Below are 288,358 nucleotides of genomic sequence, written 5' to 3'. Positions count from 1 at the left end.
TCAGGTCTTGATCTCAGGGTCCTGGGATCGAGTCCCGCATCGGGCTCTCTGCTCGGCAGGGAGCCTGCTTCCCTCCCTCTCTCTCTCTCCCTCTCTCTCTGCCTGCCTCTCTGCCTACTTATAATTGCTCTCTGTCAAATAAATAAATAAAAATCTTTAAAAAAAAAAGATTAATTTAGGGTGCCTGGGTGGCTCAGTGGGTTAAGCCTCTGCCTTCAGCTCAGGTCATGATCCCAGCCAGGATCCTGGATCGAGTCCCACATCAGGCTCCTTGCTCAGCGGGGAAGCCGGCTTCTCCCTCTCCCACTCCCCCTGCTTGTGTTCCCTTTGTTGCTGTGTCTCTCTCTGTCAAATAAACAAATAAAATCTTTTTTAAAAAGATTATTTTAGGGGCGCCTGGGTGGCTCAGTGGGTTAAGCCGCTGCCTTCGGCTCAGGTCATGATCTCGGAGTCCTGGGATCGAGCCCTGCATCGGGCTCTCTGCTCAGCAGGGAGCCTGCTTCCTCCTCTCTCTCTGCCTGCCTCTCTGCCTGCTTGTGATCTCTCTCTGTCAAATAAAAGAAATAAAATCTTAAAAAAAAAAATAAAAAAATAAAAAGATTATTTTAGATATTCTAGAGCCTATGCCTATTGTTGTAAATTTTACAACTAGCTTGTCTATGTCTACCAGACAAATCCTTGCTGGCGTTTTGACAGGAATTGCCTCAAATCTCCACATCGCTCTGGCGAGCACTGACCTCTGAGTCTTGCAGTCGTGAGCACGGTGCGTCTCCCCGTTTATCTGGCTTTCACTTCTCCCATCAGCTCTGTACCCACTTTGTAAGCTTCATACTGAAGTATATTTAAGTGGTTGTTAATGCTACTGTAGTTTCCACTTGGTTTCTATTTTTTGTTCAACACCAGACATTTTTTTAAAAATATTTTATTTATTTATTTGAGAGAGAGAGAGAGAGAACGAGCGGGGGGAGGGGGGAGGGAGAAGCAGGCTCCCCGCTGACAGGGACCCCGGGATCATGACCTGAGCCAAAGGCGGATGCTTAACCACGGAGCCACCCAGGCGCCCCGAACACCAGACATTTCACATGACAGATTATTGCAGCTGTGAATTCTGCTTTTTTTCCCCCTGAAGTTTGTTGTTACTGTTTTATTTTTTAGCAAGCTGCCTAGACTCTTTGGAATCGCCTCCCCATGGCACACACTCATGTCTCCACTTGCTTTTTAATTTATATTTTCACTTTTTTGTGAAATAAAATCTGCCTAGAAATTGTCCCTGAGCCTGTCTAGTAGAGGGTCAGGTCATGACTGGTTGGAGATTCTGCTCAAACACCTGAGCCAAAGAGGCTTTCGCCCTTTACCGACGGGCCTGGGAGCAAGTGGGGGGGAAGCTGTTCAAAATGTCCATTTTCAAGTCTTTCCCAGCTTTTCCTCTCCACCGCAGAGCTTGAGGCTTCCTGGGTCTCCCCTGTGTAAACACACAAGCCCCCATTCAAGCAGGGATGCGTGGGAAGCTTGGTCGCCCTCTCTGGTTCTCGGTCTTCTGGGATTTCCCTGGTAAATTCCTACAGAGGCCACTGGTCTGCCACCTGCCCCGGGGGGTCTGCCACCTCAGGCTACCACTACTGAGCAACAAATCCTAAACCCAACCTCCCACCCACCATGTTCTCCTGCCTCCTCATGGGCTCTCTGTCCACGCCCTGGTCACTAGAGCTGGCGACCAGAGGGATGCGCACGGTCGTTTGCTCTAATAAGGTAAGTGTGTTGCAGGCTTACAGTGCTGGGGCTCAAGATCACGAAGGTGTACTCCGGAGGGTCCCCTCCAGAAACCACACCCCCCCACGCACCTGGCTTCCTCCGCTGGCTGCCAGTACGTTCAAATTCTGGGCAGACCACCTCTAAGACTGGCTTCGCTTCGCCTGCCTGGCCTAGATATTTTTTTTAATATTTTATTTATTTATTTGACAGACAGAGATCACAAGTAGGCAGAGAGGCAGGCAGAGAGAGGGAAGGAAGCAGGCTCCCCGCTGAGCAGAGAGCCCGACTTGGGGCTCGATCCCAGGACCTCAAAGTCATGACCAAAGCCCAAGGCAACTGCTTGACCAACTGAGCCACCCAGACGGCCCTATGGCACATTTCTCACACCTCAGAGCTCCGGGCTCGGTTTTCCCTCTGGGTACGGCAGAGAGGCACATACATGAGTGTGGGTTAAAACGAGTTACTCCCTTCCCTTGCTCTCCTGGCCTCCTGTGCACTGGGGGGATGTGGGTGGGGTGGGGGTGCACACGGGTGGAGGGCTGGGGACAGGAAGCGCACCACTGCTCCCCCCTCCCAATGCCCTGCCCCGTGGAATCTTGGCTTTTCGCGAGTAGCCGGACGGACATCTTCGAGGCAGGAAGCAAATCACGGGCCTGCCCTCCTGGACCAAGCTCTTCCTCCTGGAGGACTAGGGACAAGCCAGGACCTCTCTCCGGTCCACGGCAGCCTCGGAGCGTGGGCCACAGTCAGGCAAACTGGGGAGAGGCACAGGTCCCAGACTGGTGGACCTGGACCAGAGGGGCCGGGAACGACCGCGTTGCCTGGAACCAAACACCGAGGCACTGCGGAGAGTTCAGTCTGGGGCCCAGTGCACGGGCTCAGTATGCCAGGGCCCTGCTGGCAACCACAGGGGGCGCCACCGCAGGGGACCTTTTCTTTAGGGGATGTTTTGGTTATCGCGGTAACAGGGGCCTGTCCTCGGGTGTGGGGGCCAGCCACAGGACAGTGCAAAGACCTGTCTCATTCCCGAAGCATCTGATCCGTCCTTCATGTAGGGATGAGACATGCTCATAATCCTTGGAGCCTGGGACCCAACTCTATTTTGCCCAAGTACTTTTAAGACACACACTGTACTTTCTGGGAACACAACTAAACTGAGGGAAATCGAACAAAAATCCCATCTCCAGCCCCGCTGCAGGCATTGGGGTGGACCGTCCGAAATCCTCCTGTCACTCTCCTGCACAGCCATCCTCTCGCAGGCCAAGATCTAATCCCACTGTCCTCACTTCCAGGGTAGTTGTGCCCAGACCCTTACTTAAGACGCACCCAAGTTCATGATATGTTGCTTCCCTTCACTTTACTTTTATATTTTGGTAGTCTCCTAATTTTTTTTTTTTTTTTTTTACAGATTTTATTTATTTACTTGACAGAGATCACAAGTAGGCAGAGGCAGACAGAGAGAGAGAGGAGGAAGCAGGCTCCCCGCTGAGCAGAGAGCCCGATGTGGGGCTCGATCCCAGGACCCTGAGATCATGACCTGAGCTGAAGGCAGAGGCTTTAACCCACTAAGCCCCCCAGGCGCCCCGGTAGTCCTCTATTTTTAAGTTATCTGTTGGCAAATGATATGATCTCTCTTTGCGGGAGAGTAAAATTTATAAAAAGAAAAGCTTAGGACTGATCAGGTTGAGCTCAAGGTGCCAGTGAAAGCAAGGGGTCCCATCCTAGGTAGCAGCGTTCATCACGTGTGCCCACGCGGGGCCCTGTGCCAAGGTTGTGGATGACCCCGCCTGTACACGGATGCGGCTCGTGAACCAGGCACATGGTCATGGATGTGGTGGGGTGTAGACAGCTGGACTTGGCTGAAGGACAGAGACTCAGGTGTCTTTGGGAGGAAGTCTTCCAGATTCAGGAGGTGACCCAGGAGCCAGGCTGGAGATGAAGGGACAGGGAATGATGTTTGACCGAGAACCTCAGGGCACAAAATGTTTTCATTGGAAGTATCTTCTCTAGCCCCTTCTGTGTGCCTCTGTGTTTTGTTTTGTTTTTTAAGGATTTTATTTATTGGGGCACCTGGATGGCTCAGTCATTAAGCATCTGCCTTTGGCTCGGGTCATGATCCCAGGGTCCTGGGATCCAGCCCCATGTTGGGCTCCCTGCTTGGCGGGAAGCCTGCTTCTCCTTCTCCTACTGCCCCTGCTTGTGTTCCCTCTCTCACTCTGTCAAGAAAATAAACAAAATCTTAAAAAAAAAAAAAAAAGATTTCATTTATTTGCGAGAGTACAAGCAAGGGGAGAGGGCCAAGCAGGGAGCCCAACACAGGACGCGATCCCAGGACCCAGGGATCATGACCTGAGCTGCAGGCAGACGCTTAACTGACTGAGCCACCCAGGTGCCCCAGCCTTTGTATTTTTTTGGATTATCTTTTTTTTTTTTTTTAAGATTTTATTTATTTATTTGACAGAGAGAGATCACAAGTAGGCAGAGAGGCAGGCAGAGAGAGAGAGAGGAGGAAGCAGGCTCCCTGCCAAGCAGAGAGCCCGATGTGGGGCTCGATCCCAGCACCCTGGGATCATGACCCGAGCCGAAGGCAGAGGCTTTAACCCACTGAGCCACCCAGGCGCCCCGGATTATCTTTTTAGATTAATAGCTACTTCATCTTCCAAACGAAGGTGTGGTCAGTGTGATTTCGAGACGTCCGGCTCCCAAGCTCTGAGACCCGGACAGACCGCAGCTTTCTCAAAACAGCGAAACGAACCCTTGACTGCTAGACTCGTGGCGTCCAGACCCTAAAACCTGTCCGCCGTAAGGCGCTCACAAATTATCCAGATCAGTGGTTTTGAAACCGCGGGCTACCCTCCATCAGCGGCCGTGTAATCAGTTCAGTGCTCAAGCTCGGTTTTTAAATTAAATGGAAGAAACTCAACTTTAAAAATACCGCTGTGTGCCATGACGTCCGACTTCCTTTCGGGCATCGGTTCCCATCCTCGCTGAGTGAGAAGCACCGCGGCCCCGGAAGAGTCGCCTTGTGTCGTTCCTGCTCATCCACCCCCACGCGACCCGTGGGGACCCGCCGGACTCACTCCTGCACGCCGGCCCTCGGCTCTGCCTTCTAAGCAGCACGCACAGCGCGCCACACACTGCTCGAGGCACTTGGCATGGATCTGCCGCGTCCTCGCCGCACGCCATGGGTGCCGTTACCCTTACTTTCCAGGTGAGGAAGCGGGGCCGCGGAGAGGTGAGGCTGCTAGGCCCAGCCTGAGCCCCCCGCATGTGGAGGCTGGAGCCGGGGCTCATTCTGGCCACGTGGGACGTCCAGTCTGAGAACTCTCTTCCTAAACCTGACCCTGCAGGGCCTCGCTAGCAGCAGCCTGGAGGAATCCTGTCCTCAGGAGGGGACAGAAGTTCCCACAGGCTTCCCCTTCTCCACCCAGCAAGGAGCCAGGGCCCCTGGAGCACAGCCTCTGAGCTCTAGGGCCTCTTCCAAGGTGCCATCCGTGTGCGACCACCTGGGGTCTCAGGGCCATCAGCCTCGATCCCGACAAGCCTCTGCAGCCCGTCACTACCTGCCATGAGATCACAAGTACTAGTTCACGAACGTTCTCGCCAACTAGAAGGACGTGCCAAAAGGACAAGCATTTCGTCCAGGCACTACTATACCTCTCGCTCCCGGAACAGGGATGGCATTTCAGAGAAACCGCAGAAGAATGTGTTACTGAGTGAGCAAGAGTTGGGAGGGGAAAGTCTGCAGAAAACCAGAAGCAGAGCTCATCCCCTTTCCCTTCGGACAGGGCACCACACCTGCCATCTGTTCCTGCGACGGCTGACCCACTCCGGTTCACGCATCACCCACAAGTAGCCAAGGGAAGGAGTCTGGAGGCCTCAGGAGGGAAGAGGAAGGAAAGAAGGCTCTTAGAGGGGAGTTTCTGTGAGCAAGTTCACAACGAGCCCGACCAGACTCCACGCCGCCCCCAGGTCTGTGCGTTCATCCTGCGAGTTTCCGCTTTCTCCGTGCTCTGGGCTCGTCTGCGATCAGCACCTTCAGGCTCTGCGCACCCTCTGGGACATGAAGTGGTTTCAAAGCATTATCTGGGCCCTGGCGTGTCAGATTTCACACACAGCGGACAGGAGACACGAGCTCTCCTCGTCCAGGGGCTCTCGCTCGTCTGTGCTGCGTTGAACCAGCAGAGCACACGGACCACTGGGGACAAGGAGGGAGCAGAGGGCGGCAGCGCCTGACCCGGGACAGAGAAGGCTGGAGAGGGGAGGGAGGTGGAAACAAATGGGCCTGGGGAGGTGTCCTGTCCCTCGGTGTCTAGAAGCTGACCCCTACGACCCTGTACCTGCTGGGGAGGGAGGAGAGACCCCAGAGCCCCTGCCCCCTGCAGGAGGGAGGAAGTCACTTGGTGACCACGATCTCCTCCACGCATCGCTGCAGGGGACGCGGTGGCCGGTGGAGGCAGCCTGGCACACGGGGGGGCTCTGCGGCAGGAGGCAGCGCGGCCGGAAGTCTGCTTCTCCTAACTCAGGCCAAGTGCACCCGAAGGGGGTCTTCAAACGCCCACACCTGCGCAAATGCTCCCTCGCGCTCTGTTCCTTCCTTTACCTACTTCTGGGCAGGATTTGGGCCACGTCCGTGAGGACCTGTCGGTCCAGTGCATGAAAGGAGGTCCCGCACTCGGGGAGACGAGCCGGGTGCTTGCTGAGGCCAGCTTAGTGGGAACCGCAGCCACCCCACATCCCGAGGATGGGTGACCCTCGGAGGGAACAGCTTGCGAGACGGCCTCAATGACTTATCGCAGATGTTCTCGCCTTAGGAAACACCCAGCAGATGGCAGGAAACGGGAGACACGGCAAATAAATTCAGAGGTTTTATTCTGTAAAGCACATATGCACATACTCCAAACACAGAAAATTAACCTGGAGTGAACGCCGTAACAGATCAGCTACTGACCATCATGCAGAAGGTAAGCGAGATGGGTCTGTGGGCCCTCGCAGCCCCACGGTGCCTGCAGGAGGGCTGGAAACCGGGATGCGGAATCCCCACAGACCGCCAAAGAAAATGCAACCCAAATGCAGGCTCCTAGTGACGAGAAAAACTTACAAATAGAATCAAAACTGATTCAAGTCATACAGTGAAAGGACAAAAGGAGAAAGGAAAGAGATCAATATGATCTGAAACGACCACTGAGAGCTGCTGACCCTGACTGGGCCTCCGGTCCAAGACGCCTGAGAACGCCCAGGGCTCCCATGCGGGGTCACTCGCAATGGCACCTGGGCCCCGCTGGGACACTCTTCTGTTCCCGAGGTCCCCCGGGCGAGACGTGGCGGAGGACCAGGCCTCGTCTGCAAGCTCCCGGATGGGACAGGACTCCGGACGTCCCAGAGCCCACGGGAGTCTCTTCGGTGCCTAGACCTCTGCACCCAGGTCCACAGCCTCTCCGCTTGCCCACCCTCCTTCAGACCCCTGACAGACCCTGGGTTTCCGTAAGATCTTTGAGAAATTACCTGCCAGAGTGAACGCTGGATTTTAAAGTGTGTGTCCTCCCCTCGTGACAAGTCATACTGTCCAGGCATTTTTGGCACTTCCTTCCCTCATGCCTAAGAGTCCCTCCGCCCCTGGCTACAGATTCCAGCCACTCCCTGTCATTAAAACAAGGACATTCATATTAGCAACAGCTGGATTGAACACGCCAGAGAAACGGACTCTTTTCACCTTTCTCCCTTCATGGTACTCTGCCAGTTACAGACCTCTCCCTCTAACTCCACCTCACTGGGATTTCATTAATCCAGTAGCAGCTTAATCTAAAATCTGTTGGTCTTGATACTAATGTTTCTAACGGTCAAGCCAAACGGCTCTCTCTCCATCTTGTCTCGTAAAAGTCTCACAGTCTCTACAGAGAAAACTAAATACATGGGTTAGCCACGCGTCACGTAAGCAACTCAGAAAGACTGGATAGACGAGTACGATTACGGTGCTTGAGATGTACGAAAAGGAAGAAAAATGGGGGGATATTGACATATTAAGTTACTACAGTGATTACTTTAATAATCTTTGTTAAGAGCCCACAACTGCCTTCCATTGCAGAATGCCTGGGACCACATGTCTGAGGCCAATTATTTTAGGCGCAGGACTGATCTGCAACTCGGAACAGACTAGAGACTGACGCCCAGGGCCGCGGCCGAGGCTTTAATTGCCCTTCGGCTCCGCACCTCTGCTTGGGGGACACAGAGGTCAGTCACGACAATGTGTTTTTAATGCAAAGAGCTATTACAAAAAATAGTAAGAATACAAGTAACAAGAAAGGACTAGGAAAAACCACGCAATTTTTTTTTTTTTTTTACAAGATGGATTAGAAGAAAAAAGAGATAAAGGTCTAGATCATCAAAGTGCCACAGGAAAGAAAAATGCTTTTTGTTTTCCTCAGACACGGCAGATCAGAGCTGCCTTCCTTCCGGTTCCACCGGCACCACGACACGCCCCGGATCTACCAGCTGCCACTTCCTTCCGAGACATGCTCACTGCAAAGACATAGATGCGAAAAGTAGAAGGAAGAAAACCTACTCCCTCTTCAAGGAAGACAAGAAACTCCTGCACAACTATTAGGCTCATCAGCTTTCTCTTCCCAAACTGCCGTCAGCATTCCAGCAAGCAGAATAGCTAATTTCTACTCTAGAGCCATTTACTTCATTTTTAAGCTCTTTTGAGTGAGGATGCTGCTTTAACTTTTATTCGAGGAAAGGACAAGAGAGGAGAAGACAGTGGAAGATTCTGTGCCAACTCGACTCACACCAGACCAGGTTCCTCACCGTCCGTATGGAAAATGAAACTTAGATCTTTACCATGTAGGTGATTTTTCAATAGTTAACTTCTTACTCAAGATGAAAGCACAAGTCTGTCCTAACTAGAGTAGTATTAAAATGTGACTATTTTACTTTTCCTTTCAAAGAAAAAAAAAAAAACAAAACAAGAAACTAAGAAAGACAGGCATGTTTCCTTGCAAGCAAAACGGAGAAAAAGGGATTACTGTTGTCACCATGATTATTCAGCCACAGACACGTAAAATCCACAAAGCGGACTGGTGGCTTTGGAAATGCAGCATCACATCGAAGGTGCAGACAGTTTCGAACATTCTGTACACACGGGCTGAGACAAGGACCGAAGAAACCTCAACCCCGCCAGCAATGAAACGCCCGTGACCGCGGGGAAGACAGCATGGTCTGCTCTGCTGCAGCGAGCTCCCCGTCCTCCCCAGTGGCGCAGGCGCATCCCACCAAGTCCGCGGTGGGGCTGAAGGCTTTCGGCTGCACCCAGTGCGAAGCACGTGCATCATCGGACCAATTTCTGAATAGATTTTTATAAATATATACAAATCAGTTACAGGCACTTGAAATGTCTTTGGCTGGAATAACCCAACGTTGCGAGATAACATATTCACAGAGTGTCCAGGCCCAGGCTGGGTTCAGCAGGCAATGATTACGTTCTCTCAGTCTCTCTTAGAGAACGGGCAGTTGTGGGATTAGGCATCGGCCAAAGCCACCTGAAAGAGAACACGATGAGCGATCCCGCCACACAGCAGAGCCCACGTAACTCAGTCCCACCAGCGCCCTCACTGGGTCCGTCTCCAACCAAACACCGGGAGCTACATGGCAGGCATCTAGCAGGCAGAGGAATTGCTAACTCCCTAAGAAAAAAGGAGCTCACTTAGCGGGGCATGAACAGCAACCCTAAAGTCTCCGCAGCGAGCGGCCGATCCAGCGGAACCCCCTGCCGAGACAGAGGTCGTGGTTTTGAAACCGCGGTCAGGATTCTGCGAGGTGGCTCCTCAGCTGACAGAGGCAGACGGGAAGCAGCCCTGGCAGGGTCCGCTGCCCCCACCCCCACCCCGGGGCTCTGAGAACAGTTCCCAGTTCCCAGCTATGCAGTGGGTGTGTGGCTGAAAATCCACCACCACGGTCTAGGCCGAGGGCAGACCACTGCAGATACACACAGGACCTAAGCTCTCTGCAGGAGATGAGCCGCCAGCCATAGAGGGAATCAGGACCACGCGGGACTTTCAGTCTGCAGAGACCCCCAGCAACAGTGCTGGGCCACACCCGTCCACTGCTCACCTTCTCAGGACAGAAGTCGGGATTGCTCTGACGCAACTTGCTGGGTCTGCCTTTGATGACGGCGTAGCAAAACATGGTTATCACCATCACGAAGAGGAAGTAACTGGTGTGCATGAGATGCAAATTTATTAATGAACGGTCGTCCTGAATAAAGAGAACAAGCCAGAAACATCGCACTGAGTTGCTGGAAGACGTCACTGCTAGGATTCTGGAAACGGGTTCATAACCTCCAGACTCACCTCAACTTGAATTCTTAACTGGAAGGAGGGAGGGTTCTCTTCCTCTTCTAAACTATTAAAACCAGATCTAAGTAAAGACACTGTTCCTGTGGCCACCCACTTCTTCCTAAGGCAGCCCCTGCCCCAGGACCCCCCGCCCCCAGGAAGCCCCAGAGACCCAGGGGCTTTAACCCTTACCCTTCTCCTCCATCCCTTCCTCTGACAGCCCAAGCCTGTCTTCCCCAATCCTCCCTACTCTCCCGCCAAGAAGGCCTCTCCCCACGGGCAGCTTCCTTCTGTCTTGTCCTCACTTTCCAAGTCCCTGATTCACTCCTCTTTGACCTCCTGCACGTGGTCACCGTCACCAGGCCTGCCAGGTGCCGCACGCCAGCCCTGCTTCCACCCCCTTTTCCTTCACACACACGCACCCACACGCACACACCTCCAGGCCTCAAAACATCAGCCTTGGGCCCTTGGGCTCCAGCCCACAAACGATCATCGGTTGGGCAGACCCGTCTCCCTCACGCACTGCTGTGCAAGGCCCTACAGCCCAAACGCACGAAGTCCGAAAGCCTCGGTGAGGCACCGACGCGTCTTCCGGACCCTGGCCCCTGCCCAGAGCCCAGCCTGGCTCCGCTGCTCAGTCCCGCAGCCCCAGCCCACCAACTGCTACAGCTTGACAGAAGAAAGAGAAAAGAATCAGGCCAGAAGTCTGGCTACCATATACCGACAGGAAGAAAAGTGTGGACACTTAGAAAAATCCGTGCAGTCCGTTAAAAGCGGGTTCAAGGCTGGGCAGGAGGCCGAACGTGCCCCAGCAGGCGGGTTACAGCGTCTTCCTCCTTGTTAGGTAAAACCCTACCAGCCCTCAGTATCTCGCCAAAGACTCTTCTCCTCCGATTTGCTTCCACCTTCGTGAATTCCACACGATTTACCATTTGTGTTCACACCAACCCAATACTCCCGGAGTGACCGTGGGAGTGAGCAGATACGGTACGCGTGTCCCTGGAACACGACGGCCGCGTGACAAACGTAACCGCTGGTGACCAAAGCAGAAAACGAAGAACAGATGCGGAGCGTCCTTAACAGACGGGGTGGCAGCTCAGCCCGGGCCCCTGCTACCAGCCCTAGTCTCCTGGCCCAGGTGGAAATCTAGAAGGGGACGGGCTAAGTGCACCCAAGGAGGTAGAGAGGGCCTAGGTGACTGTCCCCAGATGCAGGGAGACAGACGGATACACGGACACACAACTTCTCTCACTTACATCCGGAACAATAACTGTAAGCTTGGGATTCAAAGCGTGATAGACTTTTCCAATGGCCCCCTTGTAACACCAGAAAGGGTTGTAATCCTGAGCGTATTTTGTGTTGGCGTCTCTCGCGGTCGTGAAGATCTTGTACCAGAGCGTGGCGTTGCTGTACGTGTCGGGAACACAGTGTGGTGGCTGTCTGCGGGGAAGAGAGCACAAGACAGGGCTCAGCGGCCTGACGCCCTCACCCGGGCCTCCCCCACGGCCCCGGCGCCGCACTGAGCATGGCGTCCCGTGTGGAGAAGAGAAAGAAGAGACATTTCTTTAAGATGAAGACCTTTACGCTCTTTTCAGCTCATAGGCCTTTTTTTTTTTTTTTTTTAATTTAACAAACACCTAACAGAGTAAGAAGCAGGCGTCCGACGCTTCCAAGTCTGCGTGTTAAGATTTCTGGCTTCACAAGTCAACCAAGCATGGTTCTCTTCCCTGTGATGTAGCCAAAGAGAGGCCTGGTCCTTTTAGGCCCATTTTTGTAAATTATCTAAATTCTCAGTCACAACTGAAAGTTTTATACACAAACTTCTCCAACAGCAAGTAACATTTAACTTATCTGATCTTGTCCTACAAACCTCCGAATGTCTAAAACAGATAGATCCCAGAGTAATTATTTTTTGAGAGAGAGCAAGAGAGAGAGCGCGCGTGCACGTGCACAGGGGGCAGGCAGAGGGGGAGTCTCAAGCAGACTCGATGCCCAGCGCCGAGTCCGACGTGGGGCTCCACCTCATGACCCTGACATCATGACCTGAGCCGAAATCACATCACATGTCAACTGACTGAACCACCCAGGCACCCCCCAGAGTAATTCCTCTTTAAAAAGAATTCATCTAGGGACGCCTGGGTGGCTCAGTTGGTTGGACGACTGCCTTCGGCTCAGGTCATGATCCTGGAGTCCCGGGATCGAGTCCCGCATCGGGCTCCCGGCTCCGCAGGAGTCTGCTTCTCTCTCTGAACTTCTCCTCGCTCATGCTCTCTCTCACTGTCTCTCTCTCAAATAAATAAATAAATAAAATCTTTAAAAATAAATAAATAAATAAATAAAAAGAATTCATCTACATTGCAGGTTAAAAATAATTAAATAAAAAACCAGAATTCACCTTAGAATCCTCTTAAGCAGGCTACATCTTACACATTTCACGTACTTACAGATCATCATCTCCATTATAAAGAGGCAAAAAACCCCAAACCTTAAAACGTATCCACGGTGACATGGACAGCTGCTCAAAACACGAGGCGTAAGTTTCAGCAACAGACAGTTTCATGGAAAGATTCATTTATGCTCTCGGTCGCAGTGACTAAAGCTTCATCTTTCCAGAGGCTTCCTCGTAAGCCATGCTGGTGACACATCAGCTCCTACTTACTCGGTGGGACACGCTTGCGCCGACAGGACAGGCGGCCCAGCACGGTACACAGAGCGGATGTTTTCACTCCCTGCTCAAGCACTCACTCACTCTCAGATCCTCAATGCCAAGTTCTACCTTAGGATTCCAAACTCAACTCAGATAACCCTTCAGACGGGCCCGCCGGGACAGCCGTGTCCAGTCGTTTACCACAAGCTTCCCCAAGAACCTGCCCAAGCGCCCCAGTCCCACTCCTGGTAAACGGGGCTTCCGGCGCACAGCCACCGGGTTCCGGAAAACACTTACACGGTGACGGGGAACACACCAGGGTTGGCTGTGAGGGTCATGCACGTGGTGAACACCACCTGCTCGCAGTGACTGTGAAGGGCACAGTCGTCCGAACTCCAAGCTGTTGGCAGGGTAAAGGTAATGTTGATCTCTTCATGGGCTTCCCTGCCTACGAAAGAGAAATTGTGGGGGCAGGGAGGGAGAGCGTTGGTAAATCAAGGTAGGAACTCATCTATGTATTACGCTCTGGTATTCCAAGGAATCCTGGAATCAAACTCACCCAGGAATCCCCTATCAGCGGGACATCTGCCTGTGCGGGACTTCAGGAACTAGAGCTTGGAGCCGGACTCCGAGGCCTGCTCACCAGGGGATCCAGAGTGTGGCAAACGGAAAGGAGCCACCGTTAGCCAGGGCCCGGAGATGCCAGGCAACAAGGGCCCCCAGTGCCCAAGGTGGAAATTTGGGGGCTGGCTGAGTTACTACCTCCGCTGTTTTAGCACCTGTACAGCACTCGTGCCATTTCCAAATCGCTTTTATACGTATCACTTCACATAAAACACACGCCATGCCACAAACATGACCAGAGAAGCGTTACTGTTCCCTTCCCTATGTGAGCAGACCAAGGATCGGGCGGTCTACCAGACTTCAGGAAGGTTGGGAACTGATAAGGGATAAAGAAGCTTCAACGAAAACCAAGGTCTAGGACCATAGCAGAAGGAGACGGTCCACCCGCTCCCAGAGTCACCTTCCCTCTCTCCTGTGGGAACAGCTCTCAGCCGGAAGAGCCAGCAGAGATCGGCCAGGCACTCCCAAGTTCCTCCAAGGACGGAGAGGCCCTTGGTAACAAAGAACCAAAGACTATTCTTCTAAGGTCTGGGCCTCTGTAGGAAGCCTTTCCTAGTCACTCCAGCTTCTACTACGTCCTCAACAGTCTGTCATGGTCAGAACCCCCGACTGGTCCAACAGCAGGGCTCAATGTTCTACTGATGGTTATTTTCACTATTTTTTTTTTTTTTTTTTTTAATTTACTTAAGAGAGAGGGAAAGGGCACAAGCAGAGGGAGGGGCAGAGGGAGAGAGAGAAGCAGACTCCCTGTTGAGAGGGGAGCCTGGCACTTAGTATAGCATCTCCTTTGTGCCAGGAACTATTGTTAAGTGTTTGATAAATATTAACTCATGTTATATTGTCTCTTCCGTGATCCTAAAATTCCAACAGACAAGACCAGGTCTTGGGCTTTTTCTTGTTCTTCCCAGCAGCTCGCACAGTGCTGAGCTAATGTGGGTGCGCATTCGAAAATTCGTAGACTAGTAACAATATTTGTAGTATGTACTGAAAACTCTACGATGAAAAACCTGAATAAAAATTTTGTGTTTGTAAAAATTAAAACTGGAGCTCGGCCTTAAAGTCTCCTCTCAGTCGCTGTGTTGAGAGCCTACTGTACACCAAGCACTTTAGGTGAAGACGTAGCACAAACAGCTCCTTCTTGACTTCATTTAGCTCCAAGTCAAGAAAAGAGGACACGTGTAAAAACAATAATCTGACGAGTAAAAACCACATACCACTGATACTCTGTCTTGGAAGTTGCTGCCTCAGAAAATCTGAACGGAAAAGGGTGACACTCACATACCTGAAAGTCCAATCTGATGGCCCAGAATGGTGGAGCACAGATGCGTGACATTGCGGGAGTACCCTCCGAAGGGCTTCAGCGGGTCCAAGGTCAGTGTGATGGCCACTGAGATGTTCAGTGGGCCCGCGTCCTCCAGGGCCTGTGGGGACTGGGTGGACGCTCTGGCCTGCCCGCTGGCTGCTGTGCTCTCCGGGGTTGTGGTGTCGTTTGTGAGGTGCTTCAGTGTTTCGTTCTCGGATACACACAAGTCCAGATCGTTGAACCGCAGCAGAAACGTATTCCAGTCCTGCGGTGGGAGAAAACAGAGGTGTAAGGAAAGCAAGTAAGAGCTGTCTGAAAGCGCTGCCCCTGGCACCCTACAGCCAGGACCCCTGGGTGGGGTCAACAGAGCCACAGAGCTAAGCACTGAAAATAACAATGACAATACAGCCATCAGCCTCTGGCACTGGGATAACGGTGCTGGTTTTCCAAAGCACTCTCACATTCACAATCTAAAATACGAACTCTTCACTGGCATGAGATATTAAATAAACTAGGAGATTAAACCAGCTTATTCAAGAAAATGTGTAAAAAAATAGCATATTATACTTAGAGAAAATGATCTACTTGAGAACAAAACTTGAAAAGAAAGCTTGACTGAAAGTAGTAAAACATTAAAAGCATTAATCCAAATTCACTTAGCAGATGTGGTTAGTTACTTGTTTTTTCTAAGATTTTACTTTCAAGTAATCTCTACGCCCAACGTGCAGTTCAGACTCACAGACCCGAGATCGAGTCGCCCACTCCCCTGACAGAACCAGCCCGGTGCCCCGTGATTAGTTGTTTATTTTTTTACATGAGGCTGCCTGGGGGTGCCTGGCTGGCTCAGTCAGAAAAGCATGCGTCTCCTGGTCTCCGTCAGGGTCGTGAGTTTGAGGTCCACGTTGGGTGCAAAGGTTACTTAAATAAAGAAAACTAAAAAAAAAAAAATAAATAAAGCTGCCTTAAAATAATTCCTGGAGAGGTCAGTTCACCACAGTCGATACCAACACGAGTGTGGCCCCCTTGTCATGGCCTTTGAATCATGACCACCTTAAAGCAGAACTTAAAAAAGGAGGAGAAAAGATGTTTTCTGGCGTCTCTTCACTTCTGTATTGGCGGTTTGAATACTAAGCAGTTTTAAATACATACACAGCTGCCTAGGTCATGGTTCAACCGAAACCAACAATAATAAAGTACTCACTGGGTTCTATTTTAATTTAATTTTCACAAAAAAGCAAAGATGAACTCGGGCTGGAAGGGCAGAACACACTAGCCCCAGCTGTGACGCTGACTTCCTTCAGGCAACGTTAGTGTACAAGAAGCTGTCAGATGTGAGGACTAACCCAGTTACACTTCGGTCACTCTAACACTAGCCTTGCCTGAAAGTGCTGCGCCACGTCCCTGCACGAGGAGCAGGGGAGGGGAGGGGAGGGCAGGGCAGGGCAGGGCAGGGCGCCGCCACAGCAATCCTGGAGATGCCAGCGAGTCCACCCTTAGAGAAGCCAGTCCATCAGTCTGCGGCAGCCGGTGCATCAAACTACACTCCCCCCAAACCCACGGAGTCGACCGACCACTCAAAAACATTGGGGCTGAACAGGAACATTCTAGTACATTCCTTCATATTCCAGACATGAGGGAATTGAGGCTGAGGGCAGCTTTATGGACTCTCTAATTCCATAGTGAACGGCAGAAGCAGGATTAAGTTCTTTGATTCATAGCCCCGAACTTTTCCCATATTCCTAAGATCCTCATTTGAAAATAAAATCACGGGGCATCTGGGTGGCTCAGTGGGTTAAGCCGCTGCCTTCGGCTCAGGTCATGATCTCAGGGTCCTGGGATCGAGCCCCGCATCGGGCTCTCTGCTCAGTGGGGAGCCTGCCTCCTCCTCTCTCTCTCTGCCTCTCTTCCTACTTGTGATCTCTGTCAAATAAATAAATAAAATCTTTAAAAAAAAAAAGGAAAGAAAAGAAAGGAAAGAAAATCACGAAGTCGATTACGACCAAAGTTCTGCACCAGCTTGGCACTGCCTTCCTGCAGACCTCGAGTCCATTCTGAACAGACAGCCAAAGCCAATGCCAGGCACCATTCCGGTTACTAAGGACTAATCATCCAGGCTGCCTTAACCACTTGTGCTGGCCAAGTGCTCAACGTGGCGTTGGGCTCTGAGGGAAAGCAATGCAGGATGCCGCAGATCCCCGGTTGTGACTAGAATATTCGTTTTCAGCCCTAATGTGGGCACAGGCTATCTGCACGACCTTTAAAGACTCAGGCAGAGTCAGGGCAGAGGGAGAGCTGAGCCAGCCTGTACACTTGTTGGTTAGAAACGGTTTGAAAGGGTTTCATGGCAGAAATAGCTAACACTTGTCACTTAAACTGTGTGAAAAAGTTCACTTGTGAAGGGGACCCCTCCTGCCAAGGTATTCTCGGATCTAGAGCACAGAGCAAGCCAAGCCCCCCATTACACCGAGGAAGAACCCTCCTCTCCTGCACAGGGCGCACACAGGCGGGCACAGCGCCATCCTAATCCCCACCCCTGTTCCCGCTCCCACCAAGGCACGCACCCCAGAAGAAAAAGGTTAAGAGAAGGCACCCCAGGAGTCTACTAAGGCAGGAACTCATTTGTCCTAAAAGAAACCTGCAACCACCAGTAATTTACCATACCTTTAATTCAGCATAATTCCTAACGTGTCAAATACATTTTGTAATAGGTACATTATCATGCAGCTCCATTAAATAAGAACTGTTAACTTTGTGTTGTTTTCTTTGAATATGCAAAACCACATCTTTTAAAATCCGTATTATGAGAGTTCAAACTATTACCTGCCTAGATGAAGGTTCAAAGGGCAACACCCTAATAATTTACTTAAACTGACCACAGTGTAAAATCTAGAAGGCCAGTTTGTAGAAAACGGAAGCTCTGCTTAATAAAAACAAATATATTTGGAAATAAGATCCAGCTTTCTTTTCTTCAGTGTCCCTTCTCAGGCAACGGAAAAGCACTCAGTACAGCTACTAAAACTCCGTGATGACATATGGCTTCAAAAGAACAAATGTTTACAGTTTTTTAAAATAGCAATTAGCTAATTCGAAACTTTAATAAATTTGTGATGATTTATTAAGTTAATAATAGCAAGCATGTTAGTCCTCTATGTCCTTGACACACGCTACAATATACTTCCAAAACGCACGTGTCATTGCTGAAGCAGTCTAACTGAAGCTGGTGCCATTACTTAAATCAACGGTTGTCTGACTAGACACAGTCACAGTGAGCCACAGGGAGATGGAAGACGGATGCTGGGAAAAACGCTGCTTTCTCACTGCGTTCGAAGGAAAGGTGTGTGGAGAGCCCAAGGCTGTTCCCTTACTGTGTAAGGTCTGGCCAGCCCGAGAGGAGGACTTGGAACATACGATACCTCCGCCATTTCCGGGGACTTAATCTCCTTGATTTTGAAGAAATAGCCCAAGGTCAGGAAAGCTATCGCCATGGCGCTGACACTGATCATGAAGACCACGAGGGGCGGCCGACTGCTGATGTACAGCTTCAGGTTCTCCAGGGGGTTGATGCTGAACATTATTCTCATCAGCTCCACCTGAAAGGGACGAATCATTAGACTCATGGACCGTCTCGCACAAAGAAACCCTATGATCCCCACTGTTGGTTCCGTCCCTGGTGCTGGGCGCGTGAGGAGGTCACTCACTACGGAACTTGAGAAATGTCGGATCACAAAGCTACTGCAAAGACTAGAAGGAAAAACACTAAAGTGAACTGTCACTATGTCACAGTGGTAAGATCTTAAAAGCTACGCATTTTGGGGCGCCTGGGTGGCTCAGTGGGTCAAGCCTCTGCCTTTGGCTGAGGTCATGGTCCCAGGGTCCTTGGATCGAGCCCCACATCGGGTTCTCTGCTCAGCAGGGAGCCTGCTTCCTCCTCTCTCTCTGCCTGCATCTCTGCCTGCTTGTGATCTCTGTCAAATAAATAAATAAAAAATCTTAAAAAAAAAAAAAAAGCTACGCATTTCTCTTCTTCCGTCTGAATCTTCTAATTATTCCATGATGAACACCTGCTGTTCCCATAAGGCCCACTGACAACAGCACCAGCCGTTTTTCACTTAAGGTAACGCTGAAGGAGGTCCCTAACACGACACAAACACAGGCCAACACGCACAGAAAGCAAGGGAGGATGTGCTCATTCCCTACCACTGGAAGGTTCAACATTCTGCCCTGTTCCCTGCCATCCTCACGCCCATCCCAGCAACTGGCACGGAGAGACACGTAATAAATGTTTAACTGAACCACTTCCCTGCTTAACGCCCCCCTGAGGCTTCCCACAGGGCCTGGGAGAAGATGAGGGACCCACATGGCGCACAGGTTCCATGTTCCAGAAGCCCTACCAACCTCAGTGACCGTAGGATCGGCAACTTCCGTCCTCCCTCACTGGGCTCTGGCACTGGCCTTCCGATCTCCTAGGACCAGCTTGTCACTTTGTGCAAGGAAGTCAGCAGGGACTGACCTGGGGACCACACTGGCCCTGCAGATCAGTTTGCGGATCGGCCTTCCTAACAATACTGGCTTCCAGTCCGCGAACCTTCCCACTTACTTCGGTTTTCTCTAATAAACAACTTTTGTAGCTTCCAAAGTATACCTCTATACTTCCTTTGCCAAATGTATTCCTAAGTATTTTATTCGTCTTAGAAATTCTGAATTTCCTATATGAAGCCATTTCCCCTCAAATCTCCACATGCTTACTCTTTTTTTTTTTTATTAAAGATTTTATTTATTTGACAGAGAGAGAGAGAGAGAGATCACAAGTAGGTGGAGAGGCAGGCAGAGAGAGAGAGAGAGGAGGAAGCAGGATCCCCACTGAGCAGAGAGCCCGATACGGGGCTCGATCCCAGGACCCTGGGATCACGACCTGAGCTGAAGGCAGAGGCTTTAACCCACTAAGCCACCCAGGTGCCCCTGCTTACTCTTCTTAAAGTGCAGGTTTCCACTCAGCGGTCAGCCAGCCCCTCAGAGAGGCCTTCCCTGACCACCTGAGCCCACGCCTCTTTCAGACGTTCAGTACCGGTCGAGAGGACAATTAGCTCTGTACTGGTTTGCTGTCTCTCCCTGCTGGTCTCTGAGCTCCGTGATGGCAGAAATCTTGCCAATTTATTTTTTTTAAGATCTGTATGTTTTAACAGATATTGCCATATCACTCTTTTTTTAAAGATTTTATTTATTTATTTGACAGAGAGATCACAAGCAGGCAGAGAGGCAGGCAGAGAGAGAGAGAGGAGGAAGCAGGCTCCCCGCCGAGCAGAGAGCCCGAAGTGGGGCTGATCCCAGGACCCTGAGACCATGACCTGAGCCGAAGGCAGAGGCTTAACCCACGGAGCCCCCCAGGTGCAATCTTGCCAGTCTTATTCACTGCTCTAGCCCCTGGTTCCTGGCCCCAGAACGGGAGCTAGCACACAACAAGCAATTCTATACACGAATAGACGACAACACTAAAAAAAGCAACTAAAAAAAAAAAATCTGTAACAGCTTTTAAGTTTGAGAGAAAAAGCTGCATCAACTCGCCCTGAGAAGGAACAGCGACCACATGGGTGCAGTGAGCCAGGCGGTGTCCTCCCTCATCCTCACCAAGAGTCCTTTGAGATGTAAAATAACATCCTTTGTGCTCCTCCCAGAGCCACATCCCCCCGTGTTCCGTGTACTTTTACTACACACACACACACACAATTACTGGCACTGCACATGGAAACTTGTGGAACACGATACACTGACTATATTCTGTCGCTAGACTCATTTACAAGGTTGGAGCTTTATCTCTGCGGATCGCGTCTGCCGGATGCACCGGCTACCCCGTGTGCAAGTGCGGCTGAGCCCTGGGGTCCTCCCAGTTTCCCACACCAGGCCCTGCAGCTCGCACAAGAGGGGCCCTGGGCCACAGGGCAGGCCCCTGGGCCACGGGACCGGGTCACGCCACACAGCTCTCCAAGGAGGTCCTACCGGCAAGAGAAAGGCTCAGGCTAGTCCCCGACCTTAGGAGCAAGCTTACTGACTGGGACCAATAAGGTCGCGCGAAATGCTACCTCGTTATTTTTTAATTTTTATTTTTGTGAGAGAGCACGCGCGTGAGCGTGAGCAGGAGGGGGGCAGAGGGAGAAGCAGACTCAGCTGAGCAAGGAGCCCAGGGCAGGACCCTGGGATTGTGACCCGAGCGGAAGGCAGAGGCTTCAGGACTGAGCCCCCAGGCGCCCTCCTCACTATTTAAATTGCATCTCCCCAAACCGTTTCCACTGCTTTCTCGGCCATTCAGGCTCTTCCTAGGGAAACTGCCTCAGTCTTTCGGCTACTTACCAGCCTTTCGTCCATTTCTCACTAACGCTCAGGAGTTTTTATATTCTGGAGCCTAAGCCTTTTCCAGTTTTTCACGTTACACATAACGTAATGTACACATACGTTATGTATATGTTACATATATACGTATTATACATACGTATACATTATACCTGACGACTTCTGTGGACTTTAACACCGTTTATGGTACCTTTTACCATATGAAAGGTTCTTGTAGTTTTTCTTTTTCTTTTTTTTTTTTAAAGATTTTATTTATTTATTTGACAGAGAGAAATCACAAGTAGGCAGAGAAGCAGGCAGAGAGAGAGAGGAGGAAGCAGGCTCCCTGCTGAGCAGAAAGCCCGATGTGGGGCTAGAACCCAGGAGTCAGGGATCATGACCTGAGCCGAAGGCAGCTGCTCAACCCACTGAGCCACCCAGGCGCCCTCTTGTAGTTTTTCAACAACTCTCTTGATATATAATTTACATATAATTCACCCATTTAACAGGTACAAACGAACTCACAAAACTGGGCAACCTTCACCATAATCAATTTTCAAACATGTTCATCATCTCATAAAGAACCCCCCACGCTTTGGGAGTAACCCCCATCCCCTCCGGCCCTAAGACCACCACTAACACAGCTTGTCTCTACAGATCTGCCCATTCCAAACACTGCACAGGAATGGACTTGCAGTATGTGGCCTTTGGTGACTGGCTGCCCTCCCCTATAACGGTGTTTCCGGGTTGGTCCGTGATGTCCCATGTATCAGTACTTCCTGCCTTTTGGTTGCCAAAAATATTCCACTGTATGAAATACTTTATTCATGTATTTTGCATATCTACGCGTCAGCTGACAGACACTGTTTCTACCTTTCATCCACTATAAGTCAAGTTGCTACGAACATGCATGTGTCATTTATTGTATGGACACAGGTGTCCACTTCTCCCGGCTGCTGTCTGTCCTACATACCCCAAGAGTGGCATTGCTGGGTCATGTGGTAACCACATGTGGTAACCACAGGTTACCTGCCGGGTTGTTTTCCAAAGCAACTGCCCCACTCCGCATTCTCACCGGCTGGATAGTGAGTGCTTTTCCCCACCGCATCACCCACACTTGTCATTGCCTTGTTCATTACTGTCACCTTAATGGGTGTGCAGACCACTGTGTTGTGGTCTGCATTTCCTTGATAGCTCTGAGTTCTTGATTCTAATGTATTTATCACCCTTTTCCTTTTACGATTATGTGTATGCATACATTATTTACTACTCTTTCATTATTTTCCTCTTCAAGTCTTATAGTTTGACTTTTAGTCTCTTATCGACTTGGAATTGATTTGGGATTCCAGAATCTAGTAGGCTTCTGGTTTAATCTTTTTCGATATAAGAGGCCAATTACCCAATACCATTCACTGAAGATGGTTTTATACTGAACATGGATTTCCCATGGATTTAGAAGGCTACCTCTCATACACACGAAGCTCCCAGATGAATGTGGGTTTGTCTCCAGGCTTTTCCAATGTCCCATCATGGTGTCTGCATCTCCCCACCTTGGTACTGTTTGAAATCTTGCCATCTAATACAAGAAGTCTAACATTTTACTTTTATTCAAAATCGTCCGAGCTCATCTTGGTCCTTTACTCTGCTGTATGAATTTTAGGTCCTACCTGTAAAGTTCTCAGGAAAATCTAGTTGAGTTTTAAACTGGAACTGTACCAAACAGACTACTAATTTGGGGAAGAAATGACATCTTTATAACACTGAGGTCCCCAGTCTCTGAACAGAATCTGTCTTAATTTACTTGGGTTCATTTATCTTTTTCAGTAATTTTTAAAACTTCTTATGTACCTTATTAGACAGATTTAAAAAATACTGATTCATGCAGCTATCATTGACAGCATTTCCTAAAAATAACGTTTCCTACTGTTGATGTATATAAAAGCAACAGGCTTTGGTACACTGATCTCATTCCAGACACACCGCTGAAATCTTTTAAATCCTAACTAGGTTATTTGTAGCTTCTCCTGGATTTTGTGTAGACAGTCACATTGCAAACTAGTAAGTATTTCTTCCCTTCCAGCCCCTATTTATTTTTCTTACAACTTTGACTAAAATCTTCAGTGAAATGATGAAGTGGCAACAGCCGATTCCTGCCTTTAAAAGGAATGCTTCTAAATGTTTCAGTATTAAATACCACGTATGTTAAAGGTTTCTGAAAGAAAACCCTTGCCAGGTTAAGAAAGTACTCCTCGGGGTGCCTGGGTGGCTCAGTGGGTTAAAGCCTCTGCCTTTGGCTCAGGTCATGATCCCAGGGTCCTGGGATCAAGCCCCGCATCGGGATCTCTGCTCAGTGGGGATCCTGCTTCCCCCTCTCTGCCTGCCTCTCTGCCTGCTTGTGATCTCTCTGTCAAATAAATAAATAAAATCCTTAAAAAAAAAAAGAAAGAAATACTCCTCCATGTCAACCACGCAGAGACTTTCCTTACAAATAGGAGTTACATTTTAATGATCCCTTTCTCTGCAACTTCTTATCAACTTTTTCTCTTTGATCTGTTGACATCAACTATATGCTGACATTCTCATGCTAACTCATATTTGTACTCCTTGGATAAACTTAACATGATTGTGATTTTTTAAAACTACATGACTGGTTCATGTCTGCCACATTTTATCTGGACCTTTTAATTTCTATTCGTAAGAGATAAGAAAATGATCAGCCATGATCACGCTCTCCTTGACTAGTAGGACTAAGTCATCCCAGTATCACGAAATTAACTGAATTATCTGGACATGCATTTTCTAAACTGTGTATAAGATATGAATCTGTGGGTAAGATATGTATAAAATATGAGTTTTTATTTCTTAGAATCTTAACAGAACTTGACCAAAAAAAAAAAAAAAAATCAGGATTCACCATGTTTTTCTTTGGCTGTTCGTCTGGGGGCTGTCGTAACTGCTTCACCAGGGCTTCAACTGAGTCAGTTCTGATAAGATGTGCTACTCTAGGAAATTACCCATTTGATATTGGTTTTTAGTATTTCTAAGCACAGTATCATTCTGTGATTTGTTCACTTTTTTATTTACTTGTAGCTATGTTTTTTTCACTACAAATGTTCTTGTGTGTTTGCCTTCTCCTTTTTTTTTTTTAAGATTTTATTTATTTATTTGACAGACAGATCACAAGTAGGCAGAGAGGCAGGCAGAGATAAAGGAAGGGAAGCAGGCCCCCCGCTGAGCAGAGAGCCTGATGTGGGGCTCGATCCCAGGACCCTGGGACCATGACCCGAGCTGAAGGCAGCGGCTTTAACCCACTGAGCCACCCAGGCGCCCCTGCCTCCTCCTTTTTTAACCAACCTTTCCACAGCTGTACTGCACTGGTGTTTTCTAAGAACCAGTATTTGGTTTTGTAGACTGTGTCTAAATAATTCGCTTTCTATTTCAGTCATTTCTACATGTATTTTTATTATGTTTCTCCCTCTGCTTTCTCTGGGTTTACTCACAGAAACCCTTCAATTTCTTCAACTTCTTCAGTTGGAATCTTACCTCAAAATTTTTATTCTTTTCCAATGTAATTGGAATTGCATTTCAGAAAACAAATTTCCCTCAACATACTCCTTCTTTACCTCAATTATGGTCATGGCCTCACCACGACCACCAACCGAACCCACTAGCTAATCCTGTGGCTCTTCTTTCCGAAATCTCTCAGGCTCACCCACTTCCCCCACCGTCGTGTGAAGAGGTATCAGCCCTCCACAACTCTAAGAGCTCGACATCCACGAGCCCAGCGAGCATCTTTATACTTACACATTCCACATGTCCAAAACTGAACTCATCTGCCTTCCTGCCAATATGACTCTGCTCCCTGTATTCCCCACCTCAATCTGTAACTCTGGAAAACAAGCCAGACTGCCAGCGCCTTCCCCACTATATCCAATCAACTGCTAAGTGCTAAAGATTCTATTTCTTTACCATCTCTTACTTCCTCTTCGTCTCCACACTCCTCGGCCACTGCCCTTAGTTCAGGCCCTTATCACCTTTCCCTTGTAACTATTACTAAGCGTCTCAACTGGCTCTGCCTATACCAGTCAAATCATTCATCCTCCACATGCTGCGAGAGTGACTTCTCCAAATGTCAATCTAGTTGTGTTACTGCTGAACTCTCTCAGCGCTCCCAACAGCCAAGGGACAAAGTCCAAGCTCCTTAGAATGGCAGGCCACCGTGAGCTAGGTCTCGTCGACCTCTCAATGGTCTAACTGCTTGTAATTCCTGGAACACATCAGACAATATTATAGCTAGATGGGGGGGGGGGGTGATGAAACAGGTGACGGAAATTAAGGAGTACACGTGTCGTGATAAGCAGCAGGTATTAGATAGAAGTGGTGAATCACTACACCACACACCTGAAACTAATATAACACTGGGTGCTAACTAGAATTTAAATAAAAACTTTTTTAAAATTGGGCTCATTAAAATTGAGAATTTCTGCTCTATGAAACACACTGTTGAAAGAATGAGAACACAAGCAGACGAGGAGAAAATACTGCAAAAGACGTATATGTTACCCCAAATATACAAAGAACTCTTAAAAAAAAAAACACAATTTAAAAATTAGCCCCAAATAGTTATAAGATGTAAATAAATAAAGAAATAAAAATGAGCTCTTTACAGCTCAATAAAGAAGATTTACAGGTGGCAAATAAGTACATGAAGAGATACCCCACATCGTGGGTCATCAGGATATACAAATTAAAACAACAGTGAAATACCACCACACCTGCTAGAAGTGGCCACAACCCAGAACACGGGCAACACCAAATGCTGATGAGGATGTGGAGCAACAGGAACTCTCAGTGCTGACAGGAGTACAAAGTGGCTAACAGCCACGCTGGAAGACAGTCTGGTGCTTTCTTACGAAACTAAAACATACTCTTTTCCCCCAATATATTATTTATTTGTCAGAAAGAGAGAGAGAGTGCGCACAAGCAGGGGTAGCAGCAGGCAGAGAAGCAGGCTCCCTGCTAAGCAAGGAGCACGATGCGGGACTCGATCCCAGGACCCCTGATCACGACCTGAGCTGAAGGCAGAGGCTTCACTGACTGAGCCACCCAGGCGTCCCAATTAAAACCTACTCTTACCCATAAGGCCCAGCAACTACACTGCTTGGTATTTGCCCTCAGGAGTTTAAAACTTATGTCCACATGGGGACGCTAGGGTGGCTCAGTCCATTAAGGGTCGACTCCTGATTTCAGCTCAGGCCACGATCTCCGGTCCATGAGACTGAGCCCCACGTCAGGCTCTGTGCTGGGCACACAGCCTGCTTGGGATTCTCTCTCTCCCTCTCCCACCCCTTAAAAAACAAAACAAAACAAAAACTTCTGTCCACACAAAAATCTGCACATGGATCTTTATAGGTGCATTATCCATAACAGCCACAATTTGGAAGCAACCCAGATACCTTTCAGTAGGTGAATGGATAAGCTGTGGTATATCTAGATAGTGGACTATTTTATTTGGCACTAAAAAAAAAAGACCTATTCGGCCGTGAAAGGCAAGGGGGAAACGTAAATGCGTATGAATACATGAAGGAAGCCCATCCGAAGGCCACATACAGGATGATCCCAACTATATGACCTTCTAAAAAGGCACAACAATGGAGCCAATAAGACCAGAGGCTGCGGTGGGCGGGAAGTGGAGCACGGAGGATCTGTAGGGCAGTGAAAACACCACATGACATTATCATGGTGGACACAGGTCATTATAAACTTGTCCAGGGCACCTGGGTGGCTCAGTGGGTTAAAGCCTCCGCCTTCGGCTCGGGTTATGATCCCAGGGTCCTGGGACTGAGCCCCGCATCGGGCTCTCTGCTCGGCGGGGAACCTGCTTCCTCCTCTCTCTCTGCCTACCTCTCTGCCTGCTGTAAAATAAATTAAAACAAAAACAAGAACAAAAACCCTTAAAATAAATAAATAAATAAATAGATTTGTCCAAACCCCTAGAACATACAACACCAAACACAAGCGTTAATGTAAACTGCACTCTGGATACTAGTGACACGTCCACAGAGGTTCACCAATTGTAACAAATGTGTCACTCTGTCGGGGGGCAGGGGGCGGAGGATGCTGACAATGGAGGAGGCTGTGCATGTGTGGGGATAGACTGGTCTTGTACCTTCCTCTCAGTTTTGCTGTGACCCTAAAACTACTTTTAAAAACTTGAGTATAGGGCACCTGGGTGGCTCAGTGGGTTAAAGCCTCTGCCTTCAGCTCAGGTCATGATCTCGGGGTCCTGGGATCGAGCCCCGCATCAGGCTCTCTGCTCAGCGGGGAGCCTGCTTCCTCCTCTCTCTCTGCCTGCCTCTCTGCCTACTTGTGATCTCTGTCAAATAAATAAATAAAATCTTAAAAAAAAAAAACCAAAACCTTGAGTATTTTAGGAAAAAGAAAAAAAAAACGAGTATTTTTTAAAAAATAAAAATCTAGAAATGGCATTACTTAGGTTAAGAGTCATAAGATTCAGAAACAAAAACATCAATAATAACTTAGAATTCGGTAAATTTAAAGTTGGAAGCCTCTTCTGTATGCTTATAAAGTTTATTAAGAACAAGAACAAAATCTGAATCATATACAAACTTAAACAGCTGAAACTACAATTATGAAACATCTAGAAAAATAGAAAAATCTAAAATAAGCTTTTAGAGAAAACTAAGTCATTAAAACCATGTCACACCAGAATGTAAACACTTAGATAAATATCAGCATAAATACCTAAAAATTAACAAACAACTTCCACATAGCTCATTTAATTAGAGAAAGTTCCAGAGTAGGCCAACTGTATTTACTAAAAAGTAAAAGCTTTATTATTATTTATTTATTTTCTTTTTAGAGAGCACGCGTGAGAATGAGACGGGAAAGTAGCAGAAAGGACGCGAATCCCAAGCAGGCTCTATGGCCAGCATGGAGCCCTACAATGTGGGGCTCGACCTCACAACCCTGAGATCATGGTCTGAGCTGAAATCAAGAGTCAGACACTTAAAACTGAATCACCCAGGTGCCTCAAGCTTTTAAAAAACTTTTTAATAAAACAATGAAAAGTCCAAATATTTCACAAACTTAAAATTCCTTTCCTACAAGCATTTTCAAATACAAATTTAACAAAAGCTAAACAAACTTATTTCTTTGCCAAAAAAATGACAAGAACATTTCTGTAACCTTCATCATAGTACGTGTCACTAATTAAAGAGTAAGTTAAGCTCTGTACAGGGAAACGAAAAGTAGATCAGAGGGAAGGCACACTATCCGACCCCCTCCCCTAAATCCATCCCAACTGTAATTAGACTTTCGCAAAGATAAAGAGAGAAACCGCCAGGGCTTGTGATGCTGCCTCTTGGCAAAGTTTAGGCATTTAAGGTACCAGAACACAGCCAAAAGGCAATTTCATAAGCACGTGATTCAAGTCTACTGGCAGAGCACCTAGAGCTCCAAGACAAGTCCAACACCAACACTACACATCAAGTGGCAATTTAAGTAGACAAAAGGCTAAGATTACTGCGGAGTTCCCTCAAGCAACCTACAAGTTAGGAGAAACAACAGTCACTTTAAAAGGGGAGAAAAAGGGCTGTTAATCTCACTAGAGACCAGCTTGGCCACACGCATCAACAGCATTAAAGCCTAGCACACTCCTACCTCTGCTATGTTACTTCTAAAAACTTCACCTGAGAAAATACTCCTTGCTGAAACCAAAGATTTAACTAACGCAGTTCCCTCAGGAGTGTTTAAAATGGTTAAAAAAAAAAGAAAAGAAAAGAAAAGAAAAGCCAGCTACCCAACAGCAGGACAATGGTTACAGGAGGATATACTCCCAGCAGAAACACCACGGTCATCAGACACCCAGGACCTGCGGTGACACACACAGAATGAGGCTCGGCAGGTTTAAGTACGAGAGTGTGTGTGCGCCTAAGCACCCACGGCGGGGAGAAAAGACAGCCTACCCTCAAACCGTAACCAGTGGCGGTTCGCTCTAGCTGGTGAGATTACATACATCTTCTTTTTAAAAAATTTCCAAATGAGGGGCGCCTGGGTGGCTCAGTCAGTTAAGTGACCAACACCTGGTTTCAGCTCAGGTCCAGACGTCAGGGTCGTGAAATCGAGCCCCGCACTGGGCTCCCGGCTCAGCAGGGAATCCACTGGATACTCTCTCTCCCTCTCCTTTTCCTGCTCAGGCACGACGCACTCTCACATAATAAATAAATCTTTTAAAAGATTTTCCATAATGAGTATGTATTCTCTTTGTAATAACTTCTAACAATAAAATTTATATATATAATCCCCAATAGATCCTGCTGCTCTCATGGCCAAAATAAAAACTTTATTAAATCTTAATTCTATTCACTTTCTTCATTAATAAAGGCGATGGGGTGCCTGGGTGGCGCTGTCGGTTGAGAGTCCAACTCTTTTTTTTTTTTTTTTTAAGATTTTATTTATTTATTTGACAGACACAGATCACAAGCAGGCAGAGAGAGAAGGGGAAGCAGGCTTCCTGCCTGCTGAGCAGAGAGCCTGATGCGGGGCTTGAGCCCAGGACCCTGGGATCATGACCTGAGCCGAAGGCAGAGGCTTAACCCACTGAGCCACCCAGGCGCCCTGAGAGTCAAACTCTTGGTCTCAACTCAGGTCATGATCTCAGGGTCGTGTGGGACTGAGCCCTGAGTCAGGCTCCGTGCTGGGTGCAGAGGCTGCTTGAGAGTCTCTGTCCCTGTCCCTCTGCCCCTCCAGCTCATGCTCTTTCTCTCTAAAATCAGTAATTCTTTAAAAAATGATAAAGGTGATAAAAGAATAACATACCTTTTTTATACCAAACTAGAAAAAAAATAAATAGTAAACAGGATGGTCCTCTAGTATGTCCTGGTGCTAAAGAAAGGCAAAGCTTAACTCGCAGTGATCTGTACACAGAGGGTTCTGTAAGAAACCTCTATAAGGATACTCAGGTGAGGGGCGCCTGGGTGGCTCAGTGGGTTAAAGCCTGTGCCTTTGGCTCAGGTCATGATCCCAGGGTCCTGGGATCAAGCCGCACATCAGGCTCTCTGTATAGCAGGGAGCCTGCTTCCTCCTCTCTCTCTGCCTGCCTCTCTGCCTACTTGTGATCTCTGCCTGTCAAATAAATAAATAAATAAATATTTAAAAAAAATACAACACAGAATACTTAGGTGAGGTTCCTCTAGACCACCCACTAATGTGTGCTCCTGGGGCAGGTGGTGCCTAGAGGTCCTCCCGACAAGCATGGGCTCCTCCCCAGGGCAGGGCAGCAGGTGACCGTGAGCAGAGGGGTACTCAGGCCGGTAAGGTGTCTTGCAAGGCAGGAGAGAAGAGCGTCGAGAAGGAAGTGGTACTGAGAAGTGAGTAAGTACGAGGAGTAAGAAAAGAAAGGACATGAGTCTCTCTGTGCTCGAAAACGTGCTTCGTTGAACCTGAGCTTGCGTAATCCTGCACCTGGCAAGATCACTGGTGACCTTTAAAACCACTCTGGCGGAGGGAAGTCCAACAGGAAGGAGAGAAGAACACGGATGAGGAGACAGGCAACAGGTGCGCACCAGCGCTTCAAATGAACGGATAAGCGACAGGGTCAGGAGAAGTGAAGACATGGACAGAAAGGAGCTACTCCAACAAGAGGGCGGCCCAAGGGACCAGGCAGCGGCAGCTGAAATACGCCACTGTGCATCTGGGTTTAGCATCTTATTAGAAAGAAAAGAAACTGACACTGACTGTCAGGTAGCGAGCCCTTCCAGAGGGTCTCCCTCTCTCCAAGTATACCACAGAGCTACTTGCTCAAGTTTAAAACTACAATCTAAAACCAGAACCTCGATCTGCTAAACCACTACCTGTGACCCAATCAAAAAGTTCACTTTACGTGAAAAAAACCGCTGTTCATCTTCAACCAGGTTTTCGGCCTCAAGCTAAATGGGAATTTCCTTACATGTCTCCTATAAACTCATGTCCTTTTCTACGTTTGGAAGAGACCGGGAGTTGGGGCGGGGGACGGGGCATGCCAAAGCGACAATGTGGGGGGAGGCTTGGAGGGCCTGTTCTGCGTGCCCGCCCCAGGAAACACCCTGCTCTTGTGCTAGGGGAAGAACCGGAACTCACCTGGATGAGGGAGACAGGCCCGCTTCGAAGGTAAAAACTGAAGCAGCATTTCTCAAATATCCTGAGCCTACCAAAGAGCATTCATGGATAGGACACCAGATCATGCAACACTTGGCAGAGCTGAAGACACTTGCTGGCTTCAAAGAAACCCTGGGCGACCTCGAGCACCCAGCTACCATCCTCACTCTGCTCGGAGAGCGGCTGCAGCTCAGCCTCCACCCGAAGCTCACGGCTGGGCCTCTGCGCAAGGCAGACACACTCATTCCCAGGTTCCCGTCACATTTCCGTACTGATCTCCCACCCCAGCTCTAAACAGCCACCCTCCGAAGCCCTCTACTGAGCTAACCCACGGGTACCGGGAGCCGACCGGGTCCAACCTCATCCGCTTTCGCCAAATCAGCTCCTCCTCCCAGACAGACACAGCCATCCCCCCGGTGACCACTGCCAGCCCTGCCAGCCGTTCCTGAGTCTCTCCCTCCCTCCCACAGTCACCGTCTAGCAGTTCCCACCTTGTAACCTCGCTCACGAGCAGCTGCTCCCCCTCCCCAGACACCGCCTCCTTTAGCCAAACGGAAAGCCGCAGGTACCTGCTCGTGTTGCCTCTCCTTTCCATGGTATTTGTGCCCTGCCCACCCCTGACGGGCACCGCCTGACTCAGAGCAGGTGCTTAACGTAACATCGAACACCACTGCCCACTTTTCACGTGAGTGGCACACGGTTCCAGGAGTCCTGCACATACTGTGTACGTGCCCTACAACATCTGTATTGCCCAGAAGAGGAAATTAAGGCCTAAGTCAGTCAGCTAACTTACCCAAGGTCATACAGTAGGAAATGAACCAAGACTCAAATCCAGTCCACCCCCAGAGCCAGCGCATTAACCAGTAAGCACAGTGCGGCCTCCCAGTACATGTTACGGATGTGGATAGAGTCAAGTCAACCCCCATCAAATGAGGTACAAACCGAGGGTACACATAAAACTTTGCAGTTAAGACATCAGTAGCGATACGAGCGAGAGCCCTCTCATTAAGGGGACATGAGGAAGGCAGAAACCAGACGAGCAAGGGTTAAGGAGAGAGTATCCTGTCTAACGGCGACTACCTACAGCATGCCTTGTGCCAGACACCACGCCAAGTGCTCTACTCACGTTGTACTTCTTAATCCTACAACAATGCTAGGTAGATCCTACTATCCTGATTTTACAGAAGGGGAAACTGAGTCAAAAGAGGTTAAGTAATTTGTGCAAGGTAGTAAGTGGCAGAAACACTCTGACTTAATTCATCCAAGCCCAAAAGCAGTGTCATCAATCACAATACCAGGATTGATAAGTAGGCTTCAAGTCCAATGTCAAGTTGAAAAGAAACAAAATTTTTTACAGGCCACGGATATATAAAATGTTTTTAGTCATGGAATTCAAAAAGCACAAAACCGACATTTTTGAAGTTTAAAATGGTGAACTTACTTTCTATCTCTAGAAACAAGGCAATTCATGTCTCAAAATGCTCATCCATTAGAGTACAAAGCAAAGATGAGTAGAATTTTGTCAATGGTTTGTTTCTCAAGCTAATATAATTCAGTGTAGAAAAGACTTTCACCATAACTCAAAAGCTTAAATGATCAAAAGAGAAATTACAACAGAAAGCATAAAGTTTTAGTTGCTAAATGTGCATTTTAGGCAACACCGGTACTCAAAGACAAAAAGGAAAGGAACAACACAGGCTGATGTAATTACGTTTGTAAGCAGACTTACTTTCAAAATTCAGACTCAGGCTGTACTTGTACTCACTTATAGTTAATGAACGCATGGCTCCATTTTCAAAGTCATAATGTAAAATCACTGTAACCTCCAACATGCCCCTCTCCCTTTTTTAAAAAATTAATTCACCATGTTCCAGAACAGAAAATAATTTATCTTTGTTCTTTAATATTTTTAAACTGCTGACCATCTTAAAAACTGAATTAAAAGTATCCCCACATCAAAGTTTAATAACTTGGGAGTTTAATTAACAGATATTAAAAAAATAAATCATGAGTGATGACAAGATTAAATGACCACTAAACGTTCAATGCGAAATTATATTGTAACATCCAAATTCAGTGTAACAAGTGGGAGATACCATGAAAACAGCACTTTTAACCAACGAGCATAAAAGACCAACTGGCAAATGACCGTACTTTGCAGACTGTCATCGCCAAAGGCTTCTGTAGTCCCCAGGACTACACTGAGATCTGTAATTATACACAAACTACAAACCTCTGGTCAAATTTATTCAATTTGTACCAGGGAAAGAGAATTTAAAGATTTCCGTATTTATTAAAAATGGAAAATCAATTTGCTAAAAGCTCTCTTTCCTCCATTTCCTTTTTTTTTTTATCACTATGATACTGTGCTCGGTTTATTTTTTTCAAGTTTATTTAAATTCCAGTTAGTTAACAGATAGTAATAGTGGTTTTAGGTGTACAATATAGTGATTCAACACTCACATACATCGCCCAGCGCTCATCGAAAACAGCTCCTCAATCCCTACCACCTTTTTCACCCGTGCCCTCGCTCATGTCCCCCCGGTACCCATCAGTTTGTTCCCCATAATTAAGAATCTGTCCGTTGGTTTGCCTCTTTTTTCCCCTATGATCACCTGTTTTGTTTCTTAAATTCCACATATCATTTTTTATATTAATTGTAGTGTCATAGTAAGATACTTTTTAAAAAACCCTCTTACATGGCAACAGAATTCTGCGGCATCTTACTGACAAAAAAAAAAAAAAATCACGCAGATTGTCTGTCCCTGGACTAATGTCGTGCTGTGGCCCGCTAAAACCACTCTTTCTCAGATGCTCATCCGTAACGAGGAAGCAGAGCAGTGGGTAGAAAGGGAAGAGTCGTCTAAAAGAAGCATTAAAAAGTCAAGAGAGTGCAGTCCTGAGCAACGCTCAAAGAAAGGAGAAGGCTGAAGTCAGTGGGGTCCCGAGACTGGTTGCAGCGATGCGAAGCAATTACAGGGCGTCCTCCTTGAAGGATACTGGGTCAGAGAAACCGCAGGTCTGGGAAGTGAACTGATGTCAGTGAAAAAGCTCGGGAAAAGCGCCGTCCATCACCCGGCTGTAGCCAGAGCGGCAGAGACCACACCAGAGCTGTGTTCTCACAAACTCAACACAGGCGCGGAAACATCGTGCAGACACCAAATCTAATTTCCTGATTGCTAATACCAGACAGAAATCACCATCAGCATCTTTTTCATGGTCTTTAAAATAAGTCACGCACCGCTTTGTGTCACTGGCGGCATAAAAGAACAAAAGAAACCCACCACGGGAAAACAAGTCTTTAGAACCCAGAAATCTACCAGAAGCCAGACTGCGTAGCCTCGGCTTTTTTTGTCTTAGAAAAGCATTTAACTGGCGCACCTGGGTGGCTGAGTCAGTTAAGCGTCCAACTCTTGATTTAAACTCAGGTCATGATCTCAGGGTCCTGGGATGGTGCCTAGGGTTGGGCCCCACGCTCAGCGGGGAGTCTGCATGAGGATTCTCTCCCTCTCCCCCTCCCAAATAAACAAATCCTAAAGAAGCAGAAGAGAAGAATTTAACTCTTTTTTAAAAAAAGATTTTATTATTTATTTGAGAGAGAGAGAGCAAGAGAAGAGGGAGAGTCAGAGGGAGAAGCAGACTCCCTACCAAGCAGAGAGCCCGATGCAGGACTCCATCCTGGGACTCCAGGATCATGACCTGAGCTGAACCCAGGCACCCGAGAAGCATTTAACCCTTAACGGACTTCGGAGGCCAATGACTGCAGGACCCCACTGTCCAGCTACCTAGTCTGGGTGCTGTTCTATTAACTGGCCCTTGCTTCTCCATTTCACGGGTTAATTCTGAAAGACCCAAATGCTCCAGACCCCCTGAGGTCCACCTTAAAAGCCACTTCCTTTATGACACTTAAGCATAACAAAGTCATAGGGCAACTGCAGCCGCCACTTACTGCTCTAAGCATGTTCCCTGCGGGCAGAACTATTTGCAGGTCTGGTCTCTCTTCCCTGCAGCTGCGGCAGCTGCAGCCCAAACAGAGGGTGTTCCCTCAGCATCTGGGGATCTCAGAACCCTGGCGTGGGTGGCAGCCCCCACTTCCAGTCCCCCTCAACGAGGCCACAGCCATTCTTCCCACACCTCTACTGGGAAGTCCACACAGCGCGTCCTTGTGCAAGAGAGAAAGCAGGCTTGGGGTCACGAAGTACGTCTCCGCTGCACAACAGGTCAATTCCTTTTCTTACACGGGGGAAGCGCGAAGGTGTTCAAGCAGCTGCACACAGACAGCTCGCAAGTGCTCAGACCCCGAGGGAACCGGAGAACTCTGGGGACAAACCCATTTATGAAACATTCGTCACCCAATCATCCAAGTCCGGCGCTGGGATTCCCTCCCACCTGCTCCCACCGCGGCTCACCTTCGAGGCAGGAGCACAGCAGCTCGGGAGGAGCCGCAGTCTTTCCGCTGCGGAGCGGGCTGCGAGGGAGCCCCCACGCGTCACCGAGGGCTCGGCCTGCCGCTGACAACCCCGGCGCAGGCCCCGGGCCCCGAACGGAGCCCCTCACCAGCTGTCCCCGGCTCTGCTGCTCACAGATTCGAAGCGGCCCAGCAGGCTCGGGGTTACCGCTCACGGTGCTTACCCGGAGAAACGAAACTACGCGCCTCCAGATCACCCCGCGGCCGCCCCTGAGTTCATCAAAGTGCGCGTGAGGCCGGTCACCCGCCGCCCCGGGGCAGCCACCGAGCCCTCGACGCGCAGTGCCAGCGCTCCGTTTCCGCAAACCCGCGTCCCCTCCCGTCTTCTCTCGCGGACGCTAATTCGCGGAGGGAGCGGGGACGCCGGCACGACCCCGTCAAACACGGCCACCACCAAACGCGCCCGCGCCGAGTCCAAACTGTCCAGGCCTCGGGTGCGTGCGGGGAGGTCCCGCCCTCTCGAGGGAGGCGGGCACCCCTGCTCCGGGTGCGGGTGGCCAGCCGGCGGCGGGGATCGGGCCCAGGCCGGCGGCGCAGGCCAGACCCTGCCCGGGCGGAGCGACCCCCACCGCGACCCGGGCGGCGGCTGCGGCCCCGAGAGGCTGCGGGGACACCCGGCTAGCAGGTCCGCTCCCAAGCAGCGCGGTCCCCACTCGGCCCCGCGCTCGGCCCCGGCGACCCCGACCCCGGCTCCCCAGCCCCCGCTCACCCCGCCCCGGTGGGCAGCGGCGCGCCCCGGGCCCAGCCGGGCCAGCTGGTCGGCGGACGCCCGCGGCCGCTCAGAGCTCACTCGCGGCGGCGCGCGGCGGGCCCGGGGCCGCTCGGCACCATCCTCCCCGCCGCGCCGGGGGCGGCGTCGGGCTCCGCGGGGCCCAAGCGAGGCCCAGAGGCCAGTCCGGCTCACGCCGTGGCGACACAGACTCGTCTCCGGGTCCGGCAGCCGCGGTTTCCGGGTAGGAAAAAACGCCACCGCCAACGCCGCCGTGACCTCCGACACCGGGCGTCCGACGGCGGCTCGGCCGGGACAAGACTCCTCCGTCGCGAGCGCCGGAGACCACGCCCCCGTCGGGTCACGTGGCGGGGGCTTGCGTGCGAACACGGGAGCTGCGTGCGTCCCGACGTGAGCGCGCGCCGTGCCCTTCCCGCGCGTGGGTGTGAGCGCGTGTGCCCGCGTGTGCCCTGAAGGCGCGGGGCAGCGACGGTGTCATCTCCGGGGAGCCGAGGTCGCCCGCCCGCGCTGGGAGCGAGTCGTCCGGAGCCGCGATGGAGCCGGAGGGACTGCGGAGCGGCTGCCGCGTCCCCGGAGCGCGCGGAGGACACAGGTGCCCGCGGCCAAACGGGAAACACGCTTTAGTGTGTGTTTTTAACGGTTTTATGCAATTATCTGACACGCAGGTCCCAAGCAGGCAGAGGGGCAGGCGGAGGGGGAGGGGAAGCAGGCTCGCCGCCCAGCAGGGAGCCCGACGCGGGGCTCGACCCCGGGACCCTGAGCTCATGACCCGAGCGGAAGGCAGAGGCTCAACCCACTGAGCCCCCCAGGCGCCCCTGAAGTCAATTTTAATTCATTCTTTTGTGTATTGTGGTGAAAGAGTTCTGCTTTTTTAAGGTTTTATTTTAAATGTTAGAAACGGTTCAGTCCGCCGAGTGTCTACCGTGCAGGGTCTGAAGCGCGCGTCGGGCTCAGCGCGTGAACCGCGTTTCCGTCCGTGCGCCGCGTGTTTCCTCTGCTGGCATCACGCCCGCTCGTGTGTCAGGAGAAGGTCGTGCTCGTGTCATTGGTAGATGGGTCCCAGCTGGGAAAGGAGCCGCTTGCACGGCTGGCGGGAAGGCAAGTCGGTGCAGCCGCTGCGGAGAACGGTGTGGAGATTCCTCGAGAAATGGAAACTAGAGCTGCCCAGTGACCCTGCCATCGCACTACCGGGTATTGACCCCAAAGACACAGATGGAGTGAACAGAAGGGCCGTCTGTACCCCAATATTCATAGCAGCAATGGCCACGGTCACCAAACTGTGGAAAGAACCAAGATGCCCTTCAACGGACGAATGGATAAGGACGATGTGGTCCACATACACTATGGAGTATGATGCCTCCGTCAGAAGGATGAATCCCCAACTTTTGTAGCAACATGGACGGGACTGGAGGAGATTATGCTGAGTGAAGTAAGTCAAGCAGAGTCAATTATATGGTGTCACTTACTTGTGGAGCATAAGGAATAACACGGAGGACACAGGGGGATGGAGAGGAAGGGAGTTGGGGGAGATTGGAGGGGGAGGTGAACCATGAGAGACTGTGGACTCTGAGGAACAAACCGAGGGTTTTGGAGGGGCGGGGGGCGGGAGGGTGGGGGAGCCTGGTGGTGGGTATTGCGGAGGGCACGTACCACATGGAGCACTGGGTGTGGTGCATAAACAATGAATTCTGGTACACGGAGAATACAAGATTAAAAATAAATGTGTACCAACCCCCACATGACTGCAAACCTTTGGGACCCGTGTGCACATTCATATTCTCTATAGGAACACAGTGCCTGCTCCAGAGTGCTCTGTGCACATGTGGGTGGTTTCCTGAGCCAAAAGCGGGGTAACAGGACCTTGCACTTGGATTTTCCAGATCCTGGGGGTAAAATGGCTTTTGCCTGTGATACGTTTCCTTACTTTAATGTTGCCGCTGTGCCCTTTATTCCTTGAATAAACTGTGGATTTGTAAGCTTCGCCATGCTGAGTCCTGTCATTTTGGGTCTGAGCAAGTCAAACCCACCTGAATACCACCGTTGGGGTGGTTTTGCTGCTCTAACGATCACGGCTCCTGACAGGGGTTCCTGAGACAAGGACACATCCACCACCTCTTTGGCATTCCTGCCAAAACGCTAAAACCTGAATCTAACCCTCAGGAAATGAGCAAACAAATCCAGGATGAGGGACGTTCTGCAAAATACTACTTCCCACTCTCCACATGCCTCCGTGTCATGAAAACGGGAAATCATACTTCCACAATGTGTATTGAGTCCTCGTGATGTACACTTCCAAAATCTTCCTGTTTTACTTGTCAATTATACCTTAAAAGCTGAGGGGAAAAAGAAATAAGGCTGGGCAACGGTTCTAGATCAAAGACCACGAAAGACACCTGACCACTCAAAGCACTGATTAATACCGCACAGGAACGTGGACTGGAAGATCTGGATGTGGTCCACTTCTTGCATCAGTGGTGAATTTCTGTTGTTACATGAATGACTGTCCTTATCCTTAGGAGATACATACTAATGTATTATACGTATATACAATCTATATATACATGTACTTATTTAGATCTACACTAAATAGGAATACTGAGTTATCTGCATCTGATAGAGAGGAAGCAAATGTGACAAATCGTTAAGTGGTGAATCAAGGAAAAGGGCATATAAATATTCATTATAGCATCCTTGCTATATTTCTGCAGATTTGTAGAAATCTAAAATTTGTAGAAATACATCCTTGCTGTATTTCTGTAGATTTGGCATTTCTCAAAGTAAAAATTTAGAAGAAGAAAAATAATAATCACTGTAATATATTAGGCCAGAAGTCAGCAAGCTTTTCTGCAAAAAAAATATTTTAAGCTTTACAGACCATATGGTCTCTGTTGCAGCTGCTCACCTCTGCCATGCACTGTGAACGCCACAGAATGAATGGGAGTGGCTGTATTCTAATAAAACCTTATTTGCAAAAGCAGGTGGTGGACAGATTTGGCTGCCGGCCATATTTTCTGACCCCCTGCTTTAGGCTGTGGCCAACTCAGGGCAATTCTGTTGCATCTTACGGTCCATTAGAATTTCACGGGTGCTCGGGAATTGACAAATTGTTAAAACGTGAATCAAATACTAAAGTGTTATCCTAATCTCCCAGTGACTGATGGCCGACAGCCACATCCCGCATAAAACATCCTCTCCTCTTTTTCATCTTGTCCCTAATAAAAACTCTTCAATCCCATCTTCCCAACACCCAGGGCCCAAGCCCCAGTGCCTGCCATTTTCTCCTTTCTCGGCTCTCTGAGATCTTGGGAAGAGTTAGTGTCATCAAATGGTGGTTAGAAATGGGGGGCCCTCTGGGAAGGTAGAATGGTGCAGCCACTGTGGAAAACTGTATGGCAGTTTCTCAAAATGTTGAAAATAGAACTACTGTACCATCCAGCACCTCTGGGTTTATTCCAACAGAACTTGAAGTCAGGGTCTTGAGGTATCCGCATCCCCGTGTTGTAGCACTATTCATGGTCGCGAAGACCAAGAAATAATCTAAATGACCACCAACTGACGAATGGGTAAAAGAAAACATGTGGGAGCACCTGGGAGGCACACCCGGTTAAGCATCTGACTCTTGGTTTTGGCTCAGGTCACGATCTCAGGGTCCTGAGTTCAAGCCCTGTGTCACCTCCTTGCTAGGCTTGGGGCCTGCTTGAGATTCCCTCTCCCTCCTCCTCTGCTCCTACCCTGCCCTACTCTAAATAAATAAGACCCTAAAAAAAAAAAAAAAGAAAGAAAATGTGTGCACAATACACTGGAATGAGACTTGACCTGAAAGAAAGTAAAACTACAAAATGGGACAACATGGATGGACCTTAGGACGTGAGGCATGATTCCATTTATATGAGGTATCAAAAATAGCCAAATTCATAAAATCAAAGGCTGGGATGGTGGTTACCGGGGGCTGGCGGGGGGATAGGAAGTTCGGAGTTATTAATGGTCAAAAAGGTTCAGCGAAGAAAGATGAGCAGGACCTAGACCGCGGCGTCCAGCATCTTACTTTGAGTCAACAATACGGCACGTGTCCAGGTTTGTGAAGCGGACAGATTTCATGCCAACGTTGTTACCACCAAAAGAGGTAAAGGATATGAAAAGAGCAGGGGCCCTGGAGCGCGTCCGCCCGGGTCTGAACCCCGGCTCCCCACTCCAGCTCTGTGATCCTGAGCAAGACGACGTTCCTCTTTGCGCTCAGGGTAACGGTTTTACTAACTCTGCGGGATTAAACGAGCTCTTCCCCGTGAAGCCTTGGCGCGGTGACTGGCATGTGCCGAGCACCAGCTGCTGCTGCCTTTTGGTACCGCCGCCAGACTCGACTCGTTAGACCCATCCAAGAGGTGACACCTTTTAAACGCTTGCTTAGCGCGCACGGGTCCGTCAGGGCCGAGACCACGTGAGATTTTGTCATTTTCCACGAGGCAGCTAGACAGCATGACTTCCCTGGTAGCTTCCACCCAACGAACTCCTGAGCTATTTAAGTTTTCATGTTTTTACAACCTTCCCTTTTCTCCTGGATTGTAAAAAAAAAAAAAAAAAAAAAAAAAGCTGGCGGCCAGCTCTGGGGCACACGCCTTTGTGCAGCTCTGCCACCACTTCTGTATATGTGGTCTGGGCTGGGGTACATCTGGGCCATGGACTTTTCCTTTTTTTTTTTTTTTTTAGATTTTATTTATTCATTTGACAGAGATCACAAGTAGGCAGAGAGGCAGGCAGAGAGAGAGAGGAGGAAGCAGGCTCCCCGCTGAGCAGAGAGCCCGATGCGGGGCTCGATCCAGGACCCCAAGATCATGACCTGAGCCGAAGGCAGAGGCTTTAAGCCACTGAGCCACCCAGGCACTCCTGGGGCATAGACTTATGGCAGTTTTCAAGGAAGAACTCAAGCTGACCACCTAGTTCAGCGCCGTAGTGCCTGGTTCATCTAAATGCTGAAAAGACAGAGCTTCCAGAAGGAGTTACTGTTACTTATGATCATACGAGAGAGTTTTCCCTGAGATAGCGGTCCTGTCCATCCACCCCGCTGACTTTTCAAATCAGGAGAAAATGACCAGACTCCTCCCCCTCCCTTACCCCACGCGCCCACCAGAAGTTCAGGTTAATTCTGACAGTGGACTCCGTGCTTAGGTGAGATGCCTCCCTATTTAAGAATCTCCCCACTCTTCCAGCTGCCACCCCACACCCGAGACCCGAGATTTCTTTCCGCTTCATTGACTTTACTAAGGGAGGGAGCAATTTTCTTCTGCAGCGAAGCAGTTCAGCAGGCGCGCACTACTGTAGAGGGAATTTAAACTAGACACCTACCCCTGCGCACAGCTCATTATTCTTTTAAGGAGGGCTGGGCTTCAGAACCTTCCAAGAGAGTGACTCTACCCCTTGAGGTGGCATTCTGTATTGGCAACCACAGAGGGGTTGCCTGGGAAACCTTTTTAGGGACCAGCTGTGTCCCTTGAAGAGCTAATATGCTCTATTACAATTTTGTGTTGTGTGGTGGTTTGGATACCTTTGGTTCTTACACCCTTGGAGTTATTTCCTTCAGTTTTCATAAAACAACCATGGCATTGTGTAAAGTTGAGAAAATTTAGAGGATATTAAAAAGGAGATTAAAACCATCTGTAATAACCAACCCAGTGGTAACTACTGATAAGATTTTGCTGTATTCCTCTATTTTTTTTTTTTTGCTGTGTTTTTTCCCATATTCCTCTATTCCTGTATTCCTATTTGTTTTTTCCTAGCATTGCATGGAATTGTAAAACAAATTTGGAATATGCTTAACATCGTGGTAGGATAATTTTACATAATTACTATTTAATTTAAACATCCACTCTCTACACAATTAAAACACTAAAAATTTTAACTTCTGTAGTCAATATTTTTATATAATTTTTATTGTGTTTTTCAAAAATTATTTTCTTATCATAGCCTTCCAGAAATGAGATTACTGCCAAAAAGTAAAAAGGTTTTTAAAGCTCTTGACATGTAGTGCTGATTTGTTGTCTGAAAATCTTATAATCTTCACTTCCATCAATGAGGCACATTTCTCTGTACGTTCATAGTCATAACATGCTATCATAAAATGTTGCTTTTGCCAATTTGACAAGAGAAAAATGTTGTTAAATTATTTTACATTTTTCTGATTGCTAATGAGGTTGAAATTTTTCATCTGTTGCTGTCCATTTGTAAGTGTAAATGGTCAATTGTTTGTTCATGTCCTTTGTGCATTTTTGTTTTTATATGTTTTTTGTTTGCTTGTTTGAGAGAGAGAGAGAGAGAGAGAGAGCGGGGGTGGGGAGGAGCAGAAGGGAAGGAAGAGAGAGAATCTTAGCCAGGCTCACACCCAGCGTGGAGACTGACTCAGGGCTTAACCCCATGACCCTGAGATCATGACTGGAGCCAAAATCCAGAGTCAGACTGAGCCACCCAGACACCCTACTTGTGCATTTTTTCTTTTTTGCAATCAGCTTGTAGTTGTTTTTTTTTTAATTAACATATAATGTATTATTAGCCCCAGCAGTTTGTGCATTTTTATATGGTTAAAAAGTTCTTAATTTTCTTATTTGAAGAAGTACGTAAATTTTTTTTCATATTTGTATTGGTAATTTGTCGTCTTCTTTTTTTCCCCCAACTTCATTGTGATAGAACTGACATAGAACATTGTATAAGTTTAAGGTATACAGCATGATTTAACACATACTAATGTGGTAAAATGATTATTACAAAATGGTTAGCTAACACATCCATCACCTTACACAATTACCTTTTCAATTTAATTTTTTTGGTGAGAACATTTACAGTCTAATTTCTTAGCGGTTGTCAAGTACGTAACGCAGTATTGTTAACCGTGGTGACCGTGCTGTTCTTTAGATCATCAGAACTTACTCATCTTGTAACTGGAGGTTTGTTCACTTTGACCAACATCTCCCCAGTTCCCACCCCTCATCTGTTGACAACCACAATTTTACTATTTCCATGAGTTCTTTTTATTTTTTGTTTTTTTAATGATTATTTATTTGAGAGAGTTTGAGAGAAATTTGGGGGTGCAGAGGGAAAGAATTTCAAGTCGACTCCCCACTGAGTGGGAGAGCCTGACATGGGATGGGATCTCATGACCCTGAGATCATGACCTGAGCCGAGATCAAGAGTGGGATGCTTAACCAACTGAGCCACCGAGTGCCCCAGAACTCCATTATTCATACTGATCAGGGATGAAGGCCCTGAGTGTATTTACTTAATATATGATTACCATATTCCGTGCTGAGTGATCCAGAGGAAAATGAATGATTCTCACTTCATTACATATCTTTTTTTTTTGAGATGTATTTATTTGAGAGAGAGAGAGCAAGGGGAGGAGCAGAGGGAGAGAGACAATCCCCAAGCAGACCCTCCCCTTGCTGCCCCCACCAAGTGCAGAGCCCAACTTGGGATCTATCCCAGGACTCTGAGATTATGCCCCAAGCTGAGATCAAGAGTTGGACACCCAACCAACTGAACCCCCCCAGGCAACCCAAATTCAGCCTTTTTAGATTCCACGTATGCATTCCACAAGTGAAATCATACAGTATTTGTCTTTGTTTGATTTATTTCACTTAGCATTAATGCTCTCGAGGTCCATCCACGTTGTTACAAATGGCAGGATTTCCTTCTTTTCTATGACTGAATTTTATATATTTATAAAATTTTTTATTCATTCTCTATGCATAGACACATAGGTTATTTCCAAGCTTTGGCTGTTGTGAATAACGCTGCAATGAACACGAGGTACAGATCCTCTTTGAGATACTGTGATTTCATTTCCTTCCATATCTATACACAGGAATAAGGATATCCAACATGATTAAACTTTTAATTTTGAAAGACTCATAGTTGGTAGAAGTTGGTAAAATAGTAGAGAGACCTGTACATACTTACCTCCAATGGTAATACCGTACACAACTATAATACAGTATCATACCAGAAAATCAATATTGGTAAAATTTACAAACCTTATTCCCATTTCACCATTTTTATATGCACTGATTTGTGTCTGCACACAGGTGTAGCTCTGCGCAATTTAATAGCACGTACAAATTTGTGTAAGCATCACCAACATCAAGATACAGCACGAAATCAAGAACTACCATCACAAAGCAACTCCCTCGTGCTATCTTCCGCTCCTGTCCCCAACCCCTAGCGACCACTAATCTTTGGTCCATGTCCGTAATTTTATCATTTCAGCAATGTTATGGAAATGAAACCATACGGTATGTAACTCTTCGAAGCTGGATTTTTTTTTTTCTCCGGTTGTTGTGTGCACTGAGTTCTTCCTTTTGGCTAGTGGTGTTCCATCGCAGGTCCGTTTTGTACACTTGTGCATACACGCTGTATGTACGCGACCCTTTCTCTCTTCTGATTCCATGTTTTTATTTTTTTCTTGGATTCGTTTTCCCTTTTATCAAGTGTATTTCCTTCTACTTTTTAATTTTTATTTAAAATTTTAAAAAATATAGTAAAATAGACATAACAAAATTTACCATTTCAGTTACTCTTAACCACAAAATTCAGTGGCACGAGTTGCACTCACAGTGTTAAGCATCCATCACCACATCCATTTCCTGAACTTTTCATCATCCCAAACAGAAACTCTGTGCCGTTAACCAAAATTCTGCATTCGTCCTCCTGCTCCAGACTTCGGTAACCTCTATTTTACCTGCTGTCTTCATGTATTTGCCTGTTCTACTTACCTCCTATAACTGGAATCAGCCACCATTTTACGTTTGTCTCTCATTTATTTCACTCAGCATAATGTTTTCAAAGTTCATCTATGTATCATGTATCAGAATTTCATTCCTTTTTAAGGCTGAATAATATTCTCCATGGATACAGAAATTTTTTTATTTCTTTCTTTTTTTAAAAATATTTTATTTATTTATTTGACAGGCAGAGATCACAAGTAGGCAGAGAGGCAGGCAGAGAGAGAGGGGGAAGTAGGCTCCCTGCTGAGCAGAAAGAGCCCGATGCGGGGCTCGATCCCAGGACCCTGGGATCATGACCTGAGCTGAAGGCAGAAGCTTTCACCCACTGAGCCACCCAGGCGCCCTATTTATTCATTCCTTGATGGCCTTTTGAGTTATATCAACGTCTTGGCTATTGTGAACAACGTGGCTCCTAGCATTGGTGCATAAACGTTACAAACTAAATTGTGTCCCCACAAAAATCGGTATGTTGACGTCTTAACCCTCGGTACCTCAGAATGTGACTATATTTGGAGACAGGATCTTTACAAGTGTAATTAAATCTAGATGAGGTCATTAGGGTGGACCCTAATCGAGTGTGACTGGTGTGTTTATAAAAGGACATATACAGAAGGCAAGTGATGGGAAGACACACGAAAGACGGCCGTCCACAAGCCAAGGAGAGGCCTCGGAGCCAACCCTACTGCCACCATAACCTCACATTTCTAGCCTCCAGGACTGTGAGAAAATAAATTTCTGTTGTTTAAGCTATCCAGCTTTTGGTACTTGTAACGCAAATGAGTTATTTTGTACAATACAGATTATTAATTATTATAATTAATGAATTTTATTAATTATTAATATTAATAATACAAATTAACACAGCAAGTATCTGTTTGAATCCCTATTTTTAATTCTTTTGGGTACTACAGAAGTGGGATTACTGGATCATATACTATGATAATCATATAATCATATAATAATATCATATAATAATCCTACATTTAACTCTTTGAGGAATCAAAACACATAAAATACACGAAAATGTTTTCCACAACGACGGCACCACTTTATAGGCCCAACAGCAATGCACCAGGATCCCGCCCACATCCTCATCGCGGCTTGTTTTCTGCTTTTCTGCCAATATCGGACTGGTGGGAAGCGGCACCTCACAGTGATTTTGATTTGCTTTCTTCTAATGACTGCTCGTGTCTTTTCAGGTGCTAATGGGCATTTGCGTATTTTCTTTGGAGATGGCTATTCAAGTCATTTGTCCATTTTTGAATTGGGTTACTGGGTTTTTTTTAATTGTTGTTGAGGGGCACCTGGGTGGCTCAGTGGGTTAAGCCTCTGCCTTCAGCTCAGGTCATGATCCCAGAGTCCTGGGATCGAGCCCCGCATCCGGCTCTCTGCTCGGCAGGGAGCCTGCTTCCTCCTCTCTCTCTCTCTCTCTCTCTCTCTGCCTACTTGTGATCTCTCTCTGTCAAATAAATAAATAAAATCTTAAAAAAAATTGTTGAGTAGTAGGAGTACTTTATATATTCTGGATATCTAACTCTTATCAAATATATGATTTAAAACTATATTCTTTTGTAAAACAGTGATTTCTGGGGGCTTGGGAGAAGAAGGAATGGGGAGGTGATGGCCAAAGTATACAGAATTTCAATTACACAAAGTAAGTAAGTTCTGGAGATCTGCTATACAACATAGTGCCTACAGCTAACAATACTATATTATATCTTAAAACTTCTCTGAGAGGGTAGAAACGACCCCCACATACACATACACAAATTAGCGATAATGGTAAAAAGGACAAGAGAAAATGTTGAGAAGTGATGGTTGTGATGGTTTCACAGGTGTGTAGTCACCTTCACTGAGTTGCACATTAAATATGTACGGCTTAAAAAATGTCTCCCTCCCATCCTGTGGGTTGTCTTTTCACTCTCTTGTCACCGTCCTTTGAAGCACGAAAGTCTTGCATTTTGAGGAGCCCGTTGATCCGTTGGGGGTTGTTTTCTGTGTTTTTGCTGCCACACAAGAAATCATTGCCAAACTCGATGTCATGAGGATTTCCCCCACTGTTTTCTTCTAAGTTTTATAGTTTTAGCTCTTATGTTGAAGTCTTTGATCCATTGAATTGTTTATGGTGGGGGGTAAGGTCCAATTTCATTGTTTCACATGAGGATATCTAGTTTTCCCCACAGCACTTATGGAAAAGATCGTCATTTCTCTCACCGGATGGTCTTGTGTATATCTTCTGTGGTGAAGTTTCTGTTCAAGTCTTGTCCGATGTCCAACTGAATTATTTCTTTTTTTAAGATTTTATTTATTTATTTGACAGACAGAGATCACAAGTAGGCAGAGAGGCAGGCAGAGAGAGAGGGGGAAGCAGGCTCCCCGCTGAGCAGAGAGCCCGATGTGGGGCTCGATCCCAGGACCCTGAGATCATGACCTGAGCTGAAAGGCAGAGGCTTTAACCCACTGAGCCACCCAGATGCCCCATAACTGAATTATTTAATTGTTGAGGTCAGAGCATTCTTTAGCTATCATGGATATTACTTGTTGGTTGGACATGATTTGCAAAATTTTTTGCAGTCTCTAGCTCGCATTCTGTTAATATGGCCTTTAAGAGGGCAAATGTTTAAATTTTGGCTAACTCCAGTTTATCAGCTTTTTTCTTTCTTTTATGGATTATGCTTCTGGTGTCATGTCCAAGAACTTTTGGTATAGCTCTGAGATTCCAAATATTTTCTTCTAAAAGTATTATAGAAGTTATAACTTAGAGTTAAATGAATGTTCTTCTCTTTCTCTTCCTCCTGCTTCTCCTCCTTCTTCTCCTTCTCCTTCTGTTTCTCCTTTCGCACTATGGAAGTCCAGCTGCTAGAGCGCCATTTGTTGGAAGTCTGTCTGTCCACTGAATTGCTTTTACACCTCTGTAAAAATATCAGTTGGAAAAAAAAGTAAGTTGTTCATACTTGCATGGGTCTTTTTGCGTCCTTTGTCCTGTTGATCTATGTGTCTGTCCGTCTGCTGGTACCGCGCGTTCCTGGTTTCTGCAATGACGCAGCAAATCTTAGAACTGTGGAGAGCGATAACTTTCCCTTTATTCTTTTTCTAATTTGCTTTAGCTGTTCTAACTCCTTTGCCTTTTTTTCCCTTTGCCTTTTCATTTGAATTTTAGAATAAGCATCTATATCTACAAAAAAAAACTTACTGGGATATTAATAGGAATTTCATTAAAGATGTAGAACTCAGTTTGGGGAGAACTGAAGTCTTTACTATGTTGAGTCTTCCAACACAGTATGTTTTTCGATATGTTTGGCTTTTTCTTGATTTTTTTCATCAGCATTTTGTGGTTTTCAGCATAGATGTCCAGAACATGTATTATTATATTTATACCTTAACACATTGTTTTTTGAGCATTTTTAAGTTGTATTTTATATTTTGTTTCCATCTGTTCATCGCTGGTATGTATATTACATTTTTTTTTTTGTTTCTACATCACTTTATTTAAGTGGACCAAAGCGCCTATTTCCTTTCCATTTACATTTGTATTCTTTGCTGACATATTTCTCTCTCTCTCCTTTTAAAAAAAATATTTATTCTTAATAATATTTTAACAAAATTACCAAGGGAACTTCAAGAAAACAAAAGGAAAGCTGTTAAAATTCTGTACAGGGCATCATCTTTAAAGCATATCAACTTTAGGGGATAGTGTCCTGACGCAAAGGCAGAAATCTTACAGTAAATGCCACAATGCAGCCTGGAGGGTTTGCCTGGAAAATCGTGGATGCCAGCCGTGAGCTCCACTGCTGCTGTTCTCACATTGAAATACAACTCACCGTAGTATTCATTAATATTCATTCCTTTAAAGTGGACAATTCAGTATTTTACGTACACTCAGCAAGTTGTGAAACCATTACGACTAATTTCAGAACATTGTCACCCCCAAAAGAAACCCCGTACCCTTGGCCACCTGGGTGGCTCAGCGGGTTAAGCCGCTGCCTTCGGCTCAGGTCATGATCTCGGAGCCCTGGGATCGAGTCCCGCATCGGGCTCTCTGCTCAGCAGGGAGCCTGCTTCCTCCTGTCTCTCTGCCTGCCTCTCTGCCTGCTTGTGATCTCTGTCTGTCAAATAAATAAATAAAATCTTTAAAAAAAAAAAAAGAAACCCCGTACCCATTAGCCGTCAACGCCCATTTCCCCCAACTCCTGCCCTTGGCACCCACCAAAACTTTCTCTCTGTACGGATCTGCCTGGTTTGGACATTTCATATCAATGGAATTACACAATATGTGGTATTTGTGTCTGGCTTCTTTCACTGGGCATGTTTTCAAGGTTAATCCGCGGTCTAGAACGTGTCCGAATTTCATTCCATTTTTATGGCCAAAGAGTATTCGATGGTCTGCATTTTTATCTGCTCATCACTGGATGGGCATATAGGTTGTTTCCACATGACTTCATAGATTCTAAAAATCAGACTTCTTATTTCAGGATAACTGTGAATTCATACTCAGGAGTAGGAAATCCTGGAGATCCTGTGAACTCTGCAAACTAGGTTCTCCCAAGGGTAACATCTTGCAGAACTATGGTACAGTAACACAAGCAGGAAACTGACACTGAAACGATACACTGATTTTATACAGATTTTGCCAGTTTTACATAATATTATTTGCTGTTTTGTTCTGTGTAATTTTATCACGTGTAAATTGGTGTCATCACTGCCGTAATCAAAACACAGAACAGTTTCACACCGAACGATCCATCGTGCTGCCTTCTTTAAGCAGCATCCAGCGCCCTCCCCGCCCCATCCTCAGCCCCCGTAATCCAGCAGTCTGTTCTTTAGCTCTGTACTTACCATGTTAAGAATATTATTTAATTTTGGTATAAGATATATGTTAAAAATTATAATGGAATAAAAATAAATGAAATCGTACCATATGTAATCTTCTCCAATGGATTTTTCACTCCATATATATATCCCTTGACATCTGCCCACGTAGCCTTATAAGCAGTTAATTCCTTATTGTTGAGTAGTAGTAGTCTAGTGTGTGAACGGACCAGTTTGTGTAACCATCCACCTGTTGCAGGATATTTGGTTTCCAGTTTGGGGCCATCATGAATAAAAGTGCTAGGAGCATTTGTGTACATGTTTCTGTGTGAACGTAAGTTTCCATTTCTCTGGGATAAATGCCCGACGACGCAATCGGTGAGTTGTGCGATCATGATGTGTTTAGTCTTATGAGAAGTTGCTGAAACATTTTCCAGAGCGTCTGTGCTAGATTCCCACCGGGACTGTGCAAGGGATCCACCTTCTCCACATCCTTGTCCGCTGTCCTTCTGGCCTCCATGGTTTCTGACGACAAATCCAATGTCACTTAAATAATTGCTCTGTCATAGGTAATGTATATTTGCTAACTACTTGAAAGGTTTTGTTTTAATTTTGAGAAGTTTGTAAAATGTGAATTTGCATGGGTTTCTTTGGGTTTATCCTATTTGGAGTTCACTCAGCTTTGTGAATTTATAGGTTTACTATACCTTTGGCCAAATTTGGTAAAGACACTATTTATTTTAATAATTTTTTCACCCATACCTTTTTTCTTCCCTCCTTCTAGGACTCTAATGACCAGAATGCTAGATATTTCATTATTGTCCCAGAGGTCCCTGAGGCTACATTCACTTTTTAAATTTCAGCCTATTTTCAGTCTATTATTATCAGATTGGATAATTTCTATTGATCTGTCTTCAGTGCACAGATTCATTCCTGATATTTCCATTCTAATATGAAAGCCATTAGTGATATTTTTTTCTTTTCAAAATTCAGTGATTGTAGTTTTCAGTTCTAACACTTTTTTTTTTGTTGTTCTTTCCTATTTGTTTGTTTTGCTGGGACTTTCTACTTTTTCATTTTTTTCAGGCATGTTCATCTTTGCTCATCAATGCATTCTTAGGATGGCGTCTTAAAATTTCTCATTAGATAATTCCAGCATACATGTCATCTTGCCTAGAAGTGGTGTAAGCAGCCATCCTTGTCTTGCTCCTGGTCTTAAAGGAAGAGCTTTCAGTCTTTCACCATTGAGTATAGCTTTGGGTTTTCATATAAACCTTTTATTATGCTGTGGTTCCCTTCTATTCTTAGTTTACTGTTTTTTTTCTCCAAGGGTATTAAATTTTGTTAAAGGCGTTTTCTGTTTCAGTTGAGATGACTGTATGTATCTATTGCATCGACTGGTTTTCTATGTTGAACCATTTTTGCATTCCAGGAATCAATCCTACTTGGTCATGGTGTATAATCCTTTTAATGTGTTGTTGAACTTAGTTTGCTAATACTTTGTTGAGAATTTTTGCATCTGTAGTCACCAGGGAAATTGGTCTGTAGATTTCTCATAGTGTCCTTAACTCACTTTGGTATCAAGGTAATGCTGGTCTCTTAAGAAGTATTCCCTCTTAGGGGCGTCTGGGTGGCTCAGTGGGTTAAAGCCTCTGCCTTTGGCTCAGGTCATGATCCCAGGGTCCTGGGATCGAGCCCCATGTCGGGCTCTCAGCTCAGTGGGGAGCCTGCTTCCTCCTCTCTCTTGGCCTACTTGTGATCTCTGTCAAATAAAAAAATCTTTTAAAAAAGTATTCCCTCTTTGATGTTTTAGAAGAGCTTGAACAGGAATGACTTAGTTCCTTAAATGGTAGAATCCAGCAGTGAAGCCATCTGGTCCTGGGCTAAAAGACTGAGATTTAAAATTGCATTTCCACCCCTACAGTTACTAGCTGTCATTTTACTGAGGAAGGCTTTCCCTCCATCATCTGGGTTCCAGTTACAGTTCTTCCTCCAAATGCGTTGGTATAATGGTAACCTACAGTATGTGGAGGTTTTAAAAATTTATTCGATGTTTTTCAGTTACTCTTCATAGTTTTTTATTCAAACTACCCCCAAATCGGCCAGTGAGAACCCTTCAAGCTGACTCCTATGCCCATTAGCCTTAAAGTAATTTCTCACTTTCTTGCTTTCAGACCAAAAAGATTTATTTTCCTTATTATTTTTTTTAACTCACCTGGATTCAGCCTTTTCTCCATGGAGCATGCTGGACAAACCCCAGCCCTGAACTGGCCAAGATGCAGCTCTCAGACAGCGAACCATCCGTTGCACATCATGTCCTGGTCCAACGCCCCAGGTGAGCACACCCAGCACTGACCATTCCTGAGTGCCCAGGCCGTGGCTAGAGTGGTCATACGCTAGAAGGGGTAAGACCAAGAGCTCATTCTTGGAGGGTGGTCAGAAGCGAGACTGTGAATGAGCTAAGGCTCTAAGCCTCACTGTGCATGATCCATTGTCCCATCGAACTTCACTTAAAAACACAAATTCAATGACAGGGGCGCCTGGGTGGCTCATTCGGTTAAGCGGCTGCCTTCAGCTCGGGTCATGATCCTAGGGTCCTGGGATGGAGCCCCGCATTGGGCTCCCTGCTCAGTGGAGAACCTGCTTCTCCCTCTGCTTCTGCCTGCCGCTCTGTCAAATAAATAAACTAAAAACAAAACCCCAAAACCCCCACCAAATTCAATGATAAAATTATTAAGAATTTCCAAGATGGCAGAGATAGAACATTACAGCCCAAGTGCAGAGAACTTGAGCATCGGCTCTGTGTAGGTCTATTTTTTTTCTCAATTTTATATTTTTTTCCATATAAATCTTAAAAGCTCTTGCTACTTATGTTGCCGTTGTGAGTAAAATTTTCCCATTATATTTGCTAACTGGCTAGTAACAAGACACAGAAAAGTCATTTTGTGCAGTTACTTTTGATGGCTTTTCCTAGCATTTTGTCTTACTGTTTTAGTTAAATTTAAGGTTTCAAAATCAGTTCTCTTGGGTTTTCTACACAGAAGAATCATCTATGACTTGAGCACTTAGCACTGCTAGTCACTGTTACAGGTCGTTTAATCCTCATGAGCCTTCGAAGCAGACATGACCATGATCCCAAGTCACAGACTAGAGATGTGACACATGAGAGACTTGCTCAAGGCCGGAGAGCTGAGATCTAAGTGGCGGCCAAAAGTCAAAACCAGCACCGCGCCTCCTAGCTCGAGTTCTCGTCCTCAGCCACCCACTAGGACATTTCCGTATTGATTGCATTCAGCTCCCTTTGCCTGGGGGACTCCGTGCGCCAAGTGTCTGCCTCTGGCTCAGGTCCTGACCCCGGGGTCCCGGGATTGAGCCCTGCGTGGACTCCCTGCTCAGCGGGGAGTCTGCTTTCTCCTTCTCCCTCCACTCCTCCCTCTCTCAAGCTCTCAAACAAAATCTTTTTAAAAATAAAATAAATAAATAAAAAAGATTAAGTCCCCGTTTACTTCTGTTTAAAGACTGAGTAGCTGGGGTGAAACTTCGAGAACAATGCAAATAATAGTGACAGCAAACATCCTTCTCTTGTTCTTTTTTTTTTTTTTAAAGATTTTATTTATTTATTTGACAGAGAGAGGTCACAAGTAGATGGAGAGGCAGGCAGAGAGAGAGAGAGGGAAGCAGGCTCCCCGCTGAGCAGAGAGCCCGATGCGGGACTCGATCCCAGGACCCTGAGATCATGACCTGAGCCGAAGGCAGCAGCTTAACCCACTGAGCCACCCAGGCGCCCCCTTCTCTTGTTCTTAATTTTAACACGAATGTCTGTGATGTTTCCTTTCTGGAACGGTAATGGTAATGATGGTTGTTCAACAGGAAAACTTTGTACCGTGAGAATATCAGTAATGTCATATTCCTAAGACAACTAAAAATCAATCTGTTTGGAAGAGGGATGGATCATGAAACCTTACTAATACGGACTTCTGTTCAAAGGTTTATTCCGGTTACGTTTAGTACATAAAACAGCAACACGTTCTTGTCGAGGAGACACAGACTATGGCCATGGTGTTGAAGTGGACCCAAGAGAAACAGAAGCTTCCTGAAGGCAAGAGTTCACGTCAACAGAATCCAACTGACAGGAGACGTACAAAGAAATCAACGCAACAGCTTACTTGAACAAGAGTGAGAAATCGAGAGAAGACAGCTTTTGTGGGAGGCCGACATGCACATTTCATTTAACAAACAGAGTCCCGACAACTGAAGGAACTGTGTTCCCAGGAGAGTTAAGAGTGTGTGTACCTGGATCAGCACCTAGAAGTACATAGAAAAGAACGACGGGAAAGGGCAGCGCCTTCTACAGAGGTCAGTGGGGCCCGGGTTTCTAAGTGCAGGTCCTCACTGGCCCGTCGCAGAAACCTGCCGCACTCCCCGTGAGCGCGGTGACAGGTGACTCGGGTCGCTGCTTCACGTCTTCAGTGCGTTATGACAACAGGTGTGCCAACCCGATGGACCTTACGTGTAAATTTAAGGAAAGGATAAAGTTGTATATTCACCCTAGTTTTATTCCAAAATTATTGCACTACAGATCTGTGGTACCCTACCAGGAAGATATTGAGAAAGCAAAGAAACAACTGCTTGTGATGTGACCTCGTTTCAGAATGGGGCCCTGGGCAGGACGCACAGTTTCACAGGTCCACTGGTCATCTGTAGAAATCACTGACTGCGGGGAGGACCACACATGGCATACTCAGGTGACGAAGGGTTCCGTTGGGTTAGAAAAGGTTCCACAGTGCCAGTGGCTGAAGAGCCTCCATGACTATCAGTTAACTGTTCGGTGCATTTAATGCAATATTCTTTGGTTACATTGTATTAACCACCAGCAGGAGAACTTCCTCACTTACGGAACAGATCGGTCGTTCCTAACTGGGGGTGATTCTGCCACGCCACTCAAACCTGGAAACGTTTGGCAATGTCTGGAGATAATTTTGTACAACTGTGGGGGGTGCCACTAGTGGCTAGTGTGTCAGAAGCCAGGAATACTGCTAAATACAATGCACAGGGAAGCCCCCAAAACAAAAAACCCTCCGGCCCCAAATGTCAGTAGTACTGAGGTGGAGAAGCCCTGGAAGAGGTTTACAGGACGTGTGTCCGGGTTGTGCATCAAGTCAAACGTCTGCTACTGAGGCAGAAAGGCAGCTATGCACGTCAGAGCTCGGAGTGATCCCCCATCCTCTCCCCAGTGCAGTCCTGTTCACTCCTGTCGTCTGGTCCAGACCCAGGACCAGCTCCTTCAAAAGAACTCGATAAATATTTCCTGAATGAGTGGAGGAAAAAGACGCAAGACGCACGGTTCAAACTCTTCAAATGACCCTGAACGGCAACTTCATGGGTCCTAAAAATTACTCTGAACCTCAATGGCGTCACAGTCTCTGACCGTACAGAGGCCAAGTCGGGGCTGACATACTGTTGAAGATGGAGCCGAGACTTCAAGGGAGTCAGTCTGTCTAAGCACTTCTGGACTCACTGAGGTGGGCAAGCCGAATAGAGCGGAGTTAAAGGCAAACAGTCAATATACTTCATTTTAAACTAAACAAATTAACACATGAAATGCCATGCACAGCAGACACCATTCCTTTTTTGTTTTTACATATTTACAATTTTACATATTTACTTATCAATATATCTTCTATCTTTACAATTATAAAATATTTCAAACTGCAGAACGGTGGTACCACTGAATTCCCTTCAACATACATTTTGTATCATTCATTTGTTTTATCCTTTAAAGGTAGTTATTTACCCAAATCCGAACCACAGTGAATGCCACAGAGGAAGCACTTAGGAAAATCATGGAGAAAAAAGAGATTTAGACAAAACTTTCACATAAACCTTAAATGAATCTATTTCCATAACTCAAATAAATAGTATTTTATTATTTACTAAGCTTCCCCTGCCAGGAAAAACAAAACAAAACAAACAAAACAATCCCCACAAACTGTACCTTTAAAAATGCTCTGACACGTAGAAGCGATTAAGTTACAGTCTAGATCCCAACCTCGGCTGTAGGAAGGACCCGCTACAATTTGGGCTCCAATAAATACCGTCCGTGTGCACTCCCATCATCCTGCATACACCTGAGGTTGCAGTGGCGGAGGAAGTTTATCATTTTCAACATTTTCAGAGTCAATAGCTGCTAAAGACTGATTCGGGGGCTTGATTTCAAGGGGATATTTCTCAACAATGTCTTGAACCTCTTTAGCGACCCCATCTGTCCACTCTATGAGATCTTTTTCCAGTTTCCTGGCTTCACTCATGATCCTTTCTTGCCGCTCATTCAACTGAGACAGAAGATCCAAGTTCTTGTACATCTGCTTGACCCCCAGGCAAGTGTCAGGAGACCAGTTCTCAGATTCCTGCTTCCGGGGAGAAGTCTGGCCGGACATGTATCGATCAAAATCTTCCTGACTTAAATTCAAAGACTGAGCATCTAACTTCTCGATGAAAGCCACAGCACAGCACTAGAGAAACAAACAAGCCCGAGAACATTATTTACTCCGGTCACCCAAGAAAGATTCAGATTCTCAAATACGTATTTTTAAATCCTTTCACTATGGTGCATTTAAAACAGAATCAAAAGGACACACAAGAGTCTAACGACCCCCCAGGGACTTCAGCTTCAAAAATTACAACTAAGGGGCAATCACGTTTCCTTTATAGTCCCATTTGAAATGATACATTTCCTTCTTAAAAAAAAAAGAAAAAAAAGTCAGGGTGCCTGGGTGGCTCAGCGGGTTAAAGCCTCTGCCTTCGGCTCAGGTCAGAGCCCCACATCGGGCTCTCTGCTCAGCAAGGAGCCTGCCTCCCCCTCTCTCTCTGCCTGCTGCTTTGCCTACTTGTGATCTCTGTCAAATAAATAAAATCTTAAAAAAAAAAAAGTCAAATTGCCGATTCTCACTGGGTCTGTCAGAAATTCATTCCTTTCCTTGGGTTGTTCAAAGGTCCAGGGGTCTTGTACAGCGTGAAATGCTAGAGCAGGCACCTTCAGGTGGTGCACACTGGCTACCACAGAGCTTCCGTGGACAAAACCGGAACAATTCCTCAGACCCGAGGCTCTCTGCTGCCCTGCTGTGCTGCAGGGAAGAGGAATCGTGCTGGGGCTGGGAGCTCTAGGGCCTTGTGTCCAGAGAACCTGCCCCACAAAGCCATTCCCTTCCAAGGTCGAGCCAGTCTCACAGCGTTCCCTCAGGGCACGGCAGCGGCCTGCGATCTTTGGGGACGGCTGTGGCACACAGACCTCCGGGCCTCGAAGGGCCTTTGGTCCTTTCACATCAAATGTTTAGAAGAGTAAGCTGTGAAATCAGGCAACCTGAGCTGTCCCCTCTGTCAAGTGACAGTCCAAGAGTCTGTGCACCTGCGCAAGTCTCCCACACCCTGACGTCCGTGTGTCTGTAAGATGAGGAGGCACCAGATTTCCCGTGCGCGCGCAGCACCCGCCACGAGCACACTCAGCCCACGGCTCAGCAGCAGGCAGTGAGTCCATGGGAGCAGGGACTGGCCCAGAAACCCTCGGGCGAACGCTCAGTTGAACAGACGTCTGTCAGCTAGCCTTTCCTATACTGACTCTTCTACAAGGAAAATTAATTTCATTTTCATTTGTTCATTTTTTTTTTTTTCAAGTAACCTCCATACCCAACATGGAGCTCGAACCCATAACCCCGGGATCAGGAGTCCACACTCCACTGACTGAGCCCGCCCCTCCTGTGTTCACAAGACACGGAACACAAGCAGAGGAAGACGGCGGCGCTCAGAGTTTCTTCTGAGATGCTCGTTCCCAGGATTTGGCGTCACTGCTTGTGAAGAAGGGAATCCCTTTAAGGACGGGATGTTTAGCGAATCTATTGCAACGGACGCATCTAACAAGAACGTGTCCCTCCGACACCCCCCGCCCCCCGCCAGGCTTGCCCGGTGTCTGTGGGAGTGGCCAGTCCCAGTTCCCGGGAGCGTGGAGGGAGCGAAGACGATCCCAGCACCCCCGGCATGGGTACTAGTGCCACACGCGGGAACAGCGGACGTTAGAAAAGAGAAAACCATCGGCCACTCGGGAAGCTGTGAGTCTTGGAAACTACATGTGGGGCAGGATGAGACGGCTGGAAGCGGGGTTCAGTGCGAGGGCAAAGCAGGGGCCACACGCCTGTGCGTTGTCCATGTGCAGGTGACCAGAGCTGCGCCGGCCCGGGGAGAGGAGCCACGGAGGACAGAACCCTGGGGAGTGACACCGTTCGAGAGGAAGCAGAGGACACAGACAAGGAAGGAGCAGAACCGTGAAACTCTAACGACCAGAAGCTGCAGAATGAGGAGTTCTCAAGGGCGGTAAGGGAGTAGGACGCACAACGGGAGCAGTCGTGGGTTTGACAACCTGCGGACTCTTCCCCGGAGCCGCAGGGAAGCCGGACTCTGACCCAGAGAGAGGAGGATGAGAAAGAAGGCTCCGGCCTCGGGAAGCAGCAGGAAGAGCCTCTGCTGCTGACCACAAGGGCTACACCTCCCGGTCCCACTCGTCACTTCTACCACCAGCCCTGTCTCCCTCTCCAACTTCTCTGAGATCTTCAGACTGTCTGAGGTTCCCCAGGGTAAGAACTAAATCCACAAGGCTCCTCTCCAGCAGTCAACAGCATGGGGCGCTTGCGTAAAGAAATGGGAACTCGGCCACCTAACCTTCTGGGGGGGTGTAGTTTAAACAACCACGTGTGTGGAAGAATGAAAAATACTGCAAATAACAGCTCGAGCAGCATTTTGGAAAAAAGCATTCCTGGGAAGGGCTGGATGGGAGACGGGCATTAAGGAGGGCACTTGTCATGAGCACCGGGCGCCGTCTCTAAGTGACGACTCAGTACGTTCTGCTTCTGATACCAGCACTACCCTGTATGTTAACTAACTGGAATTTAAATAAAAACCTGAAACAAGGAAAAGAGCACTCCCAAGTCTAGCAGCTGAACCCAACGGCTGAGGGTGATGAGCGACAGGGGCAGAACCAGGTTTTGAGGGATCGGGAGCTTACACGCTTTTGGGAACCCACTTTTAAGTGGGTTTTTTAGGAAAACACGACACAAAATTAGGTACAAAGGTGAGTACATATTTGGGATGTAAAAATAAATCACAACAACTTTCTGAAAGCCTTGAAGATTCATGTACCATCTTTTTAGGCAATTTACTAGAATTTACCAGAAACACTTCCTTAAGCAACCTGGCTTCCTCTCCCTATTATCCTGTACGGCTTCAAACACAGGAAGGAAAGTGTTTAAGGTGTTTTGAGGCTCAAATTCATTAGCACACCCACTCTAAAGCAAACAACAGACGAGTCCGGTGGTCAGGAGAAGTACTCTGCCTTACGACTCAGACACGCGTTCCTGAACACAGTCTTACCAAGAATCAACGAGCACTACTAACGATTCTTGAAAATCACCTCACATCCTCTAAACTGGGCTTTTTAACATCTCAGTATTCAGGGACGCCTGGGTGGCTCAGTTGGTTAAGCAGCTGCCTTCGGCTCAGGTCATGATCCCAGCGTCCTGGGATCGAGTCCCACATCGGGCTCCTTGCTCATCGGGGAGCCTGCTTCTCCCTCTGCCTCTGCCTGTCATTCTGTCTGCCTGTGCTCGCTCTCTCTCCCTCTCTCTCTGACAAATAAATAAAATCTTAAAAAAAAAAAAAAAATCTCAGGATTCAATTCTAAGGGATCACTTACGAAAATAAAGCAAAAAGTAATTCCTAAGTCTTATAAATCAAAATCCATGATCCGATTCATTCACGGTCAAACAACCCAACTGAGCGAGTGGCCCTTCTACCGGGACCGGGGCGGGACGGCCGCGCAGAGCAGACGCTGCGCCGCGTGGCCACGTGCTGGCGGCAGAGGACCGCAGTCTAGCCGAGGGCCAGCGACGCGGTGTGTGCGGGGCGCGGTCGCGTGAGCTCTGTGGCGCCACGCAAGCATCCTCAGCTCCGCTGACGCAGTGGCCCGGGGCGCCCCGTCTCATCCCTGAAGTAAGACCCTCCGTGATCTTCGCCGCAGCTCCCGGAGCGCGAGGCTTACCAGGTTGGTGAAGTAGTAGCCGTCCTCGCCGGTCATCAGCCGGCTCGGGTTGCAGAAGCGGGTGATGTACTGGATGTTGGACTGGAGGCGCGGGGGGTTGCCCTTCAAGACGATGTAGATGAGGGTGGGTAAGAAGTCGTCGGCGGAGGCCGGCTCGCTCTTGGTGATCTTGATGGCGCTGAAGATGTGCTTGCTGCAGCGGGTGATGCAGGCCAGCTTGTCCCGCGGCACCCGCCGGGAGTCCACCTCGATGATACCTGCGCAGCGGGAGACACGGCTCGGGCGAGGGCGCTCGGCCGCGGCGCAGGCGCACTTCCTCACCGGGCAGCGCGCGAGGCCTCGCTGAGCCCCTCCGCCAGGCCGGCGGCGCGTGAAAACTGGCCGCGGACCGCGAGCTCAGCTCGGCCTCAGGACGCCCCGGGCGCGACCCCTGCGCCCCAGCCCGCTGCTTCTCCGCCCTCACACGGGGCAAGGGGAAGGCCGCGGAGCTTCCGAGAAGCCTGGTGACTTGCCCAAACCATACAGGCGGCACGGGACGGAGGGATCGAAACCGAGTCTGCCGGAGCCTGAAACCCGCGCTCCTAACCACGCTGCGGAGCCGCTAGCGAGCTTCGGGATGGTTCGGAGTCTTCCTCCTGCTCCGGTTCCTCTGCCGCCCTGGGGACCGCCCTGGGGACCGCGCAAACGCCTGCTGCGCTTTACAAACGCGGGACGACACAGCATCGTCGCACCGCACGTCCGCTGCCAAGGCCCCGGACGGGTCGGTCTACAGGACGTGCCGCCCCCCGGCCAGAAACCGCCAGGGCCCCCCCACGACATTCGCAGCCCACTGGTCCGCAGGGACGAGCGAGGACACACATTTAGCCTCGCGCACGCCATTCACTTCCCTCGGAGGAAAACCGCTTCACTGTCTCTAACCCCCTAAGTGGCAGGCTCTTAGAAACTGTCCTGTGTCACTAGGACGAGGAGCCCACGGGGAACAGGAGCCAGCCCCGGGGACACGGCGCAAGGGAAGGCGGGAGGGCGCCCTCGGATGTGCCTTGCCGCCTGCTGACTGCGGCCCTGCGGAAGCAGCGGGGCAGGTTCCTCTGACAGCAGGAGCCGCCCATAGCGGGAACTGAAGTTTCCAGTTTGGGGGGGACGGTGGTGCGCATCAGGGTTCCTTCTGCTCCCGGCTCCATCCCTGCGGTCGGCTGGTGGGGGGGGGCCCTCACGGGACCACCAGCCACAGAAGGGGAGCGTGTGGCGGGCAGAGCCACCGGACCGTGCGGAGGCCACATTTTAACTTATACTGATGGGGGCACCTGGGTGGCTCAGTGGGTTAAAGCCTCTGCCTTTGGCTCGGGTCATGATCCCAGGGTGGCGGGATCGAGCCCCGCATCGGGCTCTCTGCTCCGCGGGGATCCTGCTTCCCCCTCTCTCTCTCTGCCTGCCTCGCTGCCTACCTGTGATCTCTATCTGTCAAATAAATAAATAAAATCTTAAAAAAAAAAAAAAAACAACTTACTGATGCTTTCATTCCCCGAACTCACGAGTCTACTGTGTGGTTTTCCTTATTTTATACTTTGGTTCCTTTAGTCTTTTAATTATGGACTGTAATTATTGTTAATATGTCTCACCCTGTTTTCTCTGAGTAGAACATATTACAAGAGAGACTTGGGGGAAAACCTTTTTAAACCAATTTCACTACTTTCATTTATGCTATTTAGCTTCCTACCTTTTATTGCTGGTTTTTACTCTTAGTTTAAACTTTTAGCCAATCTCTCATTAATGTTTATTCTCTAAGTATTAAAGTGAATAAAAAAAGAATCACTTTTATCTGGAAGCATCCGTAGCTGCCAATGGCAGGAGCGAGGGCCAAGAGTGTAAAACGAAGAGAAGGGAAGGAAGAAAAGAATAAAGCGGGTAGTGTGCAGATTTCTCCCACACCTGTCCTGCGGCAAAGCTTCCCCTTCCTAGCACCCTTCAAGACTGAAGGAAGATTTTTGGCAGGAATGCTGCTGAGCCCCCCACCACGTGTAGTTAGCTCCATGATCTGCACTGCCCTAAAGCCTAACTGAGGGGATCTAGGAGGAAACAACAGAACAGGAAATTCCCCATCGTGTGAACTTCTTCCACGAAATGATTTCCCACCCAGGTCTGCCTGCGGCCACTTCACAGCCCTTAGATAACAGCTGCGCATCTGCTGTCCTGGGCTTTTACGGTGGGCAGGACGCAAGCCAGGCTGCATGTAAAGTCCAGTTTTAGCTTTTGCGCGTTCTGAAAACAAAGCAGGCTAGCCCTCTAAGTCATGACTTCTCGACCTTGGCACCAACGACACTCTGGACTGGATCATCTCTTCTGTGAGCAGACTGTCCGGTCCCGAAGGATGTTTAACAGCATCCCTGGCCTCCACCTCCTGGATGACAGATGTCAAATGAAATGGAAAATGCCTCATTCAGCGTATTTATCAACCAAACTGCCAGTGCTGATCAGCAGCACATGGGATGATTCTGAGAAATTTAACTGGTGTCTCCGTTTTGAAGACCAGGGTTAGACACTGTCCTCCGTGTTTGTTCCTTTACTTGGGCTAACACCTGGAGATTAGGAAAAAGTGCTCATACAGCCTGTGGCCCTCGCAGAATGTATATGCACTCGGGCTGGCAAGATCTAGGGGCTAAGATGAGAAAAAGTAAGGAGGCTTTTAAAATTCTGTGGCCAAATTTCTACTATCAACACATCTCTTCAAACTCCAACTCAGAGGCCTCAAGATGAGTTTCACCTCAAGTTCTATTAACTGTTGAAATACTGAAGTCCTTTCAGCTCTATTTTTAAGCGAACAATGGTCTGGCTTTTGTAGTTTCTGGTTTTACAAGGTCTAACCCTATGGCACTTCAGGAAAGAGTCCCGGGCATAAATTCCTACGAAGTACTTTAAACATAAACCAGCTGGTCTTGAACTTGGCAAGAGTCTTTGGAAAAAAACACAAGTAGGAGGCCTACATCCAGGCTTCTCACCTTCAATCTCTTACGATGTTCCCTGAGCAAAAGGTGGGAGTGGGAGTGGGCCTGGACCCAAAGGAAACAATTCACGAAACCTACAACACAGCCTTGGAGAAAAGCTCTGAGTAACAGAGAGAACGGTAATTAGCTAGGCCAGTTAGACTCTGTAAGCAAGCGGAATTAAATTATTCACTCAGAAAATAATTCATTTAATAACAGGAGTTAAAAAGCAAAGCTATACAAAGAGAAGCAGAACCCGAGAGAGTGGAAGAATCATGTTTGGAGCAGATGACCCAGTCTCTAGCGGAGCTAAGTTTCTGGGAGAGCCTTGCTCCCTTTCCTACCTCAAGAGTATCTCAAGCAAATCCCCATTTCTTCCTGTAACATGAGTCTCTAGTTCCTAGAACCAAAGGAACCTACTTAATGGCTTGCCCCAAGCCACGGCTAACAGCAGCTAACTTTCTCTCCCAGCGGAGTTCCACTAACAGCTCTAAATAGGGAAGTCTTTCCAACTCTTCTTAATTAAGAAGTGTCTGGGTGTCTTCTCCATCAGGCTGAATTTGTTTTGGTTCTTTTTTTTTTTTTTTTTTTAAACTTCCACGGTATCCTTCTGCTGGGCTCTTCCTATGAGCAAGAAACAGAAACCTTACCAGGTGCCCGTACCTGTCCTGGACGGTGGTGCCGCATCAGGGCCCTTCATTTCTACACTGACAAACCAGGAAAGTCATCCAAAGCACGTCTCTGACTAACAACCAGTCAGAGAGATTTCATTTTAGTATATAACTATAGTGTGGGAATTACCTTCTCCCATCAATTTGCTTCCTCCCTCCAAAATTATTCCGAATATGTAAATGCAACGGGGTTTTCAGAAATCTTCCCTAGCTGGGGCGCCTGAGTGGTTCAGTGGGTTAAGCGTTTGACTCGACTTCGGCTCGGGTCTTGGTCTTGAGCCTGGTACTGGGCTGTGCTGGGCATGAAGCCTGCTTGAGATTCTCACCCTCTTTCTGCCCCCTTCCACCCTCCCACTGCCCCAGTCACACACGCCATCTCTCACTCTTAAAAAAAAGGAAAAAAGAAAAGAAAAAAGGCAAGAAATCTGCCGTAGCTGCATCTGACCTCAGTTTAGTTCAATGCGCACGAAATGAGAGACCTGGTCACAGAAAGCACAGAGGAAACGTTCACCTGCTAAAACGAAGGTCCAAACTCCTAAAACCAGCACACTTACAAGCTGCTTTTACCACGTTTCAGTATGTCTTTGGCAGTCTACATTTCAGAAACACTTTACTGTCTTGTATGGATTTACGTCAGCTTCAAGGGGTAAATATCCAGACGAAAAAGCTCTCCATGTCACTGACCTGTGATTGCTTTCACCACCATATCAGACACTTCTGAAATTTCTTCATTAACAGGGACACAAAGCATCTGAGGTGTGACCCAGTGCAGGGCTCTACAAAGAGGGAGAGACAATAAAAAAAAAAATTCCAAGAATGGACCACAGTCATGTGTCTTGTCATTTCCTTCAGTTAAGGGAAAGTATTGGGGCACCAGACTAATGAGGCCATCCTAGGCCCCAGCACGTTGCCCCTGAACATATCAGGAGCTCAGACGAAGTGACCAGAACCCTCAAATGAGGCTTCTCTTATCACAGGAAAAGCGGAAGTGATCTGAGACTGAAGATCTGAGAAGAACCCGCCGCTCCCTCTCTCCATGATCGATCACCGTAATGTCACTGAGGCTCTACCCTTAACTACGGAAGCAGAGCAGAACAAGTGAATAAAGGTCACCAAGCACGTGTCGCCCCAATCAGGATCCCTGAGTTTCCTGGTCTCCCTATCTTCACAGCAGGGATTCCAACTGACGAATGCTCCCATCCCACACATTAGTCCAAGGCCCACCTAGTTCCTTAGGGCTCCATATGCCACCTTCCTAATACCAACTCCTTGCTTCTGCTGTGACACATCAAGACGGTCTACCAATTAGCAGCCCCACTGTCAAGGAACCCTGTTTGGATTCCAAGACCCCCTCCTCCAGAAGCACCTTAGCACGGCCAGTCTTGGACCCATTCCCACATCTGATGGCCTATTTCCTACGGGTTTCGCTGCCACTGGTAATACAGAGCCCTGGGGCTCACTGTGCTGCCCAGGGAAGACGGAGCGCTTTGGGAAGTGTTGTCAACCCAGTGTGAGTGCAAGTTGTGATCAGAAGAACAGCTAAATAGTGAGTGACAGGGAGGAGGAACAATGACACCTGCCGCCTTCATGTGGATAATCACAGCCTCTTGCCTGACAAGACAGTATATATAATGAAATGAGAAAATAATGACATTTCCCCCCGTTCCTTGGAAATTCTGGAGATGTGAAACAATCTGAAACATCAGATCTGCTTCCTTTCTAAAGCTTCTCGGAGTCAGATGGATGAGCAAGTACGTGATTTCAGGTCTTCCCTCCTACAGTTTACCAGATGCTTTTCCTTCTGACACCCTGAAGCCGTGGAGATGCTAAGGATGGTGGGTACCTTGGCTGTTAGTTGCTGTCAAGGCCTGAAATCCAAGGGTGTTCCCCTGCGGGCAGGCAGTAAATAGAAGACAAAGAAAAACAACCGGTACCTGATCCTCTTCTGAATAGCGAGATCTTTCTTCTCGTCGTCGGTAGTCTCTGGACAGAACACGTATTTATAGAGACGAGTCATGATGTACTTTTCGATCTGATCCATTATCTTCTCAACTCTTTCGGGAGGCACTGGAATATCCAAATGGACATAAAAGCTCAAGGGAAGGGTGGACGGGTTAAAGGAAGAGATGTCTTCACAGCTTTCCCTTTCCCTATGCGGCAGAAAGCTAATTTACTAGTAATGCATTAAATATACCCAGAAACAGAAGTGTAAGATGTTACATTAAAAAATACCTTTTAAAAATCTACCTCAACTTCTGGGACTGCCCTTCACAGAGTCACCACCTCTAACCGAAAACTGTTCTGGCAGGACCAAACAGCGGTATGCCGCGCCACGTGGGAACACCTCAGCATGCGTCCCTCCGCATTGCTATGTTAGAGAAGCACTTGAAATTCCCAAGACGGAGAACGCTGGCAGCCCACGCTTCCACTTTTCTGAGGTTTACTGTACAACCCTGGAGACCTCTTAGAGATGCGCAGTGGGGCTCATTTCTCAGACAGACATACACGCCACGTATATCCTAAAACCCAACACCAATGGAAGACAAATTCAAGAAAATGCACTAAAAACCTAAGCTCTAAAATATTTACAAAAAATAAATAAATTGGGGCGCCTGGGTGGCTCAGTGGGTTAAAGCCTCTGCATTCAGCTCGGGTCATGATCCCAGGGTCCTGGGATCGAGCCCCGCATAGGGCTCTCTGTACAGCAGGGAGCCTGCTTCCCTTCCTCTCTCTCTGCCTGCCTCTCTGCCTGCTTGTGATCTCTCTGTCAAATAAATAAATAAAATCTTTAAAAAAAAATAAATAAATAAATAATAAAATAAAAATCTAAGCTCTAAGTCAGTGATTCTCACATTTTTTCCATCCCTCTAGCCATCAGAGGAATACATCATCATGAAAAATGACACACCAAAATGGTGATTCCAAGATGGGCATTTCATTTAGAAGCCTCCTACGGGGTTTTAATGGACCCTACCCCTACCCCAACAGGATAATTAAACAATGTTTAATAAACTACCCAACTGCTGTGATCACTTTGGAGTAACACACACGGTGGCATTCAAAGGCCCTCTCAGGACAAGATCAGCCACCACCATGTTGGTGGAGTTGTTTACAGGACGGAGTTGGCAAACCAGCCAGGCCATCAGAGAAAGAGAGAAAGTTCTAATAGACAGAGAAGTCAGACTCTGTTCAATTACCAGCAATCCCTTTACAGCTGGCGAACAGAGCATTACCTTTTCCACGAGTCTGCATTCTTTCAGCCACATTCTGGTAAAAATCTTGAGTACACTCTGACTGTTCCTCAATGCTTAAATCCTGAAAACAAAGGGACAAAGAGGCTGTTGGCAGCTCAAGAAAGTTCATGTGTAAAGCTCTCAATTTTACGAAGTTTCCAGAACCCACTCCTTAACTGGTGCTAGTCTTGAAAGTACCTACCAATTATACCAACTCTGCAGAGGAGAAAACCCTATTACTTACAACTCCCATGACCTCTCACTTCCGTGTGTGTGTGTGTGTGTGTGTGTGTGTACATGATATGTATTCATATATATGTATATTTTTCTTACATGGATATAATGCTCATCTTGATAATGTACACATTTATGTACATCTCTATTTATCGGACCCACTTAGGCCTTTCTGGGGGCCTTCTCACACCCCACTGTGTTAGCTGATTTACTGAACGGGTCTACCCTGTGCCTTCGGGTTCCTTCTCTTTCTCACTACCATGTACGGAAGCATAAGTAACCATGTGGACTATTTCTCTGGGGTTATTTCTTGGTGATGCATATTCAAGAGTGACACTAAGAGTTTAATAAATATGAACTTTATGGCTCTCAGTATCTGCTGCTAGATGTGATCCTCAGAAATGCCAGTGTCTGGCCATTAGCCACACGAGTGTTTATTTTTCTACAGCCTCTACGCCACCAGGCTTCATAATTTCCCTTTGGGTTTACTGGTTATATACATACAATATGTGTATTTATTCCCTATTTTCTCCTAAAGAGTACGATCTCCACAAAATGCCAACACAGTTCAGCACAATTAACTGGATGAGAACAAAACATGGCGAGACCAGAGGACGGAGCTGGGAGCAACAGAGAAGCGTCCTCGAAGGCGCAGAGGTGCAGTCAGCCCAGGCATCGGCCTCCAACAAGGTCTAGCAACCATCACTAAGACAAAACCGGTCCCGTAACTGGGGGTCCGAAATGTAAAAGTAAACTAACTCTTCAGATGAAATTCTAACACCGAACCCAGAAATTTCTCCCAAGGCTTTTCATAAAGAAGTCGCTGCAGAGAGGCACGAGTATGGCCCGGGACAAATCCCACAGGACTGAGTCTCGGTGGCCGCACGCAGAGCGGGGAAAGCGACTAGCGAGGGCTTGGGGAGAAGCTCTGGGGAGAGCGCGCAGACCCTGCCGCCCCAGCTTAAATCCCAAAGTATGGGGGCACCTGGGTGGCTCAGTGGGTTAAGCCTCTGACTTCAGCTCAGGTCATGATCTCAGGGTCCTGGGATCGAGTCCCGCATCGGGCTCTCTGCTCGGCGGGGAGCCTGCTTCCTCCTCTCTCTCTGCTGCCTCTGCCTACTTGTGATCTCTGTCAAATAAATAAAATCTTAAAAAAAAAAACAAATCCCAAAGTATGCCGTGCGGTCCAAACCATGCCCTGCTGCCTTTACAATGTCTGTCCCCCGCATCTTTGCAGTTTGGGCCCTCGTCACCCTTCATCTCGAGCGGAGCTGCTCTCCCCAACCCTGACCTCACTTTCCAATCTGTCCTACACACCAGGCCCACCGGTCACCTCGGATTCAGACCGGGGCACGACAATAGGATCACCAGCGAACACCGCACCACGGAGGGCCGAGGGCCGTCCGGGGGATGGTGCCTCAGCCCGCGCCCAGCACCACCCCTGCCCTGCTAACTCTGCGGGGCGAGCACGGGTCCCGAGGCTCTGCTTTTAGCTGCCCACGTCTTGAGCACCACAAAGTCATTCTCTTCCTGACGCACTTCTGTTGCTCTCCGGTTTCCAAGAGCTGCCCAGGGAAGGCTCCGTTCACACGTCCCTCTTCTAAGAAGGTACCCTTCATCTCCTCAGTCAGAATAACTCTGCGGGTCTCACAGGGCCTGCGGAGTTCTTGGACAACCCTGACAGCAAGTCCTGTTGCTTTTTTAAATCTTTTTTTTTTTTTAAGATTTTGTTTATTTATTTGACAGACAGAGATTACAAGTAGGCAGGCAGAGAGAGAGGAGGAAGCAGGCTCTCCAAGGAGCAGAGAGCCTGATGTGGGGCTCGAGCCCAGGACCCTGGGATCATGACCTGAGCTGAACACAGAGGCTTAACCCACTGAGCCACCCAGGTGCCCAGTCCTGTTGCTTTTTTAACTAGTTATTTATATAAGAGCGACCTGGTTGAATTAAAATCGATCCCGTGTCTAGTGAGAACTCAGTACTAAGTAAATTTTACACATTTTGAAATCTAAAGCTTTTCTTTATATTCACAATTTCCCAGTGCTACTTTCTACTTTATCTTTTACTTTTCATTACACAGCTTTTAAAAAAGTTAATGCCACTAACTAAACCTTTTAACTGGTCCTTAAGAATAATTCTTTAACAATTCAGCTGCACCTTGAAAACTGTTCTACTCTGATATGAGGAATTTGAGAGGCAGGGCAGGGGGTAGGGAGGGAAAAAATGAAACAAGATGGGATCGGGAGGGAGACAAACCATGAGAGACTCTTAATCTCACAAAACAAACGGAGGGTTATCGGGGATCAGGGGGTAGGGAGAGGATGGTGGGTTATGGACACTGGGGAGGGCATGTGCTATGGTGCGTGCTGTGAAGTGTGTAAGACTAATGATTCACAGACCTGTACCCTGGGGCAAATACATTATATGTTAATTAAAAAAAATACATTTTACCTTCTTTGGGGGAAAAAAAACTGTTCCAAATTTCTCCACAGAAATAAGTATCTACATTTGAAATAAATATCCTAATCTACTTTATTAATTTACTTCTAAGTTTTCTCATGTTTAACTATCTGGAGGAGGTGTGGGCGCACAGCACGGAACACAGGAAGTCGACATACAGACCCCCATCCTCTTCGGTGGCAGGTGGTGAAGCCACACTGCCCCTCGCTTCCCCAGCTGTCACGTAACTGGCTCCTGAGAAACCGAATTTATTTCTGGAATCCCTGGTTTATTTCACTGTCCTATATTTTAATTTTTTAATCAAAATCTCACCTACTTGTGATGTCTTTCATTTTAGGAAAGTTGGCCAGATTTAGAAATCTCTTCCAACAAATTCACGTTCCCCACCCCACCTCACAAAAAGATTATACGTTTTTTTTTTCTAGAATAAATCTAACATTGTAATTTTAAGTTTTCTTACAATCCTCAGTCTTTTAATTCTTTGAATGAACTATGAACTTTCCTTATTAGAGTGCTATTAACATTTAATGCCATTCATTGCTAATATCTTTAAAAGTAACTATTTTTTAGTGCTGTGCTTGGCTCTTTAGCTTTTATCAGTGGCATATCATATTGCAACTGAATTTTGTGAATTTATCTTGTCATGTTGCTAATTTTATACCCCTATTAGTACACCTGGATTTTCCTGATGAGATCATTTTTCCTGAATTTCATGAGAAGTGTATTTGTATCCACTCTGAAAGCATTTGCTGCATGACTGGAATTGCCAGCCACTGTACCAAACATAAAAAAATTAATAAAATGCTCCGAGAGCACTCAACTTGAATGGAAGACTGAATGCAAATAAGTAATTACAATATTGTACAAAAATTGTAAGCCAGAATGACAAAGTGCCATGGCGCATGTGGTAAATCCCAGACTTATCTCATTCCATCTACCTTCTACGATCTCTCAACAGGCATGGGCAGAGCAGTAAGTATTCGTGTCCCATACTACCACCCACTGAGCGTGGAGTGATGCTTCAAGCAATGCCCACGAGAAAATGTCCCCTTCACGCCCTGGGTGTAAACTCCCGCAGATCCACTGCCACTCGTCCCTGTGGAGGCACGATGGGACTCGAACCAACCACGCTCAGTCTGTCTGTACATGGCTTTCCTTTCTGTACCGCTACCTCCCATAAGACTTCAAGCTTGTTTCCTATCAGCCCTCACTATGAGTCAATCAATAAAATTTGTATTGTCAATTCTCTAAGCCTTAGATCACCAGACGAATATATCCATGGACCAAACAATTTTTAAGTCCACTGGGATTACTTCTTCAGAGAGCGAGTTTTACTACTACGCCTGGCCTTCCACGTGGGTAATCACCAGCAGCAGCTCCATGAAGAACATGTCCATAAGAACATGTTTATGAATTCTAAATACCATCGAATTATCCTCCTCTTCTCTGATTCTTTATTCTGTAAACCTTCTCAAAGCCCGTCAGTAAGCAGAGCGGGTTTCAGTAAACAGAAGGACTATCAATACGGAGTCTGTAAGATGAGACCTCTTCACTACTAAAACTGTAAATCTCATTTTATTCTTCAGATATGGGGGATTCCCTTAGCATTTTAACAGCAACGTTTTCCTTCACGGCGCTATGACTTTGCTATTCTTTCCATTTACAAACCTTCCGCAACACACGGTTTGCTCGCTTCCTCTACTTCGGCACCTGAGACATGGCTACATTTCCTAAGTACCGAATCTCACCACTGAGGGCAAATTACATGGACTCTTCTGGTTATTACCAGTACTCACTTCTAACTAGAAACACTGTGATGGCCTCCTTACTCGTGGCAACGAGTTACCTGTTCCTCCCCTGCTCCACGCAATCCCGGCGATTCTGTTCTATGCAGGATCTTTGTAGATCTCTCCTTCTATTGCATGACTTACAATTCATTACGGTGTTTATTTTATAATTATAAATAACTCCCCTCCCACTCTGTCCTCCTATCTTATTTTAGATTCTTTGCAGGACTTACCACTATAGCAGTATACTGAATTACAAATCTGTTATCTCTTTTCTCCACTAAAATGTGAGCTCCGCAAGGGCACTGCTGACCACCATATCCTCAGTGCCCACAACAGGGCCAGGCACAGGGCTAGTGCTCAATTAGGTGAAAGAAAGAATAAATAAATGTGACCATCCATCATCGCCCCCCCCTCTATAATACTGCAAGAACACTGGGAGACAATTCTACAAAGATCTCTTCTATTTCTACACATCTTGTGAGGCGAGCCGTGGACTGCCTTTGTTCCACACCATCTTTTCAAGGATAGCTAGCTATACAGAGCTATCCTCGGAAGACAGAGATCGTGCCTCCCTCAAGTAAAAGGACAGATTGTCTATTGTCCACTATAATAAAGATAATGTTTCCATGCGAGGTGAAGGTTCGGTGAGCTTACCGCTCATTATAAAAGATCCTCTTATCTAACGTTCCTCCCTGCATGCACAGGCCCTACTGGTCTTTGCAGGCCCGTGGGAACGGATATCAGGGAACTGCTGCGGTTGCTGATACTCTTGATACGGCTACTGCTGTGAGTCATACACTGGCCTTCTTTTCTGACCCGGGAGACTCACGTCTTCTGCCGCATCCACAAAATCGTGGCAGCCTAACTTGTAAACTCGCAAGTAGGGAAAATCTCAGATCCTTCACAGTTCTTGTCAGAGGAGCTAAGTGATGTCAGGTTTGTGCTGGTAAATTTTTAGATTCTACAGAATTCCAAAATGTTTTTTCAGTTTTCTAAGAAAAATCAATCTAGCCACGTAAATGAACCTCTTTCCTTAAGTATTTTAAGCTATTGCTGGGATCATCTTTTCTATTATGTCTGCATGTAAAGTTATCTTTTTTTTTTTTCCCTAGAAATTTTTCCTTTGTAGTTTAAAAGTCTGACAAGCAGTTGAATATCTTTGAATACTGAGAGGTATTCTGTATACTTTCTCAATTGTCTGGTTGAAATATTTTTTTCCCCAATGTGTGTTTTTTTTTTTTAAAGATTTTATTTATTTATTTGACAGACAGAGATCACAAGTAGGCAGAGAGGCAGTCATAGAGAGAGAGAGAGGGGGAAGCAGGCTCCCCGCCGAGCAGAGAGCCCAATGCAGGGCTTGATCCCAGGACCCTGAGATCATGACCTGAGCTGAAGGCAGAGGCTTTAACCCACTGAGCCACCCAGGCGCCCCACCCCCAATGTGTTTTGAACACTGACTATTCCTTGTGTTTTTTTCATTGTCCATCTGAAACTCTCATCTTTAGAATCTGGAATTCCATGATTTGTTTTCGGGGTTAAGTTTCCTTTGTACTATAGTTAACTTTTTGATTTATTTAGGTGTTAGCTTGATGTTCATATTTTTTAAATTGCTGGTTCCCGTTGCCTTCAATATATATATATATATATTTTTTTTTAGGGAAGCAAACATATTAGGCCTTTAATCCTCTCAAGTAAAAATTTAAAATTAACATCTCCAGTAGACCAAGCATGTGGTTTCATATTTTGAGATAGTTCATCTTACCGGGAATATACCCCAAGGTCATTAATAGCTAGCTGAACACAGATTTAAACATTTCTACGTTTAGAGGAACAAAACAGGGCAAAAGTAACTGATTTTTGTCAAAGTCAATTACTGGCAATATAAAGATGGTGGGAATTGTTAAGGTACATGTGTTCCTTCCACATCTCTGGGGAAAAGCCAATAGTTGATCATTTCTAGCAGCTGGTTAGTTACTCATTACAAATGAGCTCAAATATGTTCTTTACAAAGGTCATCATTAAATTTTTTTTTAGCAAGAAAAATCTTTAAATTCTTGCCTTTCATTCACTGAATGCAATGGGTATTGGGGGAAGTATTCCGGTAACTCACACGCTACAGTGAGACGCAGAACCACAGTGCAGCCAGGCAGGGCCAAGTAACCACACAAATTCTCACAGACACCATATTCGTCTAAGATACCTCGATGCCACCAGTTTGAGCAGGTACAGCTGCTCCATGACACTCCGGAGAGCGAGTAGTGTCCCACTGGCCTCTGCTCTGAGTATGTGCAACTGTGAAACATGGAATCTAAAAAAACATCAATGAACAGACTCCTGAATTAGAGTTCATCCGTGCAATTGCGTGTTTTAGCCACTCGGGTTGTCTAACAGGGTTGTCTAACGCTTCTCTCGCCACGCCCACCAGGGTTGGCCTCCGTGTGTGCCATCAGCCTGTACCTCAGCTTCTCAACGAGCACCGCCGAGCCCAGCTCCTTCCCTCCACCAAGAAGGGAGAACCACGCCTCACACCTATAGGGTCAAACGTGGACCACGACTGGCTCAGTGTGAGTCAGCTGTGCTTTCTGGCACCTTCGGAATGTGGACTTCAGGCATCACGAGGTTCTTCTGTAGGTCTTATAGGGTTATCATCTTTGGTTTTTCCTTTTGGAACACACATTGCGTTGCTTTCTCCAAAATGCCTACAACCTCTAGCAAGTCCTTGCAGAATTACAAAATACCACATAATTTTGCCTCCTTTACCAGCTTCAGCTCCTCTGCAACAAGTTCTTGTATCTGCCAAGCCTCGCTGTTACTCTTCCACAGGCTCTTTTAGTCGCTCTTCTAACGTGACCTTCTCTTCCAGGAGCATCTTCTCCATAGAGAAAGCATCTCTCTTCTGTTCCATTTCCACCCATGTTCTCCCTTCCATTCTGGCCACTGTTCCTTTGTCTCGTAGCTGAGCACAACAGGAGAGGGCCCGAGAGGCGATGCCAAAGCTGGAGCCTGTCTTGCCAGTCTCACCCACCGAGTGAGTCATCATGGTTCAACTCCACAATGTTTTCAATTTTTTCTTACGGGGGCGCCTGGGTGGCTCAGTGGGATAAGCCTCTGCCTTCAGCTCAGGTCATGATCTCAGGGTCCCAGGATCGAGTCCCGCATTGGGTTCTCTGCTCAGCAGGGAGCCTGCTCCCCCCTTCCCCTCCTGCCTCCTTCTCTGCCTACTTGTGATCTCTTTAAAAAAAAAAAAAAAAAATTTTTTTCTCTTACATGTCACTGTATTCTATGTTCTTATTTTATTCATTCACCACTTTCAACATAGTTAGCAACTCAACCTTTTATCTACTTTTAGCTCTTAAGATCTACAGACTGTACCAGCTCAGACGCTTTCCCATCGCTTGTCCCCTCACTTCTCATCCTTTGTGTTCCTAATCTTGAAATTGTGTCCTGGGTTACTCCCCCATCCCTGTTCCCCAGTTTTCTTACCACGATTAAAGCCCATTTTGTTAATTAAAGTTTCTCTGTCTCGGACACATACTTCTGCTCTCTTAGCAGTAACTATATAGCAGAGAAAACTACTCCTTGCACATACATATGGTTTAGAATAGTGAGGACATTTTGAGGCACAGAAGGACATCTATCTCTCTATTTATTCTGAGAAAGAGAACGCAAATGAAGATATAGCCACATTTTAAACCTTCTTCTCCTTTCTCAAGTTTAGAAAAACAGTTTTTCAAGAGAATTAATATGGGAGAAATTTTAAATTTATGTATATAATAGTATCAGAATTTTATAGAAAGAACGACTGGGAACAGAACAATGAAAGTAGTAAAAAGTCTTCCACCATGTCTGACTGCTTCTGTAGTAAGGGAAAAAAGCATATCTGAATGACTGCTAGTAAAGATGTCTTTTTTTAAAAAATTGCACTGAGAGGGATGCGTGGGTGGTACGGCTGGTTAAGCCTCCGACCCTGGTTCTGGTTTCAGGTCATGATCTCAGGGTTGTGAGCCCCGTGTCGGGCTCTGGACCCAGCACAAAGTGTGCTTCGGTTTCTCTTTCCCTCTTCTTCTGCCCCTTCCCTTGCTCTCTTTCCCTCTCTCTCTAAAATAAATAAATCTTTTAAAAAACTGCACTGAGAAACCCACAAAATTCACTTATTAAAGAGCTTTAATTCAATATCCAGTAAATTAAAGGGCATGTGTTTTCAGGAAGTCGAGGGTAATACAAGTTATGCTTTCAGAACAGGGGAGACTGTTTCTAAAGGCTTTATTAATAATTAACAAGGGCAGGATTTAAACAATTTGAGCAGCAAAAGTATCTTTTTTATTTAATTGTAGTCTGTTTTGTGTGTGTTTTGAAAATGTTTTCATATAAATAAACCTGTGGGGAAAAAGGTCTTCACTTTTGGCAAGGATCTCATTAAGTTAAAAAAAAAACTAGGATTTTCTAGTTATGACAGAAAAGCTTAACATCTGGTTCGGTCTTTATAATATTTTAAATTACCTTGGGCACATAAGGCTTTGTCCAAATGACAAAAGAAACCTATACACCCTTCATTTCTTTGGTGACCATATACACCCTGGAACCTGTGGCTACTCTTAGGTTTATTTAAAGCTTTGTTCTTTTTTTTTTCTAAAGATTTTATTTATTTATTTGTCAGAGAGAGAGAGGGAGAGCGAGCGAGCACAGGCAGACAGAATGGCAGGCAGAGGCAGAGGGAGAAGCAGGCTCCCTGCCGAGCAAGGAGCCCGATGTGGGACTCGATCCCAGAACGCTGGGATCATGACCTGAGCCGAAGGCAGCTGCTTAACCAACTGAGCCACCCAGGCGTCCCTAAAGCTTTGTTCTTACAGTGAGATTCTTAACTTCTAGTTGTTTTTGTAATGATAAGAAGTTTAAAAAAACTAAACCTTGCAAATTCTTCTTAGCTTCTTCTGCATATGCAACCCCCCATCAGCCATTTTCTCAGTAAAATTCAAATTCTTGCTAAGATGAGTTCTAAAAGTGTTTGATAATAACATAAATATAAATGAACTTTGTGTTAATGATGTAGCTGCCTATCCGATTTGCAATAAACACATCTCTTATTCTAAAGAACACGAAAATGAACTATAAGAAATACATATATTAATATTAAATAACTAATAAGATTAATGGAAAAGGAAAAATCGCAAAATAAACGAGCTTCAGAAGAGTCTTAGCAAACAACAGCATCTCTGGGACGGTGAGGCGTTGCGGGGCATTAGCGAGCACACTGGGCATGAATTATGCGGGATCCCAATGAGACTTCAGCCCAGAGATACCCTTTGGAATGAGGAAATTAAAAAAACAAAAAGGTCTGGCTACAGATAAGGTGTTTTATGACAAAGATAAAATGGCTGAGGGAAAAAAACCCCAATCCTTTTAATGCTATTCTGTAAATATTTGGTTTTCTAGACTTGATCCATATGTAGAAAAGGCCGCTCACCACGGGCATACACCAGGACTGGAGAAAACACGCATGTAGCAGAAAAAGATATGGGCAAGACTGGCTCACTGTTGTGGACGTCAGAAATGCTGGGAAGACTACAACTGTGGGACATAGTAGAAAGAATTACTAGTTGGGGTGCCTGGGTGGCTCACTTGGTTAAGCAGCTGATTCTTGATTTCGGCTCAAGTCATGATCTCAGGTCCTGGGACCAAGCCCTGAGTTGGGCTCGCCGCCCAGAGAGTCTGCTTCTCTCCCTCTGCCCTCCCCCTGTTTGTGCTCTCTCTGTAACTCTCTCAAATCAATAAATAAAATGTTAAAAAAAACACCTACCAGTTAATGGCAATGTCACCAGAGTGGGTTAAACATATAAGAATGAGTTTTCATATTGTGTAGGTCATTAGAGTAAGATGACTGGAAAGTCTACTTGGTGAGAATAACATTAAGTTAAGGTTTTTCGAGTCTTAAGTCTAAGCCAAAGTTAAGGTTTGGAGTTTCGGTGAACTGAGTACAGAGGGCACCTTCCACTAACACACAATTCATTACCTCACAGCAACCATCCCAAGCTGTACCCAGTCAAATTCTCTGAAGAAACTTAAATGATTAAGTGATCTGAAGCCAGTTAGTGAAGACAGGTTCATTCTGGTATAAGAATCATTTCATTTATTTGAAAAGACATGTAACCTGCAGCCAAAGGCAAAAGGGCTTTTCCAGGGACATTTCAGTTGAACAAACGCCTGTTCCTTATCAGGTGCGTGCCAGGTGTTGCGCGAGATACTGCACATGTGTGACGTAAGCCTGGGCCACTCAGTCAGCGCACACTCAGGGCTCGTGCAGACATGCAGAACAGGCTGCAAAATGGCCCTTCAGACGCAAGGAGTCTGAGGCCCAACCCAGCTCTCCCGTGTCAGTGACCCTGAAGACAGGCAAGATGGCATCTGCACCACTTAATTACCATTACACTTTCGTGTACTGATTCAGAAGTCAACTAATTATTACAGAACAAGAGCACAATATAGTCTGAGCAAAAGAATGAATAAACTGGCTCGGAAGAGCCGATGGAGCGTGCGGACCGGCCTCCGACGTCCAGCATCACCCAGCGTGCGCACCGTATGTGCTGCAGCGCAGGCCGGCAGAGCACGATGTCCCAGGAACACTGTGCGGGCGGAAGGATAAAGAACCACAAAGCCTCCGCTCTTACCTCTGGTTAAAAACTCGAAGTTGCAACCATATGAGCTCTGCTGTGTCCCTACTGAGAGAGTCTATCAGTGCTTCTAACTCAAGACATCAATGATCTGTGCTTTCTTTAAATGTTACTCTCTGCTTACAGATACTTCGAGGAAGAAACGGGGAGGGGGTCTGCTTACTTATGCTCAGTGTAACTACACATCAAAAAACAAAAAAGCTTCTTTTCTCCTTTACTAACTGAATTTGGTATTTAAAAAATATTCTGGCAGAAGATGACCGCTTATCAGCCTAGTGATTCTGGCCACGCTGGAACACAGCCAAGCCGTTTATCTCGCTGCTTTCTTTACTCTCTTTTTCTTCTCAAGACTCCCTCACTTCACAGAAGGGGCCTTTAGTGCTAATTCTGAGTTTCATGGGTGAAGAATGTTACAAACAAACTGATCATTGTTTAAAAACTGAGTCCCTTTACAAGTAGTCTTATGAATTACTGCAACTGAAATTACAGTTTAGAAACTATGGGTTAGGACACACATGTGGAAGGCACGAGTTCTAGTTCTGATACGGGCAGAATATGTAGCCGTGTAACCTTGACAAGTCACTTACCTTCTCTGGCTCTCACCTTCCCCGTCTATAATATAAAGGGATATCTGCTAAGGTCCCTTTCCACATCTAAATTCTAGTTTTCCCTTCTCTACCTGAGCAGAGAGAGTATTTTGTATCAAAATACAAAACAAACAAAACCAAAACACCCTAACACGAATGCTACTTGGTCTAACAACTGTTACTTAAGAGTTCAAGGTCTACTCAGCTCTTGGCTGTCTGTATTACTTGTAGGGTGACTGGTTAGGAAGGCTTATTACTAAAGTACACAAAGTAAGTGGCTTCAATGTCAGACTTTCTGTGCAAAGATGACCCAAACACATTGACTTGCAGTGGAAAAGTACTAGCCTGGGAGCTGGGTTTTCACTTGGCTCAGTGACACTTCTTAGGTAAGTAACTTAACATCTCTGGGTCTTGATTTTTCCAGGTATAAAGTGACAAAGTTACACTAGATTGTCTCTAAGACCTTTCCTAAAGCCAAAACTCTATGTTTCTAAGTGGTTACTCTCAACCTACCCTTTTGTAATGCATTGTTTCCAAAAACATCTTGGTCTGCTTATAGATTTCTTGGCCTGTCTTGTGGAAGGTCTTGAGAAATTCTATGAACTCTTTAGACACTCTATCCGTTTCAATGCTGGTTTGCCGGTTTATGGAAGGACTGGGAGCTTTTGCTTCCTGAATTTCTGCTGGGAAAATTAAACATAATGAGTTTCATTACATAGAAGATCCATGCATGGAATTACTTTATGTAACTTAAATTACTTAAATTATGCTTAATCAAAGTTAAACCTGAATTTAAATTACTTTATGTTTAAATATTTGGACAACTTCACTTAAAGTGAGCTAAATCTATTTTATGACCAGGATGTACAAGCAGATAAAACTATATAAAATTTCCATTCAAATAAAAGTTGTTCTACTAATATTTTCTCAGCCAAAATACATCATGCTTTGATCTACATACTTAATTGTAAATATGAAATAGCACTACTGTCTTGAACTTTCTCAAAGACTACATAAGTTTACAAAGCTAGTCAGCAAGTAACATAGCAATCAGTAGGACAAAAATGTTACATTACTTATGTTAACTCTTCCAAATCCATTCTACTTGTCAAACAGGCTAATCTGTTTACGTGGAGACTAACAATTATTTTCCCACCATTCAGTTTTCAAGTCAGACTGCTCGAAGTGAACGGATGCACCCAATGCAGCACAGTGATCACGACAGAACGTACAGCAAAGGCGGCAAGCAGAACAGACAAAACGTGTCTAATCAACTGCCACACAACTCCTTCATCTCTTCAAATTAGTACACTGAAAGGAAAATGGGACCTTTCCAGAACAAAGATAAGAGGGCTGCCATAGAGTTCAGTGCTCCCAGGCAGCGTGAACTATCCCCTGATCTCTGACCACATTCTGAGCCTCCTGACTTTGAACTGTGCTAATTCAGCTAATTCAATAGCTGTAATGAAGTAAATTCCCTCATACCCCATGAAAACAAAGTACCTTTTGAAGGTACTCAAATCAACTTATTACCTGCTTTCTCTGTGACTTTGTATAATTCCACTTTCTGAACTTTAGTACCTGGGATACATTTTAGTGACGCGGCCTCACCGAAGTTTTAAGAGAAGACTGGATTATTTAAGGGGCACGTGGGGCTCAGAGGGTGAAGCGGCTGCTTTCAGCTCAGGTCACGATCTGGGCTCCTGGGATCAAGCCCCACGTCGGGCTCCACCCTCAGCAGGGAGCCTGCTTGAGAATTCTCTCTCCCTCCTCCCTCTGCCCCTGCCCCGGCTCACATGTGCTCTCTAATAAATCAATCTTAAAAAAAAGAAAAGAGAGAAGAAATCTAACAGTTCAACAGGAAAATGGGTAGAGAATACTAACTGCACAGAAAGGAAACATAAATAGACCTTAAATGTAGGAAACAAATTAAAACTACACGAGATGCCATTTTAAAATTAAAGAGACAAAAATCTGATGCTGAGGATGGGGGAGTGCTCTCATACTGTGGAGGTGAGAATGCAAAATGATATAAGTGCAATGGAGAGCAATGTGGCAATAATCATCAAAATTAAAAATACATTTATCCTATGACCCAACAATTCCATTTCTCGGAAATTTCCTACTGATGTAACTGCACATGTACAAAATGAAATATGTACAAGGCCACTCACTTTAGCACTACTTGTAACAGCAGAAGACTAAAAATGTCACAGATATCTACCACTAAGGGACTAAATAAATTGTGGTTTAATCCATAAAATGGAACACTATGTAGTTTTAAAATAAAGTATTTTTAATATACTAAAAAAAGTTCTTATACTTAATGCTCAAATGAAAATAAAAAGGACAGTATGTGACTAAGAATACAGAGCACAGTACATGTAATAAAGATACACGTGTCTACAATGAAAACAAAAGCACATAAGGATACACAAGAAATTAATGACGAAAGTTGTCTACGAGGAGAGTGATGGCGGTAGTGGCTGGAAACTAGATGGGTAAGGGACCACACACCTTTTATTTTGTAGACATTTGAATGTACTACTTTTCTTTTTAAGCAAGTAAATAAATCGGGTACAATTTGACTTAAAACAAAAACTGGCAACATCCTTTCTGAAATATTTTTTGCCAGTATGGAAAACCGAACACCCTTGTATGATTAGAAAAAGCTCTTTAATACTTAAGAGTTTAATCCCTCACTCAAACTACTAATTCCAATCTTAGTCACGATGGAGTAACAGGGATTGGGTTTACCCTACGGCCTTAACAAATAGAACATCAGAAAAAATATATGAAATAGCGGTTTTTAGACACTGGTCAAGAGGCAGATGGGAGAGTAACTCATGAGGGAAGTCGACAGATATGTTAAGTCTTACAAGTACCCCAGCTCACTGCAGGGAGAATTTTTAGCCCATGGCACAGGGGGAGGCAAGGCAACTCAAACAGAGTCTAGCAGACCACTGAATTGGGGAAAGAGCATTTAGAGCTAAGGGAGGCCAAAGTCCCTAGAAACCGCACGGCAAAATGAGAGGATGGGGCTGCACAGAAAAAATTCCAGATAACCACACAGGGGGTTCCCTCAAGTCTACGACTGAGCACTGCGTGTGCAAATTAGAAAACTACCAATGGCTGCATACGGAAGCAAGCAGAACAATCCCCAGGGCAGACATGACTGGGAATAATTCCTGTCCCAGCAGCCAGGAACAAAGAACATCAGCAATGGCAAATATAAAAAACATTTTCTTATTTAAAAAAATTTTTTAGGGGCACCTGGGTGGCTCAGTGGGTTAAGCCTCTGCCTTTGGCTCAGGTCATGATCTCAGGGTCCTGGGATCGAGCCCCACATCGGGCTCTCTGCTCAGCGGGGAGCCTGCTCCCTCCTCTCTCTGCCTGCCTCTCTGCCTACTTGTGATCTCTGTCTGTCAAATAAATAAATCCTTAAAAAAATTTTTTTGATGACAACTGTTTAAAACTAAAGTAATAATAATAGTGGGATCTGTATCACATGTGTAAGTAAAATCTACGACAACAACAGCACAAAGGGAGGGAAGAAGAAATCCAAGAATACTATTGGTAAGGGTCTTATATGTAAACTGGGATAACACCATCTGAAGGCAGAGTAGTTAAAAGGTATTTTTTACACCTCAAAACAGCTACTTTAAAAAGAAAGGAAGAAAGAGAGAGAGAGAAAAGAAAGAGATACAGCAATAAGCCAATAGGAAAATAAAGATGTAATCATAAAAAACAATCTACAAAAACAAATAAATAAAAGGGTAGGAAAAGAGGAGATAACTAAGTCCAGATAGGACAAATAGAAGACAGAGAGCAAGATGGTAAGATTCCACACCATGTTATCAAAAATTTTACTAATGTAAGTAGCCCGAATAAGCCATGATCCCTATATAACTTGTCTATAAGAAATCCACTTAAAAAAAAAAAAAAAAAAAAAAAAGAAATCCAGTTTAAATATAAAGACATGGATATATTAAAAACTAAAGAAATAAAAAAGATGTACCATCCAAATAAACAAAAAGAGCTTAAGTGGTTTTATCAATACTGGACAAAGTAAATTTCCAAACATGGAATATTACCAAGGATAAACAGGGGTTTATCTGTAGGTCAGCCAAGGGTAGGGGAACATTAGCCATCCCCTTACTGCTTTGCTTGTGTATACTCTCCCCTCCAACAAACACTTCTCTTCAAAGACAGATAATTTTGATGTTTAGAAAGCCCTTCAAAATGTAAATGAAAATAAAATGTAAGTGAAGATGTTCTGTATGATACCATCATGGCAGATACATGTCATTATATCCATTGTCCAAACCCACAAAATACACACCACCACGAGTGAATGAACCCTAATGGAAACTACAGACTATGGATGATGGTGACGTTTCGATGCAGGCTCATGAGTTGTAGCACAAAACTTCTCATTCTAGGGCAGAATGCTGGTAACGGGAGAAGCTGTGCGTGTGTGGGGGCGAGGGATATATGGGAGATATCTGGACCCTCCTCTCAATTTTACTGTGAATCTAAAACTGCGCTTAAAAAAATTAAAATCTTAGGGGCACCTAGGTGGTCAGCTGGTTGAGCATGGGACTCCTGCTTCCGCTCAGGTCATGATCTCAGGGACCTGGGATCAAGGCCTGTGTCAGGCTCTGTGCTCAGCACAATCTGCTCGTCGCACTCCTACTTGTCCCTCTACCTCCTTTTCTGCTCCCCCCGGGCATGCACTCTCACTCTCTCAATTAAGTAGAATCTTTAAAAAAATCAAAATCTTAAAATACAAAAGAAAAAATAAATCAAGATTAATTCTGCTCACTAGTATTAATTAGTACAAATTATTAAAATTAACACTTGGTTGTTTCTCTCCGACCTTCCTAAAAACCAACTCCCCAGTAACAGAACAGAAGTTCCAAGTTTGGATTACGGAGTGGAAATGGAGAGAGCCAGAGTTCAGGCACAGAGGAAGGTGGTGAGGCCCAGTGGGTGTTCAGAAGGGAAGACAGAAAGGAATAACTTTTCCTCTATCACATTTTGGCAAGGATCCAGATGGCTTGCATTACAACTTCTAATCTTAAGATTTTATTTATTTATTTTAAAGATTTTACTTATTTGTCAGAGAGAGAGAAAGCACACAAGCAGGCAGAGCGGCAGGCAGAGGCAGAGAGGGAAGCAGGCTCCCCACTGAGCAAGGAGCCCGATGCGGGACTCGTTCCAGGACTCTGGGATCATGATCTGAGCCAAAGGCAGTGGCTTAACCAACTGAGCCACACAAGGGTCCCTAAACTTAAGGTTTTAATACAGAAAAAAAATTTTTTTAAAAAGATTTTATTTATTTATTTGTCAGAGAGAGAGAGAGCGAGCGAGCACAGGCAGACAGAGTGGCAGGCAGAGGCAGAGGGAGAAGCAGGCTCCCCACAGAACAAGGAGCCCGATGTGGGACTTGATCCCAGGACGCTGGGATCACGACCTGAGCCGAAGGCAGCTGCTTAACCAACTGAGCCACCCAGGCGTCCCCAGAAAATTTTTAATGTAGAATGTTCATTATATAATGTATGTATATATACTATATGTATATACTACATGTCACATAATATAAGTAATATTTATATTTAATATTAAGATATTAGCATATATTTAATAATATTATATATAATATTATATTCAAGCATCGCAAATATGCCATGAGTATCAAGCTTTTCATTACCCCATCCACACACTCCATTTAAAAAGTCTTCCTGGGGTGCCTGGGGGGCTCTGTCAATTGAGCGTCTGCTTAACTTAACAAGGAGCTCCACATCAGGCTCCTTGCGCAGCGAGGTGCCTGCTTCTTCCTCTGCCTGCCACTCCACCTATTTGTGCTTTCCCTCTCTATCGAATAGATAAATAAATTTTTTAAAAAGTTAAAAATAGAACTATACCCTACAATCCAGCCATCACACTACTATTTTTGGAAGATATTTTTTGGAAGTTATGAAGTTTTTGGAATTTACCCAAAGAATACAAAAATGCTAATTCAAAGGGATATGTGCACCTTGATATTTATAGCAGCATTATCTACAGCAGCTGAATTCTGGAAACAGTTGTGTCCATTGACCGACGAATGGGTAAGGAAGATGCTGCCTATATATACAATGAAATATTAGCCATAAAAAGAATGAAATCTTGACATTCGTACAACACTGAGGGATCTAGAGAGTATTACGTTAAGTAAAATAAGTCAGTCAGAGAAAGACAAATACTGTATAATTCTACTCATATGTGGAATTTAAGAAACAAAACAAATAAGCAAAGGGAGAGAAAGGAGAGAGAGAGGCAAAACAAGAGTAGACTTTAACTACAGAGAACAAACCGATGGTTAGCAGAGGGGAGGTGGAAAGGGATGGGTTCCATATGTGACGGGGATGGAGGAGTCCGTGTGTCATGATGAGTGTAGGGCATGCACGGAAGTGCTGAGTCACTCTATCTGAAATTAATATTACTACGCTGACTAACTGGAATTCAAATAAAAACTTAGGGACATCTGGGTGGCTCAGTTGGTTAAGCATCTGCCTTCGGCTCGGGTCATGATCCCAGAGTCCTGGGATTGAGCCCAACATCATGCTCCCTGCTCAGCGGGAAGCCTGCTTCTCCCTCTCCCATTCCCCCTGCTGTGTTCCCTCTCTGTCTCTCTCTCTTTCTGTAAAATAAATACACGAAATCTTTTAAATAAAAAGTAAATATTTAAAACAATAATTTCTTTATACCCCTCACTCAGATTCACAAAATTGTAACACTTTGCTCATCAGTATTATTTTTTTCTGAATTGTTTCAGGTAAATTGTATGTATCATGCTCTTTAGCCCTTAATACGCATGGTTCCTAGTAACGAGAACATGCTTTTACATCACCGTGCTATCGTTCCTGGAAAAGGTGTGTGTTTTTCTCACACAGGATTCAACTAGAGGGTCATGTCTTCACTTGGTGGTCAAGCGTACTTAGTCTCCTTTAACCTCTGAGGACTCTCAGCCTTCCCGTGTTTTCATTGTACTGACAATTCTAAAGACTATAGGCAAGTCATTTTATTGAATACCCCTCAATTTGGGTTTTTCTGCTGTTTCCTCATGACTGGATTTGGGTTATAAGTTTTTAGCTTGAATAGGTCATAATTCATGGTATGTTCTTCTCAGAGTATCATATCTAGAGGCACATAATGTCCATTTCCCACAATTACATGGTCACCATTTCTCTATGTGTAATCAATTAATTAGCTGCGGGGGTTAATTTGAGATCATGTTCACAATTTGTTCCTCAGGAAACTCTCTCCTCTCACCCCAGATTTAGCATCCACTGATGGAATCTGTCTGAGTCAATTCTTACTATGACGACTGCAAAATGCTAATTTCATACCCCCTTACTCCTTTCCTATTTATTAGTCAACATTCTATGGCAGAGGAAAAAAGCTTTCTCCGGGCTCCTGGGTGGCTCAGTCAGTTAAGTGTCCTGATTTCAGCTCAGATTATGAGCTCAGGTCATGAGATCAAGCCCTGCATCTGCATCCGGTCCATATCCACAGCTGTGCTCAGCGGGGAGTCTGCTTGTTCCCTGTCCCTTTCCCGCTGTCCCTTCCCCTTCCCCACCTGCACTCTGGGGCATGCTCTCTCAAATAAACAAACAAATCTTAAAAAAAAAAAAGCCTTCTCCTTTATTTACTCATTTATCTATTTTATTAGTTGAAAGGACTAACGCACTGTTCTACTCCATCAGTTACACTCCACTTATCGTCCTTACTCAATACTCAAATTTGGCCAGTAGAAATCCACAGAAGCTGACTTCTGGGTCTTCGACGTGTCCCCGGATTTTGGGACGTCCTTCTTTTCCTGCTCCAGCCCCTGAATCAGTCTTTTCTCCAAGGAACCCTTGAGTTCACTTTGGTGAGGACTAAGTATTTAGAATCTAAGGTCTGGGTGGAAAAATTGGTATTTTAATTCTAAAAGCAGAAAAGCTATCCCTCCCACAAGCACTGCCTTCACGTAATGCCTGCCCTGCCTTCAGATGCGCAGAAGAGTCTGCTCAGGTCGGCAACAGTCTACTTGAGCTGTAAAGGGAAAGGGCTTTCAAACTGTACGCATGAGTATTCCAACTTGGCCAACCACGACTTGCTCTGGGAGCTACACCAACTCACCCAACCTTACTTTGGAAATTTAAAAAGTGTGAGTAGACTCTCCGAGTTTACTCAGAATCAAGCTATTCCATTAACCTTCTCTGAAGGGCATCCAAGTCTTAACAAGGTATTAAATATTCTTCAAACTCCTTAGAAGGCTAAATTTATGTTCTGTTTACCACCGACCTGCCCTGGCGTAAGAGCTTTCTTTCATACCACCGACAGAAGCAAGAAAAATATCAAGAGCGAAAGCATCATGTATTAATAAAGCAGAGAATACAGAACACAAAAGGCCTATTTTAGCTGAGACTCAATAAATGAAAACCACATTGAGTATAGGCTAACTTTATCCACAGGCAAAGATCAAATAATCAGCCTGAAATGCAAAGTTCACCGGCAAAGTTGCATAAGCAGGCTACAAACATCAAATAGGGTCTTCTTGTCTAATACACACACATCAGTTTTTATCAGTACTTTGAGGTCTTTATCTTCCTATGCTTTCTGTAGAACAAAGCCAACTAAAGATTAAAAATCCCAGGTAATAATCTACCATTTGAAAAGAAAAGAAGCTAAGAAGTATACCAATACAATTTTTAAAAATAAAAACAACTTAGAACTTTTAAAGTACGGATCTTTCATAAATAATGCACATTGCACAGACACTCTTAGGACACCATTTTTTAGAAGTACCAAGGACAGTCACCGAATGTACATAACTATTATGCACTTAAGAACAGAGACCTCACCGTCTTTCCACAGATATAGACACAGATACAGTTACACACACACACACACACACACACACACACACACCCCTTACTAGAGATCAAGGGATATAGTGGAAAAAAACGGAACCAGGAGTTAGGAGACCTGAGTTCTAATACACCAACTTACTCTATGACCTTGAGTCTGTTACTTTAAAGAAGCAGAGCCACTGGTTTTTAGCTTATTTACTGTTTCATATTTCACCATATTTGACCATTTCCCTGTATATCATAATTTCATAAGGTTAGTGAGACCTTCCCAAAGCAAGACACAGAATTTAAGCTTACTAGGGAGGAGCAGCTTTAACGCCGCTGTGCTCCGTTCTAGCACAGCTTATTCTACCAGAAAAACAACCCGTATTTTTCTCCCTAACATTTACCGGAGACGTATCTGTCAGGTATTGTTGCTGAACTCTTTTAAACTGCATCGCCTCACTTGATTCTTAAGACGTACCTCCAGCGGGTATTACTATCTTCTCAGGACAGAGCTTAAAGAGATTAGCTTGCTTGGAGGTCACATCGGCTAGTAAACCACAGAACTGAGACTCAAAACAAGGGGACTCCAAAGCTTACGCACCCCCCTACCTACCTCCTAATAAATAACCATGAGCCAAATTTATCCTTAATTTAATCTCTAACAGGTACTAATTATTCCCTTTCTAATTACAGTAGAGAAAACCACCATGAATGACAGCCAACCAAGAAACAACGCCAAATTAATTATGTGAACAAAAAGATTATTCCAAGGTTTGCTTTTATTGGGACACCTGGGTGGCTCAGTCAGTTAAGTGGCTGCCTTCAGCTCAGGTCCTGATCCCAAGGCCATGGGATGGAGCCCACGGCAGGCTCCTTGCTCAGCAGGGAGCCTGCGTACTCCCTCTGCAGCTGCTCCCCCTGCTCAGACATTTGCCTCTCTCTCTGTGACAAATTAGTAAATAAAATCTTAACAACAACAACAACAAAAGGTTTGCTTTTATTAAAGAGAAGGGCTGTGTTTTGGGTAATAAGCAACCTTTCCTTCTAACAAACCAAAACAAAACACAAGCCATTAAATCTGAAAGGCCAGCAAGGATCTTAAGGTGTGATACTGTTACTCAAATACAGAAACAAAACAAAGAACCTCCTGACAAGTCCCTCAGGTGGTGGGGTTCGAGGGGGAGACCATCTCTTGCCACGGTCTCCACTACCATTTCAAATCTCCTGCCGAGCTCCGATAACCAACACTGATCACCACTAAGACTAAGCCCTCCCAACAGACTGTCCTCGCTTACAGCCAGGCCGCGTCCGATGCCCTCCAATGACCCACAGGACACATGTAACGTTACTGACAGTCCTTTCACGGGTATTGAGTATTTTAAGAAGCAGATGAAAGAGATAATGCACAGACAAATCCACATACTAGAAAATACCTACATGGCTTACTTCCACCCTCCACAAGCCCAAAGCAAGCCTCTTCCTGTGTGTTCTCTACGTAGGTCTTCATGACGCAAACTGTCCCTCAAGTGCTCAGAAAACCTCGTTTACCTACTTTAAGCCCAGAGACCGTCATTTCCGATAAGGGACGTTTAGTAAGGATTATTATACAAGGAGAATAGACCAGAATCCAAAAATTAAAGGCACAAAAAAATAAAAACATCCAAAAAGATATACATTTGGATGGTAATGTATTTTATAAACAAAATTACATTTTTGTAGTCCCATAGAGTAATAAACGAGCTTCTCCAACACACAATGTCCTCCAACTAAAGATGACTTTTGGTTTTATGTATTATCTGATCCTTAAACCCCATTTCGGTTTCAAATCTGGGTTGGTACGTCCTGGATGCTTACAGAAATTGAAAAGCAGAGCCCACATGCACTGTGGGTCTACTCTGCATCTCACTTGAGCACAGAGAACAACAAGATCAGAAAATTACCCTTTTTTGATCCAACCCTGGACGAAGCACTGAAGAATTTCTTTACTGTGGTCACTTTGCGGGTCTTCTCATTGGTTTTCTTTTCTTCAAACTTGGAAAATGTGAGGGACTGGGCCCCTTGGCTGCTCTGGCTGCTGGCAAAGGCCTCTTCCTCCTCCCGCTGAAGTCTGCAATTCAAGAGAGGATTGAGAACCAGCCAGACGGCCTCCATGTTCCTTGTATCTGAACTGCAGGAGGGTCTAGAAGTTTTAAAACTGGACGCTAAACACACCAAGCAGGTCTGAGGTGTCTGATATGAAACTGTCCCATACACGATTCAGAAGGGACCTTCTCCATGGATATTCATTTAGCAACTGTAACTAAATGTAACTAAGGTTACATAAAATAACTAAACTCTACTTTCCACTAACAATCTCAAGGCTGAAAAGGAGAGAGAGTAAGTAATTACCATATAACGTGACAGCTCCTACCGTAGAAAGGGAAACCCAACTGCTACGAGAACATAGGGAAGAACAACTTAATCTGCTAGAGAAGTCCGAGGTTTTACAATGGTGACATTTAGGTTTATCTTTTTAAAAAAATTTTATTAACATATGATCTATTATTTGCTCCAGGCGTACAGGTCTGTGAATCGTCAGGCTCACATTCACAGCACTCGCCACAGCACATACCCTCCCCTATGTCCATAGCCCCGCCACCCCATCCCTCTCACCCCCCACCTCCAGCAACCCTCAGTTTGTTTCCTGAGATCGAGTCTCTCATGGTTTCTCTCCCTCCCCGGTCCCACCTTGTTTCATTTCTTCCTTCCCTTCCCCCCGTGATGGAATATGACAGGCTGATCTGAAGAGATGAACAAGGTTCCCCTGAGTGAAAGGACATTCCAGGGAGAGGGAACGACAAATGTGAAGGCCTGTGGTTTCTTCTGCGGACTAAGTTAGTGAAGTTACTGATGGTGTGACCAGATGGTAAGAAAGCCCGAATGCCAGTCCGTTAGAACCCTACATTCACAGGGCGGTGGTGAGCCAAGAATGGCCATAAGTCCAGTAAATTACCACTAGGAGATCTGTGCTTCAGAAAAATACTGCAGGGAGCTATGTTATAACCTGAGGAGCAATAATTAATTAATTAAATCTTTATACAAAGATTTAAGTGAGAGAAAATAAAGACCAGGAAACTAAAAAAGGGTGAAATTCTAAGGACTTCTCTGAGCTGAGGAGTCCTACCTATTGCTCAGTGATAGCCAGCAGCATCACCTGGGAACTTGTTAGAAATGCAAATTCTCAGAGTTCACTCCCACCCTCCTCAAGTCAGAGACTCTGAGGAGAGGTCCAGGGATGCCTCTTTTTATAAGCTTTCCAGGTGATTCTCAAGCTTGCTCAAATCTGAGACACAGCACTGCAGGAAGTCTCAAGCAAGGTCACAGACGGAAGGAGTAAGAAACAGCAAGGAAGGGGCACCTGGGTGGCTCAGTGGGTTAAGCCGCTGCCTTCGGCTCAGGTCATGATCTCAGGTTTCCTGGGATCGAGCCCCGCATAGGGCTCTCTGCTCAGCAGGGAGCCTGCTTCCCTCTCTCTCTCTCTGCCTGCCTCTCAGCCTACTTGTGATCTCTGTCTGTCAAATAAAGAAATAAAATCTTAAAAAAAAAAAAAAAAAGAAAGAAAGCAAGGAAGTCACAGGCAGAAGTGCTGGGCTGAGCGTGGAACTGGGACACGCCCCTCTCTCAGACAAAACCGAATTAACATAAAGATAGTAGTGCATTTCGCCGTGGAGAGGGGAGAAAGCTAAGGGAATTCATGCCTACTGACCTCTACTGAAACCAGGTGAAACAGCAATGTTCTTTGTCTACATCTTTGGTCTCTGACCGCAGAGTCGCTGACAGCAGTGGGCATGCACTGTCATTCTGAGTTCACCACAAACGCTAGCGAAGTGGTCACTCAACACACACACGGCTGATTAGACACACATAAAAACTAACAAAAGTTGTCCGAGTTCAGTCTGACTTTCTTTTATGGAGAAGTTTTACTGTTTCTAGGATGTTCTGGCAAAAGATTAACATCATGCGTGGTGTTTTATCCATCCCTGTGCTCACCAGCCATTCCATCTTCTACCACAGTCCTCTGTCTGGGTAATATAAACCACTTTTCACTAACAAACCCCATTTTATTTTTTATTTTTATTTTTATTTTTTTTAAGATTTTTATTTATTTGTCAGAGAGAGAGAGAGTACACACAAGCAGGCAGAGAGGCAGCAGAGAGAGAGGAGGAAGCAGGCTCCCCGCCGAGCAAGGAGCCCGATGCGGGACTCGATCCCAGGACCCCGGGTTCATGACCTGAGCCGAAGGCAGCGGCTTAACCCACTGAGCCACCCAGGCGTCCCACAAACCCCATTTTAAAGAAAAGGTTACATTTCCAAAATGCAACGGCCATGTATACAAATCAACAAGTTTCCACCAGTGTGTTTATCACCATGTTAGATGCCACGCTATCTACATTACAAGAATGAGGAAAAGGATGTTTGGTGAGAGCCACGTGCCGAGGACTGTGCTAGGGACACCCCAGATATAGCCAGAGTTAACCTGCACTATCAAGTATGTGTTTTGCATTCCTCCAGTCCCAGAAGCCTATTATCTACATGAGAGAACTCAGACTAACGCACTCTAAACATAAGTAATTATGGGACAAAGACGAAAATAAATAAATCACTGAAAGCTATTCATTAAATACTGACTGAGAAGAAAAGGGTAAAAAAATTCGTTTCTCTTAGTATTAAGCTGACGTGCTGATAGCTCGCCAGAGGAGAGAAAAGTAGATTCTGACAGTGGCGGAACTGCACATCCAACCGTTTCCCAGTTAAACACCCCTCTGTAGTCCTTTTACCGCTCTGCCAGTTCCCAGTCCTCCTGAATCTGCTTCTGCCTTGCTTTGTGGTACTCTTCCCTCCAGCACTTGGAGCAGAAACCCTGCCAAGCAGGGTTGCCATAGTAACCACATCCTTTCTTGCACAGGAGCTCGGACTGATCGACATGAATCCCTCGGCGTTCGGACTTAAGGCTCATCTTCTTCCTGCTAATCAAATAAATAAGAAGGTGATGTTGCAAATGAAGTCACTATCATTCTTCTATCAGCACAGCAATGAACAAACATGTGTCCACAATCTTCAAGCTATGAGGGGGGCAGGCAGGCTGAGAGGGAGGGAAAAAGAGTTTAAATAGAACAAGTTCCTGGGGTACCTGGGTGGCTTGCCTGGTGAAGCATGAGATCTTGATCTCGGGGTTGTGGGTTTGAGCCCCACACTGGGTGTAGGGATTACTTAAAATCTGGAAGGAAGGAAGGGAAGAAGGGAGGAAGGCTGGTCCTGACACAGTCATACTAAAGAAAACACTTCTTATTTCCTTCTCAATGATATGAAGAACACTTTAAGAAAGGACTTATATATTGGGGTGCCTGGGTGGCTCAGTGGGTTAAAGCCTCTGCCTTCGGCTCAGGTCATGATCTCAGGGTCCTGGGGATCGAGTCCCGCATCCGGCTCTCTGCTCAGCGGGGAGCCTGCTTCTTCCTCTCTCTCTGCCTGCCTCTCTGCCTGCTTGTGATCTCTGTCTGTCAAATAAATAAATAAAATATTAAAAAAAAAAAAAAAAAGAAAGGACTTATATTAGATTAAAAACCTAAATGACACATGAACCTATAAAACTCCTAGAAGAAAACATAAGGAAAAAACTCCATGACATCAGATTTGGCAAAAATTTCTTGGATATGACACCAAAAGTAAGGTAAGCAACAAAAGGGAAAATAGGCAAATGTGACTGTATCAAATGTAAGCGCGGCAGAAGAGGTCGGGCAGAGGGAGAGGGAGAAGCAGGGAGACCAACGTGGGGCTCGATCCCAGGACCCTAACTAACATCATGACCTGAGCTGAAGGCAGACGCTTAATGGGCTGAGTCACCCAGAACCCTGGTAACAAACATTTTTAACAACATTATCCACAGTGGCCAAAAGGTGGAAATAACCCCCCAAAAAAGTCCACCAACTGACAAATGGATAAACAATTGTAGTATATCCATACAATGGATTTTATTGGTCATAAAAAGGAATTAAGTATCGGTATATGCCACAAGATCAACCTTGAAAACATTATGCTAAGTTAAAGAAGTCAATGATAAAAGAACACATCTTATATGACTCCCTTCATATGAATGTCCAGAATCTATGAAGGTAAATCTATAGACAGAAAGCAGCTGAGCAGTTGCTTGGGACTAAGGGGCGGGTGGTGGTGGTGGGGGGAGAATGGGAATAAAGGAAACAGCTAAAGAGTGTGAGGTCTTTCTTTTGAGATAATGAAGATAATGAAAGTATTTTAAAGTTGGCTGTCATGATGGTTGCCACTGAATTGTTTGACCTTTAAATAGCTGAGTTCTGTGACATGGAAATGATGTACCTAATAAAGCTGTTCTTAAAATACGGGTATAGGGGGATCTGGGTGGCTAAGATGGTTAAGCATCTGCCTTTGGCCCGGGTCATGATCTCCAGGTCCTGGAATCGAGCCCCAGGTCACGCTCCCAGCTGAATGATTCTGCTTCTCCCTCTCCCTCTGCCCCTGCTTGTGCTCCCTCTGTCTCTGTCTCTCTCAAAAACGAATAACACCTTAAAAATTAATTAATTAATTAATTACAGGCATATTTTGGAGATATTGTAGGTTGGGTCCCAGACTATAATAAAGCAAATGTCGCAATAAAGTGAGTCAAATAAATGTTTTGGTTTCCCAATGTATGTAAATGTTAGGTTTATACTATACTGTAGTCTATCAGGTGTTTAATAGTATTATGTCTAAAAAAAAAGTACATCTTCAATTAAAAATACTTTATTGCTAAAAAAAAAAAAACCTTTATCGCTAAAACCTACTAACCACCATCTGAGCTTTCAGCGAGTTCTAATCACAGACCACAGATACCGTAACAAGTAATAATGAAATCATTTGAAGTATTCAAGTATTACCAGATCTTATGACACAGAAACACAAAGTGAGCAAATGCTGTTGGAAAAATGGTGCCAACAGATTTGTTCAGTGCAGGACTGACTTACACCTTCAATTAAAAAAAAAAAATGCAGTATTTGTCAAACTCAATAAAGCAAAGTGCAAGGAAACAAGGTATACCTGTCAAAATCAGGAAGGAAGGCAGAGTGGGAAGTCAGATTCAAAGAACTATCAGCTTTGATGGTGGACAGACTATAAGCCAAGAATGTGGGTGGCTTCTGGAAGCTGTGAATAACCCCTCGCTGACAGCCAGCAAAGAAATGAAGACCTCAGTGCTATAATTGCATGGAACTCAATTCTACCAGCATGAGTGTGTCTGGAAGCAGATTTTCTCCACAGCCTCTAGGTAAGAGCCCAGGCTGGCTGACTCCTTAATTCTGACCTCTGGAGATCCTTAACAGAGTACCCAACTGGAGTGAGCCAAGAGTCCTCACTCACAGAACTTAGGGATAATAAACGGGTGTTCTTCCAGACCGCTAAATTTATGGCAGTATGTTATGGCAACGACAGAAAACTAACACAAGCCTCCTTTCCATTAGTCTTCTTGGGGGCCTTTGCTTTGTGTTCCAGTGTCTAGAATGCTGTGCGCCCTGCTGTTCGCAAGGGGAATACTTCTTCTTTTTTTTTTTTTAATAAAGATTTTATTTATTTATTTGAGGGAGAATGAGTGAGAGAGAGCATGAGAGAGGAGAAGGTCAGAGGGAGAAGCAGACTCCCCAAGGAGCTGGGAGCCCGATGCGGGACTCGATCCTGGAAGTCCGGGATCATGACCTGAGCTGAAGGCAGTTGCTCAACCAACTCAGCCACCCAGGCGCCCACACGGGGAATACTTCTAATATGAAGACCGCAGCTTCCACGTCATGCTTCCAGAAAGGCCTCCCCCGGCAACTCTATCTCAAGTAGCACCTCTCCAACCTCCCCACCCTCACCTCCACACTGGCTCAGCATTGCTTCTCTCCATCCTATACATGTCTAACAAGGGAGGGAAAGGAAAGAGTTAACCACGCAGAATAAATTGCTAAAAAACAATTATGCACATTCTCAGAAGGGCCTGCTTATTATGTGACTGGCTCTTGGTCCGCTTCTAGGGGAATGGAGGTCTTGGAAGTGTCCTTGTGTTCTGTATGCGTGGAACTTCAAGCCGCACTATTCCGACTTGTTCCGACAGCTCATGCAAACAGTGATGTACGGTGAGCACCTGCTGTCTTTCTGGGGGGTCTGGAGCTGCATTAACTGTGGTCGGTCCTGAAGGCAGCCGTGCCTGTCTGACCAACCTTCAATAAAAACCTGGAATTCAAAGCTTAAGTGAGTTTCCCCGAACAGAAAACATCTCACATATGTTGCTACAATTTGTTGCTGGGAATTAAACACACCCCGTGTAACGTCTCCGCTGGAAAATGACTTGGAAGCTCATGCCCGGTATCCTCCAAATAAATAAATTTTATCTTATTTATAAATAAATAAATGTGTCTCTGTCAAGTAAATAAATAAAATTAAAAACAAACAGTCCTGTGAGTCTTCTATCAAATTACCAAAGCTGGGGGCAGTCTTGGGGACTATTGACACAAGCTATGATCATAAAGGGGTGGCATGAGGGAGATCTTAGTGGTAACAGAATAGCTCTGTATCTTGACTATGGTGGTAGTTACAGGAATCTACATACACGATAAAAAAAAAATGCCACAGAACTGCTAAACATGCACACAGTACAGAAATCAGTTTCTCGGTTCTGATGTTGCACTATGGTTATGTAAAATGCAGCCTTTGGGACAACCTGGTAGCGTACTACAGCATCTCTCTGTATTATCTTTGCAATTTTCTGTTAATCTGTAATTTCAAGTTAGGGAGTTATTAAAAATTCCACTTATAAGTTCAAATAACACTTATGATTGAACCAATGTGTATCAGTTAAGCATATCACTCAGATTATTTCTAAATACGGAAAACAAAGAGGGCAAGTGAATCTCCAAAGTACATGCCATGATTTGAAAGGCTATCCCAGTGGTGATGATAGCTCTGTTTCAGGGGGGCAAAGCAGGTACATTCAACACACCTAGATTACATATCAGAGCTATGTAAGCAGCATATACTCTTCAGTTAGGGAAAAACACAAGGGGATCAACTGCCTGAGACTCAATTCTGTCTTTCCCACCCCAAAAGACCTATCCCTCATTAGTAAAGCCATAATCCAGAGGCAAGTTACTACAGCCAGGAGGAAGGTGAGAGGGGCACATCAGTTCAGTAAAAATACGCTTTTACTGAGCAACCTGGGCATACAGAATGCATAATTCAATTGACCCATTCACATTAGGGAAGACAGAGTAAGAATTATCTCTATTTCTGAGACAGTTGAGATTCCTGTGAATTCTGCTCCAGAACTAGGATTCAATCTGGGTTGAGGTACCCCCCAAAACAAGGGCCAGAGGAGGTATGTCCGGGTGGTTCAATCAGTTAAGTATCTGATCTTGGTTTTGGCCCAGGTCATGATTTTTTTTTTTTAAGATTTTATTTATTTTATTTGACAGACAGACCTCACAAGTAGGCAGAGAGGCAGACAGAGAGAGAGAAGGAAGCAGGCTCCCCGCTGAGCAGAGAGCCCGATGCGGGGCTCGATCCTAGGACCGTGGGATCATGACCTGAGCTGAAGGCAGAGGCTCAACCCACTGAGCCACCCAGGCACCCCTACAGGTGCTCTTTTTTATGTTATCTTTTAGTCCTTGACTTACATATTATGAAGACATTATCACCGTTTTAATCAGACAATATTTAAAATCCATATCCAAATTTCACTTTTATATTATTAACTACATTGCTTCCAAAATGAATGTAAGTACCACACTGAGGGGGCTCCTGGGTGGCTCAGGGTACAGCATCAGACTCTCACTTGGCTCAGGTCACGATCTCAGGGTCGGGAGCCAAGCCCAGCCTCAGGCTCCAGCGTCCGCCGGAGATTCCCAGTCCACCTCCCTCTGCCCCTCCCCCGCCTGGGCTCATGCTTTCTCTCTCTCACAAATGAGTAAATAAATCTTAAAAAAATATATATCACACTGAGAATCAGTGGCAGAGTTCCAACGTTAAGTTTAACAAAACAAAGTATCCAAACACTAGCCTGCCCACTTCGAAATCAACCCATGAAGATAATGCGGAGTTTCCGCTGCGGAATGAGCAGAGCCAGCAGAGCAGCATTCTTCCAGAACAATCTTCCCTTGTGCGAAGTTGAAGTCGCACCCTCTCCCATAAGTACAATTAGGACTCCAACCTGAGCTTGCTACTCCCCAGGCTAACGACACAAACTCTACTCTACTTCCTACCATGCTCCGTCCTCCCTTCACTGGAAGCAGTCAATCCTCCCACGGTCAGTTTCTTGGGAAAGTAAATGACCAGATATTCCCTCTCTTCACTCCATTTAAACGAGCAACAAACTGCAGCACATTAGGTGGCTTCAACCACGAACAGCTTCTTTCCCTCAGAGGCACGCCGTAGTTTCAGCTTCGCGGCAGCCCTGGCACCTTGGCCTCACCCAGCTGCAGCTGCACAAAATGACACACACACCCCTAGGAGACGAGAACTACAGAAAGCAACTGCCTCCATTGAAAATGTATTTATTCAGATCCGTTAGACAGCTCAATGAAGTACATTATGTTCTAAGCCACTGAGAAGTCTCTTGTGTATAATAAAAATAGAATCCCATTAAACTCCAGAAACTTTCAAAAGTTGCTAAAACCATACCCTCCTGGGATGCCTGAATGGCTCAGTTGGTTGTACATCTGCCTTAAGCTCAGGTCACGCTCCTGGGGTTCCAGGATCGAGCCCCACATTGCACTCCCTGCTCAGCGTGGAGCCTGCTTCTCCCTCTCCCTCTGCCCCTCTCCCCCACTCATGCTCTCTCTTGCTATCTCCCCCCTCGAATAAATAAAACCTTAAGACAGAATAAAATAAAAAAACATAGCATCTGTTGTGGGTTGAATTATGGCCCCCCAAAAGACAGGCTGAACTAAATACTGCGGAAGAAACCTGATTTGGAAATCAGCTCTCGGCAGATGTAATTATAGAATGAGGTCATACTCATTAGGGTGGGCCCTAAATCCAGTAACTGGTATCCTTATAAAAAGGCCCTGAGAGGCACCCAGGTATAAAGACACAGAGGCCACGTGGTCATAGAGGTGGAAATCAGAATGATGCGGCAGCAAGCCAAGGAGCTACAGGGCAGCCAGAATTCATCTTCCCTATAGCCTTTGGAGAGAACATGGGCCCTGTGGACACCTTGATTTCAGATTTCTAGCCTCTGTAACTACGAAAGAATGAATTTGTAGAGCTTTAAGTCATCCTGCGCTAGTCTGTTTGGAGCACTCCTGGGAAAGCTACAAAAATCATCCAATAAGAATTATAAACAGTAACTGTAAACAAATAGTTGAAAGCAATGAGTTTTCCACAAGGTAACACAGAACTGCGGGTTCGCAGCATCACCTGGCTCTTTATAAACTGGTTAATCACGTATCCCAGTTCATGAGAACAGTCCTGGCTTCCATCTGCTATCCTAGCAGAAAGGCACCCCTTTGGGTCCTCAAAAATGACCTGCTCTGCACAGTAACTTACACAGTCATCGTATTCATGAACAAGCCTAGAAAACCCTCCTGTTAGTCCACCTTCAAATTCCACCCCGTTCAAATAACATCTGACTCCCCTTTTCCCACTGACAGAATAATTCTTTCTGGTTCGTACAGGATTTTATAAATACAGCTATTGTAATATGTTCTATTATAAAAGCTTGCTTACATGTCCATTCCGTGTTCACAGACACACAGCACAGTGCCCAGAACAGACTGACTAATCAACACACATTTCCTAAATTTATTGAATTATTTATTCAGAAGACTAAAAAATACCTATACAGACCATTTTTCTTTCATTTTTTTCCCCATATACACTCTCCAGGGTCCAGTGAAGGTAGAAGGAGAAAAACAGCAAAACAACTATCTTACGAAGCAGTTATTCTCAAATTTTAGCATGCAATCAGTATCACATGGAGGACTTATTAAAGCATAGAGTATTGGGTCCCAACCCAGAGTTTCTGATTCAGGAGGTCAGGGGCAGGGCCTGAGAATCCACATTCTTAACAAGTTCCCAGATGATGTGGCTAAGGACTACTCTTCGAGAATTAGAATTATAAAGTAAGCACAACAATTACTAGAAGACCAATTTCTTCTCATGACTTCCTTATTGGTAGGAGACCTTCTTTTCTAAACACAATGGAGTAGTTTGTGGCGACCAACAATCCTGCTGAGAACAAGGAAAGCTAGATACATGTTTAAAATCCATTATTTAAAGGCATCAGAAAATCTAAAGGAATCTAGGTGCCTCTGGATTCTGGAAAAAGAAACTGTGGAGAAACAAAGTGACATTCTGCAGTCACTTTTGGCCCAAGTGTATCGATGATTCTGGGACAAAATGATGAGAATACAGACTTACTTTAGGCAGAAGAACTACAAGAGCTTTTGGGAAAGAAGAAAGGCAAGACTCAAGGAGCCAAAATCCTAGTAAACCAGAGACAAAGAGAGCTGGGCTTAACATAAGGCTGGTTCCCCCTTCCCCCGACCAAGGCCCAAGGACATATACCAAATTTTGCAGCTGCAAAGAGAGGGCTTCAAAACCATACGGAAAACCTCTGAAAATCTAGAGTGGAATTTACAGGGGTGCCTGGTGGGCTCAGTTGCTGGAGCATACACCTCTTGATCTTGGGGTTGTAAGTTCAACCCCCATGTTGGGTGTAGAGATAACTTAAAAATAAAATCTTTTTTGGGGGCACCTGGGTGGCTCAGTGGGTTAAGCCGCTGCCTTCGGCTCAGGTCATGATCTCAGAGTCCTGAGATCGAGTCCCGCATCGGGCTCTCTGCTCAGCAGGGAGCCTGCTTCCTCCTCTCTCTGCCTGCCTCTCTGCCTGCTTGTGATCTCTCTGTCAAATAAATAAATAAAATCTTTAAAAATAAATAAATAAAATAAAATCTTTTTTTTTTTAAAGTGGGGGGGGGGGCCTGGGTGGCTCAGTCGTTTAAGCTTCTTCTGCCTTTGGCTCAGGTCATGACCCCAGGATCCTGAGATAGAGCACCTGAGTGGGTCAGGCTCCCTGCTTAGCAGGGAGTCTGCTTCTCCCTCTCCTTCTGCCCCTCTCCCACTGCTTGTGCTCATGTGCTTGCGCCCACCCATGCTCTCTCAAATCAATAAAATCGTTATCAAAAAGTGGAATTTTCAGTAATCTCACTATTCTCAAGAAACAAAGATTACAGTATATATGCCACCAGGGGAAGAGACCCCTGTGAATTCACTACCCTACTAGTAGGAAGCCTTGGATGACTACTTGATAGTAGTAAAGGTAAACCCAGGGAAACAAAGCCTTATCAATCCAGCAACACAACTTTGACCATTAGCTCAGTCCCTAATAGGATTAGGTGATAAGCCCCTACTCAAAAGGGAGGAGAGATTTCCTCTCTGAAAAACAAAAAGAGTACCCTCTGGAGCTTCATTTTATTCACAACACCCAGCATTTACATAATTAAAAACCAAAAAGAAAAAAAAAAAGACAATAGAAAGAGATGCTCAGATGATCCAGACAATGAAGTTAACAGAAAGACTTTTAAATAGATACTTATTTAAATTCCCTATTTTTTTTTTAAAAAAAAGGTGAAAAATAGGGGCGCCTGGGTGGCTCAGTGGGTTAAAGCTGGGATCGTGATCCCGGGGGTCTCTGCTCAGCAGGGAGCCTGCTTCCCACTCTCTCTGCCTGCCTCTCTGCCTACTTGTGATCTAAATAAATAAAATCTTTTTTAAAAAATTAAAATTTAAATTAATTTAAAAGTGAAAAACAAATTAAAAATAGGTGAGAAAAAGGGGAAAGAACATATTTTAAAAATGAAGAATTTTAAATGAGAATTGTAATCCCTAAAAATCGAAATGAAATGCTAGACCCGAAAAGTATAACTAAAACTAAGAATTCAAAGGGTAGATTTAAGAGTAGACCAGACCTAACAGAAGAGAGGATTAGAACTGGAACCCAAGTCAATAAAATACACCCACACTGAAGCAGAAGGAAAAACGAATAGGAAATACAGTGGGGAGTGTAAAGAGAATCAGGGACATTGTGGAAAAGTCTATGGAGTACGTAACTGAAGTTCCTCAAAAGAAGAGGAAAGAATGAATAAGAACCAATATTAATGAAATTTTTAAAACTGATAAAAAGACAACTAACAAATCCAAGAAATTCTGTGAACCCCAAAGCAGAAAACACACACAGAGATACAGCATACTTAGCAGCTGATAATCAAAAACAAAGAGAAACTTTTGAAAGTAGCTAGAGGAAAAGAAACACATTATTTTCATAAGTGGGACAATAAAACTAAGAGCTAAATTTTCAAAAGAAATCATAAATGCCTTAAGACAACAGAATGACCTATTGAAAGTGCTGGGAAAAAAAATGCCCCCCCCCCCCTAGAATGTGGTGTTTAATAATTGTTCCCCTTAAAAATAAAGGCAGAGTTGGGGCACCTAGGTGGCTCAGTCAGTTAAGCGTCTGACTCTAGATTTCCGCTCAGGTCATGATCTCAAGGTGGTAAGATCAAGCCCTGTGTCAGGCTCCACGTTGAGCCTGTTTGGGATTCTCTCTCCCTCTGTGCCTCGCCACACTATCCCCCCTGCCAACCCACTCACCATCATTCATGCACACTCTCTCTAAAAGTAAAAAATAAAAATTATAAAGAATTCATTACGGGCCTACTAGCATTAGAAGAAATAGGAGAGAGAACTCTTCAAATGGAAAGAAAAATCTGTCTATCCCAAAGAGAAAGACAAATAAGGAAGGATCAAAAAGTAATGGAAACAGTAAACATGTAAGTAAATACACATAAATATTGATTTCAAAAAACAATCATTTCTTGTGGGTCTTAAAATAAGTAGAGGAGCGCCTGGGTGGCTCAGTGGGTTGGGCCTCTGCCTTTGGCTCAGGTCATGGTGTCAGGGTCCTGAGACTGAGCTCCACATCCGGCTCTCTGCTCAGCAGGAAGCCTGCTCCCCCCGCCCCGCCTGCCTCTCTGCCTGCTTGTGATCTCTGTCAAATAAATAAATAAAGTCTTTTAAAAAAATCTTTTAAAAAGCACTTAATTCTTCTTCTCCAAATATAGTTCAAGCTTTGACTGAAGAATGAAACTGACATCTTTGCATTACACTTACATAAATGGCAGACTCACCATCGTAACCCTTAGTGGTTGTGTTTGGGGCTGGAACTTGGCTGGGCTTAAAATCCAACCTCCTGATCAGTTTTTCTGTTAGAATCTAAGAACTTTAAACGTCAAAGAATCTTAGCTTATTTCTCAAGCACTACTTTAAACAAAATAAGAAATAAGTTGAGATTTTTATTTTCTAATTTACTTATTCAATTACTAGCCCTACGTACTAAGAAAGCAAAAGTTCTTATTTCTCCTCTTTTTTTTTTTTTTTTTTTTTTTTGATGGTCTACACAGGGATGGGAAAGTTCTTCTTGAAATAAATAGCCTATACCCTCTTGTGGGTAACAACAATGACAAAAAGTGTCTGCAATTTGTTCCCAAGTACGTCCAAGAACAAAAGCAGGCTCTTGGAAGAAACCAGTGTTTACATACAGTTGCTATTCAAAGAACTTAAATATGGAGCAGTTTTAGCATATGGGTATGAACGTACTTTGCCATCTGATTAATCTTCGTAAATGATACTTAAGATGTGTCCGCCCATGACTGTACAACATTTGAAAGCCTAGACAAAAAAACCCTACACTTACCACACTACAACTACAATTGCAGTGGCTACTTAATTTATACAAATAAAGATATAACTCAACTCGCTAAGTAGAAGCCAAGCATATTGCTTCCTGAGACACTAATTACAATGGATTTTAGACATTTTATCTCATCAGCATACAATTCTGTTTTTTGTTTTCACATTTTTTTTTTTTTAATTTGGATTCTTCTTGTAATATCCTATTCAAAACTGTGGTCACTAGCCCAAGTCATTTTTCAGGAACATGTTTAAAAAACAATGTCAAAAGCTCTATGGAAATGCAATTAAGGAACCACTAAGTTACATAACTACATTTAGGCAACAACACTTCCACCTCTTGTTTACTGACTAAAGATGAATAAGGATGTTCTTGATTCTGCAGTTTCATAAGCTAGGTCATAATTTACAATATACCAAAGGAACTGTATTAGAATACTTCAAAAAAATAATTTGGAATTACCTGAAATAGCTGCATGTGAAAATGCACAATAACTAATGGTTTACTCAGGCGCCTGGGTGGCTCAGTGGGTTAACCCTCTCCCTTCAGCTCAGGTCATGATCGCAGGGTCCTGGGATTGAGTCCCGCATCCGGCTCTCTGCTCAGCGGGGAGTCTGCTTCCAGCCGCAACCCCCCTGCCTCTCTGCCTACTTGTGATTTCTCTATATGTCAAACAAATAAATAAAATCTTTAAAAAAAATAATGGTTTACTTAACTGTACAACTTTCGTGCAATACACTTCCTAATGAAACGGAATGACAGTTAAGAACACATACACCTTGCAATGGCATTACAACAAAAGCATAACTTAAATTCATCCCATATCACAGCAGTGTTGGGGCACCTGGGTGACTCAGTCAATTACATGTCTGCCTTGGGCTCAGGTCATGATCGCAGGGTCCTGGGATTGAGCCCTGCATCAGGTTCCCTGCTCAGTGGGGAATCAGCTTCTCCCTCTCCTTTGGCTGCTTCCCCTGTGTGTGCTCTCTCTCGGTCAAATAAATAATAAAATATTAAAACACACACACACACAGAGCAGTGAAATCATCAGCTATGATGATCAAATGTGAATATTTGGCTCCTGGATGGCTCAGTGGGTTAAGCCTCTGCCTTTGGCTCAGGTCATGATCTCAGGGTCCTGGGATAAAGACTGGCATTGGGCTCTGCTCAGCAGGGAGCCTGCTTCCCCCTCTCACTCTGTCTGCCTCTCTGCCTCCTTGTGATCTTTGTCAAATAAATAAATAAAATCTTAAAAAAATAAAATATGAATATCAACCTCTTTTTCTAGAATGGTGCACTATTTTTATAAATATTATGGTGGCTTTCCTGATGTCAGGACAAATTCAGAGCCAACAGAAAGAAAAAATATATGTATTTTCGGTGCAAACACATGAAAAAATATCCCCACTTTGCCAATCCTGATGAATGCTTAGAAGACCCCCCCCCCCCCCCCCAGCTTTACAGACTATGACCAAAAGCCTTAAAAGTTGCAGCTCCCTGGGGCGCCTGGGTGGCTCAGTGGGTTAAGCCTCTGCCTTCGGCTCAGGTCGTGATCCCAGGGTCCTGGGATCGAGCCCCACATCAGGCTTCTGGTCAGCAGGGAGCCTGCTTCCCTCTCTCTCTCTGTGCCTGCCTCTCTGCCTACTTGTGATCTCTGCCTGTCAAATAAGTAAATAAAAATCTTAAAAAAAAAAAAAAAGTTGCAGCTCCCCAAACATTGTCTGGATAGAAAGATCCCAAACTGTTCAAGGCCCTTTTGTAACAGTGGGTTCCAACACTTGCCACGTGCTCACTCTATTAACTGTGTGTGTCTGCTCTCCCCTTGGGAGTTCACAGTCTGGTCCGCAGCAGGTACCACAAAGCCATGGCTAAGTGTCGGCCGCTGGCTTGGTCAGCCTGCCGGAGCTCAGGTCTCCACCACCTCTTGTACCTGAAACAAACTCCTGCGCGGAGCCTCGTTTCTCTGTGTCTTCAAGGAGGAGAAGGGAGAAGACAACACTGAGATCACACAACTGCAGGACTTCCTACTCACACAGTGCCTGGCCTGTGCTACCACGGATAAATCTGATAAATCCGAACTACTGTTACTTAAATAGGCAGTTTTTTTGGGGGCGCCTGGGTGGCTCAGTGGGTTAAAGCCTCTGCCTTAGGCTCAGGTCATGATCCCAGGGTCCTGGGATCGAGCCCCGCATCGGGCTCTCTGCTCAGCAGAGAGCCTGCTTCCTCCTCTCTCTCTGCCTGCCTCTCAGCCTTCTTGTGATCTCTGTCTGTCAAATAAATAAATAAAATCTTTAAAAAAAAAAAAAGGCAGTTTTTTAGCTCGAGCAAAATACAAATATATTAATTTTCTAGACACTCCATCTAAGATGAATGGATCTGTTCATATTAGTAAATAAATTATAGGCCTGGACTTTTCAAGCCAACGTTCTCTATGCCCCAGCTAACAGCCCGAACCTCCTTCTAGAAATGGCTGGGTATTCCCTAAGCCCATCTCTATGTGGAGGTGAGGTGACTTTCATTCAAGCATTCATCCTCGTCAGACGCTTCCACATTCATAACGCTGATGAAAATAAAGCACGCCTGCCAAAAACATGGCTCTGTGGTGAAATCATATACAAGAACAACATACAGAGGTACTCGAGGAACTTGTCGGGAAGCAAGACCCTAACCCCACTGCTCTAAGTCTGTCCCAGAAAGCGCCACTGAGAACGTGCTTATGGAAGGTGACCGGAAGAACGGACGATCCCCACTGACTTATCCAGATAGTCTAAAACAGACGCTTAAATTAAATTAGTGTAGAAACCTAAGTACTTAGATCACATTATCTCGCCAGCACCAGAACTGCTTTCGCTGAATTACATTCTGATATTCTGTCATCAACCTTCACAACGAGGCAACAAAGACTTCTAACTAAAAATAAAGCACAACACAGTCCTCTGAAATGCTGTTATGCCCTTAAAGGTGTAGCTGAGGAGTCTGTCAGTACAAGGAGTCTCAGAATCCAAAAGAGAAATTGGCCTTTTAACTTAGAGTCACTGAACTGTGCGACCGATTATGCTTCTCTCTGAACTGGCTGCTAAAAAGCAGTCAAACTTGAGGCCCTCTAACACGTACTTAACCCCGTCTAAGTGCTTTGTGTACACGTCCCCGTCCACCTTAATAGGATCTTACAGATGTGTTTGCATCTTCGTTTTTCTCCCTCGGTGCTAAGTTCATCACCCCCTTACTTCTGTATGTTCTCAGTAACAGCTGTATCTCTGTAAGCCGCTACCAATGCTTTCTGGAAGAAGACGTGACCTAAGTAGATGACACGCTCCACTTAAAAACATTGTAACAGTAAGGTATTTTCTTCTATTAATGAGCACTTTATGAGTTCAACTTGTAAACGCATGACCTTTTTTGTAGTACAAAAGAAAAAAAGAAAGTGCTTTTGCAAATATTGTGTCTAAAATTAGGAAACTCTAACAACAGGAACTACAAAAATAAAAGTTTCATTATGTATTTTTCACTCTGGAGCACCCGAAAATTACAAATATATCCCATGTAAAAATCCCCCAAAAGTCATTTTTAATTTTAAAATACAGGCCAAATCACCAGAAATGCAATTATGGTTATTTATTCTGCTTGGGAACTGAAGAGACTAGCTTCAAAACACGGTTCATGAGCTTGCTGACCATCTCCTTCTGAGCTGCCTGTGCCTGGGGTACAGGAGGCCGCCAGCCACACCTTTAGGTGAAGCAGCACAGAACTGAGAGACCCAAAGGCTCCTGCTACGCTCCTGCTTCAGGGATTCCAGCAGTCTCCCCGACGTCATCCGAGGAAAATAAAGCTTAAGAATCTCAGTGTGCACCGTCTCACCCATTCCTGAGCTCACACTCTGCGGCTAACTCGCCACCCTGAACTGCGCAGCCGTCCGAGTCACGGATGACAATGACAGCTCTTCACCCCTGGTGACCGCACACGCGCAAGCCACCAGAAACATGGACACTGCTCTACCGCACAGTAAGGATCACGGCTTCGGCCCCAAGGAGCTTCATCAGACACAGGAGCTTCACCATCTAACTCGCAAGCAGCACCGAAGTCCAGCCTTTCCCCGAGGCGTCTCAGGAGCTTCTCCCGAGTGCCAAACAACACCTAAGTTACTCATCAGGGGGTGACGGTGAGCCACCGCGTGCCTCCCGAGGGCGCGTCCACCGCCACCCAGTCCTCTGCAGGCACCGCCGACTCGTCCCGGCCCCGCGTCCCCCCACCCCCGCTCGTCTCCCCGGGACCCGGTCCTCGCGACCCACACCGCGAGCTCCCCGACGGGGCCCCCACCCTCCGGACCTGCGGTCGGCCCCGGGGCTCCGTCTCCGCTCGGTCCGGACGTGGCGCGGAAGGACCTTCACTGTCCCTGACCCGCATCCCGTTCGGAAGGCGAGTGACCCCTCCAACCCCGACCCCGTCCGGCCGTCCGCGCAGAGACCGCGACCTCTGCCAAGCTTCCGCCGCGCACCACCGCCTGGCCCGGCCCCCCGCCCCGCAGCTTCCTCGGTGCGAGTTTCCAGCTCACAGACTTTACACGCAGCCCCGGGGTCGCGGGGAACGGCCAGACGCGGTTTCCAGACCCACAGTCCCGACCCGCAAACCGGAGCACCCGAGCCACCGCCCTCCACCCCAGCGCCGTGAGGCCGCGACAGGCGCGGCGGCTTCCGCGTTCACCTCAGGGCAGGACGAACGCAGGACCCAGGCCGACGCGGCCGTCCGTGACCCTCTAAGCGCCCCCCCGCCCGCCCGAACTTCCGCGACGGCATCGCCCCGCGGTCCTCCGAGACAGCTCGCGAGCAGGGGCTTCCCCGCCCGCCCCAGGCCCCCCGCCCCCGGCCGCCGGCGAAGTCGGGACAGGAATTCGAGGCCCCGCACCGGGAAAGCCCGCACGCCCCCCCGCCCCCGGACCTCTCCGCCCCCAGCACCCACGCGGGGTCGGAAGCCCCGGCGTCCCGGCCCGGCGGGGCTGCGACCCGGTCTGCGCCGTCCACGCGGATGGGCCCCCGAGCGGCCCGGGGCCCGAGCCCGCAGGGTCCCCGCAGCCTCCGCGCTGGAGAGCGAGAACGGAGCCGTCGCGCGGGGCGGGCGCCGGGAACGGCAGGCGCGTGTACGTCGGGGCGCGGCCGGGCCCGCAGCAGGCGGCGCGAGCGCCCGGAACGCCCGGAACGCCCGGCTGGGCACCACAGGCTTGAGACGGCCGGTGAGGGCCGCGGCGCCCGGGGCTGGGCCCGACGGCGGCTGGACGCGCCGGAGCGAAACGGCCCCGGCCGGGGAGGCGGCACGGGCGGATGACCCAGCAGCCCCCGCCCGGACGGCGCCTCCGCCCCGCCGCGCCGCCCGCAGCCGACAGCCGCGCAGCCCCCGCCGGCGCCCCAGCGCCCCATACCTGCGCTGCGGCTCCACGGCGTTGGGACCGCCGCCCTCCGCGCCTCGCTCGAGGGGTCCCCGCTCCGCCAGTCCGCGACCCGCCCTCCGGCCGGCCCTCCCTCCCTCGCGCCCCGCCCCCGGCGCCGCGAGCGCCCGTCACGCACGCACGACGTCACTTCCGGTCCCGGCCTGCGGAAGGAGGAAGTCGTCGCGGCGCCGCTCTGGGCCCGCGCTGGGCGGAGCGAGGCAGAGGCGGTGCCCGCGGTGCCCTGTCGGGCGCGGGGGCGGTGTCGAGGCAGGCGGTCGGGGCTGGCTGAGGAGCGGGCGCTCCGTCCCCGTGCCCGCCTGCCGCGATGCTCGCCGGCCCTCGAGGCCGCCGCCGCGTGCTCGGGAGCCGGACGCCGCCGAGGCCGCGCACAGCCGCCGCCGCTCCAGCAGCGGTCGCCGGGTCGCCGGCGCGCGGGGAGCGAGGCCGCGTGGGAAACCGTAACCCTGACCCTCTCGGTGCCGGGACTCCTGGTTTCCGAGGTCCCGGCCCGGAGGGAGGTCGGCTGGGCCGGAGGCCGTCCTGACGGCATAGCGGCGCCGAGGCTCGCGGACCCGGTCGCTGGGAGGCCGCGCCGTCCGGGGCGTCCCGTTGCCGAGGCCCCGGGTCAGGAGCGTCGGGCCCTGCGGCCGCCTCGGTCTGCTGGACGCCGTCTGCGGGTCGCGGCCCAACGGAGGGGACGGAGCTGTGGCATCACAGACCGGCTTCGCTCCTAGCTGCCCTGGTGGCCTCGGACAGGCGCCCGGTCGTCCCCTGCGGACCCCAGGCGGCCTAGCTCCAGGTTGTCCCCGAACGCGGGCGGAGCGCGGCCCCCGTAGACGCGGGCTCGTGGTGGAAGGTGGGTGAGGGAGCGGCGCTGGGAGCGAGCCGGCGCCTTCGGAGGGGACCGGTCGGGGGGGAGGGCGTGTTCCCGGCAGAGGGGGTCTCCGGTCTGCGCCGCCGAGGACGCCCGCACCCCGCGCCCCGCTCCCGGTGGCCGCACGCCAGCTTCGCTTCGAGCGCGTTTTCTTCTCTTTCCCGGTCACGCCCCAGAAGTGGCCCCGCCGCCGCCCCGCGGCCGCGGCCCTCGCCGTCCCCTCGTCTGTCGGACGTCGGTGCTGCCCGCCGGCGCCCGGGTCTGGGTGCGCGTGAGCCGCAGGCGTCCGTGGACTCCGGTTTGTGTGTCCCTCGTTGGTCGGTTACTTCCCAGCCACGAACCCTCCCCGCGTGTCCCCTGTGCCCGGCGAGGACCCGGGGAGTGTCGGACCTTCCGCAGGGGAGGCGGGGGGCCGGCGAACGAGCTCCCGGGAGCGCAAGAGATGGAGATGACGCGGGGAGGGGAGCGTGCGGAGCGAGCGTCTGCGGCCGCGGAGGGGAGAGCCCCGGCCGGGAAAGGGATTCGAGCGAAGGGCCAGGGAGCTCGTCGCGCGGGTGCGCAAGGACCTGGGCAAGGTGCTCGGTGCGGGGACGGGTGCGGGAGCGCCCTCGACGCCTCCCCGCCGTGCAGCGCAGCGGAGTGAACTGGGGGGAGGCAGGAGAAGGGATCAAAGGTAACGGACACAGTGAGTGCGGGGACAACCCCTCGGTCAGCGTGGGAGGGAGCCAGAGAGAGGGCGCTGGTGGGTAGGACGTGAGTGGGACAAGCTACCCGGTTTGCTTCTCTCTCGGAGACGGCGGGGTGGGAGGCTACTGGAGGGGGGCCCCAAGGTTCTATTTAACTGAGGAAGCGATGTTTTAGTTCTTGAATTTAGTATGTATGATATGTATATGGATATTCACTGTATTTTTAAATTTCAATTTGTGCGACTTTTGCATGTGAATTTCTTTTGATATTTATTTATTGATTGATGGAGGGAGGGAGGGAAAATCTTAAGCCCAACTCAGGGCTTGATCTCACAAGGCTGAGATCCTGACCTGACCTGAAATCAAGAGTTAGACGCTTGACTGAGCGAGCCACCAGGTGCCCCTTTTGCATATGAATTTATAAAAATCAGTCCCATTGGAAAAAGTGAGGATAAAAAAAGGCTAAAAACTCATCTTGGAATCAAAAGATTCAAGAATCAAAGATTCATCTTGGTTCAAAAGAAAAAGAGCCAGCAAAAGGAGAGTGGGAAGAAAAAATAGAAGAGGAAGACATACAAGAGGAATAATGTGGAAGAGGAAAGACAAAGCAAAAGGATTGATGGGAAGAGTCAGATTGCATAGAAAGGTCAGATAAGATGACTCTACCCAAGAGAAATGAAAATGTATTAATAAAAGTGGAAAAAAGCAGGCATCCTTGTTCCTGATCTTGGGAAAATGTTCACTCGCCATTGAGTATGATGTTACCTCTGGGTTTTTCGTATATGGCCTTTATCATGTTGAGGACGTTCCCTGCTATTCTTAGTTTACAGGCTGTTTTTTTACTCATGAAAGGATATGATAGTTTTAAAAACTTAAATGTTTATTGAAATATAGTGACATAAAATTAACAGAAGAATGAATTTGGATCCTTACCTAACACCATATACAAAAATTAACTCAAACTGGATTAAAGACCTAAATGTAAGATATACAATTTAGAAGAAAACACAGCTGAAAAGCCTCATGACATTGTATTTGACAGTAGTATCTTATGCAACACCAAAAGCACAGGTAATAAAAGGAAAAAACAAAAATTGGACTTATCAAAATTTAAAATTTTTGTGCACTAAAGGGCAGTCAACAGAATACAAAGGTAACTCACAGAAGAAAATATTTGCAAATGACTTATCTGATAAGGGACTGTTACTCTTAAAACTCAACAACAAACAACCCAATTACATGAGATTTCTTTCCATTTCCTTGTCATCTTTGTTTTCTGCAAGGTTTTAAAGTTTTCATTGTACAAATCTTTTACCTCATTGATTAAATTAATTTCTAAGTATTTTATTCCTTTTGAGGCTATTATAAATGGAATTGTTTTCTTAATTTCTTTTAGGTTGCTCATTGTTAGTATATAGAGGGGTGACTGATTTCTGTGTGTTGATTTTGTATTACTACATTGCTCAATTTATTCTAAGTTTTTTTCTGTAGAATCTTAGGGTTTTCTACATACAAAATCACTTCTTTGAGCAGAAATTACTTTTTCCTTTCTAACCTGGATGCTTTTAACTTCTTTTTCTTGACTAGTTACTCTGGCTAGAACTTCCAACACAATGCTGAATAGAATTGGGGGGGGGGGATGAGCATCTTTGTCTTATTCTTGATCTCAGTGGCAACACTTTCTTATACCGTTGAATAGAATGTTAGCCGTGGGTTTTCATATGTGGCTTTCTTATACTGAGTCAGTTTCACTCCATTTCTAGTCTGTTGAGTGTTTTATCATGCATGTGTCACAAGATTTTTCTCTCTCAATTGAGAAGATAAGGTAATTTTTTCACCCTTAATTCTCTTTAGACCATCTTTGTATTCTAGGACTATATCCCACTTGGCCACAATATATAATCCCTTTGATATGCTGTGGAATTCAGTTTATATTTTGTTGAGAATTTTTGTATCAATATTCATAGGGGATGTTGATCTGTAGTTTTTGTTTTCATTTTTGTTTTTTCCTATAGTGTCTTTGTCTGGCTCAGTATTGGGGCAACAAATGAATTAGTGAGTTAGAAAGCATTCCCTGCACTTTCAGTTTTTTGGGAAAGTTTGAGAAGGATTGGTATTAGTTCTTTAAATGTTTTGTAGACTTCTCCAGCAAAACCATCCAGTCCAAGGCTTTTCTTCATTGGAGGGTTTTTGATTACTGATTCGACCTTGTCACTAGTTACAGATCTATCTGGATTCTCCATTTCTTGGTGATTCAGACTTGGTAGGTTTTCTCTTTCTAATAATTAGTCCATTTCCTTTGGTTAATTTGTTGGTGTATGTATGTTCATAGTATTTTCTTATCATCCTTTTTATTTATGTAAAGTTAGTAGTAATGTCCCCTCTTTAATTTCTGATTTTAGCAATTTGAGTCTTCTTTCTCTGACATTCTAGCTAAATATTTGTCAGTCTGGCTGATTGTTGTTGTTGCTGCTGTTTTTTAAGATTTTATTTGTTTATTTCAGAGAGTGAGAGAGAAAGCCCCAGCAGGAATCAGGGTCAGAGGGAGATGGAGATGCAGACTCCCTGCTGAGCAGAGCCTGAGCCAAAGCCAGATGCATAACCAACCCGAGCCATCAAGGAGCCCCAGTTTTGCTGATTTTTAAAAAAAATTTTGGTTTTGTTTTCTATATTCTCTTTTTATCCTATTATTTCACTTTTCTCCACTCTAATGTTTATTTCCTACTCTTTGCTAACTTTGGCTCAGTTTGTGCTTCTTTTTTTTTTAGTTCCTTTAAGGTGTATGGGGGCACCTGGCTGGCTCAGTAGGTGAAGCATGAGACTCTTGATCTCAGGGTCATGAGTTCTATCCCCACATTGGGTGCGGAACCTACTTAAAAAAAATTTTAAGGTGTTTAGTTAGGTTACTGATTTGAGATTTCTTAACTACAGATGTTTGCAGGTAGAAATTTCACTTAAGCACTGCTTTCAGTACATTCACTATGTTTTGTATGTTGTGCTTTTATTTTCATTTGTCTCAAAATATTTTCTAATTTCCTTTATGATTTCTTCTTTGACTTCTGGTTATTTAAGAGCATTTTAAAAAATTTTTCAATTATTTTGAGTTTTCCTTCTGTTACTGATTTCTAGTTTTGTTCCACTGTAATTAGAAAAGACATTTTTATGACTTTTCAGAATTTATTAAAATTCATTTTCTGTGGTGATTATGTGATATGATACAGGTTGGCTAACGCTACTGATGGAAACATTTGCAGTGCAGAAGCATATCAAATCAACACATTGTACACCGTAAACTTACATGATGTTATATGTCAATTATATCTCAATAAAGCTGAAAATTTTTAATTAAAAAAAAAGACTTGTTTTCTGGCCTAAAATATGTTTTACTCTGGACAGTGTTCTGTGTGCATTTGAGAAGAATGTGTGTTCCATTATTGTTAGGTGAAGAGTTCTATATGTATGTCTGCTAGGTATACTTGGATTATACCATCATTCAAGTACTCTCTTTCCTTCTTGATCTTTCCTCTGGTTGTTCTATCCATTATTAAAAGTGGGATAATGAAGTCTCCGACTATTATTGTAAAATTGTCAATTTCTCCCTCAATTTCTCCTTGTTTCATATGTACTTGGTGCTCTGATTCAGATGCATATATGCTTATAATTGTATCATCTTGTTGGATTAAACTTTTTTTCTGTATATAATGTCCTTCTTGTTTCTTATAACCCTTTTTCTAATGTAAAATTTACTCTAATAATTGCATGGAATACGTTTTTCCATCCTTTTACTTTCAACCTCTTTGTGTCTTTGAATCTAAAGTGAAACTCTTTTGGACAGCATATAGATGGAGCTTTTAAGAGAACATACTCCGCAAGTCTCTGACTTTTAATTGGAGAGTTTCATCCATTTACAGTTAAAGTAATGACTAATAAAGAATGACTTCTGCCATTTTGCTAGTTGTTCTCTATATGCTATATATTTTTTATTCCTCAATTCTTTCATTACTGCATTTTTAATATGCACTTGTTTTTCTGTAGCCTACCATTTTGATTCTCTTTTCTGTATATTTTAAAATTCATTTTCTTAGTGGTTAGCTTTGTGATTGTAATTTGCATCTTAAACTTATAACAACATAGTTTGAATACCAACTTATTTAAAATTGCTTATATTCTGTATATATACATCTCTGTCCCCTTATCTTGTTACTGTCACAGATTTCAGCTTTAAAAATTGTATGCCTGGGGACGCCTGGGTGGCTCCGTTGGTTAAGCAGCTGCCTTCGGCTCGGGTCATGATCCCAGCATCCTGGGATCGAGTCCCACATCAGGCTCCTTGCTCATCAGGGAGCCTGCTTCTGCCTCTGCCTGCCATTCTGTCTGCCTGTGCTCGCTCTCTCTCCCTCTCTCTCTCTGACAAATAAATAAATAAAAAATAAATAAATAAAATTGTATGCCTGTTAACACAGGTTTACAATTAATGACTTACGTTTGTGCCTTTTAAATCATATAGGTAAAGTCTTTTTAAAAAAAGATTTTATTTAGGCACACCCGGGTGGCTCAGCTGGTTAAGCAGCTGCCCTCAGCTCAGGTCATGATCCTAATGTCCTGGAATTGAGTCCCACATTGCTAACTTGCACAAGCAGAGGGAGCCTGCTTCTCCCTCTGCTTGTGCTCGTGCTCTCTCTTGGATTAAAAAATAAAATAAAATAAATTATTTTGTTTATTTTAAAGATTTTATTTATTCATTTGAGAGAAAGAGAGGATGAGCAGAGGAAAGGGGAGAGGGAAGGCAGACTCCCTGCTGAGCAGGGAGCCTGATGCAGAGCTGGACCCCAGGAGCTTGAGATCATGATCTGAGCTGAAGTCAGATGCTCAACCGACTGACTGAGCCACCCAAGCACCCCAACACTGGCTTTTACATTTACCTAGGTATTTACCTTTCCCAGTGTTCTTTATTTCTTCATGTAGCTTCAGTTTACTGTCTAGTGTCATTTGCTTTTCAATCTGAAGGATTCCTTTGGGCATTTCTTACAGTGCAGGTCCACCAGTAGCAAATTCCCTTAGCTTTTGTTTATCTGGGGATGTCTTAATTTCTCCTTCATTCTTGAAGAGGAGTTTTGCCAGATATAATCTTTTTTAAATTAATTAATTTATTTTTAAAAGTAATTTATTTTAGAGAGAGAAGGAGGGGGAGTGAGAGGGAGTGAGAATCTCAAGCAGGCTCCATGCTGAGGACGGAGCCCAATGAGGAGCTCAGTCTCACAATCCTGAGATCACGACCTGAGTCAAAACCAAGACCTGGATGCTTAACTGACTGTACCACCCAGGCACCCCCAGATACAGAATTCTTGGTTGACAGGTTTTTCTTTCAACTCTTCAAATATGTCAACCTACTGCCTTCTAGCCTCCACAGTTCCTGGTAAGAAACCGTTTGTATTCTTTTTGGGATCCTTTTTATGTGATGAATTTGTTCTCTCTTGCTTTCAGGATTCTTTTTTCTTTGGCTTTCTACAGTTTGATTATGTTTCTTGGTGTGGATCTCTTTGAATTTATCTCACTTGGAGTTTTTAAGCTTCTTGAATTTGTATATTTGCCCCATTTATCATTTGTTCAATCTCTCCCTACACGCACACACATACACACATACACACATAGTTTTCCTGAAGAATGCAACTAAATTGCAGAATCATGCTTCTTGACTTCTGTATATTTCAGTGTGTATTTCCTAAAAACAAAGATACCCTCTTAGATGAGATGAGATCAGGTGCATTCAGGGTGGTACAGCCATAGACGAAAGATACCCTCTTAGAAAACCAAAGCAGAATCATTTAAAAAAAGGAAATTAACATTGATAAAATCCTACTGCTTAATCTACACCCCTTACTCAGTTTTCATCAATTTTCCCAAGAATGGCCTGTATAGCTATTGCTTTCCCTGGTCCCAAATCTAACCCAGGATCATTTAATTGTCATGTCTCTTTAGTCTCCTTTAATCTGGAATAGTTCTTCCATTTTTATAAATTGTCTTTCAAGTTCTTGAAATTTTTGAAAAGTGGAAGATGGTCAATCTAAAGAATGTCCTTCAATTTGGGTTTGTCTAATGTCTTCTCATGATTAGATTCAGGTTATTCATTTTGGCAGAGAAATCATATAAATAATGTGTCTTTCTCAGGACAGGCCTTTTGGCTAATGTTGACTTTGGTTACATGACTCATGAGGAATCTTTCAGATGTCTACACTGTAAAGTTACTATTTTTACCTTTGTAATTAGTTATTTGTAGGGAACCACTTTGAGACTATATTAGGTCCTGTTTTTCTTCAGCTCATCAGTTTTAGAATCCATTGATGATTCTTGTCTAAGTCAGTTATAAATTTGACCATTGCTAAATGTAGATTTTTCCAAACCCCATCCTTTCCTTTATATTTGTTAGCTGACATTTTACTGTAATTAAGAACTTTCCAGGGCACCTTGGTAGCTCAGTCGGTTGAGCCTCCCGACTCTTGGTTTTGGCTCAGGTTGTGATCTTGGGGTCATGGGGCTGCATAGGGCTGTAAATGTCGTGCACAACAGAGGCAACATCTCTGCCTTCAGAGAGCTTATTTAAAAGGAAATACAGACATAACAAACAAGATAATTACTATTGGTAATAAATGTGATAAAGGAAATAAATCAGGTGACGTGATAGATGGTAATGAAAGTGCGCTTTAGATGGCATGATCAGAGGTTCCATTTATTCTGTGACATTTGAGCTGTTATGTGACATTTGAACATAAAATAGGAAAGTGAGCCAGCCCATGAGAAGGGTTGGGGGAAGGGCATTCCTGGGAGAGGGAATGACAATCACAAAAACCTGAGGCAGGAAGTGGAAAAAAAGGCCAGAGCAGAGATGGGAAACAAGGAGCAGGATGGTGAGAGGAGGCTGGGGTGCATAGGATCCAGATCAAACACGGTAGGACCTTACAATCCCATTGTAAAAGTGAAGGGTTTTAAGTGAGCATGCTGTAGGATCTAATCATACCCTTCAAGACTATTTTGGAGAATAGATTGGTGGGGTAATCAGGGGCTAAATTAAGCGAAGAAGCCCTTGTAGTAACACAGAGTGAGAGACAATGGTGATTCTGACAGGTGAATTTTTGATGTTTTCAAGATCCATCCTGAAGATATATCCAAGACTTGGCGATGGATTGCATTAGAAGGTGAGGTGAGGAGTGTTAAAGATGATTCTCAGGTTTTTGTTGACTGGATTAATGGTGGTGGCATTTCCCGAGATAGAAAAGATAGAATAAGGATGTTGGGGGTGGAAGAGGAAATGAAGAATTCCATTTGGATATATGAGGCTTGAGATGGCTAACCGACACTGAAGTAGCAGTATTTATCAGGTTACTGGGTATACAATTCAAGGCTGAGGAAAGAGGCCTGGGCAGGAGTATAAATTTGGGAGTCACCAGCATACAGTAATGCCAGTTATTGGGGCACCTGGGTGGCTTAGTCACTTCAGCGTCTGCCTTCAGGTAAGGTCATGGTCCCAGGGTCCTGGGATTGAGTCCCGCATCGGGCTCCCTGGTTGGTGAGAAGCCTGCTTCTCCTCTCTCTGCTCCTCCCACCGCGCGCTCTCTCACATAAATAAAATCTTTTTAAAAAAAGATATGCCAGTTATTGATTGCCTCTTAGCTCCATATTCATCCTTCATTGGCTCTGCAGAATTGGGTTGGGACCTTTGAATATTTTTTCCTTTGCCAATTAACAGGATATTAAACTTCGTTAGCAGAGGATATCGGGGACACCCTGCCAAGAGGAAAGGTACTTCCTCTTCTGGTTCTGGTGTGATTCCCCAGCACAGCTTCTCCAGCACGCAGCTCCTGCAGTGCATGTTCACCAGCAGCTTTCCCCAGCACTCACCTTGGGTAGCTTTGTAATGGAGTGCCTCTGATAAAACACCTCCCTGAAGAGATTTTCCCAGCATCCTAGAGGAAGGATTTCCAGCAAGTTCCACCAAGTATAGCACCCGATGACTTCCCTGCCATTCAGTAAACCATGGCTCTGCCCTCTCCAAAAAGGTCTGATATCAGCTCTGGGGAAGCAGCTGTTCTTCCTTGGAGCCTCTATCTCAGTCCTGGGTGGCGCTTCCTCTATGTGGTTTTCCCACATTCTCTCTAGTTATCGCTACTGTTTGTGAGCCAGTCCCTTATTATTACAATGCAACTACGATTAAGTTAACTTATATTAAAGATAGAAATTGTTCAATTACTACTTTTTTGTTTTGTCTTGACTAATACAAATGACTCAGTGCAATTCAGGAACACTCACCGAAGAAGGAAGCAGCACATACTGCTGTATCAGAAGGTCCCAAGAAGTCTGTTATTTTCCATTTTGAATGCGTGACATATAAAGGCACGTGGGATAGCTGGCCTCCTTCTCAGGCTCTTGTGCATGTTTGCAGTATCTTCTGAAGCCAAAATGTTTGAAAAACACATCCTACCTCCACTATGTGGAACAAGCTCCCAGTTTCACCTTGAGTACTCCAGGCTCCTGCAGACAGACATCCCTGAAGGGCTTCTTCAGTGCCGCCTCTAGACCTTGAATCTGTTGGTTTTATTGCAACTCACACCTACAAGGGTTGTCGGCCTGCCAATGCCAGTATCGTGGACATGCGGAAACAAGGGACAGAGGCTGCCCATGCTTGTGCCTCCTTGTGATCCCTGCCAGGGCACTGAAATGCATCTGGGTTGTGTAAGACCGTGATAGGAGAAAAGATGTACAGGGTTTTCAGCTACTGTGGAATTCTGGGCCCTTAGCAAGGGGTCAGCTCAAACCCCATCCTAAAAAGGCAGGATGGTCATGTGAGGAAGTGGAGGAGCATGACCGAATGGCTACTGCCTATAAACCCCTAAACTGTGGGGTAGTTGAGCATCCGGAGAACCTTCCACCTAAGAAACATCACTTTCTCATACATTATCATGAGGATACCTTGGTTGAACCTTCTGGAAATCCTACGTCTGGATCTCAGTCCACAATTGCAGGTTATCCCAGGGCTGCTGCTGCCGTCAAGGAGTCAGGATTGTCATCCCAGCAGAACACAGCTCTGACAGGGTTCAAAACCAGACAGTAAATCCCATGTCTGTGGAATCCTCTGGGCTAAAGGCCCAGCCAGTGTAAGTGGTGGAACATTCCGGCAGGTGACTGTAGACGGTATTCCTCAACATCCTACCTCTTTGAACCAGCGGGAATTTCCAGACAGAGCTGTATTTGGAAGTATACAATCAGGCAGTTGGGTAGAACATTTCCTGAATATGTCTGGAGGCAGATATGTGCTGCCTTGACTTTCTGGGAGTGCCAAGTGAATAAGGTCATCCTCATTTCGGCCAATAGTGATGTGGTCAGCTGGCCAGGGAAGTCCCTATTTTTGTTAGGAAGCCCTTGGTGAATGCAGTTTCTGGGAAAAGTATGTTGATTATCCCTTCCAAGGGTAGAGGAGGGTGAGGCTAACTCATCTGTTTGGTGAGGCCTTGCAAGAATCCTCTGCTGCCCCTGCGGGAGCGGTCACGGTGGACACGGAGCTTAGAGAGAAGGGCTGAAAATGCTCTTCAAATCCTAGCAGGCCAGGTGAGAAAGCTGAATCGGAAAATCTGGGACCTTGGTGCAAAGAGCACCTACCTGCCTAAGAAGCAGTGGGAGACACTGCTGGATGGAGCCTCGCCGCCAGGGCTGGCTACCAAACGCTGGATGAGGTACGGCCAGAAGTGGCAAACCAGCTTTAAAATGCCAAAGACAGGGCTGTCATGAGTGGTGGGGGTGGGGGGTGGTGATGACGCAGGGAGAGTGGGGACAGTCAGCACCCACGACAGATGGGTGCATAGACAGATGGGTCCTCAGGGCAGTGTAAGCTGAGGCAGAGCTGAAGGCAAGGATGTAATGCTGGAACTCACACTAATAAACACACTAATAACGGCACTTACAGAAGGTGCTACACGTTCTCTGGACTTAAACCTGATGATACCATCCAACCCACTTACAAACGTAATAGAGGTATAAGGATTTCAATTCCAACTCTTAACTGATTAATTTATTTTAATGGAGATCAAGCTCTAAGTTTTGTGGTGCTTTGGGTTTCTATTAATTTTTCCATCATAAAGGAGAAGTATGTATCCATCTATTCAAAAGATCTACTGGAGCTAGGCCACCTGCCACGATCACATGACACAGGAAAAAACCCAGGGTCTGTAAAACATTAGGAGAATCTTCTAAAAGTCATGGTTTGTGGAAGGGTGATTCAGGTTGCCAGTGAGATCACAGAAGGGCAGAAAAGGTACATCACAATCTGATTACGGGTCCCTTCTATGAAGTACTTCTGGATGGTTCAAGACTATTCAAAGTCTTCCCTGCAGTTGAGTGGGACTTCTTCCTGGTGCACGACAGTCCTGTTTCCACTGAGTTCCAGGTGGTTGGAGGTGGTGGAATCCCAGGATATTTAGATCATGTCACTGCTCAGGAAGAACAAGCGTGTGAAGGAGGAAGTCCTCAGCAGTCGGGACTGGGACTGCCTTGTGCCTAAGTCTGAACTTACTGTTACTGTGTGTATATGGGGGAAGGTGGCATTCTGGAGGGGGAGGGAAGAGCTCTGCCATCGGATGTAATAGATAACCCAGATCTACGGCTTTTGTAGTAACTGTCAGTTTTTCCTTGCATTTAGACTTCAGAAGAAGATATTCATCTAAGGGAAAAATGAGATACCTAATGTTCACAGCTAACAAGATCATTGTAGAAATGACTGGAGGAGGGAAAAAAAGGCATATAATTACCCTTGCTCAGAACAAGAACTATCTTCATTAGCATCCTATTCATATAGGGGCTTTATTTTAAAGTTATGTTAGATATAAAGTTTAAAATTATGTTTAAAGAAAATGGAGAACACTAAAACACATGACAGGAAAAACAAAATGGTAAGGAATCAAAAGATAGGAAGTTAAAGATAAGTAAACAAAAGTGAAAGAAACATGCTGTAAGTGAAACAGATCAAAAGGAAAAGTTAGTGAAGCTAGCCACGAGTCATCTCCAAAATGATGACAAAGGAACAAATAGGCCCAGAGCCTAAGGGCCAAAAAACCCAAGCCAGGCACACAAGACGCCCTAAGCTAAACGAAAAAGCCTTACATTCAGTTCTTCTCCTGAGGCCAGGGGCATCCTTCCCCACGTGGCCAGGCTGCACATCTGTGTGGCTAGGCCCGCAGGCTGCAGGAGTCTAACTCAGCCGTCCCAGATCATCTCACCACACCAAGGGCCAGGGGGCGACCATTACTCGCCTCCATCACTGCCCACGAGCAGGGTCCTTCTCCACCTAGTGAACATGTGTCCCTCACTCAGAAGGGTAGTACACTGGGGACCCAAGCTGGCTCCTTAATGCTCTGGGATTACTTAAAACCTACACATAAAAGAAAGTCTTTCTAATATTGCTTCTAGAGCATCTGCCTGTCAAATTTTCACAGGGTGAGCAAGGTGAAGCCCTAAGCCTGAGAGGTGGTACACTGAGCTGCCAAGAAGGGAGGGCCCCACTGAATACCTGTGAGGATTTCGGAAAAGGGCCCTCAGAATCCTGACTTCTACTTACTAGCCGCGTGCCCTTGAGGAAATTACAGCTCCGTGAGCTTCAGTTTCCCACTCGTTGAGTATTACTGGCGTATCGTTACTGTGTGATTGTGTGCACAGTAAGTAGGTCAGGGACATACTTGGCACAGGTGATGCAGTGCTTTAAAAGTCAGAATAATCGGAGATTTAAGGAAGCAGTTGGAGGGCGGCATAGCTACCCAGCACGTCAGGACTCACCTTTCTGGGTTAATCCATGTAGTGACTCCAAGGGACATCTTGATGAGGACACTCATTAGCCAGGAAGGTGTCAAACTCTGCTTCCAGAGGAAGAACAACTCAAGTCCATTTTCCTCAAGGACCGGTCTTAACCACTGAGGCCCACATAAGCTTAGAGCCATTTCTCTCTCCCTTGAAAGAAGTGGTGAATGACAGAAGGGATTCCTTTCGGAACCACCTGACGTGGTTGGGAGCTACACAGTGACTGTGCACCTGTGGTATCTTCTTCCCCTGGAGACCTCTCAACACGAGAGGGGAGAGCTCTGTGCCTAGACTGGGTGGGCACACTCCTACCTGGAACAGAGACAAGGCTAGAGTAACTGCAGAACGGCCTTCACAGGGCCCACGTCCCTTTTACTTCAAGCCAGGGCAGAAGTTCGGCTGCCGAGCTCAGGAAAAGAGCCTAGTTTATGTCGTTGAGCGTCCCAAAACACACCACATTGCAAGGAGAAATCAAGACATTGTTTGCTAGCACTGTGGGGGCAGAGCAGAGATGAGAATAAGTCCCTAAAAAAGAAAGGCACAGCACCCAGGTTCTAATTCTTCACTTTAATGCCATGTGAGGGTCCTGGGGCTCCATGCACCAAAGCGCTTACAGACAGGCAGCAAATGAACACAGGAGGTGTTATACCATGTACACAAACCCACCACCACACAGAAGGAAGACAGTGGGCCCAGGTGACCTCCCATGTTCCAGAGGCGACCGGTTCCTAGACCCAGTCTTTGTTCCCGCCTCCTCAACCCTGCCAACCCACCCGTCTCCCAGTTAACATATGTGTACATATATGTTTCTTCCAGAATTCCATAAAGTGCCTCTTTCACCCCATGTCCCCACGCTCCGGCTTCTGATGAATAAAGCCTCCCCCTTTCAAGGATCACAAGGCAGGCACTGCCTTCATGAACGAGCCCCAGTGAAAGGTACCTAAGAAAGCTTAATCACTTGGAATCAAATACGGACAGATCCTAGGTAGAGGTAAAATTCTAACTGGGATCAAAATGCTCAGTGAAGCAGTTTTGTTCCGTTGCTGCTGTCATTCTTCTTAACCTCTTCAGGATCCAGTTTGGACCAAGGTTGCACATTGAGGCTCACCCCACTTTGTGGCTTGCAAATGTCATTCTTCTAGTCCCCCAACAAGCAACCCAGAGCAGGAAAGCTGTGTCACCTGACCAGCCTGAGGCACAAGGCTCCAACAGCTCCCAGAACACCCTAAGCCCCAGGAAGAAAGAACAGAAACTTTCAGAGCACAGTTGACTCTCTGCACAGGATGGGCAATAGACAGCCTCGTGAGTTACCCCAGAGGTAGAGTAAGGATGCTGGCGATTCGTCTATCTCTTCTATTTAGAGAGTTAACCCAAAGAGCTCCTCCAATCTGGCGTGCTGTCATGCTTCACTGTGGTTTTGTTTCGATCTTATATGTTGCCATTAAGTTTTTCATTTTTGCGGAATTTTGTCATGGCTGCTATTGTACCATACAACCCTATCCCCTAAAACTTTCACCTTCCCAGCCAGCATGCACGATACCGGGGAGAAAGGCGCCCAAAGCCAAACATAACGGAAACTCCAAAGGCAGGCACTTGGTTTAACCCATCAATATTATGCACAAGAATTCTATGAAAACATACTCCCTTGGATTGGGAACAAGCATTCATCCTTCAGAGCCCTCCTTCCTAACCCAACCTTTCTTATGCTCTAGACCTGACCATTTAGACTTGAGAAGGGATCCAACTGGGAAAAGTCACTTCCTCAGATACGATCTTTATCTGGAGGCCATTATCACAAACCACCACATCCAAAAGCACTTTTCATCTTGGCCTTGGCTTCTCATCAGAGAAGGGCCAAACTGGGCCACTGAATTCTTTTACTTCATTTGAAAAGAGCTCGAAGCTGGCTGCCAGTATCCCTGCTCTGCCTGGTCTCCTGGCCCAGAGCCTTGTCTCTCCCACAATGGCACAGAGTACACCACTGTGAGGACAACACAGGGCCAGATGGTCCAAAGGAGTGTCTCTAGCAAGGGGCCTGGGGACAGTGTCCTCATCCAGCATTCCTGTAGCCCTAAGCTAGTCTTCAAGGCCTATCTTTGAGCAAACTTACATTTGAGCCTACCAGTCACTCTGTCTTCCATGTTTGGACTCTAACCAAAATACTGTGATGCCCTGTGCCAGCGGTGGGAACGAGAAGGAGCCAAGGCCAGATAACCGAAAGCACTGGGATTAATTGTCTCCTTTCTACTCACACCAGCTTTCTCCCGAAGAGCTTGCCTCAGTGTCTGTCCAAAAATGAGTTTGCATTAGGCAGTAATACCGATCGGAGCAAATTCAGTGAAGGACTTCTATTAGAACAAGACAAGAGCCATGTTGTTGGAGTAAGCTTTAAGCAGGGACATCAACTCCAGAACAGTGATGATTCATTTGTGGATGAGAACAACGGAGAGAACACATATCTCAGAACCTCAACAACTGACTTTACCTTCCTCTTAGAACACCGTGTGGACCTCTGTTCCACCACATGACATGGGAGTGCAAAACTGCGCCCCACAACCTGTTCCACAGAGGGCCAGGAGATCACTGCCCCACTGAGGGGTTCAGCGAGGTCCCAGGACTTGGCCTTCTCTTCCTCAGAAGGATGCAGACATCTTCAGCTCCCTCTCCCCCTACCTCATCAATCTGGTCTTGTAGGACTGAGACCAATGAGGCTGTCCTTACCCGTGTTTTACATATAAAAAAATCTCCCTAACAAATACCCAGGACCGTCAAGCACAAGTCATGATCACAGGGAGAAGCCCTTAATGCAGCACAGGAATGTTACGTTCCCACTGCTGGCGCCGCGCATCTCTTCTTTCAGGAGACGCGTGTCCACAGCCTGCTTAACTGCCCTGCTCTGAAGACGGAGCAAGAAGAAAATGCAGTGGGAGCAGGACCCTGTGGATCTTTTTCTCTGTCTGAGATGTGGAGAGTACAGCGTGATGGAGGTTTGCTACGACTGTCCTACAGCTCCTGGTATAGCTGTGCCTCCCACCCAAGCCTTTGTTTGCTTCCTCAGAACAGACACTTCTCCTAGGAGAACATGAGCAGGGTAAAGCAGCAGGGTTTAAAAAAGAGGGGGTTCCTATCTACAGAGGTTCACCACAAATTGGATGCTAACACATGAAATGGCAGCCAAAGAGATATTCTGAGCCTCCAGGAAGGATGTTACATCTCAAAGATAACAGAAGATCTAGGCAACCTGCCTGCTTGACTCAGGGAATCTTCGAAAGGAACCTCTGAAGTCTACATTACAGCCCTGAGAAGATAACCCTTCAAGCAAGGAAGGTTGGTGGAAGGTAGGAGAAGCTGCGGCCCTAAGGCAGGGCTGTAAACATTGTGCTCTTCTAAGGCCAACCTGGTGCACGGCTTTGGCAACTATGGTTACATCTCCAAAAGGTGGTGAAGAGTATGTTTCAGGAGGAAGAGTCTCTCCACATCCTAAAACAAAGCCTGGAACTATCCCTGGGGGAAGAGGGAGAGAAAATGCTTCTCCTTCAGTCAGGGGCTGTGGGGTAGGTCCTTGGGTAACCCCCATCGCAATCTGTGTTCATACCTGTGTGCTAGGCGCACGCAAGGGGCCCTCGAACAGGGCTGAGGAAGGGATCATGCCTGTATTAGTCTGGTAACGTGGCACTAAAAAGGGCAGAAACTCTCTTGCAAGACCAGGAGAGTGACAAAACCTCTCTGGACTTCCTAGTCCAGCCCTAGCTCACCAGACCCCATCAGCCTCAGGAAAAGACTGCCGTGCCCTGAGGAAAGGTCAGGAGAGCATGGGTGCAAGTCCCTCTGGGCCACAAGCCCTGAGCCTGACCTCAAGGTACAGCTGGGAGACTGGAGCTACCAGGAGACCTCCATCCCCTTGCAGCTGTGCCTCAGGACTTGGTCCTCACCTCAGTGGGTCTGGGGCAGTTAGTGTCCCTCTCAGGATCCTACTCCCAGAGCCACTAAAGAGAACAGACGCCCTCCCTGACAGGCCTCTGTCCCTAGCAGGGCTACTCACCACCACGTGATCTTGAACTCATAGATGGGACGCTTGCAGTAGTAGTGGTTGATGAGGTGCTTGTCACACACCCCGATGCACTGGTGGTCCACGACGAGGCCCTGGGCTGAGAGGTCCGTGACCAGGCAGTGCAGTAGGTCATAAACATCAGCCACAGCCTCCCAGGGCCCAAAAGACACATCCACCTCGCAATGGTGCTCAAAGAGCTGCCCATCGCTCTCGCTCCGCTCGAAGCGCAGGGAGTTGAGAAGCGGACACTCGTAGGGGGTGATGGGCATCTCCTCCTTGAAGACACAGACCTTGAGCTTGGCAAAGCGGGCCTTCCGCTGTACCGCACGCAGCCGGGCAATCTCCACGATCCGCTCCAAATGGTCTGTGGGGGTGAAGACGGCACCATCACTGGGACAAGGGTCAGGAGGTTGGGGCGTGGGAAAGGCAGGGTCAGGGCACACAGAGAGAGCCCCAGTGAAGGCAGGATCCAACAGGGGAGAGAGATCCTGGGGAAGGGACTCTTTGGGCTCATGAAGGATGCAGACTTAAACAGGGTTCATGGATCACCATGGCAAAAGGAAACCAAAATGATGGAATGAGGACAATCCTTTTGAAATGGGATTTGATGATGTCATAGGCAAAGTGGGTCCTATTTAACCTGAATTGTCCCAGTGTGACTGGGAGGGGAGGGCAGAAAGGGAAGCAGGAATCTCTCCAACCTTGAGCAATGCAGATGAATCTCAGACCCACTTCTTCTGGTGAAGACCTAGGCCCAGACAGATGCCTTCAACCCTCCTTTCCCACACCTTGACCACCCTGGGCAGTTGACCCCTCACCTTTGTAATAGGGCATGAGTCCCAGAAATGCCTGGCGCACTTTCTCCCCCTTCAGAGGCTGCATGTTCTCTAGCTGCTCCAGGAGGGGACCGATGGCATAGTACTGGGCCTCTTTGTACACAGCCTGTACACGCTCCCGGGGCGGCAGGTCGCCTGAGCGCAGAAAATTCAGCACATCTCTGAGCAGGAAGGAAAGAGAGGTGCTGAGAAGGAGCTAATGCACCTGGGCAGTGACACATGGTAGTTAGAGCACAGAATCTGGAACCAGACTACCAGCTGCGTAATCTTGGGTAAGTGAACCTAACCTCTCCGTGCCTTGATTTTTCATCTGTAAAATGAGGGAAAATTGTAAAAAAACAAAAAACAAAAAACAAAAAACTACCCCATAATGGGATCAAGGGATTCAGTGAGTTTATAGATAAAAAGTGCTTGGAAAATACCTGGCACTGGGTAAGCCCTCAGTATGCATTAGCAGCTCTTATTATCAGCGTCATTACTATTAAAATTACTATTAGGTATATTTTTTATTTTTATTAGGTGTTGTTATTATTGGGTATACATAGGAATAATGGAAAGATGTGATTTCTGGGCTCCTTAATCTAGATATTTAAATTGAAGCATAGTTAATATGCAATCAAGGTATACAGTTTGATTATGACCACCACCTACACCAAGATACAGAACATTTCCATCGCCTTAAAGTTTCCCTCTGCTTCTTCCCATTCAAGCCCAAAATTCTTCTATCAACAAAGACTACTTTTGCCTCATCTTGACATTCATATAAGCAGAAGCACACAGTACGTTCTCTTCTATGCTTATCTTCTCTCCTTCAACAGAATGCTTTTGAGATTCATTCCATACGTCGTGTGTGACAAATGAGGTGGCCCAGCACTGAATGGACAGCATGTCGTTTATTTACCAATTTTCTTGTTGATGGACAGTTGCGTTGTTCCCAGTTTGGGGCTCTTATGAGTAAAGCTGTTATGAACATTCCTGTATAAGACTTCCTGGGGACACACGTATCAACTTCTCCTGGGAATGTATTAGGAGTAGAACTGTTCGCTCGTAAGGTGAAGTGCATGCTTAACAAAATGGTTGTAGCGTTTTACATTTTCACCAGCAATGTACAAGGGTTCCCCATCTTCTGTACATCCTCGCCATTAGTCTTATTCTGTAGCTACAAAGACATCAAATGACTACCCCCAACACCTGAACAAACTGGTTCTTGGGTGAATAAAATCACATACTGCATTTTCTTAAAATAAAAATTCAGTTCTTTTAATTCTATCTTCAGATTCTTTAAGTGCTAAGAGTAATCAGATCCTTCACTGGTAGGTGTGGGCAAGTCTTTTCTGTAAAGATGTGTGAGTAAACCCCAAGATCAAGATGTTGCCTCAGTAGTAGTCTATGACCATGATGTAATACCAGCTAACACTAACTAAGTCCTGATCTGTGTCAGTCATTCTCCATGTGTTATCCCATTGAATCACTTCAATGACATTGTGGAGTAAGTGCCATTTTGGGTCCACTTAATAAATGAGGAAAAAGAGGGGCTCGGAGAAGTTAAAGAACACTCTTACTCAAGGAGCCACAGCTAGCAGGAGCCCAAATGCAGACCTGCTTGACTCCAAGCCCATACCCACAGTGGTCAGACTCCAGTCCCAAGTGTTTCACTCATCAAGCAGTCTTCATGGTGGGTTCTGGGAGCACAGGAACCACACCAGCAGAGAAATGTACCTGACCAAATGCCTTAAACACCTGTACTATTTTATCTGAGTCTTTAGGCAACTTCATCTGCTGATGATGAGTCAGAGGCCACGGAGTCCAGCAGCCCGAGGATGAATGCTACAATATCCTGCTTTCCGCCACACCCCTGCCTGCCTCTGACCCTCTCCAGCTAAGGCCACCTGGGCACAGGCACATCAACCTAGAGCCAAACCCTGCTCCCCCTCCCCACAACCCTTTTCCAAATTAGCGCTCTAGGACCTTAAGCAAACCTTGGTCTGCTCTGAAAAACATAACCCCGGGGCAAGGCCCAGCTAAGAGTACTGTGGGAGCTGCCAGCTGGGGCCAGCACTTTCCTCCCCCAAACAGCCTGCAAACAAAAATCTTTTTATAGCTCTGCAGAGCGATGTGACACTTTGTTTTCTCAGCATCGGAGGCAGCTGACAGCCCAATGGGGACACCCAGATAGTTCAAAGTAAATTGTTTGACCAGAGGCTCCTTTCTGAGGGTAAAAATGACCCTTCTCCCAGGGCGGGCAATCCGAATCAGAGGCCAGCACGAAGATGTAGTGGCTGGAGAGTTTCTGCCTCCCTAGTCAATCTGTTGAAGGTCAAGAACCATGTTCGTTCTCTAGTCATTCCAAAGTTGGACTGAAGGGCCAAAGAGCTTTCGCCACATGCTCTGGAGGGACCTGGCCAGAGGTCACAGATTATGTAATCGGCATGGCAGGCCTATGAGGCAGCCACAATTATTTCTCATTTCACAAATAAGGAAACTAAAACATAAAGTCTTTAAACTGTTTATGTGTGAGGTGTCAGAAGTCCTTTCTTGCGAAGGGCTATTTTCTTTTTTGAGATTGTGTCTTTCCATGTTTTAGTATTAAAATGACAGTCACGGGGCGCCTGGGTGGCTCAGCGGGTTAAGCCGCTGCCTTCGGCTCAGGTCATGATCTCAGGGTCCTGGGATCGAGCCCCGCATCGGGCTCTCTGCTCGGCAGAGAACCTGCTTCCTCCTCCCTCTCTGCCTGCTTGTGATCTCACTCTGTCAAATAAATAGGTAAAAAATCTTTAAAAAAAAAAAATTATAAAAAAAATAATAAAAAATAAATAAAATGACAGTCACAATTAAAGGTTTGTTTTTTTTTGTTTTTTTTTTTTTTTTTTTTTGTAAAGACTTTTCTTGGCAAAATTAAAGGATGGCAATCACATATTGGCCCTTCCCTCACCTTTTTTTTCATTTGTTTTAAAGTATTGAAGGAAGTCTGAAAACCATGGTCACACACCATGTCCCTCCCTAATGGCAATGTGGAGCCCCAGAATCTGAATCTGAGAATTTCCCCCGAGAAGCTGTGTTGGAACTCCCCCGCCTCCTGGTGGGATCACATCTATTCCACACAGATGACAACTTTCTGGCCTTAAATTTCACAGGACAGAAGCAGTCCCACCACATGCAGCCACTGGGTGTCACCTGGGATTTCTCTGGCTGTCCTCATCTCCTCTGGGAAAGTAACTGCCTTTTTATCTCATTCAGTAAACACATTTATTAAATTCCAGCAGCACATTTGTTATCTCCTCTTCCAGGTACTGTAGAAGACACTAACGCCCCATACTGAAGCCCAGGACACTTACTGGGACTACAAAGCTGATCACAGAGGGATAAACATACCCAAAGTGCGTGCCATCCCGGTCAATGAAGTACCGGCCCTCGGCGTCGGTGGGGATGTAATGCCGCCCGCTGAACATGGCCGCCAGCATGGTGTCCTCATAGCGCCGCAGTGTAGACAGGCGTGTGGTGAAGTGAGCCCCTCCAATGTTAAGGGGGACAACCTCAGGAAACTGGAAAGGAACCACCGGCACTTTCAGCCAGGCATTGGGGAATGAGAGCAGGGGCTGCTCTGTCTGCGTCTCCTTGGGTCTCATTAGTGCTGCACCATTCAGGTACCCAAGGCTAAAATACGGGAGTCTTTCTGGATGCTCTCCTCTGTCGCCCCCTTCCCCCACACTCCTCAGTTGCCAAGTCGACCCCACTGTTCCCCAATACCATTCAATCAGGGCTCCCCACCCCAGTTCTACTATCTCTGCTCTAGAAAGAATTTACCATTTTTATGTCCTTGCTTATGCTGTCTTCTCTGTCCGGAATGTTCTTCCCAGTCTCCCTCTGTCCATCTAGCAAATGCAATTGCCCTGAATGTGGTATGTGTTGTTCACTGCACAAGGGCATCTGTCTCCCAGTGATCTGCCAGCCCAGCTGTGTGCCCTTTGTCTAATGCACACCACGGCACCATATAAGTTAGCGGCATCTGTTCACTCTAGAAGCTTCTCTTTAAGGTTCCCGATTCTGTGAGCATTCTGCTTTGTTCCCCGCTTGCCCCCAAGACCGAGTTAATTAATGAGTCACCCTCCACTGTGCCTCCACCATGTGCCACGCTCTCCTCTCTGTAGTGCCTGGCATGCCACAGGGCAGGCTGGCAGTTATGTACTCCTGTCAGCCCTCCTTTCTAGAACCCAAGCTTCCTGAGGGCAGCATCTCATTCACTAATCACGAGGCCACCCACAGCAGGGCTCCCAGATGGCCGTGGATCATTCCAGACATCCACTCCCCATTCGCTTTACCTCACTGCTTCTCTCCTATTTAAACCAGAGAGCGAGATCAGTGCCTGGTCCAGCTCAGGTTCCGGAGGCATGGGCAGGGGGAGGAACAGGGCATGACGGTATAGAATGGCCCAGATCAGCTCTGGGTAAAATGTTCAGCACCCGTTAGGGGGAGGGGATATCTTTCACTGCTTGTTGTTTTTAAAGAAATGAAGCCAGTTCTCTCTAATTTTCCCACAAACCTCCAGCTTAACTAAAATTCTATACTAGTGCATACTTTTCAGTATTATAACATCTCTCAGCTCCCGTGTACCTTTGTCTGCAGAGTCCTTTCCCCCAGCTTTCCAGTTCCATCTTTTCCCCCACTCTTTTTTGAGGTGTAGCTCACACAAAGGTTGCGTTAGTTCTCGGGTGTACGGCGCAGTGATCTGGCAGGTCTATACCATGCGGTATGCTCACCACACGCGCAGCTACCACCTGCCACCAGATACCACTATTACAGGATCATTGACTATATCCCCTATTCTGTGCCTTTCATCCCAGTGACGTATTCATTTCGTACCTGGAAGCCAGCACCTTCCAGTCCCCTTCAGCCACTCTGCCCATCCTTCCAGCCCCGCTCCCCTCTGGTAACCACTGGTTAGTTCTCTGTGTTTATGAGTCTATTTATGCTTTGTTTGCGTGTTTGTTTTGTAGATTCCACCTATAAGTGAAATCATATGTTTTCAAATTCTTTGTGAAACACAGTAGGACCCCAACACATCCCGTCAAAGTCACCCGGGGCCCCACGCGGTGTCCGGGGCGCAGTGAGGACCCAAACACGCCCTGAATGAACGAATGATGAAGGAACAGGACGGAAAGGCGGGTGCAGCTCTTGTGTGGGTGCCCTGTCATCCTGTCACTCGGCAGCCAAAGGGCAGCAGGTGCCTTCTACGCACTGCGCAGCTCCTCCGCCGAGGACGCGAGCTGCCGCGGGACAACGAGACTCCACACTTCGGAGCTCTCGGGACCTCTTCCAAGGGCATCTCCTGCCAGTCGGGGGTTCGCTCCATAGCAGAGCTGAAGACTGGGACGCAGAGGGAAGCGGTCCAGCAGCGTGCCGGACCCCAGAGCGGGCAGCGGGCCTGGCGCGGGTCCCGCGCTCCCGCTCGCAGACCACGCCGCCTTCCCGGTGACAGTGCCCACGAGATGACCCCGCAGCGGTCCTTTCCTTTCCCAGCTGCGAAGATGCCCGCAGGGTTTGGCTCGTGGTCACAGGCGTTTCGGGATGCTGCGAGCGTAGCTTCCAGTCCCGAGGGGACCGGCCACCCCCCCGGAGCTGTCCCTCCTCCCGGGACTGCACGCGTCCCGGCCTCCCTCCCGCAGCGTCGCCGCAGCTCCTCCTAGTCTCGTCCTGCCGGGCCGGGAGGCCCCACCTTCCCCTCTTCCCCTCCGGAGGCTCCTACACGAAGCCAGGAGGAGCCCCTGGCACGGGGGCGGGGAGGAAAGCCCCGCGGCCAGCAGGTGGAGGCGGACACGCCGATCCGCGGGCTGCGTCCCTGCATGGGCCAGCGGGGCAGCAGGTCTGGGCAACCGCGAGGGCCGCCTCTTGGCTTTCCTACAAGACGCTCCCCTCTCGGGGCGCCCGGGCCCCCTCCCGCGGCCCCTCCCCTGTCCTCTAAGGACTGGCCGCGGGGTGCTGTCCGTGAATTCCGAGAGCGGGGGCTGGGCCGGGGGACACACCCCGGGTGCGTTGAAGGGGGCGGGGGGCAGGCCCAGCTCCTCGGGCGCCGCCCTCGGCCCGGCCTCTGAACCAGCCGCAGCCCTGCTCACGCCCCGCGGTCAGCTCTGCGCGGCCCCGGCTTCTCCCCTGCGCCCCTTCCCACGCTCCGTTCCCGGTACCTCCTGGGGCAGCAGGGGCAGCGCGTGCCCCGCCTGCGTGGCCGTCGGGGTGGCCGGCTCCACGAAGTCGTCCTCGGCGTCGGAGCTGGACATGGCACCGTCCGCGCGACGGCTGTCTGGCTCCCGCCCCGTGACTGCCACCATCCCTCTGGCTCTGCACAGTGGGCGCGGCTGCGGGCGGGCGGCGGCGGCCCGGGCACTAGCGCCGAGCAGCGCCGGGCATGACGCGGCGCGGCCGAGGGGCGGGCTCGGGGGGCCGAGGGCGTAGGGTGCGGGGGCCCCGGGGCGGCCACTCCCTCAGCGCCGAGCGGGTCGCCGACCACCGCGCGCGCCGCGGGGCCACCGGCCTGACCCGGCAGCCTCCTGCTATTGGCCGACGCGCCTCTTGCTCCGCCTCTGATTGGCAGGAAGCTCGTCCAGTCCGAGAACAGGCAACCCTGCTCCTGAGTGGCCACTGGGAGCCGGGCTGCGGGCCCGCCCTGCCCTGATTGGTCGTCAGGCCAGCGGACGCGCCCTCTCCACCCGCCCCTCTCGTCCGGCGCGCAGGGCGGGTGCGCGCGCGGCCGCCGCGTCTACGCGGGCTCTCCTCGTTGGCTCCGAGGGTGGTGCCCGCGTCGGGGTCGGCGCCGCCTCACTGGAGAGCAGGCAGGGCCGGCGGCCCAGTGGTTGATCTGTGGGCGGCGCCGTCGGCCCTGGGCCCCCTGAGGCGCGGAGAGCTGGGGAAGTCCGGGGCGGGGAGAGCAGGCCGCCACGGTGGAGGTGCGGGAGGAGCGCAGAGGGCGCGGAGGGTGCGGCGGCAAGGGGCGGAGGCCAAAGAGGTGTGAGGTGCGGGAGGAGGCGGAGGACGCGGAGGGTAAGGTGGGCGGGTGCGGAGGCAGCTGAGGTGCGGGGGAAGCGCGGAGGACGGGGAGGTGAGGCGGGACGGAGCGGAGGCCGCTGAGGTGTGAGGTGCGGGAGGAGGGCGGAGGTCGGGGAGGTGAGGCGGGAGGGGGCGGCGGCCGCTGAGGTGCGGGAGGAGCGCGGCTCGGGCACGCGGTCACGGGGACGAGCCTGGGCTCCCCGCACGTCCCGCGTGAGTCGGGCAGGAACCGGGGAAGAGAGAGCGCGGACGCGGAGAAACCGGGTTCCGTCCCGGGAATCCGCCCGAGAAGGCCGCGGGACCGACGGCTGGCAGGGGGGTGGCTCCGGCTCCGGAAGCAGGGCTGCGCGGAGCGGTGAGAAGGCGGCCCCGGAGACCCAGGACGCAGGGAGGCCCGCGGCCACCACCCCTGCCAGGCGCTCGCACTGTGCTGCAGCTCTCGCTCCGCCGTGCTGCGGGGCTTCCCGCGGGAACGGGGTTTCCCGGTCCTTCCCGCGTGCACGGGGGGGCTCCAGGGGCCGCGGCCCGGGGGAGGGCCTGCACAATGAGCGGGAAGGTCCGGAGCCGCCTTCCCGCACCGCTGGGCGGTTGGCGGGCAGCGGCGTCTCCACCCGACCGTGCGGCGGCTTCCAGGCCCGGTCACAGCAGCGCCGCGGGGAGAGGCTCCACGAGACGTCGGGAGGGACGGGCTGAGGAGCAGAGGCCCGTGCAGAGGCGGGGGCGCCTGCAGGACCCCCGGGGTCACTTCTCTGAGGGCAAACCAAGCAGCAAGCCCGCCTCGAGCGACCGCTGCTCTTCCCCGTGTCTCTCGGAGAGACGCGCCGAACGCGATCTCGGGGGACTGATCGCCGCGGAATCTGCGCGCCCGGTCCCGCCTCATGGAGTAAATAAAAGGAAATGAAAACAAACAGAAGCGCCCACCGTCTTCTCCGTGTTGCCGTCTGTTTTCATTTCGATTCCGCACACGCCAGCAGCCATGGACAACAGGAACGACACCTGTCCCAGCTCCCGGCTCATGGAGCACCGAGCTGCAAGCACGGTCGTGTCTGGACTCGCCCCCCGATCTCACTGCCCCTCTCCTAAATACGGTTTTACTCCATGCGGGTTTCTCTTTCTTTGGGAATCACGACACAAAAATGCAAAACCACATGTGTATAGTGTGAAGAGTGACTATAAAGCAGAAACTCAATCGAGAGCCAGAACATTGCCAGCCCCCACATGCTCCAGGGGTCCTCCCTGATGAAGATAACCTCCATTCTCCCAGAGGTCACCATGATCCTCACTTTTCTGAGAATCCTTTCCTTGTTTTCCAAGCTTAACCACTCGTCTACATCTCTAAGCAATGCAGTTTAATTTTAGCTGTTTTTAGACTTTATTTTTCTCAAGATCTATTTATTTTAGAGAGAGAGAGAACGGGGGGAGGGGCAGGGTGCAAAGGAGAGAGAATCTCAAGCAGGCTCCCTTCTGAGCTCGGAGCTGGACATTTTATCTTCTCCCCTATCCTACCCAGATCCTGTGTATCTATTTAAGCATCTCCCTGAGGAATGCCTTTGTGTGTTCCCTTTCCAGCACCTGACAAAATCCACCAGATTAACCCATCAGCCCTCCATGCTCTGCTTCTGGGTGAGTGCCATCACCATGTGAACTGGTACCACTATAAATGCATGATTAACAGTGCCACTGGGCCATCTGTCCATGGTTTCTTCTAGTCACTCTCGCTTTTTTAAAAAATTGAGATATAATTGACCTATAACATTATACTGGTTTCTGGTGTACAAACAGTGATTGAATATCTGTATGAGTTGCAAAAGGCTTACCACAATAAAACCCATCAATATCTAAGTCAGCTTCCTCTTCTATTTCCAATCTGATTATTCTTTCCAAGATCCCTCTGCACCCCAGGAAATGGCTCCTCCTTCCAGCAAATGGCAGTCTGGCTTTTACTGCATAGAGCAATGAGGCTATCAGGCCTAAAGAACTCCCTGCACTTCCTACCGTCTCCCTTGCACGTTAACCCTCTTCTCTGGGTTTGAGGCTAAGTCTCCAAAGCAGGCTCTGACTTTTCCAGGATTGCACTTGCTCCATCCAGTAGCCCTTTTCTCTCCTGAATTTTCAGTCTCTTCCTCTAGATAGTTTCTTTTGCTACAGGCTATTTTATGTGCCAGCTTCTCCCATCATAATAAATACAAATTCTTCAGTGCTGCATCCTTCTCTAGGCTGCACACCTTCTTTTTCCGTCTCTTCATAGCCAGTATCCTGACAAGAGTCCCTGCTGCTTCCTCCACTTCCTTATTCCCATCGCAAGGGAGACTTCTCACCCTCACTGAAACTGCTGTCCCCAAGATCAGAGTGGCCTCCTAATCGCCAAGCCCAACAATCTGTCCTTCTTGAACTCTCTGAAGCATGCCACTGTTGACCAGTTTCTCTCTTAAAACCCCTTCTTCCTCCTTTGAATTTCATGAGCCTCTTCCGTCTCTCCTCTCCATCTCTTTCCCATCTCCTTTGTATGGTTCATTCACCCTTCACCTCTTCAGAGCTGTTGCATCCTGGAATTAGCACTTGGCTTTCTTCTTTCCTGTTTTACATACACTCTCAAGGTGATTCTGTCCACTCCCATGGTTTCTACCACCATCTATATGTTAAAGTTCCTCAAATTTAAATTTCCAATCCAGTTGTTTCTCCTGAACTTCATACCCTTATCTTACATAAAACTGCTTCACATCTCTAACTGGATGTCCCTAAGGACAATTCAGACTGAATCTGTTCAAAACCAGACTCAGCATCTTCCCACCAAATGTTTCCATCCTCTTTTATTTCATCCAATTCTCGCTCAACTCCTTGTTTCTTATCCATTGGACACAAAGGGAGAAAGAGGACTGAGAGGACAGAGTTAGAAGGTTGGCTTTCCCTTGCTCTCCCAGCCTTGAGAAACAAGGCCAACAGCCTTGTTTGCCAACAGCTTCCCAAGGCACAAAACCTTGGCTAATGGCCCACTTGCTCTCAATCCAGCTCAGCGCTCCCCCAGCCTCTGGTGCTCCCCATTCATTACCCACCTCTATTCCTTCGCCTGGATTTCTCTTCCTAGCATCTGCTTGGAAAATGTGACCAGTGTTCACACTGGCTCTCTTACTGCTTTTCTGGTCCCTCTCAAGTGTGCCTCACTGAATGGTAGAAGCTTGAAATCTAAAAGCCACTTTTCCCAGAGTACCTTGTATCCTGGATTCCATGCATGGCCTAATTTTCACCAAGAAGATCAGTGCACTTGACATGTGGAGGGGGAAAGTGAACACTGATTCGGAGGCCATGATTCTTTCCCTTTTGGGAGGCAAGCTCAAATGTGGAAGTGTTGAAACTTTTCCTTTTTGCTGTGGCCGTAGCAGACTTCCTAGTATATATCTTCCTGGATGTCAAAAAGCAGAGTGGAGGCATCCGTTTTGTTGTCTTACTATATCTCCAAGGTCCGGTACAATGCACGGCACACAGGAACTCAATAGATGAATGCCAAAAGAAATTTATGTGGTGATGATGTTCAAATTATTACCGCCATATACTTTTTCCTCTTGTATTTTATTGGTATTATTAGTATATAGGGTTAATATTATATATTATATATATAATATTGTATATATTATATTAGTATATAGGGATTGCTGTTATTAATATCAAAGAGGTAGGGAATTCCAGAATGCCATCACTCTGGGCTGGTGGGAAGGAGCTCCCGTCAAGCTGTAAGAAGTCCTAGGAGTGAACACTAAGGGAATGCTCTTTGGTTTGGGGTTCACACCGGTGACCGTGGACATCTTCACTGTGCAAGATGACACGGGCCCTGAAAGACTCTTATCCCAAGCTCTTTACATGTAGGCTTTTGATGAATGTTGTATATATTTTCACTTACTAGTTATAATTAAAACAAAAATAACATATGCAACAAATGTAAAAATAACATCTAGAATTCCATGAAAATGGTGTTTCATGAATGTGGTTTGAAGGTCCGTCATTGTCCTACCTACTGCTGCATGTTACTTTCTCATATCTTATGTCTCTAAGTGAGGCTGGTTCCAGTCAAATCTGATGGGTGAATGTAATGGAGCCACGTCCCCAGTTCTCCCTCCCACCTCATGCCCACTTCATGTGGCATTTTCACTGGTCTATCATTTCAGGGTTAAGCACTTCCCAGCTTAAATACCTATGACCTCCATATGATTCTAGCAAGTAGAAAAAGAATTTAGGGGAAACATAACCCTGCACCTGAGAAAACACACCCTGTCTCCTGCTGTTGCCTTTTTTTGGGGGCCTCTCCTCCATTCTACATTCTTTGTCTTCCTAGGCATCCCAACCCGCTCAGAGACTTTGTTGGGTTTGGCTCTGATGCTGTCCTGACATATCTTGGAATTGCTGGCCGAGAGCTCCTTTGGTTGGCTAGAGACATTAAGGTGTAATGAAATATTTAAATATCCTGAGGCAGGATAGGATTAAAATAATCTCTAAGAGCAGGGGTTTGTGTATTTTTTCTATTAAGGGACACAGAGGAAGATTTTCATCTTGGCAGACCATATAGTTAGTCTCTGCTCAGCCTGCAGCTGTAGGGAGAAAGCAGCCACAGACAAGACAGACAGCACATGTAGCCAGACTTGCCTCACTGGCTCTAATGTTCAGCAGTCATTCCATGTTCGACCAGTAGAGAGCATTTTAGGCTTTTTCAGGTAAGGCCTTAAAGCCATTTTTCTAATACATAAGAACAAAAATAGTGGTTTTATTGTGAAAATGATTCGATTTTGGATCTTCGGTAATAATCAGCTCCAAAGGAAGAATCAAAGTCATTTATTTTTATCTGTAACAAAACTACTCTCTCTCACACACACACACAGCCCAATACTCAAATAATGAACAGCTTTGTTAGGATTTCAACACAAAATGAATAAAAATTACCTCTTTTGCCCAATTTAGAATAACTAAGAAGGGAGCGCTCTGCTTCACACAAAGACCTAGAGTCTCTGTGGAAGACGGCAGTGGGTAGTGACGAGCAGGAAAGGGAACTCAATGCTGAAAATATGGACCTCTGGAGGAGAGACCAGACAGCTCTAGGATCTATAGTTCCTCTAGAAATACAGATTTGGCGGTAACACTGAATGGAATCTTGCCTAGACCATTACCTATCACTGACTAGCTAGGTTTTGGTAGCTGATACTACATAAATTTTGTTAGAACCTGAAATAATTGTTTTATGGGCATTTTCCTTGATTTTTACCAAGACCATAAATTCCTAAAGGCAGTCCTCTGCCTGTACTTCCTGGCATACCACCCAATTATACCCAGCAAATTACTAAGTACAAGGGAGGTACTTAAACAGTTGCAACTCAATGCTAATGGCAAGCGTCTATTCTAGTATAAAGATGATTATCGAGATGCAGGGTAGTGGTTAGGGTGTTGGCTCCGCAGCCAGGCTGCCTATGTTTGAATCCTGACTGTTACTAGCTGTACTCCGTGCTTTACCCCCAAGCCAATGTTTGTAAAATGTAGGTCATCACAGTACATACTTCAGATAGTAATTATGAGAATTAAATTATTTTAAACATATAAAATGGTTAGCGCAGGGCCTGGACCATGACAAGTTCTTGATTAAATATTACTAGATGGATTACTTGATTAAGTGATTGCTGAGGGTTTTTTTCCTCTCATTTTTAAATTCGATGATTTTTATGTCTGATGCTCTCTCCAAGCTCTTCCTGTGGCCTCCAAGGACACTAGCCTCTCTCTGGCCTTATGGGTTTGCTTGCTGTGGCCAATGGCTATGCCGGCTCCAGGAAGCTCTCGGATTGTCAGAGACCATATGTCTACCTGGTCCCTTCTGGTTACCTCCTTTTAAATTTTACTCCAGCCATCTTTCAACTGGTCAACAGGAGCACCATTTGGTCTCACCAAATCACAACATCTCATAGACGGTCATCTTCATACATATGATTGAGGAGGTCAACAGGAAACAGAAACACTTTTCTTCATAGGGCATAAAGAAATGTGCTTGGGTCAGAAAGAAAGAAGCTTTGTGAAAGAAGGAATGTCAATACGGATGGAAATAGCATAGCATCTGCTTCTTCAGGCCAGTTATGCTGTAGTTTCCTTTTCCCCCCAGTCAGCCATTTTGTGCCATGGTTCTCTGCCCTTTTCCCATGCATGCCCACCGGTAACACTGGAGTCTCTAGGGTGGGCAGGTGTGGGAAATACAAATCCTGTCCCCTTTGGGGCCAGTCCTGGAGGCAGGCTGCGTTATGGTTTAAAAAAAAAACCCACTTTGGGGCTCCTGGGTGGCTCAATGGGTTAAGCCTCTGCCTTCGGCTCAGGTCATGATCTCGGGGTTCTGGGATTGAGCCCCGCGTCTTAGGGCTCTCTGCTCAGCAGGGAGCCTGCTTCTCCAACCCCTCCTCTCTGCCTACCTGTGGTCCCTGTCTGTCAAATAAAATCTTTAAAAAAAAAAAGTCCTCCTCTCCCATTCAGATAGGCTCTAGAGGAGTATGTGACCTCCTCCCTACAAAGCTAATGATGTAAGAATAACACAGGTAGTAAACAAAGCACGATTACATTAAGCTGAAGCTGACTTTGTTACTATTTGGAGGTTGCAGTAGTTGTGTAAGGAGAAATGGCACTGAACACAGCTGAGCCCTTCACGAAGCTGGGATTTCCCAGGTGGAGGGGAGTGGGTTTCTAGGCATCTGGAAGAAGCAGGGAGTGAAGGCAGGAGGCGTGCCGTACACGAGGAAGTGATGAGGTCACATTGTGGAGGCAGGATGGTTTAGTGGCAATGTGTTAGGCAGCAGAGAATCAAAGAAGGCTTTGAACAAAGGATTGATACGTCAGCAGTATTCACTTCCAACTGAAGGGGAGAGGCCTGGGGCAAGTGGACTGGAAGGAGGGATGCTGAAGTCAGGCTTGGACTAAAGTGCCGCTCACCACGATGGCACTGCCTGAGCCTTATCTAAGGGACTTGATCCGGCTGAGCCTGTTTTCTCTTCTGTAAAATGACATGCCAGAGGTTTCTGGGAGAATTGATAATTTACCAAGTATTTTCCTGGGTTCCTAGAATGTGCCAGGCACTTTGCTAGGTGTCAGAGATACAAAAAGGGACAAGAAAAGATACAGTCTCTATCTTCCGGGAACTTTCCTCTCAGTACGGGAGACTGATAATTAAAAAAAAAAAAAAAAAAGTCAACAGATTAAAAACTGCAAAGTCTGATAAGGTGATACTGTGAAAAAGAGAGGCAGGAAGGACATCTACTTTGAAGTTCAAGGGGCCAGGAAAAGTCCCTCTGAGGAAATGGACTTTATGGAGACCAGACGTGCGAAGGAGGCCTCAGGCAAAGAGCAAAGGGAAGAACATTCCAGAGAGAGGAATAATATGTGCAGAGGCAAGAAAAGTTTGGTGTGTTTCCAGGAGATGCAAAGAACCCTAGAGCACAAGGGGTGAGGTGGGGGAGGTAGAGAGAAGGGTGGTGGCTGGGTCATGGCAGGAACATGGATTCTATTCTGAGAGAGAGGGTAAGGGGGAAGGATAACTATATGCGCATTATAAAACTATTACTCTGCTGCGTGCTAAACAGAATTGGGCGGGGGGAGAGTAGGGAGGGGATATTATCCAGGAGGCTCTCTATGGCAACTGTCGGGCGACAGATGGTGCTGTCTTACGTTACAGTGGGGGCAGTGGAGCTGAAGGGAAGTAGATGGCTTCAAGAAATATATACATATACACATATATTTTTTAGATTTTATTCATTTTATTTTATTTATTATTATTATTTATTTTATTCATGTATTCGACAGACAGAGATCACAAATAGGCAGAGAGGCAGGCAGGGAGGGAGGCAGAGAGATGGGGTGGGGGTCAGGGAGCAGGCTCCTCGCTAAGCAAAGAGCCCGATGCCGGGCTCAATCCCAGGACAGCTGAGATCACGACCCAAGCCGAAGGCAGAGGCTCAACCCACTGAGCCACGCAGGTGCCCCTCAAGAAATATTTTAAAGGTAGAATCAAAGATCTTGTACATGGGGGGAAAAGGGGAAGAAAATACTCTTGGGTTTCTGGCTTGAGTGACTAGGTAGAAAATAATATTTGCTGATGGGTAAGACCAGAGGATGCAGAATTCTGAGGCCAGGCATAAGAAAACACATAAAACATCTTGTTTGGTGCCTCACACACATAAGAAGACACTCAATAAATAGAAATTACTATTATTATCTGGTCATTCTGTATTGTAGAACAATGGCTTCCAGGAAACAGCTGGGAACAGAAACTTCTCTGTCCTTAAATGTAATATGTAGGCATGAAACAGAACAAGATTTGAGACAAATGGATGGTAGCAGGTCTTTATGAAATAAATCACAGCCAAATCTTAAGATGTCAAGATGCACGTCAATGTTCAACAAGGGAGGAAAGAATTGAATCGATGGGGAAAGTCTCTTCAATAAGTGGTGTGGGAAGTTGACAGCCACATGCAAAAGAATGAAACGGAGTCACTTTCTGACACAATACACAAAAATAAACTCAAAATGCATTAAAGACCTAAATGTGAGACCCGAAACCATAAAAACCCTAGAAGAGAACACAGGCAGTAATTTCTCTGACATCAGCTATAACATTTTTCAAGATATGTCTCGTGAAGCAAGGGAAATAAAAGCAAAAATAAACTACTGGGACTTCATCAAAATAAAAAACTTCTGCACAGCAAAGAAAGCAATCAATGAATCTAAAAGGCAACCTCAGAATGGAAGCAGGTATTTGCAAATGACGTATCTGACAAAGGGTTAGTATCCAAAATATATAAAGAACTGATACAGCTCAACACCCAAAAAACAAATAATTCAATTAAAAATGGGCAGGAGACACGAACAGACATTTCTCCAAAGACATACAGATAGCAAACAGATACGTGAAAAGATGCTTAACACCACACATCATCAGGGGAATGCAAATCAAAACCACAATGAGATCTCACCTCACACCTGTCAGAATAGCTAAAATAAAAAACACAAGAAATGACAAGTGTTGGGGAGGATGTGGAGGAAAAGGAACCCTCGTATACTGTTGGTGGGAAAGCAAACTGGCCCAGCTACCGTGGGAAACAGTATGGAGGTTCCTCAAAAAAGTTAAAAGTAGTATGAGCCCAATAAAGAAGATCTCTCTCTCTCTCTCTCTCTCTCTCTCTCACACACACACACACACACACACACAGAATGGAATACTATGCAGCCATCAAAAGAAACGAAATCTTGCCATTTGCGACGACGTGGATGGAACTAGAGGGTATTATGCTGAGCGAAATAAGTCAATCAGAGAAAGACAACTATCATATGATCTCCCTGATATGAGGAATTTGAGAGGCAGGGCCGGGGGTTGTGGGGGCTAGGGAAAGGAAAAAAAAATCAAACAAGATGGGATCGGGAGGGAGACAAACCATAAGACTCTTAATCTCACAAAACAAACTAAGGGTTGCCGGAGGATGGGGAGTTACGGAGAGGGGGGTGGGTTATGGCATTGGGGAGGGTATGTGCTATGATGAGTGCTGTGGAATGTGTAAGCCCGATGATTCACAGACCTATACCCCTGGGGCAAATAATACATTAAAAGTTAATAAAAATAATTTTAAAAATAGTATGAGCCCAATAATTACACTACTGGATATTTACCCAAAGAATACAAAAACACTAATTCAAAAGGATACATGCACCCAAATGTTTACAGCAGCATTCTTTACAATAGTCAAATTATGGAAATAGTCCAAGTATCCATCAATTGATGAATGGATAAGGAAGATGTGGCACACACACTAACAATGGAATATTACTTGACTATAAAAAATGATCTCCTGCCATTTGCAACAACATGGATGGAGCTAGAGAGTATAATGCTAAGCAAAGTCAGAGAAAGACAAATACCATGTAATTCCACTCCTGTGTGGAATTTAAGAAACAAACAAATGAATGAAGATAAAAAAAGAGAGCGACAAACCAAAAAACAGACTCTTAACTCTAGAGAACAAACTGATGGTTACTGGAGGGGAGAAAGGTGGAGGTGGGGGATGGATGAACTGGGACGGAGATTAAGGAGAGCCCTTGCGATGAGCACTGGGCATTGTAGGGAAGTACCAAATCGCCATACCGTACACCTGAAACTAATATAACACTGTGTGTTAACTACACCAGGATTAAAATAAAAAACGTAATTAAAGCTATGATGCAGAGAAGGAATTATCTGCAATAGAGCCAACTGAAGAAACTCCAGTTTATCAGTCACCATCTGATAAGGTCTTACTGCTTCTCTGAAGTCACAGTAATGAAAACATGTAAACCACCAGAATGCTTCGCACATTTAAAGCTTTTATTTTGAAAAATAAAATACAAAAGTCATTAAGTTGTAAATGTATACAGTAATTCCTCAACTTCTCAAAAACAATACAATGATTTAAATAATTAAGATATTTAATATTATCCACATCAATACATTTAAACAGGAAGTGTTCTACAAAACATTAGAACATGTACAGATAACCTATTCCAAGATGAAACTGCCCAATTTTGCTTAGAGAATTCCATTTAAAACCCTCCCCTTAAAACAAAAGTTTGGAATCTGGCCAGAAAAGATGAGGACCAGAGCAGTGTTAACAGAAAGCACATGCTCCCTCTGGGCTTCCCATGCAGCGGCTGTGCACGTCATGGGGGTCAAGAGCGCTGCACCGGGAAGCAGATCACTGGGAAGGCCCAGATGTGCACAGGCAGCGCACGCGCTCAGTGGAAGGAGGCTGGCAAGTGAGCGGGAGATGCGGGCCGCGCTCTGCTCATCTCAACGGGGGACAACCAGTCCTAGAAATCTCCCTCCTGTTGAAAGGCGGAAGTCTTCCCTGGGGCAGACAAACAGAATCCGGTTACAAGTGCGGAGTCAAGCTTTGTTCTCCCCTGCACCATGCTGCCTCCTTCCCAGCTGTGGTCCCGGCATAAGCCAGGTAGACAGGGAGGGGGACAGATGGTTCCGAGAGCAGCTGCCTCTGAAGCACTATCCTCCTGGAGATGCTGTTGCCCTCCTTGCTTCTTCCGAGTCCTTCTCTCACTGCAGGTGGCCCCTACTGGCAGCAACAAGCATATGGGGGTGCAGTGATGCTGTTGAGGCAACTCAAAGGCCGAGTCCATGGACACTGTGTTCTGTCTTGTAAAGCATTCAATACGTGGGTCCCTGTGTGTGCATTTCATGGACGGAAGTGATCTATAAGAGGTGTGATGACTGCTGTTACATACGTCTGCAGAGCGTGGGTCTAGCACCTAGCATTTCCTCCTTAGCAAAAAAGTAGTCATAAATCTTGAAACCTATTCATATTATTAGCTCAAAGTCTTCCATGATTTTGACATGGCATAGCAGTGTTCATGTGCTTTTTCATTCTATTATCCATTAACCTAGCAAGTCATAAAAATCTGACTCAAATCATTCAGTCTTCATTTTCTCATCAGTACAACAGGGATAATACCACCTACTTGCCAGAGTGGTTTGAACCTTGAAAGAATTCACTCATATATGTACATATATGAATATAATATTATATATTACATAGTGTGTCATATAATACATACGTCATTTAAAAAAAAGATTTTATTTATTTATTTGACACAGAGACATAGCGAGAGAGGGAACACAAGCAGGGGGAGCAGGAGAGGGAGATGCAAACCTCCCATAGAGCAGGGAGCCCGATGTGGGGCTCAATTCCAGGACCCCGAAATTATGACCTGAGCCGAAGGCAGACACTTAACGACTGAGCCACCCAGGCACCCCTGATATATGGCATTTATATATTACATATATAAAATGCTTGATATTCTATGCATTGAATAGAGTATGCAGTCAATACATTGTTATTATATAAAATAAAATAAAACAGCAAGCAAAACTATAAGAAAAAAATCAGTTTTTTAAAAAAGTTTTTCAAGTTCCAAATGATCTAAGGCATTACCACATCATTCAGAACAAAACAGAATCTTAAGGAATTGCAGGAAAGGGGCATGAGCTCTGAGAAGCTACGTTAGGTCTGGGTTCAGAAAACAGCTTTTCCACTAATTGGCTGGTGTCCCTGGACATGTACCTGATGATACTCAGATATAAAGGGGACTGATAGGCATGGCTGGCCTAGCCCAACTGTACCCCCCACCTACAAGAGACAATGTAGGTTACCAACATAAGATCTCATCGTACATTAAAACCAGCAAGCACAGACTTGACCAATTTCCCAAAATACTTTTGTAAAAACACTTCCACATCCAGCACGCACAGAAGCAGCACAGGGGGGTAGAAGAAGCTTTCACCTTCCCGTGATGTTGCTCTGACAAATAACCTGCTCAGTTTCCTCATCTGCAAACAGGTTACTGGGATTAATGGTCTCCAGATTTCTTTCAGCTAACATATCTTAGTATCTTATACTCCTCCTCATATTAAAAATAAAAACTAACACTGTTTGAATGCTTACTAGGTGCCAAGCTTTTTGTAGACATTATTATGCTCAATTCTTACTACTACTCTCTTACTAATCTTGTCCTTGTTTTGCAGATGAGGAAGCTAAGACACAGAGAAGGCATTTGCTCAATGCCACAGAACCCAGATTCCAACTCAGGCCAAAGGACTCCAGAGCTGTGCTCTCCACTCCAGCCATACTGCCTCCGAAGAGAGCTTAAGCAGGGAAACCCAAAGACCAAAGAATGTCCCCCAACTCTCACCTCATGTATGGAAGAGGTTCCGGCTCTGCTACTCCACTTCCTCAGTCTGTCAAAGGAAGCAAAAGATATTTTAAAAGACCTTGAAGTTGGTCAGGATGAAAAGTGACTATTCCTGTGGAAATATCAGGGGTAGCTTGTCGGCTCTGATCACAGATTTTCCAATGAACTCAGTCTGCTACAACTATAGAATAAAGAACGTGACTGGCCTGTCTCTAGTTCCTGGTAGGGAGACTCTAAGTTCTTGGATTTTCCCGGGTAAAGGGAATGTCTTCATTATTCAGGAGCTGCTTGGATCATACTTGAGTTTAAGCTACGAAATGAGATAACTCAGGATGGAGGCTGGTCACACAAAGATCACGCCTGTGATTAGAGACTTGGGACTCTGAGCCAGCCCAGCCTCAGGGGAGCGGATGACCGGGATTGACTTCAACTACATGGTCAATAATTCAATCAATCACGTCTATGTAATTAGATCCCAATAAAAACTATGGATGCTGCAGTTCAGTGACTGGAGAGATGTGCTGCTGAGGGGGAGAAGTACCCCGATTTGTGGGGAATGGGCACAGCTCTGTGTCTGAGACCCTTGTAGCCCTGTCTCCTCATTTGGCTGATCCTGATTTGTGTCCTTTATAAAACTGTAAGTACAGCACTTCGCTGAGTTCTGTGAGCCACTTTAGCTATACCAAACCTGAGGGTTCTGTGAGTTTCAATTTTCTCATTTATTATAAGTTAAATAAAAGTCTTTTACAGCCTTTTTCTAAGTATTTGTGTGTGGGATGCATTAAACTAACCACAGTAAGGGGCTTAAAGTTCCTAGTAAGGCTTTTGCGCAATTTTTTTCCCGACTGATTTGTAGGAATCCTCTATAGTCTACAAATGAATCCTTTGTTTCAAATTATTTTTATCCCACTTAAGGTATACTTTTATACTCTTTATGATGCTTTCTAATAAGTAAATATTATCAATTTTAAAGGAGCCAAATTATCCATTTTAAAATTAATAATTAGTGTTTTTTATGATCTAAGAAATCCTTCCCTCTTAAGGTCACGAAGATATTCTCCTTTGTGGTCTCCTAAAAACTTTATTATTTTGCCTTTAACGTTTAGGTTTATAATTGGCCTGGATATGATTTTTGTGTATTCTGCGAAGCAGAGGTATCCCTTTAATTTTAGACTCAAATTTCCTTTCTTGATTCCTTCAAACTTATTATGCAAAACAGTCTTTGGATTTGACATTCCTTCAAGAGTTGCCTCTTGGGTTATTCTCTGGCTCCAACTGCCACACCCTACAAGTGACTGATGGCTTGTTCATGACCCCATCCAGGTTTTGGGGGCATCACGCCTAGCCCAGGCTCCAGGCCCAGGGCCCCCTTGGCTGTAAAAATTGATCAGTCTTCAAGGGAGATCAGAAGTTCCTTAAAAATACCTTTTTTCTCTCTGACTCTTGAGGACTCATTCCAACTTCTCACCCACGATAGAAATTGAGGAAACATTTGTTGAATAAATAAAATGAATGAATGGGAGGATTAAAATTAAACATATGCTAATAAGAATATGCCTTGGAAGTAGTATGAAATTCTCAAGTAATACTAATATCAACTACTAATGGCTGACTGTTATTGGACAAGGATCTGAGAAGACAGAGCCTTCAACCCTGGAATGAGATGCAGCTTCTCCTACAGGGCCCAGCCCACTCAGTCCAGGCTCGCTTCAGGCAATACGACTTCACAGAGTCTGTGAGGAGGTATGCCTCCCTCACCAATCCTTATCTGGAATGATTTTAGAAACCAAGTTCAGTGCTGAGTCTTCATTTCCTATTTACAAGCCAATTACTGATAGCAACAGCCTGGCGGCAACATGTATTATCACTAGGCTAGAAAGGGAAGTTGTCTGCTGGGCTCGAGGAGTTAATAATTTTCCCCACTACTATATGGGAATGGCCGATGATGCTCAAATGCAAGACATTCTGGGCTACTTCAGCACACAGTGTCGGCCTAACACTGCCTGTTTCTCTTCAACTCAAGAGACAATACTGAAACCAAAGTAAGTGAAGGTGCGACATTACAAGGATAACTCTAGATCTGTTTTTTTTTTTTTTAAGATTTTGTTTATTTATTTGACAGACAGAGATCACAAATAGGCAGAGAGGCAGGCAGAGAGAGAGAGAGAGAGGGAAGCAGGCTCTCTGCTGAGCAGAGAGCCCGATGCGGGGCTTGATCCCAGGACCCTGAGATCATGACCCGAGCCGAAGGCAGAGGCTTTAACCCACTGAGCCACCCAGGCGCCCCTCTAGATCTGTTTTAACTAGTCTCTTAAACAGTAAACATTACAATTTTCAAACTTTCACTGTCCTTTCCCAACTTGGGGGCTTTGCAGTGGAGGGAGAAAGGCTATGAATATAATGTATTTACAAGTCTCCTAGCCTCCCAATAAGACAAGTTAAAAGGCCATGGATGTATATATGATAAGAACAACAGATAGCTGTACAGTTTTATTTCAAGTTACATATCCGAAGGCTGGAGCAGATTCACCAAGGCAGGCTTCTGGTTCTTTTTTTCTTCTTCTCCATTTATGGTTTAATGTTTTGTATTGCTGTCTCTCTCCTTTTTTTATTTTATTTTTTTATTTTTATTTTTATTTTTTTTAAGATTTTATTTATTTATTTGACAGAGAGAGATCACAAGCAGGCAGAGAGGCAGGCAGAGAGAGAGGAGGAAGCAGGCTCCCTGCTGAGCAGAGAGCCCGATGCGGGGCTCGATCCCAGGACCCTGAGATCATGACCTGAGCCGAAGGCAGCGGCTTAACCCACTGAGCCACCCAGGCGCCCCTCTCTCCTTTTTTTATTTATTATTTATTTATTTTTTAAAGATTTTATTTATTTATTTGACAGAGAGAGATCACAAGTAGACAGAGAGGCAGGCAGAGAGAGAGAGGGAAGCAGGCCTCTTGCTGAGCAGAGAGCCCGATGCGGGACTCAATCCCAGGACCCTGAGATCATGACCTGAGCCGAAGGCAGCGGCTTAACCCACTGAGCCACCCAGGCGCCCCTCCTTTTTTTAAAAGTAAGTATTTCTTCTTTATTTTTAAAAATTAACGTATAGGGGCGCCTGGGTGGCTCAGTGGGTTAAGCCACTGCCTTCGGCTCAGGTCATGATCCCAGGTCCTGGGTTCAAGCCCCGCATCGGGCTTTCTGCTCGGCAGGGAGCCTGCTTCCTCCTCTCTCTCTGCCTGCCTCTCTGCCTACTTGTGATTTCTCTCTGTCAAATAAATAAATAAAATCTTTAAAAAAATAAATAAATAAAATAAAAATAAAAATTAAAATTAACGTATAATGTATTATTTGTTTCAGGGGTACAGGTCTGTGATTCATCAGTCTTACACAATTCACAAGGCTCACTGCAGCACATTCCCTCCCCAATGTCCATCACCCAGCCTCCCCAACCCTTCCACCCCCCTCCACTCCAGCAACCCTCAGTTTGTTTCCTGAGATTAAGAGTCTCTTATGGTTTGTCTCCTCCCTGGTTTCGTCCCATTTCATTTTTTCCTTTCTTTCCCCATGATCCTCTGCCTTGTTTCTCAAATTCCACATATCAAGCAAAATCATATGATAATTGTCTTTCTCTGATTGACTTATTTCACTTAGCATAATACCCTCTAGTTCCATCTACTTCATTGCAAAGCAAGATTTCATTTTTTGATGGCTGCATAATATCCCATTGTGTATATATTACCACATCATCTTTATCCATTCATCTGCCAATGGACATCTAGGCTCTTTCCATAGTTTGGCTATTGTGGACATTGCTGCTATAAACACTGGGGTGCATGTGCCCCTTAGGGTCACTAATTTGTATTTTTGGGGGTAAATACCCAATAGTGCAATTGCTGGGTCACAGAGTGGTTCTATTTTCAACATTTTGAGGAACCTCCCTACTGTTGTCCAGAGTGACTGCACCAGCTTGCATTCCAAACCAACAGTGTAGGCGGGTTCCCCTTTCTCCGCATCCTCGCCAACATCTGTTATTTTCTGACTTGTTAATTTCAGCCATTCTGACTGGTGTGAGGTGGTATCTCACTGAGGTTTTGATTTGTATTTCCCTGATGCCAAGTGATGTGGAGCACTTTTTCATGTGTCTGTTGGCCATTTGGATGTCTTCTTTGCAGAAATGTCTGTTAGTATCTTCTGCCCATTTCTTAGATTATTTGATTATTTGAATTTGATAAGTTCTTTATAGATTTTGCATACTAGCCCTTTATCTGATATGTCATTTGCAAATATCTTCTCCCATTCTGTTGGCTGTCTTTTGATTCAGTCAACTGATCTCTTTGCTGTGCAAAAGCTTTTTATCTTGATGAAGTACCAATATTTCATTTTCCCCTTGATTCCCTTGCCTTTGGCAATGTTTCTAGGAAGAATTTGCTGTGATAGGTTGAAGAGGTTGCTGCTTGTGTTCTCCTCAAGAATTCTGATGGATTCCGGTCTCACATTGAGGTCTTTCATCCATTTTGAGTCTATTTTTGTGTGTGGTATAAGAAATGGTCCAGTTTCAGTCTTCTGCATGTGGCTGTCCAATATTCCCAACATCATTTGGTAAAGAAACCTTTATTCCATTGAACATTCTTTCCTGCTTTGTTGAAGATTAGTTGACCACAGAGTTGAGGGTCCATTTCTGGGCTCTTTATTCTGTTCCATTGATCTATGCATCTATTTTTGTGTCTATACCATACTATCTTGATGATTACAGCTTTGTAATATAGCTTGAAGTCCGGAATTGTGATGTTGCCAGCTTTCCTTTTCTTATTCAATCTTCTTCTGGCTATTTGGGGTCTTTTCTGGTTCCATACAAATTTTAGGATTGTTACATTTATGTGAACAAATCAAAAGTATTTTGATAGGGATTGCATTAATATGTCGGTTGCTATCAGCAGTATAGACATTTTAACAATATTTGTTCTTCCAAACCATGAGCATGGAACGTTTTTCCATTTCTTTGTGCCTTCCTCAATTTCTTTCATGAGTATTCTATAGTTTTCTGAGTACAGATCCTTTGTCTCTTTTGTTAGATTTATTCTTAGGTATCTTATGGTTTTGGGTGTAACTGTAAATGGGATTGACTCCCTTAGTTTCTCTCTCTTCTGCAGCATTGTTGGTGTATAGAAATGCAACTGATTTCTGTGCATTGATTTTATATCCTGACACTTTACTGAATTCCTGTATGAGTTCTAGCAGTTTTGAGGTGGAGGTCTTTTGGGTTTTCCACTTAAAGTATCATATCATCTGCAAAGAGTGAGAGTTTGACTTCTTCTTTGCTGATTTAGAGGCCTTTAATTTCTTTTTGTTGTCTGATTGCTGAGGCTAGGTCTTCTAGCACAATATTGAATAGCAGTGGTGATAGTGGACATTCCTTTGGTCTTCCTGACCTTAGGGGAAAGCTCTCAGTTTTTTCCTACTGAGAATGATATTCGCTGTGGCTTTTTCATAGATGACTTTGATGATATTGAGGTATGTACCCTCTATCCCTACACTGTGAAGAGTTTTGATCAAGAAAGGATGGTGTACTCTGTCAAATGCTTTTTCAGCATCTATTGAGAATATCATATGGTTCTTGTTCTTTTTTTTATTAATGTAGTGTATGACACTGATTGATTTGCAGATGCTGAACCAACCTTGCAGCTCAGGAATAAATTCCACTTGGTTGTAGTGAATAATTCTATTAATGTGCTGTTGGATCCTATTAGCTAGTATTTTGGTGACAATTTTTGCATCCATGTTTATCAGGGGTATTGGTCTGTAATTCTCCTTTTTGATGGAGTCTTTGTCCGGTTTTGGGATCAAGATAATGCTGGCCTCAAAATGAGTTTGGAAGTGTTCCTTCTCAGGAATAGGTATAATTCTTCTTTAAATGTTTGGTAGAATTCCCTGGGAAGCCATCTGGCCCTGGGCTCTTGTCTCTTGGGAGATTTTTGATGACTGTTTCAGTCTCCTTTCTGGTTATGGGTCTTTTCTTCCTGGTTCAGTTTTGGTCATTTATATGTCTCTAGGAATGCATACAATTCTTCCAGATTGTCAAATTTGCTGGTGTATACTTGCTCATAATATGTTCTCATAATTGTTTGCATTTCTTGGTGTTGGTTGTGATCTCTCCTCTTTCATTCATGATTTTATCAATTTGGGTCCTTTCTCTTTTCTTTTTGATAAGTCTGGCCAGCGGTTTATCAATCTTATTAATCCTTTCAAAGAACCAGCTCCTAGTTTTGTTAATCTGTTCTACTGTTCTTTTGGTTCCTATTTCATTGATTTCTACTCTGATCTTTATTATTTCTCTTCCCCTGCTGGGTTTCGGCTTTGCTATGCTTTCTCCAGCTCCTTTAGGTGTAGGGTTAGGTTGTGTACTTGAGACCTTTCTTGTTTCTTGAGAAAGGCTTGTATTGCTATATCCTTTCCTCTCAGGACCGCCTTTGCTGCATCCCAAAGACTTTGAACAGTTGTGCTTTCCTTTTCTTTTATTTCCATGAATTTTTAAAATTCTTTAATTTCCTGGTTGAGCCATTCATTCTTTAGTAGGATGCTTTTTAACCTCCATGTATTTGAGTTCTTTCCAACTTTCCTTTTGTGATTGAATTCTAGTTTTGAAGCACTATGGTCTGAAAATATGCAGGGAATGATCCCCATTTTGTGGTACCAATTGAGAGCTGATTTGTGACCCAGGATGTGATCTATTCTGGAGAATGTTCCATGGGCACTAGAGAAGAATGTGTTTTCTGTTGCTTTGGGATGGAATATTCTGAATGTATCTGTGAGTCCATGTGGTCCAGTGTGTCATTCAAAGCCCTTATTTCCTTGTTAATCTTTTGCTTAGATGATCTGTCCATTTCAGTGAGGGGGGGTGTTAAAGTGCCTACTATTATTGTATTATTATTGATGTGTTTCTTTGTTATTAATTGGCTTATATAATTGGCTGCTCCCATGTTAGGTGCATAAATATTTACAACTGTTAGATCTTCTTGTTGGATAGAACCTTTAAGTATGATATAGTAGTGTCCTTCCTCGTCTCTTATTACAGTGTTTGGTTTAAAATCTAATTTGATTGCCACCCCAGCTTTCTTTTTATGTCCATTACTATGATAAATGGTTTTCTACCCCCTCATTTTGAATCTGGAGGTGTCTTTGGATCTAAAATGAGCCTTTTGCAGACAGTGTAATGATGGGTCTTGCTCTTTATCCAATCTGATATCCTGTGTCTTGGGGAATTTAGCCCATTTACATTCAGAGTAACTATTGAAAGATATGAATTTAGTACCCTGTATTGCCTGTAAGGTGACTGTTAAGATATACTGTCTCTGTTCCTTCCTGGTCTATGTTACTTTTGGGCTTTCTCTTTGCATAGAGGACCACTTTCAATATTTCTTGTGGGGCTGTTTTGGTGATCACAAACTCTTTTAGTTTCTGTTTGTCCTGGAAGCTTTTTCTCTCTTCTTCTATTTTCAATGACCGCCTGGCTGGATATAGTAGTTTTAGCTACATGTTCTTCTCATTTACTACCCTAAATATATCATGCCAGTCCTTTCTGGCCTGCCAGGTCTTTATGGATAGGTCTGCTGCCAATCTAATGTTTCTCCTCTTGTAGGTTTCAAACCCCTTGTCCCAAACTGCTTTCAGGATTTTCTCTGTCTCTGAGATTTGTAAGTTGCACTAATATATGTTGGGGTATTGACCTATTTTTATTCATTTTGAAGGGATTCTCTGTGCCTCTTGGATTTTGATGGCTGTTTCCTTCCCCAAATTAGGGAGGTTCTTTGCTATAATTTGCTCTAATATATCTTCTGCCCCCTCTCTTCTTCCCAATTCTAATATTGTTTCACTTTATGGTATCACTTATCTCTCTAATCTCACTTATCTCTCTATTCTCTCCTTGTGATCCAATAGTTGTTTATCTCTCTTTTTCTCAGCTTCTTTATTCTCCATCATTTGGTCTTCTAGATCACTAATTCTCTTTTCTGCCTCATTTATCCTAGCAGTTGGAGCCTCCATTTTTTATTGCACCTCATTAATAGCCTTTTTTATTTCGACTTGGTTAGTTTTATTTATCCAGGAAGGGATTCTCTAGTATCTTATATGCTTTTTTCAAGCCCAACTAGTATCTTTATAATTGTTATTCTGAACTCTAGTTCTAACATCTTATTAATGTCCATGTTGATTAGCTCCTTGGCAGTTGATACTGTTTTTTTCCCCCTGAGGTGAGTTTTTCCTTTTTGTCATTTTGTCCAGAGAATAACAGATGAACAAGAGAACAAAATGCTACAAGGGTAACAGTGACCTAGAAAAATATACACTAAGCAAATCAGAAGAGATCTGGAACCAGGGGGTTAAAAAAAAAAAAAAAGAATATGATCTGGCTGGTCAATAGGACAGAGCCACCCATTAGCTTTTGAATTATTTTGGTCTGTTAGAAGAAACTGCCTCCCAAAATTTTAAATAAAGGAAAACTTAGATATATAGAAAAATAAGGGTAAATACAATGAAGGGATGGAATAGGACTGTAAAAATGAAAATTAGAAAAGATTTTAAAAAAGGAATTGGTAAGAAGTTGATTGAAAAAAGAAAGAAGAAAGATTTAAAAAAAGGGGGAGAATATGATAAGTCAGATTAATGAACAAAGCCATACACTAGATTTAGGGTATATTTTGGTCTGTTAGAAGAATCTGCATCCTAAAATTTTAAAGAAAGAAAAACTTATATATATAATACACACACACACACAAAAGTTAAATACAATGAAGGGACAGATTATGACTTCCAGAAAGTGGTCATTTTTCTGTTCATAGAGTTGCTGCTATTCTTTTCTTAAATCTCCTGTTGAGTTCGTAGGTGTTCAGAATGGCTTGATAACTCTCTAGCTGAATTCTTGGGACCAGATGAAATTTAAGTCTCCTATTCCTCCTCCATCTTGGAGCCTGCTTACCAGGCTTCTTATATGTGGAATACTGTATGGTTTATAAGTCACCTCCAGCAATCAGATTTTAGTTATCAATAAAGTAGTTCCCTAATTCTGGAAGACACTGATACTGAGCTCTCTCAAATTAAGGCTGTGTTAAAGTACTGTTAAAACCAACAGTTACCAGAGGCCAATTTTTACCGCCAGCACAGCACTCTTTAAAAAGATCCCTCTGACACATGAGCCCATCTATCACATTAAGAACAGAGGCAGATACAGTACCTGAGGTTTTTCTTTAAGAAATTCAGGGAGCTGAAATTCTCCTTTATAGACCTGGAAAAAAAAAAAAAAAGCCAACTGTGAATTTAAGGAAACAGTGTCATCATCACTTCATGATACTTGCAATGCCTGATGGTGGATGGATTTACTGCTTCATTCTCAGTGAGTTTTAGAATGGGAGGGAAACTTGTTAGTTTAAAAACAGTTAGCATTGAAGGACTGAGTGAAATTCCCTTTCACCCTGGTCTCAACTGTTGTACATTTGCCTGTGTGCTCCTACTCCCAGAGTATCTGAAGTAGGAAAAAAGCATCCTAACATTCCAAGCCCCGATCGTTTTAACTGAGCGAGACAGCAAGCCCTGGGCCATCTCTCTCAAGCAACCAACAGAGAATTCACACAATTCAGGAACAGACTCCTCCCGATATCCTTTTGAAATCTTCACCATTACAAATCTTAGATTTATTCCAAATTTACTTTTCTTTCTGGCTTTTATCTTTCTTTCTTTCTTTTTTTTTGTTAAAGATTTTATTTATCTGAAAGACAGAGAGAGAAATAGTGATAGCGATAGCAAGAGAAAGCACGAGCAGAGAGAAGTGGGAGAAGCAGTTTCCCTGCTAAGCAGGGAGCCTGATGCAGGGCTTGATCCCAGGACCCTGGGATCATGACCTGAGCCAAAGTCTTACCTAACTCACCCACCTAGGTGCCCCCTGCCAATTTACTTTTCTTAATGTCCTCTATATTCTCATAATAATTTGAATATTAGATATGAAATGATATATAAAGTTATATACTTTTAACCTCATAAAATCTTATAATTAAAAGCTTACCCTTTAAAAAAAATTTTTTATTTATTTGAGGAGCACCTGGGTGGCTCAGTCATTAAGTGTCTGCCTTCGACTGAGGTCATGATCCCAGGGTCCTGGGATCGAGTCCCACATCGGGGGTCCCTGCTCAGAGGGAAACCTGCTTCTCCCTCTCCCACTCCCCCTGCTTCTGTTCCCTCTCTCCCTGTGTGTCTGTCAAATAAATAAATAAATAAATCTTAAAAAAAAAAAAAAGATTTTATTTATTTGAGAGAGAGAGCATGAAAGGGGAAAAGGTCAGAGGGAGAAGCAGACTCTCCATGGAGCTGGGAGCCTGATGTGGAACTTAATACAGGGACTGTGGGATCATAACCTGAGCTGAAGGCAGTTGTTTAACCAACTGAGCCACCCAGGTGCCCTACCCTTTTTAGTATATAAAATTAGGTTACTTTATTTTATTTTAAATAATTTATTTGTTTTTAACTCAGAGAGAGAGAGCGTGTGCAAAAGCCGGGGGAGTGGCAGGCAGAAGGAGAAGCAGGTTCCCTGTTGAGCAGGGAGCCAGATGTGGGACTTGGTCCCAGGACCCTAGGATCATGACCTGAGCCAAAGGCAGCCGCTTAACCTGCTGAGCCACCCAGGCATCCTTAAAATTATGTTTTAATACAAGCGATAATAAGGAAGTAACTTTAAAAAAATAACACCATTTACAACATCGAAAAACCCCCACCAGACACCTAAGAATAAATCTAACACAAGATGTATAAGATCTTTACACAGAAAACTATAAAACATTATTGAGAGAAATTAAAGACCAAATAAATAGAGAGACCACTTACAGGGGTTAAAAGATTCAATATAGTAAGGATGTTCATTCTCCTCAACAAAGGAATTCCAATCAAAATTCTAGCATACATTTTTTTAAAAGATTTTATTTACTTATTTGACAGAGATCACAAGTAGGCAGAGACGCAGGCAGAGAGAGAGGGGGAAGCAGGTTCCCTGCTGAGCAGAGAGCCCAATGCGGGGCTCGATCTCAGGATCCTGGGATCATGACCTGAGTCGAATGCAGAGGTTTTAACCCACTCAGCCACCCAGGTACCCCAATTCTAGCACACTTTTTTGGGCAGGGGGGCAGGGGTGATTTTAAGCTGATTGCAAAAGTTATACGGAAATGCACAGGGCCAAGAATAATCAAAGTAATCTTAAAAAGAACAAAGTGGGGGACTTAACTCTACTAGATATTAAGACGTATTGTTATACAGCTATAATAAGCCAATTATATATCTTCATACATATACACACATAGTTATAATTCTTATAATATATTTTAATATATATTATTACATATATAAAGATAATAATTAAGTTAGACTGAAGACAGAAAACCTTTAGTACAAGTATGGACAAACATATCAATGAAACAGAATGAAGAACCTAGAAACAGACCCTTATATACAGATACTTGGTTAATGATAAAGATGGCATTGTAAGCAATGCAATTAGAATGAATAAATAAATAAATGTGGTATATAATGATACTGAATAGCAATTAAGAAAAATGAACTACTGCTATGATAACCGCATAGATGAATCCCAACACATAATGACGAGGGGGATATAAGCCAGGCCCCTAAAAATGACATACGTGTCTCCATTTAAAATACTTCAAAGTTGGGGCACCTGGGTGGCTCAGTGGGTTAAGCCGCTGCCTTCGGCTCAGGTCATGATCTCAGGGTCCTGGGATCGAGCCCTGCATCGGGCTCTCTGCTCAGCAGGGAGCCTGCTTCCTCCTCTCTCTCTGCCTGCCTCTCTGCCTGCTTGTGATCTCTGTCTGTCAAATAAATAAATAAAATCTTTAAAAAAATAAAAATAAAAATAAAAAAAATAAAATACTTCAAAGTTTGTAAAATGGCAAAACAATTTCATGATGTTAGAAATCAGGATACTGTTTACTCTGGGGAGGAGGGAGGTGGTTGTGATTGGGAAGGAGATGAAAGAGGCTTCCAGGGTGCTGGAAATTTTCAGTCTTTATATGGGTACCAATTGTGAAGGTGTACTCATTTTTTCTTAAAAGGATTTTTATTTTTTATTTATTTGTCAGAGAGAGAGAGAGAGGGCAAGCACAAGCAGAGGGGGCAGCAGGCAGAGGGAGAAGCAGGCTCCCCGCTGAGCAAGGAGCCTGGCAAGGGATTCAATCCCAGGACACTGGGATCATGACCTGAGCTGAAGGCAGACACCGAACCAACGGAGCCACCCAGACGTCCCAGGTTGTATCATTTACAGAGCTTTGATTTGTGTAATTTTTCTGTAAGTTATACTTCAAAAACAAAACTGAACAAATTAAGCCAGTAACTTAATGCTAAAAACTTACTGCTAACACACACAAACACACACTCTTTAAATACCAGGATGTTTGTTTCAACACTGCAAAAGCAAAAAAGCTGGGAACTATTTGTGCCAATCAAAAGTAAAGAAGGTCTCCATGAGCTAAAGTTCGATAATTGCTGAACTTGAGAAAGTATGGTGAGAAACTACAGATGGTTGCTGGGAAGACAGTCACTGAGTAGTCTCTCCGAGCAAAAATAAAGCTTCTGAATGATGAAACCTAAAGCCCACAGACCTAAGGGATTCTTCCTTGGTTATAAGATGACTGATCGACTTCTAAAAGCAGCACTCCCTCTGAAACTCAAGAGAATGAATGTATTTTTGCCTGTCTCTTTCTCTGCAGTTTCTGAAATCTGCTCCATTCTTTACCGTCCCATAGACGCCTACATTAAACAGAGATGTCGGACTTTTGGATACAGGCACGTCTTCAGAGACGCATCACAGTGGAAGTTAAGGGGGTGCAGGATAACAACACCGCATCCACCAGGGCTGTTTCAAAAGCTACTAGCATCTCTTTCAGACCCTCGAATAATCCCAGGTCATGGGGGCGGCGGCGGGGGCAGCGGGGGTCTGGTCTAGTTGCTCCCTGAAGAATCTGCATGTAAGAATCCTTTCTGTTCTACCCTATCACCACAGCCCCAAAATTGTTCCAGCTTCCTGCACAGTGCTCCTCGCACCCCCAGTTTACTGAGCTATAACTGACATATAACATCGTATTACTTTCTGATTAGCTTTCTGATGTAGGAAGTATCTAAGCCCCTGGAGTTGTGTTTCATGTTAATTCTGACTTCCACTGTGCCTGTCTGCAAGCGGACACTAGAACCAGTGCAGGGGCTCAAGCCAAGTGGATGTTTTTCTTGTTCCTCTTTGTGTTTTTTTTCCCCTACCAGATTCTCAGGTGTCTCTCCTTCTCCCTCTTTCACGGGTCTCAGCCCCCACCTTCCAAGCCCCTGGGGCATACGCTACTCAGGCTTAGTTAGGGTCCTGTGTCCTGGCTGCATAACTGAACAGAACAAGGCTCGTTTGTACCTAGTCCCTCTTTCAGTTAGTGGGTTAGGTCCCCACGCAACTTTTCTTATATTCTTCATATCCTCGGACTCCAAAAACTGGCTCTCCTCTCCTTTAGCTAGGCTCTTCTACCAGAATTCAAGCAGAAGGTTTAGTGAAAGCCCAGGGGGTTACACAGCACTTCGCTGGCAGAGTGAGGCTTAGAAGCGCCCCCCCACAGCACTGTCATTAACAAATCTTACAGTTAAATCTTCCCTTTTCTCAGTTCACTAGCAAGGCACAACAGAAAAGATGAGTGGGAACATGAAATATTTAAGAGTCTTCCAGGAAGCAATAGTTCCAGAGAGATAAGGCTTATATGAAGGAGGGAACACCCCAAATTACATGTCACAAATTTCATAAAAACAAACCAAAAAGGGGTCAGGATAAGACATCAGATAAAAGGCTCAATCAAAAAATACGTGGAAAGCTGCCTCCCTTCATTATCCTTTAGGGAACAAATGCTTCAAAAGAGAGAAACTATGGCACATATAAGAACACTTTCTATTGACGAAGCAATTCCTAGTTAGCATAGGAAACCCAGCACTACGTTGCCTGTAAAAACTGCAAAGTCAGGGATGGAATTTCCTTTGGTTAAATGAACAGTAATTTTGGACATGCTATTCTCTGGTACTAATGGACTGAGGACTGTGCTTGACAGCAATGAGCCAGGCACTCAGAATCCAAACATTCCTACAGATCCCTCTCACCTCAAGCCCTAAAGGCATGATGAGGAGGAAAAAGTAGGCTCCTGACGTGGAGGGCGCACTGGGAAATAAAAGTAGTAAGAAGGCAGTTAACAGTACTGCCTCAGGTTCGGGTTAAGTGCGTGCTTCCTATGTATTATCTCACTGAATCCCACAGTCTCTGCAGGGAGGTGTTATTTGTTCTTATTTTACAAATGAAGCAACTAAGTCACAGAGAATTAAGTAGTTTGTCCACTGTAGTGAAATGGGAAGCAAATAGGTACCATGATTGAACTTGCATTCTAAAAGGATCACCCTAATTGCTCTGTTTACACTGTAGAGGGCCTAGGACAGCAGTATGGAGGTTACAGCAGTAATCCAGCCAAGAGAGAATGACAAGGAGGTGGTGAGAAGTGGTAAGTATGTCGGTCTTTATTTTTCTATATTATACAGATCTGATGTGGGGTGTGACAGAGCAGAAGTCAAGGATAATTCCATGGTTTTTGGCCTAAGCAACTACTAGTGGAAATATGGAGTTGCCATTAACTGAATTAGGAAATGTTCTGGCTCCAGCGTATTTTTCAGGGGGAAGATCAGTAGCTTAGTTTTGGGTATGTTAAGCTTGAGATGTCTACTGGACGATAAATGAAAATGTCAAGTCACCAACTGGATATACAAGCCTAGAGTTCATAGAAGCCTGGGTTGGGATATATATATTTGAAAATCATCAATTTACAGATGGTATTTAAAGCCTTGATACCTGAAAAGATAACCCAGGGGCTCAGGGTAGAGAAACAACAGCAGAGGACTTAAGACTGAGATACGGGAGCATTCTGGCATTAAGTCAGGCAGAAGTGGAAGAAACAGCAAAGACTGAAAAGAAGCTACCAGTAACACAGAAGGAAAACTTAAAAAGTGGTGTCCTTAAAACCAAGTGAAGGAAACCTATCGAGGAGGAAGTAATCAATTGTACCAAAAAGAGGCTGGGAGCTAAGACGGTAATTGACCACTTGATATAGCAACATGAAGGTCACCATCAATATGACAAGAGCAAATTAAGTAGAATGGTAGCTGTAAAATTCTGTATGGAGTGGATGTAAAATAGAAAATGGACAGGAAATGGAGACAAGGGAGTACAGAAAACGTCAGTTCTGATGTAAAAGGAAGCAAAGAAATGAACGGCAGGGGCGGGACAACTAGATCAAGAAGCACGGGGCTGTGTGTGTATGTTAAGACAGAAGACCTAAGGGTTTATCTGTTTGTTGACAGGAAAGATCCTGTTGGAGAGCAAAATCCGATGATTCAGGAGACGTGGGGAGATGGAATTGGGTACCCAAGGGAAGGAAATGCCTTCAGACAGGAGCATGGACATTGACTCCTGTTACCCACTTTCTATTATGAGAGATGAGGATATCAGGGCTGCGACACTCCCCTTCTACTACTCTCTCAAAAACTACATAATAATTTCTGGTTAAAGTCACATTCTGTAAGTTTCCACTATTATGACAATATAAATATCAACATATTTACATTTTCTTACACAACTTATTTGTTGTTATTGTAGCTAAAGTTAGTAATAACCTCATATATTTTTAAATTAGACTCGAGTTTTTAAGAGTTTTTTTTAAAGATTTTATTTATTTGACAGGATGAGAGAGATCACAAGTAGGCAGAGAGACAGGCAGAGAGGGGAAGCAGGCTCCCTGCTGAGCAGAGAGCCCGATGCAGGGCTCGGTCCCAGGACCCTGAGATCATGACCTGAGCCCAAGGCAGACGCTTACCCCCCAGGCTACCCAGGTGCCCCTAGACTCTAGCTTTTAGAGCAGTTTTAGGTTTATGGAAAAACTGAGTGGAAAGTACAATCCCCATGTGTTCTCCCTCTCCTATTAAAACCTTGAATAACTGCGGTACATTTGTTGCAATTAATGAACTGGGATTCACTGACTGTTACTAATTAAAGTCTTTAGTTTGCACTAGGGTTCACTCTTTGTGTTGTACTTTCTATGGGTTTTGATGAATGCATAATGACAGATATCCACTGTCCATTAAATGCAGACTAGTTCCGTTACCATAAAAACCCCATGCCCCACTTACTTATCCCTCCTTACCTTCCCCCAATCTTTTTACTATCTTCAATTTTGCCTTTTCACAATGTCATAGAGTTGGAATCATAAAGTATGCAGCCTTTTTTTTATAAGAGATTTTTTTTAAAAAGATTTTATTTATTTGAGAGAGAAAGAGTGCACGCACAAGCTGGGGGAGGCAGAGAGAGAGAGGGAGAAGCATACTCAATGGAGGGAGCCCAAGGCAGGGCTCGATCTCAGGATCCCACGATCATGACCTGAGCTGAGGATAGACATTTAACCCACTGAGGCACTGAGGTGGCCCTCTAGAGCGTTTCCTTCTGAGTCTGTCAGTTCCCTCTCTACGCCTACATTTCCCCGGTGTTCTTGCGTGTTAGCCATTTTCCCATCAAAGTCCTTAGCATATTCATCATAGCTATTTTAAGATTTTTTAAAAAAATTTATTTATTTGTTAGAGAGAGAGAGAAAGAGAGTGAGCACAGGCAGGCAGAGCGGCGGCAAAGGCAGAGGGAGAAGCAGGCTCCCCGCCGAGCAAGGAGCCCGATGTGGGCCTCGATCCCAGGACGCTGGGATCATGACCTGAGCCGAAGGCAGCCGCTTAACCAACTGAGCCACCCAGGCGTCCCTCATCATAGCTATTTTAAATACCCAGTCTGATAATTCCAAAATTTCTGGCATATAAGAATCCAGTTTCAATACTTTCTATTGTCTCTTCCAACTGTTCTTTTTATTTTCCTTTTAGCACATCTTGTAGGTTTGTTTGTATCACAAGTGGGCATGATATACTGAGTAAAAGGGACAGGGCAAATAAGCCTTCGGTGTGCGGTTTTACGTTTATCTGGCTAGAAACCAGCCCGTGATTACTGTTTGTTGGAGCTACATATCAGAAGCTAAAATTTTTCAAGTGTCCTTGTTTTTGTACTCCTTGTTGCTCTTCTTTTAAAAGTAGAATCTGAGCATTGTAGTTCTTTTAGTAGTAACGCACTGTTACTGCACAAGAGCCTGACTGGCGTGGTGGTAGGGCATGTGTGTTTAGGGAATGGGGGAGAAATGTTCTATAATCCCATAATCACATCTAAGTATTTTAGTGAGCCTGTGTGCCTGGGTTGTAACAACTGTAAGTGCTTCTCAGCTTCCCCTCTGACTCCTTTAGGTAAGACAGGAAAACTGGAGGAGCTAGAGTTGGGTTGTTCCCTTCCCCCAAGTTGGTTGGTTAGACTTTGGCAACAGTCTACTCCAAGGCAAGCTGTTGTAAGCGTCCCGAGCTTATTTTAAAATGGTTACTTTCCCCTTCCCTTTGTCAGAGCACTAGGGGCTTTTTCTCTGATCTTCCCTCTGAAAACCTTGTGGGGCTCCCTAAAACTGTGCCCCCGGAGTTTCTGAACTCTCAATCTTTTGAACTCTCCCCGAGCTTCTGGCGATTCATCGTTTACGTGTCTATGCACTCCCAAAAGCACTGCCTTCAGCGGGAGACTTCCGCTCTAGGCAATCTACGATTCTTGGCATTTACATTCCCTCTTCCATTTTTTCCCCCTTTCCCCAAACATCCTTCCTGAATCCCTCCGTTCACTTCCATCTGAACTGCTTGTTCTCTAGCTTTCCCGCTCTGGCGTTGTCTTGGGATTTTTCTAAGAACATCCATCTTAGGTATTCATTCTTCATACCTCTACGGTTCCGATTCCCACTTCCTTGCCCAGGTCTTCTATTTACTTGGTTAATCCTCCATCTTTGGTACATTCTTCAGTAGCTCCCAAGAAAGGGTGTAATAAGAAGCAAATCTTTGGGGTACCTGGAGGGCTCAGTCAGTTGTGTCCAACTCTTTTTTTTTTAAAGATTTTATTTATTTATTTAACAGAGAGAGAGATCAAAGCAGGTAGAGAGAGAGAGGAAGGGAAGCAGGCTCCCGCCGAGTAGAGAGCCGGATGTGGGCCTCGATCCCAGGACCTGAGATCATGACCCAAGCTGAAGGCAGAGGCTTTAACCCACTGAGCTACCCAGACGCCCCAGCTGTGTCCAACTCTTGACTTCAGATCCAGTCATAGCGTCAGGGTCATGAGATCAAGCACCAAGTCAGTCTCTGCTTGAGATTCTCTACCTCTGCTCTCTCCCACCCCCTCTCTTTAAAATAAATAAATCCTTTTTTTTTTAAAAAGGCAAATCTTTTGTGATTTTGCATGTTTGAAAATGTCTTTATTTTATTCTAATACTTGATTGAAAGTTTATCTGGTTATATAATTCTAGACAAATAATTTTCTCTCTGAAATTAGAGCATTACTCCACTCTTCTATTTTCCCATGTTTGGGTTGACAAAGCTGATATGATTCTAATTGCTGGTCCTTTCTATGTGACCTCTGTTTTCACTCTAGAAGTCTGAAAATTTTTCTTTTTATCCCTAGTGTTCTATAATTTTAAGATAATGTGTCTTTTTTTGTTTTTAAAGATTTTATTTGTTTGACAGAGAGGGAGAGGGAACACAAGCGGGGGCAGTGGGACAGGGAGAAGCAGGCTCCCCACTGAGCAGAGAGCCCAACCCAGGACTCCGGGATCATGACCTGAGCCAAAGGCAGATGCTTAATGATTGAGCCACCCAGGCATCCCACGATTATGTGTCTTGATGAGATTAGTTTTCTTCACCAACTTACTGGAGATGCATGTCCTTCTGTTTCTGGAAATGTCCTTATATTAAAACTTTGATAATTTCCTCCTTATCACTTTCTTTTTCTTCAATTAGTCAAACACTGGAATACCTAAATAAAGCTTCTAATTTTTTCCTCCCTCCGAGTCATCTGCTGGTCTTTTTGCTCTACTTTCTAGGAGATTTTCTCAACTTTACTAATTTTTTTCTTTTATTGATTTTAATTTTTATCTTATTTTACTTTATTTATTCATTTGACAGAGAGAGAGAGATCACAAATAGGCAGAGAGGCAGGCAGAGACAGAGAGGGAAGCAGGCTCCCTGCTGAGCAGAGAGCCTGATTCGGGGATCGATCCCAGGACCCTGGGATCATAACCTGAGCCGAAGGCAGAGGCTTAACCCACTGAGCCACCCAGGCACCCTCTTTTACTGATTTTAAATTTCAGCTCTCCTATTCTTAGTTTCCAAATTTTAAATTCTCTGCTTCTGTTGTTGTTTAAAACAAAACAAAAACCATCTTGGGATGCCTGGGTGGTTCAGTTGGTTTAGTGTCTACCTTCAGCCCAGGTCATGATCCTAGGGCCCTGGGATGAGAATCCCACATCTGCCTCCTTGCTCAGCGGGGAGCCTGCTTCTCCCTCTGCCTGCTCTGCCCATTCTGCCCGCAGCAATCCATGCTTCTGTTCTCTCTCACAAATAAACAAAATCTTTAAAAAAAAAACACAAACCATCTTGTTCTTATTCCTTCATCTTATTTCTACAAGAACATTAATTATAGTTCATTTACGTTTTCTTTTTCTCATTATATTGTTTTTATTTCCTCTGTGATCCCTTTTTCTCTTTCTTTTGGTCTCTCTCTTTCGTGGTAGAAAAGTTCTGCAAATCTCCTGTGCATCTTGGCTGTGAAGCACAGAAAGTTGACTGCAGTTCTGTAGATGAAGATTGAGGCTAACCATAGGTGTGCTTTCTCAGCCGGCTTTTTTTTTTTTTGGTCAGCGTTCTTCCTCCATGTACAAAGGCACACCCATACTATGTACATCCTCTGAAGTTAGGTAGATAACTTGTGTCTGGAGGCTGCAAACCACTTTTTATGGAATTGCTAAATAGAGGAACACATTCTATGTTGTACAGAGGACAAAGATTTTTTAAAAAAGGAGAGAAATGTAATTTCTCTAAATTAAGCTAAATCTTTAGCTTTACTGTTAATTTTTTTTAAGAGACTGGAGGTACAAGGAAAGACTAAGAGGTTTTAAACTGCTCCCCTCTGAGCTCTAATATCTAATACTTTGTGAGTCTGAAGGCAGTTTCTCAAAGCCTGAGTATCACAGGGTTTGCTTACTCAGTTCCACCTTTGCCCTCTCTAGTAGGCCTTCCAGGTCTGTATCTAACAAGTTTTTTTTTTTTTTTTAAAGATTTTATTTATTTATTTGACAGAGATCACAAGTAGGCAGAGAGACAGGCAGAGAGAGGCGGGGGAAGCAGGCTCCCCGCCAAGCAGAGAGCCCGATGTGGGGCTGGATCCCAGGACCCTGGGATCATGACCTGAGTCGAAGGCAGAGGCTTAACCCACTGAGCCACCCAGGTGCCCCTGTGTCTAACAAGTTATAAAGGTTACTGCACTGCTTTTGAGCCACTCATAGAGCAAAACACTTAAAGTCTAAAAGAAATGCACGTACGTATGTGAGTTCCACATATTTAAAAGCTTTACAGCTTTTACTTGTGGTACTGATAGTGTGCTTCCATTTGAGAGGCTATGACTGGCAACAGACACAAATTCCAAAGAAATCACTCAAATAAAAAAGTAAATTATAGGGATGCCTGGGTGGCTCAGTTGGTTGGACGACTGCCTTCGGCTCAGGTCACGAACCTGGAGTCCTGGGATCGAGTCCCGCATCGGGCTCCCGGCTCCGCGGGAGTCTGCTTCTCACTGTGACCTTCTCCTCGCTCATGCTCTCTCTCACTGTCTCTCTCTCAAATAAATAAATAAAATCTTTAAAAAAAAAAAAGTAAATTATATATGTTTTGGGCTTATAGCATACATGTGTCTTTAAATTTTAAAACAATGGTTTATGTAGAATAATGCTCCTATTCTTAGAAGTGTATGCTGAAGGAGCATGGTATCTGTAACTTTAAAATAATTTGGGGCACCTGGGTGGCTCAGTGGGTTGGGTCCTGGGATCAAGCCCTGCATCGGGCTCTCTGCTCAGTGGGGAGCCTGCTTCCCCCTCACCACCCCCGACCTACTTGTGATCTCTGTCAAATAAATAAATAAAATCTTTAAAAAAAAATTTAAAGTAATTCAGCAGCAGCAGCAAAAAAGCATGTATGTGTACATGCACATGTACATGGAGAGATGAACAGATGAAGCAAGTATGGCAAAATTTCAACTAATGATTTATGTTAAAAGCATAAGACATTCTTCAAAATTTTCTCTAAGTATGAAAAAGTTGGGGAAAATCAGGGGACCAAGACAGTTTTCAACATAACAAACAGATTAACTTTACAAAGCTAACTGGATTATAAGAAATATACAATCTGCATATGGGCTGAAACTGAGGATTACACTCAGATGTCGGCAACCTACTCTGTAAAAGGCCAGTGAGTAAATATTTAAAGCTTTGAGGGCCACACAGTCACTTTCTAAGCTACTCAATTCTGCAAACGTACTGCAGAAACACACATAGACAATATATAAATAAACGAACACAGTGAACTCTAATAAAACTTTATTTACAAAGGCATATCACAGGCCAGATTTGGCCTGTGGGCTGTGAAGTGCCAATCCCTGCTTTAACTCAAAACCTTCTTTCAAAATAGAGAATTTTCAACAATCTCCAGAAATAGATACCAATGACCATATTATGTGCTAAGCACTATAGACTCTAGGTGTTGCTTTTGCTTATCATTTTCTATAAAACTGTGTGTGCGTGCGCACATACAAAGGTTAAAAGATTAGTCTTACAACCTGTGGTTTTGAGTTCAAATTTCACTGTAAACTCAAATCTAATTTATTCTTCCTTCTTTCTGTAAACCCACTATAAACTCTATAATATAATCCATCTCTCCTTTTTTTCTTTTTTTCCTTTCTCCTTCCAATTCTAGACAAATGAACAAAATTGGATTAATCATAACCCTTAGTTCATGACAAACTTTCATCATTGGTCTATACTTGGTCTGCTATTTATCCTGTATTCACTGTTTTTAATAATGTAATAAGCATCCCTCTTGAGAAATTATGACGTGGTATTTTCACATTCAGAGAAAACAGAACTCCAGCCAGATATGATAATACAGGAAAGAATCTAGATTTTGAAATTTACATCCTTAATCCCACTGGGCTCTTGTGGCTCATTAGAAGCTTATTATCTCTGAAACACAAAATGAAACAGTTGGTAACAGGTATGTTTACATATTCTCATTTGTCTTAAAATATTTTAGCAGCTTTGAAAATCTCAGATTGGGTTCTTGGAGAACTCCATGGTCTTATTTGCCTAGAAGCAACTAGGCAAATGTTATTTTCTATATCAAGAAGAAAATTAAGGGGCGCCTGGGTGGCTCAGTCATTAAGCATCTGCCTTTGGCTCAGGTCCTGATTCCAGGGTCCTGGGATCGAGCCCCGTACTGGCTCCTTGTGCAGCAGGAAGTCTGCTTCTCCCTCTCCAACTCCCCCTGGTTGTGTACCCACTCTTGATGTGTCTCTCTCTGTCAAATAAATAAATAAAATCTTTAGGGGCACCTGGGTGGCTCAGTGGGTTAAGCCTCTGCCTTTGGCTTGGGTCATTGTCTCAGGATTCTGGGATTGAGCCCCGCATCGGGCTCTCTGCTCAGGGGGGAGCCTGCTTCCCCCGCCTCTGCCTGCCTCTCTGCCTACTTGTGATCTTTCTCTCTGTCAAATAAATAAATAAAATCTTAAAAAAGAATTAATTAGCTCAGAAGCATGACCGTCCACTCCAACAATGTTTTTAGGAAAACAACATGTTTCAGTGTATTTATTTATTTATTTATTTTTTAAAAAGATTTTATTTATTTATTTGACAGAGAGAGATCACAAGTAGACGGAGAGGCAGGCAGAGAGAGAGAGAGAGAGGGAAGCAGGCTTCTTGCCGAGCAGAGAGCCCGATGCGGGACTCGATCCCAGGACCCTGAGATCATGACCTGAGCCGAAGGCAGCGGTTCAACCCACTGAGCCACCCAGGCGCCCCCAGTGTATTTATTTTTAACTGAAGTTTGAAAAGATGGGTTGGAATGTGAATTGAATTAAGAAAGTGTAATAACTGAAATAGGAACTTATTTCTATTATATAGAGCAGTTAAACATAGCAAACTTAGCATTAAGACTTTGATTTCCAGGGGCGCCTGGGTGGCTCAGCTGGTTAAGCATCTGCCTTCAGCTCAGGTCATCATCTCAGGGTCCTGGGACTGAGTCCCAGGTTGGGCTCCCTGCTCAGTGGGGAGTATGCGTCTCCTTCTCACTCTCTGTATATTCTCCCTCCCTCTCTCTCTCAAATAAATTAATTAATTAAATCTTTTAAAATAAAAAGACTTTGATTTCCTGGGGAATAAGTTAAGCTTGCAGAATGATTAAGAAATCACAATATTTGACTACAGGACACTTATCAGGCAAAAATGCAAAGTCATTTCTCTTCAAAGGTTCGAAACTGAGTTTTCAGACACTGAAAGATAGTTAATACATACAAGTACCATTAATACGGTGCCCTCGTGGCATCCTAAATGACCTACTTTTATGGCAGTTATCACACTGAATTACAGCTAATTACAAATGTATCTTCACCATATTTCTTAAGGTGAGAGATAATCGATCATCCTTATATCCTGGATACAGGAACAAATGGACAGTTGGGTGAAAAAGGAATAAATAAATGAGATCCTTTCATAGTGGTCTCCATTTTTACAGAGGAAGGACTGAGAAGAGTTTCTGAGGCCAACTTACAGTACAGATTGAATGCAGAGAGGCAGAAAAAACAACTCTAATGGGATCTTCCTGATTTGAACCTGTTGAACCATCATGGCTACATATGATATTACTTTATAGAATACTGTCATTCATTCTATTCATCCTACTCTTGGAAATAAAAGAACTTAAGAATTTAAAAAAATTTTTAAAGAATTTAAAATTATTATTTGCTACAAACATTAGACAGCTTAATTAAAGAAGTATTCTCTTTAGCTTAACTACACTTTGAAATGTTCATAAAGAAATGAATTTGTGATAGGTAGCAAAGAAAAAAAATGGTAGAAAATCTAAGAAATTCTCCCTGGGGGTGCCTGGGTGGCTCGGTGGGTTAAGCCTCCTCCTTCAGCTCAGGTCATGATCTCAGGGTCCTGGAATCAAACCCCACGTTGGGCTCTCTGCTCAGCAGGGAGCCTGCTTCCCGCCCTGCCACCTGCCTGCCTCTCTGCCTCCTTGTGATCTTTCTCTGTGTCAAATAAATAAATAAAATCTAAAAAAAAAAAAAAAATTCTCCCTGGCCCCAATATTAGCAAGGCTTCAATATGAGAAAGAAAGTACATTTTCTAAGACCTCTAATCACAGTATTATTATTTCTTGTCTGGAAGACCAATCTAGAAAAATCAAATTACAGATATAAGTGCTTTGCTTCATTTTCCTTTTTAAAAATGGTAATGATGAAAAATGAAAACTAAGCTAGGACAATCATATTCCCTGTAGCGAAGAAGAAGCCCTACAAAGAATGAGGGAGATTAAGAATAAAGCAGTATGTCACACCTACACTGTTAAGAAGTTAAGCTAGATTTAAGAACTAAAATCAGTATTGAGGCAGGAGGATAATGTTCAAAGTTTCCTAAAGCTGAAAGTAAAATCTGGTTTAATTAAACAAGAGATTGATAACTGCTGAGTTCAGCAAAAGGAGACAAAACTTCGTGTGTGTGCGTGTGTGTGTGCATGGGCACATTTTCCCCCCGACACATCTCCGTTTAGTGGCATTTTATACTCTTTTTGGGTGCCCAGGATTTGAATCCCTTTCCCACATTTGGGAAATGCCTCACCTCATGGGTCTTATGGGAGATAAATCTTGTCTCTATATGAAAACTGAAACTAAAAAACACTTATCCCTGCTTCATTATATCCTTCAGTATAATTTTTTTAAAGTAGGCTCTATGCCCAACGTGGGGCTTGAACCCATGACCCGTGAGATTAAAAGTCACATGCTGCACCAAGCAAGCAAGGCGCCCCATTAAAAATAATTTTAAGGGACGCCTGGGTGGCTCAGTTGGTTAAGCAGCTGCCTTCGGCTCAGGTCATGATCCCAGCATCCTGGGATCGAGTCCCACATCGGGCTCCTTGCTTGGCGGGGAGCCTGCTTCTCCCTCTGCCTCTGCCTGCCATTCTGTCTGCCTGTGCTCGCTCGCTCTCCTCTCTCTCTGACAAATAAATAAAATCTTAAAAAAATAAATAAATAAAAAATAAAAATAAAAAAAAATAAAAAAAAATAAAAATAATTTTAAGAGGTGATTACTTCATTAATTAAAAACTTCATGGCTATATGCTGGTCAAATTTTCCTCTGGTGTGGATTCCTTTTGATTTATTACTGATTTCTGAAAGAGAGGAGTTATTCATGTGTCAAATATGTACAAGAGGTTCATATTAGGGAAGTTCGGGGGCACGTTCCAGCTTGGTGGGAATTCTCTTTGTGACGCAGGTTAATGAAAACTGGGTTTTTTACCTTCATTTCTCAAAAACTAACCACGATCCATGAGTCATTGCTGACTCTCCTTCAACCTACCTCACAACAGGCAGTGCTGTACAAAAATGGCTTATGGCCTGTGTTCAGCCTCCGCCCTCCCTGCTGCATGAGATCTCACGTCAAGTCCCACCTGAGGAGTCCTGGCGCTTGGCTGTGTTCTGTTCGTTACAGACAAGAGACGGCTGGTTTTCCCTCGGAGCGTGCCAGTTCTGTGGAAACCTGCGTTCTTGCCTGACGTGTCCATGCTGGGCGTCCCCTCACCTTTACTTGACCTTCACTGCATTTGCCGATAACCCTCAGTGGCCTCCCTCAGTGGGTCCTTCTCATTTCTGTTTGCTCTTCATTACATCTGCTGCTCTATCTCCATGGCTTCTTGTCTGGGGCTGCAGATTCCTCCAAGTGTCAAACACAGAACCTATGTCTCCATTTCTTACTATAGTCATTGTTTTTAGATGACTGCAAGATGAGGAAAAAATGGCTCTCTTTTCAGCATTTAAAAACTGAACTCCTGAGGTGTCTGGATGGCTCAGTGGGTTAAAGCCTCTGCCTTTGGCTTAGGTCACGGTCCCAGGGTGCTGGGATCGAGCCCCTCATCGGGGTCTCTCCTCGGCGGGGAGCCTGCTTCCCCACTTTCTCTCTCTGCCTACTTGTGATCGCTGTCTGTCAAATAAACAAAATCTTAAAAAACAAAAACAAAAACTGAACTCCTCACTTTGAGGAAGATGTGGCGGCAGGCAGCTACAGCAGAGCTCTGGACACCCCACTCCTGCTCCCCACTCCTCTCTGTCTGATCTCTCAGAACAAGGCTGTCAGGAAGCTGCACCACAGCCATGGCTTTTAAAGACACAGGAAGGCACCCATGGAACCAGAGGTGACAATTCACAGAATTAGAATTACTCTAACCAGTTGCAATGTAAAATCTCTGGGAGAGATATGGGCCAACTAGATCAGAAGAATCTCAAAGTGAAAGGACCAGTTCGGATGCCCACCAAGACTCCGAGAATCAGTACAAGAAAAACTCCTTGTGAGGAAGATTCTAAGATTCGGGATTATTTTTAGGTGAGAATCCACAAGTGACTTACAGATTTGCACAGCCCTTCTGGGACTATGAGGCAGATTACTTCCATCAGTATTAAGCCAGAAGTTGAGTTTGAAGTCACCATTGCACATGCTTACATCAACCTTTTTAATCAATTATCAGTTCTTTAAAAAAACCTGAAATCCAGAGATCTTCCCTCCTCCCTAATTTTAAGTAGACTTCAATTAAAATGTAACCTATTAAGGAAAATATGCAAATTATGGCTGAATAGTTTTTTTTTAAAGATTTTATTTATTATTTGACAGAGATCATAAGTAGGTTGTAAATATTTACGCACCTAACATGGGAGCAGCCAATTATATAAGCCAATTAATAACAAAGAAACACATCAATAATAATACAGTAATAGTAGGGACTTTAACACTCCCCTCACTGAAATAGACAGATCATCTAAGCAAAAGATGAACAAGGAAATAAGGGCTTTAAAAGATGCACAGGACCAAATAAATTCAGATATATTCTTAACATTCCATTCTAAAGCAGCAGAATACACATTCTTCTCTAGTGCGCATGGAACATTCTCCAGAATAGATCACATCCTGGGTCACAAATCAGATCTCAACCAGTACCAAAAGATGGGGATCATTCCCTGCATACTTTCAGACCACAGTGCTTTGAAACCAGAACTCAATCAAGAGGAAAGTTGGAAAGAACTCAAATACATGGAGGCTAAACAGTATCCTACTAAAGAATGAATGGCTTGGACGCCTGGGTGGCTCAGTTGGTTGGACGACTGCCTTCGGCTCAGGTCATGATCCTGGAGTCCCGGGATCGAGTCCCGCATCGGGCTCCCAGCTCCACGGGGAGTCTGCTTCTCTCTCTGACCTTCTCCTAGCTCATGCTCTCTCTCACTGTCTCTCTCTCAAATAAATAAATAAAATCTTTAAAAAAAAAAAAAAAAAAAAAGAATGAATGGCTCAACCAGGAAATTAAAGAATAACTTAAGAAAATTCATGGAAACAAATGAAAATGAAAACACAACTGTTCAAAATCTTTGGGATGCAGCAAAGGCAGTCCTGAGAGGAAAATATGTAGCAATACAAGTCTTTCTCAAGAAACAAGAAAGGTCTCAAGTATACGACCTAACCCTACACCTAAAGGAACTGGAGAAAGAACAGCAAATAAAGCCTGAACCCAGCAGGAGAAAATAAAGATCAGAGTAGAAATTAATGAAATAGGAACCAAAAGAAGAGGAACAGATCCATGAAATTAGGAGCTGGTTTTTTTAAGGATTAATAAGATTGATAAACCCCTGGTCAGACTGATCAAAAAGAAAAGAGAAAGGATCGCAATCAATAAAATCATAAATAAAAGAGGACAGATCACAACCAATACTGAAGAACTACAAACTATTATAAGAATACGTTGTGAGCAACTATATGCCAACAAATTAGACAATCTGGAAGAAATGGATGCTCTCCTAGGGAACACATAAACTAACCAAACTGAAACAGAAAGAAAGAGAAAAACCTGAACAGACCTATAACCAGCAAGGAAACTGAAGCATTTAGAATTCTCACCAAAATACTAGCCAACAGAATCCAACAGTAAATTAAAAGGATTATTCACCACGACGAAGTAAGATTTATTCCTGGGATGCAAGGGTGGTTCAATATCTGCAAATCAATCAATATGATATGCTACATAAATACAAGAAAGGACAAGAACCATATGATACTCTCAATAGATGTAGAAAAAGCATTTGACAAAGTACAGCTTCCTTTCTTGATTAAAACTCTTCACAGTGTAGGGATAGAGGGAACATACCTCAATATCATAAAAGCCATTTATGAAAAACCCAAAAAGCTCTTAGCTTTTCCCCTAAGGTTAGGAATAGGGCAGGGACATCCACTATCACCAGTGCTGTTTACCATAGTACTAGAAGTCCTAGCCTCAGCAATCAGACAACAAAGAGAAATAAAAGGTATCCGAATTGGCAAAGAAGAAGTCAAATTTGCACTCTGCAGATGACAAGATACTCTATGTGGAAAACCGGAAAGACTCCACTCCAAAACTGCTAAAGGTGGAAGAAAGAGATATCAAGGAATCAATCCCATTTATAATTGCACCCAAAACTGTAAGATACCTAAGAATAAATCTAACCAAAGAGGCAAAGAATCTGTACTCAGAAAACTATAGAATACTCATGAAAGAAATTGAGGAAGACACAAAAAAATGACAAAACACTCCATGCTCACAGATTGGAAGAACAAATACTGTTCTACTGCTATCTAGAGCAATCTATACATTCAATGAAATCCCTATCAAAATACCATCAATTTTTTTTTTCTTCACAGAAATGGAACAAATAATCCTAAAATTTATATGGAAGCAGAAAAGACCCCGAATAGCCAAGGGAATGTTGAAAAACAAAATCAATGCTGGTGGCATCACAAGTCCAGACTTCAAGCTATATTACAAAGCTGTCATCATCAAGACAGTATGGTACAGGCACTAAACAGACATGTAGATCAATGGAACAGAATACAGAACTCAGAAACAGACACTCAACTGTATGGTCAACTAATCTTCAACAAAGCAGGAAAGAATGTCCAATGGAAAAAGTCAGTGTCTTCAACAAATGGTGCTGGGAAAATTGGACAGCCACATGAAAAGAATGAAACCGGACCAATTCCTACACCACACACAAAAATAGACTTAAAATGGATGAAAGACCTCAATGTGAGACAGGAGTCCATCAGAATTCTAGAGTACACAGGCAGAAACCTCTTTGACCTCAGCTGCAGCAATTTCTTACTAGACACATCTCCAAAGGCAAGGGAAACAAAAGCGAAAATGAACTATTCATTCATCAAGAATTGACTTCATCAAGATAAAAAGCTTTTGCAGAGCAAAGGAAACAGTTGACAAAACCAAAAGACAACCAACTGAATGGGAGAAGATATTTGCAAATGTCTTATCAGATAAAGGGCTCATATCCGAAATCTATAAAGAACTTATCAAACTCAGGGCACCTGGGTGGCTCAGTTTTTAAGTATCTGCGTTTGGCTCAGGTCATGATCCCAGAGTCTAGGGATTGAGCTCCACATTGGACTACTTGCTCAGCAGGAATAACAAAGACAATTCGGTGCAGAATTTTGTGACATTGATAATTCTCCCGTAAAATGGAGAGCGTAGTAGGGATGCACAAACCAGCATCTCGTGACTATCATAATAAGGATGATTGTGAGCAAAAATCATCAATGGATGCTAAACCTAAAGTGTAAAGTCTAATGAAAAGCAAAATATTTGCACATTCTTTCTCTAAAAAGATTTCATTTACTGGGGTACCTGCGGTGACTCAGTCAGTTAAGCATCTGCCTTTGGTTCAGATCACAGTCCCAGGACCCCAGGAAGGAGCCCCACATTGGGCCCACTGCTCAGCAGGGAGCCTGCTCTTCCCTCTACCTCTCCCCCTGCTTGTGCTCTCTCTCTGTCTAATAAACAAATAAAATCTTTTTTTAAAAATTATTTATTTATTTATTTAGAGCTCATGCAAGTGGGTGAGGGGCAGAGGGAGAGAGAATATTAAGCAGACTCCACGCTGAGTGCAGAGCCAGATGCAGCGCTCGATCCCAGGACCCTGAGATCATGACCTGAGCGGAAATCAAGACTCAGATGCTAGCCACACAATCACCCTGATATCTACACAGCCTTAAAGTGCAAAGTTGCTTTAAATGAAAGGGAGAAAAAAAATAAATATAGAGTGGAGACACTGGAAAGACACCTTTACAAACAAAAAAATTAACATCACCAAGGAGGAATAGATGGATATCATGTCCCTCTAGATGTGATTCCTTAAGAATGAAACAATACCATATACCTAGTATCCTGCTGGGAATGCACCATCTGATTTAACCACGGGGAGACATCAAACACACACACAATGAGGAGCACTGTATAAAATAACTTGCCTGAATTCTTCAAAAATGTCAATGTCATGAAAGATAGACAACATGTGAGGAAATGTTACATATTAAAGGAAACTGGGGCACCTGGGTGGCTTAGTCGCTAAGTTCAGCTCAGGTCATGATCCTAGGGTCCTGAGATCAGCTGCACATGGGGCTCTCTGCTCATCGGGGAGTGTGCTTCTCCCCCCCTCACTCCCTCTGCTTGCGTTCCCTCTCTTGCTGTCTCTCTGTCAAATAAATAAATAAAATCTTTCAAACAATTAACATGAAACTAGATACGATACGTAATCTAAGACTGAACCTTACTGGCGGGCAGGGTGGGGAATCAAAAAAGTAGATTATCGAGTCAATTGACAACACCGAAATACACACTATGAATTAGATAAAAGCATTGTGTCAATGTGAATTTTTCTGAATTTGATAAACTATACTGACATTACAGAAGATACGAATTTCATTTTTAAGAAATATTAAAAGCAAAGGGGCATGATGTATACAACCAATTCTCAAAGTATAAATGAGTAAGTAACATAATACAACATAGTGCGTACATGTGTTAGTGTAAAATGAGAGAATGGTTAAAACAAAAGTAAACCTGGTAAATATATTTTATACACATACAGAAGAGAGCGGGAGAGAAAGGGAAAATGGGCAGGGAGAGTTGGTGAAGGACATACTTATGGCCAAAAGTTAAAGATTAGTGAATCTGAGAAAGGATACACAGGAGTCCTCTGCGTTACTCTTGCAGCTTTTCTCTAGGTTTTAAAGTATTTCAAAAGAAAAAGTGCTATGGATATTGCTCCATGATGATTCTTTGTTTCACTTGAAAATATGACCAAAGATAGAGGTTCAATTTCCAGGAAAATCAATTTGTATCAACACACGTAAGTCTGTATTATTTCAGGGAATTCAAAGACACCATTAAGCACATACTGGTTAAGAACCACTACTCCGTGCTCTGTTTTTGTCTTTTTCTTTGAACAGTATTGTAAAAGACAATTTGTAAAAGTTAATTGTAAAAGATACTGTACTGTAAAAGAGAATTGTGCCAGTATTGTAAAAGATAATTCTGCCCAGCATAATTTTCACTTTTTTGTAGGTAACCCATTGTTTCCTGTTTCGTTGTATGTAGGTCCCCCCACACCCCAGGATCTTTGAAATTTTTAAAATATCACCAAAATACAGTACAGTTTTTTTCATATGTTCTTTAGAAAATAGTAAGCCCTTTTTATTCTTCGGGTATTTTCAGCCTTAGAAACTTTCTACAATGACAAATTTGATTAATGCTTCTGTTCTATTTCTTCTGCTTTTTCCTTTAGAGATTTCTATTATTCATTGGTTAATTTCTAATTTCCTTTTTTCATATGTATACTTTCCTTTCACCTATCGTTTTCATCTCTGTCCTTTCGCTATACATTCTAGAAGGGCACTCCAAGTGTGCTCTCTGTGTCATCCAAGTGATTTTTGTAGCATCCATTCTGCCCTTTAGCACATGGTCCTTATACTCCAGCCATGTTGTGTTCCTGGAGCTGTGACTTCAGTGGATACAGAAAGACACAGTGACTACAGAAAGAGGGGAGATGATAGGGTTAGGATTTTAGCAGACTAGCTAATAACTCTAACTTCTTGATTTTGTAGTTAGGGCAGCCCTTCCGATCTGGAGTTGGAAACGGGTAGTAAAGGTGAGTCCGAGCTTTATTATGCCTTCCTTGAGGCCACTGGTAAACTTGGGAAGTTTAAGGAAGTAACATGGATGTGGTCCTCAATGTAATCAATGATTAACTTATTAGAAAATTTCTCTATTCTTCAGCATAAAGCTTTTTCATATCTTTGTTTTACAGTGATGCTTCTCTTTAATCAAGTATCTTTATGGAATTTTTTAAAAAAGATTTTATTTATTTTGAGAGAGAGAGAAAGAAAGTGTGTGTGCAAGTGTTGGGGAGGCACAGAGGGAGGCAGAGACTCTCAAGCAGATTCCACACTCAGCGCAGAGCCTGTGGCAGGGGTCAATCCCAGGACCCAGAGATCATGACTTGTATTCTGGTTTATTATATTCCCATTATAGACATGGATTTTCTAAGAGCTGAGTATTATTGTTTAGTATATCATTTCTGAATGTTTAGAAGAGGTCTTAATTGACATAAAGAGAACGGATTTCTTTCTTTAGAATTCCAAGCCAAAGTGTAAATAATTACCCAACCAAACCTCTTAACTTCAAATGTTCTCTCTTCCTCAAAAGATGGTTTCACTAATGAAAGCAGAAAGAGAAAGATGAGAGGAACTATGGAAAGAGCTTCTTTTAAGAGACTGGATTCCCCACAGGCCTTCACATAGGATCCCATCTGAAGACAACTGTTGTTAAAGAAGATAATTTAAATGTATTAAATCAGGAATGACACAAGTAAGGAATGTGTGGCTTTTACACATGACAAAGGGTCTCCGCTGACATTTGATCTAGGCCAAGTAAAAGACAAAGAAGAAGACATTCTTTACACAGCAAATACGAATGTACGAAATTCATTACCGCCAAGAGGATTTCTGGCAGAAAACACAAGTTATTGGGACACATTTGCGAATGACTGTGCCAAAATGGTGACAGAGAAGATGAAACAAAGATTTGACTTAGATTTGACTATTCCCTTGGGATAGTCTCGGGTTTTGAGAATGACCTAGTGGACAAACTCCTGAGTACTGAAAACCAGTTTTTATGCTTTTAGAACACAATGGAAAATTTTCTGTCATCTTATCATTACCTTATTATTACTTCTACCTTATTATTTCTATGTCATATCTTTTATAATTACCCACATCTTCTTCCTGTATACAAACCCAGTGTTTGCCTCTTCTGAAGCAACTAGGTATTATGACTAGGGCAATTATTTAGTAATTATCTGTTTAATAATTAAAGTCTTAAAGGGGCTCCTGGGTGGCTCAGTGGGTTGGGGCCTCTGCCTTCCGCTCAGGTCATGATCCCGGTCCTGGGATCGGCCCGCATCAGGCTCTCTGCTCAGCGGGGAGCCTGCTTCCTCCTCTCTCTCTCTGCCTGCCTCTCTGCTTACTTGTGATCTCTGTCAAATAAATTAAAAAATAAAATAAATTAATTAAAGTTTTAAAATGATACATCTAAATACAGACCAAGGTATTCTGAGAGATAGTAAAATGTACTACTCTGAACCTCCTCATATATTCTTCATAAAATGCCCAAAGGAAACAATTCTGCCCGTTTTCAAAACCAAGGCAAAATACCTGGGTGGGGGGGTGGCTGGAATAAGGAATAGAAGAATTTAATTCTACAGTTTTTTGCTTTGAAGGTCTATGAAAATTTTAAGAGAATGTGGTAAGTATTCCTTTAACTAAAACGCTAAAATTTGAGTATAAGAAATCAAGGAAATGAGGAAGAGCTGAAGATTTATCATCCTTCAAATTCACCAAGAACAGCATGAGTTGGAATATTCCTACTATGTATGGCCCAGAAGCCCAATTACAGGAAAGGAGTCCAAGGGGGGATTTTTCCCTGGATGCGAACGACGATGTTGCAAGAGCAGAGCTGAAGATGATATTCACAGACAACCAGGACTTCAAATAGATCCAGACTCTCTCTTGGACTCGCTCTGCTTGCCTCACTGGGTTGGCTTTGTTTCCTCCACACACCCAGGAATAGGACTCCACTAGCAGTTAAGATACAATTACAGAATCATTGGTTAAAAGTAGTTCAAACACGTAAGAAGTCCAGAGGTAAGGTAGATGGTCAGTCCTGGGCTAGGCTCAGTAGCTCAGCAATCAAGGGTCCCAGACTCTTTCTCTGTCCTCCTCCTGCCATCTTCAGAGTATCAGCGAGATCTTCTCTTACAATATGCAGGTAGCTACAGAAGAGCCACACGTGATTTCTTCCACAGCAATGCTCAAAAGCAGAAAGGGAAAGATAAGCTCTCTTCATACAATTCTTTATTTTCTCAGAAAGTTAAATGTCTCCCAGAAAACCCTAGCAGACATCTCCTGATGAAAACTGGTCACATGCTTACCCCACCCATAAGAAAGTCTAGAAAAATTAGTATCAGGAATTTTTAGTTTATTTTTTAAGAGAGAGTTCCCACTAACAGGAAAAGACGGAACAGGGAATCAACAATCTCTAACACTTCTAACACTAGTTCCGATGCCTTCTATCAAGCTCCTTCTTGCTTGCCACAGCTGACACCTGCTTTTCCATCTGAGTCCTCGCTCGTTATTAGCGCGGACTACTCAGCTTTTCAACTGCACTGGGCAATTCATACTTTGATCTGCTTTTCAGCTCTCTCTGCAGGCTTAGTAACCAGGTCTTTAAGCTGTTTTCTGGCTTGACTCATGTGCCCTGAGGACTCTGCTTCTCCCGTCTTCTCAGTGGCACACAGATGCTTCAAGTGTAGATGAGCTAGCCTATCCCACCCCTGCTCTGGATTCCTGCTCAGTTTAGTGAACAATACCGTCGAGCTTCTGCCTACCATGGAATAAGTCTGGAAAATAAGCTCTAAAGTGGTCACTGAGTATGAAGTCTTTGTGAGCATGTAGGTAGAGATACACAAAAGGCAGATGGAAATAAGGAACCTGGGGCTTAGGAAAAAAACCCACTGGGGGATACAGATTTACAGTCATCAGCGAATAGTCTATAATCAAAGCCACATGAGTGGACGAGCTTGATCACGGGAACTACAAAACAGAAGTCCTTAATACGAGGGGTTTTAAGGGACACCTGTGAATTCAGTGAAATTGTGGATAAAATTCTGTGCATCTCTTTGTCTCTATTTCTTTTTTTTTTTTTTTTTAAGATTTATTTATTTATTTATTTGACAGAGAGAGTTCACAAGCAGGCAGAGAGGCAGGCAGAGAGAGAGGAGGAAGCAGGCTCCCCACTGAGCAGAGAGCCCGATGCGGGGCTCGATCCCAGGACCCTGAGATCATGACCTGAGCCGAAGGCAGTGGCTTAACCCACTGAGCCACCCAGGCGCCCCATCTTTGTCTCTATTTCTAAGGTAGGAATCCATATATTTCATCAGATTCTCAATTAGGTTTGTAAATCTAAAAAGATTAAAAACTTATGGGAGAGTGGAAGTCTAAGGCTGCAACCAAGAGGCCACTATTTACTTAAACATGCCAGAATTTGGGGATTAGAGACTATGATGGGAAAGAGTATGGAATATGTTAGCATTTAATTTCCAATTTACCATCTGAGTCATAGCAACCATCAAGCACATGATTTTCTATTCAAAATTGGGCAATATGTGCCCCAAATATGTTGACTCAGATACCAATACTTCTAGACTACCCAGAATTGTATGAAAACCAGCACTTTTAGGCTTGGAGTTTCAGATTCTCCATTCCCAGTCAAAATGTGAATTTCTTCCCACTCCCATCCCATTAAAAAAAAAAAAAAAAAATCTCCCTAGCTACCTTCCTTCTTTGGAGCCATTCTCACATCACACTTGACAAAGATCACTTTTTAAGCATTACTTTATGAAACTTCATGATCTTTCGTGCTGGATATATTAGCCTCTGAGTTTTTGCAAGCAAAGAAGCTTTAGGGAAAAAAAACATAGATTTGGATTACAAGAAGGGCTATGAAATCCTGCCACACAAAACGAGAATGTCAGCTTTTATGTATTATCATGAAGTGCTTAAAGATGCAATTATAGTTCACACTTCATCTTTTTTTTTTTCCTCAAAATTATGTGATTTCAGAAATAGAAATGGGGGGGGAGGTTTTTTATTTTTTTCTTTCCCAGTGTGCATTCAGAAACCCTTTAAAAAGCCACAAGTGTGTATGAAACAAATTCTCTAGTCACATGAATTCAAACCACAGCATTCTTCCCAACCTACCACTCAAGCAGGCCAAGAATAATCTAGCCAGTCAGCTTGCATGTAGGAAAACTACTACTGCCTGGAAAACCCTAAATATCATTTGTACATGTTTCTGGTTTATAAGAAACATTTCACTATTGTACAAAAGAGAAAGCTATGAATTAACAATTACCAAGACATTATCAAAGACTATGATTATGGATGTTAGACTGATGTGTACTTCATCTTTAGAATGTAAACTTTTTTAAAACTTCAAAGATGTTTCATAAAAGAATATATGCATATAGGTAATAACTGGGAAATGTTCAATTATATTAATCAATGAAACCTACTAAAATTAGCAAAAACAGAAAATAAAATTACCTATTATACAGATAGTTCATATAGATAATATACATAGATATAGATAGATAATATACCTATTATACAGATAGATTAAAAAGAAATTATCAACATATATCGAGGAACTTAAAAAGTTTCAGATATCTGGACCTGGTTTAATTCTACTTTCATTTATCTAACCTTAAAAAAAAAATCTAAAATGTATTTTGTGCAAAGATGTTCACTGTAGCGTAATCTGTCAAACAGAAAACTGTAAGCAACAAAAGGAAAATGATAAAATGAATTACAGAACATATACTAGGGAAAAATATTTTATTTATTCATTCATTTACTGACCTACAATTGTGTTTCAGAAAGGATTTGAGGTGGTTCATATGATAATATATTATGTAACCATGAAAAGTTTTGTTTAAAAGGGAACATGCTCAGGGGCACCTGGGTGGCTCAGTCAGTTAAAGCATCTGCCTTCAGCCTGAGTCATGATCCCAGGGTCCTGGGATCAAGTCCCAGATTGGGCTCCCTGCTCAGTGGGGAGTATACTTCTCCCTCCGCCTCTGCTCTCTCACTGTCATATAAATAAAATCTTTTTTTATAAAGAAAGCAAAATGCTCATGACTATTATAAGGAAAGGGGTGGATACAAAATTGTGTTTGTGTGCATAATTAACATTATAAAACAATGCAACCTTACCTTTGTTTAACAATATGGAGAGAAGGGAAATCCACTGAAATATTAAGAATGGTATGTGTATGCAAGACATACCATAATAGACATAAGTCTATTTTCTTCTCTTATCTATTTAATTTTATGTTATATACACCAAACTTCTATTTTTATAATTTATAAAATTTATAATTTTATATTTATAAATTTTTTATAAATAAATAAAAATAAGTATTATAAAATTTATAATTTTATAATAAAATATCTGTATATATGAAATCATAAAGAGAATAATGGTTATTTTAAAAAATTTTAAAAACTAGCTATATATATGATGGTTTAAAGGAAGTTAGCTCTTCATACACATAGCCACTAGTGTGAAAAAGGAAAATTGAAGTATGTAATACCTAAGGAAAAAATCTGCATGGAATTAACCTCATGAAATGTGTGTTTGTCAATTAAAAGTATCAAAAGAAAGACAGAATCAAGAGATGATGTAAGGTTATAGGGAGAGAAGGACACTAACATAAGCAAAAGAATACCTGAGAAAAGGAAGGAATTTTAATCTTGACATCAAGGCTATCACTAAACTTATGCTAATATAGTTGTGTTGTTAAAACCGCAGTTTTAGAAAAGAATGCATGCAGAGACAGAAGGTAGAACCATGGCTGCTAGTGGCTGGAAGGAGGGGAAAAAGGTAATGAGTATGTACTTCCAGTTTAGGAAAGATGAAAAAGTTTTGGAGATGGATGGTGGTGGCAGTGCACAACAATGTGGATGTACTTAACACCACTTAAGTCTACACTTACAAATCGCCAAAATGCTAAATGTAGTGTTACGTATATTTTAAACAATAAAAAAAGAAAATTCTGACTTGATAGAAATTATATGGGAAAGGTATATATTCAGATTAGCTCTTTGAGTTTTCAGCTTTTCTGAAACAATATTTTAAAGATCTGAGCACAATTTATTTTTTAAAAAGCTGTGATTATACTTTATTATTTATTTTTAAAGATTATTTATTTGACGGAGAAAGAGACAGTGAGAGAGGGAACATATAAGTAGGGGGAGTGGGAGAGGGAGAAGCAGGCTTCCTGCTGAGCAAGGAGCCCAACTCGGGGCTCGATCCCAGGACCTGGAGATCATGACCTCAGCCGAAGGCAGATGCCCAACGACTAAGCCGCCCAGGCTCCCCTGTAATTACACTTTAATAACAACTTTCAGTCAGAAGGTAACTTATCATATCTGTTTAATAATTCTTCTGATGTAGTCAATGTTCAGTTTTCAAGTATCAAGAAATCATGCCCCATTTAAACAAAGGTTTAAAAGTAAAGTAGTTACTAAGTTCAAAGGAAAAAAAAAACCTAGAAGTTGAGATCACTAATAATTCTGGTTTTTTTCTGGCAAATTTGTGGTAATCATCTATGAGAATAAATTTTCCCAACAATAAGCACCATTTCTAGAAACTGGACAAAGGAGATTGAAGAACTGTCCCCATAATTCCTGGGAAAAGTCACAGTTACCCTTCAAATGCAGTGGAAGTGTTCTCATGATAAAGCATTCTACAAATAGAATTTTTCAAACTTAAATTTCTGATCATAAAAAATAAGAAGGAAAATAAGAAAAAACCTTTCAGGACCCAAATTCCATATCCAGTTTTCTCAATTTACTTTGACAATCTCACTTACCCTTCTAGTGTTTTCAAGGATTTTGGGATCAGGTTTTCCATAGTTAGGTGGATTGGCATATGGGTCATATCCAAGTTTGGCAAGCATGGGTGCAATCACTGCCATGTCTTGTAAAACATCTGGGGGTATCTTCCCGACCCATTTTGACAGTGCTCCCACATTGACTGGCTTGATGACTTGGTCTGTAGATCTTTCCACTCTGAAAACAATATAATATGAATAAGTATTTATTTAGAATACCAAAAAATAATAATGTTAAAAGGCCAATGGAAATTATTTTTGATAGCTCTAAAAACTGTAAGTGTCTGGGTTATAAATCTATTGAGAAAGGGGACACTAATCAGCCTTAACACGATTTACCAGACCCTTTTTTAACGTCCTAAATTTGATAGCTATTATCAGCAACTTCATTTCTAGAAACAGGAAAAATGATCAGCTGAAAATATCTGCACAAAATGGGTTAACAATTATAACATCCACACACACAAAAAAAATAATAACAAAGCTAAGACTGCTTAGAAAAACAGCTGCTCAACTTACTTGAAAGGCATCAAAATTAAACAAATAAATATATAAGATGGACTGATGAATGACTAGAGGGACAGACAGACGGAGAGATGTGTGGTAAAGCAAATACAGCAATACATTAATTAAAGCTAGTAGGTATAATTCTTTCAATTCTTTGTATGTTTGAAATTTTTACAATAAAATATTAGGGGGAAAAGAGCTAACCATAATCCACTAAGTATGCAAAACATTCATTTGTTCTCTTTTTCTGTTGACTTCCTGAAGAATCCTTTTTTCTAAAGAAAGAAAAGAAGCACTATTTATGATTTTCAATATTACAGAATAAATGTATTCTATCTCTTGATCTAGAAATTTACTTTGTACTTGTATGGTTATACTCCCTATATTTGACTAAATAACTCATAATCTTAGGATAAAATAAATAAATACAAGTGAAATAAACATGAAATGACACCTAGATTTAAAATGGATCTGAATTAGCAGATTTTGGCCAAATGACTGCAAAATAAAAGTGCTTAAGAGAGTTTTACATCATAATACATAAGAAGTCCTTCAAAATAGTGTTCTAATGAAAGGTAAGACCCCCTTTTTAAAAGTATATGAGCTCTCACTGCAGATAATCATTAGCTGACAATGAATCCCTCAAAGGGAGAGAAAATAAAATGATTATTCCTTGGGATTCTGTGAGACTACACCTTAAGGGCATGTAGGGTCTGTGTGTGGGTGTCTCAGGTGACACCCTTCCTTACAGAAGGACCCCATCAACTTTCACACACGAGAGACCTGCTGCACTTAGAGAACGGAGACCTACACGTGGAGAGCCACCCCACTTATTTCCAAATGGCGTATGACTGCTTTAGCTTTAAGTCAGCTGAATATTACAACAAAAACTGAATGGCTTGTCAAGCCAAAAATACCTGGTCCTTTACAGAAAGTTTGTTGATCTCTGTTCAAAAGGATACAGTCATTAGAGAGAAATGAGCTTTTGTTCAGAAAGCCTAATAATCTTTTCTACACAACAACTTGCAGCTGGATGGAGCTCATCAAATCCCCCTTACTCCTTCGGTCTTTCTAGAAATTAACCAATAGTTAGGCGTGAAGTGTACTAGAGTATAATTTAGTTACCATTCCAGTACCCACCAGTTTCACTGGGACCTTAAGACACAGAGCCTACCAGACTAGAATATTTCAACATCCACATCCCAGGCAGAGCACTGCGAGGCAAGACACCTGAGAATCTGCACATTCTTCCCCAGTCCTAAGTGTCCAGGCTCCCTTCTCTCTGCAGCATTCATAGTGGAAGCCATTCGTCCTCAGGGAATGGGGACAATGCCAAAATCCTAAATAACTGAGGTGTATAAAATCTTCCAAAACACTCATTATAAAAGCATGGATCTTACATGAGTCTTAGTTAAACACTACAGCCAGGCAGGCTGCCAAACCACAGGTCTGAATTACAATACACAGCAACTACTACAGGAAACCAAATTCTCTAGACTAAAGCAAGCGTCAGGGATGCAACTGACATGCAAAAAAGGAATGGGTAAGAGTATACAACCCATATGGTTTTATTCATTAGATGAAAACAAAAGACGAAATACCGTTAAAACTCTTATTTTCAGGGGCACCTGGATGGCTCAGTAGGTTAAGCATCCAACTCTTTGATTTTGGCTCAGGTTATGATCTCAAGGTAATGAGGACAAGCCTCACATTGGGCTCCACACTCAGCAGGGGAGTCTGCTTCTCTCTCTCTCTCAAACTCCCTCCTGTCCCTCCACCTGGTCGTGCACTCTCTCTCTCTAAAATAAATAAATAAATCTTTTTTAAAAAGTCATGTTTTCAAAGACTATCTCATTCTTGACAAATGCTTAGGTTATGTCTTGTGAAAGTGGATTTTTTTGCATGTGTACACAACAGAAATTCAATTTGATGTTATAGATACTTACAGAATCGTATCAAAATGCTAACAATGACAGTGATATGATTGTGAATTTTAAATTTTTATCTAACTTTTCTGTATTTTCCAATTTTTTATAATAAGCAATGTCTTTTTCAGTCCATGGAATAGTGGAATTGTAAAGATCCACATAGAAGTCTAATAACTATCTTAGCTCAACACAGTCCAAACTTATCTCCTGATCTGATCCTCAAAGTCTACTATATCCATGGCCCTCCCAATCTTAGTTGAAAACAACTCCATTCTTCTACTATGCAGAATAAAATAAAACTGGAACTGTCTTTTGACTACTCTGACTCCACATCCAATCCATCTGAAAATCTTATCAACTTATACTTCAAAATATATCCAAATATGATCACTTCTCATTAAATCCACAGCTACCACTCCCCACCCCCCAGTCCAAGCCAACATCATCTCTCACTTGGATTTCTACAACATTCTTCTAATGGTTTCCCTATATTCCTTTACATCCTTGTGGTCTATTTGCAATATGTACACCAGATAGAGTTAGATCGTGTCACTCCTCTGTTCAAAATTCTGCAGTGCCTCCCTAAGTATTCCAAGTCCTGAAAATGAGAGGGAATCTGAGAAGCCACAAGAATAGATCTTTTATTTTTTATATTTTTATTTTTTTTCAAAGATTTTATTTATTTATTTGACAGACAGAGACCATAGGTAGGCAGAGAGGCAGGCAGAGAGAGAGGAGGAAGCAGGCTCCCCACTGAGCAGAGAGCCCGATGCGGGGCTCGATCCCAGGACCCCGGGATCACGACCTGAGCCGAAGGCAGAGGCTTTAACCCACTTAGCAACCCAGGAGCCCCAAGAATAGGTCTTTTAATCTTGACAAATCATCCACGAAAACAAGAAACCAGAGAGCAAAGCCAAAAAAAACCACAAAAATTTAAAACAAAACTAGGTGAAAAGGTTGCCCTACAAACTCCAAAATACAAGTGGTTGGAAACAACCAACATAACCATAACCTGCATGAAATGAGTGAGTGGCAGGAAGGACAAGGAAGCAACAGGGCATGTGAAACACATCTATATGGCTGAACCCTGAACATACCATGTTGTTTACCACTAAATACCATGGTACTTAGGGATGCTGACACCTACCTATGCACTTGAAAATTCTTGTATAATTTTTTTTCTTTTGTTAACTAATCTCTACACACAATGTGGGGCTTGAATTCATGACCCTGAGATCAAGAGTCACATGCTCTACTGACGGAGCCAGTAGACTAGGTATCTCCCTTTCCGTTCCTTGGGTAATCTTTAATTTCTTTCATCGGTGTTCTATAGTTTTCAAAGTACGCCTTTTACCTCTTTGGTAAGTTTATTCCCAGGTTTCTTATTATTTTTGTTGCAGTTGTACATGGGACTGGTTTCTTACTTTCTCTGCTGCTTCATTATTGTTGCATAAAAATGCAACAGATTTCTGCACATTGACTATGTATCCTGTGACATTACTGAACTCATTCATTCGTTCTAGTAGTTTTTTGGTGGAGTCTTTTGGGTTTTCTACGTATTGTCTCATGTCATCTATAAATAGTGAATGTTTTACTTCTTCTTTACTCATTTGGATGAATGACATATATTTTTTTGTTATCTGACTGCTGTGGCTAGGACTTCCAGTACTATGTTGAATAAAAGTGCTAAGAGTGGACATCCTTGTCTTGTTCCTGACCTTAGGGGAAAAGATCTCAGTTTTTTCCCATTAAGGAGGACATTAGCTGAGGGTTTTTAACCGTATGGCCTTTATTATGTTGAGGTATGTTCCCTTTAAACCTGTTTTTGAGGGTTTTTACCATGAATGGATGTTGTACTTTGTCAAATGCTTTTCCCACATCTATTGAAATGATCATACGGGTCTTCTCCTTTCTTTTATATTGATTGATTTGTGAACATTGAGCCACCCTTGCAACCCAGGAACAAACCCCACTTGATCATGATGAATGACTTTTTAAATGTATTGTTTGCTAGTATTTTATTGGGAATTTCTGCACCCACGTTCAACAGGGATTTGGCCTGTAGTTATGTTCTTTTTAGTGGAGTCCTTCTCTGGTTTTGGTATCAGGGTAATGTTAGCCTCACAGAATGAATTTGGAAGTTCTCCTTTCTTTTCCTTTTTTTGTAATAGTTTAAAAAGAATAAATAGTTTAAAAAGAATTCTTCAAATATTTGGTGGAATTCACCCATGAAACCATCTGGTCCTGGACTTTTGATTACCTACTCAATTTATTTGCTGATTATCGGTCTGTTCAAGTTTTCTATTTCTTCCTGTTTCAGTTTTGGTTTATATTTTTCTAGGAATTCATCCATTTCTTCCAGGTTGTCCAATTTGTTGGTATGTAGTTTTCCATTAACTTTATCTTATGATTATTTGTATTTCTGTGGTGTTGGTTATATTTCTCCTCTCTCATTTGTGATTTTATTTGAGCTCTTTCTTTTTTTTTCTTGAGAAGTCTGGTTAGAGGGTTATCAATTTTACTGATTTTTTTTTTTTTTTTCCAAAGAACCAGCTCCTGGCTTCACTGATGTGCTCTATTGTGTTTTTAGTTTCTAGATCACTTATTACTGCTCTAATCTTTACTATTTATTTTCTTCTGATAGTTTTAGGTTTTGTTTGTTGTTCTTTTTCTAGCTCCTGTAGGTGCCAAGGTTAGGCTATTTGAAATTTTTCTTGCTTCTTAAAGTACACCTGTATTGCCATAAATTTCCCTCTTAGAACCACTTGTGCTACATCCCAGAGCTTTTGGACCACTGTGTTTTCATTTTCATTTGTTTCCATGTACTTCTTTTAAGATTTTATTTATTTATTTATTTATTTATTTATTTGAGAGAAAGAGAGAAGGCATGCACATGCACACATGCAAGCAGAAGGGAGAAGAAACGAAGAGGGACAAGCAGACTCTCCACTGGGCATGGAGCCCCACGTGGGGCTTGATCTCATGGCCCTGAGACCATGACCTGAGCCGAAACTGAGAGTTGGCCATTAACTGACTGAGCCACCCAGGTGCCCCAAGTTTCCATGTACTTCTTTATTGCTTCTTTATTTCCTAGTTGACCCATTCACTGTTTAGTAGCATGTTATTTAATCTTCATGTATCTGTGGTCTTTCCAGACTTTTTCTAGTGGTTGATTTCTAGTTTTATACTGATGTAGTCAGAAATTATGTATGGTATGATTTTGATCTTGAATTAGTTGAGGTTTGTTTCGTGCGCTACTATGTGATCCATTCTGGAGAATGTTTCACGTGCACTTGAAAAGCTGTATTCTGCTGTTTTATACATTTATATAATCTGTTAGATCCATCTGTTCCCATGGATCATTTAAAGCCACTTTTTAAAATTTTTTATTTATTTGACAGAGAAAGACAAAGCAAGAGAGGGAACACAAGCAAGGGGAGTAAGAGAGGGAGAAGCAGGCTTCCCACTGAGGAGGGAGCCCAATGCAGGGCTTGATCCCAGGACCCTGGGACCATGACCCAAGCCCAAGGCAGATGCTTAATGATTGAGCCACCCAGGTGCCCCAAAGCCATTGTTTCATTGTTGATTTTCTGTTAAGATGATATGTCATTGATGTGAGGTGTTAATGTCCCCTACTATTATAGTATTATTATCAATTAGTTCCTTTATGTTTGTTACTGTTTTGTATATTTGGGTGTTCCTATGTTAGGTGCATAAATATTTAAAATTGCTATATCATCTAATTGGATTGTCCTCTTTATTATTATTTTATTGACAGAGAGAGCACGAGAGAGCACAAGTAAGCAGAGTGGCAGGCAGAGGGAGAGGGAGAAGCAGGCTCTTCACCGAGCAGGAGCCCGATGCGGGGCTTGATCCCAGAACCCTGGGATCATGACCTGAGCCTAGGGGAGTGGCTTAACTGACTGAGCCACCCAGGCGCCCCTTTCCTCTGTTATTATACATTGTCCTTGTCTCTTCTTACAGTCTTTGCTGTAAAGTCTACTTCATCTGATGTATATATTGCTACTCTGGTTTTGGTTTTTGTTTTTTTTTTGACATCCATCTGTATGATAGATGTTTCTTCGTTCAATTTACTTTCAACCTGCAGGTGTCTGTAGTATAAAATGGGCCTCTTGTAGAGTTTATAGTGGTCTAGAGATGGGACAATTTGAACTTCAACAAAATAATAATTGCAACAGATTGAAATCATCAAATTAGTCTCTTGGAAAGATATGAAAAGAAATCAACTCATTATCTTGGAAACTACCAAATAAAGAATAACAATCAAGTATTTATCATGCTTTCTTTTCCTGTAAGGCCTATAATCCTGGGTAACCAGATAGTAGATGCAGGGATATATCTCTTTATAAAATTTTTCCAAATAATACTGAGAAACAAAATCACGATTTTGCAAGATGAAACAAACTAATGCATGTAGGCACTGAGGATCAAAGGTTGCTAAAATCACAAAAAGAAAGACAACTATATATAACAGATAGCCTTGTCAAATCAGATCTTGAGTCTGATTAAGCCTCTGGATTCAGATGCTAATTTGTATGAAATACAGAATTATGAATATGGAACAATCAGCAGTCTTATTGAAAAAATTTTGCAATTAGCAAAATTCAGATGGTAAATAATTTTCCTGGCTGAATGACATAGGCTCTTCAAAAGATAGTGTATGGTTATGACAGGAATTGAGCATTTGGAAATCTATAAATCAAGATAAACTTAAAATATGTGCTAGGTTGTTTTTAAAGGTTGAGACTATAATATAGAAGCTTGCATATTCAGATGATAAAACTGTGAAGAAACATCAGGAAGTGACTTCCAAGTGTCAGAATAGTGTATAGTCGGGGCGCCTGGGTGGCTCAGTGGGTTAAAGCCTCTGCCTTCGGCTCAGGTCATGATCCCAGGGTCCTGGGATCAAGCCCCACATCGGGCTCTCTGCTCCGTGGGGAGCCTGCTTCCTCCTCTCTCTCTCTCTCTCTCTCTCTGCCTGCCTCTCTTCCTACTTGTGATCTCTCTCTGTCAAATAAATAAATAAAATCTTAAAAAAAAAATAGTGTATAGTTTGGGGGGAAAGCATGAGATTTATTTTGAGGTCCGGATACATGGAAAGGCTTCTGGACTGATTGGCATACTTCGATTTCTTGACATGGACAGTAGCTATATAAGGGTGTTTGCCTTATTAAACTTCATTAAACTAATTTTTATTTTTTTTTAAAGATTTTTTAAGAATTTATTTATTTGACAGATATCACAAGTAGGCAGAGAGGCAGGCAGAGAGAGGGGGAAGCAGGCTCCCCGCTGAGCAGAGAGTCTTACCCCAGGACCCTGGAAATCATGACCTGAGCTGAAGGCAGAGGCTTTAACCCACTAAGACACCCAGGCGCCCCTAAACTATTTCTAATTGGTCTTTACAGTGGTCTACAAGGCCGGATAGAACCTAATCTGACTTCCACACCCTCCTACATCCACTCTGCTCCAGCTCCATTGACATTTTTGCGATTGTTTGGGTAGACCAGGTATGCTCCTCACTAGTGTCTTTACAATGCTGTTTCCTCTGCCTGGAACACTCTTTCCCAGATATCCACTTGGCTAACTCTTCACCCCCAAGATTTCCTAAGATCTCATGCTGATGAGAATACCATGATCACTCTATTTCATATTATAATCTGTCCTTCAAAATCCCCTTGGTCCATGGGACACCTGGTTGGCTCAGTCAGCAGAGCATACAACTCTTGATCTTGGGGTTGTGAGTCTGAGCCCAATGTTGGATGTAGAGATTATGTAAAAAAATTTTTAAAACTTAAAAAAGTCCTGGACGCCTGGGTGGCTCAGTTGGTTAAGCCACTGGTTTTGGCTCAGGTCAGGATTCCAGGGTCTTGGGGTCGAGTCCTGCATCAGGATCACTGCTCAGTAGAGAGCCTGCTTCTCCTTCTTTCTGCCTGCTGCTCTGCCTACTTGTGCTCTCTTTCCATCCCCTCTGTCAAATAAATAAATAAAATAAAAAAATTTTTTCAAGTCTACTCTTTCCTAGTCCCCTTTATTCTCCTGATTTTTCTTTTTTCATAGTATTTATAATGTCCTAATATGCTGTAGGTTTTTCTTATTGAATGCGGTTTTGGGGGTTTTTTGGTCTTTGCTCACTAGGTTGTGGGCTCCATAAGGCAGCAGTTTTGTATTTTTTCACTTACTCTTGCTCTCCCCTAGGTCTCTTGCAGAAGTACCGCCTTACCCACCAGGACTTCCCTACTATCCCTACACCCCAGCTCTTAATAACGTATCTTCCACTTTCTTTCTTTCTATAGGACTCATTACCATCTGATGAACCAGATATTTAACTTGCCTATTTTTTTAATGAGATAGCTCCCAAATGCTAATGTAAGTTCCATGAAGAAAGGACTTATTTTTATTTGTTTTGTATGTTTTGTTAACTGCTATAACCTCAGCCTATCGAACATAACCTGTGTTCCATGAAAACATGTTAGGTGAACAGTCTTTATCATATTTAAGCAGTTTTTTTTCCTATTCCTTCTTAAATTTTTATTATGAATCACAACTATTGTACCAAGAGCCTTTCAACATTAAATAATACGATCATTTGGTTTTAATTTATTGATGTAATGAACTGTGTCAATAGATTTGTCTGATATAAACCATTCTTTCATTTTTGAAATACATATTATTTGGTGATAAAAGCTTATCAACTTTTTAAAAAAGATTTTATTTATTTATTTGACAGAGATCACAAGTAGGCAGAGAGGCAGGCAGAGAGAGAGGGAGGAAAGCAGGCTCCCCGCTGAGCAGAGAGCCCGATATGGGGCTCGATCCCAGGGCCCTGAGATCATGACCTGAGCCGAAGGCAGAGGCTTAACCCACTGAGCCACTCAGGCACCCCAAAGCTTATCAATCTTTAATACACTACTGAATTCTGCTTACTAATATTTTACCTATGACTATATGATTTATAATTTTGGCATCAATATGGTTAAGAAAATTTTGGTTTTCTTTTCTGTAATTTCTATTGGGGTCTGATGTTAAGTCATGGTTTCATAAAATGAACAGGGAAGTTTTCCATCTTTTTTTATGACCTAAACTTGTTTAAACAGCACCGGACTCATTTGTAAAAAAATAATTCAATTTTGAATCATCTATGCCTTTTTGAATATTCTCTCTTGGTTACCTTTTCAATCTCTTTGATGTTAATCAATGTATTTAAGTTCTCCATCTATCATGAAAAATTAGGTACTATCTCTGGGCTTTCAATTTATTACAAAGATATCTTCACATAGTTTTCACATATAATTCTTTTAATTTCATTTATACCTGTATTATTTCTCCTTTTTCATCCTTTAGCTGATACACATTTGCTCTCTTATACCTTCACTGATATTGCAAAGGGTTTACCTTTCCATCGATCATCTCAAATCATCAATTTTCATTTTTATTTATCCTTTCTACCATTTTTCTCTATTTTAGTATTTTCAGGTTTATCTGCATTGACTTTAGGATCCAAGACTATCACAGTAGTTCTCTCTTATCCACCAGGGATACATTCCAAGACCCTCAGTGGATGCATGAAAGCACAGATAGTACCAAGCCATTTGTACACTATTTTTTTTAACCTATGATAAAGTTCAATTTATAAATTAGGCATTATAAGAGATTAACAATAACTAATAATAAAATAGAACAATTCTAACAATTCTATGTAACAGTTTTGTAACATGGTCTCTCTCTCTCTCAAAATACCTGATTGTACTGTATTAATGGTTTTAAGATGATAAGTTGCCCATGTGATGAGAAAGTGAGGTGAATGATATAGGCATTGTGACACAGTATCAGACCACTAATACCCTCTGATACGTCAGAATGATTACTGGCTTCCAGACTCTGGTTAACCACAGCTAACTGAAACTGTGGAAGGCAAAACTGCTGATAAGGGTTTGGGCACTACTATACTCCTTTGTTTATGGTATCATACCAATGTCCTAAATTTCCATATAATTTGGGTGTATTTCTAATTCCTTTCTTTACCACTTATCAAGACAAATCAATCAATTCATATACGAGAAGATTTTATTATTTAAGTACTAACAAGGGTCTCAGAAAGGGTAATGGGCCTAAACAGCAGCATTAAACTGGAGGTTCCAGCAGGTATGGACAGCTAAAGGTTAAACTGAGAAAAGCAGCTACCTAACAGAGACTCAATGCAACATGTACAATGTATGTATGCATTCCTACCCCATCCCCACTCTCAATATATGTTCCATAAGGGCAGGAATTTGTGTCTCTTGTTTGCTGTTCTATTTCAAGTATTTATCATGATGCCAGGAACATAACAGATATTTGTTGAATAAATGAATAAACTGGAGAAATCTGTTTCTGATTCTTCAGATGAAGTCAGCATTTCTAGGTTTAGATTAACAGTTCACACAAGGTCAAGAAAAAAATAAAAATCTCTCTACTCCCCTGGTTACTCTTCCTCTGCCTCGTGCCTGGTCATGTCCCAGTCCTTATTCTTTCTGTCCTTGAACATTCTAGGATGAAAGCAGCTCTGTTGTGGTTTTGTCTCTGGTTGTTTTATTTTCTCTATGCAGCAACATCTTGGTGTTTGGCCAAACTTGCATTCTTTGCAAAGAACAGATTTCGTTTCTTTTTTACAGCCTACAAGTAGTTGTGAAAACGCTGGCACTTTCTTTCTTTCTTTCTTTTTTTTTTTTTTTTTTTTTTAAAGATTTTATTTATTCATTTAACACAGAGGGAGAAAGAGAGAGAGAGAGACAGCGAGAGAGAACACAAGCAGGGGGAGTGGGAGAGGAAGACGCAGGCTTCCCGCTGAGCAGAGAGCCCGATGTGGGGCTTGATTCCAGGTCCCTGGGATCATGACCTGAGCTGAAGGCAATTGGTTAACGACTGAGTCACCCAGGTCCCCCGGCACTTTATTTCTTGAAAGTTCACTTACTTGCTCATTCTACTTTGGCCCCCCAGCACAAAATAATAAAAGAAGCTAGTAAAATGTTGGTAGTAATTGCCCTTAGCCCTTTCAGGACTTTAAGATTAACATATGTATGGGGCACATCGGTGGCTCAGTTGGTTAAGCATCTGCCTTTGGCGCATGATCCTGGGGTCCTATGATCAGGTAACACTGGGATCCCTGTTCAGTGGAGAACCTGGTTCTCCCTCTCCTTCGGCCTCTCCCCTGCTTGTGCTTTCTCTCTCTCAAATAAATAAATAAAATTTTTAAAAAATTAACATATGTGACCAAATAATTAAATATTACCCAAAAGTCAAATAGGGTAATCATCAGATTATTAAAACCAGGTTTATGTTTTTACGTCAAAGGTAAATTATGTTAACAAATTATATCTTAACTAAGACTTCTGGCAGTTATAAACAATGCAACTGTGGTTGAATTTCCTTCCACATGATCTAATTATATATTATTATTTACCCCAGATTTGAACAACCCTGACAGAATAAAGATATATATTTCAAGATTTTAAACTATCTTACATAATATAAAGTACAAACAGAGCTTTAAGAAAATCAACATTTTTTAGCATTTAATTCAAAATTTTATGTATATACCCATGTAACTACCCTATACCAATTTACAATCCCACCAACATTAAGAATTCCAGTTGCTTCACATCCTTGCCAACACTCTGGATTGTCCATCCATTTAATATTAACCATTCTGGTGGACATGCAGGAGTCTTTTGCTATAGTTTTAATTTGTATTTCCTGTAATAACCCCACTCTTTCATTTACTTTTTCTTTTTTTTTTTTTAAGTAGAATTAGAATGGTGAAAAGATCTCGCCTCATTAATCTATTAAAAAATTATATGCTGAATGAAGACAGCAGGACTCCGGAAAGGTGGAAAAGACTGAAGTGTGGCTTTTATCTTTTCTGTCTTGAAGCAAGCGATCTTTGGAAGACTTCCTTTTTCTATGGACCATCTTGGTCAGTGGTGAGTCAACCTATGTAGTTGACTTTATCCACGTTCTTTAATTTTTATACAGGTTCAAGTCTAGTGTTCCTTCATCTCATCCTGAAGGGATTACCTTTAGCATTTGCATAGGCAGATCTACTGCTGACAAATCCTCTCCCTAAAGATTGTCTCATTTCTTTTTTGAAATGAGACATGAAATGAAATTTGAAATTTGAAATTTGAAATGAAATTTGAAATGAAAAATTTCATTTTTGAAGGACAGTTTTGGCAGATAAACAATTCTTGAGTTCTGCCTTTCAGCACTGCGAATACACCCTCCCATGCATTCTGGAATGAATTTTTCTTTTTTAAAAGATTTTATTGGTTTATTTGGTAGAGAAAGATCACAAGCAGGCAGAGAGGCAGGCAGAAAGAGAGAGGGGGAAGCAGGCTCCCCGCAGAGCAGAGAGCCCGATGTGGGGCTGGATCCCAGGACCCTGAGACCATGACCTGACCTGAAGGCAGAGGCTTAACCCTCTGAGCCACCCAGGCACCCTGGAATGAATTTTTCTAATGAAAAAGGCAGCTGATACTCTTATTGAGGTTCCCTTGCATGGCACGAGTCCTTTTCTCCTGCTGCTTTAAAGATTTTCTTTGTCTTTTGAAGTTTGATTATGATGTGTCTAGATGTGGATCTCTTCGGTTTTATCCAACCTGGAGTTCACTGAATTTCTTGGATGTGTTAGATATATATTTTTCATTAAAATTGGGGTTTTCATTATTTCTTCGAACATTCTTTCTGCTCATTCGTATCTCTTCTCACTGGAAGATTCCTGTATATGTATATTAGGACACTTAATGGTATCCTACAGGTTCCGTATATATAGTTTTTCTATTGTTTAGATTGGATAGTAGTAATTAATTTATCTACAAGTTTGCTGGTTTCTTTCTTCTTTCAGTTCAAATCTTTAGGTCTAATGAGAGAATTTCTCATCTCACTTATTGTCAACTCCAGAACTTCTATCTGGTTTCATACAGTTTCATCTCTTTATTCTCTATTTTGTGAGACACTGTTCTCATACTTCGCTTTATTTCTATTTTTATTGTTTAAAAAACTGTATATATTTACAACATGTATAATATGATATTTAAATATGAACACTGTGAAATAATAGCTACAGTAAAAAAGAACATATAAATCACCTTTTTGTGTGTGTGGTAAATATACATAAGATCCACTCTCTTCACACTTTTTGTGAGTCCTTAAGTCTAAAGTGAGTCTTCTGTGGCCCCCAACACCAAAAAAAAAATCAGTGGATTTTTTTTTTTTTTTAAAGATTTTTATTTATTTATTTGACAGACAGAGATCACAAGTAGGCAGAGAGGCAGGCAGAGAGAGAGGAGGAAGCAGACTCCCTGCTGAGCAGAGAGCCTGATGTGGGGCTCGATCCCAGGACCCTGAGATCATGACCTGAGCTGAAGGCAGAGGCCTCAACCCACTGAGCCACCCAGGTGCCCCAGTGGATCTTATTTTCTTAATCCATTTAGCCACTAAAGCTGAATACATATTGAATAATTGGTAAATTTAAACCCTTTACATTTATTCTTTTTTTGTTTTTGTTTTAAGTAATCTCTACACCCGACATGGGCTTCAAACTCATAACCCTGAGATCAAGTCACATACTCTTCCAACTGAGCCAGCCAGATGCTCCTAAAATAATTCTTGATAAGTGAGAGTTTACTGCTATTTTTTGCTGTTTTGCTACTGTTTTGTTTCCCTCTTCATTTCTTGCTGACTTCTTTCGTTTTTTGACAGCTTTATGTAACGGTTTCCTTTGATTCTTCTTCTTTTTCTCTTCTAAGAATCTATGATGGGTTTTTTTTTCTTTGTGGATACAAGGATTCTATAAAATATCTTGTAGTTACAATCTTCTGTTTTAAGCTGACAACTTAACTTCAATCACATACAAAAATTCTACACTCCCCTTCACACATAGTTTTTTTATAGTCAGAGTTTGCATCTTTCTATAACGTGTATCAATTAACAAAATTTTGTGTTTACAATTATTCTTAATGTTTTTGTTTTTTAACTTTTACATTAGGGTTAAAAGTAATTTATATACCACCATTACACTATTACATTGATTATATATTTACCTTTACCCGTGAGACTTATGTTTTCATATGGCTGTCTAGCTTGTTTTCATTTTAAATTGAAGAACTCCCTGAAGCATCCATTTCTTGTGAGGCAGGTCTAATGGTAATGAACTCCCTCAGTTCCTGTCTGGGAAAAACTTTACCTCTCTTTCATTTTAAAAGGATAATTTTGCCTGAAATTGAGTGCCTCTTTGGCAGTTTTTTTCTTTTAGAATTTTGAATATATCATCCCACCCTTTCCTGACCAGTAAGGTTCTGCTGAGAAATCCACTGATATTCTTATGGGGCTCCCTTCTAAGTGATGAAACACTTTTCTCCTGATGCTTTCAAAGTTCTCTTTGTCCTTTACTTTTTTTTTTTCCTTTATTTTACTTTTTAATGGAGATATAATTGACATATAACTTTGTGTAAGTCTAAGATATACAATGTCCTTGACTTTTGGTAATTTGATTATAATAGGTCTCAGTGCAGTTTTCTTTGGGTTGATCCTTATATGGAAACTTCTGAGCTTTGTCAATCTGGGTATCAATTTCCCTCACATGATTTGGGAAATTTTCAGCCATTATTTCTTAAAAAAGCTTTCTATCCTTCTCTCTCCTTCCTCTCCTTCTGGGACCCACATAATGCATATATGGTTTTTTCTGATGGCAGCCCATGAATCTGATAGGTTCCTTCATTCTTTATTCTTCCTTCTCTGGGTAATTTCAAATAATATATCCTTGAGTTCTTGTCTCCTTATTGGAGTATGCTTATTTGAGTACAAGGTTAAAGCTCTCTATTGTATTCTTTAGTTCCAGAGTTTAACTTTTTTAAATGATTCCTATCTCTTTGTTGAACTCTTTGTTTTCTTCATGTATTGTTGTCATGATTTTGTTGAGTTATCTATCTATATTCTCTTGTAGCTTATGAGTTTCTTAAAAACAATTATTTTTAATTCTCTGAGAATTTATAGATCTCCATTTCTTTGGGGTCAGTTACTGAAGTTACTGTGTTCCTCTGGTTGTCTTATGTTCCCTGATTTTGTGTTCCTTTTAGCCTTGCACTGCTGTCTTTGCATCTGAAGAAGCAGTAACCCCTTCCAACCTTCCTTAGTTAGGGAACGATGTCCTCCAAGAGAAGACGTGAGGTCATCAGCTGGGTTAGATGTACAGCAGCTCCAAGTCCAAATGTGAAGGTGTGCCAGTTCTGGGGTCAGTGAGGACACTTGGTCTTCCAGCTGCATATGTGCAACCATGGCAAGCACCTGGTCCCATGTACGTACATGAGCAACTATGGTGGGCTCATAATCTCTTGGACACATGGATGGGTGTTCAGTGGTACCTGCATATGCTGGAAGCTATGCTCAGGCTTGCACATCAAGGGGGGCACGGGGGCTGGTAAGGGAGAGTGACCACTCCAACTCGTGGCGGGGGGGCAGCATTTGGCAGCTCTGGTTCCCGGGGATGCAACGTCTCTGGCATGAGAAAGCTCTAGCAGCTGGGGTCTGCATCAGCAAAGAACACAGGAGTCCTCTGCAGTGGTAACTGTGGCTGCTGATTCTCCTTCTTCCCCAATCAGGGGAATTCATGGCCAAGGGAACTCCCTGCAACACTTTGCTGGCCTGAGGGAAAGGGCAACATAGGCAGAATGCTACCTATCCCATTTATGCAGTCATCTCTAGTCTCTGCACTCCTCTGGTTCACTGTAGTCCCCTAACTGTACCCCATCATTTTCCCAGAATTTTCCTCATCTGTGATAGCTGACTTTATCATTACTTTGGGGGGAAGGGGAGGGTTGGGATCTCGTAGTCTGCCATCTTGCTTACATTACCCTCCTTCATACTTTCCCTTAGTTTTTTAGATATGGTTTGATTCCTTGAGGAACTATTTAAAATAGCTGATTTAAAGTATTTGTCTAGAAAGTGCAATATCTAGGCTTCCTCTGAACAGTTCCTATTGATATTTTCCCATTTTTATTTGCATGCCTGTAATTTTTTGTTGAACACCGGACATTTTGCATATTATACTGTGGCATTTCTGCAAATCAGATTCTCTCTCTTCCAGAGTTCCTCATGACTGCTACTTATTAGTAAGTAGTTATTTGTTTAGAGACCCTTCAAAATCAATTTTGTAAAGTCTGCATTCTTTGTTTACGTATGCATTGATCTGTGTTCTGTTAGCTTAGAGGTCAGCTAAAGATTGGACAGTTTACTTTAAATCCCTGGAACCAAAAATCTCCCAATCATTACAGAGGACTGTTGGTTCAGAGTATACTTTAAACCTTCAGCCAGGCAGTTCACAACTCTGTCTTCAGAGCCTTCACTTCCTGCTTCCACAGACCTTCAAGATGGGCCAGAGGTGAGGCCTAGGGCCCTCCTAGAAGTCTTTCCTAGGCATGCACATAGTCCTGCCCCAGTATATGGTTTTTACGTTCCCAGGAACATGCTGAGAGTTTTCCAAGCCGTATGGACATCTAATTCCAGGCCTTTGGTCTACTGCTTGACCCAACTATCTTCTATTCTGTCAGGGAGCAGTAATAAAATTACTTGCTTATAAATATTTTTGACAAATGCTGCTCTTCCTGCTCCCAGCAGGTTTAGCACTTGGCCAGTTGTGAGTCAGAAGAAATAACGACAAGGGTTTAAAGTCAATCTTCCAGGGAGCCTCCAACCCAGGCAAAACGAATAATTACAAATCTTTGAGAATTAGTCTGTTTTCTCAAATACTGAGAACACAGGCTGTTATTTTAGGCTCAGCTGATCTGGGAGATAGGAAATGGGACTAGTGTAAACTGAAATGCCATAAAGCTCACTCTTCTTACTGAAATCAGCCACTTTTCTTGAGTAAGTACTTCCCTAAGTTGTTGCAAACCTTTGGTTAATTACCAGAGTTCTGAAAAGTTGACTCTAACAGCCTTTGCCAGTTTTTCTGTTGCTTTTACTGGAAGTACTAAATTTCAGATTTCTTGACTCTGCTATTTTTGCTGACGTCATCTCAAAATAAAACTTTTAAAGCTACTTTAAAATGCATCATTCCTAGTTTCCCAATAACTCAATTTATCAAACATTTGCTGACAGTTTATATTGTTGTGTGGCTATAGGGACAACTAAGAAAACGGTTTCCACTCAAGTAACATGAATTCAATAATATAAAATTTCATGTGAAATTATTAATAATTATGACACTGGAGCAGAGTCCAGAAAGCTGTAATATTAGTAAGTGTCCCACGTAGTTCTGATACTGTAGTCTGGCTTGGAGAAAAACTGCCTTAGGTTTTCTATGGCTTCTGCATCCTAAGACAATATAGTTTTAAACATAAGCATATGAAGCATACATGTATTATAAAGACTCAGCTATAAAGCTGGGCAGTCAGGACAGGAGAGATGCTAACTGCGAGGTAGGGAGAAGAGGCCATGACGGAGCCTGCCTTTTGCATCTGTTCATAAGCAGTCTTGATGTTAGTTTTGTCAAGACTCAAACAAGTCCTGAAGGGTTCCGATCTCATTGCCTCAGAAACGTTCCTTCACCTCTATCTAAATTGGCAAACCCACCTCTATCCCAGGATATATTTTTTCTTTTTTAATTTATTTAATAAATGCAGTATTTTTAGGTATCTTCCAACCTGTGTTTCCTTGTCAGGAAGCTGGTTATATTCTCCCTGTACCAGACTTGCCATTTTGCCTTAAGAAAAGCGGCACAGGAAATAGCCTGCTCTGAGCGGGCTCCTGGGGGACTGCTGAAAGGACAAGAGAACAGTGGGAAGGAAACAGCAGTAACGCATATCTGCATATCTATACGGACCTCCTTCCTCCATAATAAAATCCTAAAAAAGAAAAGACACGCTATAGGTTGAAGAAAAAGCTAAAAAGAGAGGGACTTTAATTTATTTCCCAGTTGGGGTCTGAGAGGAGACTGCTATGGAGGATGGATGCCCCTCTTAATAAGCCAGGGAGCCTTACATGATCCGTATAAAAGATGAGGAGTAGAGTATGAATTTACATATCCAGAGTCCCCTGGCTCCCACATGGCATGAAACGCATTCAGAGTTTTCTGCATGCCCAAATGAAAAAGAGTAAGGGAGCAGAGGGTTCTTAGCAGAATTTTATTACTGCAAAATTACCATGAGAAAGGAGTTTGCCGTAGGGGTGGCAAAGAGATTCTGTAGCTGAGAGCTGTAGGTCTTACTGCCCAAGATCAGGGCTTAAATGAATATGAGAGCCAGACCTCTAAAGGTCCATATGAGCCAACAACTCAGCCACAGTGGAGAGATCATGACTTAATTTGCCACAGAATGCATCCAGGAGGCCAGGAATTGCCAATATCCTAGAACGAATAAGGACTCAGAGGAATACAAGACCACACACAATCACCTAATCTTTGTCAATACATGTAACCTAAGAAAGGTTAAGTGGTTCTCTTTGCATGTAAATGTGTAGTAATATATGGAGTACTGGTAGTGGTAAAAATAACACAAGCTGACATACTTTTATAGCCGTTATTATGTGCCAAACACTGACCTAAGATTTCTACTACATATTAATATTTCGCAATATTTTACAAGCATTTGAGGTAAGCACCAGAAGTATCACCATTTTACAGATGAAGAAACTGAGGCATAAAGAGTTCTGACTCAAGGCCCCACAGTAAGTGGTAAAGTCAGGATATGAACTCAAACTGACAACTTATGTATTAGGGGAAAGAAAGTGGATGTATCAAATGTATTTTTTTAATGTATGAAAATGATAAACACCTAATCTAGAATGAGTCTCACAGATATTTTTCTAGTTCAAAAAAGAATCCAGGTATTATATGTCTCTGGATCCAGGACAACATAAACAAGTTGAAGAAGGACATAATGGTGTGATTTTGATGTGGGGTCTAGGAGGGAATGATCAAAAAAGAATTCTTGAGATGTTTGCAGTGCAAAAGGTTTTTTGTTTTTGTTTTTTTTAAAGATTTTATTTATTATTTATTTGAGAGAGAGTTTGGGGGAATACAGAGGGAGAGGGAGAGGGCAAGCAGACAGCCCAACGCAAGGCTCTATCCCAGGACACTGAGATCATGACCTGAGCCGAAGACAGATGCTTAACCAACAGGGCCACCCAGGTGCCCCAAAAGGTAGTTTTATTAAAGCACAGGAACGGACCTGTAGACAGAAAGAGCTGCACTGCCATTGTGAGGGGCGACTTAAGTCGGGAGGGGAAGAGATAAAGAAGTTTCTAAAAGGAATTTCATGTTAGATAAGACTTACAGGATCCTGGAGGTCTGCATATTGTCAACAAAGGTTGCTTGCTGCCTTTACCAAAACATTAACATTAAGACAGTTAGCTGCTGATTATCAAACAACTGTTAAATGGAGGACAAAACTGATACACTGGGAAATTAGCACATGAATTTATAAATGTTTCATGAACTCAGAGATATAGTGGTGACCAAAGGTTTGAGTTAAAATTGAAGAGCTCTTAACTTTTAAAGGATCACACTAAAGTATATAAATAAAATGCTTCAAAATAATTCAGTGGGGCAGGGTGGGCTGGGTGGCTCAGTCAGTTAAGCATCTGCCTTCAGCTCAGGTCCTGATCCCACAGTCCTGGGACTGAGCCCCAAGTTGGGCTCCCTGCTCAGAAGGGAATCTGATTCTCCTTCCTCCCCCAACTTGTGCGCTCTCTCGTTCTCTTTCTCTCTCACTCTCAAATAAATAAATAAAATCTTAAAAAAAAAATTTCAGGGGCACCTGGGTGGCTCAGTGGGTTAAAGCCTCTGCCTTCCGCTCAGGTCATGATCTCAGCTGTCCTGGGATCAAGCCCCGAGTCAGGCTCTCTGCTCAGTGGGGAGCCTGCTTCCTCCTCTCTCTCTGCCTGCCTCTCTGCCTACTTGTGATCTCTGTCTGTTAAATAAATAAATAAAATCTTTATAAAAAAAAATTCAGTAGGAAACAATATCTGAAACAATAAAAAAAACAAATATGATATAACATGCTGGAAATGAAACACTGGAAATTAGGTATTAAAGAACAATGATGCCTGAGATGGGGAACAAATAAGGTAAGCTTTTATAATTGGCCCAGCTTACTCCCCTGAGAGGTTTATAGGCTGTGGTACAACAGGGGAACCCAGAGAGAGCTTGGTGGATTCCACAAGTTAAGGAAATGGAGCTGAAAGACAGAAAACTTGTGTGGTTAGTTTGAAGGCCAATCAGAGGAGAAGAGTGCACAGAGAACTTGGGAGATCTGCTAAGGAGAAAGAACCACCTGAAGTAATAACACGGAACTGTGTCCAGGGCTCACACAGGGCTGGGACTAGTACCTGTTACTACCACATGGAATGGAAACACCCATAATTCACCAGATATTGGTAGTATTCTTAGGAAATTCTTGACTCCATACTGGGGAATAATTAGGCCTAGATGAAGCATTTCTTCTGACTTACCTAACAAATCATAAAACTAAAACACAAATAGATCAAACTATCCAAATAATTTAATTGCACTGCAGAACAAACCTTAAGAATATTTATATAAATACAAAATACCCAGCACCCCAAAAAGGTAAATCCACATCTGGCACCCAATCAAATATTATCAGGCATGCAAAGAAGCAGAAAAATACAACAGATAACTAAGGGGGGAAAAAAAAAACAGTAAAAACTGGCAAAGATACTAGAATAATAACAAATAAATACATTAAAATAATTATTCAGTATCCTCATGGAATTGAGTTATAAAAGTATATAAGACTTGTGTGACACTGTGATTTATAATAAGAGATATACCTTTGGTCTTGACCTCCCATTTCTCCCACAGAGCTCCTAAAACCCTTGGAATTTCTTAAGAATGGAGAGGGATGACATCTGTCCTTATGTTAATAAGCCCATAGGTAAACTAAGGATGGGGTTGGTTGCCAGCGGAACCAACCGTGTGATATGAGGGTTGGAACTTTCAGTTCCACTTCTTAACCTCCTAGAAGAGGAGAAGGCTTGGAGATAGAGGTCAGTCACCAGTAGCTAATAATTTAATCAATCACACCTATGTCATGAAGCCTCCCCAAAAGCCAAAAGGAGGAGTTTAGAGAACTTCCAAGTTGGTGAAGGCACCCACATACCTGCAGGGCGGCACACCTCAAACTCCACAGGGAGAAAAAGCTCCTGTTTTCAAGACCCTTCTAAACCTCACCCTATGTATCTCTACATCTAGGTATTCATTCGTATCCTTTAATATCCTTTGTAATAAAGAATAAGTAAACTGGTATCCTGAGTTTTGTGAGTGGCTCTAGCAAATTAATGGAACCAACAAGGGAACTGCGGGAATCTCCAATTTGTAGCCAGTTGGTCAGAGGCACAGGTGACAACCTAGACTTGCGACTGGCAAGTAGAAGCAGTCCTGTGGGTCCAGAGGGACTGAGCCCTTAACCTGTGAAATATGATACTCTCCAGGTAAATAGTGTCATAATTGAGTTAAATTTGTGCCATATTTCATCAGTGTTCTTTGAGATTGGGAGAACTACTTGGAGTTGTGGAAAAAACACATATAAATAGAACACAGAAGATATAAAAGACCCAAATCAAACTGTGAATGATGAAAATTCTGAGTTGAAAAATATACAAGATATTTATGGAAGATTAGATATATTTCAAACGATAAAATCAGTGAATATAAAAGACAAAGCAATAAAATCATCTGGAACAAAACACAGAGAGGAAAAAAATTTTTCTAATAAAAAGAGGACTTTCAGTTTCTCACTGAGCATGAAAGGAGCCTGGAAGTCACCCCTCCACCCTAACAAGTAAAAAGCTGAACAAACTGAAACAACATCTTAGATCTGTCAAGTAAGTGAGGTCAGAAGGCAAACCCCCAAAGTGGGAGACAGACAGGCAGATACCAAGAAGTATGACTTACCAGAGCAGATACCTCTGGGGAAACCAGTACTGGGATGGAAAACCTGAACTACAGGGGGAGATGAACCATAAGACGCTATGGACTCCAGGAAACAAACTGAGGGATTTAGAAGGGAGCGGGGACGGGGATAGGCAAGCCTGGTGGGGGGTATTAAGGAGGGCATGGATTGCAGGGAGCACTGGGTGTTCTACGCAAACAATGAATCATGGAACGCTATATCAAAAACTCATGATGTACTGTATGGTGACTAACATAATAAAAAATATACATATGTGAATAAAAAAAAGATTCTCTCTCCCTTTCTCTCTTCCCTTCCCCTCACTCCCTCTCTAAAATAAAAATAAAAATAAAATAAAATAATAAAATTAAAAAAAAAAAAAGAAAGGAAAACCTGAACTACAGTTGACAAACTGCTGGAGGTTCAGAGTGGGCAAACCTATGAGTTAAAAATTTGAGGGGCACCCCCAGAGTTTTATCATCTGGAATACTACCAGGTCTCACTGTAAAAATCAGAGAAAAATCTCCTGCTTCTGTCAGGGATAGGAGAAAAGTAACCATTTTGAAATATGCCAGAGCCTTTGTCCTTAATAAAGCCTGCCCTCAAAAGAAACTAACTGACCAGAGGCTACCTGACCTGTGGGAAGGGAAATACTCAGTTTCAGTCCTCTCCAGTCATCCTGTCTAACCTAGGGACAGGGGCAGGGGAAGGCAAAACAAAAAGGGTACTTGTGAAGTTCATTGCTGAAGGGCACCAGCTCAAGACAAGACTGAGATCTACTCCTCAGACGACAGAATGCCTCCTTGGCCCCCAACACCATAGCACCACATCACTGAAGAACTCACCAGAGTTCCTCTCACCCAGTACACATCATGCATGGCTTTCAACGAAAAAATTATAAGGCATACTAAGAGGCAAAAATCAGTTTGAAGGACCGGAAGCATCAGAACTAGATTCAGATACAGCAGGAATGTTGGAATTACAAGACCAGGAATTCAAACAACTATGATTAATGTGTAAGGGTTCTAATGGGAAAAGTGACAACATGTAAAAACTGAAAGATACTATACAGCACAGAGATAAAAATTCTAAGAAAGAAGAAAGGCTAGGGATCAAAAGCACTGTAACAGGGGTGCCTGGGTGGCTCAGTGGGTTAAGCCTCTGCCTTCAGCTCAGGTCATGATCTCAGGTTCCTGAGATAGAGCCCCACATCAGGCTCTCTGCTCAGCAGTGTGGAGGCCGAGAAAATTAAGGCCATCCCACCTCAAGTTTAGCTGATGTGGGAAACAGAGGGAGAAGAAAATCATTAAAATTCCTCACCTATTGACAAGCCCTTGAAACAGAGTGGCTGTCCCCTGGGGACTTAACTGCCCTCACCTTGAGATTTTAATAAGGACAATCCTAGCCTGACCGCCCCCCCTACCCCGACAGGTCCGACCAGAATCCTGTAAGTCTACTCTAACAATTCCTTTAGGAAACTTTATCTCTAAACCTCCAAGATAGTGTCGAGATTCATTCCCAAGTATATGACCCACTGATATACATCTAAAGGGTCTCACAAGAAGATTTTTATTATATAGGTAATGAATAACCTTTTCCTCAGACAACAGCTAGCCCCTCAAGGTCCTGGAGACCTCACTTCCAGAATTCCTTAGAGACTTACATCATCCATAACCCCCTTTGTCCTCACCCACCGCCAAGTCCACCCCTACTCTGCCTTTAAAAACTCTGACTGTAATCTGGCTCAGGGTCCAAGTCCCTACTCCGCTGTGTTGGGTATACTTGGGCCCAAGCTTAAGCTTGTCAAATAAGCCCTCCTGTGATTGCATCGGTGCTTGGCTCCTTGGTGGTCTCTCAGACGCGAAAACTCGGGCACAACAGCAGAGAGCCTGTTTCCCCCCAACCCCACCCCTGCCTCTCTGCCTACTGTGATCTCTGTCAAATAAATAAATAAAATCTTAAAAAAAAAAAACACAATAACAGACATGAAGAAGGCCTTTGATGGGCTCTTTAGCAGAGTGAACGAACACAGCTGAGAAAAAAGTCTCTGAGCTTTGTCAATAGAGGATATGTCAATAGAAATTTCAAAACTGAAAAAAAATTTGAGAAAAAAGACGGAAAAGGGGGGCACCTGGGTGGGTTAAAGCCTCTGCCTTCAGCCCGGGTCATGATCCCAGGGTCCTGGGATCGAGCCCTGCTTCGGGCTCTCTGCTCAGGAGGGAGCCTACTTCCCCCTCTCTGTCGGCCTGCTGCTCTGCCTACTCGTGATCTCTCTCTGTCAAATAAATAAATAAAATCTTAAAAAAAAAAAAAAAAAAAAAAAAGATGACGACGACAGAGGAAAAAATCTTGCCTATACAGGAGCAAAGATAAAAATTACCTCCAGCTTCTCTTCAGAAACCATGCAAACAATCAAACTGGAGTGCAATATTTAAAGCCTTAACGGGGGGAGGTGGCACCTCACATACTTATAATTCTGTATACTGTGAAACTGTTCCTCAAAAGTGAAGGGGAAATAAAGACTTGCACAGACAGACATTAATGGAATTTGTTGCCAGTGGACCTACCTTGCAAGGTATTTAAAAGAGTTCTTTAGAACTGGGCAGAAACTTGGGATCTACATAAAGAAAGGAAAAGCATTAGAGAAGTAATAAGTGAAGGTAAATTCAAAACTTTCACTTTTCTTATTCTTAACAGATCTATTAGAGTTTGTTCAAAATAATAATAGCAATAATGTATTTTAGTACGAATACTTAAGTATAAGTGAAATGAATCAAACCAATGATACAAAGGACAGAGAATAAATAGAAATATTTTGTTATAATAAGGTATTTGCACTACCCATGAAGTGGTATAGTGTTACCTGCAAACAAAAAGGCAACCACAAAAAAAATTATTTTTTAAGTATAATTCATATGCTAAGAAAGGAGAGAAAAATGATTCATGTAAGAGGCTCAGTCAAAACTATAAATGGCAGAAAGAGTGACAAAAAAAAACAGGAACAAAGAACAAAGTGATGAATAAAAACCAGTAATAATTATAGTAGGTATTAATCCAACTATATCAAAAACACTATGAACATCAATGGTCTGAATGTACCAATTAAAGGCAAATTATTGTGAGACTGGATCAAATACAAGATCCAACTATATGTTTGCGTCAAGAAACCCATTTTAAATATAAAGACACATATAGATTAAAGGTAATCTATACATATAGATTAAACGTAATCAGATGAATAAAGATATAACATGTTAACACCAATCAAAGGTAGAGTAGCTGTATTAATGATAATGGGATCAATTATTCAAGAAGACCTAATAATCCTTAACGTGCAGGCACCTAACAACAAAGAGTCAAAAGACATCAGGCAACAAAGGTCAGAATTTCTAGGAGAAATAGATAAGTCCATTATTATAATTGAAGAATTTAACACACCTCTATCAGAAATGGGCAGATCCTACAGGCAGAAAATCAGCAAGAATATAGCTGAACTCAACAACATCATCAACCAACTGGATATAACAGACATTATTGTTTCTCTCCACAACAGCAGAATACACATACCTATCTTAGGTTCACATGGAACATACACCAAGACAGATCACATTCAGGCCATAAAAACAAATTTAAAGAACAGAGGTTATACAATGTATTCTTTTTTTTTTTAAGATTTTATTTATTTATTGGACAGAGAGAGAAAGATCACAGGTAGGCAGAGAGGCAGGCAGAGAGAGAGGAGGAAGCAGGCTCCCCACTGTGCAGAGAGCCAATGTGGGGCTTGATCCCAGGACCCTGAGATCACGACCTGAGCCCAAGGCAGAGGCTAACCCACTGAGCCACCCAGGCGCCCCTATACAATGTATTCTTGTAAACTCCAGTGGAATTAAACCAGATATCAATAACAAAAAGCTCGTAAAACTCGAAATACTTCGAGATTAAACAACACACTTCTAAACAATATGTGGATCAAAGAATAATTTTAAATATTTTAAACTAAATGAAAATGAAAACACAACTTATCAAAATATGTGCAATGCAGTGAAAATAGTGCTTAACAAGGAAGTTTATACCATTAAGTGCATATTTCAAAAAAGGAGCAAAAGAAAAAAAAAGGAGCAAAAGAAGTAACAATTAGAACAGAATTCAATGAAGCTAAAAACAAGAAATCAATAGAGAAAATAAAAACCAAAACCTGGTTCTTTGAGAAAAACCAACAGAATTGATATAATTCAGTGCTTTAAAAAAAAGGCTGTCAAGCCATGAAAAGACATGGAGGAACTTTAAATGCATATTACCAAGTGAAAGCAGCCAATCTGAAAAGGCTACATACTATATGACTTTAACTGTATGACATTCTGGAAAAGGCAAAACTATGGAGACAGTAAAAAGACCAGTTGTTGCCAGGAGTTGGGAGAAGAGAGGGACAAAAAGGTGAACCACAGAGGAATTTCAGGGCAGTGAAACTAATCTGTATATAACTGTAATGGTGGATACATGACAGTATACATTTGCCAAAACCTACAGAATGAACACCACCACCAAGAGTGAACCCTACTATAAAATACGGACTTTGCATGAAAATGATGTATCACTGTTGGTTCATTAACTATAACAAATGTACCAGTATGGTTCGGGATTTTGATAGTGGAAGAAGCTTTAAATATGTGGGGGCGAAGAATATATGGAAACTCCCTGTACTTTCTGCTCAATTTTACAGTGAACCTAAAATTGCTCTAGGGGTGTCCAGGTAGCTCAGTCAGTTAAGCATCTGACTCTTGGTTTTAACTCAGGTCATGATTTCATGGGTCATGAGATCAAGCCCCGAGTCAAGCTCACTCTACTTTCAGTGGGGAGTCTTCTTGAGGATTCTCCTCCTCTGCCCTTTCCCTATTCACTCTCTCTCAAATCAATCAATCAATCATTTTAAAAACTGCTCTAAAAAATGAAGTCTATTTCTAAATGTAAAAAGAGCATCAATGAGCTCTGAAACAATTTCAAACAGTTTCATGTATTTCTAATTGGAGTCTCCAAAAAGAGGAGAGAGAGAAGAAAAACAAAACCAGATATATTTGAAGAAGTAATGTATAAGTTCCCATATTTTATAGAAACTATAAAACCCACAAACTACACTATAGATTCCAGAGATATAAAAATATCAGTAATAGAATATTATGAGTAATTTTATGCCTACAGATTCAGCAACTTAGAAGAAATGGACAAACTCCTTGAAAGACACAAAGCTCACTCCAGAAATAATTTAGACTTTCATCTTTTTAAAGACATTGAAATTATAGTTAAAAACCGGGGTGCCGGGGCACCTGGGTGGCTCAGTGGGTTAAAGCCTCTGCCTTCAGCTCAGGTCGTGATCCCAGGGTCCTGGGATCGAGCCCCGTATCGGGCTCTCTGCTCAGTGGGGAGCCTGCTTCCTCCTCTCTCTCTCTCTCTGCCTGCCTCTCCACCTACTTGTGATCTCTCTCTCTCTCTCTGTCAAATAAATAAAAAAAATCTTAAAAAAAATAAAATAAAATAAAAATAAAAAAAATTAAAAAAAAAAAAAAAACTGGGGTGCCTGGGTGGCTCAGACATTAAGCATGTCTGCCTTTGGCTCAGGTCATGATCCCAGGGTCCCGGGATCGAGCCCCCATCGGGCTCTCTGCTCTGTGGAAGCCTGCTTCTCCCTCTCTCATTTCCCCTGTTCATGTCCCCTCTCTGGCTGTCTCTCTGTCAAATAAATAAAATCTTAAAAAAAAAAAAAAAAAAGATATTATAGTTAAAACCCTCTAATATTTCCAAAAGGAACATTTACCAAGCCAGATAAGTCAAAACAGAAATCCACACCTACTCACAAAATATAGTAGGAAAAATACAGAATACGAAAGACGAAGAGATCTTCAATCAGTCAGGAAAACGGTGCAGAACAAAAGGGCTGACAATCAGACTGACGGCAGATTTCTCAAGAGTAACAACTGCAGCTGGAAGAGGAGTAGAACAGTGTCTCCACGGCGCTAAGGAAATTACCAGCAACCAGATGAACAGAAAAACAACAAAATCTTTTTAAAAATTGGACTTTTTCAAAGGAAACTTAGAAACATTAAATCCTTAGAATAAAATTAAAATCCTTGTCCATGTTGTCTATGCACAAATGTGAGCAGCAAAAACTAAGCACAATCTCGTCTTTCAGACAAAAAGAACTGGGAAAGGGACCACTGGGATCTAAAGACTGTATGAAACACCCTCATTATTTTTCATAGTTTTCTCTCACCTCTTTGCCCCAGTGGTGGCACCAGAAGTACAGAAATGCATAGTGATGGTGCAGGTAGGTAAATCTGTGAGAGATACCCACACTTCTGCCCAGAATAACAAGAAAAGTAGCTTGTGGGATCCAGGGACTATTGGGGGAATCCAGGGAAAGGAAGAGCCAGAGAAAGTATCCCATAATTTTGCACATGAATAATTAGCACAACTTCCAGCTCACACCTCAGAGAGATCTAAGGAAGCAAAGGCTTTGAGAATTACACTGTGGAATAAAATGCCACTAAATCATAGTATGTGGATGTAGCACAGCAAAGTCTTAAAACCGAATTGATACTAGAAACACTGTTCACAGAAGGTAAGACAAACTTGTGGTTAGAACCGAACCAGCCTAATTGCCCACCAAAAATAAAAATAAAAATAAAAATAATAATTCTCCAGAGAATTCTAACAGGACTCTGCGACTCAAAACATAACTCCAAATATTCCTGAAATACAGAGAACCAAGAAAAATGATCCAATATTGAGGGAAAAGATAATCAAAAGATGCACAGAATGGGAGGAAACACTCTTCAAAGAATCTGTAAGGCTAGCGTAACTATAGAACAAAACCAGATATAGACTGCAAAAAAATTAAAATTATAGGTCACTCTTACTCATGAAATAAATATAAAAATCCTAAACCAGTAAAGTTGATAAGAATAAATCCTAAGAGTTCTCATCATAAGGAGAAAATATAATTTCTCCCTTTATTCTTTTTTTCTTTCTTTTTATTGTATCTACATGAAAAGATTGAGCTATTAGCTGAACCTATTATGGTAATCATTTCATAATATATGTAAATCAAACCATCATGCTATATATTTTAAACTTTATGTGGTGATACATGTCAATTATTTCTCAATAAAACTGAGGGAAAAATCAACATAACAGACACATGAAAACTTTTTAAAACCCTAAACCAAAAATTGGTTTATCAAATACAGCACTAATTATCAGGTGATAAATCATGACTATGTTGGAGTTTTGTTTTTGTTTTTGTTTTTTCCAGAAACTCAAGGTCAAATCAGTATTAGAAATCTATTAATGTAACACACTGTATTACTAGCTTAAAGGAAAGAAAAAATGTCATATGAGTACTTTAATTAGGTAAAATTTAACCTCTGTGGTAGGCTTCTAAAATGGTTCCCAGGGGGTACCTGGGTGGCTCAGTCAGTTAAGCGTCTGCCTTCAGCTCAGATATGATCCCAGGCCACTGGGACTGAGCCCACACCAACCCCTCTCCCCCAACCCCCGCTGCCAGCTCTGGGCTCAGTGGGGAATCTACTTCTCCCTCCTCTCTCTCTCTCTCTCTCAAATAAATAAATAAAATCTTTAAAAAAAAATAAAATAAACTGACTCCCAATAATTCAGTCACAAAAAGAGTCCTTTAAACAAATTAGGGCTATGTCTCATGGGTCCTCTCAATTAAACAATAAGGCATCTAAGAAGTATAAGCATTGTCCCTTAGCCATCTCAGCAGGAGCCCAAAGCACAGAAGTGTTTATCTCACAGGAATTTGTAGGTATAACTATCATCCAATGAAATGAACCCCAATTAGATTTACAAAAGACACAAAGTTTTTGAGGAACATTTATCAGCAGAGATACTATCAATTTGGACTAAAAGATAATAAATGGTACACATGTAAAAGCAGCACTGGATTACCGAAGTTGTTCTGGCAGGAAGTAGACTAATAAAACCACACAGCTCTAAAACGTGCTATCTTTCATGACAAAGGAAGGATCATTCAAGAGCCCAGAAGGCAGAGCAGATGGACATGGAGAATAATTTCTAGAATTATTTCTATTAGATTGAAACCTAATGAAAAAATGTCTTATATTTTTCCAGATGGATTCTGGAATTGATATGGATCAATTAAACCTTTGTGCCTCCTATTTTCCCCCATTTTAAACTGGAATGTCTATTATCCTATGCCTGCTCCACCACAGCATACTGGGGGGAGGCATAACTGTATGTTTAGTGTCACAGATTTTCAGACTGAGAGTAACTGTATTTAAGGAACTAAACCCAGGAAGCTCATATACAACTAGACCTGATTTAGATGGCAAGATGCTGGACTTTGAGCTTGTAATGGGATGAGACTTTTGGTGCCTGGGGAGCAGAAAGTGTATTCTGCATATGCAAGGGAAATAAGATATTGGCGGCTAGAAGGCAGACTGATGGGCTACTTCTGAGTAGCACCTGAGATCCCCAACTCCTGGTATTCCTTTGAGTAGTCCCCTCCCCCGGACTATGGCTGGAACTAGGGAACTGCTTCTCATAAGGCAAAAGTAACAGAATGTCACTTTCAAGATAAGTTATAAAAGATGTGATTTCCTCCTGCTGACTCTCCCTGGCTCTTCTCATTTGGTTGACCTGAAGAAACCACCTGCCATGTTGTAACCATACGGCTTCATGACAAGAAAGTGAGGTCCTCCATCCAAAACCCATGAAGACCTGAATCTTGCCATAAACAACGTAAGTTGGAAAATAGTCCCTTACCATGGAGAATAATCCCACGACTACAGCCTCCGTTGCAAGAATAATTTAAAAACCCGAACACAGAATAATTCCTTGACTGCAGCCTTATGAAAGATTCTAAACCAGAAGATTCAGCTAAGCCATGCCCATGCTCCAGACACAGAAACTCTAACAAATGTCTACTGTCTTCAGTCTACATTTTGAAAAGCCTTCAGGCTGCAGAACCCATCTACAATCTGGGAAGGTGGAGCGCCCCAGTTTCCTGCGGGCATAAATCCCTGTCCTTTCAGACCCCCGCCATCCTACATACTACTTCCTCTGATTGTTCATCTCCGTTCTTTGTAAGAGTGGCTCCAAATTTTTCTTAAATGCAACTGTTTAAATGGGAAATAAACCAAGACTGGAAGTGATGAAGTGATCTGTCTAGGTCCAAATGCTTGTTAAGTGGCAGAGCTGAGATTCAAACCCAGGACTATGTAAGAAACCAAAATCTTAATCATTTTACTCACTGAATATGTCTTCAGAGGAACTAATTACAAAGCACTTTATTACATTAGGGAAAAGAAACTTAAGGCAGATTATATTCAGAATGTATTTTTGTAAATGCTTGATTTAAAACTGTTGATAATTTTTTTAATGAGATAAATGATTTCTTTTTTTGTTTTTAAGATTTTATTTATTTATTTGACAGAGAGAGAGAGATCACAAGCAGGCAGAGAGGCAGGCAGAGAGAGAGAGGGAAGCAGGCTCCCCACCAAGCAGAGAGCCCCACTCGAGGCTTAATCCCAGGACCCTGAGATCATGACCTGAGCCAAAGGCACAGGCTCAACCCACTCAAACATCCAGGCACCCTGAGATAAATGATTTCTTTAAAAAAAAAAAAAAAAAAAAAAAAAAAGATGGAATTATACTGGGCTCCTTAGCACAGTAGGTAGTGTGTCAGTCTTACATTAAAGATGTTGTGAAATGCTAACTTGAATTTGCTTTAAAACAATTCAAAAGTTGGGGCACTTGGGTGGCTCAGTGGGTTAAGCCTCTGCCTTTGGCTCAGGTCATGATCCCAGGGTCCTGGGATCAAGCCCCGCATCGGGCTCTCTGCTCAGCAGGAAGCCTGCTTCCCTCTCTCTCTCTCTGCCTGCCTCTGCCTACTTGTGATCTCTGTCTGTCAAATAAATAAATAAAATCTTAAAAAAAAAAATTCAGAAGTAGTGGAACAAACAGTGTTGATAACTGTTGGAGCTCATAAGGAGGTTTTGTATACCATTCTATGTTTGTATTTGAAACTCTTCATAATAATAATAAAAAAATTATCTTAAGGTTTCTCAACCCTGGCACTACTGACATTTCTGAATTGATAAACTCTTTGTTATGGGGATTTCCCTGCATACTGTAGGATGTTTAGTAGCATTCCAGGCCCTAGCCATTAGATGCCAGTAGTGCCACCACTCCATTGCTGGGACAACAAAAGTATTTCCAGACATTGTCAAACATACCCCAGGGGAGTGAACTGGCCCCACTTAAGAACCACTGCTTTAGAACAGGTTGTTTATTTATTCATTTATTTTTAAAGATTTTATTTATTTGACAGAAAGAGATCAGAAACAGGCAGAGAGGCAAGCGGGGGTGGAGGGAGGGAGGAAGGTTCCCCGCTGAGCCTGATGTGGGGCTCGACCCCGGACCCTGAGATCATGACCTGAGCTGAAGGCAGAGGCTTAGCCCACTGAGCCACTCAAGCGCCCCTAGAACAGGTTGTTTATTATTATTAGAAGTCTTAACACAGGCAAACACACAAAATATTAGGGAAACTGTAGGATGTAAATAAACAAAAGTCATTTGCATTGCTATACAAGAACAAGATAAAATTTTGAGACACACATTTACATTAACAAAAAAGGCACTTAATCATAAATTAATCAAAAGAAACATAAGACTTGTATGAAGAACATTATAATATATCCTCAAAAGATGTTGAAGATCTAAATAAATGTAGAAGCATTCTGTGTTATGGATAGGAAGGCTTACTAACAAAATGATGGCTATCTATCTCAAAATTGTCTGCAGATTATATGTAAATTTAAGCAAGATTTATATGGAGGATAAAAGGTTAAAAAGCAGCCAAGATTTTCCAAGAAAACAAGAACAAAGCAGAGGGCTTGCCCTACTAATATTAAGTAAATTAATATTAATATATTATATACTATATTATATTATATTATATTATAAATTATTAATTACTGCTGAATATTAAGACATTTTTGTAAAACAATAATAACATAATAATAATAATAATAACATAATAATAACAATAATAACATAATAAACAATAATAATATAACGGAGTAGAGTTAAAGAAAAAGAGCTAACAGAATAATGCACATATGGAAACATAATTTAACCTAGCTTGGTACTATACATCATTAGGGGAGCAACCACTTTCTAGGAAACTCATCTATATGGAAATAAATAAAAAATGGATCTGTACCTCACACACACAAAATAAAACCTACATTAAATAACAAATTTCAGACTGATTAATGCGAAAGGAAAATTAGGAAAAAAATATGGCAGACAATTTCTACATCCTTAGGGTAAGGGAGGATTTTTTTTTCCCCATATTTTATTTATTTATTTGACAGACAGAGATCACAAGTAGGCAGAGAGGCAGGCAGAGAGAGAGGCGGAAGCAGGCTCCCCGCTGAGCAGAGAGCCCGATGCGGGGCTCGATCCCAGGACCCTGGGATCATGACCCGAGCCGAAGGCAGAGGCTTCAACCCACTGAGCCACTCAGGCGCCCCTTAAGGGAGGATTTTGTTACTAAATGCAAAAAAAGGGGCACCTGGGTAGCTTAGTCAGTTAAGTGTCTGCCTTCGGCTCAGGTCATGATCTCAGGGTCCTGGGGTCGAGCCCCGCATCAAGCTCCCTGCCCAGCAGGGAGTCTGCTTCTTCCTCTCCCTGTCTGCATGCTCATTCTCTCATTCTCACTCTCTCTCTCAAATAAATAAATAAAATCTTAAAAAAAGACAAGCTACTAAGAGAAGCGGTTTGCAACATACATATCAGATAAAGTCTAGCAAAAAGAAAATGACAAAACTTATGCATTGGAAAATGGGCAAAAGTCACAAACAGGCACTCCACAAGAGAACCACAAATGGCCACTGAAAATATAAGGTGCTCTTCCAGGGATGTAAGCGTGGTTCAATATCCTCAAATCAATCAATGTAACACATCACATTAACAAGAGAACAGATAAAAACCATATAATTTCAATAGATGCAGAAAAAGCATTTCACAAAGTACAACATACATAAAAACATTCAACAAATTAGGCTTAGAAGGAACAAATCTCAACATAATAAAGGCCTTATATGGGAAAAAAACAAAAACAAAAAACAAAAACACCACAGCTAACATTATACTCAATGGTGAAAAACAGAACTTTCCCCCTAAAATCAGAAATAAGACAAGGATGTCCATTCTCACCACTTTTATTCAACATAGTACTGGAAGTCCTAGCCACAGGAATCAGACAACAAAAAGAAATAAAAGACATACAAACTGGTAAGAAAGAAAGAAATAAAACTTTCACTATTTGCAGATGACATGATACTACATTCAGAAAACCCTAAAGACTCCACCAAAAAAACACTAGAACTGATTAATGAATTCAGTAAGGCTGCAGGATAAAAAAACAATTTACAGAAATCCATTGCATTTCCTAACACTAATAATGAAGTAGCAGAAAGAAAAATTAAAAAAAAAAAAATCCCATTTACAATTGCACCCAAAATAATAAAATACCTAGGAATAAACTTAACCAAGGAGGTGAAGGACCTATATTCTGAAAACTATAAAACACTAATGAAACAAATTAAAGATGACACAAAGAAATGGGAAGATATTTCATGCACATGGACTGGAAGAACAACATTGTTAAAATGGCTATATTACCCAAAGCAATCTATAGATTTAATGCAATCCCTATCAAAACACCAATAGCATTTTTCATAGAACTAGAATAAACAATCCTAAAATTTGTATGGAAATCAGAAAAGACCCTGCATAGCCAAAGCAACCTTGGAAAAGAAAAGCGAAGCTGGAGGCATCACAACTCTAGACTTTCAGATACATTACAAAGCTGTAGTAATCAAAACAGTATGGTAATAACACAGAAATAGACACATAGATCAATGGAACAGAATAGAGCCCAGAAATAAACCCACAATTCTATGGTCAGTTCATCTTCAACAAAGCAGGAAAGAATATGCAATGGAAAAAGATAATCTCTTCAACAAATGACGCTGGACAAACTGGGCTGCTACCTGCAAAAGAATAAAACTGGACCATTTTCTCATATCATACATGAAAATAAACTCAAAATGGATTAAAGGCCTAAATGTAAGACCTGAAACCACAAAAATCCTAGAAAAGAGCACATCTGACATCAGCTATAGCAATATTTTTCTAGACATGTCTCCTGAGGCAAGAAAACAAAAGCAAAAATAAACTACTGGGACTACATCAAAATGAAAAGCTCCTGCATAGCAAAAGAAATAATCAACAAACTGAAAGGCAACCTAAGGAATGGGAGAAGATATTTGCAAATGACAAATCTGGGAAAGGGTATGTATCCAAAATATGTAAAGAACGAATACAACTCAACACCAAAACCCACAAATAATCCAATCAAAAACTGGGCAAAGACATGAACAGATATTTCTCCAAAGAAGACATACAGATGGCCAACAGACAAATGAAAAAATGCTCAGCATCACTCATCATCAAGGAAATGCAAATCAAAACCACAATAAGATATCGTCTCACAGCTGCCAGAATGGCTAAAATAAAAAACACTAGAAACAACAAGTGTTGGAAAGGATGCAAAGAAAAAGGAACCCTCATGCACTATTGGTAGGACTACAAACTGCTGCAGCCACTGTGGAAAACAGTAGAGAAGTTCCTCAAAAAATTTAAAAATAGAACCACCATATGATCCAGGAGTTCCACTACTGGGTATTTACCCAAAGACTACAAAAACAGTAATCAAAAGAATATATGCACCTTTATGTTTATTGCAACATTATTTACAATAGCCAAATTATGGAGGCATCTGAACTGTCCATCGCCTGATAAATGGATAAAGATGTAGTATATACACACACAATGGAATATTATTACTGAACCATAAAAAAGAATGAGATCTTGCCATTTGCAAAACACATATAAATCCAAAGGGTATAATGCTAAATGATCTAGTCGGTCATAGAAAGACAAGTACCATATGATTTTGCTCATATGTGGAATTTAAGAGACAAATAAATGAACAAAGAGGAAAAAAGAAACAAATCAAAAAACAAACTCTTAACTGTACAGAGCAAACTGACAGTTGCCAGAGAGCAGGTGTTTGGGGGAATGAGTGCAACAGGTGAAGGGAATTAAGAGCACACTTATCACGATGAGTATCAGGTGATGTGCGGAATTACTGAATCACTACATTGTAAGCCTAACCCAATATAACACTGTATGTTAACACCACTGGAATTAAAATTAAAAAAAAAAAAAATATATATATATATATATATATATATATATATATATATGGTGCTCATTCAGAGAATTAGAAATTAAAATCACAATGAATTTACTCTTACATAATTGGAAATTTTTACTCTTTATTCTTACCATTTACTCTTACATAATTGGAAAATTTTTACTCTTTTACTCTTACATAATTGGAAAATTTTAAAAACAGGCTGTCCTATATAATAAAATGAGGTTGTAAAATGTGTTGTAGTTCTGTACACTAAATGATCCCTATTTTATTATCATATGTTTGGTGTGGATGTACATATAAGTTTAAAACTACATAACTAGGGACGCCTGGGTGACTCATTCAGTTAAGCAGCTGCCTTGGCTGGGGTCATGATCCCAGGGTCCTGGGACTGAGTCCCACATCAGGCTCCTTGCTCGGCGGGGAGCCTGCTTCTCCCTCTATCTGCAGCTCACCCTGCTTGTGCTCTCTCTCTCTCTGACAAATAAATAAAATCTTAAAAAAAAACACTACAAAAAGAACTACATATCTATATGTATATGTTTATATCTGATATAGGTATTTATAATTTATGTTTATTTTTCATAGATACAGAAAAATATATAGCTATGAAAAATAAACATAAAATATTAACTTTAAAAAAGCCAGGTTTGGGGCACCTGGGTGGCTCAGTGGGTTAAAGCCTCTGCCTTCAGCTCAGGTCATAATCCCAGGGTCCTGGGATGGAGCCCACCATCGGGCTCTCTACTCAGCAGGGAATCTGCTTCCTCCTCCCTCTCTGCCTCCTTGTGACCTCTCTCTCTGTCTCTGTCAAATAAATAAAAAATATCTTAAAAAGCCAGGTTTATGGATACGGATCCTTCGGAATTTTTACACTCTGATGGTGGCAATGTAAACCACTGCAAACTCTTTAGAAAACAATCTGGCAGGGCACCTGGGTGGCCCAGTTGTTTAACCATCTGACTTCAGATCATGTCATGATCTCAGAGTCCTGGGATTGAGCCTTGCGTCAGGCTCCCCATCCAGTGGGGAGTCAGCTTGTCCTTCTGCCCCTTGCCCTGCTAGTGCATGCACTCTCTCTCAAATAAACAAACAAAATTTTAGAAAAAAAATTTGGCATTGCCATGTGAATTGAACATGCATATTCTCTGTGATTCTAACAATTCTATTCCTAAGTGTTTATTTCAGAGAGACTCTTGAAGTAGACACCTTGAAAAATGTAGACAGCCCAAACCAAAACAACCCAAATGTTCACCAATAGTACAAATGTAGAAATAAGCTATGTCATAGAACAGTATGTGGCAATAGAAACAAACTGATGATAGCTATATATCTAAAAACTGATAAACCTCAAGATAATGTTAAGAAAAAGAGGCAGAAGGAGCAAGGGGAGGATGAGGAAAAGAAAGAAAGAAAGGAAAGAACGTGCAAGAAAGAAGAAAACAGACTATGATCCCACTTACGTAAAGTTCATAAACAAGAAAGTAAAAGAAGCAAATAAAAACAGGAAAAACATGACAAAGAAAGACTGGGAATCACCGTCAAGTAGTGCCTGTGGCTGAGTTCAGACTTGGAAGCTAGTTAGACCTGTGTTTAAAACCTTTCACTGATACTAACTGGTTTTGTAACACTGGATAAACTACTGTCCCTCTCTGTATCTCTGTTCTTTAAACTATAAAATGGAGAAAGTGGTGATGATAAAATAATGATGATCTCATCCAAAATTTACTGAATATCTGCTGCATGCCAGCTCTGTCTATGGGACAGAGGGAGGTCTCAGAGATCTCCAGGGAGGGGAATCACAATGAATGCTGCAGTACAACCCGAGTGCCTCGGATGAACAAGGAAGTGAACGGTACTACAGGCAGGAGAAGCACTATAACAAGCCGTATGGACTCCCTGTGTAGATACAATTATTTCAGTGTAGTTGGGGCCCAGAGAGGAAGGGGCCATAAAAAGTCAGAGTCTGCATGTGAAGGCAACACAAGAAGCATGATTTTGAGGCAGTGGTTCCCAAAGTGAAATCTGCAGACCAGGACATCACGATTACCTAGGAACCAGTTACAAATACAAATTCTTGGACTTGTCACAGATCTGAATCAGAAACTATGATATCTTAGGTGGCTCAGATGATTAAGCATCTGAGTCTTGATCTCAGGGTCCTGAGTTCAAGCCCTATGTTGGGCTCCATGCTGGGTGTGGAGCCTACAGAAAGAAAGAGAAAAAGAAAGAAAGAAAGACTAACTAATTAACTCTGGGTCTTTTCAAAGTCACTTGAAGTGATTCTAGTGTATGGCTGACATTTGATAAGATGATTTTGAGCGATGATGGAATGGAATGTTTTTAAAAAAAATAATGAAATCATCCTTTATAAGTCAAGTAATTCAGAAGAGGGTGAAGACCACGATGTTCTGAATTCAGAAGAGGGAAAAGACGATAATATCTGAAAAGGTACTAGGTATTACGTATGATATACTTGATTTTTCTTTGACAAAAATTAATCAATTTTATGGGTTACTCTATTTACAAATCAAATTTCCCACATGCTTCATCTTAAAAATACATTTCCAAAGAAGCTTACATTTTAAATCTTTTTTTTTAAATTTATGCCAGAGGGATCTTCCCTGTTTTATAACCTAAAAAGTTGTTAAAAAGAAAAACACCACCCCAAATGATGTTGAAGACTTAATACCCAATCTAACTGCAGTTTCAACCCACCAGATATGTAACCTTTAACTAGTCAACACAGAACTTCCTGTCACCGCTATGAATTTACTGACACTTTCCACTTCCCTTAGGAAGGTAATCTTGTCTAAACAATGCGTTCCTTTCTTCTTTTTTAAATTTCAACGGCCCTCTCTCTGCCTTTAAAAACCTTCCTCTTCTGTAGCTCAGTGGAGCTTCCCTCTACTTGTTAGATGGGATTCTGTCTGATTCATTAGTCATTTTTAAAAAGCCAGTAAGATCTTCAAATTTACTCAGCTGAATTTTGTTTTTTAACAGATTTGGTGGCAGCAGTGAGATCCAAAGCAAACTTCTGACAGCATTCAGGAACAATGAAAAAAAACACAGGCATGGCGCCCTGCAAGCCCCTTTGAGTTCACAGTCTTTCTTGCTGTTTCTGAGGGCCATCGGTAAATCCTCATGGCTTGATCCCACTCTTCTGCATTCAAGCTACCAATCTAATTGGGTTACCAGGGTTAACAGGTCAGTCTAGACTGACAAGGGGCCCTTGTTCACAGCCCAGTCCACAATTCCACCTGGAATTCCTTCCTCAAAGTTCCAGTCTGAAATCCCCATTTACTAGAGTCTGCAATTTAGTGCTGGTGGTCCACAAGACCTTCTCTTAGCCAGCCCACAGTAACAACTTATGATTACTGCTATACGTTTGTTCGACTGGTTTTGTGTTAACAGAGGCTTAGCTAATGAGGTCCTTAAATGCTGAAGAGTCAAATGTACCACCTTCTGGCGTATCTACTTATTTTATGCCTAAAAACTATGAAGGGGGCGCCTGGGTGGCTCAGTGGGTTAAAGCCTCTGCCTTCGACTCAGGTTATGATCCTGGGGTCCTGGGATCGAGCCCCGCATCGGGCTCTCTGCTCAGTGGGGAGCCTGCTTCTCCTTCTCTCTCTGCCTGCCTCTCTGCCTACATGTGATCTCTGTCTGTCAAATAAATAAATAAAATCTTTAAAAAAAAAAAACAAAACAAAACTATGAAGCTGGGGGGCACCTGGGTGTTCAGTCGTTAAGTGGCTGCCTTGGGCTCAGGTCATGATCTCAGGGTCCTGGGATCAAACCCTGCATCTCCCACTCATCCTGCTTATGTTCCCTCTCTCCCTCTCTGTATGTGTGTGTCAAATAAATAAAATCTTTTTAAAAAATTTTTTAAATAAATAATAAAATAAAAACTATAGATCTGGGTACACTGCATATATATAGAAATGGCAAAATTTTACCAAAAACAACCTAGAATGATAAGGGCCCTGATGGGGAAAGTTCCAATCAAAGAAGATCATTAAAGAAGTGCGCTTGAAAGTAAGGGTTCCCAAATTAAACAGAATGGGATACCTATTTTAATTGGCAAGCAGAAGATCCTAAAAGGTTCCACAATTCCAAAGTAGTTTCATTGAAAAATTCATTGCAAAAGCCTAAAGAAAATTAATGTGAGGGAAATAGGACTATAACTCCCACAGCTCCCTCTTTCCTCCTGAGAACTCACAGAATGAATACTAATTCTCTGCCTGAACCATTTTTCCACCCTGAGATGACTACACAACCATAAACAAGTCTTCCAAATTAATGGCCATATAGATAACCCCCTATCTACCTTCAAAGGAGGGCCCCTATATAGGCCCCTCTTAGAGCTGATGAAACTAAGGAATTTACTGGTAAACCGCTACATTATTTCTTTAAACAAACAACGGTAAATTCTGGTATATACCAGACTCCATAGAGGGGATCACAGAAAAACTGACAGAAGCCAGTGAAGACTGAAAATTCTTATCAGAATCCTTTCTTCTGCATCTGTCTGTAGAGCCTAGTTGAGAGAAGAAAATAAAATTTCAAATTATCCCTCGCCTTCCAAATTCAAACCCATTGTTTACTGATCCTTTCTCTCTCTGGGATAGCTGTTGTCTTCTTGTTTACACATCTGGACTTGGCTCTTTGCCTGCCAGGAACATACAAGCTGTTGGTTCTTTTTTTAGGCAATCTTTAGGAGTGACTGGATTTTGGGAAGTTAATATCCTTTACCCTCTTTGGGGACCTTACACCTGAGAGGGGTTATTCAATACTGCCAGAAATATTTATAATTAAAATTCTTTACCCAGAGGGAAAGAAACCAATTGAGGATAATGTAGTTGGATAAGTGGATCAATGTATGATGTCATTTAAGTTACACCCCAATTCTTTGAGGAATTGAAAGTAACTGTCCTAATCTTGCAAATTGTTTGCAAAACAAAACTCAGCTCCAGAGGCAATTCAAAATTCACCTATCTCTTCACCAATCCCCAAACTCCTTTATCTCAAACAGCTTGTAAATTATTGGCCTTAGGAAAGCAAAAGTCCATCTTGGAGAAACTTATATCCTTTCAGTCGCTTGGAGTTAGAAACACAGATCATATCACCTGACTCCAAAGGAAGAAAGAAAGGGGGAAAGGTCTTTTTAAAAGCAAACTGCTAAAAGGGCTCTAGCAGTCTCTTTATGATTAATTCCAGAGACAAAAGGCTTGCAGATTTCTTGGAATCCCATCAATACACAACCTTCCTCTGGTCCCCTGTTATCTTACGGAAGTACAAGCTACTGTAAGACTCTAAAGTCTTAAGTTCAAGTCTATCAACAGGCTGAAGAAGTCTATCCGGATCCCAATCCAAAGGTCACAGTTTAGAACTGGTGATTAGGCATGTTGGAAACAGGAGAGAAAAACAGCAAGAGCCCCACCTGGAAGGAACATTACCAACTGCTCCCAGCCACTGACACTGCTCTGCAAAATTAGAAGGTGGTAAGCCTTGAGTACGTAACACCCAGCTAAAGGCTCCACATGACACCAAGCCCTGTACAGACACTGAAGACCTTCAAATCAAATTACGAGGAAGAGCAGTATCCATCGACAAGACAGACAGACTTCCACTCAAGACCACGGATCAGGAGGGCCTACTTTAACAGAACCTGAAATCTTTCTCCTTTTCCTTTCCTTAACTCTGCCATTGGCCTGGAAAGATAACGTCTTCATCTTTCTCTCTCAGGCCACTGATAAGGGTGTCAACCTCTGGAATTTAGGACAACCTTTTATTTCAGGCTAGAAGAAAATCTAACTATGGCCCTAACTTTCTAGAAGCAAAATAAGACACCTTATTGGTCAACTCCCTTGAATGTACATCATGAGTTAAAAGGACCTACTAGGAGGTTTGCAGGATTCAGGATTCACTCCTTTTGGCAGGTCCTTACTTCCTGTTAGGGTTAGGGTAGGCCTCTGTAAAATTGACAGGGAGGGAAAACCCCATAAAGTGGTGGGCTGCAGTTGTGTGATAGCAAAGAGTCTCAGACCAAGGACTGTCCTTGAGGAATACTTTGAATGTAAGAAATAAACAAGTAAAAAACTTGATTCTTGTTCCTAAAAGATTAAAAAAAAAAAAAAAAGTCTTAATACCTCATCTAACTGCAGCTTCACACCCACTGAAATGTAACCTTTAATCACTCAACATGGGAATTTCCTGGTCAGCACTAGCAAATTTACTGTTAGACCCCAGCTATTCCCCTTAGGAGGGCAATCCTGCCTAAAACAATGGTTTCTTTCCTAATAATTTCATTTTTCCCACTGTCTCTTTATCTTTAAAATCGTTCCCATTTCTGTAAACTTTTGGGGCTCACCCACTACTTGCTAGATGGGCTACTGCCCGATTCATGAATTAATAAAGCCAATTAGTTCTTTAAAATTTACTGAGTTTATTTTTATTTAATACTATCTCTGTTCTGGATCTGATTTCTAGTTTTCTCTCTGCTTTACTTACTAGAAGTTTCAGAGTGTCAATTATTGTATTATATAGTATATTATATTGTATAGTGCCAAATATTGTACTATTTTTTTCTCTTGTACTTACCACTGCTACAATATTTTTCCTTCTAACCTATTTGTGCTTAACAGTTCTACACCTTTTCTTCTGCCTGGAGGGCAGATAACTTCTCTCTGAATTGTAGTTATGACTCTTGTACCTGCTTCTGTTTAAGGGTTATCTTTATAGTGTTTTGTTTTTCTGGCTTTGCTCTTTTCACCTAGTAAATCTGTTTACTGATCCTAGGTTACTTTTTTATTTTAGTCGACCTTAAGTATACCTTGGTGCACTTTTCTGTTATTGTTACTGATGATTTTTATTTGTTCCAGGTAATTTCATAGTATCTGAATGAGTTTAAAAGCAGGAACAATGCTGTATACACTAGTAATTTCCTGGATGTTCCCAGATGGAAATGACGGAAATTCCACAAATATTCCACAATTCATGAGACGAAGTTAATGTAAATAGCCTCAAACTTTATTTCCATTTCCTACTCCAATTATCTGAGAAGCAGACAGGCAGTAGATACCATTCTATCATTAGCAAAATCCTACTACATATTCAATCACTTGGAGAATTCTACTAGAACCCACCGAAGTGCGTAAGTTATTTTCCTTAAAATGTACTCCTCCTTACCCTTCTATATAAACATTTCTTGAAAGATAAAGGCAAAAAGACATTTAGAAATGCTTCAATTTTTTCTACTCAATTAGTCTGGAAGAAATAAAGAGATCAGTGAGCTCTGTATCATTTTTGGAGCCATAGTAATCAAGACTACAGCTCAATTTAATATAATGCTGAACAGTATGGGTAAATAATTTGTTAAAACAGAACACCGCATTCAAAGCATCAAAGGTACATCAATCACTGGAGAAACTATTCTACTACTTTGCCTTGAAATGACTGTCTAAAAACATCAAAGATTAATAGTGTACCTAAAATTCTATAGTTGTATCTTAATGCAGACCTAAACTTATTAGCCAGCTAAAGCAATCTGTTTCTATCTCTTCCCCACTCATTAAAACCTCGGCTTTTATTTTCAGTTTTTAAAAAAAAGCTTAACTTATACACAGTAGTCTCTAATGAAGATTCTCTGAACCACCCCAGAATGAAAGAATGTTTTCTTCTACCAAATTCTTTCATAGAGGAACTCTTACATACGTTAGCAAGTGATTAACTTATGCTCCTACTATAACTGGAACTGACCAGGGAGGCGAGATGTACCTCTCTGACTGAAAATAACTGGAAATTCCTAAGCAAAGCAAAAAAAGCATTGCTTTTGTAGTTAACACAACAGGGGAGGTAGAATTGTGAAAGTTTTCCTTACCACTGTCTTCAATAATTTCTGCATATGTTCCTGGGCCATCTGGTAATATCTTCAAGCCTTCAAAACTGCCTAAATATTTTTAGTATTTCAGGACTAAGTAATACCACAATAAGTATTAAAATACTTATTTTAAACAATTTTCCCAGAAAAAAAAATTTATAGGAAAGAATCCAAATGTTATTTTGTTTTGTTTTTAGGTTTAAAAAATACTTGTACCTGTCCTAAAATTAAAAGGGCTCAGAATACCAAGTATTGGCAAAGCTGCAAAGCAACTAGAACACATTCCTGTATAATATAGCCGTATGTGAATGGTACAGATCCTGTGGAAAACAAGTATCTGTTAAGGACATCTAAATATGGAGATATAGAGATATCTTATGATCCAGTGATTCCACTCACTGGCATATACCCAAGAGAAATTAATGCTCCGTTCACCGATAGTAATGGACAGGAATGATATTAGCCACTTTACCCATAATAGTCCCAAACTGGAAACATCGAATGTCCACCAATGTAAAAATGGATAAACTGTTATATTTACATACTAGAATATTACATAGTAATGAAAAAGAATCAACAGCTGCTCTTTACAAGGTTATGGGTAAATCTAAGGTTAAATGGAAGTAGCCAGGAAAAATAATGAATAGGCAAGCTTGCATTATACGAAGTTCAAAAACAAGCAAGACTATTTCTGAACTTCACACATGACATCAGAGCCCGTTGGTGACAGAGGTCGGAACAGTGGTTTCTTTTGGGTTGAGGAAGATGTTAACCAAGAAGAGGGATAAAGGAGCCTCCCGAGCACTGGTAACTTTCTATATTTTTATACGGATGGTGATTATACAGGTGTATACAGATGTAAACACATATCAAATTGTACACTGAATATCTGTGCATTTACTTATAGGTATGGCTTAATTTAAAAATAACTCATATGATACCAAGAATCTTGGAATAAGCATTGCAAGGTCTAGTCATGGCTCTGCCAGGTGTGATTCTTGACAAGGTGCAAAACCTCAGTGGGTCTCCATGCCTCAAATTAAATGTTAAGTAAGATCTCTTCCCCTTCTAAAATCCATTTATTTGTAGTTTCTATGAATTTCCTCAGTCTCCATGTTTGCCTTAAACATAGTAATTATATATGTAAAATGATCTTTTCCTTATTTCCACCAAAATCTACCTTGAGCATATCTCCTTAATCCCTACTTGGACAGACTGGGAGTGGGTGTGGGGGTGTCTATCAGGTTTATTTTAAACTACTAGAAGGAAACAGCGTAAGAATATCTGGGCCAACATACAAGCACATAAAGTGAAATGCTTACCTAGGAATACAGGTGATTAGAAATTAGTTACGGTCTATTATCTGGAAAGAACAATAAACTATGATGACAGTAGCTAGGACTATAATTTCCTTTGAATCAATAAAAATAACCCCGAGCCATTAGAGTGATAATACCTAATAATTTATAACCAATACCCCGTAAGCTAAGTGCAGAAACGCGGCTGTTCCTTTCAAATTATCTAGATCAGGAATCAATAGTAAGTGCACAAGTTCTATACACTGAAAAAAGGAATCAAGAAGACACTCCTTGGTAGGAGGAAGCAGCGTACCTAAGGGAGAAGTACACTGTTTTATCTTTTCTTTCTTTCTTTTTTTTAAATAGCATGTACCTGTTTATTACCTTTATAAATGGAAAAAAATAAAGCTTACTTCCACCCAGCTTTTCCCCATAAGGAGATGCTACCTGAATTAAGTAGTTTCATTTTATATCCTTATTCTGGGTACATAAGTCATCAAACCACAATGTCAGATCAAGTCAGAGCACCCCAGTCACCACTTCATAAGAAAGGGAAAAATGCAATGGTTTTAGAAGTATGTGACTCTAAGGAACTTCCCGTATGGATGGATTATGGATTAAGCTTCCAACCTGTGGAGTTCTCTGCCTCTACGGAAAATCAATACCCTTCAGATGGCAAAAGAATTACTACATGTCATGAAATGTCATGGAAAACAGCACCAGCCCACTGAGACCAAGGCATGGATTCTAATTCTGGTCTTTGCATCTCAATTTGAGTGAATCATTTGTACTTTCTGATTCACTTTTCCAACCTGTAAAGTGAAGGGACTGGGTAAGATCATCTTAGCCTTTATTTTTCTCTATTACTAAAAATTCCTAAATGCTTAGAATTCACCACCTGCTTACCAACATATGAGAAGCTTCTCATATTAACCTTAATCCACACAAAAAGCCAACTATCCTTATTAATAAGAGTATCTAGAAATTAGAAATCAGGAGTCACTAAAATTGAATGATGGACATTAAGGCCTAAGGTCTGTGAAAAAGACCTTTAACTGCTATAAATTAGGTTTGCTTCCATCAAAAAGATAAAAAGGACCACAATTCTAAATATACAGATGAATTAAATAAATGAAAAGGTCTATGAGCTAGCTAGAGAATTTTTTTTAAAACTCATTGATGAAGTTGTATCTATTCAAAAAGAGAGCTGGAGTTTACACATATACACACCGCTTTATTACCTGAACATAGGGTAATAAAAATAATAATGACATCTACTCACTTTGACAGAGATACTCCTCCAGCTTTCCCAATCATCTCCTCATGATGTAATACTGAGTGGTTCCATGGAATCTGAAGGAACTTTAAGAGTGTTCTCATCCACCGTTCAGGATGCAAGACAAGTTGTTCATAGTGAACTAACATGCATTTTTTATAGCCAACTTCCATACACTGGTTATACATGGTCTCTATGGCACGATTCCATTTGGTCAAACAGTCTCTGTAACTGTTCAGGTCAAACCCAGCTATGGTAACTTTCCGAGAAATCATTGAATGTACTGATGCCCGGCCATCTCGGACCATCAGGAGAAATTTGGCATTGGGGAATAACCTAGCAAGGTAAGTTAAGGATTTCAGGGCAAAGGGATCTTTATTACATAAATAAGGAGCTGGTTCTCCGTGCTTAACAATAATTTCTAGTAGGAAGGCTTGCATGGCAGAATCCAGCACTTCATCGGTGACACCAGCCTCATCCAAGCGTATTTTCTCTTTACTTGACCGCGACCACATCTGCTTCAGGGCCAGGATTCGGGGAATCACCCTGGTTTCCTCGCCACAGCGAATATCGGGGTGTGCATCTAGCATGGCCCTCATGAGTGTGGTTCCACTCCGAGGCACACCTCCAATAAATATTAAAGGCATATCCTTGTGATAGGCAAAGGTTTTATTGGCTTTGACGTCCAGGCCAGTTCGCACAGTGGTCTTTATGCTCTCCAATTTGAGGGGCTGGCTACGTTCTTCTATTCGGTGATGGCACTCCATGGCGTGTTGGCCCAAGTAAAACACAGTCACAGAACTAATCACCAGACATGCCAATAGTAAGTTCTGCTTCAGTTTTCCAACCATCTTGATGTGGTTATCTTGTTATTAAACAGAGAGTCTGCTCAAAATAATTTTCAGAAAATGTTCAGGCCATGGAGATACTATTGCAGAAAGAGGATGAACATCTAATGGGAAAAGGAAAAAGTTATTTTATCATCACATTAAGACTGTTTACCAAAAAAAAGAAATTGTTTACAACTTAGTCATCAGTGATCACCATTACATTTTAGCTAGAAAGAAGCTGAAGCAGTCTTAAATACTGTGATATTCTTGGAACATAAGTATACACAAATGCAAGCAAAAAGAAATCATTTCTAATCAGAAACAGCTTTTCTTAATGTAACAATTCTGAAGCTGGGGTGCCTGGGTGGCTCAGTGGGTTAAAGCCTCTGCCTTCAGCTCAGGTCATGATCCCAGGGTCCTGGGATCGAGCCCCACATCGGGATCTCTGCTCAGCAGGGAGCCTGCTTCCTCCTCTCTCTCTCTCTGCCTGCCTCTCTGCCTACTTGTGATCTCTGTCAAATAAATAAATAAAATCATTTAAAAAAAAACCATACAGGGGCACCTGGGTGGCTCAGTGGGTTAAGCCTCTGCCTTCGGCTCAGGTCATGATCTCAGAGTCCTGGGATCGAGCCCCGCATCAGGCTCTCCGCTCAGCGGGGAGCCTGCTTCCCCCCTCTGTCTGCCTGCCTCTCTCTGCCTACTTGTGATTTCTCTGTCAAATAGATAAATAAAAACTTCAAAACAAAACAAAACAAAACAAAAAAACCCATACAATTCTCAAGCTAGGTACCTTGAAGAGAATGGCAAAATAAAACTAGTTCTATCAGTGAATCATGCAAATATTTAATATGTCCAAATATGTCTGCACTCTAACCACTGGCATTCAGATTTGCTTCACCCCTAAGAAGTCATTATCCTCCATTCTACTCTAAAGAGAAATTACAGAAGAAATATACAACTGCCAAAACTTTAACAAAGATTCAGTTTATTTATCCCACAAGTCATTTATTTAGATACTATAGGCCAGATACTTGGGCTTGGCTGAGGATAAGCTTTGACAACAACTACAATGCAGTGACTCCTGTTCTCAGGAAACAGTCTCATGAACAGACAGATGTGCAAACGATGACAAAATGCACCCAGAGCCTTAGTAGAAACAAGCCAACAGGACAAAGAAAGTATAATGAAAAGAAGTACATAAGTCTACCAGAGGAAGCTATAAAAGCCTCAAAAGAAAGTAAGAGGAAGGGGTACTCTCAGCAGTAGGAACCTGTGTACAATTTCCTGCGCACAATGACACGACAAAACACAGCCCAAGAGGGAAGGTACTCTCAGCAGTAGGAACTTGCACAAAGACATGACTGAACACAGCATGTTTAGGAAACAAGAAGTCGTTCGGGAGAACTGGTGAACAGTGTGTGAAGACAATTAGCAGTCATGACTGGCGAGCTTTTTGCCAATGAAGAGGTGCATGGAGGCAAAGAGGAGACATGAAAGGAACGATAGGAAGGTAAGCACCAGCGCAGATGTGAAACACCCGAACTTTGAATGTGCTCCTCTACGCACATGAAGATCCACCGGCAGATGAAAGGTCACACTGTCTTAAGGCACTTGAGCCCACTCATTGTCCACTAAGCTACGCTGACAGGAAGGCAGCCCCTAGAGAGCCATGCTTAGAAATGAAAACAATGTTAAGTGTGTGGGTGTGCATTTGTGCAACTGCATCAGCATATACTTACATGAAATGTCCATACAAGGCAAATTTAAAGAGACAGAAAGCAGAGGTTGGAAGCAGGAATTTAATGACAAATAGGCATGAAGTGACTTTTTGCAGGAATGGAATGGAAATGTTCTAAAACTGGACTGCTGTGTTATTACACACCTCTAGAAAACTTACTAAAAAAATCACAGAATTGGACGCTTACAATGGTAAATCTTATTGTATATAAGTTATACCTCAACACAGCTGGTTTTCTTTTTTTTTTAAAGAATACTTTCCTAGAAAAATATTTTGAGAGTCTCAGTAGGATACACCAAGATCTGGTTTATGTTTACTCATATATCCACTCCTTTCATTGCATATCTGAACACATATTATGTGCCAGGCAGTGTACCTGTAAGGACCTATTTAGAAACTGTCCCTGCTCCCCTCCCCCAGGCGATTGACTTGGAGACAAGTCCCAGAAACCAGCTTCAGGTAACAAAGCCCAGATACAAAGGTGGGTCAGGCCAGGTGGAGACATCCGATCAGTGGGGAGATGCATAGTGTCTCCCTGGTTACCAAGGAGTATGGGCCCCGCCCTTTAGGAACCTTTTGGGCTCCAATCCCAATCAAGGTGTAATAGGCTGGTTCAAATGTCTACTAGGGTAAATTGTAACTCAGCTGGTCACCTAGCATCACTGTGGAGTTTCCTGGGTGTGTTACAATCTCATTGGCCACCTGTGCGTGGCCAGGCCCAACCGCATGGCCTTTGCCCTTAAAAGCTAGACTGTGAAACAGAGAAGGGTCGCCCTCTCTTGTAAGAGGTGCGGCCCCGAACGTTCGGTTAGATTCTTGATGCTAGGCGCGAAATAAAGCTTTGCTTGACCTTCGCTTTGTATCAGTCTCGCTCCTTTAATCACGGACCCATTATTGGGGCTAACAGTACCATACTATAAAGCTACAACATAGGAAAACAAAGTGAGAGTACATTGAGATTAAACGATCAGCTTAATAAGACAGCAAAGAAAGGGCGCCTGGGTGGCTCAGTTGTTGAGTGGCTGCCTACGGCTCAGGTCATGATCCCGGACTTCCAAGATCGAGTCCCGCATCGGGCTCCCCACTCTTTGGGGAGTCTGCCTTTCCCTCTGACCTTCTCCTCTCTCATGCTCTCTCTCATTCATTCTCTCTCAAATAAATAAATAAAATCTTAAAAAAAAAAAAAAAGACCGCAAAGAAAAAAGCACTGATTAAGAACACTGGTAGTAGGGCACCTGGGTGGCTCTGCTGATTAAGTGTCTGACTCTTTTTTTTTTTTTTAAGATTTTATTTATTTATTTGACAGAGAGAGAGATCACAAGTAGGCAGAGAGTCAGGCAGAGAGAGAGAGAGAGAGAGAGAGAGAGAGAAGCAGGCTCCCTGCTGAGCAAAGAGCCTGATGTGGGGCTTGATCCCAGGACACTGAGATCATGACCTGAGCCGAAGGCAGTGGCTTAATCCACTGAGCCACCCAGGTGCCCCAAGTGTCTGACTCTTGATTTTGGCTCAGGTAATGATCTCAGGGTCATGAAATCGAGCCCTGCATGGGCTGTGCTCTGGGTGTGCAGCCTGTTTAAGATTCTCTCCCCACCTCCATCTCCCTCTGCCCCTCCTCCCCTGACCCTTGTGCTCTCTCTAAAACATGAAAAAAAGAACACTGGTAGCAACATAGCACTGAACTATCTATACAGAAAACGGCATCCATGATATAAAAGACACACTTAAGATGTTATACTAGTATTCAGTTTAAAAGGGGGCAGATGGAAAGAAAAGAAAACAATGGAAAGAAAAGAGTAACAGATAGGTTGCAAAATTAAGATTTAACCCTAGAATAATGATATTTTGGTTGAAAATTATAAGCACAAATGAAGAAAACATTGCTGAAATGGAAAAAAAATTATCTATAGATGTGAGGACCAACATTTTAAGCAAAATAAACGACAATAAACCCAATCTGGACACATTCTGGCAGTTTCAAATAACCTTCAATTTCAAGTGTGAAGAAAATACTTCTGTGGGCTTTCAAAGAAAATAAGGACCAAAGGATCAAATAACAACCTGGCATCAGATGTACCTACCACACTAAACGCTTATCCTCTGGTTTCCTAGTAGTCACCATTCTTTATTTTTCAAACTTCCTACAGAATATTTGTTACTTCTCAGAGTGGGTAAAGAAAAACAAGTATTTTTAAAATAACAGGGACAGGGATGCCTGGGTGGCTCAGTCAGTTAAAGTTTCTGCCTTCAGCTCAAGTCATGATCCCAGGGCCCTGGGGCTGGGTCCTGAGTTGGGTTCCCTGCTCAGCAGGAAGCTTGCTTCTCCCTCTACCCTTCACCCTTCTCCCTTCTCCCGCTCATGTGTGCATGTGCTCTCTTTCTCTCTCTCTCTCTCTCTCTCTCTCTCTCGTGTGCACACGCACGCAAAAAATAAATAAAATCTTTTAAAATAATAGGGACAGACTACCTAAAAAGATTACATTTAGGTAGAGATCTGAACAGTGAACAGGATATAGGCAAATTGAAGAGAAGAACACTCTAAGCAAAAGCAAATAGATATGCAAAAGTCCTGCAATGGAAGGCCATTTCAAAGCTTTCAAGGAGCAGGGTAAAGCAAGAGAAAAAGTGGGTGAATAATGAAACCTGAAAAATGGGCAGGGGTCAGATCATAAATCCTGTGGATCAGTTTGGGAATATGACATTTTATGAAAGATGCAATCAGATGTGGCTGATTTAAAAATTTTAAGCAGGTAGTTACTTAATCCTATTTTAGGTTCATAGTCTCATTCTGGCCAAAACCATCTTAGAAAAGAACAATGCTGGAATATTCACAATTCCCAATCTCAAAACTTACTACAAAAGCTAGTGTAATGAAGACAATGTAGTACTGGATAAAAACAAGCATATGAAAGAACAGAATAGGATTATAAATCCAGAAATACACCCTTACATTTTTGGTTGAGTTTTTTTTTTTAATTTTTTATTTTAATTCCAGTATAGTTAACACACAGTATTATATTAATTTCAAGTGTACAATATAGTGATTCAACAATTTTACACATTGGTCAGTGCTCATCATGGTAAGCGCATTCTTTAATCTCCATTACTTATTTCACGAATTCCCCACCCACCTCCCCTCTGGTAACCATCAGTTTGTGCTCTGTACTAAGAGTCTGTTTCTTGGGGCACCTGGGTAGCTCAGTGGGTTAAGCCTCTGCCTTCGGCTTGGGTCATGATCTCGGAGTCCTGGGATGGAGCCCTGCATCAGGCTCTCTGCTCAACGGAGATCCTGCTTCCACCTCTCTACCTGTCTCTCTGCCTGCTTGTGATCTCCCTCTCTCTATCAAATAAATAAATAAAAATTCTCAAAAAAAAAAAAAAAAAGAAGAGTCTGTTTCTTGGTTTGTTGCTCTCTCTTTTCTCCCTTGTTCATTTGTTTTGTTTCTTAAATTACACATATGAGTGAAATCATGGTATCTGTCTTTCTCTGACTTATTTCACTTAGCGTGATACTCTCTAGCTCTATCCATGTTGCTGCAAATGGCAAGATTTCATTCTTTATGGCTGAGTCATATTTCATTGTGCATGCGTGTGCGTGTGTATGAATATATAAATATATACCACCTCTTTATCCATTCATCCACTGACGGCTACTGGCCTACCTCTGTATCTTGGCTACTGTGAACAATGCTGCTATAAACAGGGGTTCATGGGGGCGCCTGGGTGGCTCAGTGGGTTAAGCCTCTGCCTTCGGCTCAGGTCATGATTGCAGGGTCCTGGAATAGAGCCCCACATCGGGCTCTCTGCTCAGCAGGGAGCCTGCTTCCTCCTCTCTCTCTGCCTGCCTCTCTGCCTACTTGTGATCTCTGTCTGTCAAATAAATAAATAAAATATTTAAAAAAATAAATAAACAGGGGTTCATGTATACCTTTGCCCTTTTTTTTGGGGGGGGGGGGTAATTTGGGATTAAATACCCAGCAGTGCAATTACTAGGTCCTATGGTAGTTCTATTTTTAACTTTTGAGGAAACTCCATACTGTTTTCCACAGTGGCTGCACCAGGTTGCATTCCCACCATGAGTGCACAGGGTTCCTTTTCGTCCACATCCTTATCAACACTTCTTGTTTTCACGTATTTTTTTATTTTGACCATTCTGACGGTGCAATATGATATCTCGTTGTAGTTTTGATTTGCAATTCCCTGATAATGACTGATGTGGAGCATCTTTTGATGTGGTCAATCGATTCTTGAGAGGGTACGGAGACAACTGTGTGAGGAAGGAACACCCTTTTCAACAAATGGTATTAGGAAAATTGGATATCCACATGTAAAAGAAAGAAGCTGAATACCTGTTCACAAAACTTTACTCAAAAGGAACTAGAGGGGCGCTTGGGTGGCTCAGTTGGTTGGGCGACTGTCTTCAGCTTAGGTCATGATCTTGGAGTCCTAGGATCAAGTCCCACACTGGGCTTCCTGCTCAGCGGGGAATCTGCTTCTCCCTCTGAACTTCTCCCCTCTCATGCTCGCTCTCTCTCTCTCTTATTCTCTCTCTCACATAAATACATAAAATCTTTTAAAAAAATTAACTAGAGACTTAAATATCAGAGCTAAAACTATAAAACTCTGAGATTAGAGAGGTATAAATCTTTGTGGCTGCAGTTCCTTAGACATAAGACCAAAAGTACAAGAGACAAATTAAAAACAGATGAATTAGATTTCATCAAAATTAAAAACATTTGTGCTTCAAAGAACATCATCCTTCCTTGATGTGAAAGTGAAAGAAATCAAAAGATGGGAGAAACTAACTAATCATGTATCTGATAAAGGACTCATAGCCAGAATATATAAAGAAGTATTATAATTCAACAATAAACACAAATAACCCAATTAAAAAGTAGGCAAAAACCCATATAGACATTTCTCCAGAGACACAAATGGCTAACATGCACATAAGATGTTCAATATTCTTCAGGAAAATGCAAATCAAAACTACTTCACACCCACTAGATGGCTACAATCAAAAACAAAAATAAATAACAAGTGGTGATAAAGACGTGGAGAAACTGGAATATACACTGCTCATACATGCTGGTGGGTGGGATGTAAAATGCTGCAGCCAGTTTAAACAAGTTTGGCAGCTTCTCAAAAGGTTAAATGTAGAACTATGATCCAGAACCTATGATCCAGCAATTCTACACAAGAGAAATAAAAACGTGCTCACAGAAAACTTGTGCAAAGCATCACTATTTATAGCTAGAAAACAGCAACAACACAAATGTCCACCAACTGACAAATGTATAAACAAAACATAGTATATCCAAACAACAGAGCCATAAAAGGAGTGAAGTACTGATCTACAATTCAATATACACAAACTTTGAAAACATTATGCTAATTGATTAAAAGAAACTCATAAATGACCACATTACATGATTCCATTTATATGAAGTGTCCAAAACAGGCAAATCTGTAGAGACAGAAAAATTAGTAGTTGCCTGGGGCTGAAGCGAAAGGGAAGATAAGATGGAAGTTGACTACTACATAGTTTCTTTCTGGGGTGACGAAAGTGTTCTAAACCTAGATTGTAGAGAATTTTTTGGTATGTGGTTACATCTCAATAATATTGTGTTAAAACAACAACAACACGCTACACACTTCTTAGAATGGCTAAAATAAAAAACACAGACACTATCAAGTGCTAACAAGCATGAGTAACTGGACTTCTGTATTTCTGGGAATGCACAATGCTACATCTGAAGAAGTGTTCGGTAGATCCTAATAGTGTAAACATACACTTATCATACAACCCAATCACTGTACTCCTGAGCATTTATCCTAGAGAAACGAAATCTATGTTTACACAAAACCTGCACATGAATGTCTACAGCAGCTCTATTCATAATCACCAAAAACTAAAAAAACATGCAATGTGTAAATCAGATAAACCATGGTAAATCCACTGATGGAATACTCCTCAGCAATGAAAAAGAACAAACTCTTGATACACACAACAATGTGGATGAATCCCAAAGACACTACGTATAACGTATAAAAAGAAAGAAGACAGTCTCAAAACAGTTCTATTCATAAAATATTCTCAAAAGGCAGAACTACAGATCATTGGATGCCAGAAGACTGTAAATTTTTTTTTAAAGATTTTATTTATTTATTTGAGAAAGAGTGAGTGAGAGAGAGAGCATGAGCAGGGTTGGAGGAAACAAGAGGGAGACGGGAAAGCAAACTCCTCACTGACCAGGGAGCCGGATGCGGGGCCATCATGACTTCAGCCAAAAGCAGATGCTTAACTGACTGAGCCACCCAGGCTCACAAGACTGTAACTTTAAAGGTATATAACAAAATAAAGTTTTCAGGGATGATGGAACTATTTATTCTGTGTTCTGTGGTATTGTTACACAAATCAATATATGTATTAAAATTCACAGAAATATGCACCGAAATAAAAAGTCTATTTTACTGAATGATAATCTTTAAAACAAAACAAAACAAAAAAATTAACCAAGAGAAATTTGCGAGGAAATGTGGGGGACAGGGAAAAATGATTGAAGATCAAAACAGGAGAGTTCATGATTCTGAATCTTCTAATTAATGTTTCTGATCAAGTATTATTTAGTGGTGATAAATTCAGTGGTAATAGGAATACATTAAACAAAGGATGGGTTTTACTGACAAGAGCAGAGAAATGATCCTAGAAAAATTTTCTCATGTTTTCCATTTTATAAACACTGGGATGAAATAAAAACTCATTTAAGTCTGAACAAAGCAAATAAAACTTACTTAGTGAAGCAAAGAAAAGTGCTCTTAGGGAACCAAATTAACCCTAATAATGGTGGGTTTCATTTTAGATAGTTCTATAGGAATGATTCCTCTAGCACATTTCATTTGTTTGTGCTGTGGCAGATGCATACTGCATGTTGTATGAGAGAAGAGCAGTAATCACTAAGAAATCACTCGAAAATGGCAAAGCTTTTTTTTTAAATGGCAAAGCTTTTTGATAAAATTTAGTACTATATGTATTTTAAATTACATTTAACTTACCAACCTCTGACTTCAATATGTAATAAATAAATGAGTCTTTTTCAAAAATTACCTGAGCAACAATTTAAAATTCAATGTACAAAAGCAAGATACCCATAAACCAACTCTTCCCCAAGCACATATCAGATACAAAATATTCACCAACCAAAAGCTAACATGACAAAAACCACTAAGTTACTACAGTAGCAACCAACAATATCTGATAACTTTGCATTAAAATATCCCAAATTCTCAGTAAAATATATAAAAAGACAAAAACTGGAAAAATAGTAACATATTTATTTGTCCAGAAGCATACTTTGCATAATACTTTACTGAAAGGACCCATAACAAAACTGTGAGTTTGCTCCTTAGTGAGGTACAGGTAGAGACTACCCCAAAGCAGAGCTGGCAAACAAAGGAAACTACCTGCAGCAAATAAAGGGAATCATGAAGAATAACTTCCAAAGCAGTGAATCCCTGAGCAGGGGTGAGCGGGTTCCTTCTATTTAGGGTTAGGACAAATACTCAGAAAGGGAAGCTCTGTCATTATAAGGGTGGGCATAAGGTTGCACTCTCGTACTTAGAAAACAGGCCTATACGTACATCCTATGTTATGTTATTGAAGCTTGTGCTCCTTCCAGGAAGGAGACTTTAACATTACAAGGAAGCAGATATAACCATTAAAGGGGCTATATGGGCATGCTCTGAGATCTTGTATAAACTGGATGGGGTTTGGGGCTCCTTATCTCAGGAAAGGAATGCAGAGCTTTGCTTGCTTATGAAACACCATTGGAATTTTTTTACCACTGATTTATTGTCCCTGATATGGTTAGGCTATTTCCTGGCCTGGTAGACTTAGTTTTTGCATTCCTTTTATTTCCTTAAAATTATTAACTACTGGGGCGCGTGGGTGGTGCAGCTGGTTAAGTGTCAGACTCTTGGTTTTAGCTCAGGTCGTGATCTCAGGGTCGTGAGATTGAGCCCCGCCTAGGCTCCAAGCTCAGCACAAAATCAGCTTGAGTCTCTCTCCTTCTCTTGACCCTTCAACTTAATGCTTGATCTCTTTCTAAAATAAATAAATCTTAAAACAAAAAACAAAACAGAAAAAAAACCTTAAACTACTTAGGTTTTTGCATTTCTTTCTAATTCTGATCTCTAAGAAAGTTCTGCAAGAAGTGGGCTTGGGTAAGCAGGGCACAGATCATGGCGGGGGGGGCAACAGCTGGGGGGCTTAAAATGGCCTCTCAGTGGGGCACCTCGGTAACTCAGTGGGTTAAGCCTCTGCCTTCAGCTCAGGTCATGGTCTAAGGGTCCTGGGATCGAGCCCCACATCGGGCTCTCTGCTTGGCGGGGAGCCTGACTCCCCCTCTCTCTGCCTGCCTCTCTGGCTACTTGTGATCTCCCTCTCTGTCAAATAAATAAATAAATAAATAAATAATCTTTTAAAAATGGCCTCTCAGTGTCACAAAGGTCATATCTTTCTTTTTCTGGGGACACCTAACTCTTTCTGCTTACAGATCTACCAACATTTATTTGGCCAACTCTCTATTATGATTTACTTATTTTTAAACTTTCATGACTCTAACACTGTGATAAATATTCTTGTATAAACAAACATCTTTGTCCATATGATTATATTCTTTTCTTTTTTTTTTAAGATTTTATTTATTTGACAGAGATCACAAGTAGACAGAGAGGCAGGCTGAGAGAGAGAGGAGGAAGCAGGCTCCCTGCTGAGCAGAGAGCCCCATGCGGGGCACGATCCCAAAACCCTGGGATCATGACCTGAGTGGAAGGCAGAGGCTTTAACCCACTGAGCCACCCAGGCAATTATATTCTTAAACTAAAGTTTTGAAAGAGGAATTGCTAGGTCAAAGTGTGTGGAATACTGAGTGTGGGATATTCTCAATTTTAAAACATTTAATACATATTTGATTCATATCCTTCTCATATCTTACATCCAAATCTGATAAAAATTCTATTAGCTCTATCTTCAAAATATAGTCACAATCTGACCACTTCATTTGCACCACCAGCATCTCTCACCAGGATTATGGAAAGATATCCTTATTTCTACTCCTGTCCCCTATTCTCAACTCAACAGTCAGAGGGAATTTTTTTTTAAGATTTTATTTATTTATTTTTCAGAGAGAGCGAGAGAGCGAGAGAGCACAAATAGGCAGAGCAGCAGACAAAGGGTGAGGGAGAAGCAGGCTCCATGCTGAGCAAGGAGCCTGATGTAGGGCTCAATCCCAGGACCCCGGATCAGGACCTGAGCCAAAGGCAGACACTTAACCGACTGAGCCACCTGGGCACCCCCAGAGGGATCTTTTTAAAATTTAGTCAGAACACATCATTCCTCTGCTCACAGCCTAGTATTGTTTTTCAAAATAGCCTTGAAAAGACTTAAGACATCCAACATTAAATCTGTGTTAAATTTCTCTTTTTCTATTGATTTTGTCAAGAAATCTCTATAGAGATAAAAAATAACACTGATAGAGGTCAGGACAATATATCTTCTTGTTCAAATTAACTGAGAAGACACCTCTTAAATTAGAAATTTCATAAGAACTAAAATGAAGGGGTGCCTGGGTGGCTCAGTGGGTTGAGGCCTCTGCCTTCGGCTCGGGTCGTAATCTTGGGGTCCTGGGATCGAGCCCTGCATCGGGCTCTCTGCTCGAAGTGGAGCCTGCTTCCCCCTCCCTCTCTGCCTGCCTCTCTGCCTGCTTGTGATCTGTCAAATAAAGAAATAAAATCTTTAAAAAAAAAAAAGAAAAAAGAAAAAAAAGAACTAAAATGAAGGCCAACTCCTTCTTTACTAAGGATAATGTGGAAAAACAAAGCCTTACGACATACCCAAGCATACTTAATAATTGTGTCAACACAATTTGGATTTTTTTCAAATTTTCACTTTCAATGTATTTTTATATTAAATATTGTCTTCCCCAACACATTAGGGGGGAAAAAAGTATGTTCTATGTCCCCTTCAACATGTTTGAATTCAGGTAAGATGCTGGTCAAAGGCGTTGTAAGGGATATTAAAATTGGAAAAAAAGGGATTTGGGGTTTCCCAGAAACATTCTCATGTTTTTCACTAAGCTTATGAAGCCTACTTTTCCCTCTGTGCATGTTTCTTAATTTGAAGAATCACATAATCAGATAGCATCAGTGCTAAGAGGGGCCTATTTGATCCAATGCTCTCATTTTATAGCTACACAAATGGAGGACCTAATAGCACATTTTCCTCACCACTTCTCTAAATCTTACCCATTCTTTTTTTTTTTAATTTTATTTATTTTATTTTTTTACTTGGCAGAGAGAGAGACAGTAAGTGGGGGAACACAAGCAGGGAGAGTGGGAGAGGGGGAAGCAGGCTTCCCACAGAGCAGGGAGCCCAATGTAGGGCTCAATCCCAGGACCCCGGGATCATGACCTAAGCTGAAGGCAGGCGCTTAACAACTGAGCCACCCAGGCGCCCCTAAATCTTACCCATTCTTCAAAGGTTGCTTTTAATTTTATCATGTATATTTTATTTACTCAAAAAGTTTAAAAAAAAAGATTTTATTTATTTATCTCACAGACAGAGAGACAGCGAGAACAGGAACACAAGCAGGAGGAGCGGGAGAGAGAAAAGCGGGCACCCGCCAGCAGAGAGCCTGATGTGGGGCATGATCGCAGGATCCTAGGATCATGACCTCAGCCCAAGTCAGATGGTTAACGACTAAGCCACCCACACACCCTTAAATCCAAAAGATTTAAGCTCAGAAATTCAGAGTCCTTGTCTAGGTTTCATCCCCCTACCACAGCATGAGTAACAGAGCATGAGGTCACACTGTACACTGAGTCCTCAAAAAGCATTAGTAAACCAACCAAACTGGGAAGTACATTGCTCTAGACGAGAGATGCTGTGGAAATGAAGTCTCTATTCACACCTTGATATGAATTCTCCTCATTCTTTTTTTAAAAAGTAGCCCTATAATTTAAGTAGAAAGTACATCAAAAGCTGGTCTGACCATTATCCTTATATATTCAACCACTGTGCACATGCACATACACACACACAAAGACACACAAAAGCACATGTATCCACACACAGAGACCTTTGTCCATTTCACTAATTTTCAAACAAGCAGTATCAGTATTTTCCCAACTGGGACATTCACAGAGCTGAGGCTGAGCTAGAAGAGAACACAAAAAAGTTCAGTCTTGTTTTTGTCTCCAGGGGAAAGAAAAAACATTAAACACTGCAACAAACATATCTGAAAAATCACTATTAATAGGACCACTGTTTCTCAGCAAGCCAAATGCAAGACTCCCAGAAATGAAAGACTCTCTAGAGAAGAGAGTGTTGACATTATACTTCCTTACTTAAATCTTTACAAATTTTATAAAGATTTCCAATCAAAAACAGTGATCAGTAAACAGAAGTAGGGGTATAGAGGTCAGTAGTCAGAAAGACTGTACCAAACACTCAGTGCACATAGTCCCAGGCATGAGTACTCATGAGCACATACATCACACCCTGCTTTTATTTTATTTTTTTTTTAAGATTTTATTTATTTATTTGACAGACAGAGATCACAAGTAGGTAGAGAGGCAGGCAGAGAGAGAAGACGGGAAGCAGGCTCCCTGCTGAGCAGAGAGCCCGATGCGGGACTCGATCCCAGGACCCTGAGATCATGACCTGAGCCGAAGGCAGCGGCTTAACCCACTGAGCCACCCAGGCGCCCCACACACCCTGCTTTTATAATCACAAAGTGGCCATGTGCTCAATACAAAGAGATGATGAGCAAATGCCCTAGGAAAAGATAAATTAAACAAAGTAACAATCTCTAAAATGATTCTTTACAAAGTTACCCATTAGCTCCCTCTTGGGCCTATTCAAACAATAGAGCAAGTAGCAACAGCCAATGCCATTTTGCCTGCTGTCTAAACTCTGTTCCACAGTGGGTTTCTCTATTCCCTAAATTTTTTAGCAAAAGTCAACATAAGTATATCACGCCTTTAAACTTGTCAATTAATATGTTTCCAGGGGTTAATTTAAATTACAATTTTGCCATTCCACAGAAACTTCCAGTAAACAAACCACTGTCGCAAGACCAATTCTCATGTCAGCTCATAGAGCTGGGGGAACACCTTTTTCTTGCCATACATTGGGGTCTGCAACTAGAACCACTGACAACAAATGGCAAATGACAAAAAGAATATGGTATACACAGCTGATGATCTTTGGGAAGTCTACTGGAACCCATTTTCTTAAAGGAGCAGTGTTCTGGGATTTTGTTTTCAAAAAAACCCCATGGTCAAGAGGGAGAAGAGCTAGTCAAACACAAAGAACTGGACCTAAACCCTATGACATAAATAGACACAAGAGCACGTTAAACTCAAACATAACATTTTCACTGATTCCAGTGGAATAAAATGATGTCTGGGAAATGCTTCAAAAATATCTGACAGCAGCTGTATGAGTAGGGAGGGGAGTTATACATGAAATCAGATGGCTATGAGTTAATAACTACTAAAGCTGAGTGATGGGTGCCTGAGGATTCAGTATCATTTTCTCTATTTTCGGATATGACTGAAAATTTTCATAATAAATGGTTAAAGTGAAGTAAAACAAAATATAAAGTTTACGTTGCCAAATTCTAACCTTCTCGGATCTGTAAGTCAGAGTCATTGTAGGCTAACCATTCTTCCAGATTCTTCATTCATGTTTCTCATCTATGTATACTACCCTTGAGAGGGAACACACACAAAAGCAAATTTGCTCAAATTATATACTTTCATTCAATAATTCAATTATATAATGTTTCTACTAATCTCCTAACTTTTAGAATTAAAAGGAGAAAAAAAAGCAGGCACTGAATTAATGTAATAATAATACTTTAAAAAAAAAAAAGCCTTGACAGCATGGTACTGGCACAAAAACAGACACATAGATCAATGGAACAGAATAGAGAGCCCAGAAATGGACCCTCAACTCTATGGTCAACTCATCTTCGACAAAGCAGGAAAGAATGTCCAATGGAACAAAGACAGCCTCTTCAATAAATGGTGTTGGGAAAATTGGACAGCCACATGCAGAAAAATGAAATTGGATCATTTCCTTACACCACACACGAAAATAGACTCAAAATGGATGAAGGATCTCAATGTGAGAAAGGAATCCATCAAAATCCTTGAGGAGAACACAGGCAGCAACCTCTTCGACCTCAGCCGCAGCAACATCTTCCTAGGAACATCACCAAAGGCAAGGGAAGCAAGGGCAAAAATGAACTTTTGGGATTTTATCAAGATCAAAAGCTTTTGCACAGCAAAGGAAACAGTGAACAAAACCAAAAGACAACTGACAGAATGGGAGAAGATATTTGCAAATGACATATCAGATAAAGGGCTAGTGTCCAAAATCTATAAAGAACTTAGCAAACTCAACACCCAAAGAACAAATAATCCAATCAAGAAATGGGCAGAGGACATGAACAGACATTTCTGCAAAGAAGACATCCAGATGGCCAACAGACACATGAAAAAGTGCTCCATATCACTCGGCATCAGGGAAATACAAATCAAAACCACCATGAGATATCACCTCACACCAGTCAGAATGGCTAAAATTAACAAGTCAGGAAATGACAGATGCTGGCGAGGATGCGGAGAAAGGGGAACCCTCCTACACTGTTGGTGGGAATGCAAGCTGGTGCAACTCCTCTGGAAAACAGCATGGAGGTTCCTCAAAATGTTGAAAATAGAACTACCCTATGACCCTGCAATTGCACTGCTGGGTATTTACCCTAAAGATACAAACGTAGTGATCCGAAGGGGCACGTGCACCCGAATGTTTATAGCAGCAATGTCTACAATAGCCAAACTATGGAAAGAACCTAGATGTCCATCTACAGACGAATGGATAAAGAAGATGTGGTATATATACACAATGGAATACTATGCAGCCATCAAAAGAAATGAAATCTTGCCATTTGCGACGACGTGGATGGAACTAGAGGGTATCATGCTTAGCGAAATAAGTCAATCGGAGAAAGACAACTATCATATGATCTCCCTGATATGAGGGAGAGGAGATGCAACATGGGGGGTCGAGGGGGTAGGAGAAGAGTAAATGAAACAAGATGGGATTGGGAGGGAGACAAACTATAAGTGACTCTTAATCTCACAAAACAAACTGAGGGTTGATGGGGGGAGGGGGTTGGGAGAGGGGGTGGGGTTATGGATATTGGGGAGGGTATGTGCTATGGTGAGTGTTGTGAAGTGTGTAAACCTGGCGATTCGCAGACCTGTACCCCTGGGGATAAAAATATATGTTTATAAAGCTGTAAAAAAAAAAAAAAAAAAGAAAGAAAGAAAGGATGAATCCCCAAGTTTTGTAGCAACATGGACGGGACTGGAAGAGATTATGCTGAGTGAAATAAGTCAAGCAGAGAGAGTCAATTATCATATGGTTTCACTTATTTGTGGAGCATAACAAATAGCATGGAGGACAAGGGGAGATGGAGAGGAGAAGGGAGTTGAGGGAAATTGGAAGGGGAGGTGAACCATGAGAGACTATGGACTCTGAAAAACGATCTGAGAATTTTGAAGGGGTGGGGGGTGGGAGGTTGGGGGCACCAGGTGGTGGGTATTGTAGAGGGCACGGATTGCATGGAGCACTGGGTGTGGTGCAAAAATAATGAATACTGTTATGCTGAAAAAAAATAAAAAAATTAAAAAAAAAAAAAAAAGCCTTGTGTATTAGACCTGGGCTCTAATCTGACAACCATTTTTTTTAAGTTTATGAAACTAGTTAAATCATAGAGCATCAGTTTCTTCACCCATTAAATAAAGATGATAATGATAATGAACTCTTTTTTGCACTTAAAGCAGAAATTATAAAAAGAAGACTGGAGAAAAAATGCAAAAACATTAACAAATCTGCAAGTTCTCTTTTTCTTTCACAATGCTGCTAGGAGAGTCAAGTGGATAATGTGTTTTAAAGGGTTTTTAAAGAACAGGAGCCTGAAACAAGATGAAGCCAAGGTCGACACCAAGGCACACAATAATTAAAATGGCAAAAATTAAAAGATAAAGAGAGAATCTTAAAAGCAAGAAGAAAAAAGCAGTTACATACAAGGGAAACCCCATAAAGCAATCAGTTGATTTTTTAGTAGGAACTTTGCTGGCCAGAAGAGAATAGCATGATATAGTCTAAATGCTGAAAGGAAAAACCTACAACCAAGACCTAAAGACATACACAGAGTGAAAATGAAGAAATAGAGAAAGACATTCCATGCAAATGGAAATTGAAAAAAAAAATGCTGGGGTAGAAACACTTATATAAGACAAAAACTGCAGCAGGGAACAAAGAAGAGCATCACATAATGATGAAGGGATCAAAATCAATCCAACAAGAGTACACAGCAATTCTAAATATCTATGCATCCAACAATGAAGCACCTAAATAATAAAGCAAACATTAATAGATATAAAGGGAGGAACTAACAGGAATACAAGAACAGTAAGGGATTTTAACACATTTTCATCAATGGATAGGTCATACAGGCAGAAAATCAATAAGGAAACAGTGGCTTTGAATGATACATTAGACCAGAAGGTCTTAATAGAGAGATACAGAACATTCCATCCAAAGACAGCAGAATACATACATTCTTTTCAAGTGTACCTGGAACATTCTCCAGGATAGATCACATTCGGCCACAAAACAAGTCTCAATAAGTTTTAAAAGACTAAAGCAATACCAAGCATCATTTCCAACCAAATGGTATGAAACTAGAAATCCACAAGAAAAGAACTAGAAAAACACACAACCACATGGAGGTTTAACAACATGCTACTTAACAACCAATAGGTCAATGAAGAAATCAGAGGAAATAAAAAAAATACATGGAGACAAATAAAAACGGAAACACAATGGTCCAAAACTTTGGGATACAGCAAAAGCAGTTCTAAGAGGGAAATTTATAGCAATACATGCCTACCCCAAGAAACAAGAAAAATCTCAAATAAACTATCAAAACTTACACCTAAAGAATTACGGGGGAAAAAAGAATAAAGCCCAAAGTTAATATAAGGAAGGAAATAATAAACAGCAAAATTAATTAAATCAAAACAAAAAACCCACAAAAGATAAATGAAACTAAGAGGTGAATCTTTGAAAAGATAAGGAAAATTGATAAACCTTTAGCCAGACTCTTCAAATAAAAAAAGAGAAAGAACTTATATACAAAAAATGAAAAATGAAAGAGGACAAATAACAATCAACACTGCAGAAATACAAAGGATTATAAGAAATTACTATGAAGGGCACCTGGGTGGCTCAGTGGGTTAAAGCCTCTGCATTTGGCTCAGGTCATGATCCCAGGGTCCTGGAATCAAGCCCCGAATCGGGCTCTCTGCTCAGCAGGGAGCCTGCTTCCCTTCCTCTCTCTCTGCCTGTCTCTCTGCCTACTTGTGATCTCTGTCTGTCAAATAAATAAAATCTTAAAAAAAAAAAAAAAGAAATTACTATGAAAAATTATATGCCAACAAAACAACCTGGAAGAAATGGGTAAGTTCCTAGAAACAATCTTCCAAAACTGAATGATGAAGAAGTAGAAAATTTGAAAAGACCAATTATAGTAAGAAAATTGAATCAGTAATCAAAAACTCCCACCACACCAAAGTCCAAGACCAGATGATTTCACAGGTGAGATCTACCAAATGCTTAAAGAAAACTTAATACCTATTACTCTCAAACTATTCCAAAAATAGAAGAGGAAGGAAACCTCCCAAATACATTCTAAAAGGCCAACATTACCCTGACCCAAAGCCAGACAAAGACACTACAAAAAAAGAAAACTACAGACCAGTATCTCTAGTAAACATAGATACAAAATCGTTAACAATATATTGGCAAACTAAATTCAACAACACAGTAAAAAAAATAATTCACCACAATCAAATGGGATGTAACAAGATTCAATTAAAAAATGTAGAGTGCCTGGGTGGTTCGTTCAGTTAAGTGTCTGCCTTCAGCTCGGGTCATGTACCTGGGTGGTTCAGTAGGTTAAGTGTCTTCCTTCAGCTCGGGTCATGAGCCCCACATCGGGCTCCCTGCTCAGTGGAAACCCTGCTTCTCCCTATCCCTCTGCCTGCCACTACCCATCCTGTGCTCTCTGTCAAATAAATAAAATCTTAAAAAGCAAATTTAAAATGTGATACATCACATTAACAAGAGAAAGGATAAAAACCATCATATCAATAGATTCAAAAAAAGCATTTGATGAAATACAACATCCATTAATAATGAAAATGCTCAACAAAGTGGATCTAGAGGAACATACCACAACATAATAAAGACCATATGTGAAAAACCCACAGCTAACATCACACTCAATGGTGAAAAACTGGGAGTTTTCTCCTAAGATCAGAAATAAAATGAAGACTCCCACTCTCATCATTTTTATTCAACATAGTAATGGAAGTCCTAGCCATAGCAATCAGATAAGAAAAATAAAAGGAATTCAAACTGGTGAGAAAGACATAATACTGTCACCATTTGCAGACATTTCTATATATAGAAAACCCTAATAACTCCCTCAAAAAACTATGAGAACCAATAAAGGAATTCAGTAAAGTTGCAGAGTACAGATTTAATACACATAATCTGTTGCATTTCTATACACTAACAACAGTTAGTATTAAAAGAAAATAATCTCATTTACAACTGCACCAGAAAGAATAAATTACCTAGATGTAAATTTAACCAAGCAAGAGAAAGACCTATACTCTAAAACCTGTAAGACATTCATGAAAGAAACTGAAGACAACACAAACATAAAGACACAACTATCCTCATGGACTGGAAGAATTAATATTGTTAAAGTTAGAATGTCCATACCACCTAAAGCAATCTACAGATTTAATGCAATCTTTATCAATATACTAATAGTATATTTCACCGAACTAGAACAATCTCAAAATTCATATGGAACTATAAAAGACCCCAAGATAAATAAAGGAGCCTTAAGGAAGAACAGAGCTGGAGGTATCACAAATCTCAGATTTCAAGATAAACTACAAAGCTATACTAATCAAAACAGCATGGTCCTGGCACAAAAAAAGACATATGGATCTGCATATCGATCTGAATGCAACAGGATAGGGAGCCCAGAAATAAAACCGTGCTTACACAGTCAATTAACCTATGACAAAGGAAGCAAGAATATATAATGGGGGAACGACAGCGCCATCAATAAATGGTGATGGGAAAACTGGATATAGCCACCTGCGAAAGAATGAAACTCTCTTACTTTTCTCACTTTCTTACACTAGACACAAAAATAAACTCAAAATGGATTAAAGACCTAAATGTGAGACCTGAAACCATAAAGCAGCTAAAAGAAAACATAAACACCAATTTCACGGACGTTAGTCTTAGCAACATATTTATGGATATGTCTCTGCAGGCAAGAGAAACAAAAGCAAAAACAAACTATTGGGACTACACCAAAATAAAAAACTTTTTCACAGCAAAGGAAACCATCAGCAAAACAAAAAGGCAATGTACTGGATGGAGGAACATATTTGCAAATGATATATCCAATAAAGGGTTAATGTCCAAAATATAAAAAGAACTTATGCAATTCAACACCAAAAAGAACAAACAAGGGACGCCTGGGTGGCTCAGTTGGTTAAGCAGCTGCCTTCGGCTCAGGTCATGATCCCAGCGTCCTGGGATCGAGTCCCACATCGGGCTCCTTGCTTGGCAGGGAGCCTGCTTCTCCCTCTGCCTCTGCCTGCCACTCTGTCTGCCTGTGCTCACTCTCGCTTCTCTATGACAAATAAATAAATAAAATCTTAAAAAAAAAAAAAAAGAACAAACAAAAAATGGGCAGAGGATATGAAGACATTTTCCCAAAGAAGACATACAGATGGCCAACAAACACATAAAAGAAGCTCAACATCACTAATCACCATAGAAATGCAAATTAAAACCACAATGGGATATTACCTCACACCAGTAAGAATGGTTATTACCAAAAAGATAAGAAACAAGTGTTGAGTGAGGAGGTGGGGAAAAGAGAAGCTTCGTGCGCTATTACTGGGAATGTAAATAGGTACAACCAATAGGCAACCACTGTGGAACACTATGGAGGTTCCTCAAAAAAATTAAAAATAGAATATCATATAATCCAATAATTCCACTACTAGGTATTTATCCAAAGAAAATGAAATCACCCCTATGTTCATTGTAACATTATTTCTTTTTTTTTTAAGATTTTTATTTATTTATTTGACAGAGAAATCACAAGTAGGCAGAGAGGCAGACGGAGAGAGAAGGGGAAGCAGGCTCGCCGCTGAGCAGAGAGCCCGATGCGGGGCTCGATCCCAGGACCCTGGGATCATGACCCGAACCGAAGGCAGAGGCTTCAACCCACGGAACCACCCAGGCGCCTCAATTGTAACATTATTTCTAATAGACAAAATATGAAAGCAGTCTATCAACACACGAATGGAAAAGATGCAGTACATACATGTAAGTATGTATATGTATTTGTGTGTTATGTGTGTATGATGAAACAGTAGTCAGAAAAAAAGAATGAAATCTTGCCATTTGCCACATGGATGGACCTAAAGGGCATTGCTGTAATTGAAATAAATCAGACAGAAGAAGACAAATAACCATGTAATTTCACTTACACAAGGAATGTAAAAAAAAAAAAAAAACAAATGAACAAACAAAAACAGACTCATAAATACAGAGAACAAACTGGTGGTTGCCATAGTAGAGGGGGTTGGAGGGATGGGCAAAACAGGTGAAAGGAATTAAGAAGGTAGAAACTTACATTTATAAAATAAGTCACAGAGTAAAAAGTACAACATGCTGAATATAGTCAATAATATTGTAACAATGTTGCATGGTAATGGATGGTGATTACACTTATCACTGTAAGCACTGAGTAATTCATAGAACTGTCAAATCACTATGTTGTGGAAAAAAGAGAGAGAGAGAGAACAAGAAAAAGACTCTTAATTAAGGAGAACAAACTGATGGTTACCAGAGGGGAGGTTGGTGGGGAGGCTGGGTTGAATAGATGATGGGGATTAAGGGAAAGTGCGCATTGAGAACTGGGTGATGTATGGATTGGCTGAATCACTATATCATATATCTGAAACTAATATAACATTGTATGTTAACTGAAATTAAAATAAAAATTTTTAAATCACTACGTTGTACACCTGAAACTAACACAACATTATATGTCAACCATACTTCAACAATTTTAAAAAAAGACCACGGGCTGTGGCACCCTTCCCCGCACTTCTCCCAGGCAGCCTGCCCTCATTCAGGACCGCATTCAGGATGGCTCCTCCATCCACACCTCCACACTTGCACCTCCACACTTGCCCTCTAGGCATGCTGCCACCTCCGATGTCATACCCCTTTCTCTGTTTTAGACATGTCTCCTCAGTGTTCTTCTCCTATCCTCATTACCCCCAGAATCAATTGTTCCAACTTCTGTAACCTCAAGCACTTGGTAACATACACAACGGTTTGCACACTCATGCACTGTACGGTGGTTAGTTTACCCCACTAGATTATAAACTCCTTTAAAGCACAAACTAAAATACATTCATTATCATGCAGCGAATGCATGAATATCAGATAAGATACAAAGCATGGAAAATACAGATTGATAATAAACACCTAGTGAAACTTTTTCAAATCTCTGTAAAATACCTACAGTGTCATGTGGAACAAAGCAAATGTTTAACAAATGTCAAAAATGAAGCAAGGAACTACAAATAAACAAAAACAAAGTAATCTGGAGTCATAAAAATTTTTACAATTTCAATCATTATCCCAATAGGATTTTTTAAACTGAATGTACAACATTTATAGCAGGTTAAAAAAATAGTTTTTCCAAGACTTTGGGAAAAGGGCCACACAAATATTAAAGTATTAACAAAACTTTTAACTGTTATGATACTAACAGTAAAGAAAAAAATAGCCTCAACTATGTACACAAATTTAATGTTTCAAAAACATCACAAACTATGTACCCAAAAAAACAACACAACTATATACTCAAATTTAATATGTTTCAAAAACATCACAAAACAGTGACAAATGTTTAATTTATGGTATTGGGTTCCCTCATCCACATTCCTACACTCATTCTGCTTCATCTATAGCTACCTTCTACTTACATTCTGACGCCTCCCAACCGTACCTGCAACCAAGGCTTCTATCCCAAATCTCATTCAAAGGCAAAGGCACAACTCAACTCTTCTGTTTTATGTTCCACTGGCAGGTCAAATTCAAGGAAGACCAAATGGAACACATCTTCCCCAGTAAATCCCTCAACCTCAATTTCTTCTACTGGTAAGTGGGCATCCTCTCAGATGCCCACATTAAAAATCTGGGAGCCTTTTTGCAATTTCTCCCTTAACCTCTCCATGGGTAACCTGTGAAGTGCGGTCAATTCCTCTTGCTTCATGTCCTGTGAATCTATTCTCTTCCCTTTTCCTCCCCTGCTGGCATGACCTTCATCCTCACCCTCACACTTCCTCACAAGCATAACTCCACAGACTAATAACTGGTACTATCTGACCTTCAATCAGTTTATTCATTATCCTGTTTCAGAAGTGATCTTTGTAAAATGTAAATATACTTATGACACTCACCTGCTTAAAACCTTTCAAGACCTTCTACTTTCTCAAAACAATATCCTCAGCACAACATGTAAGGCCCTTCCTGATCTAGCCCTTAGCCTCATCTTTCATCACTCTTCAACACCCCCCTACACACACACACTCACCCAGTGGCCTGCACCATGTATAACTCTGACTCATTCTTCAAGATTCAGTTTCAATGAGAACTCTTCTAGGAAGTTTTCCTGACAGCTTTCTGTCTCATATGACATAGGTGTCCTTCATAGCACCCTGGTAGTTACCCATATCATCTTACTTCTTATATGGTTAATCTGCTGGTTTCTTCAGTGGATTGTGAAGTTCCTGAAAATAGGGACTTCTGATATGTCAATGTTTTTTTTTTTAATTAACATTAATATAATGTGTTATTTGCCCCAGGGGTACAGGTCTGTGAATCATCAGGCTTACACATTTCACAGCACTCACCATAGCACATACTAGCTCCAATGTCCAAAACCCAGCCACCCTATGCCTCCCCTCCCCAAATCCCCTGCAACCCTCAGTTTGTTTTGTGAGTTTAAGAGTCTCTTATGGTTTGTTTTAAGTCAATGGCTTCTTCACCACCAGTAAGTTAAAGTAACTAAATTCCGTGAGAGTTATTTAGTTGTAAGTTCCTGGAAGGTACTGACAATACCATCTTTTCAGTCTCCCCTGCAGCATATAACAAAATATTTGCATATTGAGCACTCAATAAATATGCACTGAGCGGCTCCACTAAAACTCTTTCTCACTCTTTCTCACCTCTGACACCTAACATTTTCCTATGAATAGAATACTGATCTTTCCCTTTCCAACGTTAAAATACAGTTTTTCACTATGTTCAGAAAGACTGACGTTACAAAACTCACCTCTTTTTTCCCCTCCGACCGTTGTTCTTCTAATCCATTCTGTTTGTTGATCGGTTTATTTCATCTACCTCTTATTACTTCACACTCTCATTGATGAATAAATCAAATCTTATTTCTTTTAATCCCTTAGACTCCGTGCAAAAATCAGAACGTAAAGTAGTATTTCCGCCTTAGAATCACTGAACATAAGAGGAACCTGAAGCTCAAAAAGGATAATTCGTAAAGTATCTATCAATACTTGGCAAATCATTGATCAAGTTGAAACCCAGGTCTGAATCTGAAACTGCAACAGCTATTCCAGGGTGCTACCCGTGCAACAGCTTTGTTTTCTTGGCAGGAACAAAAAGCCATGTATGCAACAAGTATGGTTCAAATTAACTGAATATCAGACTATGTAATAACGCTACAAGGTTTTCATTAGCAAGCATATGTTTTAAGAAATATACCAAGCTTCTGAATTATCCCGATTATCAACATCTCAGATCTAATGAGATGACAGAAGAAAACTCTGAATGCATGTATGCATCGTACTTCATTGCATTAATGAGCATCACATGCAGATTTACACACTTTCTGCTAATCCCTGAAGGTATCATCTAGATGGGATTAAGAATGGAGAACTGGGGCGCCTGGGTGGCTCAGTGGGTTAAGCCCCTGCCTTAGGCTCAGGTCACGATCTCAGAGTCCTGGGATCGAGCCCCGAATCGGGCTCTCTGCTCAGCAGGGAGCCTGCTTCCTCCTCTCTCTCTGCCTGCCTCTCTGCCTGCTTGTGATCTCTCTGTCAAATAAATAAATAAAATCTTTAAAAAAAAAAAAAAAAAGAAGAATGGAGAACTAGGGGGCGCCTGGGTGACTCAGTGGGTTAAGCCTCTGCCTTCGGCTCAGGTCCTGGTCTCAGGGTCCTGGGATCGAGCCCCACATCCGGCTCTCTCTGCTCAGCAGGGAGCCTGCTTCCTCCTCTCTCTCTCTGCCTGCCTCTCTGCCTACTTGTGATCTCTGTCGTTCAAATAACTAAATAAAATCTTAAAAAAAAAAAAAAAAATGAATGGAGAACTAGGGCTGGTCCTAAGAGATAAAAGATATGTATGGAGGCTAGAGATTAGCATGGCAATTAGCCCAACCTGTCCTGTGTTTTTTATCATTTAGTTTGATTTTAGTAGTCATTCTCACATGTAAGTAAGTTCCACTTCTGTCATGAGATATTATGTCTATGACACTGGGTGCTGCAGTCAGGTGTCTGCCCTTGGCTCAGATCACAATCCCAGGTTCCTGGGATGGAGCCCTGCTGCTCAGCGGGGAGCCTGCTTCTCTCTCTCCCTCTGTTTTTTTTTTTTTCCAAATATTTTATTTATTTATTTGACAGACAGAGATCACAAGTAGGCAGAGAGGCAGGCAGAGAGAGAGGAAGGGAAGCAGGCTCCCTGATGAGCAGAGAGCCCGATTCGGGGCTTGATCCCAGGACCCTGAGATCATAACCTGAGCCGAAGGCAGAGGCTTTAATCCACTGAGCCACCCAGGAGCCACAGCCACGCTTGTTTTCTCTCTCTTTCCCTCTCTCTCTGTAAAACAAATAAATAAAACCTTTAAGGACCAAAAAAAAAGGCTGGGCCTCAAACCTCTAATGAGAAACTATAACAATCTCAATTGGAAAAACTGATTTTTTTCCTTTATCATTTTGTATTCTTGTACCTCTTCAAAGACTGTATGTGTGTGTACAGCCATATATTACTTAAATTTTTAAAATTTTTCCAGAATAGATAATTTCCCTAGGTTCAATAATAAATGAATGAAGTGTGATCCAAGTAACAATACCTAAAATGCAGAACATTCTTGCTACAAAACCTCACTCCTACACTCCAATTAAACAAACATTTATTGAACATATAAGTAACTATGATTCATCGCCTGCCTTCAAAGAACTAACTTAGCAGGGGAAGAAAACAAGAAACTATATATATTACATGATATAATAATAAAAGGTCACACAAAAGGTATGAAAAAAAGACATAAAGGAATTTAAAGAAAGGATTACATACATGGGCTCACAAAAAGGTAGAGGAAAAATGACATCAAAGAATAAATCTTGGAAAATAAGCAGGACTCCCATTGTGGGAATGAGGGAAGAAAGAATATTTTGAGCAGAGAAAATAAGATAACAAGAAGCCTCAAAATGGGAGAAGACAGCGCATATTCAGAGAATATTAATCAGCTTAGCCAGAGTATAGGGGAATAATAGCAAACAAACCTAGAAAAACAGAACTGCTTAATCTCAGACTTGTCAATGACCTAAACAAATCGGCTAAAATGTAATACATAAACCCTATTACATCAATGCTAAAAAAAAAAAAAAAAAGAAAAAAGGCTGGAGAAAACACACTAGCATGGCAAAATAAGGACCTAAAATAAAAGTCTGATCCTCTATAATGGTAATGAGAACAATGGCAACAACAGTCAAAATCAACTCCTTCAAAAATCTAAAGATTTACCAAAGACTTGCAACAATCCAAGAAACATTTATTCAGGAAAAATAGCCGACTTTCAGTAAGCACAGAGAGCATTATGACATTTTAATTTGCCCTATCTCTTCAACTCTATGGAAGCCTTGGAAACCAACAACCTGAAAACATGGTAGATGTGAACAACAGCACTCTAGTAGCTGCTTAACGGGGCAGAAGAGGTTAGGAGCTCCCCCTAGAACCGCATCTCTGGATTAACTTGTCTAGCAGCTCACTGGAAAAGCTTCATACTCAGGGCTTATATTCAGAGGACATCCCCCCCCACACACAGTGGGAACCATCCTGCCCCCAGGGCTTTTGTTAAAAATAATCAGAGACAGGGCACCTGGGTGGCTCAGTGGGTTAAAGCCTCTGCCTTCGGCTGGGGTCATGATCTCAGGGTCCTGGGATCGAGCCCCACATCGGGCTCTCTGCTCAGTGGGGAGCCTGCTTCCTCCTCTCTCTCTGCCTGCCTCTCTGCCTACTTGTGATCTCTGTTAAATAAATAAAATCTTAAAAATAAATAAATAAATAAATAAAAAATAACCAGAGACTTGGGATGCCTGGATGGCTCAGTGAATTAAGCCTCTGCCTTCGGCTCAGGTCATGTTCTCAGGGTCCTGGGATCAAGCCCCGCATCAGGCTCTCTGCTCAGCGGGAGTCGGCTCCCCCCCCCCCCCCCCCGCTCTGCCTGCCTCTCTGCCTCCTTGTGATCTCTCTCTGTCAAATAAATAAACAAAATCTTAAAAAAAAAAAAAAAAACAGAGACACTTGCTTAATGTCACAGCTGTTGGCAGTGACAAACAGGTAAGGCAAACAATACATTTCATCAAAAATCTTAAAAGGAAGGGCGCCTGGGTGGCTCAGCGGGTTAAAGCCTCTGCCTTCGGCTCAGGTCATGATCCCAGTGTCCTGGGATCGAGTCCCGCATCGGGCTCTCTGCTCAGCGGGGAGCCTGCTTCCTCCTCTGTCTCTGCCTTCCTCTCTGCCTACTTGTGATCTCTGTCTGTCAAATAAATAAAATCTTTAAAAAAAAAAAAAAAGCTTTAAAAAAAAAATCTTAAAAGGAAGGGCATCTGGGTGGCTCAGTGGGTTAAAGCCTCTGCCTTTGGCTCAGGTCATGATCTCAGGGTCCTGGGATCGAGCCCCGCATCAGGCTCTCTGCTCAGCGGGGAACCTGCTTCCCCCCCTCTCTCTGCCTCTCTGCCTACTTGTGATCTGTCTGTCAAATATATTTAAAAAAAAAAAAATCTTAAAAAAAAAAAGAAAAGAAAAGAAAAGAAGAACCAAGAGGCACTTAGGTGGTATAGTCAGTTAAGCCTCTAACTCTTGGTTTTGGCTCAGTCTTGATCTCAGGGTGGTGAAATTGAGCCCAAAGTCAGGCTCCCTGCTTAAGGCTTTCTCTCCCTTGGGGGGCCTGGGTGGCTCAGTTGGTTAAGTGACTGACTCTTGATTTTGGCTCACATCACGACCGCAGGGTTGTGAGATCAAACCCTATGTAGGACTCTGCACTCAGTAAAGAGTCTGCTTCTCTCTTCTCTCCCTCTCACTCTGCCCCTCCCCCAGCTCATGCTCTCTAAAATAAATACATCTTTAAAAAAAAAAACTCTCTTTCTCGCCCTCTGCCCCTTCCTCCTATTCTTATCTCTAAAATAAATCTTTTTTTAAAAATTTAAAAAATACATAAGAACCAAACAAATCCTAGAGCTGAAAAGTATAATTGAAATGAAAAATTCACTAAAGAGGCTCAACACCAGACTTAAGATAGAAGAATCGCCAAACTTCAAGATAGATCAATTTCCCAGTCTAAAGAACAGAAACAAAAAAGAATGAAGAAAAATGAACTTGTGGAATATCATCAAGCATATCAAAATACATAAAACAGAAATTCTGGAAGGAGACAGAAGAAAAAAACAAATTTATATAAGTAAGTGGTTGAAATCTTAAATTCAATGAAAAACATTAATCTAGACTTCCAAGGACTACATAAACCTCAAGTAGGATAAGTCAAATAGATGTGCACCTAGACACAATAAAATCAAGCTCAAAAGCCAAAGACAGAGGAATGTGAAGGCAGCAGGAGAAAAAATTAATCACATAAAATCCTCAACAAGATTTAACAACTGACTTCTCATCAAAAACCACAGAAGCCAGACACAGTAGGAGACAGAGTCTACACCTAAAAGGACTGTCAATCAAGAATTCTATATCCAGCGAAATTATCCTCCAAAAATAAAGAAGAAATTAAGAAACTCCAATAAACAAAGCAGAGAATTTATCACTTGGAGAGCTATTGTAAAAGAAACATAGGAAGCACTTACTGCTAAAATGAAGGCATTAGTAAGTAAATGAAATCCACACAAAAAAATAAACAGCATCAAATAAAGATTGCTACACAACTACAAAAGACAATGTAAAAATATTTGAGGAGCCACCTGGGTGGCTTAGTGAGTGCTTCAGTCTGACCCCTGATCTCAGTGTTGTGAGTTCAAACCCCGTGCTAGACTCCACACTAGGCGTAGAGCCTACTTAAAAAGCAATGTTTGTTTAGAACACTTTTCCTACCTGAATTAAAGACACTTGCATAAAGCAATAATTATAAAACTGCAGTTGATGGGCTTTTAATGTAAAATGTGTAATCTGGATGAACTCAAAGGATAAGAAATGAAAACAATTCTATTGAAGCAAAGTTCTGCATACAATGCCTCTGAATGACAAAATATACCAGATGGACTTAACAGACATATTCAGAACATTTTATCCTAAAACAGCAGAATACACATTCCTTTTTGTATACATGGAAAATTCTCCAGAATAGATCACATAACATAGGTCACAAAACAGGCCTCAAGAAATACAAAAAGACTGAAATCATACCATGAACCTTTTCTAACCACAACGCTATGAAATTAGAAGTCAACCACAAGAAAAAGTCTGGCAAGACCACAAGTACATGCAGGATAAACAACATGCTAGTAAAACAATGAATGGGCAAACCAGGAAGAAGAAATTAAAAACAAAACAAAACAAACAAACAAACAAACAAACAAAAAACACAGAAACAAATGACAATTAAAACACAACAGTCCAAAACCTTCGGGATGCAGCAAAAGCAGTGCTAAGAGGGAAGTATACATCAATACAGGTCTACCTCAAGAAGAAAAATCTCAAATAAACAACACAACCTTACACCTAAAGGAGCTAGAAAAAGAACAAATGAAGCCTAAAACCAGCAAAAGGAATGAAATAATAAAGATTAGAGCAGAAATAAGTGATGTAGAAACTAAACTCACAATAGAACAGATTGATGAAACCAGGAGCCCGTTGTTTAAGAAAAAAATCAATAAAACTGATAAACCCTTGGCCAGACGTATCAAAAAGACAATAGAAAGGAACCAAATAAATAAAATCACTAATGAGAGATCACAACCAATATAACAGAAATCCAAACAGCTGTATGAGAATATTATAAAAATTACACACTAATGAACTGTACAACTTGGAAGAAATGGGTAAAATTCTAAAAAACATATAAGCTACCAAAACTAAAACAGGAAGAAATAGAAAACTTGAATAGACTGATAATCAACAAAGAAATTGAATCAGTACTCAAAAAACTCCCAAAAAACAAAAGCAAAAAACAAAAGTCCAGGGCCAAATGGCTTCACAGGGGAATTCTACCAAACATTTAAAGAAGAGTTCACACCTATTCTTCTCAAACTATTCTAAAAAATAGAAAAGAAAAAAACTGCCAAATTCAGTCTATGAGGCCAACATTACTCTGATACCAAAACCAGAAAAAGACTCCACTAAAGAAGATAAGTACAGGTCAAAATCCCTGATGAACACAGATGCGAAAATTCTTTTTTTTTTTTTTTAAGATATATTTATTTTAGAATGGAAGTGCACATGTGCGTGCGGGAGCAGGGGAGGGACAGAAAGAGAGGGAAAGAATCTCAAGCAGACTCCCCTCTGAACACAAAGCCCAATGTAGGGCTCAATCCCACAGTCCTGACTGAGATCATGACCTGAGCCAAAATCAAGAGACACTCAACTAACTGAGCCACCCAGGTGCCCTGATGAAAAAAAAAATTTTTTTTTTTAAGATTTTATTTATTTACTTGAGAGAGAGAGAGAGAACAAGTAGGTTTTGGGAGGGGGGGACAGAGAGAGAGCAGGGAGGCTGACACAGGGCTCGATCCCAGGGCCCCAGGACCATGACCTGAACCAAAGGCAGATGCTTAACTGACTGAGCCACCCAGGCACCCCTCGATATAAGAACTCTTTTTTTTTTTTTTAAGATTTTATTTATTTGGGAGAGAGAAAGCAAGAGAGCACAAGCAGGGGAAGCGGCAAAGGTAGAGGGAGAAGCAAGCTCCCACTGAGCAGGGAGCCTGATGTAGGACTCAATCCCAGGACCCTGGGATCATGACCTGAGCCAAATGCACACTCTTAACCAAAAGCACCCCCAGATGTAAAATTTCTTAATAAAATACTAGCAAACTGAATCTGATATAACATTAAAAAAATCATTCACCAGATCAAGTGGGATTTATTCCTGAGCTGCCAGCATAGTTCAATATTCACAAATCAATCAATGTGATACATCATATTAATTTCTTAAAAGGAGTGAAAAACCATATAAAAATTTTAATAGTTGCAGAAAAAACATCTGACACAGTACAATATCTGTTGATGATAAACACCCTCAACAAAGTAGGTTTAGATGAAACAAACCTCAACGTAATGAGGGCCATATGTGAAAAACCGTAGCTTATATAATCCTCAATGGGGATAAAACAGAGCTTTTTTCAGGAACAAGAGAGGGATGTTCCCTCTTACCATTTTTATTTAACATAGTGCTGCAAGTCCTAGCCTCAGCAATCAGACAAAAAGAAATAAAGGGCATCCAAATTGGCTAAGAAGAAGTAAAACTTCCACTATTTGCAGATGACATGATACTCTATACAGAAAACCTGAAAGACTCCACCTAAAAACCACTGAAAAATGAATTCATTAAAGTTGCAGGATATAAAAATCAATGTACAGAAATTTGTTGCATTAATATACATCAAGAAGCAGCAGAAAGAGAAATTAAGGAATCAATCCCATTTACAATTACACCAAAGACGATAAGATACCCAGGAAAAAACCTAAACAAAGAGGTGAACAACCTGTACTCTGAAAACTGTAAAACACTGATGAAAGAAATTGAAGATGACATCAATAAGTGGAAAGACAGGCGCTTGGGTGGCTCAGTGGGTTAAAGCCGCTGCCTTCGGCTCAGGTCATGATCCCAGGGTCCTGGAATAGAGCCCCACATCGGGCTCTCTGCTCAGCAGGGAGCCTGCTTCCCCTCCTCTCTCTCTGCCTGCCTCTCTGCCTACTTGTGATCTCTGTCTGTCAAATAAATAAATAAAATCTTTATAAAAAAAAAAAAAAGAAAGAAAAAGAAGTGGAAAGACATTCCATGCTCACAGATTGGAAGGACAAATACTGTTAAAATGTCTATACTACCCAAAGCAATATAAAGCTTTAAGGCAATATTACCAAAATACCACAAACATTTTTCACAGAACTAGAACAATCCTAAAATTTGCATGGAACCACAAAACCCCTGAGTAGTCAAAGCAATCATGAAAAAGAAAAGCAAACCTGAAGGTATCACAATTTCAGATTTCAGGTTATATTACAAAGCTGTAGTGATCAAAAGAGTATGGTACTGCCACAAAAACAGACACATAAATCAATGGAACAAAATAAAAAATGCAAAAACGAATCCACAACTATATGGTCAATTAATCTTAAAGCAGGAAAGAATACCCAATTAGAAAAAGACAGTCTCCTCAACAAATGGTGTTGAGAATACTGGACCGTAACATTTAAAAGACTGAAACTGGACCACTTGTCTATACCAAACACAAAAATAAATTCAAAATGGATTAAAGACCTAACTATAAGAACTGAAACCACAAAAATCCTAGAGAACACAGGCAGCAACCTTTTTGACATCAGCCATAGCAACATTTTTCTAGATATGTCTCCTGAAGCAAGGGAAATGAAAGCAAAAATAAACTACGGGGACTTCATCAAAATAAGAAGCTTTTACAAAGTGGGGCGCCTGGGTGGCTCAGTGGGTTAAGCCGCTGCCTTCGGCTCAGGTCATGATCTCAGGGTCCTGGGATCGAGTCCCACATCGGGCTCTCTGCTCAGCAAGAAGCCTGCTTCCCTCTCTCTCTCTCTCTGCCTGCCTCTCCGTCTACTTGTGATCTCTCTCTCTGTCAAATAAATAATAAATTTAAAAAAATCTTAAAAAAAAAAAAAAGAAGCTTTTACAAAGTGAAGGAAATAGTCAACAAAACTAAAAGGCAACCTACAGAATGGGAGAAGATACTTGCAAATATTGGATATTGACATATCCAATAAAGGGCTAGTATCCAAAATATACCAAGAATTTATAAAACTCAACACCCAAGAAATGAATAATCCAATTAAAAAATGGGCAGAAGACACAAATAGGCATTTTTCCAAAGGAGACATACATATGGCCAATAGACACAGAAAAAGATGCTCAACTTCACTGATCGTCAGGGAAATACAAATCAAAACTACAATGAGTTATCAACTCACACCTGTTAGAATGACTAAAATAAAAAACACAAGAAACAACAGGTGTTCGGAAGGATGTGGAAAAGAGGGAACCCTCTTGCACTATAGGCAGGAATGCAAACTAATACAGCCACTCTGGAAAACAGTATGGAATTTCCTCAAAAAAGATAAAAACAGAACTGCCCTACAATCCAGCAATCGTACTATCAAGTATTTACCCAAAGAATACAAAAATACTATTCTGAAAAGATACATGTGGGGCGCCTAGGTGGCTCAGTAGGTTAAAGCCTCTGCCTTCGGCTCAGGTCATGATCTCAGGGTCCTGGGATAGAGCCCCACATCGGGCTCTTTGCTCAGCGGGGAGCCTGTTTCCTCCTCTCTGTCTGCCTCTCTACTTGTAATCTCTATCAAGTAAATAAATAAAATCTTAAAAAAAGATTTAAAAAAAAAAAGAAAGGATACATGCACCCCAAAGTTTATAACAGCATTATCTATAAGAGCCAAATTATGGAAATAACCCAAGTGTCCACTGATGAACAGATAAGGCAGATGTGGTGTGTGTGTGTGTGTATACACACACTACATATACATACAAAATATGTATAACAGAATATTACTCAGCCATCAAAAAGAATGAAATCTTCCATTTGCAATGATGTGGATGGACCTAGAGAGTATTATGTCAAGTGAAGTATGTCAGAGAAAGACAAATACCATGATTTCATGCATATGTGGAATTTAAGAAATAAACGAGCAAAGAGAAAAAAAAGAGAGGGAGACAAACAAAGAAAAAGACTCAACTACAGAAAACAAACTGATGGTTACCAGAGAGGAGGTGGGTATGGGGATAGGTTGAATAGGTGATGGGAATATTAAGGAGTGCACTTGTTGTGATAAGCAAGTGTTGTTATGGAAGTGCTGAATCACTATATTGTACACCTGAAACTAGTATTATGCTGTATATTAACTGAAATCTGAATAAAAACTTTTTAAGAAATCACCCAAATATGTTTCTTACAAGATATACTTTAGACTCAATGACCAAATGGCCTGAAAGCAAAAGAAGGGGAAAAAGATGCACCACATACAATAACAAAGACTTTGGAGTAGCTATACTAACATCCTATACAATGCACTTTAAGATAAAAATTGTTACTAGAAACAAAGGGCACTATATAATCATAAGAACTGAAATCCATTAAGAAGATATAAAAATTATAAATACATATGCATCTAAACAAGAACTTCCGAACACAAGAGGCAAAAACTGACAGTTGATGGGGCGCCTGGGTGGCTCAGTGGGTTAAAGCCTCTGCCTTCAGCTCGGGTCATGATCCCGGGATCCTGGGACTGAGCCCCGTATCGGGCTCTCTGCTCAGCGGGGAACCTGCTTCCCCCTCTCTCTCTCTGCCTGCCTCTCTTCCTACTTGTGATCTCTGTCAAATAAATAAATAAAATCTTCAAAAAAAAATTGACAGTTGAAGACAGAAATAGGTAATTCTACAACAATATTTGGAGAATTTATTATTCTATTTTTGATATCAGATAAAACAGCCAGAGAAAAGATGATCAAGGAAAAAGACTTGAACAATATTACAAGCCAACTAGACTTAGTAAACATCTATAAAACAGTCTAGGCGTACCATCATTTTCACATGCACATAGAACATTCCCTACAATAGGCCATAAACAAATCTCAGTAAATGTGAAGGACTGAAATCATACAAAGTATATTCTCCAATCACAATAGAATAAAATTAGAAAATAGGATCAGTTAAGATATTTGAGAAATTTGCAAATATGTGAAAATCTATAGAACATTCTCCTAAATAACCAATGAGCCACAGAAGAAGCACCAAGGAAAGTTAAGAAATACTTGGAGATAAAAACACAAAACTTATATAGGATATAGCAAAAGCAGCAAGAGCTACATCATAAGGGAAATTTATAGTGTAAATACCTATAAAAAAGAAAATCTCAAATCAATCTGTTGTACACCTTAAATTTACACAATGTTGCATATAATAGGAAAACTTAAAAAATAAAATTTAAAAAGTTTAAAACTTCACAAGTTAAAAAGACCTCAAATCAACAATCTAACTGTTCACTTTAAGAAACCAGAAAAAAGGGGCACCTGGGTGGCTTAAGTGTCAGACTCTTGATTACAGCTCAGGTCATGATCTCAAGGTCATAAGATGGAGCTGCACCTCAGGCTCCAAGTTCAACAGGGAGTCTGCTTGAGATTCTCTCCCTTCCCTTCTGTCCCTCCCCCTGCTTACAAGCACGTGTTCGTAAACTCTGTCTCTAATAAATACATAAATAAACTAAAACAAAAAACAGAAAAAAAGTAAACGGGGCCCAAAGCCAGCGGACAGAAGGAATGAATTAGATTACAGTGAAATAAACACAATAGAGAGAAAAGAATAAAGAAATTCAACAAAATAAAAAGTTGGTTCTTTGAAAAGATCAATAGAATTAACAATCTTATTTGGATTTAACATGAACAAAAAAGATAAGACTCAAATTACTAAAATTAGTAATTAAGAACCTTATATAAATAAAATTTAATGAATTATAGGGAATACTATAAACAATTGTAATCAAATAAATTATATAACTGGATAAATGGACAAATTCCTGGAAGACACAAGTACTAAAATCCATTCACAAAGAAATGCCCTGAATAAAGCCATAACAAGTAAAGAAAAGTCTAAGATCAAATGGCTTCACTAGTGGATTCTACCAAACCTTAGAATGAACAACAATCCTAAACAAACTCTTCCAAAATGCAGAAGAGATGGGAACACTTTCCAATTTATTCTATGAGACCAGTTTTCCCCGACTCCAAAACCAGACAAAGACATTGCAAGAAAACTACAAACATATATTTATTTATATAAATGCAAAAATCCTGAGAAAATGCCAGCAAACCAATCCAGAAACATACATAAAGGATGACCATACATAAACCATGACCAAGGGTGCATTGTCTGAAGCATTTAAGAGTGTTTCAACATATGAAAATCAACGACTGTCATACACCATATTAATTAATGACAAAAAGCACACAATCATCTCAATAGACACTGAAAAAGCATTTGACAAAATCCAACATTCGTTCATGATAAACACAAGGAATAAGTCAGAAATAGAGAAGAACATCATCAACATGAAAAAGGACATCTAAGATAACTCACAGCTAACTTCACACTTAATGACTACCCTGTAAGATCAACAAGACTGCATGGATGTCTGCTCTCACCATTTCTATTCAATATTGTACAAGAGGTTCTAGCCAACACAATTAGGCAAGAAAAATTAAAAGGTATCCAAATTGGAAGGAAAAAGTGAGACTATCTCTCATCAGAGATGACATATCAAGTATACATAAAATCCTTAAAACGCATTAAAAAACTATCAGAACTGTTAAATGAGTTAGGGATGTTTGCAAGATATAAGACTAATAGATAGGATTCAACTGTATTTCTATATTTAACAATAACAATCCAAAAATGGAATTAAGAAAACAATTCCACTTATAATAGCATCAAAAGAATAAAAGATTAAGAAACAAGTTTTACCAAAAGTAATCCAAGTCTTATACATGGAAAACGAGAAGACATTACTGAAAGAAATTTAAGAAGATCTAAATAAAGGCGCCTGGGTGGCTGTCTTTACACGTCTGCCTTCAGCTTAGGTCATGATCCCAGGGTCCTGGGATGGAGCCCCACATCAGACTGCCTGCTCAGTGGGAAGCCTGCTTCTTCCTCTAGCACTCCCCCTGCTTCTGTTCCTGCTCTGTCTCTCTCTCTCTCTCTCTGTTAAATAAATAAATAAAATCTTTAAAAATAAATAAAAAACAAGATCTAAATAAATGGGGGCATCTGGGTGGCTCAGTCAGTCAAGCGACTGCCTTTGGCTCAGGTCATGATCTCAGGGTGCTGGGATGGAGCCCCACATGGGGCTTCTTACTCACAGGAGTCTGCTTCCTCCTCTCCCTTTGCCTCTCCCCCCACTCATGTGCTCCAACATGTGCTCGCTCGCTCTCTCAAATAAACAAAATCTTTCAAAAAAAGATCTAAACAAATGAAAAGACATTACATGTTCATGGACTGGTGTGGGAGGCCGCAATAAGGCTTGAGACGAGGACCAAACCAGGCCCTGACTTGTGCCTCCTTTAAAGTCCGAATAACCTAACAAAAGGTTTAGGACAGGAAAAGTTGAGTAGCACTGAGAAAGGGTCTGTGCTATGTGTTGTGCGCTCGCCTACGTGACTTCCCACACACTTGCTAAAGAAATGAGAACAATTCGGTTGGGGTCATAAGTTCATGGCTGGTCCTTGCTGCCCTAGTACAGCCCATAAATTACTTTCATGTTTGCTGTATCAATACAGAACAATTGTACTGGCATCAACCATTTGGCGTCACGAGGTCTGCTTATAGTCAATGGTGAAACTTATTATGGGAACTCGTGGTTGTTTAACTAGACACAGGTGTATTGCTTCTCCTATTGTAATATCACTATATATATGGCCTTAATGCTTTGAATAAACTTAGCACTGTTGGACATCCTCCTCAGTGCTCCTCCTGCCCCCATCTCTTTGCTTCTCGAGTTCTTTTCTTTTCCTTTTTTTTTTTTAAGATTTAGCTCAGGTCATGATTGTGGGGTCCTGGGACAGAACCCACATCAGGCTCCCCGCTCAGCGGGTAGCCTCCTTCTCCTTCTTCCTCTGCTGCTCCCCCGCTTGTACTCATTCTCTCTGCCCAATAAATAAATAAAATCTTTTAAAAATTTTTAAAAAAAAAAGTTTTTTCAACACATGGTGCTGAGATAATTGAATATCTAAAACAAAAGCATGAAGATAGACCACTATCTCACACTACATACAAAATTCACAAATAAGATCAAAAACCTAAATGTAAGAGCTGAAACTCTAATGCTCTTGGAAGAAAACATAAGATTAAGTCTTCATGACCCTGAATCAGGCAATGGTCTGAGGCAATAAATATGAAGCCTAAATGGTTCATAAAGGGGGTGCCTGACTGGCTCAGCTCGTGGAACATGTGACTTTTGGGGTTGTGAATTCAAGCCCCATGTCAGGCATGGAGCATACTGAAAACAACAACAACAAAAATGAAACCTAAAGCACAAGCAACAAAAGAAAAAAAATTAATAAATTGAAGTTCACAAAAATTAAAAACCTTTGTGCTTGAAAGGACACCATCAAGAAAGTGAAATGACACTCATCGAATGGGACATTTGTATTTGCAAATTATATAGCTGATTAAGTATCCAGACTATATAAAGACATCTTACAATAATAAAAAGACTACTTAATTTTAAAATTGTCCAAGGAACAGAGATTTCTCTCAATCATACACATAGCCAAAAAGCACATGAAAATATGCTCAACATTATTATCTACCAGCAAAATGCAATCAAAACCACAAAATAGGGGCGCCTGGGTGGCTCAGTGGGTTAAGCCGCTGCCTTCGGCTCAGGTCATGATCTCAGGGTCCTGGGATCGAGCCCCGCATCGGGCTCTCTGCTCAGCAGGGAGCCTGCTTCCTCCTCTCTCTCTGCCTGCCTCTCTGCCTGCTTGTGATCTCTCTCTGTCAAATAAATAAATAAAATCTTTAAAAAAAAAAAAACCCACAAAATATTACTTCATCCCATTCGGATGGCTAGAATCAAAGGGTCAGATAACAATAAGTGTTGGCGAGGATGCTAAGTAATTGCAGCCTTCATAAATTGCTGGCAGAAATATGAAATGGGGCAACCACTTTGGAAAACAATCTGGCAATTCCTCTAAATGTTAGATTTAGTGTTCTAGAATTACTATATGACCAGCAATTCATGTCCACACAAAAACTTGAACTCAAATGTTCAAAGCAGCATTATTCATAATAGCCAAAAAAGTGGAAACAATCTAAACACCCATCAACTGATTAACGGATAAGTCAAAAGCATTATGTCTGGACGCCTGGGTGGCGCAGTTGGTTCAGTGTCTGCCTTTGGCTCAGGTCATGATCCTAGGGTCTTGGTATCAAAACCTGCCCCGGGTTCCCTGTTCCTCGGGGAGCCTGCTTCTCCTTCTGCCTCTGCCTCTCTCTGTCTGACTCTCATGAATAAATAAATTTTTAAAAATCTTTTTTAAAAAGCATTATGTCTATAAAATAGTATTAAAATAACACAACAATATAAAATAATATTATTATTAAAATACCATTCAGCAATACAAAAAACCAAAATGCTGGTACATTCAACAACATGGAAGAACACTGGAAACATTATGCTAAGTGAAAAAAACCAGTAACCAGTAACATGAAATGTCTAGAACAGGCAAATCTATGGGACAGAAAACAGATCAGTAGTTGCCCAGAAATAAAATGGGACAGCTGGGAGTGACAAGGAGTGTGCAGTTTCTTTGTGGGGTAACGAAAATGTTCTAAAATTGATTGTAATGATGCATGCACAACTCTGTAAATACACTAAAAAATTTCATACCTAAAATGGACAAATGTATGGTATGTGACCTATAACTCAATAAAGATGTTATCAAAAAAAAAAAAAAAAAAGGGAGGCTGGGACCTGCACACTAAACCTCTTGGGGTGACTGCTTTCTATAACCAAAGATTTAAATAGGATCCACAGTCTCCAAACAAAATATCAAATATGTCTAGGAAAAAATCAGAAGTCAATCATCATACCAAGAATAAAAAAGATAATTAACATATACTAATACCACATATGAATCAAATGTCAGAATTACCCGACAAGGATTTTAAAGCAGCCATCATGCTTTAATGAGCAATGTTACATTACTGAAACAAACAACAAAATAAAGTTTACAAGAAATAACAGATACAGAAAAGAACCAACAAAAAGTCAATAGGTGGGCTCAATCACAGACTGAATACAAGAAAAAACAAGTGAAGTTGAAACGTAGAACAGGAATTACCCAACCTAAGTGCTGCTGAAAAATTATTCTAAAAAGAAAAAAAAAAAAAAAAGAGAGAAAATTTCTCCTTAAAATGGTTGAAACATCCAAAATGGCAAAAGACATAAACTTACAGTTCTGAAAGCTAACAAAGGGGTGCCTGGCTGGCTCACTCAGTACAGCATGGAACGAACTCTTGACCTCACAGTTGTGGGGTTCAAGTCCCACACTGGGCATGGAGCCTACTTTAAAAAAAAAAAAAAAAAAAAATTTAAAATAAAAGTTAAGAATTCCAAATAGGATATGCCCAAACAAATCCATGCCAAGACATATCATAATTAAACTTCTGAAAGCTAAAGACAAAAAGACTTCAAAGCAGCCAGGGAGAAGGATGCCTGGTGGCTCAGTCAATGTCTGCCTTTGACTCAGTTCATGAACCCAGGGTCCCCAACCAGATGAGTCCTGAGTCCCACATCCATCTCCCACATGCAACTCCAACTCCAACTCCAGCTCAGCAGGGAGCCTGCTTCTCCCTCTACCTGCCTCTCCTCCTGCTTGTGCGAGCACACACACACACACACACACACACATACACACACTCTCTCTCTCTCTCTCTCTCTGAAACAAATATTTTAAAAATAAATGAAATAAAGCAGCCAGGGAGACAGGATACATCTCATATAGGGAAACACAAATTCCACTCATAGAGGATTCCTCACCTAAAATCATGGAGGTCTGAAAAAGGCAGCACAACATTTTCAAACGTTAAAAAGTAAGGAACTGGGTGCCTGGGTGCCTCAGTTGTTTAAGCGACTGCCTTCTGCTCAGGTCATGATCCCAGGGTGCTAGGATTGAGTCCCACATCCGGCTCCCTGCTCACTGGGGAGCCTGCTTCTCCCTCTCCCTCTGCCTGCCGCTCTGCCTACCTGTGCTCTCTCTCCCCCTGTCAAATAAATAAATAAAATCTTTAAAAAATAAAAATAAAAAGTAAGGAACCATCAACCACAAATTCTATAAAGAAAAACTGACAAAAATATTAAGAAAACTAAAGAACACACAAGACAACTCTATCTTAATTTAACTTAAGATTTATATCTTAATTCTAACTTATTACAAAGTATATGGTACCATTATATGAGCAATTATAGGTTCTTCTTATAACAGTAATTAAATATTTGGGAATTACAAATTTCCCCCTCACCAACACCAATGAGATTCATGCATGTAGATGGCTTAATACATATTCCCTATTTTCTTAACTCTCTTAAAAAGAAGTAGTTCTGCCAATGTTCAAGATCTTTTATCAATCTGACAGTTTTTGTTCTACTTGAAAATTCCAAAGCTTTTAAGTCTAACTTCAGAGCTATTTGTTTTAAAAAAAAATGGAAGATACATATGTCTCAACCATCCATAAAGTCGACTTTAAATAACATCTACTGAAGACGAGGTCTGAATGAACTTCTATAATCATGCAACAGCTTAGCCATGTTAAAAGCCAAATCATAAGAGCAAATATTATTTATCTTAATCCAATCTAATTTATTATAAGTGTGTGTTTTTTTAAACAAGAATGACTATCCAAGTATGACTAGTGACCTGTTAATCAGCCAAGAAACAGATGGTCATCTTGCAAAACTGTGAATTCAAGATCTGTTCTACATTATTTACCAACTGATTCATTCAACTAATTTTTATCAAGTTTTTAAAATATGCTAAGTACTGTACAAGGCAGTGACAAAAAAATAAGGTATTATAATATTGTGATGCAAGAACTATCATAGAATAGAAACTAGGTCTTCATCCCTGGCTCCCGACCCAGAGCTCCTAAAACCCTTGGAATTTCTTGATGGGTGAGAGGATCATCTTTTGTTATTGATAATAAGCCCCTTTCAACCCTATTTTGGAGGATGGAGACTGGATGCCAGAAGAACCAATCCCTGACCTCAGGATAGAGGAAAAGGGCTGCTGATTGAGTTTATCACCATCAACCAATGATTATGCCTACACAATGAAGCCTCCATAAAAACCCTAACTGAAGAGATTCAGAGAGCTTCTGGGTTGGCGAACACATGGGGATGCCAGGAGGATGGTGCCCCCAGGGAAAGCAAGGAAGCTCAGGGAAGCTCCATGCCCCTTCCCACATACTCTGCCCTAGGCATCTCTTCCATTTGCTGTTTCAGAGTTATACCCTTTATAATAAGCAGGTAATGGTTAAGTAAAGAGCTTTCCGGAGTTCTGTGAGTCATTACAGCAAATTATTGACCTGAGGAGCGGGTTGTGGAAAGCCCCAATTTACAGCCAGTTGGTCAAAAGTACAGGTCAGAACAGGGACTTGCAACTGGCATAGCAGTGGGGTCTGGAGGAGGTGGGCGGGGCTAAGTTCTTCATCTGTGGGGTCTGCACTTACTCCAGATAGGTGGTGTCATAACTGGGTTAAACTGTAGGACACCCAATAGGTGTCTGGACAGTTGGAGAACTGTAAGGGGACAGCCCACATTTGCTGTCAGAAGGGTCGTGAGCAGTGCAGAAGAAATAGCATACGTGGTCCCAGACCTCAAGGAATTCCTAGTCGTGACAAAAATTGGCCCTTGAGAAATAATTTAAATAAAATGGTATGTACTTTAACAGGTACACGTACCAAGTACCAGGAAAGTAAGCAACTAACCATGCCAACAAGATAACATTTATCCTAATTTTTAAATGAGTTAAATACCATAATTCCTCAGGGTTCTATCAGTCCCTCCTCAAGCTCTCAGCCCTAGCTGCATTTTACCAACACATAGGGATCATGTTTTTGATTTTTTACTTTGTTTTTTAAGATTCATTTGAGAGAGAGAAGGAGAGAGAGAACGAGTGGAGGGGGAGGAGAGGAGGCGACTCCCTAGGAGCCCAACATGGGGCTCGATCCCAGGACCCCAAGATCATGACAGGAGCTGATGACAGACACTTAACTGACTGAGTCACCCAGGTGCCCAAGGAAACATTTTTTAAATGACAAGATCTGGCACCACACCAAACCAAATGAATCAGTCTGTGTGGAAGCATTCATCCCCGCATCCTTAACCTTTAAAGGCTCCCTAAGGTGGTTTTAAAGTAGTGCCTGAGTAAATGAAGGAAGGAGGGAAGGAAGGAAGGAAGGGAGGGAGGGAGGGAGGGAGGGGTGGGTGCTGGGGTTGGATATGACCATGTCTGCTCAGGAAAAACGTAACCCAGGCCTCAACCAATCTTCTGGCGGAGAAAAAGATTTCAGGTAGAAAAAATATGAGCAATGACAGACTTACTGTAAGGAGAGAAGAAGATTCTACAGTTTCTAGAGTGAAGGCCTAAAATAGGACAAGGAGTGTTTATACGTACTTGAGGGGGCTATGTGAGTAGAGGGGAGGGAAAGAAAAAGCAAACCAAGTTTGGAGTACTCAGTATCCAAGTCTGGTTGTCCAAAAGATACATGAAAATAAAGAACACTTGAAACTCAAGAAAAACGGGGACCAAATACACACTTAGAAAACCCTAAATATACAGGTACTATTTGAAGCCCTGAGAGGAAGTATAATCACACAAGGGAATTAGAGAACAGAAAAAAGAACAAAAACTCCAACTCTAAGGCAGATCCCATTAATCAGAGAAAATAAAAGAGGGAAGCATCAAGAGGTTTTTGTTTTTGTTTTGGAAGATGTAAACCTCACCATGTACACAGAATGAGAAAAAATGAGAACAGAGAGATCAAAGATGTTAGCCTCAGCGAGGACACGTCTTCTTCTGATAAAAGAAAAGGAGATGAGAAATCAGACAGGCACAGGCACACGGTAAAATGACAGACCCTTACTCGTTCAGGGCTAAAGACCACCTATTTCTTCCGTGAGTTTTCTGCTTATTGTGAAAAAAGCAATGAAGAAACATCAAGAGTAGGACAAAGAGAGGAGAGTGACAAAGTCTGTAAAAAGCCATTCAGGTTTTAGTGCCTAAGACCGTCCCAGGAGGCGAATCAAAGGGCCTCCCGGCAGTCTGAGGAAAGGCAGAATCCAGACGTGCGGACAGCACCGGCGGTGACACGACCTTCTCCAGTCTGCTCTGGAGACCCCAGGAGAAAAAGCCGCTGTTGGAGTCACGCTGGTTTGTAGACCACTAAAGCCAACGTGGCAAGCGCGGGTTCACGCCGGTAACACCGCTTTCATCACTGTGAAAAGTAAAATTTATTTCACTTAAAAAAAAAAAAATGCAGCCACTTGCTCTGCTCGCCAGAACGTGTGGGGAAAGGCGGGGGAAAGGCTCGCCCGCTCTCACAGAACTTGCTGGAACTCTCACTCCCCAGCGTTCGTGATCCCTCCAGAGCCAATTCTGAGAACTCCACACCGGTTCCCGCAGGCTCTTCAGGGAGGAAAACTCCCGGCGGGGCCGGACCCCGCGCAGAGGTGAACGAGGGAAGCGCTTCGCGCGCACAGCGTCACGGTGAGAGAACGCGGCGGGATGGGGGCGGGGGGGGGGGCCGGGGACAATCACACCGCGAAGCTCCTTAGGAATCTTCTACAAAGCCAATAAACATAAAACAATATTTGACCAAAAAAAAAAAAAAAAAAAAAAAAAAAAAGCTAAACTCAGGGTTTTCTGTGAACGAATTCACTGAGTACAAACTGGCCATTTAATCCGTCTGCCCCACTCGGGAGCGCGACAGCGTGTCCGGCCGGCTCCCTGCGCTCTCCCGACGGCGGGTCGGACCCCTCCGGGACCGGCCCTCTCGCGGCCCCAGCCCAAGCGCGGAGACCGGGGAGGAGGGGCAGGCGACCGCGCACAGGCACCCCGCGCGGCGGGCCTACTGTGTGCCAGGCCCCGCGCCGGCCGCCTCGCCGCCGGCCGCGCGCCTCCGGGAAAGACCGCAGATCGGGCCCCGGAGCGCTTCGGGGCGTCCGAAGGTCGCGCGTAAAGGGAAAGAAGCGCCTGCCGACCGCGAGCGGGGAAGAGGCGCGCTGGGTCAGGAAGGCAGCGGGGAGCGAGAGGGCAAAACCCCGGGACCTGGGCGCGGGGGCGACGAAAGCTGCGGAGGATGCGGCCCCGAGGGCAGGGATGCGGGAGATTCTGCGGAGAAGCCCAGGTGCAGCGCGGGCAGCCGTCCGGTCCGATCCCCACGGGATGGGCCGGGAGGACGGGGGTCCCGGCCCCGGAAGGCGCCCCGAAGGGCTGCAGGGGCTGGGGACCCTTGCCGGCGCCGCGGAAGGGGAGCGGACCGAGCGGGGAGCGGAAAGAGGGGAGGAGCGGGGATGAGCGGGGAGGGGGCTCGCGCCGCGGCGGCCAGGCGGAGGCCGGGAAACGCAGGCGCGCGGGAAGGGGAGCGGCCGTGGGCGCACAGCCGGCCGGGGCGAGGGGCGCCGCGCTCGGGGGCGGGGCTGCACAGCTGCCCCGGGGCGGACGAGGGGACGTGCGCGCAGGAGGGCACGCGGGCCAAGGGATGCCAGGACGGAGTCGGCCGGGCCCGGAGCCAGGTGGGCGGCGGGGCCGGGGCGGCGTTCCCAGCCGGGCCACGGCCAGCGCGGAGCCCCCTTACCTGGGACTAGTGAGGAGCCGCCGCGCCGCCTCCGCAGCATCTGCGCTCAGCCGCTGCTCCCAGTGCCCTGGGCGGGGGCCATTCCGCCCGCCCCGGGAGCCCGCCCTCACCGCCAGGCGCCAGCGGCAGCGAGCCCGGCCCGGCCCCGCGGAGCAGCGCCGACGCGACCCGCGCCCACGGCTGCCTCAGCAGCGACTCCCGCCGTCGCCGCCTCAGCGCCGGCCGCCAGCCTCGCGGGCGGGCCCGGGATCACACGGATGCAGCGATTGGTTCCTGCCCGCCCGGCCCGGCCGATGTGTCGGCTCCTCTGATTGGTGGTTCTCGCTAGCTGCCGCCCGCGGGAGACGGCATTCGGCACGGCGCCGGGTCCGGCGCGCGTTAAGGGGCGGGAGGGGTCTGACGTCGAGGCCGGAGGGCGTGCCTGCGTCCCTGCGCGTGCGCGCTCCCCGCGAGGCCCGGGAGCCGCGGCCTGCGGGCAGTGCGCGTTACCCTAGCGACGGCGCGTCTGTCCTCGCTGGCCCGGAGCGGGGTTGGGGGCGCGGTCAACGGAGCCCCATCGCGGCGCGGGCAGCGCTCATCCGGGAAAGACGGGCGCGCTCCGGAAAAAGGAGCTCCTCCAGGGAGCGTGGCTTCGAGGACCACCTCTCCGGCCGCGGCCGGCGGAACCTCGCTCTCCGGAGGGAGCTCGGAGCCCACAGCAGTCACGCAGCGCTGCGTCCCGCACGGACTGGGCGAGCGACCGTCGACCCCGCCGCAGGGCCGGGTGCCGATGCCTGAAGGAAGAAGTGACGCGGGGATGCGAGAAAAGGGGGGGGCGCTGGGAGGGACGGCAGAGAGCGCCCGTAACCGAGTCCCTCCCACCGGGTGGCCTCGGCGGGCCTGTCGCAGCGGCGGGGGCGCGGCGGCCTGTGAGGGGCTTCTGTGAGGGACGCGCTCGCGCCGTCGCTGGAGTCGCGCTGAGGCAGCAGGGCAGCGTCCGGCCCCGGGGACACCTCGGACGCGTTCGTCGGCGGAACCTTCGGCTCCTGACGGGGGCAGCGGGTTGGTTTCAGCGGCGTCTCCCGTCAACCTTCCGCGGGCGGAGACAGAGGAAGTCGGCCCCCGCGGCAAAGCAGCCACGTGTCAGCAAGTGGAAGGTGGGCAGCGGCGATCCTGAGTGTTTCTCTTGAAGATTTTACTTAGTTATCTTACAGAGAGAGACCACGAGCAGGCAGAGAGGCAGGCAGAGAGAGAGGGAAGCAGGCTCCCCGCCGAGCAGAGAGCCCGAAGATGCGGGGCTCGATCCCTGGACCCTGAGATCATGACCTGAGCCGAAGGCAGGGGCTTTAACCCGCTGAGCCACCAGGCACCCCGCCAATCCTGACTATTTTAAAGCAAACGATGTGCCCTTGTGGCTTTTGCCTTTGTAAGCCTGGGCTTCTGCGCCTTTGAAATCCAGAGCGCACTTTCCCCGTCACTGGACTCCATGTGTCCCTCCGGTAAAAGCCTCGGTTGCGTCAGCTCCTCTCCTTGGTGGACAGAGCACAGACAGCAAAAGCTCGGGCTCCGGAATCGAACCCCTGAATGTCCAGGAGGCACATTTCCTGTCAGCCACACTGGGTTGTTTCATCATCTGCAGAATGAGACCTACAGTCATCTGAGTGAGCTCCGCCCAGGAACTTGCCCCGAATGCCCACAGCAGCCTCCGTGATAACCAATGACGCGAGAATAACGTCGATGTCCATCAACGGTTTAACACAACTCGGTATATCCGTAGGATGAAATATTAGTCATCCGTGAAAAGGAATGAAGTTCTGACAATGCTACAATGTGGACTGTAATACTGAAAATACTACACTAAGTAAAAGAAAATCGTCACAAAAGACCCTATACTGTGTAAGCCCATTTATATAAAATGTTCGAAATAAGCAAATTCATAGAGACAGCAAGTAGACTAGTAGATGCCTTGGGCTGAGGGGATCGCGGAAAATGGGAAGTGACTGCTAATGAATATGGGGTTTCCTTTAGGGGTGATTGACGAAAATGTCCTAAAATTGATTGTGTGACGGTTACACAGTTTTGTGCATATATTAAAAACCATTGGATTGTGTACTTTAAATAAGGGAATTGTATGGCATATGAGTTATATCTCAATAAAGCTGTTACTGTTTTTTTAAGATTTTACTTTTAAGTAATCTGTACACCAGCGTGGGCTCGAACTCCTGACCCCAAGATCCAGAGTCACATGCTCTACCAAATGAGCCAGAGCGGTGCCCCAAAATATTTTTATCTTTTCAAAAAAAAAAAAAAGAGAGAGAGACAACAAACCTCTGAAAGCCCCTGGCTCTGGTGCCTCTCTAAGAACAAGAGATCAGTATATCTAACTTTGTTTTTTCTTTATTCAGTTAGCAAAATCTTGTAAGCAATATGATCTGAGAAGATTTAAACAAATACCCAGCATGATGAATTTCTTTGGAACATCTAAATCAAATGAAGAAGATGGTCTGATTTGTCCCAAGCTGCTTTGGGGCAGAAGAAATAGACCACTAGGATCACAAAGCTCATCAAAAGAAAATGAGCAAGATCAGCAGACCTAGAGCAAGAGAAAGAGAAGGAAGGAGATAGTTCTACAAAGTGATTATAGAAAGACCCAAGGGCTGCCCCCAAAGTCATTTAACTGGCCTTTTAATGTTGAGAGTTATGTCCCATTCCACTTCCTGCGTTCCAGACTCTTCAGGAAAAATGCTCACCGTGACCTGAAACCACTGCAAGCTCCTCTCCTCTGCAAAACAGAATTGCAACTGACATGTTCTTGCTGCCCCCCAAATACTTCATCCAACTACAAGAGCTGAAAACAACAACAACTGAGTACCCAGGTGAGGGGCTGGAGCTTGTGTCTCACCTAGTAAACCATGAGAGCAAGTCCCAGATGTGGGGATCCAGGAAGAAGAGAGGACACAAATCAATTCGGTGGAGTCTGGCAGGGAGGTGGGCCCCCTGCCTGTCATCCCCCTGGCAGGATGTCTCCCAGAGCAGGACAGCTTTAGGTGGCCCAGGGGCCACACTGTAAAAGGCAGCCAGAAGCAAGGAGCTGCTTGAAGCGAAGCAAAGCTCAGAGTCATTTGGGAAAAGTTTTTTCTGCTTTCTAAATTTACCCCCAACCCATACAGTATATGTTAAGAAAAAAGACTCCAAAATACACTCTTAAGTGAAAAGAACAAAGTTAAAAACAGTGTATATAATTTACCCATTTGCATTTTTGTGAGAACACACTCCCACCTACCCCCACACACATGCTTGTGGTTCTGAGAAAGGATCGCTAGAAGGATGCACTGTGAACTGGAGCAGTGGCTGATTCTGGATGGAAAACTGAAGAGCTTGGGGACAGGAGTAGGAAAGAGACTTATTTTTTTTTAACCATATCTGTATACTCAGGCACTTTTTGAAAGTTTGTGTCCTGTACTTGGCTTACCTGTTTAAAACAAATTCAGAATTAAAAAAACAAACCCTCTCTTCTGCAAAACTCACCATTCAAGCCTATATGAATCCCTCTACATGAGATGTTATGGGGCTCTGTGATTTAATAAGCCACCTATTCAGGACACATAGTGTGAGCGTGGGACTTTCCTCCCCAGCCTTACCTCTTCCAGGTGATCTGCTCAGGCTCCGAAAACCTCACTGAGGGCACAAACAGCTTTATCCCTGGTGCCATCAAGGGGCAATTCAAAGGACTCGGGCTTGTTTCTTCCAAACAGCCTAGGCAGCCCCCACAGGCCCAAGGAAAGAGAGGAGGGGGCAAGCGGTTGCTGACACCCCAGGGATAGCCTGGAAGCCACTGCCCCCCTAAAGCCAGCCTCGCACAGCTCCCACCTCAGGATTTGTCTCCCAGGAAGGCCTGGTCCAGGGTAAGGACCACAGTATTTCACCTCCGGGAAGGAAAGTCTGGTCAACACATCAAGGAACGTTCCAGCTTGGAGGAGAACTAAGGAGGCAGCACAGCCCTCCGCTGCTTTTACCTGGGGGATAGGTTGGCTTTGATTTGGGTTTTGGTGCAGCAAATCTCCTTTCATGGCATCGCCATTCCAGAATGTGGCGTGGACCGAGGATGGTGGCAGAGGTGAGCGGTGGAAGTGGGGAGAGGCCCTCAGATGTGGGGAAAAGAATCATGCCAGGTCCTAATTTTTAATTTTTATTCTCTGTTCCAGTCCAAGGGAGCTGGAAATGAGAGTCAGGAACAGGGGGCTTGGAAACGGAAAATGGAGAAGACGGGTTATGTTTCCAAGTGAAGGAGCAGAGATCTTTCAGAGAGCACACACACGTGGCTGCGGGAGAAGTGTGGGGAGTGGAGAAGTGGGGACAAAGGCAGGTCTCAAAGCAAAGGGAAGAAATGGTAATGACAGAAGGTGACTGTGTCTGCCCGACCCTCCGTCCTGCTCTCAGCACAGGGCCTAGTGTACATTAAGTGAATGGATGAGTGAATGAATAGAGATAGAAATGGCAAAAGCTGCAGCTGTCAAGAAAGGCAAAGCAAAGGGACATGGGGAAGAGAATTGAAAGGCACTCAGGGTCCTGCCTAGGTGGGCAGAGAGACAGGGTGAGGGCTCCAGAGGCAAAGATCCTTATTGGAAAATTGAGGGTTAAGTTAAATTTTGGCACAACCTAAAGTGACTCCCAAGTCCTGGCTGACGTAGGACAAAATGAGACACTTACCTACAAATAGCATCAAAGTCCCAGGTGACACCTCACACTGCTCTTGAAGCTTGTGGGACAGAGGGATTTGAGACAGAAAGAAAATGGTGATACAATTTAAAGAAAAGGAAAAGAAAAGAGCATGCCTCTGCACTTTCCCTAGATCCAGGAAAAGTGGCCAGGTCAGGCCCCTCGGCCACATCAGCATTTTAAAATGAAAATCCAGCCTAGCCTATGAGCAGGCATTTTCCAAATGGCTACAGAATTCCTGCACCTTCCAAAAATACCTCTTCGTGGAACTCCTGCCAGGGAGCGAGGGCCACATGCCCAGGCTGGAACCAACCAGTCGGGCTTTCTGAGCCCGGGAGCTCCCACCCACATGCTCTGCAGTCCCTAGATGCAGGAAATGCCCACTGCCCCGCGGGTAAACTCAGCCAGACAGCTCTGGGTGCTGAGCCCAAGACTGGAAGCAAGGCATCCTCTAGCTCCACTTACAACAAAAAAGATTATGTGACTTCCTAGAGTGCTTTTCAGACCTAGCTCTGCATATAAACCACCTGTACAGCTTTGTAAACTAGACCCCAAGCCTCTCGTGGGTTATATGAAGCAGAACCTCTGGAAGAAGGGTCACCCCAATCACAGGGCCAGGGGTCTGGGTGGGGGGACAGCAACTAAAGTAGTGACTGGGAGGTGGCCCAAGGGGAACTAGAGAGAGGCTAGTCCATGATATTCTGTTTCCTGACCTGGAAATTACCCAGTTTGTTCACTTCATGAAAACTCATCAAACTATGTCACATGTGCACTTTTCTGTATATTTATTACAATTCATTTTTCAAAAAGTTCCAAGCTAAATTCTGCTCTCCTACCAGGTTTGAAGACAGCCGAGCCAGAGCCCCAGGGTGAGGGTCTTAGGTTACATCAGAGAAGCCGAGTGCTTGGGGCTGTATGTTGGACTAGCTACAGGGGCTGACTCTACTCTTAGGCAAGTTTCTGACTTTCAAGGGAAAGAAGCTCTGGGGAAGGGGGTGAGGGGACAGGTGGGAGGAGCTCCAGGGAACAGCTCTCTTGTGCTCACAGATGCTCGCAACTTGTCCCACAGCCTGCCTCTTGGACAGGGCTTGCTAGGCCCTCTGTGACCCAAATCAAGGGGTCTATTTTCACCTGCGGCTTTGGTTTTCTTTCCCTTGTTAAAGAGGCTGCAGAAGCTACCAACTTCTTTATCCTCCTCCGTCCCTTTCCCAGGGCCATCAGCTTCTTAGAAGGATATGCTCCTTCCCGCAGGATCTGGGGGATTCAAGCCCATTGACTGATGTCTTCCACCAGGCATGAGGTGCTGAAGACACAGCAATGAGCAAATCGGCCCCAACAGTCCTTACTGGGTTTATATTTTAATGTAGAGCCTGGCATTTAATTATATGTGAAGGAGCTCGGGAAACACCACCCCAAAATCTATCATTGTAGCTTAAGGATTATTTTGAGTTGAAGGCAATTAAGAACAGAAAACACAGGGGGAAAAAAAGAGATGGCTGCCTGGGTGGCTCAGTGGGTTAAAGCCTCTGCCTTCGGCTCAGGTCATGATCCCAGGGTCCTCGGATCGAGCCCCACATCGGGCTCTCTGCTCAGCGGGGAGCCTGCTTCCCTTCCTCTCTCTCTCTCTGCCTGCCTCTCTGCCTACTTGTGATCTCTGTCTGTCAAATAAATAAACTAAAAATCTTTAAAAAAAAAAAAAAAAAGAGAGAGAGGGAGAAAAAGAAAACACAAGTTCTTTGTCCTCTTCCTTTCTGCAGGAAACAGGACATAAATTTCCCTTTTATAAGGGAAATTTCTATTTGTATAGATGCTCCCCCCTCTTACCAGGAAGAGAACAACTTGGAGAGAACTGATCACCTCATCGTCAGTTGGTCTGTATAACAACCCTAACTCAGTCACCCTTGTCTTCCACTAGTTTCCCATGTACACTTAACACGCTTTGCTGTCCCTAGAAACCCAAATCCTCCATCTTTCCCTGATGAAGTTAAAAATATAAGCCTTTCGGGGCGCCTGGGTGGCTCAGTCCGTTAAGCCTCTGCCTTTGGCTCAGGTCATGATCCCAGAGACCCAGGATTGGAATCATGCCCCACATGGGGCTCCCCACTCAGCAGGGAGTTTGCTTCTCTCCCTCTGCCCCTCCTCCTGCTCATGCTCGCTCTCTCTCTCTCTCTCTCTCTCTCTCTCAAATAAATATAGTCTTTTAATTTTTTTTTTAAGATTTTAAGTCTTTCAGGGGCTGCTCCCTTGCCCATCACGCATGCAATGCACATTCGTGGGGAACTTGGTGCTAAACCGTTTATTGACGACTGCTTCTGGGTCAGGGTTTCCTATGTAACAGAGCAGCTCCCTCCCTGTGATCTGCTGAAAGTCAGCCCTCATCACAAGGGCATGTAAAAAATAAAACAAACAATAGCAAAAGAAAATAAGAACCTAAGCCTTTCAGCCTATGGAATGGGAGAAGATATTTGTAGATAACATATCTGATAAAGTTAGTGTCCAAAATCTATAAAGAACTCATCAAACTCAACACCCAAAAAACAAATAATCCAGTTAAGAAATGGGCAGAAGAGGGACACCTGGGTGGCTCAGTTGGTTAAGCCTCTGCCTTCAGCTCAGGTCATGATCCCAGCGTCCTGGGATCGAGTCCCACATCGGGCTCCTTGTTCTGCTGGGAGCCTGCTTCTCCCTCTGCCTGCCACTCTGCCTGCCTGTATTCTGCCTCTCTGACAAATAAATAAAGAAAATCTTTTAAAAAAAAAAAAAAGAAGAAATGGGCAGAAGATATGAATAGACATTTTCCCAAGAAGATATCCAGATGGCCAACAGACACATGAAAAGATGTTCAGCATCACTCATCTTTGGGGAAATACAAGACAGATCATGATGAGATACCACCTCACACCTGTCAGAACGGCTAAAATTAACAACACAGGAAACAACAGGTATTGCGAGGATGTGGAGAAAGGGGAACCCTCTTGCACTGTTGGTGGGAATGCAAGTTGGTGCAGCCACTCTGGAGAACAGTATGGAAGTTCGTGCCTCAGAAAGTTAAAAATAGAACTGCCCTACAATTCAGCAGTTGCACTCCTGCAGTATTTACCCAAAGGACACAAAAATACTGATTCGAGGGGATATATGCACCCTGAGTTTATAGCAGCTTTATCAACAACATGGAAAGAGCCCAGATGTCCTTTGACAGATGAATGGATAAAGAAGATGTGGTATATATACACAATGGAATATTACTCAGCCATCAAAAACAATGATATCTTGCCATTTGCAACAATGTAGATGGTGCTGGAGTGTATTGTGCTAAGTGAAATGAGTTAGAGAAAGACAAATACCATATGATTTCACTCATATGTGGAATTTAAGAAACAAAACAGATGAATATAGGAGAAAGAAAAAAGAAAGGGAGGCATAGCATAAGGGACTCTTAGAACAGACTGAAGGTTTCTGGAGGGAAGGTGGGGATTGGTTAAATGGGGGATGGGCATTAAGGAGGGCATTTTCGTGTTGAGCACAGGGTGTTGTGGGTAAATGACGAATCACTAAATTCCACTCCTGAGACTCATAGTGCAGAAGCACTCAAGACAACAAAGACTCGCTCACCGCTCACTGTGCCCAGGTCGCCACGTCTGATCCTTCGCTCATACACATTCCTCCACCGGCCCTGACCTCAGCCCAGCTCTGCTGTGAAAATTCAGCCAACCTCCGAACACCCTGCAGATGTCAGCTCCACTGCAAGTGTCTCATCTCTGTGACTCTTCTGACTTGTGCCCCCCCCACCCCGTAGTCTTCCTGCTCCACTTTGCATTCTTGTTCTCTGGGTA

The 288,358-nt window shown here is 43.2% G+C and overlaps 5 protein-coding genes and 2 long non-coding RNA genes across 21 annotated transcripts; 2 read left to right on the top strand and 5 right to left on the bottom strand.

Moving 5' to 3' along the window:
* Positions 1-6,607: 6,607 nt before the first annotated feature.
* TMEM248 (transmembrane protein 248) lies at positions 6,608-36,448 on the bottom strand. Of its 3 annotated transcripts, none has more exons than XM_047714509.1 (7): positions 36,319-36,448; positions 18,073-18,249; positions 14,639-14,924; positions 13,030-13,180; positions 11,342-11,525; positions 9,862-10,005; positions 6,608-9,290 (listed from the first exon to the last, which is right to left on the bottom strand). In XM_047714509.1, the coding sequence occupies exons 2-7, from the start codon at positions 18,238-18,240 to the stop codon at positions 9,270-9,272; spliced, it is 954 nt and encodes a 317-aa protein (XP_047570465.1). In that variant the 5' UTR covers positions 18,241-18,249; positions 36,319-36,448; the 3' UTR covers positions 6,608-9,269. The 3 variants fall into 3 exon arrangements, with proteins under 3 accessions (XP_047570465.1, XP_047570466.1, XP_047570464.1); XM_047714510.1 differs by lacking the exon at positions 36,319-36,448 and adding an exon at positions 31,480-31,501; XM_047714508.1 differs by lacking the exon at positions 36,319-36,448 and adding an exon at positions 28,810-28,877.
* LOC125091086 (uncharacterized) lies at positions 21,445-26,242 on the bottom strand. Its single transcript, XR_007124579.1, has 3 exons — positions 26,222-26,242; positions 24,738-24,739; positions 21,445-21,939 (listed from the first exon to the last, which is right to left on the bottom strand). It is a non-coding gene; the product is annotated as an uncharacterized LOC125091086 (long non-coding RNA).
* Positions 36,449-54,115: 17,667 nt separating the features above from the next.
* Positions 54,116-108,809, bottom strand: RABGEF1 (RAB guanine nucleotide exchange factor 1). Of its 4 annotated transcripts, none has more exons than XM_047714495.1 (9): positions 108,698-108,809; positions 92,330-92,515; positions 89,453-89,619; positions 79,138-79,307; positions 66,886-66,967; positions 65,587-65,719; positions 64,337-64,428; positions 60,001-60,257; positions 54,116-56,428 (listed from the first exon to the last, which is right to left on the bottom strand). In XM_047714495.1, the coding sequence occupies exons 2-9, from the start codon at positions 92,506-92,508 to the stop codon at positions 56,030-56,032; spliced, it is 1,479 nt and encodes a 492-aa protein (XP_047570451.1). In that variant the 5' UTR covers positions 92,509-92,515; positions 108,698-108,809; the 3' UTR covers positions 54,116-56,029. The 4 variants fall into 4 exon arrangements, with proteins under 4 accessions (XP_047570451.1, XP_047570450.1, XP_047570452.1 ...); XM_047714494.1 differs by having other exon boundaries at positions 92,330-92,518; positions 108,698-108,803; XM_047714496.1 differs by having other exon boundaries at positions 79,138-79,304; positions 92,330-92,518; positions 108,698-108,803.
* An 11,504-nt stretch (positions 108,810-120,313) lies between these two features.
* KCTD7 (potassium channel tetramerization domain containing 7) lies at positions 120,314-133,544 on the bottom strand. Of its 6 annotated transcripts, none has more exons than XR_007124576.1 (6): positions 133,171-133,543; positions 130,364-130,533; positions 126,974-127,152; positions 126,147-126,519; positions 122,084-122,412; positions 120,314-120,744 (listed from the first exon to the last, which is right to left on the bottom strand). XR_007124576.1 is itself a non-coding variant. In XM_047714506.1 (5 exons), the coding sequence occupies exons 1-5, from the start codon at positions 133,312-133,314 to the stop codon at positions 120,732-120,734; spliced, it is 879 nt and encodes a 292-aa protein (XP_047570462.1). In that variant the 5' UTR covers positions 133,315-133,542; the 3' UTR covers positions 120,314-120,731. The 6 variants fall into 6 exon arrangements, 4 of the variants coding, with proteins under 4 accessions (XP_047570462.1, XP_047570463.1, XP_047570459.1 ...); XR_007124577.1 differs by lacking the exon at positions 120,314-120,744 and adding an exon at positions 120,751-121,598 and having other exon boundaries at positions 133,171-133,544; XM_047714506.1 differs by lacking the exon at positions 122,084-122,412 and having other exon boundaries at positions 133,171-133,542.
* Positions 133,545-138,677: 5,133 nt separating this feature from the next.
* On the top strand, positions 138,678-146,801 carry LOC125091085 (uncharacterized). The gene is made up of 3 exons (XR_007124578.1): positions 138,678-138,732; positions 145,125-145,352; positions 146,601-146,801. It is a non-coding gene; the product is annotated as an uncharacterized LOC125091085 (long non-coding RNA).
* Positions 144,372-279,960, bottom strand: TPST1 (tyrosylprotein sulfotransferase 1). 5 transcript variants are annotated; one of them, XM_047714500.1, is made up of 6 exons: positions 279,828-279,960; positions 233,094-234,039; positions 185,886-186,084; positions 155,985-156,035; positions 146,768-146,813; positions 144,372-145,271 (listed from the first exon to the last, which is right to left on the bottom strand). In XM_047714500.1, exons 2-5 carry the CDS (start codon positions 233,936-233,938, stop codon positions 146,796-146,798), a joined length of 1,113 nt encoding a protein of 370 aa, XP_047570456.1. In that variant the 5' UTR covers positions 233,939-234,039; positions 279,828-279,960; the 3' UTR covers positions 144,372-145,271; positions 146,768-146,795. The 5 variants fall into 5 exon arrangements, with proteins under 5 accessions (XP_047570456.1, XP_047570457.1, XP_047570454.1 ...); XM_047714501.1 differs by having other exon boundaries at positions 144,372-145,241; XM_047714498.1 differs by having other exon boundaries at positions 144,372-144,912.
* On the top strand, positions 279,709-281,983 carry LOC125091083 (translation initiation factor IF-2-like). The gene is made up of 2 exons (XM_047714511.1): positions 279,709-280,371; positions 280,403-281,983. Exons 1-2 carry the CDS (start codon positions 279,732-279,734, stop codon positions 280,750-280,752), a joined length of 990 nt encoding a protein of 329 aa, XP_047570467.1. The 5' UTR covers positions 279,709-279,731; the 3' UTR covers positions 280,753-281,983.
* The last annotated feature ends 6,375 nt before the right edge of the window (positions 281,984-288,358 follow it).

This window comes from Lutra lutra, chromosome 18 (assembly GCF_902655055.1).
Source record: "Lutra lutra chromosome 18, mLutLut1.2, whole genome shotgun sequence".
Taxonomy (NCBI): Eukaryota; Metazoa; Chordata; class Mammalia; order Carnivora; family Mustelidae; genus Lutra; species Lutra lutra.
This window is presented reverse-complemented; position numbering and strand designations above follow the sequence as displayed.

Excerpts from the sequence above, each read along its gene's own strand:
- TMEM248 (XM_047714508.1), bottom strand. The coding sequence starts at position 28,863 with ATGACCGTGGTGTTTCTGCTGGGAGTATATCCTCCTGTAACCATTGTC. Across the intron at positions 18,250-28,809 it reads CTGTAACCATTGTCCTGCTG|GTGGAGCTGATGAGAATAAT; the intron begins TTGGGTAGCTGG and ends CGTCCCTTTCAG. Across the intron at positions 9,291-9,861 it reads CCGACTTCTGTCCTGAGAAG|GTGGCTTTGGCCGATGCCTA; the intron begins GTGAGCAGTGGA and ends GTTCTCTTTCAG.
- RABGEF1 (XM_047714495.1), bottom strand. The coding sequence starts at position 92,508 with ATGAGCCTTAAGTCCGAACGCCGAGGGATTCATGTCGATCAGTCCGAG. Across the intron at positions 89,620-92,329 it reads GACTGGGAACTGGCAGAGCG|ACTTCAGCGGGAGGAGGAAG; the intron begins GTAAAAGGACTA and ends CTTGAATTGCAG. Across the intron at positions 66,968-79,137 it reads AAACAATGCATTACAAAAGG|GATTTAAGCATTGAGGAACA; the intron begins GTAGGTTGAGAG and ends CTTTGTTTTCAG.
- KCTD7 (XM_047714503.1), bottom strand. The coding sequence starts at position 133,314 with ATGGTGGCAGTCACGGGGCGGGAGCCAGACAGCCGTCGCGCGGACGGT. Across the intron at positions 127,153-130,363 it reads CGGGATGGCACGCACTTTGG|AGATGTGCTGAATTTTCTGC; the intron begins GTATGTTTATCC and ends CTTCCTGCTCAG. Across the intron at positions 126,520-126,973 it reads ACTCATGCCCTATTACAAAG|ACCATTTGGAGCGGATCGTG; the intron begins GTGAGGGGTCAA and ends TCACCCCCACAG.
- TPST1 (XM_047714500.1), bottom strand. The coding sequence starts at position 233,938 with ATGGTTGGAAAACTGAAGCAGAACTTACTATTGGCATGTCTGGTGATT. Across the intron at positions 186,085-233,093 it reads GGAGGAGTATCTCTGTCAAA|AGTGGAAAGATCTACAGACC; the intron begins GTGAGTAGATGT and ends TATTGTTTTCAG. Across the intron at positions 156,036-185,885 it reads TCCTTGAAAACACTAGAAGG|GTCTATAAAGGAGAATTTCA; the intron begins GTAAGTGAGATT and ends TTTTTTTTCCAG.
- LOC125091083 (XM_047714511.1), top strand. The coding sequence starts at position 279,732 with ATGCCAGGACGGAGTCGGCCGGGCCCGGAGCCAGGTGGGCGGCGGGGC. Across the intron at positions 280,372-280,402 it reads GCGGGGTTGGGGGCGCGGTC|CATCCGGGAAAGACGGGCGC; the intron begins AACGGAGCCCCA and ends GCGGGCAGCGCT.